Raw genomic sequence first — 288358 nt, 5'->3', positions numbered from 1 at the left:
TCTTCATTTTATCCATCTCGGAAGGATGGAAGGCTGAGTCAACCCTGAGCCTGGTGAGATTCGAACTGCCAAATTGCAGGCAGCCGGCAGTCAGCAGAAGTAGCCTGCAGTACTGCACTCTAACCACTGCGCCACCGCAGCTCTTTAGACCAGGGGTCTCCAACCTTGGCAACTTTAAGACTTGTGGACTTCAAGTCCCAGAATTCCTCAGCCAGCTTTGCTGTCTGAGGGATTCTGGGAGTTGAAGTCCACAAGTCTTAAAGTTGTCAAGGTTGGAGACCCCTACTTTAGACTTTAAATATGGCAACCAATGTCCCTATTCAAGTAGCGACATAGATCCAATCCATGTGGTCACCAGGAGCGGAGCTCAATTTGAAAACTTTACTGTTACCGCTTTAAAAATTCGGCGACACAGGATGTGGTCAGTACAGGTGGTCCTCATCTTACGACCGTGACAAAGCCCAAAATTTCGGTTCTTGTTGTGAGACAGTTGTTAAGTGAGTTTTGCCCCCATTTTATGACCTTTCTTGCCCCAATTGTTAAGTGAATCACTGAAGTTGATCAGTTAGTCACCCAGTTGTTAAGTGAATCCGGCTTCCCCATTGACTTGGCTTGTCAGACTGTCGCAAAAAGGGGATCACGTGACCTTGGGACACAGCTACAGACATAACTATGAATCAGTTGCCAAGTATCTGAATCGGGATCACCTGATTAGGTGGATGCTGCAAAGGTCTTAACTTTGAAAAACGGCCATAAGTCACTTTTGCCATTGTAACTTTGAACGGTCACTAAATGAATTTGTTGTAAGTCGAGGACTACCTGTATTAAGGGACAGTAGATCATTGTGAAGATTTGCAGGACATTGTATTCCAACTACAGGTAGTCCACAACTTACAACAATTCATTTAGTGACCATTCCAAGTTACAGCAGTGCTGAAAAAAAGTGACTTATGACCATTTTTCACACTTATGACTGTTGATCACATGGTCATGTGACAAAATTCAGACACTTAGCAAACTGACTCATATTTATGATGGTTGCAGTGTCCCAGGGTTGTGTGATCACTTTTTGCAACCTTCTAACAAGCAAAGTCAATGGGGAAACCAGATTCACTTAATAACAATATCACTAACTTAACAATTGTAGTAATTCACTTAACCACTATAGCAAGAATGATAGTAAAATGGGGCAAAATTCACTTAACAAATGTCTCACTTAGCAACAGAAATTTTGCGATCAATTGTGGTCATAAGTGGAGGACTATCTGTCCAGAGATAGGTCACACATCTGAAGCTAAATTTATCATAATTAAAAATGACATCCAGAAAGGAGTTAATGTCCTGAGAAAGCATTTAGTAAAACTCTTTAATTTTATAAGATGATCCTTACAGAAAGCTGCAATCGGTTCTTGAAGAGAGTTCCAAAGATGAATTCTTAATCACTTTTGTTGACTTTTCCACTTGAATTAATTATTATTAAGGGATGGAAGGGTTGCTAATCCAGACTAATGCCTTAGCCAGCATCAAGATCTATATGGTTAATAAACGTTAATTTGCTGCGTTTTTTAAATTTCTTTTTCCAGAAGGGTCTTTTTCCCAGCAAAACTGGGATTTTGTAAGGATTGAGAATGGTACAGTTCAGTTCCACTCAGTTCAGCATCCTTCGAGTCTGCAAGGTGAACATTACAACTAGAAGAATAGCTGCCACCTATTCTGTCACGTGACATTGTCAAATTGACAGCATCCAAGTTAGATTTTATTAGCTGGAAAAATGTAAAGTAAATGAGTCAGACTGCATCTACTCAGATTCCACTCCCAGAATTCTTGGTCCCTTGCGGGTTCTTTACTAAGTTTTCCTAGACGTTTAAAATTGTGGGATATTTATTCAAGATCCTTTTTTAATATTCATTTCAAAAACCTTGTGTTTCATCAGGCTATGAAAATGGCTACCATTTTTAACTATTGCTGTTCAGTGGTGGTCAGTGGTGGTATTCAAATAATTTAACAACCCAGTTCGGCCAGAGTCAGGTTGGCGGTTGTGGGAGGCGTGGCCTAGCCACGTCCTCCAGCTCCTCCGCACATGTGGGACGATCCTTCCACAATGACCCTGGCCGAACCGGTTGTTGAATTTCTACTCTTTGCCAAAAGGCTGTTTCCGAGGGTGCTTGTCAGCACGTTGGCCTCACGGCTGTTTCAACCATCTGGATGCAGCTCCTTTAAGAGGCGAGGTTTCTGAGGAACGAGGAGGGGGGGTTACCATAGAGACAAGGAGTTGGTGCTCCTGAGAGCTTGCACAGAAAGGTGAAGAATTGGGGAGAAGTGGAGAGAGGGATCTCCCCCCCTCCCCATGGAGTTGCATGGGGTGTTGGTCAGTCTGCGGGCAAAAGGGAGATGGGCGAGGAATTAAATTGGCAGCATGATTGAAGTGGGCCCAGTGTAGGGGAGACTGTGGGTTTAGTTTGGCCAGGCAAATTATTACCCCCTGTTAGAGTTTGCAGCAATCCAACCAGCACACAAGTAAACAAATCAGCAGGAATTCAAAACTTCTTTATATATAACAATAATAATACATAAGGCAAATATACAATACCCATGCTGGTTTTTCCAACATGGTAGAGAGAAAGAGTTCAGCGGTTCGAATCCCTAGTGCCGCGTAACAGGGTGAGCTCCCATTACTTGTCCCAGCTTCTGCCAACCTTGCAGTTTGAAAGCACATAAAAAATGCAAGTAGAAAAATAGGGACCACCTTTGGAGGGAAGGTAACAGCATTCCTTGTGTCTTTGGTGTTTAGTCATGCTGGCCACATGACCATGGAGATATCGTTGGACAGCGCTTGCTCTTTGAAATGGAGATGAGCACCGCCCCCTAGAGTCGGGAACAACTAGCATATATGTGCAAGCAGAACTTTACCTTTACCTAGAGAGAAGAGATTGTAAGTAGGTACAAACACAGGCCAGGGACAGCAGAGAAAAGACTTCTATATACAGAACAGTTGAGCTAAGCCACGCCCAGGCTCCAAACTGTTTCAGTCACCAAACAGCCCTCATTGGCTGACCTGTTGCTATGCCTATTCCAGTTCATGAATATATCTACACTGACACCCCCCCCACCCCATCAGCTATCAAAGTTGATCCTGGGCGCTGTGCTGCACTGCAATGGAGAAATAAGCAATGGAGCAGTCGGCATGAGGGAAAGAGGAGGAGCAGGGAGAAGAAAGCGGGAAAGCAGCTGTCTCCTTTCCTCGCGCTCCATTGACCATTTCTCCATTGTTTCTCTATTGCAGCGCAGTGCCCAGGATCCACTTTGATAGAGGACTGTGGGTAATTTAACAACCAGTTCGTCTGCAAACCAGCTGAATCCCACCACTGATAAATCATATATGATTCTTCGTGACCCATGGACCACAGCATGCCAGGCCCCCTTGTCCTCCACTGTCTCCCAGAGTTTGCTCAAATTCATATTTATTGCATCGATGGCACTATTTAACTATCTCCTCCTCTGTTGTCCCCTTCTCCTTTTTCCTTCCATCTTTCCCAACATCAGGGTCTTTTCCAATGAGTCCTCTCTTCTCGTTAGGTGGACAAAGTATTTGAACTTCTGTTTCAGTATCTGTCATTCCAGGGTTGTAGCTCTAACACACCTGGAAGGCAAGAGGATGGAAAAACCTGTTGTTAGCCTTTAGTGCTTCTCGTGACCATTATTGTGACCCAGGCCCAAGTAGGTAGTAATAAACTTAGTCCGTGGAAAAACAAACTTTATTCGAACAGCTGGGAATTGCTTCATTCCCAGCGTCGTTCGACTCAAAGTAAAACAAATGCCTCCCAACACAAATTCCTCAGTTATCTCACAAACCTTAGTCCAATTAGACAAACTGCCAAAGGCCCTTCCTGGCATACATCCAGAAGCCACAAAAACAAGACGTATATGAAGCAGAGGACGAAGCAGAAGATGCAGCTACAACGTTGTTTTCCAGCAAAGCTGAAACACAGGTGCTGGTCTGTTTTTATTATTATTATTATTATTATTATTATTATTATTATTATTATTATTATTATTATTATTATTATTATTATTTGCATTTATATCCCGCCCTTCTCCAAAGACTCAGGGCGGCTTACACTATGTTAGCAATAGTCTTCATCCTATTTGTATATTTATATACAAAGTCAACTTATTGCCCCCAACAATCTGGGTCCTCATTTTACCTACCTTATAAAGGATGGAAGGCTGAGTCAACCTTGGGCCTGGTGGGACTAGAACCTGCAGTAATTGCAAGCAGCTGTGTTAATAACAGACTACATTAGTCTGTTGAGCCACCAGAGGCCCAACAGTTTTAAGCCTTATTTATTTATTTTTTATTTGTCACAACAATATATGTAGGTATCATACAAAAAGATTATATAGTATATAAACACATATATGAGTAAATATAAGGAGGTATAAGCATATATATATATATAGGAAGAAGAAAAGAAAAACAATAGGACAGGAACGGTAGGCACGTTTGTGCGCTTATGCACGCCCCTTATGGTCCTCTTAGGAATGGAGTGAGGTCAATAGTAGAAAGTTTTTGGTTAAAGCTTTTAGGATTATGAGAAGAGACCACAGAGTCAGGTAAAGTATTCCAAGCACTGATGATTCTGTTACAGAAGTCATATTTTCTGCAATCTAGATTAAAGCGGTTGACATTGACTCCCCTTATGGGAGGGGCCAATCATCTTTTGGCCCTACTCCTGAGTTGTCTTCTCTGCTTGAGCTGCTCTTGCCTTCTGGCAGCTCTTCTCATGCGTGCATCAAGAACAGGCTTCTCCTGTTCCTCTGCCTCACTACTATCAATCTCTGGAGGCTCTGGAGTCCGCACCTCACTTCCCGATAGCCCTGGCCTCACCTCAGCCTCATCGCTGTCCGACTCCGTTGCCAGCTCCTTAGGCTGCTGACAAACCACAACAACCATAAAGACAGGTGGCTCACTGAAAGCCAATTGGGAATATCCCTTGCCATGTAGTTCAGATCCCCAGTGTGGTTCTTATTCCTATCCATGAGCCTGCAAATCACTTCATGTTGTCTGTCAAGTATGATTGTTTAACATTTATTTATATATTAACAATATTCTCATGCCAATGGGAGTTCATGGTGGGGTTGAAAAGTCAAGATGGCAGCTCCAAGGGTATAGTCAAAGCTGCACAATGCACCAAAAAAAAATGAAACAATGCATCAGGCGCATGATCTTGACAGCCATCTTAACTTTTTTAACCCTTCCACCATGGCTACCCCTTCTGCATATTTCATAAAACAGCAGGGGACATATTGAAACGCATAAGAAAATATCAAAAGAGCCCAATATAAAAGCACTTTCCAAAATATTGTAAAATACTCTACTTAAGTAGAACAATACTGGTCCAGAAAAAAAGAAGACTGTGATATGATAGCAGTATTCCAGTATTTGAAGGGCTGCCAAAAAGAAGAGGGGGACAAGAAAAAAGAAAACAATAGGACAGGAACGGTAGGCACGTTTGTGCGCTTATGCACGCCCCTTATGGTCCTCTTAGGAATGGAGTGAGGTCAATAGTAGAAAGTTTTTGGTTAAAGCTTTTAGGATTATGAGAAGAGACCACAGAGTCAGGTAAAGTATTCCAAGCACTGATGATTCTGTTACAGAAGTCATATTTTCTGCAATCTAGATTAAAGCGGTTGACATTGACTCTTATGGAGGGGCCAATCATCTTTTGGCCCTACTCCTGAGTTGTCTTCTCTGCTTGAGCTGCTCTTGCCTTCTGGCAGCTCTTCTCATGCGTGCATCAAGAACAGGCTTCTCCTGTTCCTCTGCCTCACTACTATCAATCTCTGGAGGCTCTGGAGTCCGCACCTCACTTCCCGATAGCCCTGGCCTCACCTCAGCCTCATCGCTGTCCGACTCGTTGCCAGCTCCTTAGGCTGCTGACAAACCACAACAACCATAAAGACAGGTGGCTCACTGAAAGCCAATTGGGAATATCCCTTGCCATGTAGTTCAGATCCCCAGTGTGGTTCTTATTCCTATCCATGAGCCTGCAAATCACTTCATGTTGTCTGTCAAGTATGATTGTTTAACATTTATTTATATATTAACAATATTCTCATGCCAATGGGAGTTCATGGTGGGGTTGAAAAGTCAAGATGGCAGCTCCAAGGGTATAGTCAAAGCTGCACAATGCACCAAAAAAAAATGAAACAATGCATCAGGCGCATGATCTTGACAGCCATCTTAACTTTTTTAACCCTTCCACCATGGCTACCCCTTCTGCATATTTCATAAAACAGCAGGGGACATATTGAAACGCATAAGAAAATATCAAAAGAGCCCAATATAAAAGCACTTTCCAAAATATTGTAAAATACTCTACTTAAGTAGAACAATACTGGTCCAGAAAAAAAGAAGACTGTGATATGATAGCAGTATTCCAGTATTTGAAGGGCTGCCAAAAAGAAGAGGGGGTCAAGAAAAAAGAATTACCCACAATAGAAGAATGGATATTGAAAGTTTCCAATTTGGCTGAGATGGCTAAAATTTCAGCCTTCTTGAAAGACAGTACTCAAGAAAAATATTTAAATGAATGGAAGAACTGGATTGATTATATTCAAAATAGATATCAGATTAAGAAATTTCGGATTGCCTTTGAATGAAAGATGTTGTTTTTGATTTTAATGGAAGAAGTCAGGTTATGTGGGAGAGAAGGATTATAATTGTGTTAGATTTTAAAAATTTAATGTATGACTGTTTGTTTATTGAACTGTACCTTGTGTTTGCTCCGGGAAGTCGGGGGGGGGAGGGGGTTTTGGAGGGAGGTGGGGGAGGGGGAAAAATTTTATTGTTGTTCTAAAACTTTTTTAATAAAAAAAAAAGAAGAAGAGGGGGTCAGATTATTCACCAAAACACAAGAGTTTTTTAATTTGTATTTTAATTGTATATTGTACTGTTTTGTTTTACCTTGGCTGTACACCGCCCTGAGTCCTTCGGGAGAAGGGCGGTATAAAAATTGAATAAATAATAATAAAATAATAAAAAAGTGGGCAGCACAAGAAACAGTGGTTGGAAACTAATCAAGGAGAGAGGCAACCTTGGAATTAAGGATAAACTTCCTAAGAGTGAGGACAATTAATCAGTGGAACAGCTGATGTGTAGAAGTTGTGGATGCTTCAGAGCTGGAGGTTTTTAAGACGAGATTGGACAACCATCTATCTGAAATGATATAGAATCTCCCGCTTGAACCAGGGTGGTGGACTAGAAGACCTCCAAGGTCCCTTCCAACTCTATTCTGATTAAAACAGTCATATTACACTTTAAAAGTTAAGTTTTATTTCCCCCATCCTTATCAAATGTCCATTTTGTTATTCTTTCTACTTGGGAGAAAAAAAAATAGATGACAAGTTGATGCATCACGGAGCTTCAGTTTTATTTCCCAGATGTCTCATGAAAATAGATTTATTTAGAGATAAAAGACATATCTCAAAGATGTTGCAAGCTTGGTTGAATCCTGCAGATAGGTGATGTGTTTTTGCGTGATAAAATAAAAAAAAAGACAAAGGTAGGTAAGCGTCAGCCTTATGAGCATCAGCCATCTTCATCAATGACTTGGACAAGGGGATAGATGGGGAATTCATCAAATCTGCAGATGACACCAAGCTGGCAGGAATAGCCAACGCTCCAGAAGATAGGCTTAAGATACAAAAGGATCTTGACAGACTTGAACATTGGGCGCTAACCAACAAAATGTAATTCAACAGTGGAAAAAAGTAAGGTTCTATATTTAGGCCAAAAAAACCAACAACCCCCAAAATGCACAGGTACCGTATATGTGGCACCTCGCTCAATAGTAGTAACTGTGAGATGGATCTTGGAGTCCTACTGGACAACCATTTAGATATGACCCAGCAGTGTGCAGCAGCTGCCAAAAAAGCCAACATAATTCTGGGTTGCATAAACAGAGGGATAGACTCAAGATCACATGAAGTGTTAATACCATTTTATAATGCCTTGGAATATTGTATATTGAATATTGAATTTTGAATATTGAATTATATTGAATATTGTATAAAATATGTATTTTATAATACACTTGGAATATTGCATCAAGTTTTGGTCGCCACGATGTAAAAAAGATGTTGAGACTCTAGAAAGAGTGCAGAGAAGAGCAACAAAGATGATTAGGGGACTGGAGGCTAAAACATATGAAGAATGGTTGCAGGAACTCGGTATGTCTAGTTTAATGAAAAGAAGGACTAGGGGAGACATGATAGCTGTGTTCTAATATCTCAGGGGCTGCCACAAAGAAGAGGGAATCAAACTATTCTCCAAAGCACCTGAGGGTAGAATAAGAAGCAATGGGTGGAAACTGATCAAGGAGAGAAGCAACTTAGAACTAAGGAGAAATTTCCTGATAAGTTAGCACAATTAATAAGTGGAACAACTTGCCTGCAGAAGTTGTGAATGCTCCAACATTGGAAAAAAAATTTAAGGTGTACTAGAAAGGAAACATGACCAGATGAGCTAATTCTATTTTATTGTAAAAAATCATATTAACAGAATCTCGCAAGTCCAAAAGTACATCTCTCTCCCCCATTTTCACTTATCTACTTACATTTACCAGCCAGGGGTGCTATTTAGCAGGTTCTGGAGAACCACTAGCGGAAATTTTGAGTAGTTCGGAGAACTGGCAAATACCACCTCCGGTTGGCTCCAGAGTGGGGTGGGAATAGGGATTTTGCAGTATCCTTCCCCTGCCATGCCCACCAAGCCACACTATGGCCACCAAGCCACGGCCACAGAACTGGTAGTAAAAAAATTTGAATTCCACCACTGGTACCAGCCCAAAAAACTAAGGAGGGTCTTTTCTGAGCCCCTTGCTCTTCGCACATTCCTGCTGTGGGGTCAGCTGCCTTTTATTCAATTGTTTTCTTGACTGCATCTCTTTGTCCCGACTTCCAAGGTCATTCCCACATACCATTCCAGTAAGTCAGAAAGATGGAACATCATTTTTTTAATTAATATTTATTTATTTATTTTGTCACACAGTATATATAAGCATAAGCATGAAATAACTATACAATCTATAAGCATATATATAAGTATGTAATATTAATTTGATATAACGAAAAGAAACAATAGGACAGGAATGGTAGGCACGCTTGTGCTCTTATGCACGCCCCTTACAGACCTCTTAGGAATGGGGTAAGGTCAATGGTAGACAATTTTTGGTTGAAGCTTTGGGGATTTTGGGAAGAGACCACAGAGTCTGGTAGTGCATTCCAGGCATTAACAACTCTGTTACTGAAGTCATATTTTCTGCAATCAAGATTGGAGCGGTTCACATTAAGTTTAAATCTATTGTGTGCTCGTGTATTGTTGTGATTGAAGCTGAAGTAGTCTTCGACAGGAAGGACATTGTAATAGATGATTCTATGAGTTAAACTCAGGTCATGTCGAAGGCGGCGTAATTCTAAATTTTCTAAACCCAGGATTTCAAGTCTGGTGGCATAAGGTATTTTGTTGTAAACAGAGGAGTGGAGAACTCTTCTTGTAAAATATTTCTGGACACGTTCAGTTATAATGATGTCAGAAATGTAGTATGGGTTCCAGACAGTCATCCTCATCCATTTGATTCTCTGAGTGATTCTGCCCAAAATGACAACCTTCTTTTTTTTAGGGTCTCTATCAGTTTCTTAAAATTCCAAGTGTGTCAGGTGACAATGTTATAACAGAGTAGTTAAGCTTAGCTGCTATGCACAGCAAATTAAAGGTAAAGGTAAAGGTTTCTCTTGCACATATGTGCTAGTTGTTCTGGACTCTAAGGAGCAGTGTTCGTCTCCATTTCAAAGCCGAAGAGCCAGTGCTGTCCGAAGACGTCTCCGTGGTCTTGTGGCTGGCATGACTAAACACCAAAAGCGCATGGAACACTGTTACCTTCCCACCAAAGGTGGTCCCTATTTTTCTACTTGCATTTTTTACATGCTTTCGAACTGCTAGGTTGGCAGAAGCTGGGACAAGTAACTGGAGCTCACCCCATTATGCAGCACTAGGGATTCAAACCGCTGATTTGCCGACCTTTCGATTGACAAGCTCAGCGTCTTAGTCACTGAGCCACTGCATCAACAAATTATTATTATTAAATTATTATAATTATTAAATTATTAAAACCACACAACAGATTATTGCTCTCTAAATTAACTTTAGTTTAGGAGGGACGTGTTCTGGTGTTTTGGGAAGGGAGCATCATCCGTGGGGCAAATATTTTGTTAGTTCAAGGTTTCATATTGTGTGCAAATATAGAAAGGGGATTAATCGTGAAGGAGTATTCTAGAAGAGTAAGAGGCAACTCAGTCCAGATATTGTATCAAGAGCCATAGTGACACAGTGGTTAGAATGCAGTATTGCAGACTAGCTCTGTTCTCACTGCCAGGATTTCAATTCCTTCGATTCTGACTGGCTCAAGGTTGACTCAGCCTTCCATCCTTCTGAGGTGGGTAAAATGAGGACCCAGATTGTTGGGGGCAATAGGCTTACTCTGTAAACTGCTCAGAGAGGGCTGTAAAGCACGGTGAAGCCTAAGGGCTTTTGCTACCATGTGTGAGAGAAAGAGGGTGAAGACAGTCCCTCCCTAATAGTTCCGAGTGTGTATTGTTGATGCAGATAGTAGAGTGCTCAGTCTGCAAGATTTTGTGTGTGAAACAAAAAATCTCTCAACCTGGAAGAGATGTTATGTTACATTCTTGGTTTTGGACCTGACATTAATTGAGTAACTGTGTTGAATCTGATGTCTGAATGCAACTGTAGTGTATTCCACTGGGTCAAGTGTGAGATAATTTAGTCGATTTATTTGAAAGGAAGAACAACAGGAAGAGAAGCAACAAGGACTAAAAGATTACTGTGTTTTTCCTAGTTCCCTTGACATGCAACAAATTAATTTAATGTTGCATTGTGCCTTCTCGGTTTTTTCCCCCAACATTTCCCCATTTCTATTTATGATTTCCCCTGGCTTGCTTTTCTCCGCCAAATAGATAAGAGTGTGAAAACCTGGCAATTTTAGCCTCTCAACTATCAGCATAGACACACACAAGTGCAAACAACAGGAGACAAGATGTTTAAGTGAGTTTTTGAAAGAAAACCTTGGACAATAGCAACAACATTCTCAGAATTACATCAGTTTTGCGTCTTGGGAACAAATTTAATGGTGGTGGGGAAAACTCCCTCAGGACCCCTCCCCTAAAAACATTTCCAGTGTTACCTGCTGCAGGACAACGTTGCATTAGTCATATTAACCGCCGAAATCGTGATCTGTATTCTTTGCAAACAGAGAACAAAATATACATTCGTTTCAAAATGGAACAATTGGCGGAGAAAAAAAAAAGAAATAGCGATATTAAAGCAGAAAGAATGAACTGAAGAGACAAAACAAGCAAAGAAACAGAAAATGAAATGGATCTTTTTTTGTATAATAATGCATATCTGTAGTTCTTCTCATAATAACATGAATTCAGTCCAAATTTTCTTTTTACCTTTCTTTTCGTGACACCATTTTTCAGATTACAGCTTATCAATAAAAGAAGCTCCTAAAGAAAAAGGGCTGCTCCTTTCTATAGGCAAATCATAAACTGTTAGGGGAAATTTCTATCAGTCCTTATCTCAAGATTATTATCATTTCAGATTGAATAATGTTTGCCACGTTGCGGAATGAGTTGAGAATTGAATGAAAGATTTCTGAGATGGCATTATTGAACGTACCATTTTAGGCAGCCCATCTTTGTGATACAATTCAATAGAATACGATATTCCAAGTAGTAATTGAGGAAGAAGACAAAGTAAAACCAGGAGATTATTCTGCCAGGAGGAAAATAAATTGACTGTATCTAGGACTCAGATAAGGGCATTCTTTTCTCTGTTGATTGTTCTTTTCTTATAAGGAGGTATTATATTTGGTGCAAATTAAGGGACATTTAAATATGTAACCTAATAAAGGTAAAGGTTCCCCTCGCACATGTGTGCTAGTCAGGGGAAGGAGACTGCAAAATCCCCATTCCCTCCCCACTTGTGGGGGAAGGATATTGCAAAATCTCCATTCTCACCCCACTCTGGGGCCAGCCAGAGGTGGTATTTGCCAGTTCTCTGAACTACTCAAAATTTCCACTATTGGTTCTCCAGAACTGGTCAAAACCTGCTGAATAAACAACCCTGCTGGGCACCCCTTGGCTGATGGGAAGAGACCTGTGTTCTTCTCCCTAATTAAGAATAGTTGTTTCAGTGGCAGTTATTTTGTTTGCTTGGCCCATCCAAGGGGGTGACTTAAGTAAGTTCAAAGTGCTAAATTGACGCACTTCTGGCTGCTCATGCATTTATTTATTTGGCAAAGAAGCCAATCTGGAAAGGGATAGTTTTTTCCCCCTATAGGAAATGAATTCAGAGCACTGTGCAAGCATCTAAAATGACTCCCCCCCCACTTTTTTTTCTCTTTAGACTTTACTAATTTGTTATAGACTTTTTAAGATGAATATTTAATTGGCACAAACATGCTGATGACTACATTTAGCACAAAGACAGATGTCAAATATTGGGTGGATGTCAATCCCCAGAATTCCCCAACCATCTTGTGGCCCCAGAGCTGCAAATGACTCTCAAATTTCATAATCAATACTTTATGGTTAATTTACCCAACCTTTATTATTTTTATACTGTAAATAGCTCAGAGTGGGGAGCATACCCATCACTTCATCATACTTCCCATCTTTTAAGTTTAATTGACCATATTGTGATTTTTTTATTAAGGAGGAGGAGGAGGAGGAGAATGCTGTTAATTAGTCTTTTTACACACACACCCCTTTGAAATTGCTCAAGGGAGAAGGAGGAGGAAGGAGGAAGGAGGAAGGAGGAAGAAGAAGAAGAAGAAGAAGAAGAAGAAGAAGAAGAAGAAGAAGAAGAAGAAGAAGAAGAAGAAGAAGAAGAAGAAGAAGAAGAAGAAGAAGAAGAAGAAGAAGAAGAAGAAGAAGAAGAAGAATGGGAGGAGGGGGAGGAGGAGGAGGAGGAAGAACAAGGAGGAGGAGGAGGAAAGAGGGAGAAGGAAGAAGAAGAAGAAGAAAGGAAGAACAAAAGAAAAAAGAAAGAAGAACAAAAAAGAAGGAGGAGGAGGAACAAAAAGAAAGAAGAAAGAACCAAAAGGAAGAAGAAAAGAAAGAAGAACAAGGAGGAGGAGGAGGAGGAGGAGGAAGAAGAAGAAGAAGAAGAAGAAGAAGAAGAAGAAGAAGAAGAAGAAGAAGAAAAATGAGGAACAAAAAGGAAGAAGAAAGAATAAAAAGGAAGAAGAAGAAAAGAAAGGAGGAGGAGGAGGAAGGAAGAGGAGGAGGAGGAGGAGGAGGAGGAGGAGGAGGAAGAAGAAGAAGAAGAAGAAGAAGAAGAAGAAGAAGAAGAAGAAGAAGAAGAAGAAGAAGAATAAGAAGAAGAAGAAGAAGAAGAAAAATGAGGAACAAAAGGAAGAAGAAAGAATAAAAGGAAGAAGAAGAAAGAAAGGAGGAGGAGGAGGAGGAGGAGGAGGAGGAGGAGGAGGAAGAAGAAGAAGAAGAAGAAGAAGAAGAAGAAGAAGAAGAAGAAGAAGAAGAAGAAGAAGAAGAAGAAGAAGAAGAAGAAGAAGAAGAAGAAGAAAAGAAAGGAGGAGGAGGAAGGAAGAGGAGGAGGAGGAGGAAGAAGAAGAACAAAGAGGAGGAGGAGGAGGGGATGACATTGGATCTAGATTCATTCAGTGAACTGAGGACTCCCAGAATTCCTCAACCAGGACTAGCTTTATTCAGAAATACATAAAGGGACTGAGACACCTTCCTTCTAGTAGGTTTCTGGTTTTCCCAAAATACTGTAGTAGGCTTATTATCTTGCTAGAGCTGTGCTGCTCACCCCTTCAACCTTCTAAGCTTGCTCTCTACTACAGTATATTCCTCTGATGGCTGAGCAGAGAGGTGACTCTTTCAGGAGAAAAATAACTCAGCTGGTTCTCAATCAAAAGGCAGCTAATCTGATAACTGCTTGGACTGACCAAAAGTATTCCGAGGGAAGCTGGAATCCTGGAGATGCAAGGTAAGATCAGAGAGATGGCAGCATCGTTTTCCATGATGCCTTTGAACATTCAGAGAGGTGTCTACAGAACATATTATTGCCAGAAAATGTGGCTGTTGGTACGGACAGTATTAATGCGTCCAATAAAAGAGGATATATGTCGCTCAGGATTGAACTGTGGAGTCTTTGATGCTCTCTGAGCTGGATTGTTTGCTTGAAGACATTTCATTACCCAATTAGGTAACATCATCAGGCTAGGGAGTGTGGGGCTTGCTCCATTTTATGTATAATACCTTGCCTTTCTAATGTTGATGGGGGTATGTTTTGCTTCTTGGTATTTCCTTGATTAGGGCTTATATGGGCAATTGTTGTATAATAACAGGGAGCAAACCCCACACACGCTAGCAGTGATGATGTTACCTACTTGGGTGATGAAACGTCTGCAAACAACAAACAACTTTCGATACCACCAAGGATTCCACAATATTAAAATCTGCTTACTTCTGGATTGTTTGGGAAGGGGGTAACTTAATGTCTGGCGGCCGTCTCCAGGAGGGCCTTTTACCAAGTTCGCTTGGTCCGCCAGTTGCATCCCTTCCTTGACCAGGATGCCTTATGCACGGTCACTCACGTCTGGTTACGTCTCGGTTGGATTACTGCAATGCTCTCTACATGGGGCTGCCCTTGAGGTGCACCCGGAGGCTGCAGTTAGTCCAGAATGCAGCTGCGCGAATAGTAACGGGAGCCGCGCGTGGCTCCCACGTAACACCACTGCTCCGTAGTCTGCACTGGCTTTCTGTGGTCTTTCGGGTGCGCTTCAAGATTCTGATCACCACCTTTAAAGCGCTCCATGGCTTAGGACCTGGGTACTTACGAGACCGCCTGCTGTTACCCTATGCCTCCCACCGACCCGTACGCTCTCACAGAGAGGGTCTCCTCAGGGTGCCGTCCGCCAAACAATGTCGGCTGGCGGCCCCCAGGAGTAGGGCCTTCTCTGTGGGAGCATCGACGCTCTGGAATGAACTCCCCCCTGGCCTACGTCAAGTGCCTGATCTTCGGACCTTCCGTCGTGAGCTAAAAACATACTTATTTATTCAAGCGGGACTGGCATAATAGTTTGATTTTAAATTGGGGTTTTATTAATATTTTAAATATTTTAAATTTAAATTTTAATTATCAGCCGTTTTCGTAATTTTGCTATATTTTAATTCGTTTTTAACTGTACATATTCTGTATTTTATTTCTGGCTGTACACCGCCCTGAGTCCTTTGGGAGAAGGGCGGTATAAAAGTTTAATAAATAATAATAATAATAATAATGTGAGATGCAAACCATTTGAACAGGATAGGCTTCAAACTGTTGCACAAATCCAGAAAATGGACTGATTCAGTGTCAGCCCTACAAGGTAGACTAGACTAAAAAAAACACACAATACCATATTGGGCAGGACCACTTTTCTGTCCAATACAAAACTCTTGAAATTCTCAATGTGCTTCCCTCCTCCCTCACTTTAACTTCATGCTAATCAGAGCATACAAAATATTTGCTAGACCAATTCTCGATTACAGCTTGCCTGTCTGGAACCCACACCTCATTTCAGACATTGATAAAATTGAGCGTGTCCAGAAATATTTTACAAGAAGAGTCTTCCACTCCTCTGATCGCAACAAAATACCTTATGCCACCAGACTTGAAATCCTGGGTTTAGAAAATTTAGAACTCCGCCGCCTTCGACACGACCTGAGTTTAACTCATAGAATCATCTGCTACAATGTCCTTCCTGTCGAAGACTACTTCAGCTTCAACCATAACAATACACAAGCACACAATAGATTTAAACTTAAAGTGAACCGCTCCAATCTTGATTGTAGAAAATATGACTTCAGTAACAGAGTTGTTAATGCCTGGAATGCGCTACCTGACTCTGTGGTCTCTTCCCAAAATCCCCAAAGCTTTAACCAAAGACTGTCTACTGTTGACCTCACCCCATTCCTAAGAGGTCTGTAAGGGGCGTGCATAAGAGCACAAGTGTGCCTACCATTCCTGTCCTAGTGTTCTCTTTGGTTGTATCCAATTCGTATGGTTATTTCATTCTTATACTTATATATATTGTTGTGTTTGACAAATAAATAAGTAAATAAATAAAAAATGTTTCCTAATTGGCCTTGGCTGAAGTCCATCTTATCTGACTGTTGTCTTGATAGCAGCATTTCCTCCTGTCCTTCAAGGGCCATCTCCATTCCTTATATATCCAATCATCAAGTTAAATGTGTTGCATTAACTGTCTTGTCCTAATTCCATCAACTTCTCCCACTTGGACAGGCAGGGAGGGTATATTTGTCAGTCAAAGAATGTCAGCTGGTGGAATCAGAAAGAGAGTGTTCTCTTCCATTACTTCCACTCTTTGAAATAACTTACTCCCCTTTTTCTGGCCTTCTGGAAGGGTGCCAAACTTGGCACAGGGTTTTAAGCGGGATGGACAAACAGTCAGCAGAATTTAGAATCTCTGTTGTGCAGGAAGAGGGTGATGACAGATTCTCCCTAGCAGTTCACAGATTATATAGCTAGTAGCTATGCAGATTGTTGCTTTAGCCTGGCACGATTCTGTCTATAGGCAAACAACAATAAAGAAGCTACTCAGAAGTAATTCTGAGTGTTGAATTTAAGTTTTACCGACAAAAAAATAAAGAGAGACTAGTATAGATCTATTTTAAGCTATTTAGCTCTCATCAGCTAGCCATACCCTTCTGGGATTCGAAAGTGGAAGCAGTAGGCGCCATCCCATAATTGGGTAGACCAGGTTACCCTAATAAGACTGGTCTCATTAGAAAAAAAGTAATTTCAGAAGTAATTTCATCTGTCGTTCTTGCTTCCTTGGGCCTACAAGACTAAAACTGATCTGCAACCCCAGGGCATTCCCTTCTCCTCTTTTAACTTTCTCACCCCCCGATTTTAACTTTGTTTTTAATTCTGTTCTTATTTTTGATTTTTTAATGGCATTGATTGTAATCCATCCAAAGTCACTTAGGTGAGATGGGCAGGATAGTAATTTGATAAACAAACAAGCAAATACAAGAACCCTCCCAATGTATCTGGGCCTTCCCAGCCTTTAGATAAGGAAATAAGTTTTCTGGATGAAGACCCCCCCCCCCCCAGCATTAAGAGTTGTTAACCTAATCTTGTGTAGCTTCTTCTCCGTTAATATTGAACTGCAAACTAGGGCATACAAAACTTTTCCCAGACCAATTCTTGAATACAGCTCACCTGTCTGGAACCCACAGTGCATATCGGACATAAATACAATCGAGAGAGTCCAGAGATATTTCACAAGAAGAGTCCTCCACTCCTCTACCTGCAATAAAATACCTTATACCACTAGACTTGAAATTTTGGGCTTAGACAACTTAGAACTTCACTGTCTTCGGTCTGACCTAAGCATAGTACATAAAATCATCTGCTACAATATCCTACCAGCCAATGAATACTTCAGCTTCAACCAAAACAATACAAGAGCACACAACAGATACAAACTCATTGTAAACCGATCCAAACTAGACTGCAGAAAATACGACTTCAGTAACAGAGTGGTCAATGCCTGGAACGCACTACCTGACTCTGTGGTGTCTTCCTCAAATCCCCAAAACTTTAAACTTAGACTGTCTACTGTAGACCTCACCCCATTTGTAAGAGGTTTGTAAGCGACGTGCATAAGCGCACCAGCGTACCCACCATCCCTGTCCTAATGTTTTCTTTCATTCGTATCCTTTTACATGCATTTATAATTACGTTTACACTTGTATCTGTCATAAAATACATGCTTGACTGAATAAATAAATAACAAGCAAATAAACAAACAAACAAACAAGCAAATAAATAAATAAATACTTTGCAAGCCAGAATTGTGGGAACCGCTCCATTTGAAGAGGAAGATCCTACACTTCCTTTAGACAGGAAAGGAAGCAATTCCCTGAAAGGGCACTACACTTATTCACTACTGGGGGGATTTTCTGAGGAAGAAACTCTGCCCATGCCCAGAGGCAGCCAACTTTGAGCCGCCTAAGGTTTGCAAAACCAAGGAAAGGGGAGGGAGTGACGCATCGCGCCCTCCGCCAGGACGATTGCAAGGCCAGCCTTTGGCGCTTCTGGCACCAGGACCAGCCCGGTTTTTTATTTTTATTATTATTATTATTCCTTCCTGCAGGTCCTTCCTCCCCGGCGGCGGGGATCCGGGAAACCGGCAGGCGTTCCCCCTCTCCCGAAATTCTCGTGGCCTCAAGGAACGAACGGAGGCGGCCGCGGGCTGGAGGGAACGCGAGAAGCAAGCGCCAACCAAGCAGATGCCCGCTTTGGCGCTCTGCAGTCAAAGAGGCGGCGGCGGTGGCAACAGAAGCAGCAGCAGCAAGGACGGAGCGCGCGCCGGTCTGCCGAACGGTCCCCGGATGGCGCGCGCTCCTCTCTGCTTTGCTCCGCTCCTGGCGGAGGGAGGGGAAAAGCGGGAGGGAGAGAGGGAGGGAGGGAGGCCGCCTCCATCTCGGTCCAGCAGCAGCGCGAAGAAGGAGGAGGAGGAGGAGGAAGAAGAGGAGGAGGAGGAGGAGGAGGGGTGGCGGTGGAGAGAAAGCGAAATGAAGGGGCCGAGGAGGAAACCCAAAAGAGTTCGCTTGAAAAAGAGCGAGGCAGAGTTCTGAAGGCAGCGCCGGCAGCGGAGTTTGCTAGCTCTCCATCCTCGCTTTTTTATCTTCTTCTTCTTTTATCCTTTTCCTTTTTCTTTTTTTCTTTCTTTCTTTTGGCCTGGCAAACAACTAGCCTAACCTTAATCCACCTTCAGGCTTCTCTCCCGCCTTCTTTTCTCCCTTCCTTTTTTTCTTTCTCTTCTTCCTTACTCTAGCTCTCCCTCTCTCTCTCCTTCACCTTGGTGCCCGATCCCCTGGGCGCACGATCGCGGTGTCCGATCACCTAGGAGAAGGAGGTCACCCCTGAGCATCACAGGGGGCAAGATTTCCCAGGTCAACTCCCGAAGCTGGGAAGGACTCTCTCTCTTTCCTTCCTTCCTTCCTTCCTTCTTTCTTTTTTTCTTTTTTTCTTTCTTTCTTTTTTTTTACTTGCCTGAATGTGATTTGCACCTGGCTGCTGCCAAGAAGGGGAGGAAGCCCGTCGCTTTGCTTTCTCCGGATACCTTAGCCAGCCCATCACCTGTCAGCTCAGGGGAGTGTGAAGCCGGCGGAGCGAGAATGTATCAGGGCCACATGCAGGTAAGTCACCTCCGGAGCTGCCTTTGAAAGGGGCAGCGCGGTCAAGTTTGGAGGGGACTTGGCGGGTTGGCTGGGACCCCCTCATCGGATGGGGAGGGGGGGTGGGGAGGGGAAACGGGCCTTTGCCCGTCACAACAGGTGGATGGGTCCGAGACCCTCGGAACTTCAGGAGGAACTTTAAGGATCCCACCTGGCTCTGGGTTTGACCTTTCCAACAGGTCGGTCCTCTCCCAGGTGAAGGCAAGCATGTGGGAATCGAAGATTCGGCACCCTGGATGAGAGGTCTGTGTGTCAACTGAAGGGCAGACAATTAAGTGGATTCTTCTGGTTTTTTTTTTAAGTGAAAGATCTGCTTGGGGTCTCGCCCCCAAATTCCCTCCTGCACTATGTGCTTTGTTTTTCTGCTCTGTTTGGGAACCTTTTCTTGATCTCTCTATGGCCAAGGAAATGTTCTATGGGGTTCCTCAAAAAAAAAAAAAAAAAACCCAAAACAAAATACATGTGGTATTTCCTCCACCTGGAATCTTGATGACTGCCTCCTCACGGTCATTTCCAAGTCCTTCTCCTTCTTCGTCTCTGGCCTGGCTTTCCAAAAAAAAGAAAACCCCAAATCCAAGCATTTTTTGTCTGTCTGTGTGTGTGTAAGGTTTTAGAATTCCAAACTCATCTCTTCAGCATCTATGGATGTAGCCGCCTACTTCTATTGATCCAAATCCAGGTATGGCACTGGTGCTTATTTTTTTCTTCTTGGTACACGGTGGAATTATGACTTTAACCTTGACTCTCTTTATTCTCTCTTCACGTGGTCCTTCTCCTTTAAAGAAAACCGGTGTTATTGTGACAGGAAGCGCTCACATTGTGGACCGATGATATCTCTGCGGCTCTTGTTTTTTGGGGGTTTTTTCCCCCCCACATGCCACAGAAATCTGACTCCCTACCTCAAATTTCTCCCCTTTTCTCCTAGAATAGAAAATATTTCTATCCTCTAATAGAGTACGAGTGCTGATTGGGATCTAACATGTGGAAATATCAAATGTGTTTGTATAGAAAAGAAAGTCTCGGAATGGGGAAAAATATCCCCGTTTTATAATTTTCTGTGGTTTGGGGTGATTGATCAACCCTTGCAGATGTCACTATCAACTGCGGAGGTGCATATATAACATGACAAGTCAAGTTAAATGAGATTCTGACTCAGCAATTCTTGCTTTCTAAAACTAAATGCTTTTCAAACTCCTCTTTTTTTTTGCTTCCCTAACTTTGTATCTCGGCAAATACCTAGAAGGGAAGAGAAGGTCTGTAGCAAGTAAATCAGAAAACCATTATAATAAAAAAGAAGAAATAAACATTAACAACCTCAGACAACTTAAATGCATCCTCTTTTTGCATAAACCTGGTTTTTTGTTTGTTTGTTTTTAAAAAATCCTGTTACCAGCTAAATGAACCCCGAATAATGTTATTGCTCTGTCAGTTAAAATCCTGTGCAGGCTTGTTTGAAATTAACTCAGGGTAATCTTGGGGCCCAAGATCAGGTTGCAAATTTATTTTCCTCTGTTGATTTCTGCAGGAATCACTCCAGCATTGTCACTAGAGTCACACATTGGGTTCAGTATATTTTCTCTTTCTGATTTATTTATGAGCTCTATATTGGGATACTTTGTATTCTGCTATAGTTTAAATACAACTTAACTGTTGTGTGTTTTTTTAAAATTAATATTACTATATCTATCCATTTCATTATGAGAAATGCAAGGTTTCCCCCCCCCCTGTCAAAATTTGCATTGGGGAGGTAGACCTGGAATTTACCTGGCACGGATGAAACTAGATGAAATACAATATCAGCTGTTTTAAATCTTAAGAAATTCAGATCTCTGAGGCATTTATTTAATCTCCAGAGAACTAAAAAAAATCTTGAAATGGTTTGCTGGAATCGAAAGGCCCACTGCTAATTTTAATAAATATATACAATGCATTGTGTCAAGCTTGTGAAAAGTGCGGCTCTTAGTACATGTATTTGGAAATTTATGGGGAAATTTGTATAGTTTCATTCCAAGCAAGAATGTGAAAGTATATTTCTGATTGTTGTTAAATACAACAGGAACCAAAAAAAACCCCACCACCACACACACACACACCTAGGAATAAAACATCAAGACTTTTGTTCAATCATCATTTTTAAAATGGCTGATTTATATAATGCTACTTATTGGTGTGACAGTATCTTTGCTTTCGGCTGAATATCATTAATCTAAGGATAATACGTTTAACTGATGATCTGATTTCGCAAACTTTCAAAATGTTAAAACTTTTATTATTTTTCATTAGAAATCCGCAAAGATCCCCACAACTTTCTTTTTCCTATTTGGCCCAATTTTGTTTTGTTTTTTCATTGACCAGATACATATTTTCTGCCTTTAACATTTATCCTTTGTCCAGTTCTTTGATTTTGACCTCAACTTTAGACCAACTCTATATCTTTTTCTGTGGTTCTTTTTTTTTTTTCTTATAATATTTTTCCAGTTAAGTTTATCTTGACTAGTTCCTGGTTTTGGTAGTAGGACATTAACAAATTGGAGAAGTTGGAATAACAAAATAACAACAACAGAAATGAAACGATTTTTAAAAATCCACCTTCACTCTTTCAAAAAAATAAATAAAAAGTGTCAGCCACAGAACAGGTTTTGCAAAAACAGCAACCTGCCATAAGGTCTAGAAATAGTTTGCCGGGTGCCAAATTTGCCTCTTTTTTCAAACAATAGTTTAAATCTAATTAATTGAGTAGGAGAGAGATAGAATTAAAAGTCGCTTTGGGTTATTTGACTGTTAGGAAGAAAACTTGCTTCCTAGAGTTCTTTTGCATCGGATTTGAGATTCTTAGTAATGCTGTGACATGCTCAAATAAAGTGAATAGAAGGTTTAGCTACAAAAAATGGTTTTTTTCTGAGTTCGCTGCTCCTCTTATATAGCTCTGTTGGTCAGGCAAAAAAATTGGTTCAGAAAGTTCATTGTTTTTTCTTTTCTTTTCCTGTCTCTGATAGTATTTGTTTTCAGATTTCTCTATGAATGAATGCTGCAGGCTATTTTAAAAGTAGAAATCTCATAAGGGAATTTGCAGATGATCTAGACACAGTTGTATTATGAACTGGCTCCCCAGACTTTTAAAGTCTTGTAAGGATAATTAACCCACCTAAAAAAATATTCCATCTGCAGTCCATGGACCTATATTTGAGAATATGCTTTATTGAACACAGTGGGACACTGCCAAGTAAACATGCTTAACATTGAACTATTTCATTTCCCTTTAATTCTTTCCATCATATCCGATCTTGAATCTACCGTATTCAGTTTTGGGCACAGACTAGAAAAAGCCTGCAAACAAGTGGGAGATTGAGATAGCTGGACGTGTTTAACCTTGGAAAGAGAATATCTATGGAGATTCTCAGTCATCCAGGTCACGGTTGTCTCAAAGGTGCTTTTTTCAAGAGGCAATTGGACTTTCTGGTTTTTTTTTCTTTGGAGACATTTTGCTGCTCGTCCAAGAAGCCTCTTCCGAGCTGAAGAAGCTTCCTGGATGAGAAGTGAAACATCTTCCAAGAAAAGCCAGAAAGACCAGTTGCCTCTTGAAAAATGAGAAGCGAAATGTCTTCCAAGAAAAACCAGAAAGTCCAGTTGCCTCTTGAAAAATGAGAAGCGAAACATCTTCCAAGAAAAGCCAGAAAGTCCAGCTGCCTCTTGAAAAATGAGAAGCGAAACATCTTCCAAGAAAAGCCAGAAAGACCAGTTGCCTCTTGAAAAATGAGAAGCGAAATGTCTTCCAAGAAAAACCAGACAGTCTAGTTGCCTCTTGAAAAATGAGAAGCGAAACATCTTCCAAGAAAAGCCAGAAAGACCAGTTGCCTCTTGAAAAATGAGAAGCAAAATGTCTTCCAAGAAAAACCAGAAGAGAAGAGACCTGACAATTTCTCCAACTATTTGAAAGAGAAGCAGACCAAAGAAGTCCAAGATTATCTATTATTTATCAAGAATGCAAGATACAGAATCCTGCTATAGGCAGACATATTCTGGCTCAATGTTAGGGAAAACCTGTCAGTATAAAATCAATGAAACCAACGATCCGGGGGATAATAACCATATCTTTCTTTCAATCTTGAAAACGGCAGCAGAAACCTATTTGCTCCTGGTAATCATACACTTTCACAAGCTGCCCCTATCTACTTACCTACCTGAACAATTTCTATAACTGCCCAACTCCTAAATTGCAACTCTGGGCAGCTAAGTTAGTATGAAAACCAATATATAAGCAATAGACAGCAGAAAGACACGGCAGTTTTGGAATTGACCAAGATCTTCAAGATCTTGGTTAATTCCAAGATCTTCCCTGGGATGAAGCTAGTTTTTATCATGGCTTTCTTCAAAGCGGCACCTATCATTTCCTGGTGTGAATGAAAGGGTATATTATATCTAAAACATACTGACTTGTGCATAGACTTAATGTGTTTCTGAATAAGTGACAGTATTCAGTTGTCCAAACTGGGCCATTTTCTATGAAAATAAAGCCCAGGTATTTATGTTTCTGAGACGGTCCTTCATCCTCTCTGAGCTTGGTTGTTTTCTTGCAGATGTTACCTAGTGAAACATCTGCAAGAAAACAACCAAACTCAGAAAGCACCAAGGACCCTTCATTTAAACCCTGAACTACACATCTTCTCCTTTATCGGTAATTATGTTTTTTTTTCTCTCCTCCTTTTCATTTGAGCAACCCAAACGGCCCTTTGGGAATTGTGAACTGAAGGGGAACCTTCCCCAAATCTTTTCTTATCATTTATTGGCTCAAAAGAGTTTGTGACATTGGCTCCCTTGTCTTTTTGGGGGGAATTTGGGAGTTAAATAACTCCTTTTTCTAGACATCATTCCCTTAGTTGAACTTGGCTGATTGGAAGTGTGAATTGTTTTGGGCATTGGTATTATCTCTCTCTCTCCCTCCCTCCCTCTCTCTCTCTCTCTCTCTCTCTCTCTATCTATCTATCTATCTAATCTATCTATTCATCTCTCTCTCTCTCTCTCTCTCTCTCTCTCTCTTTATCTATCTATTCTATATCTATCTCTATCTATCTATTCTATCTATTCTATCTATTCATCTATCTAATCTATATCTATTTATCTATCTATCTATTCTATATCTATCTATTCTCTCTCTCTCCCCGCCCCCTCTGCACGAACACACGTGTAAATAAATGTTAGAGTTTAAAAATGCATAATATTTGACTTTCATGTTTTTGTTTGTGCTTCAAGGTCATCCTTGAGTGGGGGCAGGGATGTGATGCCCCCAAAAGGCAAATGGTGGCCATGTTCAGGCGGCCGTGGTTGCCAGTTTGAATCCTTTTACCTCTGTGTCCCTGTGTTTCTTGGTTCACTGAGTGCTATGGCCTAGTAGCGAAGATGTTCACCTCCCACTCGGAAGGTTGAAAGTTCAATCCGAGGTGGTGGTAGATTTTTTTCTCTTAGAGCAGAAAGGAAAAAATTTTTTTTGCTGTGAACTCCACGTGGTGTCAGGAGGGAATCTAGTAAATGCTCAGCTCCATCCACTTTCCACAACTCTATCCCAGAGTTAAGGGATAACAGATACTATACCTGTTTTCTCCATGTTCTATGGTGAGTTTAGTAGACCAAAGGCCACACTTTCCAATTTTGGAAGAGTGGAGTATCCCAAAGTGGATGGCAGTGGGTGGGTTATAAAATAGCAGCCACAATTATGCCATAAAAGCAATTTTTTTATATGTGCATCATGATGAGCGTAAAAAGAGATGAATTTTTAATCTGAATTCTATTAATCGTTTCATAGTTCCCATCACCAATCTCTTTCCACTTATGACTGTATGACTATAACTTGTTGCTGGCAATCCTTATGATTTATATTGATATATTGATCATCAATTGTGTTGTAAATGTTGTACCTTGATGAACGTATCTTTTCTTTTGTGTACACTGAGAGCATATGCACCAAGACAAATTCCTTGTGTGTCCAATCACACTTGGCCAATAAAAAATTCTATTCTATTCTATTTTTAGTGGCTTGGCCATGTTGTAGCCATCATCTCGATTGTTTTCATGAATAACCTTTATTACAAAAAGATTATATGAAGATTTTAAAAAATATAGGAAAAAAATAGAAGAAAAAATAGAAATAGGAAGAGACAATAAAAGGGTAAAAGAAAAAGTGAAGAGCAACAAAAAGCAAGGAAAAGAGGTCTAAAGAAGCGACTTCCAATCTTCATTGCGGCAGTTACAATCGTAGCAATTCTATTTCCTCCCTCCCGCACTGCAAATCATACTTGTGTTCTTCCCATAAATAAACCTTTTTAATAAATCACCAAATCAGCTGTTCATTTTCAGCAAAAGGTCTATACAGGGTTTCCAGTCCTTTGTAAAAGTAACTCCCTAGTTAATCAAATAAATCAATTTCTGCAAAGGCAGCCGCCTTCACAATCCATTCCTCTGTTGGTGTCTTTGCGATCTTCCATCTTTGTGCATATAATAGCCACACCGCTGTTACTATATATAAAACCAATTAGAACATAGAATGATAGAGTTGGAAGGGACCTTGGAGGTCTTCAAGGTCAATTCTCTGCTTGAGCAGGAGACCTTTCAGACAAATGGTTGTCCAATCTCTTTTTGAAAGCCTCCAGTGATGGAGCACCCACAACTTCTGAAGGCAAGTTGTTCCATTGGTTGATTGCTCTCACCGTTAGGAAATTTCTCCTTAGTTCTAGGTTGCTTCTCTCCTTGGTTAGTTTTCACCCATTGTTTCTTCTCTTGCCTTTTGGTGCTTTGGAAAGTAGTTTGACCTCCTCGTCTTCATAGGAGCCCTTCAAATATTGGAACAGTGCTATTGTTCTGTCCCCCTTTGCCTCCGTCCAAGCGATGGCTTAATTAGCCGACACTATCAGCTCTGGCAGCAAAATAGCGAGCACCTGCCAAGTGGCTCTGTTATCTCCCTCGACGCCGATGAGTCAAACAGTACTTCAGCTCTTAGTTAAGCAGTTAATTTGCCTGCTACGAAGAGGCATAGCAGCTTTCGCTGGTTTTATATCCTGTGGGGTGTGGCTCCATGACTCAGCACTTCCTAGGCCTGCCCCACCCCTGCTTCTGTTGTTCCCGCCTCTCCTGCCTATGAAACCTAGGGTCCAGCCAGGCCTGATTGCCATCAGCTGGGTCTGGAGGTGTGGCCTGGGGGGGAAGAGTCAGGGGACGGAGGCCTCGTTATCTCTTCCACCTGGCCTGTGTCTGGCTCCTGGAGCTGAGCCAGGGAAGCTGGTGCTCCCAAGGTAAGTCCTGACGGCTCTTCCCCCTCACTTTCCAAGTGACTTTCTGGCAGGAGGCCCGGCTCCAAGTGACTTTCTGGCAGCAGGCCCAGCTCAGGGGGCGCAGACACAACAGCTATCATGTTTCCCCTAGTCCTTCTCTTCACCAGACTAGACATACCCAATTCTTCGTATGTTTTAGCCTCCAGCCCTCTAATCATTTTTGTTGCTCTTCTCCGCACTCCTCTCTCTATGAACCTTTTCTAGGTCAGTATCCATAAATCCTAATAAGAGAAAATCTGCTTTCAGATTATTAATTTTTAAAACTCTCTGCATCAACCTGTGTGTTGGCACCCAGCATCTTTTCGGTTTTTCAAAAGTCCACCATGCGTGATAAAATGTCCCTGCCATCATCTTGACTTTTTGGCTCTCCCTTTAAAAAAAATAATAATAAAATTGTTATTAAGCAGTTTTAAAAAAAAAAATTGACGGTTTTCTTCTTTACAACATTTCCACGTTGGTATACTTTTATTGTATGTTTGTTTCCCCCCACCGTCAATTTACCTTTAACTATGCACGACTTTTTGATTCTTTTATGTCTCTTGCCCCCCATACTTTTCCCTTGACTTTGGCAAAAAACTGTCAGCCATTTGCTATTTATTTATTTAGATGAAGTGACTTAGTGGCTAAGATGCTGAGTTTGTCAATCGAAAGGTCAGAAGTTCAGCAGTTCAAATCCCTAGTGCTGCGTAACAGGATGAGCTCCCGTTACTTGTCCCAGCTTCTGCCAACCTAGCAGTTCGAAAGCACGTAAAAATGCAAGTAGAAAAAATAGGGACCACCGTTGGTGGGAAGGGAACAGCGTTCCATGCGCCTTTGGTGTTGAGTTATGCCGGCCACATGATCATGGAGACGTCTTCGGACAGCGCTGGCTCTTCGGCTTTGAAACCGAGATGAGCACCGCCCCCTAGAGTCAGGAACGACTAGCACATATGTGCGAGGGGAACCCTTACCTTTACCTTTTAAAAAAGTCTCAGAAAACCACACCCCCCCAAAAAAAAGCATGTCTATAGATCGCCTATAGCCGAATTCAGAGTCTTTTATGCATGTATATATTGTGCTTAAGCCCTACAAGGGAGAAAGAATAGAACAAAAATGATCCTAATTAAAAAAAACAACCCAATAATCCACAGAGCAGGAACAACGAAAAACATTTTCTGTAGAGGCCTTTCAGATGGATAAATATGCCTGAACAAGAAAATCATAAATATGTTCCTGTCTGTTAAAACAGTTGTGAAAAATTTCAGCTTGCTTTATTAATGATTGGTTTGCTCATACAATACACTACGAGCTAATCATTGTTGTCGTTGTGACATCCTTTTTGATTCTGGATACTAAACAGATTATCGAAGTAATGCTGCTGGAACGGATGGTATTTCCTCTAAGCAATACCTTGATCTTTATGTGATTTTAGAAAATATAGCTAAAAAGTTTCCCCTTCCCTTCCTTTCCTTTGCAGTCCTGGCTAGGTGGCTCAGTGGCTAAAATGCTGAGCATGTCAATCAGAAAAGTTGGCAGTTTGGTGGTTCGAATCCCTAGTATAGGTCTTCTGCATGAGGAGGGAGTTGGTCTAAATGACCTCCAAGGTGCCTTCCAACTCTGTTACTGTCCTCCAAACACTTCTTAAAGAATAAGCTGAACTTCTGAATGGCTGGGTCCACACAATCTATGGAACCAGGTGGCTGCGCTCACACAATATGTTAGTCTTGGTTAATGTTAATGTTTATTTATTTAAGCATGTTGTGTCAATCCAACCAAGGTTAGAGAATAACACACCCACAACTTTAGAAGAGGAGGCAGAGTAGAAAAATGCCATACAATCCATATAGTTTTATAGACTCACAGCTGAAATTTTGTTCCCCTATTGAAGCTTTATTGAGATATATCTGTACAGGTAGTCCTTGATTTATGAATAGAATAGAATTTTTTATTGGCCAGGCATGATTGGACACAGAAGGAATATGTCTTGGTGCATGTGCTCTCAGTGTACATAAAAGAAAAGATACGTTCATCAAGAATTCTAAGGTACAACACTTAATGATAGTTATAGGGTACAAATAAGCAATCAGGAAACAATCAATATCAATATCAATCGTAAGGATACAAGCAACAAAATTACAGTCATAAGTGAAGGGTGATGGGAACGATGAGAAGATTAATAGTAGTGCAGATTTAGTAAATAGTTTGACAGTGTCGAGAGAATTATTCGTTTAGCAGAGTGATGGCGTTCGGGAAAAAACTGGCCTTGTGTCTAGTTGTTCTGGTGTGCATTGCTCTATAGCGTCGTTTTGAGGGTTGGAGTTGAAACAGTTTATGTCCAAGATGCGAGGGATCTGCAAATATTTTCACAGCCCTCTTTTTGACTCGTGCAGTATACAGGTCCTCAATGGAAGGCAGGTTGGTAGCAATTGTTTTTTCTGCAGTTCTATACTTATAACCATAATTGAGCCCAAAATTTCTGTTGCTAAGCGAGACATTTGTTAAGTGAGCTTTTTCTCTATCTTATGACCCTTCTTGCCACCGTTGTTCAGTGAATCGCTGCGGTTGTTAAGTTAGCAACACGGTTGTTAAGTGAACCTGACTTCCCCATTGACTTTGCTTGTCAGATGGTCACAAAAGAGACATTTTTTGGGGGGGGGGGCAGAGGACATTGCAATTGTCCACAGCTGCCAGCTGAGTCTTTAAAACTACAGTAGTGGGAAAAGTGTTTTTTCTAAAACTAACTAATAACATCACTTTTTGGGGGGAGTCGTACCATCAAATTATAGATCAACGGGAAGATAATTTAATCAAGAATGTAATGCGATAACTTTTATGAAGGATTTGCTATTAGAATAGCAGATATAGTCTAAAGAAGAAAAGTGAAACACGTAGAAAAAATGAAATATACGAAAATTATCACTGTAGAAAAAACGAGATATACAAAAATTATCACCATGTCAGTTAATACTTAGTTGGGTAACCTTTAGCATGAATTACGGCCTTACAACGTCTTCCCATGGGGTGAACCAAGTCTTTTAGTTCTGCAACTGTTATAATGTGAAACCAAGATTGAATGATTGCTTCTATTAACTGGGTTTTATTGCTGGGTCGCTTCTGACTAACACGTTTCTTTAGTCGGCTCCATAGATTTTCAATTGGTTTAAGATCTGGGCTATTTCCAGGCCATTCCAGCAATGGAATATGATTATCTTGAAACTCCAACAAAAAAACCGGTGTTATTAGCCATCAAACCTCAAAATACACTTTTCCCAAAAGGCTTTCACAATTTTGACCACTACTCTACATGGCTTGTATTGCATATGAATTTCCAAGCAGCTAAATTTTGATCATGTGACTTTGAGGAGACTGCAGTGGTGGTAAGCATGAAAACTCCTCTTTTTCAGCGCCGTTATAACTTCAAACGGTCACTAAATGAACTGTTGTAAATCGAGGACTACCTGTATAGAAGTAAGGAGAACATAAGATAAATCATGTTTATATCATGTTTAAGTTGTCACATTTTGGAGCTCTGTGTCCTCCAACACAATACTCCGTTGTGTTCGGCATTGGAGTCTTTTATATACTCGGTAATTAAAGTGTGTCCTTTATTAAATCCTTATATCTAAATTATTAATGTCCAAAATATTATATTTGCTTCAATAAGACTTTTTATTAACATAGCAGCATTGGAACATAATATGCACCCCCTACAGAGGTGTATGAATTCAAGTATTATACCAGGGGTGAAATCTACTTACATTCCCTACCGGTTCAGAAATGCACACGCCGTGTACATCACATGTGCGCGCGGACCCTCTGCGCATGTGCAAAACCTTCTGTGCATATGCAGAGTGTAAAAAACAGGTTACTTCCTGGTTAAAACCAGAAAGTAACGATGACCGGGCGGGTGGGCGGAGCCTCGCACTGCCGTTGCTACCAGTTCTCTGAACCACCCACCACCATCGCTACTGGTTCAGCCGAACCGGTCCGAACCGGTAGCATTTCATCTCTGTATTATACTCTTTTTAGTTAGAAATGATTAGAGTCTATTCAGTTGGTAGAGCAGTTACATACATATTGATAATGTCAAATGAATATTGTTCTATCAACTATTTTGATTTTCTTTCTTTTTTTATTCTTCCTTTCTAGCCCCAATCAACAACCCTAAGTAAGATATATACCTATCTACTGTTTACATTCATATATACTCTTGATCTGCACTCAAACTTCACATTATGGAACTTCCAAAAGGTGTTAAATAAGATTAATCTTTGTAATTCCTTCTCTACTGCATGTGGGTTACCAAATAATCTCCTGATTGACTCAGAGGCTTTACATCCAAACCACAGGTCAAATATATCCGCAGTCCCAAGAATAATAGTTTCTGAGCTTGGTTTTCACATCCAATTAAGATTTAAGCAAGAAATTAAGATGTGCCTATGAGTAACAGAGGGATGCAGTGACTCAGGGGCTAAAGGCATTGAGCTTGTCGATGGAAAGGTCGGCAGTTCAGCGGTTCGAATCCCTAGTGCCGTCTAACGGGGTGAGCTCCTGTGACTTGTCCCAGCTTCTGCCAACCTAGCATTTCGAAAGCATGTAAAAAATGCAAGTAGAAAAATAGGGACCACCTTTGGTGGGAAGGTAACAGTGTTCCATGCGCCTTTGGTGTTGAATCATGCCGGCCACATGACCACGGAGATGTCTTCGGACAGCGCTGGCTCTTCGGCTTTGAAACCGAGATGAGCACCGCCCCCTAGAGTCAGGAACGACTAGCACATATGTGTGAGGGGAACCTTTACCTTTACCTATGAGCAGCAGGGGACTGAAAAAGAGAAAACCCATGATCTGTGGCTTGCCTTTAATCTCTGCTTCAGAAAAAAAACGTTTGAATATAGTTCTTGTTGGTAATGCAAGCCATAATTAAATACCTTTGGAATATAAGCCTGTTCTTACAAGTCATAAAATTCAGCCCTTGGGCTTAGCTTCTGCTGATCGTGACATATATCTTCAGGGCTTCACTTTAAACACTAAATATAACTGATTTGTTATAACTGGCTAAGTAACTGGATCCATCCAGAAAGCTCTGGATGCTACTTAATGTCTCTGAGCTGGGAGAGAAACTAAAAATTGACTTGACCCTTGGAGAAATTGTTGCTCCATTCTTTTCAACTGAATGAATGTTTCCCTCAGCTAGCCAATAATACACCAGGAGATAAAAGAAAATCTTCCAGTTCATTTTTCTAGGACACAGCATAGCTATTTAAATACCTGCTTTGATAGCCGAGTAGATGGGATTGTGCAGCTCGCCAGGTTGTCTCTCTGTATGTGGTGAATGGTGGGTTAGCTGTTCCCTTGTCTGCATAAATTAATTTTTCTTCTACATTTGCTATTTCTTCTGTGTTTACAATTTCTTCCCATTTTATAGCCTTCGCAAGGCCACACTTGGAATACCGCATCCAGTTTTAGTCGTATTATTTAAAAAAAATATATAGACACTCTGGAAAGAGTGCAGAAAAGAGCAACAAAAATGACTACGGGACCGGAGGTTAAAACATAAGAAGAATGGTTGCAAGAATTGGGTTTGTCTAGTCTAGTGAAAATGGGATCGGTGGCTCAGTGGATAAGACGCTGAGCTTGTCGATAGAAAGGTCAGTAGTTCAGCGGTTCAAATCCCTAGTGCCGTGTAACGGGGTGAGCTCCGATTACTTGTCCCAGCTTCTGCTAACCTACCAGTTCGAAAGCATATAAAAAATGCAAGTAGAAAAAATAGGGACCACCTTTGGTGGGAAGGTAACAGCGTTCCATGCGCCTTTGGGGTTGAGTCATGCCTGCCACATGACCATGGAGACGTCTTCAGACAGCGCTGGCTCTTTGGCTTTGAAACGGAGATGAGCACCGCCCCCTAGAGTCGGGAACAACTAGCACATATGTGCAAGGGAAACCTTTACCTTTGCCTTTAGTCTAGTGAAAAGAAGAACTAGAGAGGAGACATGATAGCCATGTTCCAATATTTGAGGGGCTGCCGCAAAGAACCTATTTTCCAAAGCACCTGGTGGCAGGACAAGAAACAATGGGTGGAAACTAACCAAGGAGAGAATTTTGACAATCCAATAAAATGACTAGTGGATAAAGCAGTCAATACAAAACATTAAAAATCCACATTAAAAGGTGCCTATTTCATACACACACAATATGAGATTTTTTTAAAAAAAAATCATACTGTCCATTGTTGAAAATGATTAATATTGCACAACACCCAAACCTGTGATAGGAGTTTGGCTGCTTTACATTTAATAAATCAGTAATAAGGAGGTTCTGGCAGAATTCCTATGGATTCTATTTCTTTTGGGAAAGAGGCAAAAATGGAGACTCCAGATTTTTGTTACGTGAACTTGCAAATTGAAGATAAGAGCAAAGTCTTTCTTTTACATCAGATTTCCCAGAAGGAGAAGTCTTCCAAAGGCCCTTTCCAGAGGAGATCTCAAAGCCATCCCTTATCTTCCTACTCTTGAAGCTGAGTGGCATAGGGAGTGAGTTTGTCAAAAGGCATCTGGAAAGTGCCTCTATTTTACTCTGGTTCCATGCGTTTTGCATTTAATTTCTCTATGAAAATATATTTGTGCCCATCAATTTGTCCCTAGATAAAGGTAAAGGTTCCCCTCGCACATATGTGCTAGTTGTTCCTGACTCTAGGTGGCGGTGCTCTTCTCCGTTTCAAAGCCAAAGAGCCAGCGCTGTCCAAAGACGTCTCCGTGGTCATGTGGCCGGCATGACTAAATGCCAAAGGCGCACGGAACGCTGTTACCTTCCCACCAAAGGTGGTCCCTATTTTTCTACTTGCATTTTTTATGTGCTTTCAAACTGCTAGGTTAGCAGAAGCTGGGACAAGTAATGGGAGCTCACCCCATTATGCGGCACTAGGAATTCAACAACAACAACAACAACAACAACAACAACAGTAGTAGTAGTAGTAGTAGTAGTAGTACGAAACATACAATTTATTGATATCGCGGTACCAGGAGATGCCAGAGTCGAAGAAAAAGAACTGGGAAAAAATCATGAAATATTGCGACTTGGCCATCAAAACTACACGGATATGGATGAAACATGTAACAGTGATACCCATTGTCATCGGGGCACTTGGTACCATGTCCAAGAATTTTATAAGATACATCAACAAATTGCAGCTTCCTTCATATAACGCCAGCAGAACTTCAAAAAAACCTGTGCTACTTGGAACATTGTACATCTTAAAAAGGCACTTGGTTGATACCTAGGACGCTGGCAGCAACCCATATCAACCATTAGGACCAGTCAATGGTATTTGTGATGCATTTTTGAATCTTTGGTTGACTGAGTTTCATGTTTAATGAATATAGTAAATAATAATAATAACAACAACAAAAATTTGAAATAATAATAAAAACATTAATAATAATAAGAATAAAAATAAGAATTATAAAAACAAGAATAAGAATTAATAAGAACTTTGTCCTTATTAAGCTGCAAATTTTCTGTTTTTGCTTCTTGAAATATCTCTCATTGAACCTTATATGCTTCTTCATTTCTTCATAATAACTTTATAAGCTTTCCAAATAGATAGAAACTCCTGGTGGAACTTTTTTCTTTGCCCTTAGTGAAGAAGAAGTAGAAGCTTTCCAGTATCTCTCTAGAAGGATCTTTCCAGTATCTCTTTATTGAAATAAATTTTGGAACATTCCAGATGCCTCATCTACATTATTTAATAATAATTCTATAATTGCCCATAGATGGAGAGATGCTATATGGACGGAAAGATCCATGCTATATGCTTGAAGGCTTCTGGTGAATTTACTGCAGTTCTCTATCATTCGAAATCAAAAGTTCCTGATTCATACTGCAGTTTCTTAGTGCACCACATTTAGATTACTTTATAGGTAGAAGAACAGCAGTGGAAAGCCTTCTGGGAGGCTTCAGAGAATATTGAAATGCTGTTGATTAACCTTCTTAGCTCCCCATTGAAATTTCTCGAGGAGGAAGAGAAAGAAGAAGAAGGAGAATTATTATTATTATTATTGTTATTGTTATTATTGTTGTTGTTGTTGTTGTTGTTATTGTTATTATTATTATTATTATTATTATTATTATTTTTATTATTATTATTATTATTATTATTATTATTATTATTATTATTATTATTATTATTATTATTATTATTATTATTATTATTATTATTGATATTGGGTCTAGATTCATTCAATGACCGGAAGATAGTTTAATTATTCTAAATAGAAAAGCTGACTTCTGAACCTAAATTTTGGAATGGCATAATGCAACTTTAAAATGTGTGGGCTTCAGCTCCCAGAATTCACCAGCCAGCCATTAATTCCCCATGCTGCCTGCAGAACTGTGGGACTTGAACTTCCTACGTGTTAAAGTTGCCAAGGTTGACAGATGCTGGCATAGTGTAATAACCATAAAACTTTGGAAAAAGTCCAAGCTTATACTGTAACCTTCTCAGAGCAGTTAAAAATGACAAGAACCAGAATCTATCTGGAGATTCGACCTATCTGGAGAATGCTGTGGTAGCAGATGCTGACAGAATCACACCATCATTAATAAGAGCCATTCATGAATCAGTGATTAACGCGTTCACTGATTTTCACCACCCTCCTTCTTATGTTGAAACGTAGGTTGGAAATCTCTGGAGGCAAGGATCTCTTCTCTTTCCTCTTAAAAGCACCCTGCACCTTAATGAGATGTTATGGTTAGTGATAGTAACAAAACCAAAAACATGAGGAAGTAAGCAGTCCATGTCATGTTTTCTCTTTTACTTCTGTCTTGCCCATCACTGTCCATGTAGGAACAGAGTGGTATTGTAGATGACCAGGCTGAGCCTGAAGGAGGGGTCAAATGTGTGTGTGTGTGTGTGTGTGTGTGTGTGTGTGTGTATCCATAACTATAAGGTAAAAGTAAAGATTCATCTCGTACATATGTGCTAGTCGTTCCCGACTCTAGGGGGCGGTGCTCATCTCCGTTTCAAAGCCGAAGAGCCAGCGCTGTCCGAAGACGTCTCTGTGGTCATGTGGCTGGCATGACCAAATGCCAAAGGCGCACGGAACGCTGTTACCTTCCCCTTATTTTTCTACTTGTATTTTTTATGTGCTTTCAAACTGCTAGGTTGGCAGAAGCTGGGACAAGTAACGGGAGCTCACCCCGTTACGCGGCACTAGGGATTCGAACTGCTGAACTGCCGACCTTTCGATCGATAAGCTCAGTGTCTTACCCACTGAGCCACCGCGTCCCTATATCCATAAATATAACTATATCTAAATGTATTGCATATATGTGTGTATATGTGTGTGTGGGTATGTGTGTATGTGCATATAGGAACCATGTAGATTGGGGGGTCAAACTTGATTCCATTGAGGGCCATTTTAGGGTTGTGTTTGACCTCGGGGGGCCAGGTGGGCATGGCCGGGGTGGGCGTGGGCGTGCCAACCTATGTTTTCACTGGAAAACCGTTGTAGCAGCCTGTTACAGCTGAAAACGGAGGTCAGGAGGGAGGCACGCGGCCCTCCCAAGCTCCGTTTTTACTGGCAGAGGCACCGCAGGCCAGTTCTTCACTATTTCCAGGGTTGCCCCGTGGGCTAGATCTAAGCACCCCGGGAGGGTTGGAACTGGACCACAGGCCTTTAGTTTGACACCCCTAATGTAGATAATATTGCAAATTTTCCTGGGGGAAACCTCAGTAGCTTTTGGTAGTCTCACACTTCCCAGTAACGGTTCTCAAAAGCTGTCCATTCTTGCAGTAACTGACTACAGTATAGGCTTCTCGGTCATAATCTACTCCTAATCATTTTCAGTACAATAGTACTCGGAGTGGCATCCCACCTCCTAATTCCTGCTGATGGATCAGCAGTCATTCACAAATAAATTGGAAATGTCAGAATGGATATTCTAATGCAGTTATCAGAAATCCAACATTTATTAATCCTTTTTTTTTTTTTTGCAACAAAGAAGGCTTGGCTACTGATGGGTGCTTTGAAAAAATGGATGGCACTTGGAACAAACTCCAAGCTTTTGACAGCAGGAATAGAATAGAATAGAATAGAATAGAATAGAATAGAATAGAATAGAATAGAATAGAATAGAATAGAATAGAATAGAGTAGGGTAGGGTAGGGTAGGGTAGGGTAGGGTAGGGTAGGGTAGGGTAGGGTAGGGTAGAACAGAACAGAACAGAACAGAACAGAATAGCAAAGTTGGAAGGGACCTTGGAGGTCTTCTAGTCTAACTCCCTGCTTTAAAAACTTCCAGTGTTGGATCATTTACAACTTTTGAAGGCAGGTTGTCCCATTAATTAATTGTTCTAACTGTCAAGAAATTTCTCTTTAGTTCTAGGTTGCTTCTCTCCTTGATTAGTTTCCACCCATTGCTTCTTGTCCTGCCCTCAGGTGCTTTGGAGAATAGCTTGACTCCCTCTTCTTTGTGGCAGCCCCTGAGATATTGGAACACTGCTATCATGTCTCCCCTAGTCCTTCTTTTCATCAAACTAGACATACCCGGTTCCAGCAACCATTCATTGTATGTTTTAGCTTCCAGTCCCCTGATCATCTTTCTTGCTCTTCTCTGCACTGAAGGTGCATGTTGTTTATTAGTGTATGCAGAAAATATCTTGAGGAAGGCAAAGGGCAAAGATGCTGCCTAAGGAATTGTAAAGTAAGAGAGAGCATAACCCCCAACTGCACAAAGGGTGGAGAAAGGAGTTCAGAAGGGACCCTCCCTAGCCTCTCAGACTGTAAAGGAGATGGTGGGAGATTTGCATTTTCAGACTTGCAAGATTCTGCTAATGTAGAATAGAATAGAATAGAATAGAATAGAATAGAATAGAATAGAATAGAATAGAATAGAATAGAGTAGAGTAGAGTAGAGTAGAGTAGAGTAGAGTAGAGTAGAATAGAATAGAATAGAATAGAGTAGAGTAGAGTAGAGTAGAGTAGAGTAGAGTAGAGTAGAATAGAATAGAATAGAATAGAATAGAATAGAATAGAATAGAATAGAATAGAGTAGAACAGAATAGAACAGAACAGAACAGAACAGAACAGAATAGAATAGAGCAGAACAGAACAGAATAGAATAGAACAGAATAGAGCAGAGCAGAGCAGAATAGAGCAGAGTAGAGCAGAACAGAATAGAATAGAATAGAATAGAGTAGAGCAGAATAGAATAGAACAGAATAGAATAGAGTAGAGTAGAGCAGAGTAGAGTAGAATAGAGAATAGAATAGAATAGAATAGAACAGAATAGAGCAGAGTAGAGTAGAGTAGAATAGAATAGAACAGAACAGAACAGAATAGAACAGAACAGAATAGAATAGAATAGAATTTTATTGGCCAAGTGTGATTGGACACACAAGGAATTTGTCTTGGTGCATAGGCTCTCAGTGTACATAAAAGAAAAGATACCTTCATCAAGGTACAACATTTACAACACAATTGATGATCAATATATCAATATAAATCATAAGGATTGCCAGCAACATAGTTACAGTCATACAGTCATAAGTGGAAAGAGATGGGTGATGGGAACTATGAAAAGATTAATAGTAGTGCAGATTTAGTAAATAGTTTGACAGTGTTGAGGGAATTATTTGTTTAGCAGAGTGATGGCCTTCGGGGAAAAACTGTTCTTGTAGCCTGGTGTTAGTAAACTTGTCCTTTGATTAGGATTAATCCCAGAGTCCCTCAGCCAGCAAAGCTGGCTGAGGAACTCTGGGAATTGAAGTCCACAAGTCTTAAAGGGACCAAGTTTGGACACCCCTGGTCTAGTTCTGTTGTGCAGTGCTCTATAGCGTTGTTTTGAGGGTAGGAGTTGAAACAGTTTATGTCCTGGATGTGAGGGATCTGCAAATATTTTCACGGCCCTCTTCTTGATTCGTGCAGTATACAGGTCCTCCATGGAAGGCAGGTTGGTAGCAATTATTTTTTCTGCAGTTCTAATTATCCTCTGAAGTCTGTGTCTTTCTTGTTGGGTTGCAGAACCGAACCAGACAGTTATAATGTATTATAATGTATTATATATTATATTATATTAATATATATTAATAATATATATTAATATATTAATATTATATTATATATTATAATATATATATATATAATGTATATATAATGTATATAATGTATTATAATATATAATATATATTATAATATATATATTAAAGCATAATATATAATGCTTTAATGTAGCCTTACAATAAAGTAGAATTAGCTCACCTGGTCACGTTTCCTGTCTGGCCTACCTAGGAAAGCTGACACTGGGTATTGTCAATAAAAACGCTTTTGCTTCAAAGCGATAGGTATACAAAATTGCACAAGCTCATTTCTAAATCCAATCCTGCATTGAAAGATGCAGGGTAAGAAAGTATGCCTGGATGCAAGCAAGCCTGGAGGAAAAAAATACTCTGATTTTTGATGTATTGTTTGCAAACCGTAATAGCTGAGTTATAGAAATTTCATATGGTGGGATTTCTTCTTTAACTTTGGATTATTTGGGAAGGGGATGGTGGATGCTGCTGTTGGTTTTAGGGTATGTGTATTTGTTTCGGGGGAGTGTTTGTTTGTTTTGCTATGCATCCTTTTCATTGCCCAGCGGTTTCAAGCTACCCAATTTTGCTAACTTGCAGCTGAAGATTTTCTTCAATATTTTTTTCCTCTTGGGATTTAAGCAAAACACCAGAAGCCAAGGAGAGTTCAGACTGGTCAAGAAATGATTATGCAGTGAAAGGCTATAGACATTTTGGCCAACTCATCTCTATAAAGAATAGCAAGAACCTCATTCCCCACCCAGCAGATTTTCACTGAATTTATTTTCCCCTTTAAAAGAATGTTAAAATAAGTGGAAGGAAACTGGAGAGGGAAAAATGCAGGTTATTGGGGAGGGGGGGCTTATCATTACGCAAACCCTGAAGCTTGATTTATCTTTATTTTGTTTGTTTGTAATTCAAGGCAGCCAATGTATCCAGCACACCTTCCTCTTCCCATTTTCCCTACAACCACAATCCTCTGAGATAGGTTGGGCTCGGTGGAATTTGCCAGTTCGGACCAGCGAATACCACCGAGTGAACTGGTAGTGGCGACCGCCCACCCGCCCAGGTGCTATGCCGTCCTATTTAGCCACGTTTTCTAAGCCGCACGCTTGCGTGCAAGCCGCGTGCGCCTCACATTTTCGGTACGCAGCGAACCGGTGGTAAAATTACATGAGACCCACCTCTGGTTGGTCTGATAGAGAGTGACTGACCCAAAGTCACCCAGCTGGCTTCTGTACTTAAAGCAGGACTAGAACTCACAACCTCCTCAGAGGTGGGTTTCAGCAGGTTCTGACCAGTTCTGGAGAAACGGTAGCAGAAATTTTGAGTAGTTCGGAGAACCAGTAGTAAAAATTCTGACTGGCCCCACCTCCATCTATTCTCTGCCTCCCAAGTCCCAGCTGATTGGGAGGAAATGGGGATTTTGCAGTAACCTTCCCCTGGAATGGGGTGGGAATGGAATTTACAGTATCTGTCGTGTCCCACTCCTCTGCTGACGGCCGGGTCAGGGAAATCCGAATCAGGCTTGCCTCTGCAGCTCTGCCCAAAGTCCTAGCAAAGTCCTCAGAGCAGGCAGGAGACCAGAAAGTGACTTCAGCAAGATAAGTTTGACTTTGCCTGACTCAGAGACTGCCAGAAAGCAGATCCTTTATATAGGCCATGGGGTGTGGCTCCATGACTCAGCACTCATTAAGGCCTGCCCCTCCCTTCCTTCTGTTGCCTCCGCCTATCCAGTCTTCTGATGTGAGGGTCACTCCAATCAGCAGCTGTTGGAAATAAACTTTCCTCAGGCTCACATGCTGTGGAGGGGGGGAGGGGTCTAGCTGCTCCGTTTGCCTGGGCATGGAGGTCTGGGCATGGAGGTCTGGGCTGGGGCCGGGGGGTGCTCCCTCCTCTGCAGCCTGCTTGGGCATGGAGCCAGGGCTGGGGCCGGGAGGACATTCTTCAGCGTTCGGAAGCAGATAAGCAGACCCCGGCTGCGGTGAGAGCGGGCAAGACACAACAGTATCCTTCCCCTGCCACACCCACCAAGCCATACCTACCAAGCCCTGCCATGCCACGCCACGCCCACCAAGCCATGTCCACAGAACCAGTAGTAAAAAAAATTTAAACCCACCACTGAACCTCCTGCTTTTTAGCTTGGTGCCTTAACCACGACTAGACCAAACTGGCTCTCAGATTTATCTTCCTCCAACATCCCAACAAATCACCCAGCTTTGCAAATATGCCACATCTCTAAATCATCTTCCATCTTGGAAAAGCAAGCGGAGGGTAACTGATAGCAGGAAATCAGCAGGGAATCCTAGCTATTAAGGGGATCCATTTAGAGGAAGAGAATCAGTCAGCACATCTGATCTAAACGGTTACTGGTGTTCCCTTGCTCAGTCAAGTAAATGAGCAAAGAAGACTTGGCAACTAATTCATTCTGAAGTGTCCCAACGTAGCTGGAGGATGAACGTCCTACATAATTGCTACAGGAACCGAGATCTGTGTTAGATGGATGAGTGCCTTTAAAATTTATCTATCTACTTTGGCTTCAGTTTCAAGCAGAGTATTAAATCTGTGTCTACGGTGCCAATACCATTTACCGTGGGCCGATTTTTTGTTGATTGGAATTATTTTTTTTCCAGGGAATTTTTCTTTTTCTTTTCTTTTTTCTTTTTTGATTCATAGGAAATTAGGTTTCAGTAAGCCACTGGGCTAGTCCGTCCCCCAAATTTTGATTTTATTTGTAGAAGAAATATCTTTTCGCAGGGGTAGGTATTAAAAGTGCGTTTTCTACCTGCTGTCTGAAAAAAAAAAAGATGGCCAAGTCAAATTTACCCATATATTAGAGAACTGGAGATCCTTAATTTTTCACGTATGTCTACTAAATAAATAAATTAATGCAATTTAAATCAACAGAAAATGGAGGGAACCCCTTTTTATTATTATTATTATTATTATTATTATTATTATTATTTATTCGATTTTTATACCGCCCTTCTCCCGAAGGACTCAGGGTGGTGTACAGCCAAAAATAAAAACAAGCAATACAATATACAATTTAAAATACAAATTAAAAAACTTATTTTATAATTGGCCTAAAAAACTTTAAAATATATAAAACTAAAACCCCATTAAAATTAATGATAATTTAAAATCAATAAAATTTAAGCCAGCCCCGCGCGAATGAAAAGATGTGTCTTCAGTTCGCAGCGGAAGGTCCGAAGGTCAGGTATTTGGCGTAAACCCGGGGAAAGCTTGTTCCAGAGTGTGGGAGCCCCCACAGAGAAGGACCTTCCCCTGCGGGCCGCCAGCCAACATTGCTTGGCGGACGGCACCCTGAGAAGTCCCTCTCTGTGAGAGCGTACGGGTCGGTGGGAGGCATGCAGTAACAGCATTTAAGTGTATTTACTGTATAATATTGATTTATAAATTTGTGCAACAGTTTGATGAGTAACTGGTAGGGTTGGCTCCAGGGGTGGACTTCAAAATTTTTTAGCAAGGGGTTCTCTGCCTGGTTGCTGGGTGGGCGTGGCCATGGTGGGCGTGGCCTAGTGGGCCTCCTGCATCACAGTGGGGGGCGTTTTTTCCCTCCCTGGGCTCCGGAGGCTTTCCTAGAACCTCTGGGAGGACAAAAATGGCCTCCCCAGGCTCCTGAGGCCCTCTGGAGGCTGGAAACAGGCCTGTTTCCGGCCTTCCCGAACTTCCAGCAGGACTATTTTTTGCCCTCCCGAAGCCTCCGTGTGCGCCCTGCACTTACCTGAATCCAAAACAGGTTGCGTGGGGACTCCTGGAAGGGTGGGGTCGGAGGGGCCACCCAGGAATGGGATTTGGGGGTTCCCTCAACTGCACAGAATCTTAACTAGAGGTTCTCCTGAACTCCTGCGAAACCCCAGCAGCCCACCACTGGTTGCCTCTTGAGGGCCAAAGTCAACTGTGGTTTTTTCAGAAGTAATAAAATACTGCATTCGATTTTTATTCTTTTTTAAAAAAATGAAACGGATTTTTGACCGAATTGAAATTTTAAGATCAATAATAACCAAATATTTACCGTAGGGGTTTCTTTTACTGCTTGACAGCTTTGATGCTAAAGATCAGTGCTTTTATTAGAATTAACCGCTTGTGTTCCTTTTTCGCCTGCTGTTGGTGATAAGAAAAAAAAAATCTCATGTTCAAAAGATTTTGCCCAAGAGCAGATAAATTCACACAGTGTTGTGGTCCATCAGCAGCCTACAGGAGCTGGCAATGGAGTCAGACAGCGATGAGGCTGAGGTGAGGTCAGGGCCATCGGGAAATGAGGCGCGGACTCCAGAGCCTCCAGAGACTGATAGTAGTGAGGCAGAGGAACAGGAGAAGCCTGTTCCTAATGCACGCATGAGAAGAGCTGCCAGAAGGCAAGAGTAGCTCAAGCAGAGAGGACGACTCGGGAGTAGCACCAAGAGATGATTGGCCCCTCCCATAAGACTTAAAACAGCTTTAATCCAGCTTTGCTGGAAAACAGTGTTGTAGCTTCATCCTCTGCTTCGTGTACATCTTTGTTTTTGTGGCTTCTGGACATTTTCCAGGAAGGCCCTTTGGTAGTTTGCCTAATTGGACTAAGGTTTGTGAGATAACTGAAGAATTTGTGTTTGGGAGTAATTTGTTTTACTCTGAGTTGAACGACGCTGGGAATGAAGTAATTCCCAGCTGTTAGAATAAAGTTTGTTTTTCCACGGACTAAGTTTATTACTACCTACTTGGGCCTGGGTCACAACACACAGGAAGTCTCTGCAAACTTTTATCAATGAAAACTCAAACCACATGAATATTGTACAAATAAATAGACCATGTAGAATGCCTTCGAAGATACTTTGTTTTGCTTAAAGAACTCATTGGCAGACCCCAAAAAAAATTTCGGTGGAGAAAAAAAAATAAAAGGAACAAGAGCCGTATTAACTGTTTCTTCGTCAGCTGAAAGTTATAGCTTGGTGAGCAAAAGTTATTTTTATGCCTTCCGATTTCAGCAAAAACCCATATCCTTTGCCACTAGCAATCTGTTAGAAAAGGATTGATGTTTTAGGTTTTTCTGAAATGGCCAATTTCGAACAAACTGATGAGCCATCAGCCAATTACTCCATATAGATGGATGATCTATTTCTGAAATTGCTGACATAATCAAACGGCCACATCTGGGTATCATGGAGCAGATTGCTTGGCATAAATGTAAATTAAGAGCGCACCTTCTATAGCAACAAATTTTTCCTCACTGTCTAATGCCATTATTAAGCAAACTATCCGAAGGCATTAAAGCCCTTTATTCAGCAAGTCCTGTGACAGTGACAGAAAACCCAAGGAGAACTGTTAACATTTTGTTCCAATAAAGTAAACTAAATAGGACACCAAGAACTTAGAATACTAGGTCAAGCTCAGCCGAGAAAAAGCACGTGCTTTATTTTCATAGACCAGTATGGATAGTATGGAATCATAGGCAGCAGGGTGGGTTTCACATAAATTTTACCACCGGTTCTCCGCGTACCGAAAATGTAAGCGCATGTGACTTTCTGTGCATGTGCTTTGCTCGTGCGCGTGGCTTGCACGCATGTGCGGGGCTTAGAAAACGTGGCTCATCCACAGATCGCCACTCCCGCTTCAGCCGAAATGGTCTGAGCTGGCTGAATACCACCACAAATGTGCAGGACCCAAAAACCAATAATCAAGGCTCATTTATTTACTGTATTTTTCAGACTATAAGACGCACTGGTATATAAGACACACCAAGATTTCGAAGAGGTAAGTAAGAAAAAAAAAGTGTTTGCCCTCCCCAGCCCTCAGGAGCACTCTGCAGGCCTCCCAACCCTCTGTGTGTTCCATTTTTCGCAAAAAAACGGGGCATGCGGAGGGTTTGAGAGGCCTGCAGTGCTTCTGGAGGCTGGGGGAGGGCAAAAATGCCCCCATTTTTGCGAATATCGGGCAAAAAATGGGCCTGTTTTTCGCAAAAATGGAAAAAGCAGGGCAGGGTTTCAGGAGGCCAAAAATGGCTGTATTCCATCTATAAGATGGCTGTATTCCGTCTATAAGATGCACCTTCATGCAAAACTGCATTCAGTTTTGGTCGCCGCGATGTAAAAAAGATGCTGAGACTCTAGAAAGAGTGCAGAGAAGAGCAACAAAGATGATTAGGGGACTGGAGGCTAAAACATATGAAGAACGGTTGCAGGAACTCGGTATGTCTAGTTTAATAAAAAGAAGGACTAGGGGAGACATGATAGCTGTGTTCCAATATCTCAGGGGTTGCCACAAAGAAGAGGGAGTCGGGCTGTTCTCCAAAGCACCTGAGAATAGAACAAGAAGCAATGGGTGGAAACTGATCAAGGAATGAAGAAACTTAGAACTAAGGAGAAATTTCCTGACAGTTAGAACAATTAATAAGTGGAACAACTTGCCTGCAGAAGTTGTGAATGCTCCAACACTGGAAATTTTTAAGAAAATGTTGGATAACCATCTGTCTGAGATGGTGTAGGGTTTCCTGCCTGGGCAGGGGGTTGGACTAGAAGGCCTCCAAGATCTCTTCCAACTCTGTTGTTATTATTATTATCATTTACACCCTCTTTTAGTGCGAAAAAAGGGATGTCTTATACTCAAAAAAAATATGGTATTCAGTATGGACTAGAGAAACCTCCTCCAGAAAATAATGGGAGAGACTCCTGCAGACAAATAGATATATCTGTATATTTCAGGAAAGGAGAAATTGAAACATAAGCATAGGTAATAGATGGCGTAAATATAGGTGTTCATAATTAGCAAACCTCAAGTTACTTCCCTGTCTACTGTCACTATCACTATCCTCAAGAAAAAGTTATTGCCTGTTGGTTTGATTTTGGTGTCCCAGAGCACTTTAGTTTCTTCATTTTCTATGACAGCTCTCTATTTTATGGTTCCACCATTTCTTGCTTGCAGGCAAATGGCATTTCTTGCAGATCTTCCAGCGCACCATTGTTGCCACTTTGTCATGCCGTTGTTTGTGGTCAATCTGTGTGATCTTCTTGCCGCAGCTGACCAGGTGGTCCATTCTCTCTTTAGCTTCTTTGCAGAGATGGCCTTTGCTGTCTGTTGCGGTCTTCTCAATTCATCATCATCTTCTTATCATTAAATTTATTTTCCATCCATCTCATGGTTTGAGATGAGTCTGAGTGAATGGTATTTAATCTGTTAAAATTGACCGTTTCCTTGGGAGAAAGTTGACCAAATGCCTTTCATTGTAGAAGCCGGAGATGTCCTACTGAATTATCTTTAGCCATTGATTATATGGTGCAACCCAACTTTTCTTAATATTTTGTTTGGACAAGAAAAAAGGTAAATGTTTTAGTTGGGAAATGAAGGGGTTTTTGAAGGAGAAATTACTGGAGCGCCACTGTGTCAGCCCCGACTCAATGATACTCAAGGATGTCATTCAGGCAGGGCCAGGTGACTCACATATGGGTCCAACGCCGATTGTGGATTCGTTCAGGCCACGCCATCACTGGGGCTGCTGCTGAATGGCCCAGAGAACCAAACCAAGGAGGATTTGCTGAGTCGTGGCTTGTATAAGGAACTAAGCCAGCTAGCATGAATTGGGGGTGGGATATTGGCTGTGCTATAGGCTAAAAGCGTGTTGGGGGTGTGGTTGGGTGGAAGGAGTCACGGGTGGCACACGAGAGACATTAAAAGGTGGAGGGGAGCACTGCGCGATAGCGCTGACTATTTTTCTTCACTGTGATTGATGGTTTATTTTTTATTTTTATTTATTTTTGTCACAAGCGTCAGATAAAGATTGCTACACCCAGAATCTTGGTTTGTCTTTTTTTCCAAGCGCCTGTCCGGAACCTGACACACTGAATTTTATGAGTGATATAGAACTCTGACAGAACAAAAATTTTGTCTGAAGCATTCGAATCCTTTTAGGCTGATGAAAGGAGAAGAACTACGCCGCCTTCGACATGACCTGAGTTTAACTCATAGAATCATCTCTTACAATGTCCTTCCTGTCGAAGACTAGTTCAGCTTCAATTGCAACAATACACGAGCACACAACAGCTTTAAGCTTAATGTTAACCGCTCCAATCTTGATTGCAGAAAATATGACTACTGTAGCAGAGTTGTTAATGCTTGGAATACACTACCAGACTCTCTGGTCTCTTCTCAAAATCCCCAAAGCTTCAACCAAAAACTGTCTACTATTGACCTCACCCCATTCCTAAGCGGTCTGTAAGGGACGTGCATAAGAGCACCAGCGTGCCTACCATTCCTGTCCTAGAGTTCTCTTTGGTTGTATCTAATTAATATAGTTATTGCATACTCATACTTATATATATATATATATATATATATATATATGCTTCAGTTGCCCCAGAAGCACAAGCTGAAGCCTGAAGATGACGAATGAGACTTCAAACGCCGCCAAGACACTTCCAATTTTACACGGAGAAAACCCAACAACCAAAGACCTATATATATATATATATATATATATATATATATATATATATATATATATATATATATATATATATGTATGTATATGTATATATATATACAGTCTCATTCGTCATCTTCAGGCTTCAGCCGTGCTTGAAGCCTGAAGATGACGAATGAGACTTCAAACGCCGCCAAGACACTTCCAATTTTACACGGAGAAAACCCAACAACCAAAGACCTATATACAAACACCCGTGAAAACCTCAGAAAACAAATATATATATATATATATATATATATATATATATATATATATATATGTATGTATATGTATATATGCTTATATACTGTATAATTATTTCATGCTTATGCTTATATATACTGTGTGACAAAATAAAATAAATAAATAAATAAAAATAAAAACCACAAAGTTGGCATTCATTTTGAGATATTCTGTTTGAAACCCAAAAAAACCTTCTTTCTTTGCCCATGAAATGTGACAACCAGTTTCTTGTTGATGTCTAAATGCAAGGGCCCAACAGAGAATTTTTTTTTTAAAAAAAGGCTATTTATTAGCCAATATTTTGAAGGGAGGAAAAGAAAAATTAGTAAAGAAACAAAACTATGTGTTATTTTTCATTATAAACATTGTACGTTCTACAACTGTTGGGAAAATCCCCTTGCAAGATGAAGCAGGGAGAATACTGACTGCTTTGGTTTTTTTTTAAAAAAAATTAATCAAAATATATTTGGCCTAATAAACTATAATTTTGACAGATTTCTTCTCCTGTCCGAGAATCCTCATAGGAGGATATTAATCTACCAAAATATATTCTCTGGAAGTAGATAACATAACATAACATAATAACAGAGATGGAAGGGACCTTGGAGGTCTTCTAGTCCAACCCCCTGCCCAGGCAGGAAACCCTACACCATTTCAGACAAATGGCTATCCAACATTTTCTTTAAAATTTCCAGCGTTGCAGCATTCACAACTTCTGCAGGCAAGTTGTTCCACTTATTAATTGTTCTAACTGTCAGGAAATTTCTCCTTAGTTCTAAGTTGCTTCTCTCCTTGATTAGTTTCCATCCATTGCTTCTTGTTCTACCCTCAGGTTCTTTGGAGAACAGCCCGACTCCCTCTTCTTTGTGGCAGCCCCTGAGATATTGGAACACTGCTATCATATCAGCTGCACACTGCTGGCTCATATCTAAATGGTTATCCACTAGGACTCCAAGATCCCTCTCACAGTTACTACTATTGAGCAAGGTACCTCATATACGGTACCTGTGCATTTTGGTTTTTTTGCCTAAATGTAGAACTTTACTTTTATGCTTTGTGCATGTCAGCCTCAAAGATTATTTCACAGGGAAGATTTTAGGCAAAATCAGTGGCAAAGGTATAATAATGTATTGTTTTTCTTGACAAGGTGAGAAAGCTGAAAAAAAGCTTGCAATTGTGCTGGAGATTTTTTTTTCCTCCTATGACAAAGAAAAAAAAATACTATATTTGGCTGTTTGTTATAACCGGATTTCTTTTAAAAAGAAAAAAGAACAAAAATTATCTTTCCTGCTGGAAAATAATGGCATAATTAAAAGGCAGAATAGTTTGTTTTTCCAGATCTACCCCATCATAATCTTGCCAAGCTCTATATAAATATTTTTACTGTATTTTTATTTATTTTGTCAAGCATAGATAGATACAAGTGTAAACATAATTATAAATACATGTAAAGGATACGTATAAAAAAAACCCATTATGACAGGGACAGTAGGCACACTGGTGTGCTTATGCACGCCCCTTACAGACCTCTTAGGAATGGGGTGAGGTCTACAGTAGACAGTCTAAGGTTAAAGTTTTGGGGATTTGGGGAAGAAACCACAGAGTCAGGTAGTGCGTTCCAGGCATTGACAACTCTGTTACTGAAGTTGTATTTTCTGCAATCTAGTTTGGATCGGTTTACCATGAGTTTGTATCTATTGCATGCTCTTGTATTGTTTTGGTTGAAGCTTTAACCAAAGCTTTAACCAAAGCTTTAACCAAAAACTTTCTACTATTGACCTCACCCCATTCCTAAGAGGACCATAAGGGGCGTGCATAAGCGCACAAAACGTGCCTACCGTTCCTGTCCTATTGTTTTTCTTTTCTTCTTCCTATATATATATGCTTGTAGCTCCTTATATTTACTCATATATGTGTTTATATACTACATAATCTTTTTGTATGATGACTACATATATTGTTATGACAAAATAAATAAATAAATAAAAGCTGAAGTATTCATTGGCTGGTAGGACACTGTAGCAGATGATTTTACGTACTATGCTTAGGTCAGACCGAAGACGGCGAAGTTCTAAATAAAAATAAAAATGTTTTTATTTTTTGTTTGCTGTGATATATCCAATTCACTTTGTACTCCCTAAGAATAGGACAACTTGATTTTGATTGTTGTTGAGAAACATTCATTTTTGAATGTGTTGGGGTTTTGCTGTTTTTCTTCTTCTTCAAATGTTTGTTGAAGCATTTCTTCACGTCTTCCATTGCAGACATCCGGGAATGATGCCATGAGATAATTGCCAAATGATTTTTTTTGGTCATGTTTCTGGCATAAGTCTTCTGAGCTATTAAAATATTGATTTTATCCAGGTGTAGTCTAGGTCAGTGTTTCTGGGGAATTCTGGGAGTTGAAGTCCACGTGTCTTAAAATTGCCAAAGTTGAAAAACACTGGTCTAGGTACCTAGAACTTCTTTTCCTTGGAAATTTTCTTCTCATTCTTTTGTTCAATAGTAACAACTGGAAGTATCTATATTATAGAATAGAATAGAATAGAATTTTTTATTGGCCAAGTTTGATTGGACACACAAGGAATTTGTCTTGGTGCATATGCTCTCAGTGTACATAAAAGAAAAGATACGTTCATCAAGGTACAACATTTACAACACAAATGATGGTCAATATATCAATATAAATCATATAAGGATTGCCAGCAACAAAGTTACAGTCATACAGTCATAAGTGTAAAGAGATTGGTGATGGGAACGATGAGAAGATTAATAGTAGTGCAGATTTAGTAAATAGTTTGACAGTGTTGAGGGAATTATTTGTTTAGCAGAGTGATGGCCTTCGGGAAAAAACTGTTCTTAATATTAATTGTATAAACAGAGGCATAGAATCAAGATCACATGAAGTATTAATGCTGTTTTACAAAACCCAAGTAAGACCACGCCTGGAATATTCCAACCAGTTTTGGTCACCATACTACAAACAAAAATGTTGGGACGTTGGAAAAAGTTCAGAAAAGAGCAACTAAGATAATCAAAGGCCTGGAGACTAAACCATATGAAGAACAGCTGCAGATTTTGAGTCTGGCTAATCTAAAGAAAACAAGAATTAGAGGTGACATGATAGCAGTATTCCAGTATTCCAGTTTTTGAGGGGCTGCCACAAAGAAGAGATTATTCTCTTTGGATGGTTGGAGATTATTGTCCAAAGCACCACAGGGCAGGACAAGAAACAATGGTTGGAAACTAATCAAAGAGAGAAGCAACCTGGAATTAAGGAGAAACTTCCTAACAGTAAGAACAATTAACCAGTGGAACAGTTTGCCTTCAGAAATCATGGGCGCTTCATCACTCAAGGTTTTTAAGAAGAGACTGGACGGTCACTTGTCTGAGATTGTGTAGGGTAGTGTCAGTGAACCTATGGAACGCACGCGAAACCATCCCGCGATGAATGCATGGCCTCGCCGGCTCCTCTTCCATGTTTCTGTGCTCAACTGTGTGCTGGTCAGCTGGCCATCACACGCGCAGGAGCAGCGGACCCTAGAAGAGCAGCGTTCTGGCACACATGCGCTGGCCGGCACCTGACCTTCCAGATTGACATTGCGTGCGTGCGCGATGGCCAGCTGTTTGTTAGGCACGCTTCCATGCTGGTATCTGGGTGTTTGGGTGCCGGCTCGCACATACGCAATGGACCACTGCTCTTCTGGGTATTGCCGCTCCCGTGCATGCGAAGACCAGTGAGGCTGAGCATACCTCGCGGGATGGTTTCACATGCCGCTTCTGGCATGCAGGCCAGCACGCGAGAACACCAAAGGTTCGCCAACACTGGTATAGGGTCTTCTGCTTGAGCAGGGGGCGAGACTAGAAGACCTCCAAGGACCCTTCCAACTCTATTCTATTCTAATATTCTAATGTTTAATGAAACAAAGGATAGCTGTGAGCAGCAGTGATAGCCAGAAATATTCCTTTTGTTATTCTGTATTAGTCAAGTCATTCTGAATTTTTGTATTACGCTATCAGGATTGCCTTGATAGATAAGAACAAGGCCTGTTTGCACATTGACCTCATTCCAGAATGGATATGCTCACAGTTACGAGTGTCTATGGAGATTCTCAGTCATCCAGGTCATAGTTGTCTCAAAGGTGCTTCTTTCTTCAAAACAGGCAACTGGCCTGTTTTTTTTCCTTGAGGAAGAAGAAGAAAACATTTCATTTCTCATCCAAGAAACTTCATCAGTTTTGATGGTGAGGAGATAAAAGGATAGGTATTGAGACCGGATGATGGGAGGGATGGAAGGATGGGTCTATGACAATTGGCCATGGTCAACTTTCCACCGCCAACTCACCGCGAGATAACTCGCTGAGGGACAAAAGTTACACTAATATCAAAGAAATGGTGGAACAGAATCATTAAAGAACAGATGCAGAAGGAGGAACAAAATAAAATGTGGAATGACAAAAATTAAAATAGATTTTTAAAAAATATATATTTGAAATAATTAAATTGAATTGTTAAATTGTCCTGTGTTAAGTTGTCAGAGGTGAAGTGGTGCTGGCGAATTGTCCCACAGCTACTTGGCTGTGTTGAGCTGGCTTTGGAGAGTTGGCCATGGAGAGTTGGTCATGGCGAGGTGGCCTCAGTGAGTTTCTGTAGCAGGTTGTCCCATTCCATGGAAAGATATAGGTTCTGCTGGAAGGGGGGAATAGAAGGATAATAACCAGATGATTGCAAAGAAATACAGTCCTTCCATCCCTGTCAGGCGTTCAAAAGAAGCCATCTTTTGTATTAGGCCTTCAGACCTGCCACGTTTATAACTGTGGGAAACTGAGGGGGATAGTATGGAGCATGGGTGATATGTAGTCATAACAACATTCCTTTCTCAAGAAGTCAAGGACAACTTGCCCTGCACCTGGAAGGCTGGAACTGGGAGGCATCTCCAGTTGGAACAATGTTTGATTGGGGCACGTGATGGATTTGTGGGTGTTGGGCAGTGACTTGAACTTTTCTTTGGGTGGGGAAAACCTGAAAACTTTCAGATTTGGGTTTACCCAGACATGCCAATATGACATCTCTAATAAAATGTAACTTTGAGGAAATTCAAGCCTCAGAGTTTTTTTTCGTTGGGGGTGTTATTTGGAACCCTGAGACCCCCGCCATCCTATCAGAACCTATCCTTCCACAGAATGGGTCAACCCACCACAGCCAACTCGCCTAGCCTTCCATCCCCCTCACCATCCAGTCTCAACTGTCAGTATGTATCCTTCCAAGATGAGGAGCAAAACTTCTTCTTCCTCAAGGAAGAAAAAACAATCCAGTTGCCTTTTGAAGAAAGAACCACCTTTAAGCTCACAGGTAGAGCAGAGAGGCTTAGGAGAAAGCCAGTTCCATTGTTTTTGGCACCTAATATTGATTTGTTTATTTGTTTACCTCAGGACTCAGTCCAAGAGGACTCAGTCCAAGAGAACAAAGAATGTTCTTTCTGTGCCAACTCAGAAAGCTCAAAACACCCAAGGAGCTGCTGATCCAGTTCTACAGAGAACCAGCAGATACCACCTCTGGCTAGCCCCAGAGTGGGGTGGGAATGGAGATTTTGCAATATCCTTCCCCCAGGAGTGGGGAAGGAATGGGATTTTGCAATATCCTTCCCCCTGGAGTGGGGAGGGAATGGAGATTTTGCAGTATCCTTCCCCTGCTATGCCCCCCAAGCCACACCACGCCCACCAAGCCACGTCCACAGAACCGGTAGTAAAACAAAATTGAATTTCACCACAGTTTCCTACCCTTTTAGCCTCCAGGATGTGTCCTGATCTTTCCCCCCATGAATGGATTGTGTGTGTGAAGGTCCATTTAGTCTGGTGTGTGGGGGGAGGAGAACAATGGAAAAAATATATATTTTTAATCTCTGCGTGATTGATTTTTGTGAGCCACCCAGGCTTATAGATGAGACGTATCAATTCTATAATTAAATAAATAATCCTTTTTGGACTACTACGACATTTTTCCGTGTGTTAACACTTTGCCCGAATCATAATCATGCATTTAAGAAGGGAGATTTTCCTCTTTGAGTCTTTTGTAGCAAGAGAATTACATTACTGTAGTCTATGGTAGCAAAAACAAAACAAAACAAAACCCCCAGAAAGTCTGTTAGCAGCTATTCCAGCTAACAGATTTTATGAAAAGGGTTTTTGTTTATGCCTTTTAATAACATTTGTTACTTGGAAAAGGTGCAATCAGACTCCTATTGATTTTTTTTTCCATCTTAAGATTTCTTTTGATCTCTCTAACACAAGAATTCACATTTCCTGTCATTTCTCCAGCATTGGACTTTCTAACCCCAAATCGTTGCATATCTACAGATTCAGAGGCTTGGGCCACAGATTATTCATCACATCTTCTTCACAGCTTTGTTATTTTTTAAATTATATATATATAATTTATATAATGAACATGACAAGACCTCAAACTCGAAGCCAAACTAAAACCCAGGATGCTGCATCACAGCCATCTGCTCAGAACATTACATCACAGAACCCAAGAGGCCACAACACCAAAGCTCAGGACGTTACAACACAACCAACCACCCAGGATGTTACAGCACAAGACTCAGGAGGTCACATTCCCAGAACTCAGGATGTTTCCACACAGCCCATTACCACTACAGGAGGTCACATTCCCAGAACTCAGGACGTTTCCGCACAGCCCATTACCCAGGTCTTTACAACACAGAAGACTAATGGGCACACAACTAGGACCACACCCACACAGGATGCTACGAAACAGCCAATTAATCTGCAAACACCCACTCCACCTACCAATCAAGATGCAACCACACAGCCAACCAACCCGCTTACAGCAACAAAGGGAACACTCCCCACCTCCCCACCAGTATTTATAGAGAGACGGCAGCTCTGACCACGCTTTGCTCGCACAAGCATGAAGCTGTAAGCACCAGCCTGAAGATGACGAGTGAGACCTTGTCAAAATGTTACCAGGATACTCTCAACCTTACACGGGAAAAGACCCGAATACGCCAAGACCTACACACACACACACACACACACACACACACGTGTGTGTGTGTGTGTGATCCTCCTTGGTGTGTGGCATTCTTTCAACTTTACTCTTGCCCTGGGAAACATTCTTAATTTCCTTCTTCTGCTTTGACAGTTTTGAATAAATGCCATTGGAATTGGAGGCTTTCCTGCCAATGTTCAATAATAGGGTATTTATCTGGGTTGTAAAAATCCTTAACTTGCCATATTTATCAACAGCTTAGAAGCCTGTCAGGTTCTTGAAAAATTAAAGCAAGCATCACTGGCGATACCCCCCAATAATGCTAACATGTGTTCCGAAATTATAGCAGTTCAACTTGAAATTTAACACTGCATCAGTAAAACTTAAATCACTAAAAAGCAGAATATTGTCTGCTTGTTTTGAGATTCAGTGTGGAACAAATGTGAGCAACTTTACTTGAAAATTTGAAGAATGCATCACTTGGAATAGTCTTTCAATACTTGTGGAGTATTGAAATTGTTAACAGTATCCCAATGTTTTTGCAAGACACTGTCGTATGTACCAAAATATCTACCGGTATCCATCAAAACAAAGACTTGCCTTCAGAAGTTGTGAATGCTCCAACACTGGAAATTTTTAAGAAAATGTTGGATAACCATCTGACTGAGATGGTATAGGGTTTCCTGCCTGGGCAGGGGGTTGGACTAGAAGGCCTCCAAGGTCCCTTCCAACTCTGATGTTATGTTATGTTATGTTATGTTATGTTAAAACCCAATTCAGAAAATAAAGTCTAGGAGTGATAGCAATATTGTAATATCTTAGGCAGGGCTGTCAAACTTGCAGCCTGTGGGCCGGATGCATCACATGATGGCCATGCCCACGCCCGGTTTAGCAAAGAGGAAAAAAGTCACATGATGATGCCGTGACAACACAAGTTTGTCACCCCTGAACTAAGGGGTTGCAATAAAGAAGAAGGAGTCAAGCTATTCTCCAAAGCAGGGATCTCCAACCATGGCAACTTGAAGACTTGTGGACTCCAACTCCCAGAATTCCTCAGCCAGCTTTGCTGGCTGAGGAATTCTGGGAGTTGAAGTCCACAAGTCTTCAAGTTGCCAAGATTGGAGACCCCTGCTCCAAAACACCTGAAGTCAGGAAAAGAAGCAAAGGAAGGAAACTATAATCAAGGAGAGATCCAACCTAGAACTAAGGAGAAATTTCCTGACAGTTAGAACAATTAATCAGTGGAACGACTTGCCTCCAGAATTTGTGAATGCTCCAACACTGGAGGTTTTTAACAAGAGACTGGACAAACATTTGTCTGAAATGATATAGGGTCTTCTGCTTGAGCAAGGGGTTGGACTAGAAGACCTCCAAGGTCCCTTCCAACTCTGTTGTTCTGTTCTGTTCTGTTCTGTTCTGTTCAGCTCTGAGCTGAAGAAGTTTCTTCGATGAGAAGCGAAACATCTTCAAAAGAAAAACCAGAAAGTCCAGTTGCCTCTTGAAAAAGCATCTTTGGGACAATACAAATGTTTCTTCCTTCTTTACTCCAACTATAAACACAATCCACCATAAAATAACTCGAAGTTTTCAGTGCTATGGTTATGGCTGCCTGAAAATACATATAAAAGGAAAATACAGTTTGCTCTCATCATGACTTTTTTAGGGAAGCTAAGCAGTGGTGGGATTCAAATAATTTAACAACCGTGTTGTGACCCAGGCCCAAGTAGGTAGTAATAAACTTAGTTCGTGGAAAAACAAACTTTGTTCGAACAGCTGGGAATTACTTCATTCCCAGCATTGTTCAACTCAAAGTAAAACAAATGCCTCCCAACACAAATTCCTCAGTTTTCTAACAAACCTTAGTCCAATTAGGCTAACTGCCAAAGGCCCTTCCCGGCAAATGTCCAGAAGCCACAAAAACAAGACATATATGAAGCAGAAGACAAAGCAGAAGAAGCAGCTACAACGTTGTTTTCCGGCAAAGCTGAAACACTGGTGCTGGTCTGTTTTAAGCCTTATGGGAGGGGCCAATCATCATTTGGCCCTACTCCCGAGTTGTCCTCTCTGCTTGAGCTGCTCTTGCCTTCTGGCAGCTCTTCTCATGTGTGCATTAGGAACAGGCTCCTCCTGTTCCTCTGCCTCACTACTGTCAGTCTCGGGAGGCTCTGGAGTCCACACCTCACTTCCCAATGGCCCTGGCCTCACCTCAGCCTCATCGCTGTCTGTCTCCGTTGCCAGCTCCATAGGCTGCTGACGGACCACAAAAAACAGGTTCTCTGCCCTAATGACCAGTTGGGTGGGCATGGCCATACTGGGCATGGCCAGGGGATGTGACAGGCAGCACTCGGCCTCCTGCAACCCCCTGGGAGTGAAAATGAGCCGTTTTGGGCCTAGGAGGCTTCCCTGCACTGGGACCAAAACAGGGCAGGGGAGGATTCCTGGAAGGGGCGGGGCACAGAGGGGCGGAGCCAGCCAGCAATTTAACTACCGGTTCACCCGAACTGGCTGAATCCCACCACTGACTAAGTCACTTCAAAAATCCAATTCCTTTAAGGCATCCCTGTCAAAAATCTGTGTTAAATCCCTGCACAACAGTTTGCATCTATCATTCTAGACAAGCTATTTTTAAATTTGCAAGATCATCATCTGTTCTGAAAAAGTTGCATTCTTATTTGTCAATATCAGTAGAGAAATGGGGGGTGGGGAAGATGCTTTTACTACGTTAAAATGTGTCCTGGAAGCCCTCAGCAAGGAAATCCAAAGCTCACTCGAATGGAAAATTTAGCACTATGTACGCCTCTCTATTTGGCATTGCTGCCAATGGAGGATTTCCTGCCATTCCAAGCAGTAGATATGGATCAGGGACGTTTCTCAGGATTGCAATAATTTACCCTCTCTGCAATTGCACTAATCCCAGTATCTTTTTGTTTTAATGTGCAAATAACCTACAATGGTCTATTTGCATTTTGAATCTAAGATATTTGAAAAGGATTCCTGCTATCTTTATTATTATTTTTTCCAGATCAAAGGGATTCCATTTTCTTTCCTGCAAGGTATTATGGGGATTGGTTAAGGATTATTTCAGATGGAAGATGGGGATAGGAACCCCCAAGCTCTTTTAAGGCAGAGTCTCTTTGATTCTTTTTCCCTCTGCCTCACTACTGCCTCAGAATATTTGCACAAGAGACCAAAGTCTGTGTACTTGATAAGCCTCTAACAAGATCTCCCATCTGTGCTTAGAGATAATCCACTTCCTTTCTCTGCTTTGGCACGATGTGCAATGGAATGTACTTTTAGGGTCACTCCAGAATTTCCTAAAGAAATGTAAGAGTCTTCTGATAAGGGAGTTGGGCAGCATAAAAGTTAATTAATTAGTATTGGGAATCAATTAAACACAGACTTCAGAGGATAATTAGAACTGCAGAAAAAATAATTGCTACCAACCTGCCTTCCATTGAGGACCTGTATACTGCACGAATCAAGAAGAGGGCCGTGAAAATATTTGCAGATCCCTCGCATCCTGGACATAAACTGTTTCAACTCCTACCCTCAAAACGACGCTATAGAGCACTGCACACCAGAACAACTAGACACAAGAACAGTTTTTTCCCGAAGGCCATCACTCTGCTAAACAAATAATTCCCTCAACATTGTCAAACTATTTACTGAATCTGCACTACTATTAATCATTTCATAGTTCCCATCACCAATCTCTTTCCGCTTATGACTGTATGACTATAACTTGTTGCTGGCAATCCTTATGATTTATATTGATATATTGACCATCAATTGTGTTGTAAATGTTGTACCTTGATGAACGTATCTTTTCTTTTGTGTACACTGAGAGCATATGCACCAAGACAAATTCCTTGTGTGTCCAATCACACTTGGCCAATAAAATTCTATTCTATTCTATTCTATTAAAAACTACTGTTTCCATCTGCTCCTCCTTCCAGGAGGCAAGGCTGAGAATGACAATTCAGCAACATCTCAAGGTTTCCCATTTGTTCAGATTGAATATTTTACTCTCAAATTACATGAAGGAACAACATTAGCTTGTTTGCTTAATTTCGGGCTTAAGCATTAGCCATCAATCATGGTAAGATCCTTAGCCTGGTGTGTCCCTGGCCAAAATAACATCTGAGCCAGAAAGATAAATTATTTATTTATTATTTTATTTATTTATTTATTTTGTCGAGTACATATTAAATAATATATATAAGTATAAGCATAAATTGAATACATAAAATGAATACCATTAAGGGAACATTAGGACAGGGACGATAGGCACGCTGGTGCTCTTATGCATGCCCCTTACAGATCTCTTAGGAACGGGGTGAGGTCAACAGTAGACAGTCTAAGGTTAAAGTTTTGGGGGTTTGGGGAAGAAACTACAGAGTCGGGTAGTGCATTCCAGGCATTGACCACTCTGTTACTGAACTCATATTTTCTGCAATTGAGTTTGCAACGGTTCACTTTCAGTTTGTATCTATTATGTGCTCATGTATTGTTGTGGTTGAAGCTGAAGGAAGGACATTGTAGCATTGTAGACATTATAAGGTAAAGGTAAAGGTTCCCCTCGCACATACGTGCTAGTCGTTGCCGACTCTAGGGGGCGGTGCTCATCTCCGTTTCAAAGCCGAAGAGCCAGCGCTGTCCGAAGACGTCTCCGTGGTCATGTGGCCGGCATGACTCAATGCCAAAGGCACACGGAACACTGTTACCTTCCCACCAAAGGTGGTCCCTATTTTTTCTACTTGCATTTTTACATGCTTTTGAAACTGCTAGGTTGGCAGAAGCTGGGACAAGTAACGGGAGCTCACCCCGTTACACGGCAGCACTAGAGATTCGAACCTCTGAGCTGCCGACCTTTCGATCGACAAGCTCAACGTCCTAGCCCCCGAGCCACCGTGTCCCTGTAGACATTGTAAATTATAGACATTATAATTATAATAATTAAATAATAATTTATTTATTATATTATTTATTTAGTATAATAATAATTAAATAAATAATTAAAAAATAAATTATAGACATTATAGACATTGTAAATTAATAAGCATGAATGTTCGTTCTCGGAGCTTGTGGGTTGGTTTCCAAATGTTTCGTCACCAGGCTAGGTAACGTATTCAGTGGAGTTTAGGGGAGCAACCAATCAACCCACTGCACACAAAAGAAGCTGTGTTCAGTGTTTTCACAGGGGAAATATAACAGACTCTTGTTGCCCTGTCCAGTTCTGATCCATTCTCTACATTGCTGTAATTTTGTTCTCTTTTTAAAGGGATAACTTGAAACTGACCTTCTGTGAGATTGTGTGACTCATATGGTAACTTTGGACTGGTTTACAGGTAGGCCTCAACTTATGACCATGTTGTGACCCAGGCCCCAGTAGGTAGTAGTAAACGCAATCAGTTCAAAAACAAACAGACTTTATTAGAACAGCTGAGAATTAACTCATTCTCAGCGTAGTCCAAACTAAATCAAAACAAATTCTTCATAACACAATTATATAACAACAGAGTTGGAAGGGACCTTGGAGGCCTTCTAGTCCAACCCCCTGCCCAGGCAGGAAACCCTACACCATCTCAGTCAGATGGTTATCCAACATTTTCTTAAAAATTTCCAGTGTTGGAGCATTCACAACTTCTGCAGGCAAGTCGTTCCACTTATTAATTGTTCTAACTGTCAGGAAATTTCTCCTTAGTTCTAAGTTGCTTCTTTCTTTGATCAGTTTCCACCCATTGCTTCTTGTTCTACCCTCAGGTGCTTTGGAGAACAGCCCGACTCCCTCTTCTTTGTGGCAACCCCTGAGATATTGGAACACAGCTATCATGTCTCCCCTAGTCCTTCTTTTTATTAAACTAGACATACCCAGTTCCTGCAACCGTTCTTCATATGTTTTAGCCTCCAGTCCCCTAATCATCTTTGTTGCTCTTCTCTGCACTCTTTCTAGAGTCTCAACATCTTTTTTACATCGTGGCGACCAAAACTGGATGCAATATCCCAAGTGTGGCCTTACCAAGGCATTATAAAGTGGCACTAACACTTCACGTGATCTTGATTCTATCCCTCTGTTCTTCTTCAATCTTATCACCAACCTTGGTCTAATTAGGCAAACTGCCAAAAGCTTTTCTTGGCAAAAGTTCAAAAGCAGAAGACACTGACAAGAAATAAATGCAGCAAGACAAGAAGCAAGTCTATCAATGTTGTTTTCCGGAAAAGAGCCCAAATGCCGTTGCTGGTCTTTTAAGCCTTATGAGTGGGGCCAATCATCTCTTGGCCCTACTCCCGAGTCGTCCTCTTTGCTTTAGCTGCTCTTGCCTTCTGACAACTCTTCTCATGTGTGCATTAGGAACAGGCTCCTCCTGTGCCTCTGCCTCACTACTGTCAGCCTCTGAAGGCTCCGGAGTCTGCATATCACTCCCAAATGGCCCTGGCCCCATCTCTGCCTCTGACGCAGAGCCCTCGTCCAGACTTTCCCCGGCCTCCAGGACTGGCCCATGTTCTTCCTCAGCCTCATCACTATCCGACTCTGCTGCCAGCTCCGCAGGCTGCTGGTGGACCACAAGAGACCATAGCGATGTTCTGTTGAAGTTCTGAAGGACCTACCAGGGGGTATTTATCACCCAGATTCAAAGTTCTGATGGTCAGTCCCTTCCTCTCCCCACCCGCCATGGTCACTGATTGCCGTTCAACTACTCAAACACTGGGCTGCATTTACAGCCATTTGCATCATCCCTCGGTCACGTGGCCATATTTTACTTCTAGTTTTTGGTATAAATTGCACCCTTGGCAAACCATCGGTTTATCTAATGATCGCGGCATTCGCTTAATGAGTGCAGTGATTCATTGAATGAACACCACACAAAAATGTCACAAAATTGAGCTGGTCGTTTGACTAATCCATTTTATGACTGTAATAACCTCAAAGTCGTAACTCAAGAACTACTACTTCTATTACTATTGATTTTTTTAAAATTTGAATTTATATCCCGCCCTTCTCCAAAGACTCAGGGCGGCTTACACCATGTTAAGCAATAGTCTTCATCCATTTGTATATTATATACAAGGTCAACTTTTATTGCCCCCAACAATCTGGGTCCTCATTTTACCTACCTTATAAAGGATGGAAGGCCGAGTCAACCTTGGGCCTGGTGGGACTTGAATTTTCAGTAATTGCAAGCAGCTGTATTAATAACAGACAGACTTAGTCTGCTGAGCCACCAGAGGCTCAAATTAAGTTTCTGGCCGGGGGTGCTGTAGGCTGTGGTCAAGATGACCCTTTCAGCCACTGGTAGTGGCCCAATCAGTTCAGCATTTTGTTGTTGTTGTTGTTGTTCAATCAAGGGGCTGCCACAGAGAGAAGGGACTCAAGCTATTTTTCCAAAGCACCTGAAGGCCGGACAAGGAATAATGGATGGAAACTGAACAAGGAGAGATTCAACGTGGAAATAAGGAGGAACTTTGTGACAGTGAGAACAAACAAGCTTAAGTTGTGGGAGCTTCATCACTTGAGACGTCCAAGAAAAGATTGGACCATTTGTCCAAAGATTGGGCCATTTGTCAGAAAGGGTGTAGGGTGTAGGCAGGGGGTTGGATTAGATGACCTATAAGGTCCCTTTCAACTCTGTTAATCTGTTTATCTTCACAAGCCCATGGAGCAGGGGGTCTCCAACCTTGGGCACTTTAAGCCTGGAGACTTCAACTCCCAGAATCCCCCAGCCAGCTTTGCTGGCTGGGGAATTCTGGGGGTTAAAGTCGTCCAGGCTTAAAGTGGCCAAGCTTGAAGTCCTCTGCCATGGAGCACAGCAGGTCAGGTCTCCCTGCCCTCCACTGTCTCCCGGATAAATGGTAAACCATCTGAATTGGAATTAGGGAGACTTATTCTTTAGGGTTCTTTATTTTTTTAAAATTCTGGCATGTTATTGCAGTAAGGGATGAAAAGGGAGGAGAGTCTGTCTTTCTAATAATAAGCCGAAAGCTTTTTGTTCAGCCTGTTCATGGCAGGTATATGAATCAGGTTTCTGTAATTTGATTCCCAGTTGTGATGCAGCTGAGTCAGGGAGCCAAATTATCAGTTTTATTGCCAAGCTCAGCATGGGAGAAAGGCAGAACATGGAATTTGGTTTGCCCGGTTCTCCTGCTGCCCAAACAGATGTCAGGTGGCCTTGCCAACAGTTTGCTGCTAAATCTGACATTTCAGCCAGGTCAGTAATGCACATACAGCCTTCTCCCCCCTCTCCACCCCACTGACTTAGTTTCAAAGACATCAAACAACATTCCAGCTGGACATACTGGTAATTACACGTCCTGATTGATTGCTGAGCTTGATTTTTTCCTTGCAGACGTTTCTTTACCAAACTAGGTAACATCAACAGTGCTAGGCTTGTCACTAGTAGCACTGACCTCAGAGGTCTATGGAGATTCTCAATCATCCAGATTGTAATTGTCCCAGAGGAGCTTTTCCAAAAGGCAACTGGGCTTTGGGGTTTTTTCCTCTTGAAAACATTTTGCTTCTCATCCAGGAAGCTAAAAATAATCTTCTTCTCCTTCTCCATCTCTTTTTTCCTTTCTCCTTTCTTCTTCTTCTTCTTCTTCTTCTTCTTCTTCTTCTTCTTCTTCTTCTTCTTCTTCTTCTTCTTCTTCTTCTTCTTCTTCTTCTTCTCCTCCTCCTCCTCCTCCTCCTCCTCCTCCTCCTCCTCCTCCTCCTCCTTTTTCTTCTTCTTTCTTCTTTCTTTTTGTTCTTCCTTTTTTCTTCTACCTTCTCCCTTCCTCTTCCTCCTCCTTCTTGTTCTTTTTTTTCTTCTTCTTCCTTTTGGTTCTTTCTTCTTTCTTTTTGTTCCTCCTCCTCCTCCTTCTTTTTTGTTCTTTCTTTGTTCTTTTTGTTCTTCCTTTCTTCTTCTTCTTCCTTCTCCTTTCTTCCTCTTCCTCCTCCTTGTTCTCCTCCTCCTCCTCCTCCTCCTCCTCCTTATTCTTCTTTCTTTTCTCCTTCTTTCTTTTCTCCTCCTCCTCCTCCTCCCTTTCTCTTCTTCCTCCTCTTCAGTTGTATTTTGAAATAAAAGTACCTTAGGGACTCCCAAGCTCAGACGGCACCAAGGATCCCACAGTTCAACCCTGAGCTACAGATATTCCCTTCTATTAATATTGGTAATTGATCTCCAGTATATGCAATAGATTCCAGGTTGGGGAAGTCTGGTAGATAACAGTGGCCTGCAACCATCTTTACAAAAGAATGCAGAAATTTGTATCAAATAGTGTCCCTAAGTGGTGCAATATAGAATCAGATTTTGAGATTTCCTTTCAAAACAATGGAGTGGGAGGGGAAGTCTGTTTCCCTAATTCAGGTATAGAAATGCTCCTGGATTTTCCTCACCTTATGTGAATGAATGAATGAATATTTTAATTTGTATACCGCCCTTCTCCCGAAGGACTTTTCCAATGGCTCGACTACAAACTGGGTTGTGTATGGGGGGAAAAAAAGGACCATCAGTAGAAGGAAGGGCTGCTGGCAAAAGGCATAATCATATGATAGAAGGGAGAGCTTCATCATCTAAGTCAGGGGTCTCCAACCTTGGCAATTTTAAGACTTGTGGACTTCAATTCCCAGAGTTCCTCAGCCAGCTTTGCTGGCTGAGGAGCTCTGGGAGTTGAAGTCCACAAGTCTTAAAGTTGCCAAGGTTGGAGACCCCTGATCTAAGTGATGTTTGTGCTGAAGGCTGTTCTGCTCACCAGAGAATTGAATCCCTTCTAAGCAGTTGCTTGGAGTATAATTGATGTTTCCCAATCAAGACAAGTCCCAGATGTGTAGACTTCACCACCAAGATTGTTAATGCCTGGAATGCACTACCTGACTCTGTGGTCTCTTCCCAAAATCCCAAAAGCTTTAACCAAAAACTGTCTACTATTGACCTCACCCCATTCCTAAGAGGTCTGTAAGGGGCGCGCATAAGAGCACCAATGTGCCTACCGTTCCTGTCCCAATGTCAATTTCATATAGTTATTACATACTTACAATGTCATTATAAATACAATGTCAATTTCGTATAAATAAATAAATAAATAAATAAATAAATAAAAAATATAAATATAAATATAATAATTTATAAATATAAATATAATAAATAAATACAATGTCAATTTCATATAGTTATTACATACTTACGATTATATATATGCTTATATATCGTATAGTTATTTCATGCTTATGCTTATATATAATGTTGTAACAAATAAAATAAATAAAATAAAATAAAGATTTCTCAGCAATAACCATAGAAATTGCCCTGATGGGAAAACATTCTTCTAAAGACCCCTCTCCATTCCTTCTTTTGATCTGGCTCTGCCTCCCTGAGTCTCTTTAGGGCATCTTATAACCAAGAGGATACACTTGAAGGAGGATATGATGAATTACCTGCAGTTACAAGATAAACGGGTGACAGGTTTCCCAACCTAAAAAGCAATTTTGCTTAGCGTATTGCGGCTACCTAACTTTATTGTCACAGAGACGCGGTGGCTCAGGGGCTAGGACGTTGAGCTTGTCGATCGAAAGGTCGGCAGCTCAGCGGTTCAAATCCCTAGTGCTGCCGTGTAACGGGGTGAGCCCCCATTACTTGTCCCAGCTTCTGCCAACCTAGCAGTTTCGAAAGCATGTAAAAATGCAAGTAGAAAAAATAGGGGCCACCTTTGGTGGGAAGGTAACAGCATTCCGTGTGCCTTTGGCGTTTAGTCATGCCGGCCACATGACCACGGAGACGTCTTCGGACAGCACTGGCTCTTCGACTTTGTAAGGGAGATGAGCACCGCCCCCTAGAGTCAGCAACGACTAGCACGTATGTGCGAGGGGAACCTTTACCTTTACCTTTAACTTTATTGCAGAGAGAGTACAGTCTCCTATGCTGGAGGAGATGATGTCTAAATAGAGCCCAAGTTAAGATATTTTGCAATGAGGTCAGGATCCGGTTATACCCTGAGTCCAGGAATATGGAATTGGCTCAAAGCCATCAGGAACCCAAAGGTAGTAAGGAAAAAAAAAAACCACCAAAAAAACAACAACAATGCAGTGAGGTCAGGAAAGCACAGAGAGTACAGCTGCCGGCTAGAGTTCCCTTAATTTTTCATGTGGAATTTGTTCTGATGCCGTATAAAGATTGAATTTGTAGCCCTGACAGGAATCAGGTTCTAGTGAAAGCTTCCTGTTTTCAGTGCAGTACTCCACCCATAGGCACCGCATTTGTACATTTGGCCATTTGTAGCATCCTTACTCAAGTCTTTTAGAGATATACATAGAACAGCAGAGCAGAGAGAGAGAGAGAGTCCGCAAACTTAATCGACTGCCCTAGAGCCTTGCAGGAGCAAGCAGAATGAGAGCCTTACGCTTTTCGCTTTTAATTGGGGTTTTATCGGTTTTCCCGGACGATCGCTTTAGGACCACGTTGCCAAATTCCACCTATGATCTGAGGAACTAGCATGCTTCCCAAGTATTACAAGGTAAGGGATGGGCCTCCGTTGGCAAGCAGCTAGAGACAGTATTTTGGGAAGGTAATAAACAGAAATGAGAGGGCTGAGTCTTAAGGATTCTTCAGAGGCACTTAAGGGCTGATCGCTAAGATGCCCAGATGCGAAGAGGGATTGAAGGAGAGTTTCTCCAATTTTTGAAGTTCCTGCTTCACGTGGATTGGCAGAGTCGTAGCTTAATTTTCTGAAGAAGAGAGGTTCATGCATGATGCACAGGGTAAAAAACCTTCCCTCTGGATTAGAGGGGTTAAAAGACCAGCGTAGAAAGTTTCTGCCTGTAAGGGAAACAATGCAGTTCCTGGAAGAAGACCGATCAATCTGGGCCGACAGTAACTGGCTCAGATTTCCTTTTTTTTTTTTTAATTCTCTAGGCTAGCCTGTTTCAGAGGCCTAGTTCCTATTTTACAGCAGGGAAGGTGAAGGATCATTACTGCTTAGCTGAATCATGTTGGGTTCCAGAAACAAGTCAGGAAGTTCTATTCAGTGGCCGTGGCACTGAAATATAATTTTAGGGTTAAAAGATGCTACATAATCTTGTTGGTACAAAATAAGATGCTGAGTCACAGTTAGCTAGAATTCTGGAAAGAGGCGAGCCATGTTGTAGAAAGGAATGGCAGCTTGCCTCTACCACAGAATAAATCGATGTTTTTCCCCACAAAAGGAACCAGCAAAAAAAAAAAAGCAAGACTGTAGTTGGATGCATGTCTTGTACACGATTTGGGTAGTGCTGAATCCCACTCTAGTTGCTAGATAGATCCTTTGTTTTCTAATGCAACTATGGTCCTTTAACTTCTCTAAAACCAGGGGTGAAATGCTCCCGGTTCAGACCGGATCGTGCAATCCGGTAGCGATTGTGGCCGGTGGCTCGGTGATCCGGTAGCGATGCCCGGGTGTCATTACTTCCTGGTTTTAACCAGGAAGTAATGTGTTTTTTACCTTCTGCGCATGTGCAGAAGGTCTGCGCGCGCATGTGATGGCGCGGCGTGTGTACTTCTGAACCGGTAAGGAAGGTAAGTAGATTTCACCCCTGCTCTAAACCGCACCCTAACCACACCAAAATAGGAAATTAATTATTATCTGGGACTGAGCTTTTCCAAGACACCATTTTTAAACCAGCCCCATTTCCCTATTTGGAAATTTCACTCTGAATAACATACCAGAGCTCACCTAGCAATTTCACTTGCCTATAAATATCATTTCCCTGTGTTTTTTTTTAATTAAACTACTGCACCTCCTGCAGCAAAGCATTCTGTTTGATGAATTTCAGCAACATCTGGGAGGAAAAAATAAAATAAAACTAAGTCTGTGTGATGGGTCTGTGAGGACCAGCAGAGGATGGATGGCAAGAAATTAGATTCTGGTCATATTTAAAAGTTGTGCTAGTAGAAGGAAAGAATTTTGCTGCTTTGGAAGCTCAAGAAGTTATGGAAATGTTTAATGCCATTAGCTTTCTGCGCATGTGTGTGTGAGAGAGTACAAGCAGGCATCCATTTGTTTAATGGATTTAATTTAAAATTGAGATTATTTCCTCAGTTGAAGAGCGCCACTCAGTAAACAAAGTGTTGTGATTCCTTTTATTGCCATCATAAGGTATCTGTCAGGGTTCTAAGTAACACCCCCAACAAAACACAGTTGGATCTTCAGGGCTATCAGTATCATTTGCTCTGGGTCTGCAGCCGCCGCCATGAATTATGGGTGTCTGGATTGATAGAATAGAATTTTATTGGCCAAGTGTGATTGGACACACAAGGAATTTGTCTTGGTGCATATGCTCTCAGTGTACATAAAAGAAAGAAAAGATACGTTCATCAAGGTACAACATTTACAACACAATTGATGGTCAATATATCAATATAAATCATAAGGATTGCCAGCAACAAGTTATAGTCATACAGTCATAACTGGAAAGAGATTGGTGATGGGAACTATGGGAAGATTAATAGTAGTGCAGATTCAGTAAATAGTTTGACAGTGTTGATGGAATTATTTGTTTAGCAGAGTGATGGCCTTCGGGAAAAAACTGTTCTTGTGTCTAGTTGTTCTGGTGTGCAGTGTATAGCGTCGTTTTGAGGGTAGGAGTTGAAACAGTTTATGTCCAGGATGCGAGGGGTCTGTAAATATTTTCACAGCCCTCTTCTTGATTCGTGCAGTATACAGGTCCTCAATGGAAGGCAGGTTGGTAGCAATTATTTTTTCTGCAGTTCTAATTATCCTCTGAAGTCTGTGTTTTTCTTGTTGGGTTGCAGAACCGAACCAGACAGTTATAGAGGTGCAAATGACAGACTCAATAATTCCTCTGTAGAACTGAATCAGCATATAATAAATAAATAAATAAATAAACTATTTATACAGGTAGTCCTCAACTTGCAACCACAATCGGAACCAGAATTTCTATTGCTAAGCAAGTTGTTAAGTGAGCTGCATCTGATTTTACAAAATGTTTGGCCATGAATGTGCAGTTAAGCAAATCAGTGCAATGGTTAAGTGAATCACGAGGTTGTTAAGCGAATTCGGCTTCCCTCCTTGACTTTGCTTGTCGGAAGCTGGATGAGAAATTTGCAAATAATGATCACAGGAGACTGCATCTGTCATAAATAACATGCTGGTTGCCAAGCGCCAGGATTTTGATCATTTGACTGTGGGATGCCACAACTGTCATAAGCGCTAGAACCAGTTGTAAGTCACTTTTTTCAGTGCTGTTGTAACGTTGAATGGTTGCTAAACAAGTGATTCTAAGTGATGAGGACTACTTTACACTCCCTCTTTTTCTGTGGAGAGATCCACGTTTTGTCACACCCTCCTTAGAGAAATGTGATGGTTCCCTTTACGTTCCCACCCTTGCTTTCCTTTCCTTTCCTCTTGCTAAACTTGCATGTGGTGGAATGTCGTCTGGATTCCCAGGAGGGAGGGGCTGCTTTCCAGAAAGTAAAGAGGTAGCTTAGTTTGGAAAGTTCAGTTAGCAGGAAGAGGGTTAGAATCAGTAGTGGGTTTCAATTTAGTTTGCTACCGGTTCACTCACACGCTTGCGCATGCCCACACTCGTGCAGAAGTGGAGCCTCCTGTCGTCACTGCTATCTGTTCACCCAAGCTGAGACAAACTGGTAGCAACCTACCACTGGTTAGAATGGTTCCTTTCTAGCAATTCTCAGAGTATAGCTGTAGTTATGCAAATAGTTGCTTTAGTCTGGCAAGATTTTGTCTATAGGTGAAGTACAGTAAACCACTCTTAACTAATGCCAGGTATCATTCTTGGTTCTTGGGGCCTGACAAGCAATGACAAGGAATTCTTAATGTGGATTGCAGTTTAGTGTGGACTGAAGTTCATTTTCACCTAATGGTTTTATCTTCCTCTAGTTTTTAATGATGGCAGAGATTTAAACAATTGAACTTATTGTGTTTTAAAATGTTGTCCTTGAGGCAAGGAAAACACAAATGCTGAGAAGAAAGGGCGGGCTGAAATGAAGGAAGGGGAGTGGAGGAGAGGGGAAGGAAGGGAAGGGTGGAAGGGAAGGGGAGGGAGGGAGGGAGGGAGGAAGGAAAGAAGGAAGGAAGGAAGGAGTTTTCTGATCAACTTTTCCTATCTTGAATAATCTACTGTAAGGAAGGGAGATGAATCGGAGGAAGAGAGAGAAAAAAGAGACTGATAAAGAGAGGATATGGCTTGGTCCAAAATACCTGTTGTTTCATTTTTCATTTCATTTTTATTTTTAGATAACTCCGTCTTTATCAACCGATCAGTCAGTGGGAGAGGAAAATACTTAGGCCTGTCCTACTGAGTTCAGAAAGATGTAGGTGGGACTTCTTCAGTCGGCGCTTTGTGTAGATAAGGCAAAATAATACCTTTACTTCTGTGCAACCCTGTACTGGAAGAATGGATGTGTCTGAAGCATGCTGAAAGTAGGAAATGTGTCATTTGAAATCTCAGCATTATTATATGAAAGCAGGTGCAATCGAAAGCTCAGGATTAAGCCAAAGGCTCTCAGAGGGCCCTCTTGGGCTTTTCAGAACAAAAATAACTCTTCCCTGGAAATACTTGTGGGGCAAAATTACTTGTCTGGATACTGAAGAAGGGAGCCAGGTGTCCTAGAACTGGAAAACAAACTACTGCATTCACCTGGGGATCATGCTAGAAGATGTGTTTATTTCACTTCCATTTTGCTGTAACAAGTACCGAAAAGAATGACACATGCAGCAATTATAAAACAATAAACTCATGATCCAGCCCATGGAAAAAAACCTAGCTTCTATTGAGCTTCAGTGAATGCGTGAAACTAATTTTCTTGGGTTTCAATAAGAATATAATGGAGTTTTGGCAGGATTATGCCTTATGGGAAAAAAAAAACAATTTGAATCAACATTAAAAGCCCAGTGCAATGCAATAGGAAGTCAAATAAAAATTGTAGATGTTAAATCAGAGGTGTCAAACTCTATTTCATTGAGGGCCACATCAGGGTTGTGTGTGACCTCAGGGGGCCGGGGTGGGCATGGCATAGGTAGCGGTTGCCAGGGTGAGCATAGCCAGCTCAACATCTGTTGTGGTCCGCCAGCAGCCTGCAGAGCTGGCAGCGGAGTCGGACAGTGATGAGGCTGAGGAAGAGCGTGGGCCAGTCCTGAAGTCTGGGGAAGGCCCAGATGAGGGCTCTGCATCGGAGGCAGAGGTGGAGCCAGGGCCATCTGGGAGTGATGTGCGGACTCTGGAGCCTCCAGAAGCTGACAGTAGTGAGGCAGAGGAACAGGAGGAGCCTGTTCCTAGTGCATGCATGAGAAGAGCTGCCAGAAAGCAAGAGCAGCTCAAGCAAAGAGGACGACTCAGGAGTAGGGCCAAGAGATGATAAGGCTTAAAAGACCAGCAACGGTGGTTGGGCTCTTTGTTGGAAAACAACGTTGATAGAATTGCTCCTTGTCTTGCTGCATTTGTTTCTCGTTGGTGATTCTGCTTTTGAACTTTTGCCAAGAAAAGCCTTTGGCAGTTTGCCTAATTAGACCAAGGTTGGTGATAAGACTGAAGGATTGTGTTATGAAGAATTTGTTTTGATTTTGTTTGGACGATGCTGAGAATGAGTTAATTCACAGCTTTTCTAATAAAGTCTGTTTGTTTTTGAATTGGTTGCGTCTACTACTACCTGGGTCACAACAAAATCCTGCAGCCCTCTGCCAGCGAAAACAGAGCCCCGGAAGGGCTGCGTGCAGCCCTCCCGGGCTCCGTTTTTAGCTGCGACATCTTCCTGCAGCCCTCCTGAGCTCTTCTTCTCACAGGCCGGTCCTTTGCTGTTTCCAGGGTGGCCCTCCAGGCCAGATCTAAGCACTCTGTGGGCCAGATACAGCCCGCAGGCCTTGCGTTTGACACCCCGCTGTTAAAGCTAGTTAACAAAAGCCATAAAATTACAGCTAAAGAACTACTGTAATTAAATTTGGAAGGTTATTGGCTGGTCAGGACGAGAAGGAATATCAGTAGGTTACAAGTACCCTCTCACACCAGGTGTGTGTTGTGGTCCGCCAGCAGCCTGTGGAGCTGGCAATGGAGCCAGACAGCGATGAGGTAGAGGTGGGGCCAGGGCCATTGGGGAGTAAGGTGCGGACTCCAGAGCCTCCAGAGACTGATAGCAGTGAGGCAGAGGAACAGGAGGAGCCTGTTCCTAATGCACGTATGAGAAGAGCTGCCAGAAGGCAAGAGCAAAGAGGATGACTTGGGAGTAGGGCCAAGAGATGACTGGCCCCTTCCATAAGGCTTAAAACAGACCAGCAACAGTGTTTGGGCTTTATCGGAAAACAACGTTGGTAGCTTGTATCTGTGACTTCTGAACGTTTGCCAAGAAAGGCCTTTGGCAGTTTGCCTAATTGGACCCAGGTTTGCGATAGGACTGAGGAATTTGTGTTGGGAGGAATTTGTTTTAATTTGAGTTGAACGACGCTAGGAGTGAAGTAATTCTCAGCTGTTCGATTAAAGTTTGTTTGTTTTCACTGACTGAGTTTCCTACTACCTACTTGGGCCTGGCTCACAACAGTGTGTGAACCTGGACTGCTAGTAATGCAGCCCCACAAAAGTTTAATATTGTTATGTGCATTCATGTACATTAACTATATTTTCTATGTGCCCCAGGACAATTCTTCATTCAGTCCAGCCCAGGCAAATCAAAAGTTTAAATATTCACTCCTTGGACTAGGAGTCTTAGGCGTCATGTGTTACATCGGAGCTCTCCAAACTTAGCAGCTTTAAGACTTGTGGACTTCAACTCCCAGAATTCCTCATCTAGCTTCATCCAGAATCTGGGAGATTCTACTAAGAGTAAAAGGAGTGTTAATTATGCTAAATCATTTAAATCTGACATGATTATGTTACGAGGAACACATACAACAAATAGGCTGACTGACAGGTATTTTGATGAGCATCTTTTTGCACCAGGATATAATAAATCAAGGGTAGTGATTATTTTTTTCCAAGCTGCCATAAATTTTAAGGTTCAAAAGATTCTGAAAGATAAGGAAGGTCGATATATATATATTTATAGAAAGGGATTTGATATTAATTAACTCCAGCATCTGTTTATAATCCCAATCAGGGTCAAACCAGTCATCCACGAAAGATTATAAAGCAACAAAAAGTTAATCCAGACAATTTTATAAAGAGGAGGGGGACTTCGCTATTGATGCATTAAATTCTTAGACAGGAATACACAAGAGAATTCAAAACTTTAATGCATAGTCTTTCGCTCAGAAATACAGGGACAACAAAAAGCAGACCAGATTTATATTCAGGTAGATACAAATCACATTCTGGGATAGACTATATATTGTATGACAGATGGCGGGGGGCGGGCGGGGAGATGGGATGGTTTTGCGAGTTCAACTTAATCCTGTACATGCAGAAATAAAGCTCCATGCACTCACCTAGCATTTGTGCAGCCCGATTCCCAATTGTCCACGGCCTGGGGCTTGGGAACCCCTGCTGCAGGAATATCTAAAACTTTTTCAGATTTTTGGTAGCAAATCAAAAAGGCACCAATACTGATACCAGATCATGCTCCATTCAAATTATAAAGCCCTAGTAAGACCACAGCCAAAGTACTGCATCCAGTTTTGGTCCCCACACTATTAAAAAAAATATGTTGAGACTAGAAAGAGTGCAGAGAAGAGCAACCAAGATGATTAGGGGACTGGAGACTAAAAAATAAGGTGAACAGTTGCAAGAACTGGGTATGGGTAGTCTAGTGAAGAGAAGGACCAGGGGAGACATGATAACAGTGTTCCAATATTTGAGGGGCTGCCACAGAGAGGAAGGTATCAAGCTATTTTCTAAGGCACCCAAAAGCCAGACAAGGAATAATGGATAGAAACTGATCAAGAATAGATTCAACCTAGATGTAGAATGTAGGTTGGTGGCCCCCAGGGGGAGGGCCTTCTCTGTGGCAGCACCGGCCCTATGGAATGAGCTACCTCCGGGGTTACGACAACTCCCTGACCTCCGGGCCTTCAAATGTGAACTGAAGACCTTATTATTCCATCGAGCTGGACTAGCCTAAGAAATATTTTAGTGAAATTTTAAATGGGTTTTAAATCGGTCTTTTACCGTTTGAATGATTTGGCCATCAAATATTTGGTTTTAATTGTTTTTTAATATTGTTATTTATTATATTTGTATTGGTATTGGAGTATTTTAATATGGCTGTGAACCGCCCTGAGTCCTTTGGGAGATGGTGCGGTATAGAAATTTAATAAATAAATAAATAAATAGATTCTAGAAATAAGGAGAAATTTTCTGACAGTGAGAACAATCAACCCATGGAACAGAAGTTGCCTTTGGAAGTTATGGGAGCTTCATCACTGGAGGCTTTCAAGAAGAGATTGGTCTGCCATTTGTCAGAAATGGTGTAGGTCTCCTGCTTGGGCAGGGGGTTGGACTAGATGACCTTACACGGTCCCTTCCAACTCTGTTAATCTATCTAACTCTATCTAAGACCTTCCATTTACTCATAATTGGCATTTCAGTCCTATAATACTATACAATGTGAATAACTAAGTGAAGACTAATTCAAATTTGAGAAACTTTTTTCAAGATAAACCATACATATAAAACATCGGTAAGGATAGGCTGGCATGCTATGAAGGCAGTATTAAGAGGAGAGAAGGGCATGATTTTAAAGGCGTCAGCACAAAAGGCAAGTAAGCTTTATTTAGAACTTAATGATTTATTAGCAAATTATAATAGAATTGTGTTAGAGAGAATTTACAAACAGATACTAAATAAAAGGATAAGAGTTGGAGACAGATAAAATCTCCTTTCAGCTTATTGTTGCCAAGCAAAAATACTATTAATATGATAATAATTCTAGCATTCTGGCAAATAAACTAAAAAAAGGCTAATGAGAAAAAGTGTTCTAGTGGAATTTTAAAAAGTGATGGTTCAATTGTGACCAAAACTAAAAGAATGAGTCAACAATTCAAACTCTTTTTTCAACAACTACAACTCTCAAATAATCAATGACCAATAAAAGTTAATCAATACTTAAATACAGTAACATTCTCAATATTGTCTGCAAAAGATATACAATTCATAGAATCTCTGTTTTCTGTTTCACGAATCACTGAAGACCATTCAAAATGGAAAATCTCCTGGCCCTTATGGATTGTCAGGGGAATATTATAAAGAATTTAAAGATATCTTAATTCCTGAATTTCTACTTTTATTCACTACTTTGCACAGGAGCAGTGTGGTGGTCTAGCAGTGAAGATGCTCACCTCCCACTTGGAAGGTTGAGAGTTCAATCCTAGCCAGTGGCAGATGTTTTTCTCTCTCTGGGTGCAAAAAGAATATATTTGCTATGAACTCTACTTAGACATCAGGAAGGGTATCCAGCCAGTAAATACCCAGCTCCACCCAATCACCCTGACCCTGGATCAAGGGACTACAGGGTTTAAAAAGAAAAAAACAATCAATACTTTGCACCAGAGAAAACTTTTATCTGAATCCAAAAGGCACTGTAAGATTATTTTGATCATTAAACTCCCAGGATTTAGCATTTTGTAGGACCATTAAACATGTCAATATGGATTATAAACTGTAATCAAAATGGTTATCTAATCCATTAAACGTGATTATAGATAAGATATTCATATGGATTCCAAACTATAATATATCTATCCCTATCAAGACATCATTAAGTAGCATACAAATTAGTAAAAATTAAGTCATATATTCCTTAGATATATTTAAAGCCTTTGCCTCTTGAAGTACACTTTTTTAAAATAAATATAAATTAAATTTAAATTTGATGCTGGCTTCTGTAAGATGACTGAACATATCTACTATCGACCAACTAAAGTTCAGATAAGACTTTAACACTTGCAGTTCAGATCCTCTTATGAATTCAATAGGTACTAAGCAAAGGTTATCCTTTTCACATTTACTGTTTAGCTTAACTATAGAAGTGCTGGCAACAGCTCTTAGATCTAATAATCAGATTAACACAATAAAAATGGGAAGCAAGTTGTACCATATCTTTAAAATCTATTTGCAGATGATAGGATATTGCCTCTCTCAAATGCTTCTTATCCAGCTAGTTATATTAAGGAGCTAGAGGACTTTGCAGAGGCGTATGGATTATCAGTTAATTTTATTTATTTATTTATTTTATTTATTTTATTTTGTCACAACAATATATGTAGGTATCATACAAAAGATTATATAGTAAATAAACATATATATATATGGGTAAATATAAGGAGGTATAAGCATATATATAGGAAGAAGAAAAGAAAAACAATAGGACAGGAACGGTAGGCACGTTTGTGCGCTTATCCACGCCCCTTATGGTCCTCTTAGGAATGGGGTGAGGTCAATAGTAGAAAGTTTTTGGATAAAACTTTTAGGATTATGGGAAGAGACCACAGAGTCAGGTAAAGTATTCCAAGCACTGGTGATTCTGTTACAGAAGTCATATTTTCTGCAATCTAGATTAAAGCGGTTGACATTAAGTTTAAATCTATTAGTTGCTCTAGTATTATTGCAATTAAAGCTGAAGTAGTCTTTAACAGGAAGGACATTACAATAGATGATTCTGTGAGTTAAGCTTAGGTCTTGTCGAAGGCGACGGAGTTCCAAGTTTAACAAATAACATCTCATGTTAGTGATAAAAGAAAACCAGGCCGCCAAAGAACACGGTGGCTGGCCACCATCAAAGCTGACACAAGTTAGAGCATAGAAAAACTCAAAGAAGTAGTCAAGTTCAGTAGATGTGGGAAAGACCTAGCCCATTGAATCAGGCAAGACTGAATGGAAAACATCATCACTATTACCATTTAATGTTTCTTCATACATTCCCCAAAATTCAGAAGGTAATTGGAGCGTAAATTAGGTAGGGTCAGAGCTGGCTTGCTGTCAGGGTTCCAAGGGATGCCCTAATTAAATTATGAGTCTCGAGCCAAGCTTCAAAAGAAATCCAGTGATTTATTAGGTCTGCACGTTCCTAAATGAAGCCAGTTCTGACCCTATGTAATTTATGCTCAAATTATGACCCTTTCCCCCCTTCTCCCCAGGATGTGTCATCAATAACATTCACCAACAGAGCAATTTCGCAGGTTGTAGAGGTCACTCCCCTCTGGCTGCTGTAAGCAACCCTGGGATACAGCCCTGAGAGAGATAAGCGTGGAATGTGCATCTGTCTTTGGCTGCTGTGCCATTCCGCCAGTTTCCCATCCACTCTGGCCTATGGCAACTCGAGACATTCTACACTTTTAGCAAATAAACAGCAAATAAACCTTTAAAATATTTAGGTATTGCCATAACTAAATATATTAATAAAAAAACTTTACAATTAAGATGTAACAGAACTTCAGAACTTTTCAATGTTTTAGGCTAAATTGCAGGGGTTAAAATGAAAATTCTTGCATGGCTTAACTTTTCATTTCAATGTTTCCCCGCGGCAATTCCAGATCAGGCTTTAAATCTTTGGTAAAGCAAACTAGAAAGCTTTTGTTTCCATGCATAAAAACTGAAATTAAATAGAAGGATTTTATATAGACATTAGAAACAATTTGTTAATATATTATTAAGCAGCACACTTAAGGCATATAATTCTATATGTTATAGGACAGGAGTCTCCAACCTTGGCAACTTTAAGACCTGTGGACTTCAACTCCCAGAATCCCTCAGCCAGCAAAGCTGGCTGAGGAATTCTGGGAGTTGAAGTCCACAAGTCTTAAAGTTGCCAAGGTTAGAGACCCCTGTTATAGGAGACTCTCAAACAATGGTTTCATATTGAAATGATGTTAGAGCTACGTAAGTTTTAAAAAAGCAAAGCTTTTTTCACCCACAATATTCTTCTAGAATAAAAGAGATTGCAAATGCCTTTATTAGAAAATGCTTCAAATATGGAACAGCTATAGTTGTGATAAAAGATACTTCCCCTTTAACTCCTCTAATAACACCTGTCAGTCAAGATGATTATCAAGGGTTGGGCTAAAATGAAATCTCTGAAGGAACATTTACGTAGTCTTTATAGTCTAATATAATAAGAAGGAACCTTTCAAGATAAAGATCAGACTGAGCAACAAATAACTGATAACTTGCCATGGTTCTTCTGGTATCAACTTAAATCTCTTTAGGGGAAAGAATATTAGAGATTGTGCACTCGCATACAAGAGACAATTTGAAAGAAGTTACGAAAACTTGGTGGATTCATTTCAGCTTAAATACAAGAAATGCAGTAAAAGATTATACATTGCTGGTATTTGTCTCCTGTTAGGCTGATGTGTGTGTGTATTTCCTTTTTTCCTCCCTCCCTCCTTCCCTTCCTTCCTTCCCTCCTTCCTTCCTTTGGCAAGGTTTTTTTAAAAATAAGGGTCATTTTTTTTTCATTTGTGATGGTCCTGTAATAAAAGTTTCAATTTAGGCATAAAACACACCAAAGTCTGTTTACTGGCCTCCTAATTAAAGCAGTCAAGTCCCAGATGACTCAACTACACATTGGGGCAGGAATTTTATTTTTTATTTATTTTATTTATTTATTATTCAAATTTATATACCGCCCTATCTCCCGAAGGACTCAGGGCGGTTCACAGGCACATAAAACATTTGTATACAATTAAAATAACTATTAAAAAACTTATTCTAATGCCAAATATTAAAAATATAAATATAAATCTTAAAACCAAATTTAAAACCCCTATAAATTTAAAATCTATGAATTTAAAATCTAAGCCAGTCCTGCACAGATGAATAAATGCATCTTGAGCTCGACGGAAGGTTCGGAGGTCCGGAAGTTGACGGAGTCCTGGGGGGAGTTCGTTCCAGAGGGTGGGAGCCCCCACAGAGAAGGCCCTTTCCCTGGGCGTCGCCAGACGACACTGCCTAGCTGACGGCACCCTGAGGAGTCCCTCTCTGTGAGAGCGCACGGGTCGGTGAGAGGTATTCGGTAGCAGTAGGCGGTCCCGTAGATAACCCGGCCCTATGCCATGGAGCGCTTTAAAGGTGGTTACCAACACCTTGAAGCGCACCCGGAAGGCCACAGGTAGCCAGTGCAGTCTGCGCAGGATAGGTGTCATACGGGAGCTATGAGGGGCTCCCTCTATAACCCGCGCAGCCGCATTCTGAACTAACTGCAGCCTCCGGATGCCCTTCAAGGGGAGCCCCATGTAGAGAGCATTGCAGTAATCCAGGCGAGACGTCACGAGGGCGTGAGTGACCGTGCATAGGGCATCCCGGTCTAGAAAGGGGCGCAACTGGCGCACCAGGCGAACCTGGTAAAAAGCTCTCCTGGAGACGGCCGTCAAAAGATCTTCAAAAGACAGCCGCCCTTCCAGGAGGACGCCCAAGTTGCACCCCTCCCAGCGGGGCCAATGACCCGCCCCAACAGTCAGCCGAGGACTCAGCTGACTGTACCGGGATGCCGGCATCCACAGCCACTCTGTCTTGGAGGGATTGAGCTTGAGCCTGTTTCTCCCCATCCAGACCCGTACGGCCTCCAAGCACCGGGACAACACTTCGATAGCTTCGTTGGGGTGGCCCAGTGTGGAAAAGTACAGCTGGGTGTCATCAGCGTACAGCTGGTACCTCACACCGAAGCCACTGATGATCTCACCCAGCGGCTTCATATAGATGTTGAACAAAAGGGGCGAGAGGATCGACCCCTGCGGCACCCCACAAGTGAGGCGCCTCGGAGCCGACCTCTGCCCCCCCGTCAACACCGTCTGTGACCGATCGGAGAGATAGGAGGAGAACCACCGATAAACGGTGCCTCCCACTCCCAATCCCCCCAACCGGCGCAGCAAGATACCATGGTCGATGGTATCAAAAGCCGCTGAGAGGTCTAACAGGACCAGGGCAGAGGAACATCCCCTATCCCTGGCCCTCCAGAGATCGTCCACCAACGCGACCAAAGCCGTCTCAGTGCTGTAACCGGGCCGGAAGCCAGATTGGAACGGGTCTAGATAGACAGTTTCATCCAGGTGTAAGGGAAACTGATATGCCACCATACTCTCTACAACCAACGCGAAGCGAAGGTTGGAGACCGGACGATAATTACCTAAAACAGCCGGGTCCAGGGAAGGCTTCTTGAGGAGGGGTCTCACCACCAATTTCAGTTGTATCCATGTTTTCTACATCAAAGTCAGCAATGTCCTTCAAGCAGACAGAAAGAAATGAATATCTTTAAGCAAATGTTAGAGGAAACAAAAATGTGCATATTTGTCCATACCTTGGGAAGACATCGACCACATGATGGTCCATACGTGGTCTTCTTCAAACTGTCCATTGAAAACGGGCCATGCAAATGGATGAATGGTTGATTCAGTTCCTTTTGGATTAGAGCAAAATCTAAATTTTGCTTCATTGATGGGATTAAATATATTTGAGATGAAAAGGGGATGAATTCAGGAGAAAGTGATTATTCACTATCAAAATGGCATGTGGCCAAATGGCATGCTGTAGAATAGAATAGAATAGAATAGAATAGAATAGAATAGAATAGAATAGAATAGAATAGAATAGAATAGAATAGAATAGAATAGAATATGGAATGGAATGGAATGGAATTTTTTTATTGGCCAAGTGTGATTGGACACACAAGGAATTTGTCTTTGGTGCATATGCTCTCAGTGTACATAAAAGAAAAGATACATTCGTCAAGAATCATAAGGTACAACACTTATTGAATTACGTTTATGGAAAAATTTGGGATTGCAATGCTGAAGTTACTTGTTTTTAAAAAAGAAACTTGATCTTAAGCAGGGAAGGAAAGGAAGGAGGGAGGGAGGAAAGAAAGAAAGGAAGAAAGAAAGGAAAGAAAGGAAGGAAGGAAGGAAGGAAGAGAAAGGAAGGAAGGAAGGAAAGAAAAGAAAGAAAGAAAAAGAAGGAAAGTACCTCAAGTCATATAATCATGCCGGCCATATGACCATTGAGGTGTCTTTGGACAACACTAGCTCTCTTAGCTAGGAAACGGAGATGAGTACCACACCCTAAAGTCAGACTCAATTGGACAGAGGAAACCTTTACTTTTATCTTTACAATTTCCAAAATTGCCATAGTGCTTAGGAAGTTTGGGACTTGTAGCCCTGAGGTGCGTTTCAGCAGGTCCTGACCAGTTCTGGAGAACCGGTAGCGGAAATTTTGAGTAGTTCGGAGAACCGGTAGTAAAAATTCTGACTGGCCCCTCCCCCATCTATTATATGCCTCCCGAGTCCCAGCTGATTGGAAGGAAATGGGGATTTTTGCTGTAACCGCCCCCTGGAGTGGGGTAGGAATGGAGATTTTACAGTATCTTTCCCCTGGAGTGGGTTGGGAATGGAGATTTTGCAGCATCCTTCCCCTGCCACGCCCACCAAGCCACACCCACCAAACCATGCCACACCCACCAAGCCACACCCACAGAACCGGTAGTAAAAAAAATTCAAAACACACCACTTTTGTAGCCCTAATATAACTGTAGGGTGCCAGGCTGATGTAGTTGTGATATAAATGTATTCTTAGATTCTGTATTACTGAATGCTGAAACACTTCCAGGCAGTGAATCTTTCTGACAGGCAATGGATCTTTCCCAAGATCACCTGTTGATTACTCTCTGTTGGAGTGGGAGATTCCAGCCAATGGCACAAAAAGACATATCTACATTTTGCCTGTCATCTTATATTTAATAATCCTTTCCAGAAACATTTCTAAAGCAAGGAGATGCAAAGAAAAAAAAAGGCAGGGGGTGGATAATTAAAATGCAGCCAGGCAAAGCAGAACTAGAGTAGTCATCGTAGGGCTATAATCTGATATTAATTACTGTAGAAAAAGAAAGTAAATGCAAATACATTCAGGTTTTTCTAAGCCCCAAGGGCCTGAAAATAATAGGCTTTAAATTCTTGACATTTCTTAAGCATCTTTTAATTGAAGGAGAATTCTTTCCTTTTTTTTTTTCCTATTACCAAGGACAACTTTATGCTATACATAGGATTATGTATATTTTAAGGCTGTTTTAGTTCCTTAGATTTGATTCCCCAAAAAAGTGTCTTACAACAAACAAAGATACAAGTATAATAGACGAGAATACATGTAGTCCTCGACTTATGACTTCAATTTCTGTTTTTAAGTGAGACATTTGTTAAGTGAGTTTTGCCCCATTTTACAATCTTTCTGGCCATAGTTGTTAAGTGACTCACTGCAGTTGATAAGTTAGTAACCCAATTGTTAAAGTGATCTAAATTCAAATCTTTACTGTCAGTACACAATATACGTACAATGAGATTGGCTTTCCCATTGACTTTGCTGGCCAGATGGTCACAAAAGGGGATCACATGATTTTGGGACACAGCAATGGTCATAAGTATGAACCAGTTGTCAAGCATCTGAATTTTGATCACATGAACATGGGATGTTACTATGATGGTCATAACTGTGAAAAATGGTCATATGTCACATTTTTTCCGTGCTGATTTAACTTTGAATGGTCACTAAACGAATTGTAGTAAGTTACAGGTAGTTACAGGTAGGTACTCTTACAGGTAGAGAACTACCTGTATATGAGCTGTGGTGGCGCGGTGGTTAGAAAACAGTACTGCGGGCTAATTCTGCTGACTGCCAGCTGTTTGGCAATTCGAGTCTCACCAGGCTCAAGGTTGACTCAGCCTTCCATCCCTCCGAGGTGGGTAAAATGAGGACCCAGATTGTTGAGGGAAATATGCAGAGCAGGGGTGAAATCTAAAAATTTTCCCTACCGGTTCTGTGGGCGTGGCTTAATTGGTGGACATGGCTTGGTGGTCAGATGACTGGGTGGGCGTGGCCAATAACAATAAATAATAAAAATAATTAACAAAGTATAAAAAACAATAAGAGGTACCAAAAACCAACTTTCACACTTTACACACACACACAACACAACACAACACAACACAACACAACACAACTGACTCACACACAATGTAAAAGCAGCTGTACTTCACACTTCACACAGCCACAAAAAGCTCAAAAACCAACTTTCACACTTTACACACACACAACTCACACACACACACACACACACACACACACACACACACACACACACTAAATGCCACATACAGCTTTCTGATATTTTGTGTGTTTGTGTAGTTAGAGACTACACAAACTACAGAAACACACCAAATCTCAGAAAGCTGCACAAATATTTTATTTTATTTTATTATTTTATTTTATTTTATTTTATTGTGGACTTCAAATCCCAGAGTTCCTCAGCCAGCAAAGCCAGCCAGTTGATCACCGAGGAAATAGATTAGCTAAGTGATTGATTCTGTCTGGCTGAAATTGAAACTGCTTTCGGGCTGGAAAAAGAGCCATGCGTTCATCAGTGATCAGGTAAGTGCCTTAGAATCTCTACTCTTACTTGTAGAAAACATGTTTTCTACAAGTAAGAGTACAAGTAAGGTTCTGCTGATGAAGAACTCAGGTGAGATCGCCAGAGGAGACTTTAATTTTTTTAAAAAAAAGTTTAAAGTCTCTGCTGATCTCAGCTGAGGGGCAGGATCCTCAAAAGCTTTTTTTTATTTTTAAAGGCATGTTTCGGCTGAAGAAAAACCGGCTTTAAAAGTAAAAAACAACAACAAACCTCTGCAGATGGTGCGGCTCAGCAGAGGCAGGGGGGCGGGGCCAGGGATTTTTGCTACCGATCCTCCGAACCAGCAGCCGCCATTGCTACCGGATTGTGCAAGCCAGTCCGATCCGGGAGCATTTCACCCCGATGCAGAGTCTGCCAACCGCTTAGAGAGGGCTGTAATGCACTGTGAAGCAGTAATCTAAATGCTACTGATATATATATATATATATATCAGGTTCGGGTTTTCTCCCGTGTAAAATTGGAAGTGTCTTGGCAACGTTTTGACGAAGTCTCATTCGTCATCTTCAGGCTTCAGCTTCGTGCTTCTGGGAGCAATGTGTGATCGCAGCTGTTTCTTCCTTTTAACTGCTAGTGGGGGTTTGAACTGATTGGGTGGGAGCTTGGCTGTGCTCTGATTGGATGGGGGGGGGGGTTTGTGCTCTGATTGGCTGGGGGTGTGTCCTGTGTTGGTGGGGGCTTGTTTGTGCTCAGTTTAGTCTGTGTTGCAGGGGGATTTGAGCTGGTGAGCTGCATAGCTGTTGTTTGGCTTTGTGGTCGTGCTACATCTTCATAGTGGGTGTCAGTCTGCTGCATGTATGGATTGGAGGGGTTTGGAATGGTTAATGTTGCAGCTGCGGTCTGGCTTCTGGTCCTTGGTCGTGCTTCATGATCAGTGTGGGTTTGGGTCTGCTTTCTGGGTGGATGTGCGGTAGCCATTAGCCATTAGCCATTAGCCAATTTTACACGGGAGAAAACCCGAACAACCAAAGACCTATATACAAACACCCGTGAAAACATCAGAAAACATATTATTATTATTATTATTATTATTTATTTTATACCGCCCTTCTCACAAAGGACTCAGGCGCGTTCACAGCCAATTAAAATACACAATGATACAATAAATACAATTAAAATACAGTTAAAAAACTTATTGAATTGGCCAAGATTAAAATTTAGAATAAAAACCCATTAAAAAACCCATAAATTTAAAACTAACCCAGTCCAGCGCAGATAAATAAGTGAGTTTTAAGCTCGCGACGAAAGGTTCGGAGGTCCGGAAGTTGACGGAGTCCTGGGGGGAGTTCGTTCCAGAGGCGGGAGCCCCACAGAGAAGCCCCTTCCCCTGGGCGTCGCCAGACGACACTGTCGCGCCGACGGCACCCTGAGGAGTCCCTCTCTGTGAGAGCGCACGGGTCGGTGAGAGGTATCCGGTAGCAGCAGGCGGTCCCGTAAATAGCCCGGCCCTATGCCATGGAGCGCTTTGGAGGCGTTCACCAACACCTTGAAGCGCTACCGGGAGGCCACAGGTAGCCAGTGCAGCCTGCGCAGGATAGGTGTCACACGGGAGCCACGAGGGGCCCCCTCTATCACCCGCGCAGCTGCATTCTGGACTAACTGAAGCCTCCGGATGCCCCTCAAGGGGAGCCCCATGTAGAGAGCATTGCAGTAATCCAGACGAGACGTCACAAGGGCGTGAGTGACTGTGCACAAAGCATCCCGGTCTAGAAAGGGGCGCAACTGGCGCACCAGGCGAACCTGGTGGAAAGCTCTCCTGGAGACGGCCGTCAGGTGGTCTTCAAAAGACAGCCGTTCATCCAGGAGAACGCCCAAGTTGCGCACCCTCTCCATCGGGGCCAATGACTCGCTCCCAACAGTCAGCCGTGGACTCAGCTGACTGTACCGGGATGCCGGCATCCACAGCCACTCCGCCTTGGAGGGGTTGAGCTTGAGCCTGTTTCTCCCCATCCAGACCCGTACGGCTTCCAAGCACCGGGACAGCACTTCGATAGCTTCATTGGGGTGGCCCGGTGTGGAAAAGTACAGCTGGGTGTCATCAGCGTACAGCTGGTACCTCACACCGAAGCCACTGATGATCTCACCCAGCGGCTTCATATAGATGTTGAACAGAAGGGGCGAGAGAATCGACCCCTGCGGGACCCCACAAGTGAGGCGCCGGGTCGACCTCTGCCCGTCAACACCGTCTGCGACGGTCGGAGAGATAGGAGGAGAACCACCGATAAACGGTGCCTCCCACTCCCAATCCTCCAACCGCGCAGCAGGATACCATGGTCGATGGTATCAAAAGCCGCTGAGAGGTCTAATAGGACCAGGGCAGAGGAACAACCCCTATCCCTGGCCCTCCAGAGATCATCCACCAACGCGACCAAAGCCGTCTCAGTGCTGTAACCGGGCCGGAAGCCGGACTGGAACGGGTCTAGATAGACAGTTTCCTCCAGGTGCAGGGGAAACTGATATGCCACCATACTCTCTACAACCTTCGCCGCGAAGCGGGTTGGAGACCGGACGATAATTACCTAAAACAGCAGGGTCCAGGGAAGGCTTCTTGAGGAGGGGCCTCACCACCGCCTCTTTCAAGGCGGCCGGAAAGACTCCCTCCAACAAGGAAGCGCTCGTAATAGCCTGGAGCCAGCCTCGTGTCACCTCCTGAGTGGCCAGCACCAGCCAGGAGGGGCACGGGTCCAGTAAACACGTGGTGGCATTCAATCTACCCAGCAACCTGTCCATGTCCTCGGGAGCCACAGGGTCAAATTCATCCCAGACAATATCACCAAGACCGCCCTCAGGCCCGTCCGAATCGCCACAATTCTGGTCCAGACCGTCCGAAGCTGAGCGATTTTATCGTATAGATAACGTTAAACTCCTCGGCACGTCCCTGCAACGGGTCATCCCGCTCCCCCTGGTGAAGGAGGGAGCGGGTCACCCGAAACAGGGCAGCTGGGCGGTTATCTGCCGACGCAATGAGGGAGGAGGCGTAGCAACGCCTCGCTTCCCTCAATGCCACTAGGTAGGTCCTAGTATAGGATCTAACTAGTGTCCGATCAGCCTCTGAACGGCTGGACCTCCAAGAACTCTCTAGGCGTCTTCTCCGGCGTTTCATCCCCCTCAGCTCCTCGGAGAACCAAGGAGCCGGTTGGGATCTGCGCCGGGTCAGAGGCCGCAGAGGCACGACACGGCCAAAACCCCCAGCCGCAGCCCGTCCCCAGGCTGCGGCTAGTTCCTCTGCCGTGCCGTGAGCCAGATCCTCAGGGAATGGCCCAAGCTCCGTCCGAAACCTCTCTGGGTCCATCAGGCGCCTGGGACGGTACCAACGTAGTGGTTCCGTCTCCCTGCGGTGTTGGGTGGCGGTCAGAAAGTCCAGGCGAAGGAGAGAGTGATCTGACCATGACAAAGGTTCTGTGACTATATCTCTCAAGTCCAGATCCTTCAACCACTGACCAGAGATGAAAATCAGGTCCAGTGTGCCTCCCCCGATGTGAGTAGGGCCATCAACTACTTGAGTCAGGTCCAGGGCTGTCATGGAGGCCATGAACTCCCGAGCTACTGCCGATGACGAGCCAGCAGATGGCAGTTAAAGTCCCCATGACTAAAAGTCTGGGGTCTCCACTGCCACCCCGCAAGCACCTCCAGAAGCTCGGGCAGGGCGGCTGTCACGCAGCAAGGAGCCAGTGCGCGACCAGCAAGCCCATCTGACATCTATGACCCCACCTCACAAAGAGGGATTCACACCGCAATCTGAGGTACAGTGGCCTCCTCGGCTCTAGACTCTCTTTAATAACAACCGCCACCCCCACCCCTACCCTGGGCCTCGGCTGATGGAATGCACGGAAACCCGGTGGGCACATCTCAACCAGGGGACACCCCTTCAGTGCCCAACCAGGTCTCCGTAACGCCTATAATATCCGTGGCACCCCTGAATCAGGTCATGGCTGTATAGTTAGAGACTACACAAACTACAGAAACACATCAAATCTCAGAAAGCTGCACAAATATTTTATTTTATTTTATTATTTTATTTTATTTTATCGTGGACTTCAAATCCCAGAGTTCCTCAGCCAGTAAAGGCAGCCAGTTGATCACCGAGGAAATAGATTAGCTGAGTGATTGATTCTGTCTGGCTGAAACTGAAACTGTTTTCGGGCTGGAAAGAGAGCCATGCGTTCATCAGTAATCAGGTAAGTGCCTTAGAATCTCTACTCTTACTTATAGAAAACATATTTTCTACAAGTAAGGTTCTGCTGATGAAGAACTCAGGTGAGGTCGCCAGAGGAGACTTTAATTTTTTTAAAAAAAAGTTTAAAGTCTCTGCTGATCTCAGCTGAGGGGCAGGATCCTCAAAAGCTTTTTTTTATTTTTAAAGGCATGTTTCGGCTGAAGAAAAACCGGCTTTAAAAGTAAAAAACAACAACAAACCTCTGCAGATGGTGCGGCTCAGCAGAGGCAGGGGCGGGCCAGGATTTTTGCTCCCGATCCTCCGAACCAGCAGCCACCATTGCTACCGGATTGTGCAAGCCAGTCCGATCCGGGAGCATTTCACCCCGATGCAGAGTCTGCCAACCGCTTAGAGAGGGCTGTAATGCACTGTGAAGCAGTAATCTAAATGCTACTGATATATATATATATATATATCAGGTTCGGGTTTTCTCCCGTGTAAAATTGGAAGTGTCTTGGCAACGTTTTGACGAAGTCTCATTCGTCATCTTCAGGCTTCAGCTTCGTGCTTCTGGGAGCAATGTGTGATCGCAGCTGTTTCTTCCTTTTAACTGCTAGTGGGGGTTTGAACTGATTGGGTGGGAGCTTGGCTGTGCTCTGATTGGATGGGGGGGGGTTTGTGCTCTGATTGGCTGGGGGTGTGTCCTGTGTTGGTGGGGGCTTGTTTGTGCTCAGTTTAGTCTGTGTTGCAGGGGGATTTGAGCTGGTGAGCTGCATAGCTGTTGTTTGGCTTTGTGGTCGTGCTACATCTTCATAGTGGGTGTCAGTCTGCTGCATGTATGGATTGGAGGGGTTTGGAATGGTTAATGTTGCAGCTGCGGTCTGGCTTCTGGTCCTTGGTCGTGCTTCATGATCAGTGTGGGTTTGGGTCTGCTTTCTGGGTGGATGTGCGGTAGCCATTAGCCATTAGCCATTAGCCAATTTTACACGGGAGAAAACCCGAACAACCAAAGACCTATATACAAACACCCGTGAAAACATCAGAAAACATATATATATATATAAATATATATATATATATATATATATATATATATATATATATATATATAATTTCTTTTTGTCACAACAGTATACACAAACAAATGTCATAGATAAAACAGCATATCTTGAAGAATATATATATATATATATATATATATATATTCTGAGGTTTTCGCGGTTTTTGAACTGAGGTTTTTGAACTGAGCACAACCAAGCCCCCACCCAAACAGGACACACATCCAGCCAATCAGAGCACAAAAAAACCCCTATCCAATCAGAGCACAGCCAAGCTCCCACCCAATCAGTTCAAACCCCCACTAGCAGTTAAAAAGGAAGAAACAGCTGCAATCACACATTGCTCCCTGAAGCACGAAGCTGAAGCCTGAAGATGATGAATGAGACTTTGTCGAAACGTCCCCAAGACACTTCCAATTTTACGCGGGAGAAAACCCGAATAACCAAAGACCTACATACAAAGACCTACAACACGCGGGTGTTTGTATGTAGGTCTTTGGTTATTCGGGTTTTCTCCCGCGTAAAATTATATATATATAATTAAAATTATGCATCAACTATATTAATTGGATATAATGAAGGGAACAATAGGACAGGAATGGTAGGCACTTTATAACTCAGTATAGTCCTTGGTGTTCTCTAAACTTGGTTGTTTGCTTGCAGATTTTTCATTACTTGACTAAATAACATTATCAGTGCCAGTAAGTAAGGGTTTTGGTCTGTATTTTTATACAGTAGTTTCCCCTGACAGTTTTGTGTGATTTCTTCCGTCGATTAGGGTATTATTTTCTGCTTGATTGAAATGAAAGATTTTGCTTCCTGAACACTTTGGGATGTATCTTATAGATATTTGGCTGTTAAGCACAAAAAGAAGATGTAATGTTACCTATAAAGAACAGTTTTATAAAGAAACTTTCTATTTTTGCATAACCCCATTGGGTATTCTGTTCACACGAAAAAAACATATAAGTACTGTACTTTGAGTTTTATTCAGCAAAGCGTGCTTCTAATGCCAAGTTATTATATATTATCATGTTATTCTGCACACCGGTTTATGATATTGAAAAATAACTTTAAAATCTCCACCCTCTAGTTAATCAAATTGAACTGTAATTACATTGCAATTTTATTGACTTACTAACTTCCATATAATTAACCTCAGTTTCCCCAGCTGCCACTTCATTAATTAAATCCACAGAAAGAATTCAAACTGCCCTTTAAAAGCAGAAAGTTCATTAATTTCTCTAAAAATAGTGGCGGAGAAGCTCTTTTATATATATATTTATATGAATAAAACATTATTACTGCAGCTCTGAATGAATCTGTCCTGTGATATGGTTTTCTCTGTTAAACAAATTAAATATGCATATGCAACATTGTAATTAAAATGATTGGTAATGAGAATGAAGACTGAAAAAGGTATAGTTTGACACTGAATTCACAAACCTGTTTTTACCTCCATTTAAATGTTGGCTCTTATTCCTTCTAATCAGAGGAGGGTTTCAGTAGGTTCTGACCAGTTTTGGAGAACTGATAGCGGAAATTTCGAATAGTTCAGAGAACCGGTAGTAAAAATTCTGACTGGCCCCGCCCCCATCTAGTCTCTGCCTCCCAAGTCCCAGCTGATTGGGGGGAAATGGGGATTTTGCAATAACCTTCCCCTGGACTGCAGAGGGAATGGAGATTTTACAGTATCCTTTCCTTGTCACGCCCACTATACCATGCCATGCCATGCCATGCCATGCCATGCCATGCCATGCCATGCCATGCCCACCAAACCAAACCACACCCACAGAACCAGTAATAAAAAAATTTGAAACCCACCACTGCTTCTAATGGCTTGGCAAAGTCTCTAGTTTGCCAATTTCATCACTGGAAATATGACGAGCCAGTTCAGGGTGAATTGAGTTGCAAATTTAATTAATTTGGACACTCCCAAATTACATTCATTTGGGCATTAATTCCAAATTGTTCCAAACACACTTTGTAAGAAGGTGAGAGACAAGTACCTTGGTCTATATACTGAACAAATGACCCATTGGGATCCCCATATCAAAATAACTTACCTTATGTATGGCCAAAATCTGAAAATAACATTTAACACAGCACAGTACTTAAGGAAAACGGTTCGGTTGAGATCGGCATATGTGGAGCCGATTGGGGTAGATTGCAGGGAGTGACAACGAAATATAATTTTATCACATTTTATCTGTAGCTTACATTATTGCATTTTATTCCAATTCCATTTTAAATTGCTTTTATCAAATTTTAGTAATAATTTGTTTCTGGAACTCTGCACTTTGATACGGCCCAAGGCCTAATCAATCAATCAATAAAACATAAAATTTTATGAGATCACAAGAATATTATCTAGAAGGGTGGAAAAGAAAACCCCACCCTTTCTATCAGGCTGCATCTTAGAGGCAAATTTTGAGACTCTTCTGTTGTTTCGGGACTGCAGTTCCCATGAGCCTCAACCAACACAACCAGCAAGAAAGACTACGGTAGATGTAGCTCAAAGTTTGGTAAATTGGTCACACATGTTCACTTACACAACAGTGGGTTTAACCTCACTTTCCTATGGGCTCTTACAGATTGTATAGGTCGTCCTCAACTTACGCCCACAACTGGGACCACAATTTTCATTACTAAGCCAGGCGGTTAAAGGAGTCGCAACCGATTTCACAATCTGTTTTTTGCCCCGGTTATTAAGCGAATTACTGCAGTTGTTAAGCGAACCATAGTGGTTGTTAAATGAATCTGACTCCTCCCCACTTGACTTTGCGGGTCAGAAGGCACCTGGGAAAGTTGCAAATGGCAAACAGGTGACCCTGGGATGCTGCAACTGTCACAAGCACATGGCAGTTGCCAAGCACCCAAATTGTGATCATATGACTGGGGACAGTTGTAAGTGCAAGGATAGATCAAAGGACACTCCTTTCAATGCTGAGGACCCAGATTGTTGGGGGGGCAATAAGTTGACTTTGTATATAAATATACAAATAGGATGAAGACTATTGTTAACATAGTGTAAGCCGCCCTGAGTCTTCGGAGAAGGGCGGGATATAAATGCAAATAAATAAAAAATGCTGTTGTAACTTCAAGAGGTCTTGAGAGGGACTTGAATGGCTGCATGTTGAGGACTACCTGTAGAATAAATCTTTTCAGGTATAACCGTCAGACTTCTGCCAAATTTGTATTGAGGAAGAAAGACTGAGGACATTTGAGAACTGCTAGTATTCAGTGTTTGGTTACAAAGGATAGGATAGGATAGGATAGGATAGGATAGGATAGGATAGGATAGGACAGGACAGGACAGGACAGGACAGGACAGGACAGGACAGGACAGGACAGGATAGGATAGGATAGGATAGGATAGGATAGGATAAGATAGGATAGGATAGGATAGGGAAGGGGAATGAAATGAGAAGAAGAGAGGAGAGGAATAGAATAGAAAATTAGAATAGAATAGAATAAGAATAGAAAATTAGAATAGAATAGAAAAATAGAATAGAATAGAATAAGAGTAGAAAAATAGAATAGAATAAGAATAGAGTAGAGTAGAATAAGAACAGTAGAGAGTAGAGTAGAGTAGAGTAGAGTAGAATAGAATAGAATAGAATAGAATAGAATAGAATAGAATAGAATAGAATAGAATAGAATAGAGTAGAGTAGAATAAGAACAGTAGAAAGTAGAGTAGAGTAGAGTAGAGTAGAGTAGAATAAGAGTAGAGTAGAAGAACAGAACAGAACAGCAAATGAACCTTCTCCACAACTGGCAGCTTTTGATACAACTAAACAAGAGTGATGCAGGCTATCAAAGAGAGTAGATGACTTTTCCCCTCCCCACTGGTGCTTTCACTCACTGGAAAATGTTTCCCCCCCCCCCCCGCCACTTAATCCACAAGACTTAGATTGGAGGAGGGGGGAGGCATGTCAGCAACATTGAAACTTCATGCCTCTGACATTTTGCAAAGTGTTTGCAATCTTGAAACGTTGTGCTGACTCACGGCCAAGAAAGCATCTGCCACAAAGGCCAAGAGGCTCGCCTTGATTCTGATTTTGGAATATCAGTTCCCAGCTGGATTCTCTTTGGGAAAAATAAATTAGGTTTTTTGCTTAATTGTTGAGATGAGCGTTTCTGTTTGTTGTCTGCTTGCCGCCAGGGTTGTGTAATTACACTGGTGCTTTTCTCTAGGTGGAGAACTCATTTCTTTTCCTCCACAGCCTGCCTGCCAACCATTTTATCTTGCAGAACACCTGGTGCTAGGAAAAGACCCTTGTTCTGTCTCTTTCCCCACTTCAGACCCACGAGCTGGGTTTCAGCCAGCAGATTCACGGCTCTTACCAGTCCTGGCAGAGAAATTGCAGCTGCCTGCCAAAGTTTAAACAAATGACTCACGTAGCAAGACTTTCAGCTCTTTTTGAAACAGATCAGCTAAACTTTGCTTCCCGTGGAGTGAGAGCAGTCCCAAAGCTCCTTATATATCCTGTGGGGTGGGGCTCCTGCCCCACCCTTCCTTTTGATGATGCCACCTCTCTAATCTTCTGAAGCGCGGGTCAAGCCAAGCTTGATTATTATTATCAGCTGGGTCTGAAGGTGTAGCCTGGGGAAGGGAGGAATCAGGGGATGACGGCCTCATTACATCCTCCAACTGGTCTGGTTCTGGCTCCTGGAGCCGAGCAAAAGGAATCGGTGCTCCCAAGGTAAGTGGTGCTCCCACTCACTTCCTGAGTCGCTTTCGGGCATGGGGCCAGGTTCGGGGGCTGGAGTCACAACAACCCTGGCCCATTTTTACAATTATGTCTGTGAAGAAAGCATTCTTTTTCTTCAAAAATGTGTGCGTGTGTGTGTGAGAGAGAGTGTGTATATGTATTTGTACCATTTCAGACAAATGGTTATCCAACATTTTCTTAAAAATTTCCAGTGTTGGAGCATTCACAACTTCTGCAGGCAAGTTGTTCCATTGATTAATTGTTCTGTCAGGAAATTTCTCCTTAGTTCTAAGTTGCTTCTCTCTTTGATTAGTTTCCACCCATTGCTTCTTGTTCTACCCTCAGGTGCTTTGGAGAACAGCCCGACTCCCTCTTCTTTGTGGCAACCCCTGAGATATTGGAACACTGCTCTCATGTCTCCCCTAGTCCTTCTTTTCATTAAACTAGACATATCGAGTTCCTGCAACCGTTCTTCATATGTTTTAGTCTCCAGTCCCCTAATCATCTTTGTTGCTCTTCTCTGCACTCTTTCTAGAGTCTCAACATCTTTTTTACATCGTGGCGACCAAAACTGAATGCAATATTAGGAATAACCTAATGGTAGATATAACCTTCCCTACCAGTTTGCAAATGTGAGCGCATGCACACTGCCTTCTGCACATGCACGGTAGTCACACATTACCTCCGGGCAGGTGGGCAGAGCCTCCCGCAATCCACTGCTACCGGTTTGCCCGATCCAGAGAGAACCAGCTGAATCCCACCACTGTATTAGGATGAACCCAAAGTTACAAGCATTTGATTTCTCCAGAACTTTTCGTCTGGCAGGATATCATGAAAAATCAAGGGGTTGAGGAAGCTGCTGGGGGGGGGGGGGATCCCATACATTTTAGAAATCAGGTCAGATGTTCCAGCTGCGCAGCTTGTTAATCAGTCTCAAAATGGTGTTTGTAGATTGAATGCATTTGTCAGCAGTCTTGGATTTTCATGAAGGTTATCGGAGAAAAGTGCTAAAGGGTTATGAGAATAACTTTGGGAGATAGGAGGAAGAGCCTCAGAGAAGAGACATCTCAGCCCAGAGAAGGAATGGAAAGTATCTCAGAAAGAATCCTCTTGAGTGCTCTGGGAAGTAAAGGCAAGGGAGAGGAGAAGTGCCTTTGTTGTTGTTGTTGTTAGTTGCAAAGTTGTGTCCAACCTCCATTGACAATGTTCCTCCAGGCCTTCCGGTCCTCTACCATCTCCCAGATTCCATTTAAGTTCACGCCGACTGCTCCAGTGACTCCATCCAGCCACCTCCTTCTCTGTTGTCCCCTTCTTCTTTTGTGCTCATCTTTCCCAGCATTAGGCTCTTCGCCAGTGAGTCCTTCCTCCTAATTAGGTGGCCAAAGTATTTGAGTTTCCACTTCAGGATCTGGCCTTCTAAAGAGCAGTCAGGGTGGATCTCCTCTAGGACTGACCTGTTTGTTACAGTCCAAGGGACTCGCAGGAGTCTTCTCCAGCACCAGAGTTCAAAGGCCTCAATTCTTTGGCGCTCAGCCTTCCTTATGGTCCAACTTCCATAGCCATACATTGCAACTGGGAAAACTTTTTTAAAAAATAAAAAAACTTATTTGTTTATAATTATTAAATTTGTATGTTTGTTTGGAGCCATGGTGGTGCAATGGTTAGAATGCAGTATTGCAGACAAACTCTGCCTATGGCCCGCAGTTCAATCCAGACCATCCTTCCATCCTTCTGAGGTCAATAAAACGAGGAGCCAGATTGTTGGGGGTAATATGCTGACATTGTAAACTGCTTTACAGCACTATGAAGTGGTATATATGTCTATACGCTATTACTATTGCTATTTTATTTCTTTAAAATAGAATAGAATAGAATAGAATAGAATAGAATAGAATAGAATAGAATAGAATAGAATAGAATAGAATTTTTATTGGCCAAGTGTGATTGGACACACAAGGAATTTGTCTTGGTGCATATGCTTTCAGTGTACATAAAAGAAAAGATACGTTCATCAAGGTACAACATTTACAACATAAATGATGGTCAATATATCAATATAAATCATAAGGATTGCCAGCAACAAAGTTACAGTCATACAATCATAAGTGGAAAGAGATGGGTGATGGGAACGATGAGAAGATTAATAGTAGTGCAGATTTAGTAAATAGTTTGACAGTGTTGAGGGAATTAATTGTTTAGCAGAGTGATGGCCTTCGGGAAAAAACTGCTCTTGTGTCTAGTTGTTCTAGTGTGCATCGTTTTGAGGGTAGGAGTTGAAACAGTTTATGTCCTGGATGTGAGTATACAGGTCCTCAATGGAAGGCAGGTTGGTAGCAATTTTTTTTTAATACTAAATTTACTAAATTTACTAAATTTACTAAATTTACTAAATTTACTAAATTTACTAAATTTACTAAATTTACTAAATTTGTATGCCACCCGTCTCTCTCCCAAGCAACTCTGGATGGCTTACAACATCCTAAAAATAAAAATACAAAAACTTTCGAACGCTAGGGATTAAAAGAACAAAAAATTAGATAAGTTTCAGACTTGCAAGATCATGTTACTATCCCCTTACAATAAAAGTAGTGTTATTACTCATGGTTTTGTTTCCTGTCTGAATGACCTGGAAAGACGGACATGAAACCAGAGAGTTGTACTGCAACAAATTTTATTAAAACCAGAAGAGATGGAGTCTGTAATATATTTTTTCTTCTCACCGCTAGCTGCAAGCTTTGTCTGCCTCATTAGTGTCAAAATCTGGACTAGCTCATTTCTTTAAACAGGTGTATCTTAAAACCTGCCAAGACGGAGAAGCTTCAGGTGAATTTGGCATCCAGTTTCATCAAACATGCAAGACTAATCCAAGGTCGGCTCCCCCCATCTCTGTAGACTGAAAATAATCCAGTACAAAGCAGAAATGAATAACTGCTTGGGCTACCACTCATATAAGGATAGTCCTCGACGTACAACCACAATGGAGCCCAAAATGTTTGTTGTGAGAAACTAAGAAAAAAAGTGTTTTAATGGGTTTTGTTGTGCCTCGTTCGCCCCACTCTCCGCAGCCGGGCCCCTCTCATCTCCTGTTATCTCAGCCAGAGACTGATAGTGCAGAAGAATGTCCTGGCATGCCTCCAGCCCCCAGCCCTGGCACCATGCCCGGACAAACTGAGCAAACAAACCTCCCCCTGATAGCATGTGCACCTAAAGCCAGCCACGAGCTGGAATTGCCAGCAGCTGGGGACGAAATGATGCAGTGGATAGATCCACGCTTCCGGAGAATGGAAAGGCGACGTCAGCAAAAGGAAGGGAGGGGCAGGCCTGGATAAGTGCTGAGTCATGGAGCCACACCCCATGGCCTATATAAAGGATCTGCTTTCTGGCATTCTTTGAGTCAGGCAAAGTCTAATTTGGATTGCTGAAGTCACATCCTGGTCTCCTGCCTGCCCTGAGAACTCTGACAGAACTTTGGCAAAGCTGCAGAGGCTTTGCGGCCACGCTTGATACGGACCTCCCCGACCCAGCCGTCAGAGGAGGAATGGGACACGACAGGTTTTGCCCCATTTTACGACTTTTCTTGCCACATTTGATAAGTGACTCACTCCACTCGTTAAATGAGTAGCACCGTTGTTAAGTGAATCTGGCTTCCCCATTGACTTTGCTTGTCAGAAGGCCGTAAAAATGGGATCGCATGACCCCGGGACACTGCAACCGTCATAAATGTGAACCGGTTGTCAAGCATCTAAATGTAAATCACATCGCCGTGGGGATGCTGCAATGGCCATAAGTGTGAAAAAGTCACTGTTTTCAGTGCCTTTGTAACTTTGAACGGTGATTAAACGAACGGTTGTAAGTCGGGGACTACCTATTTAACCCTTCGACCGTAGTTGCTGTTCTCAATCCTAAATTAAGTCACCAAGAGCCTAACTTAGGTGGCGTAGGAGAAGAAGAGGCAGAGCCTGAGGGTGGAGTCAAGAGAGGAATCAGTCTAGAGTCATTATGTTCCCACAAGCGATCCAAATCTACCCTTCCTTGAATTCCATTGACACTTATCCAGCAGCACTTTGGGGTTGGCCATTAGTTGACTAGATTCTTGTACATAGGATTGTTAATGTTAATAATGGTTCTTCACACCTGACACAGCCCAATTGCTGATATAGGAAAACAACAACTGGAAGACTTTCTTCTTTTTTTTTCTTTGAAAACATTTCACTTCTCATCCAAGAAGCTTCTTCAGCTCTGACGCAATAGTGGGGAATGGAAGGATTTATATTCCTTGCAGACAGCTGGTCATTTGCATCCTTTTAGAGAGTCGTTGAAAGAGGGACATGGTGGCTCAGGGGCTAAGACGTTGAAGCTTGTCAATCGAAAGGTCGGCAGTTCAGCTGTTCGAATCCCTAGTACTGCCATGTAATGGGGTGAGCTCCCGTTACTTGTCCCAGCTTCTGCCAACCTAGCAGTTCGAAAGCACATAAAAAATGCAAGTAGAAAAAATAGGGACCACCTTTGGTGGGAAGGTAACAGCGTTCCATGCGCCTTTGGTGTTGAGTCATGCCGGCCACATGACCACGGAGATGTCTTCGGACAGCGCTGGCTTTTCGGCTTTGAAACAGAGATGAGCACCGCCCCCTAGAGTTGGGAACGACTAGCACCTATGTGCGAGGAGAACCTTTACCTTTACCTTTAGAGGGTCATTGAAGCCCTTGGAGGTTTTTCTGTATCCTCAAGGTCACCAGAGTAAGTGCTCCTGGTTCCTGTAGTCTGCAATTTTTCCTCTGGAAATCCATTCCTACGCCCACACCATTCAAAGGGTGTTCATCCCAAATTGTATAGCTAAAAGTCTGTAGAGATTCTTAGTCATCCAGATCATACTTCCAAGTGCTTCAACAACCTTCTAAAAGGATGCAAATGAGCAGCTGCCTGCAAGGAACATGAATCTTTCCATTCCCCACCATCCTGTCAGAGCTGAAGAAGCTTCTTGAATGAGAAGCCAAACATCTTCCAAGAAAAAAGAAGAAAGTCCAGTTGCCTCCTGAAAAAGCACCTTTGGGACAACCATGACCTGGGTGACTGAGAATCTCTACAGACATTTTAACTGGAAGAATTCTTAAGGAACAACCACATTGATTTTGGAGAGAACTGTTGTTCTCTGTACGATCTTGATTTATGTCATTTCAGAAGTACAGTTGAGATTCACCCGGTTCTAAGTTAATCACAACATCAAGTAAAGAAAAGATGCTTCAGGATTTTTTTAATTCCAGCTCGTTTTAAATGCCAAGGGTTCTTCAAAGCTATTCCTTATTACAGAAACATTGCTGTTTTATTTTTATTTTTTATTTTTTTTAATCCCCTGTTAATGAATCACTAATTCTAGAGGCTGCATATTGCTTTTTAAACATGCACCAGTGTCTAGCTGTGAATTAGAGGATATTCTATGATCCCCTGTGGCTGCTTTTGCTACATAACAATAAAGAAGTATCGAAAGTATGCCAAGTTCAGGATGGGGTGCAGAATGGAAAAATAATGCAAGATGATGCCAGCAGGGCCTACATACAGAATGTGGAAAATGTATAATCTTCAAATCTTGGGAAACGCGCATTCGTACTGGGTGAAGAAATCGACCTGCTGATTTTAAAAATAATTCTAGCTACCAAACCTCTGAAAATAAATGTCACCATGGGCTATGTCGATGCCATGTTGGTACAATGGGAGGTTGATTTCAAAGCTACAGTTGGGGGTGCATCAAATGTCTTGCACAGAGATATAATAGTGCCCAGTCACGAATTCTGCTGGATTTTGCTCCCATCTAGATTTCAAACAAAACCTATCGGCATTTATTTTTCAGCGATCAAAAATGAGTAGGAGGAAAAAAGAGAAACATGTTAGAGGCAAGCAGCGGTCTTGAAGTTTAAAAAGAGACATCACATTAGGGAAATTTGCATTTTAAAATGCTGTATCTGGGGAATTTAACTGTCAGCGAAAGAAAGGAGATTTGCATTTGTTTTTTTTTTAACAAAAAGAAAGTCTTTGAACAATGTATACAGCTGCCTAGCCACCTATTTCACAATGCACTGACTCTAAGAAAAGTTTGGATCAAAACCAAAATACCAGAATAACAGCTGGGAACAATCCCAGACTGGAACAAAACAGATCAGCTGACAGGGCTCCTTTAATCTCCTGGTCCAAAAGTCTGGGAGGAAATAGCCAGGTTTTAATGCCTTTCAAGACAACAATGGGGTCAGAAATCAACCGATCAATTCCACTTTATAATGCCTTAGTAAGACCAAGCCTAAGACTGAAAATCAGGCTTGTCAGATTTTTACTTTTTTCCTATCCTGCTCTACGGAGTAGAGAGTTGGTCTGTGACAGAAAACCACTTGAAGAAACTAGAAGCATTTGAAATGTGGATTTACAGACGGCTATTACATATAAGCTGGGTTAACAAAATCACAAAGCAGGAGGTAATAAGCTGCCTGGAAAAGCAAAGGGAAATCATCAAAGCCATTAAAAAGTGAAAGTTAGAATATTGTGGATGTGTGATGCGACACCCGGAAAAATACAGCATCCTTGACTTAATCCTCCAGGGAAAGTTTGAAGGCAAACGAGGTCCAGGCAGAAGAAGAACATCACGGCTTCAAAACCTAAGGGACTGGTTTGGACAAAACTCAGCAGCACTTTTTCATGCCGCTATTTGCAAATATAGGATTGCCAACATGATCGCCAACGTCCAATGATGGATATGGAAGAAGAAGAAGAAGAAGAAGAAGAAGAAGAAGAAGAAGAAGAAGAAGAAGAAGAAGAAGAAGAAGAAGAAGAAGAAGAAGAAGAAGAAGAAGAAGAATTGTTATTATGATATTTATTACAGTTGTCTACTCTAAAAATCTCTAAAGTTGCCATCAGAGTGAATTTTCTATCTCAGGGATACAATGTAGCAAGATCTTACCCCATAAACCACTAGCTCAGTTTCAGGTGTTAAATCATCCACACACACAAAAACCCTGTTAGGAAATTACAGAGGGTTCATTTGTACCCAGCACACTCCAAGTCAACTCATACGCCACTCAGTGTCTAGCACATTCTGATATTCCTATGTGCAGGAGTTAAATTATTATCTCATTAACTAGCCTGGTTTGACAGCATCATCCAAACTCACAAGTCACCCCCAGTCCTCTCATCTAAAACCCTTTAATTGAAGACTGCATAAATTTAATTCCTTGTTGCCTGCTCCACATTGTGTTATGGCTGAGTGAGAGCACTTAAGATTGCCCTTGGATATCACACTTAATTAGATCAGTTAAAGACTCGGCAGATGTATTTGGACCAGACACTACATTTGTCTAATGTCTTGGCATGTTGGTTGAAGGCAGCCCACATTTATTGCTTAGCATATTGTGCAAAGTGAGTACAAGTGGTTACTTTAGCAACCAGTTAAATGTGCTATTGAATTGTTTAACCAGGAAGGAAGGAAGGAAGGAAGGAAGGAAGGAAGGAAGGAAGGAAGGAAGGAAGGAAGGAAGGAAGGAAGGAAGGAAGGAAGGAAGGAAGGAAGGAAGGAAGGAAGGACTATAGTAATACATAAGAACTGGGTGTCTCCAATAAATTATCAGTTTTAGTGCCTTTCACTAACCAACTAAGTTGATTCCTTTATTTGTGATCTTTTGCAATCAACAGGTCTGATTCTTATCCTGAGCTTTCCTCTTATAACGAAAAATGATTTGCTAAACTGTTGGCACCTTGTTGATTGAATGTCTGCTTACTTTATCTTTCCTTTAGAGTAATTACATCTGGCTAGATCACAGAATCTAGCTAATCTATTCAAAAATCTAAGAATAATGAAATCTGGCTAATAATTGGATAAGAGATCACCAAGAGATCATAGTAGTGTAGCCTAGATTAGGAAATTGAAAAAAAAGGCATTGGCAAGCCATTTCTGCACTGCTGCCAAGAAAAGTACAGATTCTTGCCAATAAAATCAGGAGCCAAATTCAGTTTGACCTTTGAAGTAATTAAATGTCTCTTAAAGTTTACATGACTTTGCACTTCTATTTCATACTTATGATGAATATTGTTAAAGTTTCCCGTTTTTATTTCAACTTTCTTTCAAACAAAACGGAAAGCTGAGATGGTTATTATGAAGCTACAGTATGCTTGTACTTTTATATTTCATTAAATTTTCCTTCTAAAAAGCACCCTTCCCCTTTTTTTACTGAGTTGAATGTGCTTCTTTCTCTCCATAAACGTGGAGAGAAAGAAAGAAAGAAAGAGAGAGGAAGGAAGGAAAGAAAGAAAAAGAAAAAGAAAGGAAGAGAGAGAGAGGAAGGAAGGAAGGAAGGAAGGGAGAGAAAGAAAGAAAAAGAGAAAAAGAAAGGAAGAGAAACGAAAGAAAGGAAGAAAAAGAAAGAAGAAGGAAGGAAGGACAGAAGGAAGGATGGAAGGAAGGAAGGTCATCTCAAAAGAGCCTTTTTGGGGGGGGAAACTTAGGGGAAGCAAAGACATTTAATTGGGTGTGAATTTCATACAATCAATCTACTCAATATGGATTGAAACACTTGAGGCAGAATGCTTCTTCAGTTCAAGAGTTGAACAGAGAACTGAAGACACTTCTTGGATGAGAAACTTTTTTCAAGGAAAAAAAATAAGGAAGTCCAGTTGCCTTTTGGAAAAGCACCTTTGGGACAACCAAGACCTGGATAACTGAAAATCTCCATAGACATTTGCCCAAGATGGCAATGTGAATGTTATCTAGAATTTGAACTTGACCATGACATTCCAAGGCATTGCAAGCCACTTCATCATTCCACTTAACTCAAATGCCTGCGGTGCAGTTTTGACCTGGAACCATGTTGCTACCATGCCGATCAGAGGTGGGTTTCAGCAGGTTCTGACCAGTTCTGGAGAACCGGTAGCAGAAATTTTGAGTAGTTTGGAGGAACCGGTAGTAAAAATTCTGACTGGCCCCGCCCCCATCTATTGTCTGCCTCCCAGGTCCCAGCTGATGAGGAGGAAATGGGGATTTTGAGTAACCTTCCCCTGGGTTGGGGAGGGAATGGAGATTTTACAGTATCCTTCCCCTGGAGTGGGGAGGGAATGGAGATTTTACAGTATCCTTCCCCTGGAGTGGGGAGGGAATGGAGATTTTACAGTATTTCCCCTGCCCACCAAGCCACACCCACAGAGACGGTAGTAAAAAAATTTGAAACCCACCGTTGATGCCAATCCAGAAAAAGACACAGATTCCTCCAGAAGGCCTTGAAAGATAAGAGATGATTGTCCAGAACTCAGGTTCCAGAGTATGGCACTTCATATCTCTTTTCTTCTGGGAAGACAGGCAAGTTTTTTCAACAAAGCTCTGGGCTTCGGCCTCCCACCACTTCAATTCAGGGCCCTTGAAAATAAAAAGCATTGCTAGAGGCTGGAACTTTAATCCGTAGCATGTTATCTTCAAGGGGTTTAATTAAAATATTAAACATTACAATATGATGGATATGATGGTTACCTACTCCTACCAGAGATGATAATTGCTCAGGCTAAATACAGATCTATGTAGCCCTGTTCGGAGAGCTGCAACACAGAGTGATTGCTTCTGACAGCTTATTTTTCTACTTCATTTAATCTCCCATCGTTGTCTTTACTGTATTTATTTATTTATTTATTTTGTACAATTATGGAATGCTTCCTTCCTTTAACTTCAGTGTCTGGAAAGGTATTTGATTAATGGACCCAGCTACAGTATTAAGTTTGTGAACTGGCCACCTTATTTTGTGGATTAATTCAGTGTCCAGCTGCAGCTATAAAGCCAATGTTGGCTTAAACACAGTGGTAGGATTTAACTGGTGTAACAACCGGTTCGCTGAGTGCGTGCTTCGCGCTCCATGTGCACGCAGGGTGTTTGAAAAAAGCTCTAAAACTTATCTTCTACTGCAGCCCCGTTAAGTAGAACAACTGAGGTGCCACAATCTACTCTACCACGCCTATCAGCTGGGCTTCAACCAAAGGAATTTTTTTTTAATTTGCATTTATATCCCGCCCTTCTCCAAAGACTCAAGGCGGCTTATACTATGTCAAGCAATAGTCTTCATCCAGTTGTATATTATATACAAAGTCAACTTATTGCCCCCAACAATCTGGGTTCTCATTTTACCTACCTTATAAAGGATGGAAGGCTGAGTCAACCTTGGGCCTGGTGGGACTTGAACCTGCAGTAATTGCAAGCAGCTGCTGTTAATAACAGACTGCATTAGTCTGTTGAGCCACCAGAGGCCCCGATATAAATAAATATATAAATATATTTATTTATTTGTTTTTTTGTTTGTTTATTTATTTATTTTGTCGAGTACATATTAAATAATATATATATAAGTATAAGCATGAATTGAATACATAAAATGAATACAATTAAAGGGAACATTAGGACAGGGACCGTAGGCAAGCTGGTGTGCTTATGCACGCCCCTTACAGACCTCTTAGGAATGGGGTGAGGTCAACAGTAGACAGTCTTAGGTTAAAGTTTTGGGGATTTTGGGATGAGACCACAGAGTCTGGTAGCGCATTCTAGGCATTAACAACTCTGTTACTGAAGTCATATTTTCTGCAATCGAGTTTGGAGCGGTTCACTTTAAGTTTGTATCTATTGTGTGCTTGTGTATTGTTGTGGTTGAAGCTGAAATAGTCATTGACAGGAAGGACATTGTAGCAGATGATTTTATGAGCTATGCTCAGGTCATACCGAAGGCGGTGTAGTTCTAAATTTTCTAAACCCAGAATTTCAAGTCTGGTGGCATAAGGTATTTTGTTGCAAGCAGAGGAGTGGAGAACCCTTCTTGTGAAATATTTCTGGACGCGCTCAATTGTATTAATTCCGATATGCAGTGTGGGTTCCAGACAAATGAGCTGCATTTGAGAATTGGTCTAGCAAATGCTTTGTATGCTCTGGTTAGTAGTGTAATCTTACCGGAGAAGAAGCTACCCAAGATTAGGTTTACAATTCTTAATGCTTTTTTGGTGATGTTGTTATAGTTGTTGAAGTGCTGTCCCGGTGTTTGGAGGCTGTACGGGTCTGGATGGGGAGAAACAGGCTCAAGCTTAATCCCTCCAAGACGGAGTGGCTGTGGATGCCGGCACCCCGATTCAGTCAGCTGCAGCCGCGGCTGGCTGTTGGAGGCAAGTTACTGGCCCCAAAGGATAGGGTGCGCAACTTGGGTGTCCTTCTGGATGATCGGCTGTCGTTTGAAGACCATTTGACGGCCGTCTCCAGGAGGGCCTTCCACCAGGTTCGCCTGGTTCGGCAGTTGCGCCTTCCTTGATCGGGATGCCTTATGCACAGTCACTCATGCGCCTGCTACCTCTCGCTGGATTACTGTAATGCTCTCACATGGGGCTCCCCTGAAGTGCGCCGGAGGCTTCAGTTAGTCCAGAATGCAGCTGCGCTGGTGATAGAGGGAGCTACACGTAGCTCCCATGTAACACCGCCTCCTGCGCAGACTGCACTGGCTGCCTGTGGCCTTCCGGTGCACTTTAAGGTGTTGGTTATGACCTTTAAAGCGCCCATGGCTTAGGACCTGGGTACTTACGGGACCGCCTGCTGTTACCACACGCCTCCCACCGACCCGCACGCCTCCCACAGAGAGGGACTTCTCAGGGTGCCGCCCGCCAAACAATGTCGGCTGGCGGCCCCAGGAAGGGCCTTCTCTGTGGGGGCTCCCACACTCTGGAACGAGCTTCCCCCGGGTTTACGCCAAATACCTGACCTTCGGACATTTCGTCGCGAACTCAAGACTCATCTTTTTATCCGCGTGGGGCTGGCTTAAATTGGGATTTTAATGTTAAATTTATTAATTTTAAACGGGGTTTTAGTATGGTAAATTTTAATCATTGGGCTAATTTAAATAAGTTTTTTAAATCATATTTTAAATCTGTATATTGTATTGTCGGTTTTTTATTATGCCTGTACACCGCCCTGAGTCCTTCGGGAGAAGGGCGGTATAAAAATCAAATAAAATAAATAAATAAATAAATAGTGGGCTTTGGCACTTAGATCATTTGATATGAGTACCCCAAGGTCCTTGACAGAGTCCTATAGGTCGGTATAGCATAGGAGCGGGTGATTGTAAAGATGTCATTCATTTTTTTCTTTCTGTTCTTCCTTTGATTCATCTAACAATGCAATTATTGATTATTCTATATTGGCATGGGGGGGGTTATATTTAATTAGATTATTTTGTAACCTGTAAATTGTTCTGTCCCTTGAACTTTTCTAGAGTTCATGGTAATTTCTTTGCTTGACAGACACTTTTCCTTATTATGTAAGTTAGCAAGAAGCTAGAGACCATGTCAGAGATGTTGATGAATTTTGACATTTCTTTGGAACTTGTGACTTAAGTTACAAAGAAAATGATGAGATGAGAACAAGGGAATCAAACTGTCTAACCTCATTATTTGTTCCCCATGCAAACAATCTGAATCAATTAGAATATAATGTGTTTGCTCTGAGCAAGAACTTCGATTTAGTAAAGGAAGAAGGTTCTAGGGGTGAAATCTTTAAATGCCGAAGTAAAAGGAATTCCTCAGTTTCAATAAATTTGGAGATAATGCTGGATTAATAATAGTACATGCCCTAGATACAGAGCTCTGAAAATTTTTCTAAAGAAATCTTGAGATATCTTCAGAGCAAACTAAGGAATCATAGAACTTGAAAAAACATGTTGAGGCTATTTTGTTTAACCCCTGCTCCACACAGGAATCCAAATTAAAGCCTCCTCCAAAAAGTTACTTACACGATCATTTTAGCTGCACAATAACCGCCCTGGAAAGTAGGTTGGGCTCAGGTAGAATCAATGGCTCAAAATCATCCAGGAATTTCTATGGCTGAAGAAGGACCTGGACTTCTGTCATTCTAGCCCAACACCTTAACCGTGACGTATTATTAAACACCCTTAAATTGCTTTGAATCTGTTCTACTTTAGCTGAATCCATTCTAAAAACGTGGAGTTTAATTGACATGATGTTTGTGATAGAGTGAACCAGTGTGGCATACCAGTGAGGTGTTTGACTTGGTGAACCAACAAAAATTGTGAGGAAAGGTTTCATCTAATTTGATGTGAATATTGCCACAACACTAGAAGGCAATGAAATGGTGTTCATTGACCTGAAAATCAGACCCTGCACAAAGAAGAGGAGGAGGAGGAGGAAGAGTAATTTTTAAGAAAACGTTGGATAACCATTTGTCTGAAATGGTGTAGGGTTTCCTGCCTGGGCAGGGGGTTGGACAGAAGACCTCCAAGTTATTATTATTATAGTAAGAGGAGGAGGAAGGCGGGGCGGGCAGCCATTTACAGAGTCTACCATAATCTCACATTGTCCACAAAATATAAACACGAAGATATATTTTAAAAGGATGTATAAATTTGAAAAAAAATGTGTAGAAAAGGAATGTGTTACGGATAGCTGCCTTTAAAAAAACATCCATCAGAGAGAGAGCAACATGCTGTATTTTCTAAGGGCCATTTCTACACTAAAGTCATAAGATCAGTAAACTTACAGTATTATTTCTGTACTGAGATCACAAGATTGTTGCAGATTAAAGGATTAGTGAAAATTGCATTTGGCTTTAAAGAAACATTCCTAGTAGTTTAAGCAAAATATGGTGTGTGTGTGTGTGTGTGTGTGTGTGTGTGTGTATCCCTATATAATCCCTATATGAAAGGGAACCTATCTCCATGCTTATGGGTCCACTGTTAAACTGCTAGTATTGTTATGGGCTTTCTGTAATTTAATTGGTTTAATGGTTAAGGCACCACGTTAAAAGCCAGGAGACTGGGAGTTCTAGTCCCGCCTTAGACTTGAAATACAGCTGGGTAATTATGGGCTAGTCACCAGGAGACAGTGAATTCTAGTCAGGGCTGTCTTAATACAAGGGCCTGATGGGCGCTTGCCTGTGCACCCCACGAGCACAGGGGCCCCATACTAAATCAGTGTATGTTAACCCTTCAATGCACCTTGTATCATATAACTATAACAGCTGTATAGCTTACTGAGTATTATTGTGTTTTTCAAGCCTGGTGTATTGTTCAAATGTTGGAAATGCCAATAAAATAAATATATGTTTCATTTTATCGACCATTTACATTTTTATTCCTGTGAGTAGTTGTCATAGGGGCCCTAGTACATTGCTTTGCCCAGGGCCCATAATGCTGTTAAGACGGCCCTGATTCTAGTCCCTCTTTAGCTTGCCTTCCAGAATTTATGGATGCTCCATCACTGGAGATTTTCAAAAAAAATTATTTATTTATTTATTTGTCGAGTATGTATTCGATAATATATATAAATAGAAGCATGAATTGAATACATAAAACAAATACAATTAAAGGGGACATTAGGACAGGGATGATAGGCACGCTGGTGCTCTTATGCACGCCCCTTACAGACCTCTTAGGAATGGGGTGAGGTCAACAGTAGACAGTCTTAGGTTAAAGTTTTGGGGATTTTGGGATGAAACCACAGAGTCAGATAAAGTATTCCAAGCACTGATGATTCTGTTACAGAAGTCATATTTTCTGCAATCTAGATTAAAGCGGTTGACATTAAGTTTAAATCTATTAGTTGCTCTAGTATTATTGCAATTAAAGCTGAAGTAGTCTTTAACAGGAAGGACATTACAATAGATGATTCTGTGAGTTAAGCTTAGGTCTTGTCGAAAGCGACGGAGTTCCAAGTTTTCTAAGCCTAGGATTTCGAGTCTGGTGGGATAAGGTATTCTATTGTTTTCAGAGGAATGGAGAACTCTTCTTGTAAAATATTTCTGGACACGTTCAATTGTATTGATGTCAGAGATGTGGTGAGGGTTCCAAACAGGCGAGCTGTATTCTAGAATTGGTCTAGAATTTTCTGCAATCAAGTTTGGAGCGGTTCACTTTAAGTTTGTATCTACTGTGTGCTCGTGTATCATCGTGTATCATCTCGAAAGTATTGAAACAACTGAGGCGGTTTGGTAACAGTAGCTTCACTGCTGTTACTTACTCAGTTGCATTGTTTTTTGTTTTTTGTTTTTTATTGGCCAAGTGTGATTGGACACACAAGGAATTTGTCTTGGTGCATATGCTCTCAGTGTACATAAAAGAAAAGATACGTTCATCAAGGTACAACATTTACAACACAATTGATGGTCAATTGTGATCTGTAAAAAAAAACACAACACCTTCCGAAGCTCTCTTGTTGAAACGATTTGTCTTTGCGGAATATTTGACCCTTGGGATCGAGGAGGTCAGAGCAAATGAGACACAACGAAGGTGCAGTTGTATTGGAGTCGTTATTTTTTTACCAATACCATCAGGGATCCTGCCACCTTCATGGCTATTTACTTTAAATCACTCCTAATTAAAATTGCTGGCCTTCTGCGTTATTTCCCTTCTCGAGATTTCCTATTTACTGGGAAAGGTATTAATAATTGGATAAAAAGAGCCAGATTAGGACTTGTGTACAGTTGTATATACTGTTCCTGCTTTCAGGCGTGCCCTCCAAATTTTTTTTTTATTTGCATTTTTATCCCGCCCTTCTCCGAAGACTCAGGGCGGCTTACACTATGTTAGCAATAGTCTTCATCCTATTTGTATATTTATATACAAAGTCAACTTATTGCCCCCAACAATCTGGGTCCTCATTTTACCTACCTTATAAAGGATGGAAGACTGAGTCAACCTTGGGCCTGGTGGAACTAGAACCTGCAGTAATTGCAGGCAGCTGTGTTAATAACAGACTGTCTTAGCAGCCTGAGCCACATAATTTTGGCTTATTGCAGTGTCTATCCTACAGTATATTAGATAATTTTACAGAGCAACGGAAATCAATGTTAGGTCTCTGAACAGAGTACATTCCGATACCAGGAGAAAAATGCCAGACTAATTTAAACAGTTGCCCCAAAGAAATGTTACTGGTCAAAAAAAAAACCAAGGTCTAGAATGCCGGCGCCTGGCCAAATGCAATTTCAAAGAGTTAATCAGAAGTTAAAATGAATTGGAAACTTCAACCTTTGGTCATTCTAAGGGACTCTCTTTTGTCCAAGAGCAGGCAAAACAAACAGGCTGCATTTGTATGACTTACATTATTATGTTAAATTAGATTATTTAAAAGTGTAGCAGATTCTTTTTTTTCTCTTTATTTTGTCACAACAGTATATGTAAACATTGATATAAAACAACAACACATCATAAAAAGAAAAACATATATATAAGCAAAAGTATGCAACAACTATATTAATTTGATATAATGGAAGGAAACAATAGGACAGGAACGATAGGCACTTTTGTGCTCTTATGCAAGCCCCTTCTACTCACTCTGCACTCACATTGAATCCTGCATTAATTTTATAGCTTTGCACTGTACATTGAATCATAAATCATACATATTTGGATTATATAACAACCAGCTTGGTGTAATGGTTAATGTGCTAGCCTAAAAACCAGGAGACAGTGAGTTCTAGTCCCACTTTAGGCACATAAAGTGCCTGGGTGACTTTGGACCAATCACCAGGAGATTATGAGTTCTAGTCCTGCCTTAGGCACATAAGCTGACTGGGTGACTTTATGCCAATCACCAGGACACTGTGAATTCGAATCCCACCTGAATGAAAGACAATTGGGTAACGTTAGGCCAATTATCAAGAGACTGTGGGTGCAAACCCTGCCTTAGTCATGACAGCTGTCTGCGTGATTTTGGCCAGTCACTTTCTGTCAGCCCAACTTACCTCATAAGGTTGTCACTGTAGGGAAAAGAGAAGGAAGGAATATAATGTATGTTCACCACCTTGAGGTACTTATAAAAATAATAAAAGCAGGGTAAAAAAAATCTAAACAGTAAAAATAAACATCACCCTGCCAACAAAAGTCAAAGCTATGGTTTTCCCAGTGGCTGTGAAGGTTGGATCATAAGAAAGGCTGAGTGCCAAAGAATGGAGGCCTTTGAACTCTGGTGCTGGAGAAGACTCCTGTGAGTCCCTTGGACTGCAAGGCGATCAAACAAGTCAGTTCTAGAGGAGATCAACCCTGACTGCTCTTTAGAAGGCCAGATCCTGAAGATGAAACTGAAATACTTTGGCCACCTAATGAGAAGGAAGGACTCCCTGGAGAAGAGCCTAATGCTGGGAAAGATTGAGGGCAAAAGAAGAAGGGGACGACAGAGAACGAGGTGCCTCGATGGAGTCACTGAAGCAGTCGGCATGAGCTTAAATGGACTCCAGAGGATGGTAGAGGACAGGAAGGCCTGGAGGAACTTTGTCCATGGGGTTGCGATGGGTCGGACACGACTTCGCAACTAACAACAACAACAACATAGATGTATCCATTAGATCAGGGGTATCAAACTCACAGGCCGGATGCGTCATATGCTGGCCCTGGCCCCGCCCAGTTTAGGGAAGGGGGTAAAAGTCCCGATACGTCATGTGATACCACCATGATGCCACAAGTTTGACACCCCTGCATTAGAACTTTATCAGATCTAGTTAACAAGGTTTTGTGAATACAAGAGCTAAAACCAAGAAGTCTCCAAAATCTTAAGAGTTAGGAATTTGGGAAGGACTATTCTTGAACCTTTTGAAGAAGTTTCTCCCCACCAAATAAAATATAACCCACCCTTCCATGTATTGTGAATCAAGAACATATAAGCATCTCCTTTTCTGGTGAGTTGGTTTAAATTTAGTGTCTTTGTGCAAGGCTGCTTTTATTATAGAATAGAATAGAATTTAGATTTTTTTTTTTATTGGCCAAGTGTTATTGGATACACAAGGAATTTGTCTTGGTGAATATGCTCTCTGTGTACATAAAAGAAGAGATAAAAGAGGGTTCATCAAGGATCATAAGTTACAACACTTAATGATAGGCATAGGGTACAAATAAGCAATCCGGAAACAATATCAGTATATATCAGTATAAGCGGGGATCCTCCCACTGTGAATTCTCTTCAGCTGGATCTGCTGTCGATAATTCCAGCACGTGGCTGGCTCCTTGCTCACACGCTGTAGGAGTGAGGTTTGTTTGTTCATTCCTGACATCCTGTCTGGGCATGGGACCAGGGCTGGGGGCTGGAGGCATGACAGGCCATTCATCTTCATTATCAGACTCTGAGTCTGATAGCAGGCCCGGGTGTAGATGGGAGGGGCCCGGCTGAGGAGAGGAGGGAGGACGAGGCACAACAGGTATACCTCATTATGATGTGAATTTTATATTTGTATGCCCTTGATCCGTGAGTTGGAATGCCTTTGCTTGGGCAAAAGCAGGATCAGTTTTTGGCCTGGCAGCTTATATTGACTGAATATGGTCCATTTACCTGGCACAAATCAGATAGAAAACCCCTGTTGAGTTCTTCCATTCCATTGAATCTGAACCATTATTTCTGCTGCGGTCTTAATGCCTTCCAAGATCTGAAAAAAAAGAATCTTCTGCAAAAGGTGAACACTGTCTCATATTTTTTTTATATAAAAAAAAGTTTTATTTTTACATTCATATCAAATAATTCATCCAATGTACAATTATATACAATTAGTCGGGCTTGCCCAGTCACCACCCCCCTTTTTAACTCTCTTCCCTCTTCTACCTTCTTCTGCCTTCTTTCCAAACCTTCCTCTCCTTCTCTTATCTACATCCTCTCCTCCCTCCACCCTATACCTTCCTTCTCCCTCTTCTACCCCTCTTCCTTCCTCTTCTCCTCTTTCCTACCTCCTACTCTCTTTTCTCCCTCCTCACCGTTCTAAAATGGTAACTGGGCAGACCCGACCCTACATTAATTATATTTATACATCTTCAATAATCCCTGTACATTCACCATCACTCCATCTCTAGCCTCAACCCCCAATTCCCTCCCCATACCCCCGCCCCCACCCTGACTTCCCAGAACAAAATGCAGGGTATCAAAACTAACAATCATAATCTAAAATAATTCCTAAATTATAACCTCTAGTCTCTCCACACTTAATCACACTCTCAATTCCCCTCTCCTTCAAAAATATATCTAATACAAAATATTTCCTAAATTTACTCATATGCTATTCGATATTTTTTTATCTGATACTTATTCTGAATATAATCAATCCACATTTTCCATTCTAAAATATAAACACTGTCTCATATTAAGGATAGCCATGACTTAAGGGAAAACAAGAATTCAGAGCACCACCTTTCCGTCCAAAGGGACATATATTTAAAGCAAAGCAGTGGGGTACCACAAGGTTGAGGGACGTGATGGCTCAGTGGCTAAGATGCTGAGCTTGTCGATCGAAAGGTTGGCAGTTCAGCGTTTCTAATCCCTAGTGCCGCGTAACAGGGTGAGCTCCTGTGACTTGTCCCAGCTTCTGCCAACCTAGCAGTTTGAAAGCACATAAAAAAACGCAAGTAGAAAAATAGGGACCACTTTTGGTGGGAAGGTAACAGTGATTCATGCGCCTTTGGCGTTTAGTCATGCCGGCCACATGACCATGGAGATGTCTTTGGACAGTGCTGGCTCTTCGGTTTAGAAACAGAGATGAGCACCACCCCCTAGAGTCAGGAACGGCTAGAACTTATGTGCTAGAGGAACCTTTACCTTTAACTACAAGGTTCCATCTTAGGCCCTCTACCAGGGGTGAAATCTAGCAGGTTCTGACAGGTTCTGGAGAGCCGGTAGCAGAAATTTTGAGTAGTTCGGAGAACCAGTAGTGGAAATTTTGAGTAGTTTGGAGAAGTGGCAAATATCACCTCTGGCTGGCCCCAGAGTGGGGTGGAAATGGGGATTTTGCAGTATCCTTCCCCTGCCATGCCCACCAAGCCATACCCACGGAACCGGTAGTAAAAAAAATTGAATTTCACCACAGTCCTCTACTCTTCAATATCTTCATAAATGACTTAGATGAGGGAATAGAAGGGGAACTCATCAAATTTGCAGGTGACATTAAGCTGGCAGGAATAGCCAACGCCCCAGAAGACAAGCTCAAAAAGATCTTAACAGGCTTAAACAATGGGCCCTATCCAACAACATGAAATTTAATGTGGAGAAAAGCAAGGTTTTATACCTAGGCAGGAAAAAAAACCAAAGATACAAGGACAGATTAGGCCAAACCTGGCTCAGAAAACAGTAATTGTGAGAGGGACCTTGGAGTCTTAGTGGATGATCAATTAAACATGATCTAGCAGTGTGCAGCAGCAGCCAAAAGAGCTAATAAAATTCTTGATTGTATAAACAGAGGCATAGAATCAAAATCATGTGAAGTATTAATACCACTTTATAACGCCTTAGTAAGACCACACCTGGAATACTGCATCCCTGTTTCAGTCACTACATTACAAAAAAGGTTTTTGAGACTTTGGAAAAAATGCAGAGAAGAGCAACTAAGATGATTAAGGGCCTGGTGACAAGAACGGCTGCAAGAATTGGGTATGGCCAATCTAGAGAAAAGAAGGACTAGGGGGTGACATGATATCAGTATTCCATTATTTGAGGGGCTGCCACAAAGAATAGGATTTCCATAGGATTTTTGTTTTCCAAAGCATCAGAAGGCAAGACAAGAAACGATGGATGGAAACTAATCAAGGATAGAAGCAACCTGGAATTAAGAAGAAACTTCCTAATAGTGAGGAGGACAATTAACCAATGGAATGGCTTGCCTTCAGAAGTTGTAGGTGTTTCATTACACAAGGTTTTTAAGAGAAGACTGGACAGCCACCTATCTGAAATGCTATAGGACTTCCTGCTTGGGCAGGAGGTTGGAATAGACCATCTCCAAGGTCACTTCCAGCTCTATTATGATTGATTAAACTTTAAGCTGTATGAACTTCAACTCCCAAAATTGGCTGAGGACTTCTGGAGGTTCAACATTTATTTAGAGAAAGACCCCAAAAGCAAACATTAAAAGTAAGCTGGGTTCTTACAGGAGGAGGTATTGATTGATTGACTGACTGATTGATTGTGACAGCTGGCTCCATGTAGCACACATCAAGTAAAAATCAATCAGGAAACCATGATTACAAATTAATATTACGTTCATAACCAGTATATCAGACAATCCACAAACAAATCAACCCAAAAGACACTCAATTTCCCAAAAGATGGGCTTATCTACAGCTGAGAAAAACCAGGTTTTTCCTTGCATAGAAATCAGTTGCTTTCTGTATCTTGGTTTAGTTACTGGCAATATAGTTCCACCTAGAAAATAAAAACAAAGGCAGCATTTATTTGAATACATGGACTGACCACATTCTCCAGTCTGCTCTCTCCGCAGCCACCAAAGCTATACTATTTGTGGAAGCTAGGAATAGTAGTTCCACATGTCGAATGCCACCAATTTAAGGACTTCGCTTAGTTTTCCCATTGGAAAGAAAGTGGATAGGGGATGGTGATGAGTGTTGTCAGGGCTGCCATTCATGAGCCATGGTGGCACAGTGGTTAGAGTGCAGTACTGCAGGCTACTTCTGCTGACTGCCGGTCAACTGTAATTTGGCAGTTCGAATCTCACCAGGCTCAAGGTTGACTCAGCTTTCCATTCTTCCGAGGTTGGTAAAATGAGGACCCAGATTGTTGGGGGCAAATATGCTGACTCTGTAAACTGCTTAGAGTAGAGTAGAGTAGAGTAGAATAGAGTAGAATAGAATAGAGTAGAATAGAATAGAGTAGAGTAGAGTAAAGTAGAGAGTAGAATAGAATAGAATAGAATAGAATAGAATAGAATAGAATAGAATAGAATAGAATAGAATAGAATAGAATAGAATAGAATAGAATAGAATAGAATAGAGTAGAGTAGAGTAGAGTAGAGTAGAGTAGAGTAGAGTAGAGTAGAGTAGAGTAGAGTAGAGTAGAGTAGAGTAGAGTAGAGTAGAGTAGAGTAGAGTAGAGTAGAGTAGAGTAGAGTAGAATAGAGTAGAGTAGAATAGAATAGAATAGAATAGAATAGAATAGAATAGAATAGAATAGAATAGAATTTTTTATTGGCCAAGTGTGATTGGACACACAAGGAATTTGTCTTGGTGCATATGTTCTCAGTGTACATAAAAGAAAAGATACGTTCATCAAGAATCATAAGGTACAACACTTAATGATAATCATAGGGTACAAATAAGCAATCAGGAAACAATCAACATCAATATCAATCGTAAGGATACAAGCAACAAGATTACAGTCATACAGTCATAAGTGGAAGGAAATGGATGATGGGAACGATGAGAAGATTAATAGTAGTGCAGATTTAGTAATAGTAATATATAATAGAGAGGGCTGTAAAGCACTGTGAAGCAGTATATACAGTAAGTCTAAGTGCTATTCTATTCAGTTATGCTATGTACTACCTGCTGTTTGGCAGCCAGCCAGCCAGCCATACAAATGGGATGAGGGAGCAGCGGGGTGAGACGGGCAGGAGGGATACCATGAGGAAACGAAACCAAGCCTCACACCCATTCTGTGAGAATTGCCAGCAGTGCCAAGGTCAGCAAAGAATGCAGCCAGCTTCAAAGACAACAACTGTTTCCAAAAACAATTTTAACACCTAATTGGACTCTTCTTGACAGCCAGAGGGGTGGAAAGGAACAGGGAAAAGTTAACTTTGGGCGCAAAAATCTCAGATCCAGCTTTGCTTCTTTTGTAACCACTTGGTTTTAGTAAAGTGTACCTCTGACTAACTATGGGCCTGAGAATCTTTCTTTTCTAACTGACCGAGTTGGGACCGCTGACAGGTGCACCACTGGAAATCTGAAAAACCAGACTGGGGACAAATTGTCACAGGGAAAATCTATAGTCACTAAGGGTTGGCAGTGATTTGATACATTTACCAGTCAATCAGTTTTCCCATAAACTCCTTTTATCCAGGGCTGGGCTGCTGGGGGGTTCGCAGGGGTTCGGGAGAACCTCTAGCTAAGATTCTGTGCAGTTTGGAGAACCTCCAAATCCCATTCCTGGCTGGCCCCGCCCACCCCTCCCCTGCCAGGAGTCCCCACATGGCCCGTTTTGGATGCAGGTAAATGCAGGGCACACATGGAGGCTTGGGGAGGGCAAAAAACAGGCCTACTAGAAGTTCGGAAATGGGCCCATTTCTGGCTTCCAGAGGCTTCCGGAGTCTCCATTTTTGCCCTCCTGGAGGCTCAAGGAAAGCCTCCGGAACCCGGGGCGAGCAAAAACACTCCCTCCCATGGTGCAGGAGGTTGACCAGGCCACGCCCACAATGGCCACGCCCACCCAGCAACCGGGCAGAGAACCCCTTGCTAAAAATTTTGAAGCCCACCCCTGCTTTTCTCTCGTGTATATTATATTACCTTTCTCTAGAAAGGAAAATAAGAAGCAAAAGTTATCTTTTCTCCCAAGCTTTGGTAAGCTAAACACGTGAATAAAATAACCTGTCTTCTTGCCCTTTTTGCCGAAGAGCAAAAGTGAACAACATATGTAAATTGTTTTCTGAAAGCTGGAGAAGAAAAATAGCAAAGATAACTAAAAGTGAAAGAAATTTGGTCTGCTATCCATCTTATCCGTAGACCATTTAATCACGACAACTCATTAAAAGGAACTGTGACTTAGCCAGAACTGCCTTATAGGGTTTGAAGAGTGGCTTAATTAATGATACCTGTCTAGAGAGTCTAGTATTAGAGCTCTAAAAAATGAAGAAAAGGACCTCGCTGGCATCACTTTTTAGCTCTTAAAATAGTCTTTTGTGAAGAGGACAAGGCTGAATAATGCATAGACGATATCAGGTCCTTCTAGTAAATTATAGGAGCAGAATCATGCTATCCCAAAATCAGAAAGAATATATTCAAATGCATTTCAATCGGAAGTGTATTCAATATGTTTATATTAGTACAAATACTAATATTCAAATACATTTCAACTAAAAAGAATATGGCAGTACTTCTTCCAGACTAAAAGATACCGGCTCTATTCCCTTGTTATCACTTCTGCTTTTAACTCTTCTCCTCCTTATCCCTCTCCATCCTCCTCTTCCTCCTGGGAGGAAGGGGTGACTTAGACTAATTTATTTAACATAAAAACAGGAAAGAATGTCATCTTATCAGAAAGTTATTTAAGAATCCAAGATAAATGGAGATGTTGTGGTCTGCTGGCAGCTGGCGGAGCTGGCAGCAGAGTCAGACAATGAGGTGGTTGGGAAGGAACATGGGCAAGTCCTGGAGTCTGGGGAAGGATCAGACGAGGACTCTGCATCAGAGGCAAAGAGGGGGCCAGGGCCATCTGAGAATTATGTACTGCCTCTGGAGCCTCCAGAGTTGGACATCAAGAGGCAGAGGAACAGGAGGAGCCTGTTCCCAGTGCGTGCATGCGCAGAGCCGCCAGAAGGCAAAAACAGTTAAAACAAAAGGGGCGACTCGGGAGTAGGGCTTGGAGATGATTGGCTCCCTCCCATAAGACATAAAGGAGGAGCAAAGGCATGTGAGCCTTTGCAGGAAGCAACTTTGTTTGTTCTGGTCGGTTTAAATTCTGAAGCTCTGTTTTGACTCTGTGCTCCGTGTGGCCTTGCAAAGCTAATTGCCAGTTAGGTCTTTGGCAGCATGTCAAGGGAGATAAAGGTCAGTGCTTATCAGCCTTATCCCGAAGGACTGTGGCAGACTTCTGTCGGACTCTTTACAAACTATTTGTGACTCATTATGGGCTTGGAATGAACAGATTTTACAGCCGTTGAAATAAAAAGAGGGTTTTGGGGACTAACTGTGTGCTTTTTACTGTCTCAGGAAACCTAGGTCAGGAGACCCTGACAATGACAGCCTTTTCCAAAGCTATCTTGGTGTGTCCATTTATCTGCTCAATTCAAGATGGGACAAAAGATACAGGTTTGTAGGTGGGTGGGTGGGGGGTTTAGGACAAGGACCTGGCCTGGCAGACTGACACTTTGCAATAAAGTCTAAAACTCAGTTTATATAAGTATACTGAACCAGGACAGCTAAATACCCAGTGGATAGATTTAAATAGCATGCTAAATCTGGTTAATCTTAAACTTGGTTGGTTGAGTTTATGGTTTACTATATTAAGGTACTCCTGAACCTACGACTGTGACAGAGCCTGCCCATTATGATTGTAAGTCCTGATGGCCATAAAGCAGGTTACCCATGTGACTGGCCAGATTTAACCACCTTTTTTGCAGCAGTCATTAAGCGAATATCACAGTTGTAAAGCAAATCCATTCTTCACTATAGGGTATTTTGGCAGAAAACTGAAAATAAATGCCCTTTTTTTTTTGCCAAAAACATCCTAAATTGCAGTCATGTGACCGTGGGATGCTACAAACAGCTGTAAATGCAGACTGTGTTGCCTAGTGCCCGAAATGTGGTCAGGTGACCACGGAAGGGTTAGCCTTCAGAACCGGATTGTAAGTAGTACCAGATAGGTCTGGCATTTTATTTATTTATTTATTTATTTATTGTTTGAATTTATATACCGCCCTATCTCCCAAAGGACTCAGGGCGGTTCACAGGCATATAAAAACATCAATATACAAATTAAAACAATCATTAAAAAACTTATTCTACTGCCCAATTAATTAAAAATAAAAATATAGATATTAAAATCAATTTAAAAAACCCCTCTAAATTTAAAATCTAAAAAACTAAGCCAGTCCTGCACAGATGAATAAATGTGTCTTGAGCTCGCGACGGAAGGTTCGAAGGTCCGGAAGTTGACGGAGTCCTGGGGGGAGTTCGTTCCAGAGGGCGGGAGCCCCCACAGAGAAGGCCCTTCCCCTGGGCGTCGCCAGACGACACTGCCTAGCTGACGGCACCCTGAGGAGTCCCTCTCTGTGAGAGCGCACGGGTCGGTGAGAGGTATCTGGTCGCAGTAGGCGGTCCCGTAGATAACCCGGCCCTATGCCATGGAGCGCTTTAAAGGTGGTCACCAAAACCTTGAAGCGCACCCGGAAAGCCACAGGTAGCCAGTGCAGACTGCGCAGGATAGGTGTTATACGGGAGCCACGAGGGGCTCCATCTATCACCCCCGCAGCCGCGTTCTGGACTAACTGTAGCCTCCGGATGCCCTTCAAGGGAAGCCCCATGTAGAGAGCGTTGCAGTAATCCAGGCGAGACGTCACGAGGGCGTGAGTGACCGTGCATAGGGCCTCCCGGTCCAGAAAGGGGCGCAACTGGCGCACCAGGCGAACCTGGTAGAACGCTCTCCTGGAGACGGCTGTCAAATGATCTTCTAGAGACAGCCGTTCATCCAGGAGGACGCCTAAGTTGCGCACCCTCTCCATCGGGGCCAATGACTCGCCACCGATGGTCAGCCGCGGATTTAGCTGACTGTACCGGGACGCCGGCATCCACAGCCACTCTGTCTTGGAGGGATTGAGCTTGAGCCTGTTTCTCCCCATCCAGACCCGTACGGCCTCCAGACACCGGGACAGCACTTCGATGGCTTCGTTGGGGTGGTCCGGTGTGGAAAAGTACAGCTGGGTGTCATCCGCGTACAGCTGGTACCTCACACCGAACCCACTGATGATCTCACCCAGCGGCTTCATATAGATGTTGAACAGAAGGGGCGAGAGGATCGATCCCTGCGGCACCCCACAAGTGAGGCGCCTCGGGGCCGACCTCTGCCCCCCTGTCAACACCGACTGCGGCCGGTCGGAGAGATAGGAGGAGAACCACCGATAAACGGTGCCTCCCACTCCCAATCCCTCCAACCGGCGCAGCAGGATACCATGGTCGATGGTATCGAAAGCCGCTGAGAGGTCTAATAGGACCAGGGCAGAGGAACAACCCCTATCCCTGGCCCTCCAGAGATCATCCACCAACGCGACCAAAGCCGTCTCCGTGCTGTAACCGGGTCGGAAACCGGACTGGAACGGGTCTAGATAGACAGTTTCATCCAGGTGCAAGGGAAACTGATATGCCACCATACTCTCTACAACCTTCGCCGTGAAGCGAAGGTTGGAGACCGGACGATAATTACCTAAAACAGCCGGGTCCAGGGAAGGCTTCTTGAGGAGGGGCCTCACCACCGCCTCTTTCAAGGCGGCCGGAAAGACACCCTCCACCAAAGAAGCGCTCGTAATCGCCTGGAGCCAGCCTCGTGTCACCTCCTGCGTGGCCAGCACCAACCAGGAGGGGCACGGGTCCAGTAAACACGTGGTGGCATTCAGCCTCCCCAACAACCTGTCCATGTCCTCGGGAGCGACAGGGTCAAACTCATCCCATAAAATGTCACCAAGACCACCCTCAGCCGTCTCACCTGTATCACCGCAATCTTGGTCCAAACCATCCCGAAGCTGAACGATTTTATCGTATAGATAACCGTTAAACTCCTCAGCACGCCCCTGCAACGGGTCATCCCGCTCCCCCTGGTGTAGGAGGGAGCGGGTCACCCGAAACAGGGCGGCTGGGCGGTTATCTGCCGATGCAATGAGGGAGGAGGCGTAGCTACGCCGCCTCCTCATTGCCACTAGGTAAGCCCTAGTATAGGACTTCACTAGTGTCCGATCAGCTTCTGAACGGCTAGACCTCCAGGAACTCTCTAGGCGTCTTCTTCGGCGCTTCATCCTCTCAGCTCCTCAGAGAACCAAGGAGCCGGTTGGGACCTGCGCCGGGTCAGAGGTCGCAAAGGCACGACCGGTCTAAGGCCCCGCCGCTGCCCGTTCCCAGGCCGCAACAAGTTCCTCAGCCGAGCCGTGAGCCAGACCCTCAGGAAATGGCCCAAGCTCCGTCCGAACCCTCCGGGTCCATCAGGCGCCTGGGACGGAACCAACGTGTCGGCTCCGTCTCCCTGCGGCGGTGAATGGCGGTCAGAAAGTCCAGACGAAGAAGAGAGTGATCTGACCATGACAAAGGTTCAATGACTATTTCCTTTAAGTCCAGATCTCTCAACCACTGACCAGAGACAAAAATCAGGTCCAGGGTGCCACCCCCAATGTGAGTAGGGCCATCAATTACTTGGGTCAGGTCCAAGGCCGTCATGGAAGCCATGAACTCCCGAGCTGCCGTCGATGACGAGCCGGACGATGGCAGTTAAAGTCCCCATGACTAAAAGTCTGGGGTCTCAACTACCACCCGGCCAGCACCTCCAGGAGCTCGGGCAGGGCAGCTGTCACGCAGCAAGGAGCCAGGTACGTGATCAGCAAACCCATCTGGCACCTATGGCCCCATCTCACAAAGAGGGATTCGCACCCGGCAATCTGAGGTACAGTGGTCTCCCTCGGCTCTAGACTTTCTCTAATCACAACCGCCACCCCCCCACCCCTACCCTGGGCCCTCGGCTGATGGAATGCACGGGAAACCCGCGGGGACATCTCAACAAGGGGCACACCTTCCGTGCCCAGCCAGGTTTCCGTGCGCCTATAAGGTCCGCAGCGCCCCTGAATAAGGTCGATACTAGGGGCCTTATTAACTACGGACCGTGCGTTGCATAACATCAGCCAAGGCCCAGGCTCTGGGGTCTTGACCATCCGGGGAACGGGAAAAGGACGGGGGATCGGGGCGCGCGACCGCTTGCAAACATCGGGTGCGCGCCCCCCCAAAACGATATGATCCTCCCCTTCCGCCATATCTGCCCCTCTCACTTACCGTGGGAATCAGGCCGCCCTCACCAACAGGAACGCAATCTCCCCCCCTAACCTCCGAACCTATTAAAAACCGTCACGAGCAGGCGCAGGACTGGCTCCTCCCGCCGGGCTACCCCCAACGCCCGCCTTAACCCTCCCACCCCTTAAAAAAGCCCTATCTAAAAACCCCCACAGGCTCTTTTTTTTCGCATGCCACCTCTGTGGGTCCCAAGACCCGTCATTGAGGCCGGCCCTTGATAATGCGGCCGGCCCTTCCTGCGGCGGGGCACCTGCAGGCGCAAGAGTTCCAAGGCAGAATATCCCAAAAATAAATAGGTAAAAAGCAAACCCGGGAGAGAGCAGACGACGTGAAGTAGCAAAGTAATGTCTGGGGTGGCAAGGTGTAATGCCAAGTCCAGTGGATACCCATCTGCCAAATGTCTTCAGATGGTGGCTGGCTTAAAGCTGATACAAGATGGTATAAGTCGCAGATGCAGTCTGGTAGTAAAAGTTATTGTGGCTCTGAAAAGCTCAGTCCTAAAATCCGTCCTAATAGGGGTGGTATTCATCTCCCCGTTAGCGTCACCGATATTTCCAGAGTGGATGTTTCCTCATAAGATGTTGCTGAGTAGGGCCCCAATACCCATTCGGTCTCCAATCACCTTCCCGAACAGTCCCAAAATGGCCATCAGCCAGCCATATAAGATGCAAGGTGACAAATGCAGCTGGCCCATGATTGCAGATGACAATGCAACTCCCAGTCCGAGAAGAAGCAGGCCCGCTTAGGCCTAACCAGGCCAAACTGGGCCAGGACACCTCCGTGGGGGCCACAAGAGGGATCTATCACAGCCCTTCACCCTAGGCCCTAGAGCCTAGGCCCCTCCGCCAAGTCCAAAGGGGGGTCAGGGGAAATCAAGAAGAGCTGGAGAGCCCAGAAAACATCCGAAGACGCCAGATGCCAGAGAAGCGATGAAACGATGAAACGATGAAACGGGGGGGGAAACCCAGCTGCGGCTTCCCCAACCACCAAATCCAAGCCGCAGCCTCGTCCGTAGCCCAGAGGCCGCCATCCGCGGCTCGCCCATCCCCCGGCCTCGTTCCCGGCAGCCGGGGGTCCAAAGAGGCTCCCAGACCTCTCCCCCGGCTGCCCGAGAGATGACATACCGGATCTGGGGCGAAACCGCTCGGCAGGCCCTCTGGGTACCGGCGTCCTTCCTCCAGGCCTCGCTGTTTCCTTCCTCGGCTCCCGCCCGGCCGAATAATAAAATGGCCGCCGTTCGCAGCCCCGCCCTTCCCGGCTTCGGTCCCGGCAGCCGTGGGTCCAAGGAGGTCCCAAGACCCCTCTCACGGCTGCTCAGATGGTGCTACACCTAACCGGGGGGCGCAGGCTGCTCGGCAGACCGCCTGGGCGTCGCCATCCCCCACTTCACCAGATCGTCGTCCTCCCGATCTCCCGGTTATGCAGCCATCTTGCGCATGCGCAGAGCCAGGATAACTTCACTTAACCTTGCTAAGCGACCAGTCATAAGCTGAGACTATCTGTTTGTGCAGTTAGTTCTTTTGGTTAATGTATGATTCAAAATAATATATAAAGCTAGGAAATGGGCGACTTTAGAAGTAAGTTAAGAATGTATCAGCCTAGCCTATAAGTTTAGGGCATCTTTTGTTGTTGTGGTTGTTAGTTGTAGTTGTTAGTTGCAAAGTCAAGTCCAACCCATCGTGACCCCATGGACAACCGTGTGCGATGTGGCCTGCTTTATATTCCTTACATTGAGCTGCTGCCTTCAAATTTAGACTAGACTAGACTAGACTAGACTAGACTGGACTGGACTGGACTGGACTGGACTGGACTAAACTAGACTAGACTAGACTAGACTAGACTAGACTAGACTAGACTAGACTAGACTAGAATAGAATAGAATAGAATAGAATAGAATAGAATAGAATAGAATAGAATAGAATAGAATAGAATAGAATAGAATTCTTTATTGGCCAAGTGTGATTGGACACACAAGTAATTTGTCTTTGGTGCGTATGCTCTCAGTGTACATAAAAGAAAAGATACATTCGTCAAGAATTCTAACGTACAACACAACGATAGTCATAAGGTACAAATAAGCAATCAAATCATACTAGGAAATAATCAATATAAATTGTAAGAATACAAGCAACAAAGTTACAATAATACAGTCATAAGTGGGAAGAGATGGGTGATAGGAACGATGAGAAGATTAATAGTAATGCAGACTTAGTGAATAGTTTGACAATGTTGAGGGAATTATTTGTTTAGCAGAATGATGGCATTTGGGGAAAAACTGTTCTTGTGTCTAGTTGTTCTGGTGTGCAGTGCTCTTTAGCATCATTTTTTGAGGGTAGGAGTTGAAACAGTTTATGTCCAGGATGCGAGGGGTCTGTAGATATTTTCACAGCCCTCTTTTTGACTTGTGCAGTATACAGATCCTCAATGGAAGGCAGGTTGGTAGCCATTGTTTTTTCTGCAGTTCTAATTATCCTCTGAAGTCTGAAGTTCAGTTCACAACGCCATGCCATGCCCAGAATTAAAACAAAACAACAACAACAAAAACTGCCTCTCCAGTTAGAATTTGTGTATGACATGAATGAGGGAGCCATCTTTTTCTTCTTGCCTCAAGCAAGGAGCATCTTGGGCCCGTTGTCTCATTTAATGATGAAAGCACTAATTTGATGAATCGCTTGTCTGAATCAGGGTAAGGAGTCCAGCAGGCAAATGAGAATGTGTTTACTAGCATGCTCTCTAATAACTATTCCTTGCTTGAACGCGTTTACCCATTAAAGGAACACGGGGATTAAAAAAAAAAAAATCAATGCATTACTCTTTCTGGTGAGAATGCAAATTGCCTCAGCCCCGTACCTGATCCTTGCTTAATCATGATTGCCCTTCTTTTGAACAAAGTCCCCTCCTGTGACAATGACATACGGTATTTACAGAGTTTCTGTTTGTGAGGAGCATCCGTTTTGCCCAATAATGGCTTATTACAGCTGTTTCGTTACTGGTCATTACCTTCAGTGATTTTCAGCATTAATTTCCAACTGTTCGGGGATATGCCATTCAATAACCTGAGGCACAGAGAAATATATTTTTCTATCAACGGAGTCGGAACGATGTTCACCCAACGATATTTGAGCGCCGCTCCAAGTACATTTTGTAAAGTTAGGAAGCAGTTAGGGTTGCATTAAAGTCCACTTGCTTCCCCTGCCCCTCCCCTTGCCTGGTTCTCACCAAGCATGACATTTTCTGAACGGTAGCCGGGAAAAAGACTATCATAAAAGCTTTTGACAGCTCAAAGTGACAGGAACCGTCACTCTATGACAGGTGTACACAGCAGCATCTGCAGTGTGCCACAACTTTGCCTCTTTGGGCCATGCGGGAAATGTTGGGAAGCAGCTTAAAAAAAAAGAGTGAGGCTTGTGTTGTCATGTTGCAATGTTGTTTACGTCAGTTTGACACACTTCCCACCCAGGGTCTCACCAGGAACTGTCAACAGTTTAGTGACCAAGCATCATAGCTAGGTTTGGGAGGACCCGGGGTGAAATCCAGCAGTTTTGACAGGTTTTGGAGAACCGGCAGCAGAAAGTTTGAACAGTTCAGAGAATCAGCAAATACCATCTCTGGCTGGTCCCAGAGTGGGGTGGGAATGGAGATTTTGCAATATTCTTCCTCCAGGAGTGAGGAGGGAATGGGGATTTTGCAGTATTCTTCCCCTGCCATGCCCACCAAGCCACACCACGCCCACCAAGCCACGCCCACAGAACTAGTAGTAAAAAAAAAATGGATTTCATCACTGAGGGGAACCTTATTATTATATACATACAAAGGCCTAAGTTACTGAAAAGGAATATGAGAGGTCTTTATTGATTTTTGTTTACTTATAAAGTGGCTTTCTTATACTAATATTTTCTCAGTTGTTATTGTAAGTAGACCAACTACTTCTGTACTTATTCCTTGCGTATGTAACCCCATTTGGCCAAATAAAGCTACTCTACTCTACTCTACTCTACTCTATTCTATTCTATTCCATCCCATCCTATTCTATCCCATCCCCACCCAACCCATCCCAACCCATCCCATCCCATCCCATCCCATCCCATCCCATCCCATCCCATCCCATCCCATCCCATCCCATCCCATCCCATTCTATTCTATTCTATTCCATTCCATTCCAATGCCAACATTGTTTAATAAGAATAAACTGACAACGTTCCAAGTTCCCAAAAGGGAACTTAAAATTGCAGTGAGCTTGTCCCTGCTTTGTATGATTCCTGAATTTCTTTGAGCTGGATTGTTCCCAATTATACCCAGATTAAACTCTTCCTGAGATTAAAGGCTAGGTTTCAAGCCGTTAATATGATTATAGCCCTGGAATAGAAAGGCCTTCCAATGAACCTGTATTACAGCTCATGTGAAGAACCAAGAAACAAAAAAATGACATTTAGTTATGAGCGCAGACAAAACAACCTCACTTGGAATGTATTGTCAGGATCTTTCTGAGATCCTGACAAAACATTGAAACAAAACTGCACGTGTTTTACGAGTTCCATTACAGGAATAACTAGGATTTCAATGCCACCCTTAGTCCCCCTTAGTTCATTGATAGAACAAAAGTTGGAGGAGGTTATACATTTTCAAAACTTCAGAAAAATAGTAAACAATGTGTTAAGTTTGGGCAATGAAGAGGCAGGAGACGATGCAAATGACAACAGCTCTTTAGTTTATTGTGAAACCCAGCAAAAGACAACAGGCAAAACACCTCTCTTTATATAGTATTTGGCTGAGGCACCAGCCAATCAGCAACGTGTATTTTCCCGCCCAAATTTCCCTCCAAAATTTCAAATACATTACACAATGGAAGCAACTATTAAGCACACACTTATGCCAGGATCAAGAACTGAATTTAGCAAAGGAGCGACAGCAGTAGATTCATTTCAACACAGCCTGTGAACAATGTAACAAGAGCAAGACTGGACTTGTCTAACTGCTGGCTTGTGATTTGTTCTTAATCCAGTTATGCAGCTAAGCAAATTATCTGCGGAGAAAGTAGCTATCAGCTAACTCCAAAATCAACCTTCTGCAATTGGGAAGCTGTCTGAAAAAGAAAGCGGCGTTGGTTGCCGCATTATCGTTGCAACAAACCATCAATTTAATGGATGTCAGTTCGGCAGATTCGGAATGCGATGAATAGTTTGTCCGTAATTCCTTGGTGTGAATGTAAATGTTTGTCTATTAGATCAAGGGTTTACTTGTAGATTGCAATTCACGAAGTCAACCTCTGTAAGGCAAAGAAATTTAAAAGAACACAGAAGTTAACATCAAAAACATCATCAAAAAAGAACAACAAAGACTGTTCTTTCTGCGTCAACTCAGAAAGCTCAAACTGCCCAGGGAGCTGCTGATCCAGTTCTACAGAGGAATTATTGAGTCTGTCATTTGCACCTCTATAACTGTCTGGTTTGGTTCTGCAACCCAACAAGAAAGACACAGACTTCAGAGGATAATTAGAACTGCAGAAAAAACAATGGCTACCAACCTGCCTTCCATTGAGGGCCTGTATACTGCACAAGTCAAAAAGAAAATATTTACAGACACCTCACATCCTGGACATAAACTGTTTCAACTCCTACCATCAAAATGACGCTATAGAGCATTGCACACCAGAACAACTAGACACAAGAACAGTTTTTTTCCCGAAGGCCATCATTCTGCTAAACAAATAATTCCCTCAAAAATGTCAAACTATTTACTAAATCTGCACTACTATTAATCTTCTCATCATTTTCATCACCAATCTCTTTCCACTTATGACTGTATGACTGTAACTTTTTGTTGCTATCACTAAGGGTTAAATTGCAACCTATGACCATCATTTGTGCTGTAAATGTTGTACCTTTGATGAAGGTATTTTTTTTCTTTCTTTTTCTTTTTCTTTTCTTTTATGTACACTGAGAGCATATGCACCAAAACAAATTCCTTGTGTGTCCAAACACACTTGGCCAATAAATTCTATTCTATTCTATTCTATAAAAGTAAATTTACCTACCACACTGGCAGCAGAGTTTGCCTTATGCCTTTACTGCTAGCCTCTCCACCTGCCTGCATTATTTATTTATTTATTGCCTTTGGGTTTAACTTGACTCCTAGTAATCAGTTGAACAATTTTCTTGGGAACCTTTTTAGAAGTGGTTTGTCATAGCTTTCTTTCTAAGGCTGTGTGTCGGAAGCCCAAAGTTTATCCAACTGACTTGTCTTATTTATTTATTTATTTATTTATTTATTTAATCGTATTTATATACCGCCCTATCTCCCAAGGGACTCAGGGCGGTTTACAGGCACTAAAAACAGATAAATACAATATAAATACAATATAAAACATTTAAAAAACTTATTCTAAAGCCCGTCCAATTAAAAATAGAAATAAAACCCAATTTAAAACCCAAAATTTAAAATCTAGCTCAGTCTTATGGAGACTCTCAGGCATCCAGGTCACAGTTGCTTTTTCAAAAGGCGAGTGGACGCTCTTTGTTTTGCCTTAAAGACGTTTTGCTTCTCATCGAAGACGTTTCATCAGTTCTGAACTTAGAACGCTGTCTGTTTATGATTGTTAACAATTGTTGGCATTGTAGGGATGGGATGGGATGGGATGGGATGGGATGGGATGGGATGGGATGGAACGGAACAGAACAGAATATGGAATGGAATGGAATGGAATGGAATGGAATGGAATAAAGTAGAGTAGAGTAGAGTAGAGTAAAGTAGAGTAGAGTAGAGTAGAGTAGAATAGAATAGAATAGAATAGAATAGAATAGAATAGAATAGAATAGAATAGAATAGAATAGAATATGGAATGGATTGGAGTGGAGTGGAGTGGAATGGAATGGAATAGAATAGAATAGAATATGGAATAGAATAGAGTAGAGTAGAATAGAATAGAATAGAGTAGAATAGAATAGAGTAGAATAGAATATGGAATGGAATGGAATGGAATGGAATAGAATAGAATAGAATAGAATAGAATAGAATAGAATAGAATAGAATAGAATAGAATAGAATAGAATAGAATAGAATAGAATAGAATAGAATAGAATAGAATAGTTCTCATGAAGCTTCTTGGATAAGAAGTGAAACTTCTTCAGGGTAAAACACAGTCCAGTTGCCTTTTGAAAAAGCACCGTTTAGACATCCAACTGACTCCATGGCTAAGGAAAGTCTATAAGGAAACCAATCTTCTGACTGGTATGCCTTTAAACCATTTTAAAACAATGCTTTTCAAGCTTGCTGTCCTGTGTCCAAGGTGTGTTTCCCAGTTTTCCAGTTTAGCTCACTTTTCCTCATTATTCCCACAACCCACTCATTTAGTTCCACCTAATGGCTATAGAAAAAGGGGTGCGGTGGCTCAGTGGCTAAGATGCTGAGCTTGTTGATCGAAAGGTCGGCAGTTCAGTGGTGCCGCGTAATGGGGGGAGCTCCCATTCCTTGTCCCAGCTTCTGCCAACCTAGCAGTTCGAAAGCACATAAAAAATGCAAGTAGAAAAATAGGGACCACCTTTAGTGGGAAGGGAACAGTGTTGTTGTGCCTCGGCCTCCTCAGCCGGGCCCCTCCTGTCTCCTCCCGGGCCTGTTATCAGATTCTGAGTCTGATAATGAAGATGAACGGCCTGTCATGCCTCCAGCCCCCGGCTCTGGCCCCATGCCCGGAGAGGAGTCAAGGAGTGAAAACAGAATCCAATACAGCTCACTCATACTGTGTGTGTTCCTTCGACGCAGCTGTCAGAGCAGGAAGTCAGCCAAGTGGTGCAATTACCCGGACCTGCTCCCTCTGACCCCTCCCTTTCCCAGATGCCGACAGTAGAGACAGCTGAAGACAACTCAGAGTGGGAGGATCCTCGCTTCCGGAGATCTGAGAGGCGACACCAGCAGAAGAAAGGGTGGGGCAGGCCTGGATAAATGCTGAGTCATGGAGCCACACCCCACAGCCTATATAAAGGACATGCTTTTGGCATTCCAACCTTGAATCAAGCAAAGTCTCATCTAGTTTGCTGAAGTCACAGCTTGGACTCCTGCCTGCCCTGAGAAGCCTCGAAGGACTTTGACAAGCTGCAGAGGCTTCGTTGCCACACTTGATACGGACTTCCTAGACCCGGTCGTCGGAGGGGGAGGGGGACACGACAAGCGTTCTGTGTGCCTTTGGCATTGAGTCATGCTGGTCACATGACCACGGAGATGTCTTTGGACAGCGCTGGCTCTTTGAAACGGAGATGAGCACCGCCCCCTAGAGTCAGGAATGACTAGCACGTATGTGCGAGGGGAACCTTTACCTTTACCTTAATGGCTATAGAAATGAACTTATGTCTCCTGACTACATTTGGAGACAAATGTACGGTAATCTCAAATTCCTCTCTAGTTGGCTGACTGACAAACTGGAAAACAAATGCTAGGTATGTCATGGGATGGCACAACACTCAAGACAACGTCATTTGTTTTTAATCTTGAGTTTGGGTCAAAATGGCAACTTCTGTTTCAGGTTTGAGATCAAGCAAATAGAAATAAAGAGATAGAGGATTGAATGGGTTTTCTCTCAAGCTTGGAACAGTTAAGTAACTAGTTTGAAATTGGGGCACTGTGCACTGATTGACAGGAGAGAATAGCTATTTCAGGCAAGGGTATGGAGGACAAGAGGAGCAGATCAGAGGTGGGTTTCAGCAGGTTCTGACCAGTTCTGGAGAACCAGTAGCGGAAATTTTGAGTACCGGTTCAGAGAACCGGTAGTAAAAATTCTGAGTGGCCCCGCCCCCATCTATTCTCCACCTCCCAAGTTCCAGCTGATCAGGAAGAAATGGGGATTTTGCAGTAACTTCCCCTTGTTGTGCTCCATCAGCAGCCTATGGAGCTGACAGTGGAGTCAGACAGCAATGAGGCTGAGGTGAGGCCAGGGCAATCGGGAAGTGAGGTGCAGAGCCTCCAGAGACTGATAGTAGTGAGGCAGAGGAACAGGAGGAGCCAGTTCCTAATGCACACATGAGAAGAGCTGCCAGAAGGCAAGAGCAGCTCAAGCAGAAAGGACAACTCGGGAGTAGGGCCAAGAGATGATTGGTCTCTCCCATAAGGTTTAAAACAGACCAGCAACAGTGTTTGGGCTTTGCCGGAAAACAACATTGGTAGCTTTGTCTTGTGCTTCATCTATGTCTTGCCTTTATTTGTGTGACTTCTGAACGTTTGCCAAGAAAGGCCTTTGGCAGTTTGCCTAATTGGACCAAGGTTTGCAATAGGGCTGAGGAATTTGTTTTGGGAGGCATTTGTTTTAATTTGAGTTGAACGGCTGGGAATGAAGTAATTTTCAGCTGTTCGGATAAAGTTTGTTTGTTTTTTCACGGACTGAGTTTCCTACTACCTACTTGGGCCCGGGTCACACCACCCCTGGAGTGGGGGTGGGAATGGAGATTTTACAGTATCCTTCCCCTGCCATGCCCACCAAGCCACATCCACCAAGCCACGCTCACAGAACTGGTAGTAAAAAAATTTGAAACCCACCGCTGGAGCAGATACAACAGCTAGCTAGATCTTACATGTTGAAGTATATGACCTGCCTGCATCTTGGTCTAACATCCGAGTTTACATAAGAACACAAAATCTCAAACACCTTCTGTAGTCAGGCACATACATACGTACCCCGGGGCAAGCTTTGGGCAACGTAATTCTGAAAGTTCGTGCTTCCATTAGAATTCAGAAGTTGGAAGGAATATTCATCACATTGAATGTGGTTAACCTTTTTTGCGGTTCATAATATAGTACATACTGAACCACCAAAAATAATCCCCTAAGATTAACATATTCTATAAATGCAAACACCAGCTCTTTCTCTAACCTTGTTAAGTATGTTGTGTGCTTTTCTAGTCATATTTTTTTACACTTACATTTTTTAGATTTCGCTTTATTTTTCATTCTTGGCTGCCTACTTATGACTAAGGTCTTGCTTATGAGTAGTAGACCGTTAATGGAATATTTGCCAGAACAACATATATTCAATAACGTTCAGCTTGTTTCTGGGTTGTTGGTTATTATGCTTCGACACTTTTAACTTTCGATTGGACTGCTGCTAATTGCTACAGCCTAGATTGACTCATGCTACTCCCCTTTTCCAAGTCTTTCGTCTTCTGATTCAACTTGTACTACCTAGGACCAGGGGTCTGCAACCTTAAACACTCAAAGAGCCATTTGGACCCATTTCCCAAAGAAAAGAAAACACCGGGTGCCACAAAACCCTTCCCGTGCCTGACTATTTTTTGAGCGGCCACAAAACTAGCATATGTGGTTGAATTAAATGTTCTGTTTTCTTCTGAAACTTTTCTTTTCTTGGATTTATCCATGGTTGGCCTAGCGGGGGTTGAAAAGCTCAATAAATCACATGCTGTTGGGTATCGCACATTGGCGGTTGTGACGAATATTTTGAGTGACACAGAGCCTCAGCAGAGGGGTAAAAGAGCCACATGTGGCTCCAGAGCCACAGTTCGCTGACCCCTGACTTAGGTAGTCAGTTACAATTAATTAATTAATTAATTAATTAATTTATTTATTTATTTATTTATTTATTTATTTATTTATTTATTTATTTATTTATTTATATTGCCGCCTATTCAGCCATGGCAACTCAAGGCAGCTAACAGAATATAAAACCCACATTTAAAAACAGTAAAAACTAATAAAAAATCAAATAAATTAATGTAATAATATCACCACACACACCCTACCTCCCGCCCCAGTGACAGCCGATCACATGAGCCATTTAATGGGCTCCATTCCGCTCTGCGTTCCTCAAGCCCACTGGCAAAACCAGGTCTTCAGCGCCTTCCGGAAGAGAACTAGAGTGGGGGCTGTTTTAATCTCTGGGAGAATGATGTTCCAGAGAGAGGGAGCCACCACAGAGAAGGCCCTTCTTCTGGGTCCCTCCAGGTGTATCTCAGTGGTGAAATCTAAATTTCTTTCCTACCGGTTCTGTGGGCATGGCTTGGTGGTGGGGGGTTCATGAGATTGGGTGGGCATGGCTATGTGACTGGGAGATCAAAAGACAGAAACTCACTAACCATGTCCTGCTGGAGCAGGGTTGGACTAGATGACCTCCAGGTTCTTTCCAGCCCTGGATTATCCTCTGCAGCTGCATCTAGTGCCTGGTTTGTACTCCTTCCTTCCTCTCCCTTTTTCTCCCTCCCGCCCCCCCTTCTTTCTTTTTCTTTCTTTCTTTCTTTCTTTCTTTCTTTCTTTCTTTCTTTCTTTCTTTCTTTCTTTCTTTCTTTCTTTCTTTCTCTCTCCCTCCCTCCCTCCCTCCCTCCCTCTCTCTCTAAAACGAACCCCCCACCACCTCATTTTTTGCCAAACACCCCCCCCCATTTTTTGCCTAGCAGGCTTCAGCTTTTTTACCTTTTAAAAAATGCTTTTAAAAGTTAAAAAAAAAAGTCTCTGATGATCAGGCACCTCAGCCAGGATTGTCAGAGCCTTGTTTTAACCCTTTAAAAGCATTTTTTTAAACAAACTCTTTGGCCTAAGAGGTTGTTTAAAAAATCCTTTTAAAAGTTTTTTAAAAAAAGGCTCTGACGATCGCGTGGCTCAACTGGGCATGGGGGGAGGCAGCGATTTTTGCAACCGGTTCTCCAAACCACCTGCCGCCATTACTATTGGATCAGCCGATCCGGTCCGAACCAGGAGCATTTCACGCCTGGTGTATCTCCCTCTGGGATGAGACCTGCAGCATTCCCTGCCTCCCCAACTGAATGGGTCAGGTAGATGTGACTGGCAAGAGACGGTCCCTCAGATAACCTGGTCCCAAGCCATGAAGGGCTTTAAAGGTGACAACCAGCACCTTGAATTGGACTGGGAAGCAAATTGGCAGCCAATTGACAGCTCCTGCCGGAGAGGTGATACATCTGCACACCGGGGTCTGCACGAAACCGTATTATCCCTGGTGTAACTCTGACAATTCCAAGTGGTTGCTGCTATAGCGTTAAGGCTATGAGAAAGCCATTGTATTATTGTGTCCTTATGCATAAATTATGTCCTCAACTCAGGAGCAATTTAGGTTGTGCAGATGGAAGAACTGCAAGTTAAAATGTTGACATCTGCTCTTCTTCCAATTTACTTTGCACCTCACCTTTTCCAAATAATGACCGCAAAAATGAACGGGCATGTTAAAGCATGTTAGAGCTATTAAAATGTGGCACCAATAGCAATAGATTGAAGGATTTGCATTATAAAGCCTGCTGTAGGACTTTCAGATCTGGAAATTATTAAAAAAGAAGAAGAAAAAAGACAAACCAATAGTTGGCAGCAAAGGGAAACAGAAAGTTTTAACTCCTTGTTGCCCTCTAGTGGTGATTTAGAGATTGGCAGTCCAGATTTGATAATCTAATTTACTACAGTAGATTATTAGCAGTTGCTTTTGATCTCTCTTATTGCATATAATGAAGTTAACCATAATTTCTGAAAGCCCATGGCATTGTAAAGCTATTTACAATGCCATTAAAGCCATATTTTCAATAAATCACTAGAGATGTGCTATGTTCCTTCTTGCTTCAAACGCTCTACCATCATCCCAGTGCCGAAGAAGCCCACCATCAAGGAACTAAATGACTACAGACCAGTTGCTCTAACATCTGTAGTCATGAAAACCTTTGAAAGGCTAGTGCTTTCCTACCTGAAAACCATCACGAATCCGCTTTTAGACCCCTTGCAATTTGCATACCGAGCAAATAGATCAACAGATGATGCTGTTAATATGGCTCTGCACTACATCCTACAACATCTTGAGTCTCCAAAGACCTATGCAAGGGTCCTTTTTGTAGACTTTAGTTCAGCATTCAATACCATCATTCCAGACATTCTTCTAACTAAGCTAAACCAGCTACAGGTACCGGAACAGACTTGTAAGTGGATCACAAGCTTCCTAACAAACAGGAAGCAGCAGGTGAAGCTAAGCAAGATCACATCAAATACCTGTACAATTAGCACAGGGACCCCCAAGGCTGTGTGCTCTCCCCACTTCTCTTCTCTCTGTATACCAATGACTGCATCTCCAATGATCCATTTGTTAAGCTACTGAAGTTCGCAGATGACACAACAGTGATTGGTCTCATTCGAGACAATGACGAATCCGCATATAGACGAGAGGTCGAACGACTAGCCTTGTGGTGCAACCAAAACAATCTGGAACTGAACACACTCAAAACCGTAGAAATGGTTGTAGACTTTAGGAAAAACCCTTCCATACTTCCACCTCTCCCAATACTTGACAACCCAGTATCAACAGTAGAAACCTTCAAATTTCTGGGTTCTATCATATCGCAAGATCTCAAATGGACAGCTAACATCAAAAACATCATTAAAAAAGGACAACAAAGAATGTTCTTTCTGCGCCAACTCAGTAAGCTCAAACTGCCCAAGGAGCTGCTGATCCAATTCTACAGAGGAATTATTGAGTCTGTCATTTGCACCTCTATAACTGTCTGGTTCGGTTCTGCAACCCAACAAGAAAAACACAGACTTCAGAGGATAATTAGAATTGCAGAAAAAATAATTGCTACCAACTTGCCTTCCATTGAGGACCTGTATACTGCACGAATCAAGAAGAGAGCCGGGAAAATATTTGCAGATCCTCGCATCCTGGACATAAACTGTTTCAACTCCTACCCTCAAACGACGCTATAGAGCACTGCACACCAGAACAACTAGACACAAGAACAGTTTTTCCGAAGGCCATCACTCTGCTAAACAAATAATTCCCTCAACACTGTCAGACTATTTACTGAATCTGCACTACTATTAATCGTTTCATAGTTCCCATCACCAATCTCTTTCCACTTATGACTGTATGACTATAACTTGTTGCTGGCAATCCTTATGATTTATATTGATATATTGATCATCAATTGTGTTGTAAATGTTGTACCTTGATGAACGTATCTTTTCTTTTATGTACACTGAGAGCATATGCACCAAGACAAATTCCTTGTGTGTCCAATCACACTTGGCCAATAAAATTCTATTCTATTCTATTCTATTCTATTCTATTAACTTTCACTCTGTCTCAAGTTTAATTTACTATGGAAGTCTCTATATTTTCATGGAGACAATTACAGTGATGCTAAACTCTCCAAATGGGTATTTTCATTTGATATATGATGCACGCAACTATAAATAAGTAAGTAAGCTATCCATATATTGTCCTCTTAGGACATTTTTAAAGTGGAGGGATAGGGAAAAAACAAAAAAATGAAAGAAGGCAAATTATAAGATAGCACTGGGTAGGAAGCAGAGAGGAATGAACTATATGAATTGTCTTTTTCCTACTCATCCGTTGCTGAGAACTTAAGTAAATTAAACTTTTACTTGTGTTTCTCATCGTAAGACAGCTGCAAAGGAAGAGCAGAAAGAGAAGGAATATTTGTTTGATGTTTAATCAGTTTCTCAGAGAAAAAGGATAGAATAGAATAGAATTCTTTATTGGCCAAATGTGATTGGACACACAAGGAATTTGTCTTTGGTGCATATGCTGTCAGTGTACATAAAAAGACAAGATACATTCATCAAGAATCATAAGGTACAAAACTTAATGATAGTCATAGGGTACAAATAAGCAATCAAATCATACTAGGAAACAATCAATATAAATCGTAAGAATACAAACAAGTTACAGTCATACAGTGGGAGGAGATGGGTGATAAGAATGATGAGCAGACTAATAGTTAAAAGAACATATATGATTAATAATGGATAAGATAAGATAACTAATTGAAATAATGTTAAGAAATTAGGATTTGAGGGCAGATAGTGATGCTGTTTATATAATAAGTATAGAAGTATTAAGATAAGATAAAAAAGTAGGGAAAAAGAATATTTTGGCAGAAATTGTAACTATGTAAATTGGATATGATAAGTTGTATAAGATATAATTCGGTCAATACTCTGTTCATAGAATATGTCTGTGAAAAAAAAACCAATAAAACTTGTTTTTTTTTTTTTTTTAAAAAGAAGATTAATAGTACTAGTAATGCAGCCTTAGTGAATAGTTTGACAGTGTTGAGGGAATAATTTGTTTAGCAGAATGATGGCGTTCGGGGAAAAATTGTTCTTGTGTCTAGTTGTCTTGGCATGCAGTGATCTATAGCGTCGTTTTGAGGGTAGGATTTGAAACAATTTATGTCCAGGATGTGAGGGATCTGTAAATATTTTCACAGCCCTCTTTTTGACTTGTGCAGTATACAGGCCTTCAATGGAAGGCAGGTTGGTAATGGAGTGACAAGTTTCAACTATTTGAGAATACCCAAAGCAGCTCATTCTTATTTTAGCCAGTGCACAATCTCTTAAATGAGAACTAGTACCAAGATATTCTGCTTTGTCTACTTAGATTTTATTTTTGAGAAATTGACATCATAAAAGCAATATATATCTATATCTATATCCATATCCATATCCATATCCATATCCATATCCATATCCATATCCATATCCATATCCATATCCATATCCATATCCATATCCATATCCATATCCATATCTTTCTTTCTTTCTTTCTGTCTGTCTGTCTGTCTGTCTGTCTGTCTGTCTGTCTGTCTATCTATCTATCTATCTATCTATCTATCTATCTATCTATCTATCTATCTAAAATCTCCTTCCCAAAATTAAAAAAAACCTCAAATCTTTACCCCCTGGCATCATCATTTGGTCCTCCGGTATTTTCAGACGTTAAGAGTGACCCTCGGCTACCATAGATATACCAACCATTGCTCTACAGATACAGATCCTTAGTAACATTAATCATGGTTGCTTGTCAAAGATACCCAGACTATATTCTGATGTATCTATAAAAAAAGGTTGAACTTAGATCATTAGAATTGAATTTAGAGAATACTTTTTTGAACATTAATCAAAGTGACAGATGGCTTGCAGAACAGCAGGTTAGACAGAAGGAGCAGCTAGTTGTAATTAAGGAGTCTGTTGAGGATAATACTACTTCAGCACAGACCAAAGGGCTCTATGTGTCTGAAAATAGGTTAGACACAGCTGATACTATGAGATAAGAGTATAAAATGGATTGTTGCAAAGATCATTTGGTATTAAATCAGCTTCATTTATCGAGGAGAACTATGGTTTTCCAGATTTCACAAAATCCTTTAGCAGTGTTCCCTGCATTCAACAAAACTGAATTGCCTGTCTTCCGAGAGAGTATTCTTACTTTTAATTTTGAAGTGGAAAGGTTCACAAATTCTCCAGAAACAAGACACCTAAGAAGATGAGAGGGAACAGAATCTAGTAAAAATGAGAATACATAGTTTTGTAAATCTCTCTTGGCACTGAAAATCTGGGTAGAATGGGATGATCTATAAGAAAAAATGGCTTTTAGGCAGGAAGCAGAGCACACGTTGAAAGAAAAATTTCAGTACCATAGACAGTTCATAACCATTTTTAAACGTTTATGGATTACTCTAGCTTTCGGGTGTATTGAACTCCCATTATCTTTAGCCAGTATCTGTTACAGATGATCTTAACAAGGTCCATAACACAAGTTCTGTTCAACATCATAAATATTTTAGAAAAGGAATACCAGCGGCTGTCCCTCTCGATATGCAATGAGAACAATCTCCCTAACTTCCGTTGAGGGAAAAATCTAGGATCGCCCGCTCCCTTCCGAAATATATTTTGCCAGCATATATTGAAAGATTAACAGGGAGCCTCCATAGATTTTTATTGAACTGAATTCCGCAGATTATACTGAAAGTCCAGTTATAAGCAAAAGAGGAGTAATGTTTTTCCTATGTAAATATGTAATGTCCACGACAGTGAGGCCAACAAGACAGTTTTGTTGATCTTTCTCTTGCCTTCCTTCCAGTGAATGCCATACCTCCTTTTTCAGCTAAGCATCCAACTATGTCTTCATGGATATTCATTGGAAATACTTCCATACTGCCATACTTCCACCTCTCACAATACTTCACAACACAGTATCAACAGTAGAAACCTTCAAATTTCTAGGTTCTATCATATCGCAAGATCTAAAATGGACAGCTAACATCAAAAACATCATCAAAAAAGGACAACAAAGAATGTTCTATCTGCGCCAACTCAGTAAGCTCAAACTGCCCAAGGAGTTGCTGATTCAGTTCTTCAGAGGAATTATTGAGTCTGTCATTTGCATCTCTATAACTGTCTGGTTTGGTTCTGCAACCCAACAAGAAAAACACAGACTTCAGAGGATACTTAGAACTGCAGAAAAAATAATTGCTACCTACCTGCCTTCCATGGAGGACCTGTATACTGCATGAATCAAGAAGAGGGCCGTGAAAATATTTACAGATCCCTCACATCCTGGACATAAACTGTTTCAACTCCTACCCTCAAAACGACGCTATAGAGCACTGCACACCAGAACAACTAGACACAAGAACAGTTTTTCCCCAAAGGCCATCACTCTGCTAAACAAATAATTCCCTCAACATTGTCAGACTATTTACTGAATCTGCACTACTATTAATCGTTTCATAGTTCCCATCACCAATGTCTTTCCACTTATGACTGTATGACTATAACTTGTTGCTGGCAATCCTTATGATTTATATCGATATATTGATCATCAATTGTGTTGTAAATGTTGTACCTTGATGAACGTGTCTTTTCTTTTATGTACACTGAGAGCATATGCACCAAGACAAATTCCTTGTGTGTCCAATCACACTTGGCCAATAAAAAATTCTATTCTATTCTATTCTAAACTGTTTCAACTCCTACCTTCAAAACAACGCTACAGAGCACTGCACACTAGAACAACTAGACACAAGAACAGTTTTTTCCCGAAGGCCATCACTCTGCTAAACAAATAATTCCATCAACACTGTCAGACTATTTACTGAATCTGCACTACTATTAATCATTTCATAGTTCCCATCACCCATCTCCTTCCACTTATGACTGTATGACTATAACTTGTTGCTGGCAATCCTTATGATTTATATTGATATATTGACCATCAATTGTGTTGTAAATGTTGTACCTTTGATTTTTTTTTCTTTTATGTACACTGAGAGCATATGCACCAAAACAAATTCCTTGTGTGTCCAAACACACTTGGCCAATAAATTCTATTCTATTCTATTCTTCTAAATAAAACAGGGCTATTGATTTGGTGGAAAATCATATGCCAGTCAGAAACTAGGGCTACTATAAACAAAGATATTGGTGGCCCTTTTTTCTATTCAACATACAGCATTTGCTTTTTTTTTTTAACATGACAATAAATAGAATCTATACGTTCAGATGTTATCAAATTATCTTGGGGGGGCATAAACCAAGCTGCAGAGCTGATAGAACCCCATTCTCTCAGTGGTGTTCCTCCTTTACTTGGAATCCCAGGCAACATTATGGAATGAAAGGTGTTGTTTTACTCTCCTTAGGGCACTATTATTAGAATAAATAATAATGAATTTTATTCATGTCTGCATACTGGAGAAGACATGCATGATTCCAGGGAGAAGTTTAGTAGTGCTTAATTCTCTCTAAAAGAAACCCCACTGATATCTTCCTGCAATGTAAAATAGAAACTTCAAGCAACTTCAAGCAGGCGGTCCCAGGTACTTACGGGACCGCCTGCTGTTACCTTATGCCTCCCACTGACCCGTACGCTCACACAGAGAGGGTCTTCTCAGGGTGCCGTCCGCCAAGCAATGCCGGCTGGCAGCCCCCAGGGGAAGGGCCTTCTCTGTAGGAGCACCTACCCTCTGGAACGAACTTCCCCCTGGTTTGCGTCAATTACCTGACCTTCGGACCTTTCGCCATGAATTGAAAACGTACTTGTTCATCCAAGCGGGACTGGCTTAATTCTTAATTTTTATTTTTGAATTTTTTGAATTTTAATAATTTTAAATTGGGTATTCTATTTTATTGGGTCAAATTTGACGGTTTTTAAATTTTTCGGCCATTATAGAATATGTTATTTTAATTTGTTGTTTTAAAATTGTATATTGTATTGTTTTAATCTGGCTGTACACCGCCCTGAGTCCTTCGGGAGAAGGGCGGTATAAAAATCTAAATAATAAATAAATAAAAAAATAAAAAACTGATAGCTTAGAAGATTAAAAAACGTGACTGCTCTGCAGTTAGCATTTTCCTTGAGTAAAGAATATGTTTCTATGTGTATTTATACAAAGAGATGACAATATTTGTAACTTTGCGGTTCTTTGTGCTCACAGAATTGGGTGGTTTTCTTGTAGCTGTTTCATTACCAAACAAGGTAACGTCATCAGCGCTGAAAGAGTTTGCTTTTAACTTTTATATATTAGTGGCTTGCCCTCTCAGTATTGGTGAGAGCAGTCCTGGTGGTTCCTTTATAAGGCTGTTGTTTACTGTTAATTTGCCTGTTTGTTTTGATAGTTCCTTAATTGAGGTATTGCTTACTTGATCGTTGATCTAGTGTTAATCTTGGTGTCTCTGCTCTTATACAAAGCATTCTGTAGTCACCAAAAAAAAAAAAGAATGCTGTAGTGCTTCCCATCCACACGAAAACAACTTGTGAAATAAACATATATACAGTTATGTAAAAAAAGTAAATAAAATTTCAGAAGACATATGAAGAACGGTTGCAGGAACTGGGTATGTCTAGCTTAATGAAAAGAAGGACTAGGGGAGACATGATAGCAGCGTTCCAATATCTCAGGGGCTGCCACAAAGAAGAGGGAGTCAAGCTATTCTCCAAAGCACCTGAGGGTAGAACAAGAAGCAATGAGTGGAAGGAGAAAATCAACGAGAATCAACGAGAAAAACAACCTAGAACTAAGGAGAAATTTCCTGACAGTTAGAACAATTAATCAGTGGAACAACTTGCCTCCAGAAGTTGTGAAAAGCTCCAACACTGGAAATTTTAAAGAAGAAGTTGGATAGCCATTTGCCTGAAGTGGTGTAGGGTTTCCTGCCTAGGCAGGGGGTTGGACTAGAAGACCTCCAAGGTCCCTTCCAACTCTGTTATTCTATTCTATGTCACAAAACGACAAGGAAGATGTGAATTTGCCTTCAGCGGACTTCCCAGAGATAAGTGGCAGAAGCATTTTGGCAGAAATAAGGTTTTATCTCATGTAAAGATCACACCGCCTGCTTAACCAGGTCAGTTAAAGATCTGGTGGTTTAGGAACATGCTGGATTTGGATAGCGTTTATTTATTTAAAAGGTTTACAGAGCCACCCGTCTTAAAACAAACTCAAGAGTGGCTCCCAATTCAACATTAAAATAGCATTAAAAAATCATATTAAAATGCATAAGAACAAAAACGTGATGCCAAATCAAGTTTCCAATGTGCAGTCACCTCACCTTATGTGAGCGATCGAGGAGAAAAACCAGATCTTCAGTGCTTTATGGAAGGCTAGGAGGAGGGAGGAAGGATTCAGTGGCTCAGTGGCTAAGATGCTGAGCTTGTCGATCAAAAGGTTGGCAGTTCAGTGGTTCGAATCCCTAGCGCTGCATAACGGAGTGAGCTCCCGTTACTTGTCCCAGCTTCTGCCAACCTAGTAGTTCGAAAGCACGTAAAAAATGCAAGTAGAAAAAATAGGGACCACCTTTGGTGGGAAGGTAACAGCGTTCCATGCGCCTTTGGCGTTGAGTCATACTGGCCATACGACCACGGAGACATCTTCGGACAGCGCTTGCTCTTTGGCTTTGAAACGGAGATGAGCACTGCCCCCTAGAGTCGGGAATGACTAGCATGTATGTGCGAGGGAAACCTTTACCTTTAGAAGGATGGAGGGTTGCCAAACCCTCCATCCTCCATCCCATGGGGTGGGGTCTGCCATCGAAAGGGCTCACTTCACCCCAAGGCAGGGATGAAATGCTCCCGGTTCGGACCAGATCAGCTGGTCCGGTAGCAATGGTGGCGGGTGGTTCAGAGAACCAGTAGCAAACATCCCTGCCCTCCCCCATGCCCAGCTGAGCCACCTGACCGTCAGAGGGTTTTTTTTAAAAAAAACAACCTTTTAAAAGCATTTTTTTACAACCTCTTCGGCTGAAGAGTTTGTAAAAAAAATGCTTTTAAAGAGTTAAAACAAGGCTCTAACGATCCCAGCAGAGGTGCTTGATGTCAGAGGCTTTTCTTTTTAACTTTTAAACGCATTTTTTTAAAAGGTAAAAAACCTGAAGCCTGCTAGGCAAAAAATGGGTGGTGTAGGCAAAAAATGGGTGGTGTAGGCAAAAAATGGGGGGGTTGGAGGGTTCGTTTGAGAGAGAGAGAGAGGGGGGGGGGGGAAAGAGAAAGAAAGAAAGAAAGAAAGAAAGAAAGAAAGAAAGAAAGAAAGAAAGAAAGAAAGAAAGACAGTACATAGCAGTACTTCTTAACTTCCTTTCGCCGCGAATTGAAAACGTACTTGTTCATCCAAGCGGGACTGGCTTAATTTTTAATTCTTAATTCTTAATTTTTAAATTTTGAATTTTTTGAATTTTAATAACTTTAAATTGGGTATTTTGTTTTATTGGGTCAAATTTGACGGTTTTTAAATTTTTTGGCCATTATAGAATATGTTATTTTAATTTGTTGTTTTAAAATTGTATATTGTACTGTTTTAATTTGGCTGTACACCGCCCTGAGTCCTTCGGGAGAAGGGCGGTATAAAAATCTAAATAATAAAATAATAAAGAAATAATAAAGAAAGAAAGAAAGAAAGAAGGAGGGAGGGAAGGAGGAAAAAGGAGAGGAAGAAAGGACTACAAACCTGGCACTAGACGCAGCTTCAGAGGATAATTCAGGGCTGGAAGGGAGGGACCTGGAAGTCATCTATCCAACCCTACTCCAGCAGGACATTGTTAGTGAGTTTCTGTCTTTTGATCCTCCAATCACATAGCCATGCCCACCCAGTCACATGACCCACCCACCAAGCCACGCCCACAGAACCGTTAGGAAAGAAATTTAGATTAGAACTTTGGCAACTTCTCAGTATTCCAGATTGGGACCACATGGAACTGTGCGGTGGGGAAGAAAAATTGCTTTGGTTGATGATAACTAAGGACCAAATTTTAAGAAGCAAATTTTTGCTTCACTGGTTCACCTAGAACGCGGGTCCCCTGTCCCCAAAGTTCTGGGAAAACTGGAACCATCAGATTAAAGTTGGCAGAGAAAGTAGGGGAAGATATGTCAGGGATATTATCTTCTAAACTCAGAATAACAAGGACTCCATTGTTATATTTCTTTTTTAAAAAATATATATTTTATTGGTTTTCTCTTTACATACAATATATGCTTATAGCAGGGGTCTCCAACCTTGGCAACTTGAAGCCTGGCGGACTTCAACTCCCAGAATCTCCCAGAAGCTTCAACTCCAGAAGCTTCAACTCCCAGAAGCTTCAACTCCCAGAAGCTTTGCTGGCTGGGGAATTCTGGGAGTTGAAGTCCGCCAGGCTTCAAGCTGCCAAGGTTGGAGACCCCTGGCTTAAAGAACAGTGTATTGTCTTAGTCAATTTGTTTACATAGCAGTACTTCTTAACTTCCTAATTTCTACCCCCGTTGCCCAACCATTGATAAAACAAATCCCAAATTCGAACATATTCTGTGTCTTCTTTTTCTTTTATCTTCGGTGTTAATCTGTCCATTTCTGCACAGCTCCAATCTTTTTTTAATTGTGTCTTCTTCCGTAGGTGTTTCCTCGCTTTTCCAGTGTTGTGCAAATGCAATTATTACATTTCTTTTCAATGCTGCTTGGCAACGCCCGCCCACACCAAACCCCTTCATGTATTTATATAGTTGTCTTCCCATTCTGATGATGGGACAATAATTGCCAGCATGACTGTGAAGTTTTCAGCTTCCCATAAGTTGGTGTAACTTTCTCAAACCCTTAATGTGTTGTCTATTACAATAAAAAGGCATGCATACTTTTATTACGCCAGTGTATGGCTTGGTATCACGGTTACGTACCCATATTTATAAGCCTTGACTTAGAACTATAAGTTTTTTTAAATCAAGTTTTATTGATATTTTTTTCTTTCACACACCCCTACATATTTTATGAGCAGAGTATTGACCATATCATATCTTATACAACTTGTCATATCCAAATATATTTTACATAGTTACAAATTCTGCCAAAATATTCTTTTTCCATATTTTTAATCATAGCTTAATATTTCTATGCTTATTACCATATTTTTCGGAGTATAAGATGCACCGGAGTATAAAATGCACCTTAGTTTTTGGGGAGGAAAATAAGTAACAAGCTGATTGGCAGGTGGATCGGCCCCCCAGAATACCCCCAATCAGCTGTTCCCAGAGGTGAATTTTAGCAACAGGTTCCTTGGTTGTGAGTTCTGTGCCTTGCTTTTTTTTTTGCTTTTTTTCTGCCTCTGAAAACTTCTTTTCTGTTTCAGAAAAATCTTTTATTTCTGCCTCTGAAAGCTTCCAAAACAGAGCTTCAGAAAAAAAGCCTCTGAAGCTCTGTTTGGGGGCTTTTTTTCTGAAGCTTCATTTCTGATGCTTTTTTCTGCCTCTGAAACCTCTGAAACTTCCATTTGAGAAGCTGGGTGGGGTTACAAATCTCACCCAGATTTTCATCCTCTATTTTGGGGGAGGGAAAGGTGTGTCTTATACTTCAAAGAATACAGTATATAAACAGCATCTTCTTCCGCCCTCAAATTCTAATTTCTCCTTTTTTAATCACATATATATTTTCTCTTTTAACTTTCATAGTAATTCATTCTTTATCCTGATAGATTTGAATGTGTTCTTTCATTTCATCTTTTTGTTTTACAGCGATCTTTCTTCTCTCTCTCCTCTCCCTCCCTTCTTTTATCCTTCCTACGTTCTTCTTTCCTCCTCTCCTACTCCTTCTCTACTTCTTCCTTTGACTTAGAACAATAACTGAGCCCAGAATTACAGTTGTAAGTCATGCCAGTTGTTAAACATATCGTCATGTGAGTAACCTACTTTTACAATGTTTTTTTTTTGCGGCGGTTCTTAAGCAAATGCAGCGGTTGTAAGGTGAACGCCATGGTTGTAAAGCAAATGGCACAATCAAAAAATGAATGCTGCAATCATTTAGCAACCCATTGTCATCTTTTTTGCCTACAGGTAATCCTCATCTTGCAACTATTTGTTTAGGGACCATTTGAAGCTAGAACGGCACTGAAACAAGTGACGTATGACTGTTTTTACATCCCAGCAGTCATGTGATCAGAAGTCACATACTTGGCAATTGACTCATACTTATGACAATTGCAGTGGCCCACAGAGTCATTTGATCACCTCTTGCTACCTTCTGAAAAGCAAACTCAATGGGGAAAGCCAGATTTATTTAACAACTGCGTTGCTAACAACTGCAGTGGTTCACTTAACAAATATGCCATGAACGTTTGTAAAATGGGGCAAAACTCACTTAACTGCTCTGCTTAGCAACAGAGATTTGGGGCTCAATTGTGGTCATAAATTGAGAACTATCTTTACTTGCTTTCCTATAGTTTAGGGTGCTGTGTAAGGCCAGCAAGCTGTTTAGTTTATGGCTTGATATAAACTGTGAGAACACAGTAAATGGGTTGGAAAACTAAAGTAGAGTAGAGTAGAGTAGAGTAGAGTAGAGTAGAGTAGAGTAGAGTAGAGTAGAGTAGAGTAGAGTAGAGTAGAACGGAACGGAACGGAACGGAACAGAACAGAACAGAATAACAGAGTTGGAAGGGACCTTGGAGGTCTTCTAGTCCAACCCCTTGCTCAGGTAGGAAACCCTATACCATTTCAAAGCAATGCTTGTCCAATCTCTTCTTTAAAACTTTCAGTGTTGGAGCATTCACAACTTCTGGAGGCACTGATTAATTGTTCTAATTGTCAGGAAATTCCTCCTTAGTTCTAGGTCACTTCTCTCCTTGATTAGTTTCCATCCATTGCTTCTCTTCCTGCCCTCAGGTGCTTTGGAGAGTAGTTTGACTCCCTCTTCTTTGTGGCAGCCCCTGAGATATTGGAAGACTTCTATCATGTCTCCCCTAATCCTTCTTTTCATTAAACTAGACATACCCAGTTCCTGCAACCGTTCTTCAAATGTCTTCTGAAATTTTACATAACTGTATATATTGTTCTAAGGGATGCAGTGGCTGAAGGGGCTAGGACATTGAGCTTGTTGATCGAAAGGTCGGCAGCTCAGCAGTTCGAATCCCTGGTGCTGCCGTGTAACAGGGTGAGCTCCCGTTACTTGTCCCAGCTTCTGCCAACCTAGCAGTTTCGAAAGCAAGTAAAAATGCAAGTAGAAAAAATAGGGACCACCTTGGTGGGAAGGTAACAGTGTTCTGTGCACCTTTGGCGTAGAGTCATGCTGGCCACATGACCATGGAGACGTCTTCGGACAGCACTGGCTCTTCGGCTTTGAAACGGAGATGAGCACTGCCCCCTAGAGTCGGCAACGACTAGCACGTATGTGCGAGGGGAACCTTTACCTTTACCTTATATATTGTTCTAACTGTCAGGAAATTCCTCCCTAGTTCTAGGTCGCTTCTCTCCTTGGTTAGTTTCCATCCATTGCTTCTCGTCCTGCCCTTAGGTGCTTTGGAGAATAGGTTGACTCCATCTTCTCCATCTTCTCTGTGGCAGCCCCAGAGATATTGGAAGACGGCTAACCTGTCACCTCTGGTCCTTCTCTTCATTAAACTAGACATACCCAACTAACTGGGTTACATCAGTTAATCAGATTAAGCTTGCTGTATGTCCATGTGTCCATTTGTCATATAGCCAGAGGAACCTGGGAGTTGGTTCCATTACCCCCCACCCCCAACATTGAACTAGCAAGTTCAAAATGTCCCCAGAAGTGTCAAGGGAGGTGAAACACTCAGCCTCTACCCTCCCCCCCATGGAAAATGTGACTTCGACCTTGAACGCTTGAATGTTCTTTCAAAAGCACCTGCAGAATTGATAATGAGCGCCACGACAGTGAAGCTGCACTGAGCTGGGTGCCCAGAGACCCAATTAGTTTCCCGAGCAATTGAAGAACAGGAACAACCAAAGATAATCTTGCTAAAAAGAAAACGTAAACAACTCTAAAAATCAAGGGCTCGCGAAAAGAAAAAAAACCTTCTGGTTTCCCACCCACCCACCCCATGACAAACTTTTAAACCTTTTGAACTTGACAAGGTTAACGACAAATAATGCAGGTGTCTTTGCCATTGTGGTGTCCTTCAAGCGTGTTGAAAATATCAGAATTTCCAGGGTGATTGGGTGTAGAGATGATAACCTAACAAAGATGGTGCCGTTCAGAACACAGGTAGCTGAAATATGTATCCTGTCAGTTTTGGAAGGCAATTTTCTTTTTGCTTCTTAACTGCCACATATTTTAGCTGGAGAAGTTGGGAGGGGGTTGTTGTTGGAGTGGTAAAAAGTTAGTCATAACAACATTCCTGTATTCAAGGACTTTTGCCTGCGTCTTCAGACTGCCTGAAGACTGTATCCAATTGAGTGTGAAGAGTTGATTGGACAATGTGATGAACTTGTGGGTGTGGGGCAGGGCTGTGAACTGTCAACTGGGTGTGGAAAACCTGGAAGCTTTCCATTTTGGGTTTTCCCAGCTGTGCCAACATGACATCTCTAATAAATTGGAACTTTAAGGAACCTCAAGCCTCAGAGCTTTATTTTGTTGGAGGTGTTCCTTGGAACCCGACATACCGTTCCCTTCAATTATTTAGAAAGAAAGTTATGGATTAGATCGGAGTGTCCAATCATGGCCACTTTATGACTTGTGGACTTCAACTCCCACAATTCCCCAGCCAGCCACATGCATCTACATGTGGCTGGCTGGGGAAATACAAATACAATACAATAAAATAAAATAATAAAAAATAATAAAATAAATTAAAATAAAACAACAAAATGAAATTTAAAATGAAATAAAATATAAAAGAAAATATAAAATGAAATAAAATATAAAATAAACTAATAAAATAAAATCAGGTGCCACACGTTTAACTGCCTAGTTTAGCAATGGACATTGTGGTCCCAATTGTAAGATGAGGACTACCTGTAATACTTTTTATTACCTTTTTTAAAAGAAATTCCCTTCTGAGACTGCCTTCTGTTCTTCTGTTAATCGTCTTTACAAGTAGTGACTATTAAAAATAATTCTCAACTGTTCTAGATATTCTGTGTTTCTCGGTTGCAATAACCTCTGCAGGGGCTGAGCCTTTCATCTGAGGCCTTGGTAAGAAATCTCTACCTGTATTATGCAAATCAGCCTGCTCTAACCTGATGCTTGGACCAGCAATTTTTCCCTGTTCTCACCTAGTATGGGATTTTTGGCTGTTGAAGAATAATCCATCTCAAGCATGCCACCTTTGGGAAAAGTGACTACATACTAAACCAGTGGTAGTCAACCTGGTCCCTACCACCCAATAGTGGGCATTCCAGCTTTCAGGGTGGGCAGTAGGGGTTTTGTCCGATACTGAAGCACTTTCCTTTTTTTTAATTTAATTGATTTTTTTTTTTAAATTCAGAGCATTATTTAAAAACATTTTCATTAGGTTTTCATAAAATTCCCCGTGACAATTGAAATTTCTGAAAATATACTATTTGTATCGCCCGCGCATAAATTAAGTTCACGTTACGAAAGTGAAACTAAACGGCGCTATAGTGCGACCGCAAACAAAAGAGCCTCGTCCCAGAATAGCTTGCGCATCTCCCCCCACACCACCCAGTTGTAACAGACAAGCAGAGCTGGTAGCCAGCGCCCCCCCCAAACCCAATCCACGATGTGTGAGAGGCATGCGCAGACGACGATACATGGCGCATTACTGTGGAACTGGTGGGTGGTTAGAAAATTTTACTACTAACAGAGATACAAAAGTGGGCGGTAGGCCCATCTGATGCCGCAAAGTGACTCTGTGTGGTTTATATTAATATATATTATTGTTTTATTTATGCTTTATTCATCATGCTTATAATATAATAATATACAAAGTGACTCTAGGTGTAATAGGAACACTGTACTACTTTCCTAGGGATCTTTCTGTGTGTATTTTCGGAGAGATAAAGTCACTAGTTAGAAAATAATTAGAATAAAAATGGTCTGTGCTGATCTTAGAAAAAAAAAATAACTGAATCCTCTCAGCCGAGAATGTAATACAAAGAAATGATTAAAAATTCATGTTAGGTGTGTAGGAGGGTTCTATAGTTGTTTTATTCCTTTTTATATATATATAAAAAAGGTGTAGGTGGATCGAACTGTTAAACCAATATATTCTTCAGGTTGGAACACTCAGTTGTTAAAATGATGATAACTTTGACTAATGAGATGAGAACATGCAGGAGAGGTTGAAAATCTCTGAGCACAAGCATATAATGTACAGCTGAAGGAAATGATGTCTCACCAGCTGGAACATAAAAATCCACTTTTGTTTCAGAGAGGACAAAGGGCAGCAAAATGGACCATGAAATTTATTTAAAACTCGCTCTCCACTTAGCAGAGGTCATAAAGATATCATTGAATTGAAACGGTTTTGTTCCTCTCTTCTACTGCTTTGAAATGTTCTAACCTTGCAATTCTATAACTGCTGGGCAACCAGATATATTTCTGAAAAGCCCATAATTAAGACATGAAGGCGATGGTCATTGGTTATCTTTTCTCTAGCATCTGGCATTTATGTCTCTATAGCTTGGGATTTCAAATTTAGCTAATCCTTTGACTTATAACCAAACATGAGCCCAAAATTTCTGTTGCTAAGCAAGACAGTCGTCCCAAAGGTGCCTTTTCAAGAGGCAACTGGACTTTCTGGTTTTTCTTTGAAGGCGCTTAGAACTTGGGAGGAGATGAACGGGTTATGGTATGGTAGGTTATTCAACGTTTCTTAGGAAAAGAGGATGGTTCAGGGGTGAAATGCTCCTGGTTCGGACCGGATCGCGCAATCCAGTAGCGATGGGAGCAGGTAGTTCGGAGAACCAGTAACAAAAATCCCTGCCCCCTCCCCCCACTGCCCACACTTCACTGTTCCTCTTCTCTGTCCCTGAAGCTCTTGGTGGTGATAAAGCTGCAAACGGCTTTAAATGACTGCCGCGGCACTTCAAAGGGCCGCACTACAGCTGATCAGTGCTGTAGGCAGCAAGTAGACCGGGGCCTCTATTTTTAAAGAAGGTAGACTGGTGCCTCAGTAAAAGGCAATTGGTAGACCGGGGCCTCTATTTTTAAAGAAGGTAGACCGGTGCCTCTCAGTAAAACGCAATTGGTAGACTGAAGCCTCTATTTTTAAAGAAGGTAGATCGGTGCCTCCCAAGTTTTGTATACTTTATTATTTTTATTATTTATTATTATTGACCATGCCCATTCAGTCACCTGACCACCAAGCCACACCCACCAATTAAGCCACGCCCACAGAACCCGTAGGGAAACCAGCCCCTGGGATGGTTCCTGCAGTCTTAAAATAAGCAATGGTATGTGAAACTTCAAGTAGGAGGTTGTAGTGTTTTCCTTTGTCACACAATTGTCCTAACTCAGGATAAAACAAATTCATCAATTAAAATTTGGTGGGGTGGAGGAGCTTTAGCCAAAATGAGAGGATGAATGCCCAAATATGAGTCACAATTTTGATCCCTCTGGCCTCATCATGCAAAATCACATTAGGGACAACAAAGGGGCTTGATAATTGTTCCTTAAGTATTTGATTGCACCCTCCCCTGGGAGTGACGCATTGATTGTATATGGTCCCAGCTATGCTCAGAATAGTACCCAGACTGTAGTTGAAAATACTTACAATGCAGCAAAAAAAAAATGAATAAGGGCACCTCTAAATCATAGAAACACTGCACAACTGTGACTGATATCTGTGCGTTTTGAGGAACACATTCCACATGCGGAATAACATAGTTGGAAGGGACCTTGAAGGTCTTTTAGTCCAACCTCCTACTCAGGCAGGAAACCTTATAACCGTTTCAGACCAATAGTTGTCCAATCTCTCCTTTAAAACTTCCAGGGTTGGTGCATCCACAACTTCTGGAGATAAGTCGTTCCGCTGATTAATTGTTCTGTCAGGAAATTTCTCCTTAGTTCCAGGTTGCTTCTCTCTTTGATTCGTTTCCATCCCTTGCCTCTTGTCCTGCCTGCAGGTGCTTGGGAGAATGGACTGACCCCTCTCTTCTTTGTGGCAGCCCCTTAGATCCCCATCAATAACTTGAAGATTTGATTCAAGTAAGGAGATTATGAATTGTAGGGCGCTTAATAAAAAATAAAAGTTTAGTTTTTACAGAAGTCATTTCTAGCACTTAACTGCAACATGTCGCTTAAAGGGCTAAAACTCATTTTAAGCCATTTGGAGATAGTGGTCTGGCAATGAGTTACACCTTCAATTTTGAAGAAGGGGGAGCTTGATTATTCATGTTGGTCTCAAGACAATTGATACACAGGGGTGGTGACAAGATATACCCTGCCTAACGTCTCTGTCGGCACCAACTTCTTCATATTGGCATCTAACCTTTAAAATAACATTCTTATGGAGAGACAGACAACCACTTGAAGAACCTAGATGCATTTGAAATGTGGATTTACAGATGGCTGTTATGTATAAGCTGAGTTAACAAAATCACAAATGAGGAGGTGATAAGTCACCTGGGAAAGCAAAGGGAAATCATCAAAGCCATTAAAAAGCAAAAATTAGAATATTTTGGACATGTGATGCGACACCCAGAAAAATACAGCATCTTTGACTTAATCCTCCAGAGAAAGACTGAAGGCAAATGAAGTCCAAGCAGAAGAAGAACATCATGGCTTCAAAACCTAAGGGACTGGCTTGGACAAAACTCAGCAGCATTTTTTCATGCAGCTGTTGACAAAAATAGGATTGTCAACATGATCGCCAACGTCCGATGATGGATATGGCACAAGAAGAAGAAGAATGGAGCTTATGTACTGTATATATAAGACCAAGTATATATTGTAGAGTTTTAGTCACAATTGATGTCTAGAAATAAGACCAAATGCGAATTTTCTAAAATCAATAAAAGTTGCCTATACTGTAGTATAAAAACAAACGGCTTAGAAGTATATTTTTACGAAACGCTGCAAAACAAGAATGTGATCAATAATTGACATCCAGCCAAAGTGTTTCATGATTCAACCACCTTAAGAAGGTATTATGCAAATGCCTAGAGTACAATTTACTTATTATGCTAAGGAGACTAACTGGATCTGTCATTAGCATGAGAGGAACCATCTATGAAGCCAACCAGTCTTCTCTGCAATCAGTTCCTTATTGTCTATAATTGTGATGGGTTGGATTCCTAGAAGAGAGGAGGCGCATTCCAGAGGAATAAGAGAAAACTCAGCCCAGATATTTTATGTGAGAAAAAGAGAGTGAAGACAGTCCCTCCTTAATAATTCACAGACTGTAGAGGCAGATAGTAAAGTGTTTAATCCGGCAAGATTCAGTCTCTAGGTGTGGAAACAATACAGAATGCACTTGGAAGAGTCACCATATGTCATTTTTGGTTTTAGAGCCTGAGAAGAACAGAGTTTCTCAATCTGTGATATTCTAAGAAATTTTAAGACACATGGACTTCAACTCCCCAAAATGAAATGCGCCTTAAATTTGCCAAGGTTGACAAATACTGATCTCTAATGTAAAAAGGGAGACCAAAATTGATCTACCAAGCCAAATTGCTTCAACTGGTTTCAACAGAAATGAGGCTATTGCTGGAGCTTTACCAGGCATAAATCATTTAACTAGATCAGTGTTTCTCAACTTTGGCAGCCTGAAGATGTATGAATTTCAACTCTCAAAATTCCCTAGCCAGCCATGCTAGCCAGGGAATTCTGAGAATTGAAGTCCACAAATCTTCAAGCTGCCAAGGTTGAGAAACAATTAGATCTGCTATTTCTGAGACTATTACAAGGGGTTACTATGGCAGGGTCTAAGACACCCTGCTGTGGCCAATTCATCACAGGACAACTTGCCATAGGACAATTCAGTGTTGTGTTAATTGCTTCTTTCAGTTACTTTTACTGTTGATAACTACGTTTTCATCTAAATTATTGTAACTCTTGTATTTCTGGATTGAGATTCTTTATTTTGTTATTATTGGCCACAGTTCTGTTGAAATTAATTTAACTTTTGTATTCGTTGAATTGTCGCAGCAAGTTGGCCATGGTGAGTTGGCCGCAATGAGTGGGCCCGTTCCAACTATGGCAATAGGGTCACCTTATACTCAGGTTGAGTTCAACTGGTTCCTCAGGCTCAAATAATTGGATGGGAGACTATCAAGTGCCAAAAACATGGGCAAATGCTGGGAGGTGCCCATACCTGTTCTACACTTAAGGCAGGAATGCTAGTTTGTTCTACTGGTTAAGACACTAAGATAGAAACCAGGAGACTGTGAGTTTTACTCCTGCCTTAGGCGTGAAAGCCAGCTGGGTGACTTTGGGCTAGTCACCCTCTCTCAGCCCATTCTACCTCACAGGGTTGTTGTTGTTGTTGTTTGGAAAATAGGAGGCAAAGCAAGTATTAGATATGTTCATTCAAAGTAATAAAGGTGGGATAAAAATCTAATAAATAAATTTAATGCAGCAACCCATTTGCTCGTTCATTTTTTATTTTCATTTTTGAATCTTTCAAGAGTTGCAGAAGGGAATCACTATAATGGGCTGGACTAATAAATTCAGATCTTTTGGGCTGGGGGTTGGGGAAGAACAACAATAGCGCTTAGACTTATATACCACTTCGCAGTGCTTTACAGCCCTCTCTAAGTGATTTACAGAGTCAGCATATTTCCCCCAACCATCTGCATCCTCATTTTACCCACCTCACAAGGATGGAAGGCTGAGTAAACCTTGAGCTGGTCAGAATCGAACTGCCGAATTGTTGGCAGCCGGTGTTGTGACCCAGGCCCAAGTAGGTAGTAAGAAATTCAGTCCGTGAAAAAACAAACTTTATTCGAATAGCTGAGAATTACTTCATTCCCAGCATCGTTCAACTCAAATTAAAACAAATTCCTCCCAACATAAATTCCGCGGTGCTATCGCAAACCTTGGTCCGATTAGGCAAATTGCCAAAGGCCTTTCTTGGCAAACATTCACAAGTCACAGAAATAAAGGCAAGATGTAGACGAAGCAGAATACGAAACAGAAGACGAAGCTACCAACGTTGTTTTCCGGCAAAGCTCAAACACCATTGCTGGTCTGTTTTAAGCCTTATGGGAGGGGCCAATCATCTCTTGGCCCTACTCCCAAGTTGTCCTTTTTGCTTGAGCTGCTGTTGCCTTCTGGCAGCTCTTCTCATGCGTGCATTAGGAACAGGCTCCTCCTGTTCCTCTGCCTCACTATTATCAGTCACTGGAGGCTCTGGAGTCCGCACCTCACTTCCCGATGGCCCTGGCCTCACCTCAGCCTCCTCGCTGTCCGACTCAGTTGCCAGCTCCATAGGCTGCTGACTGACCACAACAGCCAGAAGTCAGCAAACTTAGCCTGCGATAGTGCATTCTAACTACTACGCCACCTTGGCTCTTGCACGTCAGAAGATGAAAAAGGTTAATACATCTACTTAGTCCTTTAAAAAGACATCTCCAAATGTCAATCGCTTTAAAAATGAATTTCTTGGCATAATCTGGACACCCTCTGCAAGCTGTAGAATGGGTTCTGATGGCCCCAGGGGGAGCAAACTGATTGCTAACATTTATAAATATATTAAATTTACATTTAAAATCAGAGAGAGAGACAGAGAGAGAGGAGAGAGAGAGAGAGAGATGAGGTTTTGAAAATAAATGATAAGTAAGCACCAAAAAAAGCATAAAAGGTTAATGTTTGCTAATATTTCCTTTACTGGTATAGTCAATGGGAAGAAGGAATATAATATAGCTGTGTGCTTTCTAATGCATTACCCTTAAGTCAGTGGTGAAATCCAAATTTTCTTACTACCAGTTCTGTGAGTGTGGCTTGGTGGGCATGGTGTGGCTTGGTGGGTGTGGCTTGGTAGGCATGGCAGGGGAAGGATACTGCAAAATCTCCATTCCTTCCCTACTCCTGGGAGAAGGATATTGCAAAATCTCCATTCCCACCCCACTCTGGGACCAGCCAGAGGTGGTATTTGCCGGTTCTCCGAACCACTCAAAATTTCTGCTACCGGTTCTCCAGAATCTGTCAGAACCTGCTGGATTTTACCCTTGCCTTAAGTGCATTTTTGTCACCATTTGCTTTCATCCCAAAGATTCAGAAACTAAAAAATGATGAGGGAGGATAAGGATAACCATCAGGTCCCAACCATCTGTGAAACTACAACCCCCAGAGTTCCTTGGGGAAAACCATAACGTATGGCCACAATTCTGCAATTAAGTCATAAAGTGCAGATGTATTCTTTGAATCTTGCACAGCCCAAAGTATTCTTTTCCTACTTTTTGGGCCTTCTATATTGTCCAAAGATTGCTTTGCCCTTTTGTTCTTTTTTTTTCCTTTTTCTGTCAAGAGGTGTGTGTGTGTGTGTGTGTGTGTAGATTTATCTCCACCAAATGCAAAGTTATAAGCATGAAGCCTTACAAAGCTAGAGGTATAGTATTGAGTGAAACAATATAAGGCAAGATTCTCCAACCTTGGCAACTTTAAAACGTCTGGACTTCAACTCCCAGAATCCCCCAGCCAGCATTGGTCTAGAAGAGTGGTCTCCAACCTTAGCAACTTTAAGACTTGTGGACTTCAACTCCCAGGAATTCTGGGAGTTGAAGTCCACAACTCTTAAAGTTGCCAAGATTGGAGACCCCTGGTCTAGAAGTTCCAAGATATAGTAACTTGCAAAGAGATCAGACAGAGGCATTACAATGACAATGCACAGATGTCAACCACGTCTTTCGGTACACAGAGGAGAAAAAGAACTGAATCCAGCAACTACTATATGCTTTGATTTGGCAATAGCTGTTCATTGCTATTATTACAGCTTTTCTAATATATATAATAAAACTAGCTGATCAGAAAGCTGCGTCCTTGAATCTCTGCCTGATCGCCTTTCAATAATGCACAATGCAGAGTCTGACGCGCTCCATTACAATTGCGCTCCTTCCCCTTTGGCTTCCCATAAATTGGCAGGCAGTTTTGGGAAAAAACCAGCCTAAATCCGTGGCATAAAAATTTAATAAATAAATAAAATAATATGAAAGAAAACTGAGCACAAGCAAGAACTGACTTCATCCTTCTTCTTTTTCTCAGTCCTATTGTTTTTCCCTCTTTTTATTTTAACAAAACTTCCTGGCCGTAGATCCTGGCTGAGGGAGTCAAAACCAACATTTAAGAAAAAAGGTAGAAGAAAGAAAGTCGTTAAAAAGAAATAGAAACTGGTGTCATTTGTATGATTTGAACAGGTAGCAACAGCACTTAGATTTATAGACTGCTTTACAGTGCTTTACAGCCCTCTGTAAGCGGGTTACAAAGTCAGCATATTCCCCCCAACAATCTGGGTCCTTATTTTACCCACCTCAGAAGGATGGAAAGGCTGAGTCAACCTTGAGCCTGGTGAGATTTGAACTGCCAAATTGCAGGCAGCTGGCAGTCAGCAGAAGTAGCCTGCAGTACTGACTCTAACCACTGCGCCACTGAGGCTTATAAGAGATATACATGTAGTCCTTGACTTCCAACAATTCGTTTAGAGACCGTTCAAAGACCGTTCGTTTAGAGACCATTTACAGCAGCCCTGAAAAAAAGTGACTTATGACCAATTTTCACACTTACCACTGTTGCAGCTTCCCTACGGTCATGTGATCAAAATCCGTCCACTTGGCAACCAGCTCATCCTTATGACGGTTGCAGTGACCCTGGGTCACGTGACCCCCTTTAACCAACCATCTGACAAGTGAAGTCAACGGGACAGATTCACTTAACAACCACGTAAATAACTTAACAACTGCAGTGATTCACTTAACAACTGGGGCAAGAAAGGTCTTAAAGCGGGCCCAAATTCACTTAACAACTCTCTCGTGTAGCAACACAAATTCTGGGCTCAATTGTGGTTGTAAGTCGAGGGCTTTTTCAGGCTGAACCTCGTTTAAAAAGCCCACCCCTCTCTCCTTTGTTTGTTTGTTTGTTTGTTTGCGGGAAGCTGGGCAGCAGTCAGTCAGAATACTTGCTATTCTTAGTGTTTCAGTCGGCTTCATAAATTTGTAATGCCTTTGCTCTCCCTTTGCCAAGAAAATGCAATTAGCTCTTGGCTGAGAATCTCAGCCATCATGGCTAAAGCAATGGAAAGGAAAAGCAAGGCCAATGATCCATTGAAAATCGTCAGGGCTTTCCATCAGCCAAGATGAAGTTGCCCTTCCATTCTTGGTGGAACAGGAGCTTCAGACACTAACATTGTTCTCGGTGCTTTCAGGCTGGCATCCTTGGAAAAAAAAATGTGTGAGAGCCAGGGGAAATTAGAACAGGCCTTGAAATAGTTTCTAATAGATTTATTCCTGTCATGCAGGATATTAACTCAAGCAGCCACTGACTCCGGAAATGAATAATCAAATATATCTTACTTTATATAGGTGGACCTTTAAAAGTATCTTTGCCAGGAAGGATTTAATATAGCGCTAGCATTTAGAACTGTGTTCCAAAGAACCCCGAATGTCCTTTGAGGGCTATCGAGGTTTCTTGGTAAGATCAATATCGTCAGGGCAGCATCACCATTTCTAATTATCTTCTCTTGCACAAATGGGGCGATGAATTTATGGCCTCCAGAAATGATTGAACTACAGTTCCCAACATTCCTCATCATTAATTAAGCTGTCTGGGCCATTAATGAGAAGGCTTCAGGAGGAATGAGTATCAAGGAGTTCACGGATGAAGAAAAAGTAGAGAAGGAAGAGATCATGGAGAGAGAGAGAGAGAGATGTCTCTGTTTGGGTGGAGAAGTAGAAGAATAGAAAAGTATGAAAGTAGATTCTGGAGGAATAGATTTGGAAGATTACCATCTGTGAGATCAACTATTACCTAGAATAGTGTAGGAGGACAGGAAGGGCCAAGGGGAGGAGCCAAGAGAGGAATCAACCTAGAATCATTATGTTCCCACAAGTGGTCAATCCCTCTTGAATTCTGTTAACTCTTATCTAGCGCCAGTTTAGAGCTGACCATTAATTCACTAGATTCTTGTGTATAAGCATGAGCAATAAACCAGCTTAACTGGAACTTAATGGTCCTGACTCTTTGCATCTGACAAATAAGCTTCAGTTTTTAATGAAGAATCACTCTTTGGCCAATTCTTGTTTGAAGTTTATCCCCAAACCGAAGCCTGATGAAAGTTCTTCTGCTCTGAGTATTAAGCACGTATTTTTGCGCCAAAAATATTGTAGGAGATGACCAGGCTGAACCTGAGGGAGGCGTCAAGCATGTCATGAGTTTTGAGTCCCTTCGTGGTCACAAGAGATCTGAGTCCAGGCCACCCTGAATTCCATTGACTCTTGTCTACTGCCAATTTGCTTTGACTGTTAGTAGTTCAGATTCTTGTAGAGAGTACACCGCCCTGAGTCCTTCGGGAGAAGGGCGGTATAAAAATTTAATAAGATAAATAAATAAATAAATAAATAAATTAGCATGCAATAAAACTTGTAGCCATTGGAACCGCCTTGCTTCCTGATTTCTTGCCCCCTGACAAATATAGGATCTTGCAACCTAGCTACCCTTTGTTTTCCTGGGGCTAATGTATGGCTTTTTCCCCCCGTGGTCCACTCTCTTCAATGATCATTTATCCTTCATCCAAATACATCTCAAATGTCTTTGGGGAGAGGGGGGAGGAATTGATTCTGGAAGCAATGGGTAATGCAGATAAAATGATCCTGGTGAAAAAAGGGGGGGTTTTCTGGCTGTAGAATTTACTATGCATGGGCTAGATTTTTATAAGTTTATTTGATGCCATCTGTGACTAGAACAATCACTAAATAATGTATTGCAAGGGCAAGTGTGTTTATTTCCTTTATGGCATGCCCTCTGTTGATGTGCTTTTAATGAAAAATAAGTAACTGCATCTTATTCAAGGCTTACATACATCTGGAGTTCTCTTCAGCTTTTAGGTTTAAAATAATCTACCTTCCTAACAGTGTGAGCATGGCTTTAAAAAAAAACACCCTCCATTAGCTGAGGTTACTTAAATATGTACAATTTTTTTTCTAAACAAAAAGGCTGGTGGTAAAAATCAGGGTTTGTTTTTTTTCCTAGCTTGCATAATAATTCTCATCTACCTCTGACTACACTCTGCACTTATCCTTCAGTAATTAAACATTAGAAAATTGGAGGTACAGTGCACATTTTAACTGCCGAGTAATTTGCCGTGAGTCACTAGAAAGTATTTTTTCTCTCTCACACTACTAATTGATAAAAGAATTATTTATTTATTTATTTATTTTTATTTATTTATTATTTTGATTTATATACCGCCCTTCTCCCGAAGGACTCAGGGCGGTTTACAGCCGAGTAAAAACAAAAATACAAAAATTAAAACATTATTAAAAAACTGATTCAATTTGGCTGAAAATGATTAAAACTCTAATAAAACTCTAATAAAAGCCCCCATTAAAACTATTAGGCCAGCCCTGCGCGATGAAACAGAAATGTCTTGAGCTCGCGTTGGAAGGTCTGGAGGTCAGGGAGTTGACGTATCCCTGGAGGTAGCTCGTTCCAGAGGGCAGGAGCCCCCACAGAGAAGGCCCTCCCCCTGGGGGTCGCCAGTCTACATTGTCTGACCGACGGCACCCTGAGGAGATCCTCCCTATGGGAGCGCACTGGTCGATGGGAGGCAATCGGTGGCAGCAGGCAGTCCCGTAAATAACCCGGTCCTATGCCATGGAGCGCTTTAAAGGTAGTAACCAGCACCTTGAATTGTACCCGGAAGACCACTGGCAACCAGTGCAGCTTGCGCAGGAGAGGGTTACATGGGAGCCTCGAGTTGCTCCCTCTACTACCCGCGCAGCCGCATTCTGGACCAGTTGGCGCCTACAGATGCTCTTCAAGGGGAGCCCCATGTAGAGAGCATTGCAGTAATCCAGGCGGGAAGTGACAAGGGCATGAGTGACCGTGCATAAGGAATGCATTAGCATTTTGCAAAAAAAATGCATTAGCATTTTGCAAAAAAAAAAGAAAAGAAAATCTATCCCTCCAACTTATTGTTTTCTTTCAGTGTGATAAAAGATAATTTCTTTTTAAAGCGCCTCTTAAAAAGGTGCTTTAAAGCATCTTTTAAGCCAGAAGAAAATGTTGATGCAATTTAAATGCAAAGAATAGCAATAGCTCTTAGACTTATATACTGCCCCATAGTGCTTTACAGCACCCTCTGAGCAATTTACAAATTGTCAGCGTATTGCCCCCAAAAATCTGGGTCCTCATCTTACCATCCTTGAGACAATCAGGATCGAACTCCAGGCTGTGGGCAGAATTTGCCTGCAATACTGCCTTCTAATGGAATGGGGCAACTCGCCGCACCAACTTGCTGCGGGACAATTTAACAATTTGATTTCATTATTAAAGATAAATGTAAAAATATTTTAGTTTTGTCATTTACATTTCTGTCCCTCCTTTTCATTCTGTCCCTCCTTTTGCATCTTTTCTTTAACGATTCAATTCCACCATTTCTTTGATATTAGTTTAACTCTTGTCCTGCAGCAAGTTGTCCTGTGGTGAAATGGCCATGGCGAGATGGCCATGGCGAGTTGGCCGTGATGAATTGGCCATGGTGAGATGGCCGTGGTGAGATGGCCATGGTGAGATGGCCGTGGCGAGATGCCGTGGTGATATGGCTGTGGCGAGATGGCCCTGGCAAGATGGCCCTGGCGAGATGGCCGTGGTGAGATGGCCGTGGCGAGATGGCCATGGCAAGTTGGCCGTGGTGAATTGGCCATGGTGAGATGGATGTGGCGAGATGGCCATGGCGAGTTGGCCGTGGTGAATTGGTCATGGTGAGATGGACGTGGTGAGATGGCCATGGTGAGATGGCCATGGTGAGATGGCCGTGGCGAGTTGGCCGTGGCAAGTTGTCCATGGTGAATTGTCATAGACCTGCATTCTAGCCACTGCGCCACCAGGGCTCTTGGTAAGAATAGCTCTTCTTACCATTATTTTGAGTTGGCCAATGATAGTGGATGACTCTCTTGTCATTGCAATAGCCATGGCTTCCAGATTTCTTCCGTGGCCTTTAGCTTCTGGCCAAATCATTTGAGTTTCAAAGTGAGACATCATACAGGAATTCCTCCCAGGAGACATTATTGGATGTGGAATTGTCGACTTACCAGAATTGAGCCCAGAAATTCTGTTGTTAAGCAAAGCAGTTGTTAAGTGAGCTTTGCCTCATTTATTATCTTTCTTGCCACAATTGTTAAGCAAATCACTATTCTATTCTATTCTATTCTGTTCTGTTCTATTCTATTCTATTCTATTCTATTCTATTCTATTCTATTCTATTCTGGTCTAGTCTAGTCTAGTCTAGTCTAGTCTAGTCTAGTCTCTCTTCTCTTCTCTTCTCTTCTCTTCTCTTCTCTTCTCTTCTCTTCTCTTCTCTCCTCTCCTCTCCTCTCCTCTCCTCTCCTTTCCTCTCTTCTACTCTACTTTACTCCTATTTCTATTATTTTCCTTTCCTTTCCATTCCATTCCATTCCATTCCTCTACCCTATTCTATTCTGCTCTACTCTACTCTACTCTACTCTACTCTACTCTACTCTACTCTACTCTATTCCATTCCATTCCATTCCTCTCTTCTCTTCTCTTCTCTTCTCTTCTCTTCTCTTCTCTTCTCTTCTCTTCTCTTCTCTTCTCTCCTCTCCTTTCCTCTCTTCTACTCTACTCTACTCCTATTTCTATTATTTTCCTTTCCTTTCCATTCCATTCCATTCCATTCCATTCCTCTACCCTATTCTATTCTGCTCTACTCTACTCTACTCTACTCTACTCTACTCTGTTCCATTCCATTCCATTCCATTCCATTCCATTCCATTCCATTCCTCTATTCTATTCTATTCTATTCTATTCTATTCTATTCTATTCTATTCTATTCTATTCCATTCCATTCCATTCCATTCCATTCCATTCCATTCCATTCCATTCCATTATCACAGTTGTAGTTCAGCGAATTATGAGTTACTAATAAAGGAAAATATTTGTAGCTCCGGGTTGACATTAGGAGTCCTTGGTGCTCTCTGAGCTTGCTTGTTTTCTTGCAGATGTTTCATTACCCAACTAGGTAACATCATCGGTGCTAGTAAGGAGCACTGTTTGCTTTCAGTTTATATTCTAATAGAATATTCTAGTAGAATATAAACTGACAACAAACTGCACTCCTTACTAGCACCGATGATGTTACCTAGTTGGGTAATGAAACATCTGCAAGAAAACAAGCAAGCTCAGAGTACCAAGGACCTCTCAGATTATGTGCTCTTAAGCAAAATTGGCTTTCCCCCCATTGACTATGCTGGTCGGAATCCGGTTGGGAAGGTTACAAACGGGAATCACGTGATCCCAGCACAGTGCAACTGTCATAAGTACATGCCAGTTGCCAAGCACTTCAATTTTGATCACGTGACCATGGGGATGCTGCAACAGTCATAAGTGTGAAAACTGGTCATAAGTCACTTTTTTCATTGCCGTATGGGCAGCCGAGGAGATTCAAAGCCAACCATTAAGAAGCCACCTTCATCACCTTCGAACTAAGTAAATCCAAAAATTACCTCAGGAAGAAAAAGAAATTCTCAAGCTCTTGACAATACAACCTTAGAATTATGAGAGAAAAATGTGGGGCAAACGTTTGCCTCCAGCTTCTTTAATTCAGCCCTTCCTTCAACTTATTAGGTAGAGAATGTTCTTTCTTAACCAGCAAGCAAGTTATGATTTCCTACTCAGAGCAGTTCTGCTACATCTACCTGCCCTGCCTTGATGGAAATTGATTTTGATGGATGAGAACAGCCTCCTGCACAAGCTGGAAGGAAGGCTCCCAGGACGAATGTCCTGAAACTACAGCCCAGGATGCGGTCAGGAGAATCTCGTCAACGTGACGCAAGTTTTTGAAGCCAAGCCAACCTGCCTGTCATGTCATTCAACCTCCTGCACAGTATACAGGTAGTCCTTGAGTTACAACCACAGTGGAGCTCAAACTTTCTGCGGTGGAAGTGAGACAGCTGTTAAGCAAATTTTGCTTCATTTTATGACGTTTCTTGGCAGCACGGTTAAGTCAATCACTGCCGTTGTTAGTAGCTTAAAACACGGCCGTTAAGTGAATCTGGCTTCCCCATCGACTTTGTTTGTCAGAAGGTCGAAAAACATGATCCCATGATCCCAGGACACTGCAACCGTCGTAAATATGAACCAGTGACCAAGCGTCTGAATTTTGACCACATGAGGATGACTGCAGCGGTGTGAAAAATGGTCATAAGTCACTTTTTTTCAATGCCGTTGTAACTTTGAATGGTCACTAAACTTTGAATGGTTACTGTCGTAAGTCAAGGACAAGTATTTATTTATTTATTTATTAAATTTTTATATCGCCCTTCTCCCGAAGGACTCAGGGCGGTTCACAGCCCAAATAATAATAATAATAATAATAATAATAATATTTTAATTTGTATACCGCCCTTCTCCCGAAGGACTCAGGGCGGTGAACAGGCAGATAAAATATAAATACATACAATAATTTAAAACAACCCTTAAAAAACTGATTTAAATGCCCAAAACGTTAAAAACATACTCCCCTGTAAAATAACACAATTTTAAAAACCCATCTAATAAAAATAAAAATCAGGCTAGTCCAGCCATATGAAATAAATAAGTTTTAAGTTCGCGGCGAAAGGTCTTAAGGTCAGGTAATTGTCGGAGTCCGAGGGGAAGTTCGTTCCACAGGGTCGGAGCTCCCACAGAGAAGGCCCTCCTGGGGCCGCCAGTCGACACTGTTTGGCTGACGGCACCCTGAGGAGTCCCTCTCTGTGGAGCGCATCGGACGATGGGAGATAGAAGCCGGCAGTAGACGGACCCGTAGATAGCCCGGTCCTAAGCCATGGAGCGCTTTAAAGGTGGTAACCAATACCTTGAAGCGCACCGAAAACCACAGGTAGCCAGTGCAGTCTGCGCAGGATAGGTGTTATGTGGGAGCTCCAGACGCCCTCAATAACCCGCAGCCGCATTCTGAACTAGCTGAAGTCTCCGGTGCTCTTCAAGGAGCCCCATGTAGAGAGCATTGCAGTAGTCCAGGCGAGAGGTAACAAGGGCATGAGTGACTGTGCATAAGGCATCCCGGTCCAGGAAGGGCGCAACTGGCGGATCAGGCGAACCTGATAAAATGCTCTCCTGGAGACGGTCGCCAAATGGTCTTCAAAGGACAACCGGCCATCCAGGAGCACGCCCAAGTTGCGTACCTTCTCCATCGGGGCCAATGATTCACCCCCGACAGACAGCCGCATCTGCAGCTGACTGTACCGAGGTGCCGGCATCCACAGCCACTCCGTCTTGGAGGGATTAAGTTTGAGCCTGTTCCTCCCCATCCCGGCCCGTACGGCTTCCAGACACCGGGACAACACTTTGACAGCTTCACTGGGGTGGCCGGGGGTGGAAAAGTACAGCTGGGTGTCATCAGCGTACAGTTGGTATCTCACCCCAAAGCCACTGATGATCTCACCCAGCGGCTTCATATAGATGTTGAACAGGAGGGGTGAGAGAATCGACCCCTGTGGCACCCCACACATGAGGCACCTTGGAGTCGATCTCTGCCCCCCTGTCAACACCGTCTGCGTCCGATCAGAGAGGGAGGGGGGGGACCACCGATAAACGGTGCCTCCCACTCCCCACCCCTCCAACCGGCGCAGCAGGATACCATGGTCGTTGGTATCAAAAGCCGCTGAGAGGCCTAATAGGACCAGGGCAGAGGAGTAACCCCTACCCCTGGCCCCCCAGAGACCATCCACCAGCGCGACCAAAGCTGTCTCCGTACTGTATCCGGGCCGGAAGCCGGACTGGAACGGGTCTAGATAGACAGCTTCATCCAGGTACTGGGGTAGCTGACATGCCACCACACTCTCTACAACCTTCGCCGTAAAGCGAAGATTGGAGACTGGCCGGTAGTTCCCTAAAACAGCTGGGTCCAGGGAAGGCTTCTTGAGGAGGGGTCTCACCACAGCCTCTTTCAAGGCCGCGGGAAAGACCCCCTCCCGCAGAGAAGCATTTGTAATCCCCTGGAGCCAGCCTCGTGTCACCTCCTGAGTAGCCAGTACTAACCAGGAGGGGCACGGATCCAGTAAACATGTGGTGGCGTTCAGCCTGCCCAGCAACCTGTCCATGTCCTCGGGAGTCACAGGATCAAAGTCATCCCAAACCACCTCAACAAGACGGGCCTCGGAACCCTCGCCTGGATCTACCCAATTTTGATCCAATCCGTCCCGAAGCTGAACGATTTTGTCGTATAGATAACCGTTAAACTCCTCGGCACGCCCTTGTAGGTCTAGGGTACCTCCCCCGACGTGGGTAGGGCCGTCAATTAACTGAATCAGGTCCATGGCCGTCATGGAAGCCATGAACTCCTGAGCTGTCGAGGATGCTACGCCGGCTGATGGCAAATTGAAATCCCCCATGACCAGCAGTCTGGGGGTCTCAACTGCCAACCCGGCCAGCAACTCTAACAACTCAGGCAGGGCTGTAGTCACGCAGCAAGGAGCCAGGTACGTGATCAACAAGCCCACCTGAGTTCTACGACCCCACTTCACGAAGAGGGATTCACACCCAGCTATCTGAGGCACAGTGGTCTCCCTCGGCTCCAGACTCTCCTTGATGATAACCGCCACCCCTCCACCCCTACCCTGGGCCCTCGGCTGATGGAATGCTCGGAAGCCTGGTGGGCACATCTCCACTAGGGGAACCCCCCCTTCAGTGCCCAACCAGGTCTCCGTAACGCCCATAACGTCCGCGGTCCCTTCCTGAATAAGATCTGAAATCAGGGGGGCTTTATTAACATGGACCTGCCATTACAAAACACCAGCCGGAGGCCCAGGTCCCGATTATCCTGGCCACTCGGGTCACGGGAAATTCCTGGGGGGCCGGAGCACGCAATCGCTCGTAAACAGCGAGGGCGAGCCCCCAAGACCTGATTTGGCCCCCCCCTTCCGTCATATCTGCCTCTCCCACTTACCGTAATAATAGCTCGACCCTGACAAACTGGAACGACACCCCTCGCCATAACCCCAGGACCTATTAAGTTACACAACACATGGTGGACCTAGCCCCTTCCTGATGGGCCCATCCACCCCCAGAACCAAACCCGTCAGTTTCCTCCCCTTAAAATTCCCTTAAAACTCCCTGGTAAAAACGATTAAAACAGTTCATTAAAATCCCTAAGCCTCCTAGATTTCATGCCAACTCTCGGGGTTCCAAAACCCGTCCTCGAGATGTGCCCTCGATAGTGTGGAGGCCAGACCTGCGAGAGAGGGAATCTCGAGGGCAAGAAGGTCCGCAGTTGAAAATCTTCGCATCAATAAAAATACAGCACAGTCAGCAGTCCATCCAAGCCGGTCAAGATGGCAAAATGTCATTGCAGCAAGACTAGAGTCCCTGGCTGGCGAGATGGACAATGGACTTCCAGGATTCCGTGGGGCCGTTATTCTACCCCCAAACCCAAACGGCCCCACTTTCCCAGGTCCAGATGATAAGCCATTCTCCTCCAAGTCAGTCCGTACGGCCTTGGTGTTACAGTCACTCTGGTCCTTGATGTCAGAAAAAGGGGGGTCTAAAAGAGGGCCAGCCTCGCCTCCAACTCCTCCCTGGGCGGGCCGAACCCTCCAGATGACACATCCGACCCCTGCGCTACCACTCAGCGACCGATCTTCCTGTCTCCTCGCCTCTGGCAAATGATGGAGAAAAGTACTCAAAAGTTCTCAAACGTTGATAGAAAGTCCTCGGCCCCTGGGAGTAGGGAGGCCGTCCGCCGCCGCTGCCACCGCCGGGCGGAGCCCGAGGCCAGGCGCAACCACCGCGCCATCACCCCAGCCATGGCCCACCAGAGGACAGAGGAAACGCCGAGAAAACGCCAAGAGCCGAGGGAGGAAGTCCGCCAGGCCCTCTCCGCATCGATGAAAAGTCTTAGCCCCTGGGGAAGGCCGCCGCCAGACCCGAAAGTCATACAGCGACCGCCACGGCCGCGCCGCCACCCCAGCAGGCCAAGGGAGACACCGAGGGAGCCGCCGAGCCGAGGGAGCCACAGAGCCCCCGCCGCGCCGCCCGAGCCACCACAGGGCCGCCGAGCCCACCGCCAAACGACCGCAGGCCCAGGCCGGCTGTGGGAGGCATCGAGACGCCGCTGAAGCCGCCGAAGCCTCCGAGCCCACCAGCTGTTCCGAGGCTCCGGAGGGAGCCGCTGAGGGAGCCGCCAAGCAGCTGAGCCCCCCACCGAGCGGCCGCTGAGGGAGCCGCCAAGCAGCTGAGCCCCCCACCGAGCGGCCACCGCCCCAAGCCGGCCGTGGAGACGCCGCCCCAAACAGGCCTAGGAAGCCGCCGGAGGAAGCCGCCGGAGCCGAAGCCGAAGCCGCCGAGACCGCCGAGCCTATCAGCTGTTCCGAGGCTCCGGTCCCGGCCAGCCCCAGCCCAAACGCCGCTTCAGATGTTCTCCCGGCAGGGTCCGGGACCGAGAGGGCCCAAAAACAGCCCCTCTCGGTCCCAGACCCCCGGAAAGGCCACCAACCGCACCGCCGAAGATCCTCAACGCGCCATCTTGGCGCATGCGCAAAAGAAGACTATAACAAAGAATAACAATGAATAAATACAAAGTAAAACAATAATTAAAAAACTTATTAAATATGGCCCCAAGTTAAAATGCATTTAAAACAATAAAACCCACTAAATAAAATTTAAAACCGAATAGTAAAACTTCTAAAAATTCTATGCCAGTCCTGTGCGAATAAATAAATATGTCTTCAGCTCACGGCGAAAGGTCCAAAGGTCAGGGAGTTGACGAAGTCCTGGGGGAAGTATACAATGGTGCCTTGAGCAATGAAGAAATTATGGGCGTTTATTCCTAACTACTGATTTACCATCTCGCCACAGATGCACCTGATTAGAATGAAAGTTCAAAAAGAGGAATTGCCTTGTCCTCTAATCCAATTTGGAAATGCATGCAGCATTGCATAGCTTTACATAGCTTTCCAAGAAAAGAAAAGCTCTAAAGAAGCTTTGCAGAAGGTTTAATTCTTGATATAAGCCTGGTCAAAAAATAAAACACTGAAGGTCACCTCAGATGTTAGGTGTCTTTGCTGAAGGCCTATATCAGTGATGGCAAATCTTTTCGGCACCGAGTGTCAAAAAGGGAGCGTCCAGCACCAGAGGTGGGTTTCAGCAGGTTCTGACCAGTTATGGAGAACCAGTAGTGGAAATTTTGAGTAGTTCGGAGAACCGGCAGTAAAAATTCTGACTGGCTCTGCCCAGTGGTGGGATTCAGCCAGTTCGCACCACTTCGGGAGAACCGGTTGTTAACTTTCTGAGCAGTTTGGCGAACTGGTTGTTGGAAGAAATCATTAAGGCAGAGGACCGGTTGTTAAATTACTTGAATCCCACCACTGGCTCTGCCCCCATCTATTCTCTGCCTCCCCGGTCCCAGCTAATCGGGAAGAAATGGGGATTTTGCAGTAACCTTCCCCTGGAGTGGGGTGGGAATGCAGATTTTACAGTATCCTTCCCCTGCCATGCCCACCAAGCCACGCCCACCAAGCCCTGCAATGCCCACCAAGCCACACCCACAGAAGCGGTAGTAAAAAAATTTGAAACCCATCACTGCACAGTGCCCACGCGTGCAGCACCAAGTGCCCAAGAGGAGCACTTTGTGCACGCGCTCTCAGGGCCGCAACCAAGAAGAGGAGCTGCCCAGGGGGCATGCGCACACCAGATATGGTAGTTCTGGTTTCTGGCACGCGCCATGCATGCACACACGCCAATCCGCTGGCTGGCATGCATGCTCACGCCGGAAAACGGAAGACCAGCACTGCCATACTCACAAAGGCCAGCTGATCGTCGGGTGCAAATGCATGGTAGATACCCAGAAGAGGAACGGGCGGGGCCACGCATGCTAGACGACATGGCTCTGTGTGCCACTTCGGGCACGCGTGCCATAGCTTCGCCATCACGGGCCTAAATCAACATCACAGTTATTAATCAGTTTGTTAGGTTTATTTATTTTTTTTTATTGAAAGAGTTTTAAAAAACAAAAACATTTTCCCCCCTTTTTTCCCCCTCCCTCCCAAAAACAAAACAAAACAAAACAAAAAACCCTTCCCCCCTCCCCCCCCCCCCGGCTTCCCGGGTCAATCACAAGGTATTGTTATACATAAACCAAACATAGAATAAAATTTTCCCTTCCAATCCAAATAACCACATCCAAAGCTTTTCATCTCCCAACCCCCTCCCCATTACATAAAATAACTTTCTAATTATTCAAAGGCAATCTGATATTTCTTAATCTGATATCTGTTTTGTAGATAATCAATCCATTTTTTCCATTCAATTAAATATCTTTCCTGCGTATTGTCTTTTAAAAACGCTGAGATTTTAGCCATCTCAGCCAAATTAATGACTTTCAGTATCCATTCTTCTATTGTAGGTACCTCTTCTTTCTTCCAGTATTGTCCAATCAACAGTCTTGCTGCTGTTATTAAATTCAAAATCAATTTAGTCTCAATCCCTGTACAATCCGTTATAATTCCCAAAAGGAAAAATTGTGGCAGGAACTTTATCTTCTTCTTCAGTACATTTTGAATAATCCACCAAATTCTTATCCAAAAGACCTTAATTTTCTTGCAAGTCCACCAAATATGAAAATATGTAGCATCATCACAATCACACCTCCAACATTTCGCTTGGATATTAGGATACATAAATGATAATTTTTTGGGATCTAAGTGCCATCTATAATCAGTTTGTTAGGTTTAAACCCAGTGTTTTCTCCAAGACCAAAGGCAGTCCCATAACATTTCCACCCTTATTGTATCTCCACTTATCACAATCCTGTGGGGTAGGTTGGAATTGAGACCGAGTATGTAGCAACAAAATTGCCCCTGGCTGAAAAAGACTTAAGAAACCGAGTCTTCCTATTCTTAGCACTTAACAATAGCAATAGCCCTTAGACTTATGTACCGCTTCACGGTGCTTTTACAGCCCTCTCTAAGAGGTTATTACATACTCAGCATATTGCCTCCAACAATCTGGGTCCTCATTTTACCCACCTCTGAAGGATGGAAGCTGAGTCGACCTTAAGCCTGGTGAGATTTGAACTGCCAAATTGCAGGCAGCCGACAGTCAGCAGAAGTAGCCTGTAGTACTTCACTCTTAACCACTGTGCCACCACGGCTCATGCTTCAACCCTTCAACTCTCACATGGATTTTTAGCTTATGGGTGTCATTCAGTGGTGAAATGTAAAATTTGTTACAACTGGTTCTGTGGGCGTGGCTTGGTGGGGGGAATGTGACTGGGTGGGTGTGGGCAACTTTTTTTTTTTTTACTTTTAAAAGCATTTTTTCTACAATCTCTTCGGCCGAAAAGGTTATTAAAAAAAATGCTCCTTTGATGATCCCAGCTGAGTTGTCTGATCATCAAGAGGCTTTTCTTTTCTTTTAAAGGCATTTTTTTTGCCTTTAAAAAAAAAAGAAAAGAAAAGGCTCTGGCAATCAGGCAACACAGCTGGGATCACCAGAGCCTTTTAAAAGCATTTTTTATAACCTCTTCGGCCAAAGAGGTTGTAGAAAAAATGCTTTTAAAGGGCTCTAATGATCCCAGCTGAGCCACGTGATTGTCAAAGGCTTTTTTTTTACTTTTAAAAGCATTTTTTCAGCCTAAGAAAAAATGCTTTTAAAAGTTAAAAAAAAAACCCTCTGATGATTGCACGGCTCAGCTGGGCATGGGGAGGGCAGGGATTTTTATTACCTGTTCTCCGAACTGCCACCTCTATCACTACCGGATCGAGCGATCTGGTCCGAACCGGGAGCATTTCACCCCTGGTGTCATTCATTCAGAGGCTAGGGTTGGAGGCTTTGAAGGCACGAGCATCATTTAAAGTAGGATTTATAGAATAACAGAGTTGGAAGGGACCTTGGAGGTCTTCTAGTCCAACCCCCTGCTCAAGCAGAAAACCCTATAACCATTTCAGAGAAATGGCTGTCCAATCTCTTCTTAAAAACTTGCACAGTTGGAGAGCCCACAATTTCTAGAGGCAAACCACTTCCCCTTGTTCTAATTGTTCTAACGGTCAGGAAATTTTATAGTACGCAGAAGAATAAAAGAACAATCTTAAGACTCAGCATCCAGCTTAAATAGATGTAAGATGTCATGAATGACATTGTGGGTTTAAAATCTTGGTAAAACTCAGCATGGGATGGCTTGATGGGAAGGAAACTGTCAAGATATGTATACTTGTTATCTAAAACTCTCCTTCAACATTGCATACAAAGCTGGCCAGCGTCTAAATTTAGATTGGAACTGCTGTGCTTAGCTTTTAGGAGAAAGACAGTGTTCTGTCCTCCCCCGCCTCTGTCCAAGCGATGGCTTAATTAGCTGGAACTATCAGCCCTGGCAGCAAAAGAATGAGCGTGTGCCAAGTGGCTCCATTATCTCCCTCGACGCCGATAAGTCAAACAGCACTTCAGCTCTTAGTTCAGCAGTTAATTTGCCTGCTACGAAGAGACACAGCAGCTCTCGCTGCCTTTATATCCTGTGGGGTGTGGCAACTTTTTTTTACTTTTAAAAGCATTTTTTCTACAATCTCTTCGGCCGAAAAGGTTATTAAAAAAAATGCTCCTTTGATGATCCCAGCTGAGTTGTCTGATCATCAAGAGGCTTTTCTTTTCTTTTAAAGGCATTTTTTTTTTTGCCTTTAAAAGAAAAAGAAAAGAAAAGGCTCTGGCGATCAGGGAACACAGCTGGGATCACCAGAGCTTTTAAAAGCATTTTTTATAACCTCTTCGGCCAAAGAGGTTGTAGAAAAAATGCTTTTAAAGGGCTCTAATGATCCCAGCTGAGCCACGTGATTGTCAAAGGCTTTTTTTTTACTTTTAAAAGCATTTTTTCAGCCTAAGAAAAAATGCTTTTAAAAGTTTAAAAAAAAATCTCTGATGATTGCGCCGCTCAGCTGGGCATGGGGAGGGCAGGGATTTTTACTACCTGTTCTCCGAACTGCCCACCTCTATCACTACCGGATCGGGCAATCTGGTCCGAACCGGGAGCATTTCACCCCTGGTGTCATTCATTCAGAGGCTAGGGTTGGAGGCTGTGAAGGCACGAGCATCATTTAAAGTAGGATTTATAGAATAACAGAGTTGGAAGGGACCTTGGAGGTCTTCTAGTCCAACCCCCTGCTCAAGCAGAAAACCCTATAACCATTTCAGAGAAATGGCTGTCCGATCTCTTCTTAAAATCCTGCAGAGTTGGAGAGCCCACAATTTCTAGAGGCAAACCACTTCCCCTTGTTCTAATTGTTCTAATGGTCAGGAAATTTTTATAGCACGCAGAAGAATAAAAGAACAATCTTAAGACTCAGCATCCAGCTTAAATAGATGTTAAGATGTCATGAATGACATTGTGGGTTTAAAATCTTGGTAAAACTCAGCATGGGATGGCTTGATGGGAAGGAAACTGTCAAGATATGCACACTTGTTATCTAAAACTCTCCTTCAACATTGCATACAAAGCTGGCCAGCATCTAAATTTAGATTGGAACTGCTGTGCTTAGCTTTTAGGAGAAAGACAGTGTTCTGTCCTCCCCCGCCTCTGTCCAAGCGATGGCTTAATTAGCTGGAACTATTAGCCCTGGCAGCAAAAGAGTAAGCGTGTGCCAAGTGGCTCCATTATCTCCCTCGACGCCGATAAGTCAAACAGCACTTCAGCTCTTAGTTCAGCAGTTAATTTGCCTGCTACGAAGAGACACAGCAGCTCTCGCTGCCTTTATATCCTGTGGGGTGTGGCACCATGACTCAGCACTTCCTAGGCCTGCCCCACCCCTGCTTCTGTTGTTCCCACCTCTCCTGCCTATGAAATCTAGGGTCCAGCCATGCCTGATTGCCATCAGCTGGGTCTGGAGGTGTGTCCTGGGGGGGGAAAGAGTCAGGGGACGGAGGCCTCGTTATCTCTTCCACCTGGCCTGCCTCTGGCTCCTGGACCTGAGCCAGGGAAGCCGGTGCTCCCGAGGTAAGTCCTGACGGCCCTTCCCCCTCACTTTCCAAGTCACTTTCTGGCAGCAGGGCCGGCTCAGGGGGTGCAGACACAACAGACGGCTGGTGGAAAGCTGGAGATAAAAGCCAAAGTTGAAGGGAGCCAGGCATTGGGACAAGCCGCAGTGACCCATTTGCTTGATGTAATTGCATGAGTGATGCAAATTCCACAATTTGCATGACCCCGGGATGTCAAATTCCACAATTGTGTGATGACACATGGGATATCATTCACTTCCATGGACACAAGTAGACTTACGATGGTTGGTCTCAACTGTTCATGTCCGGGAAGGCCCTTCCAAGTTTGAAAAACACTGGGTTAAATAAACTCCACTTTTTAGAAGTATGCAGGCTTTTAGGATGAGACTGCATAACATCAGTTAGTTAGTTAGTTAGTTAGTTAGTTAGTTAGTTCTAAGCAATACATAGTACAGATAGTCCTCGACTTATGACCACAATCGAGCCCAATATTTCTGTTGCTAAGTAAGTGAGATATTAGTTAAGCGAGTTTTGCCCCGTTTTATGACATTTCTTGCCACAGCCGATAAGGGAATCACAGCAGTTGATAAGTTAGTAGCCTCGTTGTTAAGTGAATCTGGATTTCCCATTGGCTTTGCTTGTCAGAAGGTCGCCAAAGGGGATCACATAATTCTAGGACAGGGGTCTTCAACCTTTGCAACTTTAAACCTGGAGGACTTCAACTCCCAGAATCCCCCAGCCAGCTTTGCTGGCTGGGGGATTCTGGGAGTTGAAGTCCTCCAGGCTTAAAGTTGCAAAGGTTGGAGACCCCTGTTCTAGGACACAGCAAAGGTCTTTAGTTGCCTAGCATGGGAATTTTGATCACATGATCATGAGGATGCTGCAACTATGAAAACCGTCCGTCACATTTTTCAGGGTCATCGTACTTTGGAATGGTCACTAACTGAACTGTTGTAAGTTGAGGACTGCCTGGATAGAAAATAAAAATAAAAAACAATAACCCGCCAACCACCCATCCCTGGCGACAACACACACTCAAAGGAGCCATTTGATGGGCTCCATCCAGAGGTGGGTTTCACATAATTTTACCACCGGTTCGCCGCACACCGAAAATGTGCGCATGCGCCTTCCACGCATTTGCACATGTGCCTTCCACGCATGCGATTTGCTCATGCGTGCAGCTTGCACACATGTGCATGGTTTAGAAAACGTGTCTAAATAGGACAGCATAGCGCCGGGGCGGGTGGGCAGACCCACCAGCAGGTCGCCTCTATCGATTCGCTCGAATTGGTCTGAACCGGCTGAATACCACTAGCTCCATCCCACTCTGGGTTCCCCAGGTCCACTGACAAAACTAAGCCTTCAGGGCCTTATGAGAGAGTGTTAAAATGGCTGTCAGTCTAATCTATATATATGTCAGCGTTCCAGAAAACCCTCCTTGCAGAAAAGACTCCGAAACAAACATTTTTCAAAGTTCTTTTACTAGCATAGGTAAACTGGCACAGTTGGTAGAAATCCAAATCTGGGATCCAAGTTCCTCCTTCAGTAATACAAACTCCAAAATCCCCACTCTCATGACCCCTCTGCTGATCACATGCTCCAATCTTCAACCGTCCCATCTCGAGACATCACTCCGGCCACTCCTTCTCCAGATGCGAGCCCAGCCTGACCTTGGCCGGCAGGAAGAATGTTGTTATGTCTAATAATCCCTTATACCACCACCCCCTTCTCCTACTTTCCCACACAGGAGAAAGTGGCAGTGTGTGGAAGCCTTCGGCCTATTATGGCTTCCAAAGCTGACAATATATACTGTATGTATATACATTTTATTTTTAATTTTCCTTTAATATCCATACATATTTTGAAGACAGTGTATTGACTGAGTCAATATGTTTTTTACACAATGCTAGCAATAATTATACAATTAAAGGTAAAGGTTCCCCTTGCACATATGTGCTGGTCGTTGCCGACTCTAGGGGGCGGTGCTCATCTCCGTTTCAAAACTGAAGAGCCAGCGCTGTCCGAAGACGTCTCCGTGGTCATGTGGCCGGCATGACTCAACGCCAAAGGCGCATGGAACACTGTTACCTTCCCACCAAAGGTGGTCCATAATTCTTCTACTTGCATTTTTACATGCTTTCAAAACTGCTAGGTTGGCAGAAGCTGGGACAAATAACGGGAGCTCACCCCGTTACACGGCAGCACTAGGGATTAGAACCGCTGAGCTGCCGACCTTTCAATCAACAAACTCAATGTCCTAGCCCCTGAGCCACCACGTCCCTAATTATACAATTAGGTATACATAAACCTAGTCTTCCAACTCCTGACCGTAACCTACACATTGTACTTATAAGCTTCGATAACATTTCTTCATGCAGTATGTTTGTTATCCCCTGTTAAATCACTAGTATTTTAATATTTTAAAAATTATTCAATATTCCACCATAAATCCAATATCCCACTTGTTTAAAAACTAATCGTTAATGCCAGTATAATTTCTGAAGGGATAATATTCCAAAGGGAATTGTCCAGATAGAGAGCTACTTAATGGCCTGCGATAGTGTGCCAGAAGCCATAAATTTCAAAACTATGGGAAAAGAGGAGATAAAGGTGTACTGGCTTTATGTTAAGATCAGTTAAATGTAATTAATATTCTGATACGTTTAACAAAATGTCCTTTCTGTTACATATGAATTATAGTGTGTGGCCATTCTGAGGTTTCTAGCAGCCACATCTGGGGTTTGAATTAAAATGTGGAGCCTCACATTGTATACAGTATCTCTGACTGGATTTCTAAAAACTGTATTCATTCGGAATATAGGAGAAATTTAGATTTGTCCATCCAAAAACGCCCTTTTGTGGGTTTACATTCCAATACATAGAAATGTTAAAAATGTGCAACCCTAGATAAAAAAAATAGACAATATTGGGAAGCAAATCGCCCTGCTGAATACAGTCATTAAACTGTAGTAGAATTTTTTTTTCCTGATCTGATTTTTTTCTATTGCTAGATAAACCATCCTTTTAGATTTGACTGAATACACATTTTCCTTGAACAAAAATTGGGCCCAAAGTCCCAGCTCATTGGGCTGGTTTATTATTTGTTGTTTTTCAAGACCGCGTCGTCGTAATCCTCATTTAATTACAGCGATACACTCATGAGCAATTCCAATATGCTGGGTTTTTATCTGGTGCGCTGAAGTCATATGGTGGAGATGCAGAGCTGAGGCGTTGAAGGAGGTGGGACGTAAGCTCTGAAAATTGGATATTTGTCTCTTCCTGAATTGCTCACAGCCAAACGACTTGCCATCTTAATGCTGCTTTTACATGCCTAGACTCAACTCACCCTATCTCAATTTCCAGCAATGCTTCTGGCCTCCACAGAGGCCCATTGATAGAAAATTTATTTATTTTATTTATTTATTTTGTCACAACATCATACAAAAAGATTATATAGTATATAACCATATAAACATATATAGGAAGAAGAAAAGAAAAACAATAGGACAGGAACGGTAGGCACGTTTGTGCGCTTATGCACGCCCCTTATGGTCCTCTTAGGAATGGGGTGAGGTCAATAGTAGAAAGTTTTTGGTTAAAGCTTTTAGGATTATGGGAAGAGACCACAGAGTCAGGTAAAGTATTCCAAGCACTGATGATTCTGTTGCAGAAGTCATATTTTCTGCAATCTAGATTAAAGCGGTTAACATTAAGTTTAAATCTATTGGTTGCCCTTGTATTATTGCAATTAAAGCTGAAGTAGTCTTTGACAGGAAGGACATTACAATAGATGATTCTGTGAGTTAAACTTAGGTCTTGTCGAAGGCGACGGAGTTCCAAGTTTTCTAAGCCTAGGATTTCAAGTCTGGTGGGATAAGGTATTTTGTTGTTTTCAGAGGAATGGAGAACTCTTCTTGTAAAATATTTCTGGACACGTTCAATTGTATTGATGTCAGAGATGTGGTGAGGGTTCCAAACAGGTGAGCTGTATTCTAGAATTGGTCTAGCAAATGTTTTATATGCTCTGGTTAGTAGTGTGGTGTTTTTGGAAAAGAAGCTACGCAAAATTAGGTTTACAACTCTTAGAGCTTTTTTTGCTATGTAGTTGCAGTGGGCTTTGGCACTTAGATCATTTGACATGAAAACTCCAAGGTCTTTAACGGGATGGGGGTCGTCTGTAAGGTAATGTCCATCTAGTATGTACTTAGTTTTTGGGTTCTTTTTTCCTATATGTAAGACTGAGCATTTGCTGGTTGAAATTTGGAGCTGCCAATTTTTAGACCAAGCGGTTAGATGGTCAAGGTCATTTTGAATGATAGAAGTGTTGTCTGTGGTGTTAAATAGTTTGACATCGTCAGCAAAGAGAACACAATTACTTGAGATATGGTCACAAAGATCATTAATGTATAGTATAAAGAGTGTTGGTCCAAGGACGCTGCCTTGAGGAACGCCACTCTTGACAGGAACAGGATTTGATAAAGCATTGCCAATTTTGACCACTTGTTGTCTGTTAGACAGAAAAGCAGATATCCATTTGTGGAGGGGTCCTGAGATGCCATAGGATGTTAGTTTAAGGAGAAGTTTATCATGTACTACTGAGTCAAAAGCTTTGCAGAAGTCTATGTAGATTGCATCTATTGATTTGCCTTGATCTAGATTTGAAGTCCATATGTTTTTGCAGTGGAGAAGTTGTAAGTTGCATGATAGCTTTTTCCTGAAACCAAATTGTTTGTTGGAGAGTAGGTTGTTAGTTTCTAAGTTAGTTAGTTAGTTTCTAAATGAAAATGGTGATGGCAGTTAAAGTTATCCTCTAGATCAGTGGTCACCAACTGGTGGTCTGTGGACCACTGGTGGTCTGTGAGAAAATTTTGGTGGTCCACAGAAAAATTATTTGCATTTTTTATATTGCACTAAATCAGGGAGCCTCAAACTATGGTCCCTGGGCTGAATATGTGCAATGAATGTTTATGTTGCTGCAGAGAGTCTCCCCTTTCAGGGTCTTTTTGTGTGGGTCAGAGGGGGGCAGAAATTCCGACTTGGGGTCTGCTTCAGCCTCCTGGTGCGGGGCTTTAGGCGAAGGCTAAAGGGAAGTGCTGCTGGTGGTGAAGAGCCGGAGGGCCTCTTTCTAGTGGGATTACCTCATGGCCTGGAACTGGCTGACCATCTCAGCCCGCTGAGCGTCCAGGCGCCGGTACCTGGCCTTGCACTCCCAAAGGTCTTCCCTCTGCTTGGAAAGCCTATGCTTGTGGTCCTCAGTGAGGTGCTTTTGCTGAGCCTCCTTCTCGGCCAGATCCAATTTGCACTGAGCTGTTTTGCCAACTCTTTCTCATGGTGGCTGCTTAGCTCCAACAACTGCTTCTTGTTGGGGCCCTAAGGAGCTCAGGCGGGGAGCAAGGAGTGGATCATCGAGTTGACCATGCCCACCCAGTCACATGACCACCTAGCCATGCCCACCCAGCCGGTCATTAAGCAGATCATATTAGTGGTCCATAGGATTTAAATTATGAATTTAGTGGTCCCTGAGGTCTGAAAGGTTGCTGACCCCTGCTCTAGATTCAAAAGACAAAATGAGATTTGGTGAGCGTATAAGTGGTCATCGACTTATGAGCCCAACAACTGAGCCCAAAACTTAGGTGGTTACACGAGACAGTTGTTAAGTGAATTTGGCCCCATTTTAATACATCTTCCTTGCCACCGTTGTTAAAGGAACACTGCAGCTGTAAATTAGTAACATGGCTACTAAGTGAATCTGGCTTCCCCGTTGACTTTGCTGCTCAGAAGTGATCACATGGCTCTCAGGACACTGCAACCATCGTAAGTACATGCCAGTTGCTAAGTGTCTGAATTTTGATCACGTGACCATGGGGAAGCGGCTTCAATGTGAAAAATGGTCATAGGTCACATGTTTTGGTACTGTTGTAATTTTTTTAAAAAATCACTAAACGAATGGTTATAGGTCTAGGACTATATTAAACTGTATTAATTGTTTTAAAGCAGCTGAGTCTTTTCTCAGCTTGGGTGGTTGGCCGTGTCTGTTGTGGTCCGCCAGCAGCCTGTGGACCTGGCAGCGGAGTTGGACAGTGAGGAGGCTGGGGAGGACAATGGGCCAGTCCTGGAGTCAGGGGAAGGCCCGGACGAGGGCTTTGCATCAGAGGCAGAGATGGGACCAAGGGCATCTGAGAGCGATGCGCGGACTCCAGAACCTCCAGAGGCGGACAGCAGAGAGGCAGAGGAACAGGCGGAGTCAGTTCCTAGTGCACGCATGCAAAGAGCTGCCAGAAGGCAAGAGCAGCTGAAGCAAAAAGGACGACTCGGGAGTAAGGCCAGAAGATGATTGGCCACTCCCATAAGGCTTAAAAGAGCAGCAACGAGCCATTGGGTTCTTTGTAGGAAAGCAACATTGATTTCCATGCTTCTTTTTTTTTATTTCTTTTTGTCACAATAGTATACACAAACAATTGTCATAGATAAAACAACATATTTTGAAGAAAATATATACATATATGTAAAAAAAATATGCATTAACTATATCAATTTGATATGATGAAGGGAACAATAGGACAGGAACGGTAGGCACTTTTGTGCTCTTATGCACGCCCCTTGTCAGTGTCTCTTGAACTTTGTGGGAGTTTTGCCAAGAAAAGCCTTTGGCAGGTTGCCAAAGACATCGAAGGTTGGTGATAAGGCCGAGGGACTGGTTATTAAAAATTTTGTTTTGGACAAAATTTGTTTTAATAAAATAAGTTCATTGAGGACTGAACTATGTTTAGTAATCAGTACTTAGGCCTTGGTCACAACAGTCTCATCCTGAAAAGAGATGTGTTCATTGGAAGGAAAACACATTTTTGATAGAAGCTGGATGCATGTCCTCAGACACTCTGAATCACCTTTTGCCCTTCTCATCTAAGTCGTTGCATAACTTTCCCCCAAAGCGCTTACACTACAGTGTGTTTTGTACTCTGGGGTCACTTGGGGGAACGGGAGCTAAGAAACCAGCTCAAGCGATAATGTAGTCATTGGGAGCAGAAGATTGAAGTGTCAGGGTTCCAAGTAACATACCCATAGCAAACAAAATTCTTGAGGCAGGCAATTTCCTCAGCAGCAGAAGGCCGGGAGAGTTCACACAACACGCTTTCTCAAGTCAATTAAAAAGCTACATGAGCAATTTAGTTGGTGACTCCCAATTATGTATGCAAATGTTTTTCCCTGCCCCTGTTCGATTAAAAGGTGGTGTTTTCTGAGAAGCTCAAGGAAACTGATTTTTTTTAGGGGATTCATGCCCTCTGGGTCTTCCAAATATGTTCTAAAACCAGGATTCTCCAACCTTGGCAACTTTAAACCTGGCGGACTTCCAGCTGGGGAATTCTGGGAGTTGAAATCCGCCAGGCTTAAAGTTGCCACAGTTGGAGAGCCCTGTTTTAAAACAGTGGACACCCCCCAAAAAAAACATTTTGGCACCCTGGACCGTTTCCATGGAGAGAGGTTTTTCCGCAGACTGGAGGGGACATGGTTTCGCATGTTGTCTGCATCCCACTTCAGTTGTTTGCACAGCACAGTTTCTGGCATGCCACAGCCCGATGCCAGTCCACGGACCAGGGGTTGTGGATCCCTGTTCTAAAATTCCCCATTTAAAAAGGACCTTTTTAGCAATTTTCCTTATATATAAATAGGAGCTTGTAACAACCAAAGGGCTAAGGTAACTAGGGAATCTCAACTTTTGCATCAGTCCTCCAAACTAACATTATTGGGAATGCTGGGAGAAATTGATCTCCTTACACCTGGAAGTGTCAAATTACCAAAGGTCTCCTTACCAATTATATAGGACACAGAATCATAGGCTTGGAAGAGATCTCAGAGGTCTTCTAGTCCAACCCCCCTGCTCAAGTCAAGAGACCTTATATCATTCTAGTCAAATGGTGGCCCAGTCTATTTTTGGAAACCTCCATCAATGGAGCACCCATAACTCAGGGAGTCAAGCTATTCTATTCATTAACTGTTCTCACTGTCAGAAAATTTCTCCTTACTTCCACCCATTTAACTCTTTAAAGATTCCTCCTTAATGAGCTTCTACCCATTTAATTCTTGTCCTGCCTTCTGGTGCTTTGAAGAATAAATCAATCCCTTCTCTGTGACTCCCCCCAAGTACTGGAAGACAGTTATCATGTCCCCCCCCCCAAGCATTCTCCTTGACAGACTAAACATACCTAGCTACCACTCATCATATGATTTAGCCTCCAAACCATCCATCCATCCATCCATCCATCCATCCATCCATCCATTCATATAAGTTTTGTTGTTCTTAGTTGTGATACATCTATGTTGTTGTTGTTAGTTGCGAAGTCGTGTCCGACCCATCACGACCCCATGACAACATTTCTCCAGGCCTTCCTGTCCTCTACCATCCTCTGGAGTCCATTTAAGGTCACACTGATTGCTTCAGTGACTCCATCCAGTCATCTCATTCTCTGTCGTCCCATTCTTCTTTTGCCCTCAATCTTTCCCAGCATTAGGCTCTTCTCCAGTGAGTCCTTCCTTCTCATTAGGTGACCAAAGTATTTCAGTTTCATCTTCAGGATCTGGCTTTCTAAAGAGCAGTCAAGGCTGATCTCCTCTAGGACTGACCTGTTTATTCGCCTTACAGTCCAAGGGACTTGCAGGAGTCTTCTCCAGCACCAGAGTTCAAAGGCCTCAATTCTTTGGCACTCAGCCTTCCTTATGGTCCAACTTTCACAGCCATACATTGCAACTGGGAAAACCATAGCCTTGACTATACGCACTTTTGTTGGCAGGGTGATGTCTCTGCTTTTTAGTATGCTGTCTAACTTTGCCATAGATATAATCATATAAGTTAATACAAGCCAAACGCTATGATCCAATTAAAGATGGGGAGGAGGGCAGGATTGTGGGGAGCTGGTCTTTAGGCTCTCCCAGAAGATCAGGGGTGTCAGACTTCAAACCAGTGGGCAAGATATTCCAGAGGGCAGGTGCTTCTCACCTTTCTTGCACCTTCTCTGCACACTTTCCAGCATCTCAGCAACTTACCAGTGTGATATAAAGTGGCATTGTCACTCCTCATGATCTTGATGCTATCACTCTGTTGATGCAACCCAGAACTGCATTGGCTATTTTGGCAGCTGTAGCACACTGCTGGCTCATATTTAAGTAGTGATCCACTAGGACCCTTACCTCTCTTTCACAATTACTGCCATAGAGCCAGCAGTACTCCTATACTACTGTAGCTATGCATTTGTATATTTATTTTTATATAATATTTGTATATCACGTTTTTATAAAGCAGATTCAGTAGATGTAGCTGCCTAGATATACCAATTCCACAGCACACTAACTAGGCTATTGAATTAATGCATTTTCTGGGTTCAGCTAATTCACTGAACCCCATACGCTAACCCAGTAAACTCTATTTGTGTGACAAGGGGGCTCAACCAGTGGCTTCGGGGTGAGATACCAGCTGTACGCTGACGACACTCAGCTGTACTTTTCCACCCCGGGCCACCCCGATGAAGTTGTTGAAGTGCTGTCCCGGTGTTTGGAAGCCGTACGGGTCTGGATGGGGAGAAACAGGCTCAAGCTCAATCCCTCCAAGACGGAGTGGCTGTGGATGCCGGCATCTCGATTCAGTCAGCTGCAGCCGTAGCTGACTGTTGGAGGCGAGTTATTGGCCCCAAAGGATAGGGTGCGCAACTTAGGTGTCCTCCTGGATGAGCGGCTGTCGTTTGAAGATCATTTGACGGCCGTCTCCAGGGGGGCCTTCCACCAGGTTCGCCTGGTTCGGCAGTTGCGCCCCTTCCTTGATTGGGATGCCTTGTGCACAGTCACTCACGCACTCGTTACCTCTCGCTTGGATTATTGTAATGCTCTCTACATGGGGCTCCCCTTGAGGTGCACTCGGAGGTTTCAGTTAGTCCAGAATGCAGTTGCGCGGGTGATAGAGGGAGCTTCGGCAGCTCCCACGTAATACCGCTCCTGCGCAGACTGCACTGGCTACCTGTGGCCTTTCGAGTGCACTTTAAGTTTTTGGTTATGACCTTTAAAGCGCTCCATGGCTTAGGGCCTGGGTACTTACGGGACTGCCTGCTGTTACCACATGCCTCCCACCGACCCGTACGCTCTCACAGAGAGGGACTTCTCAGGGTGCCGTCCGCCAAGCAATGTCGGCTGGCGGCCCCCAGGGGAAGGTCCTTCTCTGTGGGGGCTCCCACACTCTGGAACGAGCTTCCCCCGGGTTTACGCCAAATACCTGACCTTCAGACCTTTCGCCGCGAACTGAAGACACATCTTTTATTCGCGCGGGGCTGGCTTAGATTTTATCGATTTTAAAATCTTTATTATTAATTTTAAATGGGTTTTAGTTTTTATATATTTTAAATTTTTAGGCTAATTATAATAAGTTTTTTAATCTTGCATTTTAAACTGTATATTTTCTTGTCCGTTTTTATTTTGCCTGTACACCGCCCTGAGTCCTTCGGGAGAAGGGCGGTATAAAAATCAAATAAATAAATAAATAAATAACCCTGATCCAAATTATCTGCTATGCAGCTGCTGGGTCTTTTAGCTCATCTGATTAAGTCTATTGAGCAAAAATAGCTAGTGAGTCATTCAATATGATGAATGTATGCTAGAAGGCGGATTAATTTTATATACCTGCTTTCTGAGAAAAAGCATTGGAAATTATCAGCTTTTCACTGAAGGGGGGGGGCATTATTGTATTCAGCTATAAAGTATAATGTATTATAGAATTATAGAATTAATGTAATTCTAGCATTAGAACAATTTTTGTGTCTACTTATGCAATATAAGCTGAATTAAATATTAAACCATGATATTTAGTGTTCCGGGTTAATAGTTAATGGCTTAATAAAGACTCAGTTTTAATATTTTAAAAGATATAGCCAGTTTCGGCTAACGGTTAAGGCACCAGGCTAGAAACCAGGAGAGTTGGGAGTTCTAGTCCCACTAGTCTGTTGGTTGAGTGACTTTGGGCCAATCATAAGGAAACTAAGAACCTGCGGCCTTTTCATGAGGGCACCCAAAATGAGCTACCTGAAGGAGCCATTTTATACACACACACATAATTTCATTTTAAAAAAGTTTACAAAGAAGTACACAAAAGAAGGAAACATACAAAAACGCATCAATGTAGAACAACAAACTAAACAAGGAACAAGAAAAAAATGAACTGAGTATATCACATATATGTCAAGTAATGAACATTATAATTAGGCTGTCAGGGTTCCAACGGATGCCCTAATTAAATCATGAGCCTCGGAGCCAAGCTTCAAAAGAAATCCAGTTATTTATTAGGAACTTCATGTCACCATGTTCCAAGTGAAGCCAACTCTGACCCCACATAATTTATGGCCCAATCTTGACCCTGTTTCCCCCCTCCCCCCAGGGGGTGTCATCTATCACATTCGCCAACAGAGCAATTTCGTGGGTTGTAGAGATCATTCCACTCCAGCCGCTGTGGGTAACCCTAGGAGACAGCCTTGAGAGAAATATGTCTGGAATGTGCTTTTGTTGTTGGTTGCTGTGCTGCTTTGCCGGTTTCCCATCCCCCTTGCCTATGGCAGCTCGAGAGCAAGCCAAGGATGCTTTGTGAGTTGACATAGTCCTTGATTTAGGATCACAATTGAGCTCTGCCTATATGTCTGACTATGCCCACCTACTTTATATGGTATCACTCTTCCCTGAAAATGTTAAATGTGAATTCGCTAGGCTCTCTTTAATTCTGCTGGTCATGAGAAAGTCCGTCAGACTTTACTGTGATACCCATACTAATCGTGTATATGTCTTGGATGATGGTCCAAAAATTTAAGCTATACACACCAAACGCTTTAACAACATGATTGAAGGAAAAGAGAAACGTTTGAAGACATTTCTCTGTTCTCTAAGCATCAATGTTTTCAGCAACTTCTCAATATAGCAAGAAGCAGTTTTCAATGCCAAGAAATCCATTAAAGTGAGTGGAAAGCGTATCTGATGATCCTAATAAAAAAAGAAAATAATAATAATAAATGGTTTTTTTCCTTAAAAAGGGTATGAAATTTCTCATTCAGAGAAAACAAATAGCCCTAAGATTAAAGACATTCTGAGATCAAAGAAAGATCATCTGATGCAGATCTTACTGTTTTAATGGCATATATTGATTTCTTAACCACTGGGGTCTCATATCTAAAACTAATCGGTCTTCTATTACTGATTTCTTCCAGGAAATGTTTGTGATGTCAGCTAGAGTAGCACTTTCTGGTGTTGCCTATATCTTAACAGCAAAAAAAAATAATGCAATACATTATTGAATAGGCTTAAAGGAGTGCAAACCAAGTTTCTTTTTAAATGTTAATAGGATCCATGTAATGTGTTTGTGATGGTTATATTAAAAAAAAGTGGAAGAATGGGAATAATGCTCAGAATAGTGCTTATTTTAGAATTGTGCAGTTTTCATGGGCACTTTCTTTTTCTTTCTGCATTGTTATTGCCCTTTTATTTATACAACACTTAAATAATCCCCAAGAATTAGACAGACTGTACAATATAAATGAAAGATTTCAGATGATACTTTTAAATGTAAAAGTTTTTTTAAAAAAAAAAAGAAATCGGTTAAGGCAAAATCCTAAAGGAATTTTTAATAGGTGCATATTCATCTTCCATCTCTTCATTTCCTCTCCATAAAACATTAATATTTGCTGCTACGCATCTGTATCTAAACCTTAAGAATTCGGAAAAAGCAGAAATAGCTTCTGTTCATAGCTCTATCTCTATCTCTCTTCTCAGACTATGAAAGGTTTAAATATGGTTGTAAATAAAGCCAATAAAAAGGATGGGGAAATAAATTCACAGGACGTTATTCTCTGCTCATCTGGGGGTTGATTGTAGGTGTGGTGGTGCCTGGGTCTTTTTGCTCCCTTTCTGGCTTTCTGGTTATCTTTTTTGAAGGGTATGTAAATGTTGCTTATCTCTGTGAGCCTATTGATGGCCAATTCATCTTAAGTGCCAGGCTTCCTGGATTTTTCTGATGTTATTGGACTTGGCTTAGTCAAAATGAGTAAATATTTCAGACAAGTCCTTCCCTAATTCTCAAGTAAAAAAGTGGGAAACACATTCAGACTTGCAAAGTTCTGTTACTATAGCAAGAAAAATAGTACCAAGCGGGGTGAAATGTAAAATTTGTTACTACCGGTTCTGTGGGCATGTCTTGGTGGAGGGGGTGGGGTAATGGGACTGGGTGGGCGTGGCCAACTTTTTTTTTTTTACTTTTAAAAGCATTGTTTCTACAACCTCTTCAGCCAAAAAAGCCTGTGATGATCAGGCAACTCAGCTGGGATCACCAGAGATAAAAATGCTTTTAAAGGGTTCTGACGATCCCAGCTGAGTTGCCTGATTGCCCGAACCTTTTAAAAGCATTTTTTTACAACCACTTCGGCTGAAGAAGAAAAAATGTTTTTAAAAGGTTCAGGCAACACAGCTGGGATCGCCAGAGGAGCCTTTTAAAAGCTTTTTTTTTACAACCTCTTCAGCTGAAAAAATGCTTTTAAAGGGTTCTGACGATCCCAGCTGAGCCGCGCGATCATCAGAGGCTTTTTTTTTTACTTTTAAAAGCATTTTTTTGGCCAAAAAAAAAATACTTTTAAAAAAAAACAACCTCTGATGATCGCGTGGCTCAGCTGGGGCGTGGTGGGGACTGGGATTTTTGCTACCTGTTCTCCGAACCACCCGCCGCCATCGCTACCGGATCAGGCAATCCGGTCCGAACCAGGAGCATTTCATCCCTGCTACCAACCTATATGGCAGTGATGGCAAACCTTTTCAACACCAAGTGCCAAAAAGGGAGCACACACACGTGCTTAGTGCGTACGCACTTACTCGTCTGAGTTGCAACCCGGAAGAGGAACTGCCCAGGATGCATATGCGTGCCAAAAATGAACTTCCGGTTTCCGGGGCACGCATGCACGCTTGTCAGCTAGTCTTCCAGGTTTTGGCTTGCATGCGCGCGCGACATTCAGCTGGGTGGCATGCATGATCAAGCAGGAAAATGAAAGTCCAGCTGTTCCAGCTTCTAGCACACACGAAGGACCAGCTGATCGTCATGCATGCATGCGCGCCAGAAACTCAAAAGAGGAACGGGTGACACCCTGTGTGCCAGGCAACATGGCTCCATGTGCCACTTTGAGCACGCGTACCATAGGTTCGCCATCACGGCTATATGGCACTGCTTTTCTATGCTAATATGCCTCATAGGGTTGGCAAGAATTGAAAGATTCATATAAATTATTAGAGATTTCCATACTTTTGGAAGCCATAAGTACACATTAACACCAATTGCATCTTTTAGACAGCTGTAAGTTGATTGACACAGAAGTCTGCTTTCCTTTTCCTTTTTTCCCTCGTTTCCTTTTTTTTTTCCTCTTACTGCGTTATAACTTTTCTTATAAATGATAGGTGCTCAATTCTAAAGCAAAGAAAAAGAAGTTTAAACTGTTCCTTCCAGTGTTTCACAACCTCAACAAGTTTAAAAGATTTCAATTCCCAGAATTCCCCAGCCGCCATGCTGGCTGCGCAATTCTGGGAGTTTGTAGTGCACAGATATTAAAGTTGCCAAGGTTGAAAAACACTGTTTTAAACTGATAACAGTCCAGAGTTGGAGGAATTTGACATTTTCATTTCCATCTGATTGTTTCATTCAACCATGCATTGGTTTATAGATTTACTAGTCTCCTGGGGGACTTGCTTGTTTGAAAAGGAAAACCTACTATCGGATGTATGTGCACATGTAATTAGGATGCATGGTAAAAATTTCTGTAAAAATGCCTGGAGTAATGTCTGCAAATTCTGAAGATGGGAGGGTGTGGGAGGGTGGGAGGGAGGGAGGGAAGGAGTCCTTGGTGCTGTTTGAGCTTCGTTGCTTTCTTCCAGAAGTTTCATTATCAAACTGGGTAACATCATCAGAGGGAAGGAGGAAGGAAGGAAGGAAGGAAGGAAGGAAGGAAGGAAGGAAGGAAGGAAGGAAGGAAGGAAGGAAGGAAGGAAGGAAGGAAGGCTATAAACTGGTTGTACATGAAGATACCTGTGAAAGTTCAGTACTTTATATGTGGCTCTGTTCCAAGTCTAGATTATTTTTAAAAATTTGCGTAGGGAGACACAGTGCCTGGGATATCACCTTGCATCTTCAGTGAAGAAATACATCTTGGGATTTTGTGAAAGATATTCCAGATTTCTTTGTTATTGTTGTTAGTTGCGAAGTCGTGTCCGACCCATCGCGACCCCATGGACAACGTTCCTCCAGATTTCTTAGGCATTTGAAATCTATGATAGCATTCCATAGGTCATTAGACTGGGTCTAATTTATATGCCACCATTTTCTGAGTGCTCTCAACAATAGACCCGCAAGTTAGGGCACTCAAAAAGAATGCATGAAGCTCACTTAGGTGAGCTTCAAGATCACATGTAGGTTTCTAACTGTATTGTCTCAATCCCAGTCCAACATCTTAACAATTACCCTACCCTGGATTTTAGTGATTATGTTCTTCAAAGCCTGCAATTTTTTTTCAAAAAAATAAATAAAATAAAATAAAATCAGGGGCTTTAATGTGAGATGGTTACATTATTTTGCTTTCTGACATCTTTGAATGGTTAAGTACTTTTGTTGAGTGACAAGCCCCATCTAATTGCCTTAGAACTTTCAAATTAATTTTTTCGAGCTGTGACTTAATTAAAACCTCATTAAATAGTTCTTGTAAGAACTGAATCTTCATCAAAACAGCTGCATAGAAAGACAGTAACCAAAAAGGTGACATGTTACTACCAATAATGGATCAAGAGGATCAGATGATAGGCACGGTAATGACTTCAGCAATTGGCCAGTGGCCAAATTCGAAATGAATGACTGCACTTTTGCTGCTTGTTGGAAAGAATCTGGTTTAAATAAATCAAGGTAGGAAAAGGCAGGGTTTTTTGTTTTTTTTCAAAATCAAAAGTGCATTCTTGAGAGCACTTAATTTTTGTGCTGGCCTGGCTGAGCAATTATACATGAAACATCTTTCTTTAAAAAATTAAAATACACCCGTACACCATGAAAATGTTAGGAGAAATAAAACTGAATAAAACATGCGAAGTAGGACTGTGTTGAGGTCAATCTCAGTAAAACATTTGTTTTTGGTTTGGGTTGCATAGTCTTTCTACCAGTGTCCTTAAGAAAGCAGTGATTTAAAAGTGCAAAATCTTTCTGTTTTAATGGTTTGGTCTAATTTATCACCAGAAACTCAGGATCACTTCAAGTGTGATTTTTTTCCCCCATGAGTGGCTATTAAGGACTAGGATGGGAGGTAATTTGAAATCTTGCTGTCAGATACTTTCTTCCAAGGGTTCTTGGAGGATGCTTGTCAAAGTTTCCTAGCTCAGGGAGCCAGTGTTTTCTGAAGACGCTTCTGTGGTTATGTGACCAGCATGACTATATGCCGAAGTGCGCAGATTGCTGTTACATTCCCACCAAAATGATACCTATTTATCTACTCACGTTTGCATGCTTTCAAACTGCTAAGTTGGCAGGAGCTAGAGCAAGTAACAGGAGCTCACCCCGTCGCACGGCACTCGGGTCTCAAACTTGGACTGTCGGCTTTCCAGCTGACAAGCTCAGCATCTTTAACTGCTGAGCCATCGTGCCCCCTTAGGAGATATATATAATGGTTGTCACCAGAACTTCCTGACTCACTCTACGCTGCCTAGCTGTGCTCATCTAGCTGGAGGGATCTTTCACTGAGGACTTCTTTAAGTACGAACAAATTTTAAGTTGAGAATTCTTTTTTTTCCCCTGTTAAAATAAAAGGTATTGTTATAGTTTTGAGTTTCTAAGTCACTTTTTACCCTGCTTGCCCCAAAATAAGATATTCCCTGATAATAAGCCCAATTGGGCTTTTAAGCGCATGGCAATAAGGCCAAGCGCTTATTTCAGGGTTCAAAAAAATATAAGAGAGGGTCTTATTTTCGGGGAAACACGGTAGTTACTTTTAACATCTATGGAGATTCTCAGTCATCCAGGTCATGATTGTCCCAAAGGTGCTTTTTTTCAAGGGGCAACTGGACTTTCTTGTTTTTCTTTGAAGACGTTTCGCTTCTCATCCAAGAAGCTTCTTCAGCTCTGACTGGATGGTGGAGAATGGGAAGGTTCATATTCCTTGCAGACAGGTGGTCATTTGTATTCTCTTAGAGTGTCATTGAGGCCACTTGGAGGTTTATTGCATCCTCAGGTTCACCTGAATAGTGCAAATGGGTATGGAGCCTTCTTGGAACTGCTGAAAGGACTGTCTTGTAGACTGGAGATAGTTGGTGTCGTATCCCACCCCCTCTGTTGAGAGAGGGCTGCTCAGTTTTGACATAGATGTCTTCTTTGACCCCTCATTCAAACCAGCAGTAGTCCTCTCTGCCCAAAATGTAGACTTTTCTGTCTTCAGTGGCCTTTGTCTTTTAAATGCAAGTGGACTGTTGAATCATGTCCTGATGGGTTTGTTTTTCTGTGTTATGCCATGTGCTTATGAAGTGGTTACTTTTGGTAATTTCATTTCAGAACTTGTTCCACTCTGTGTAAAGTCCCCCTCACATAGATGGACAAACATGAGGTGGAATCAGGAGTGGGTTCCACTTATCTTCGTTACCGGTTCTGAAATGGGGGCACATGCGCGCATGCTTCTCTCACACACAGTGCTTCTGTGCATGCGCCAGCTGCCGGCTTGCCCAAATCGGGGCGAACCGGTAGAAACTCACCACTTGGTGGAATATCAAACATTTAAGCCTAATGTTTTTAAGCCTAATGTTTCCTAGAGGTTGTTCCTTCAACATGCTCTGTGAAAGTGCATCATTAAAAATAGATGCAATATCCAGACTACATAATTTAACCAATTAGTGGTTTTACCTCCTGGTTTAATAATAGATCTTCATTTTGTGTTTAAAATTAAATTAGAGATCAGACTGATTCAGGGCCATCCACAACAAGGCAAGACTTCATCAGAATGATGAAATATGTTGTGATAGAGCCGCAGTGGCACAGTGGTTAGAGTGCAGTGTTGCAGGCTACTTCTGCTGATCATTGGCTGCCAGCAGTTTGGCAGATCGAATCTCAAGAGGCTCAAGGTTGACTCAGCCTTACATCCTTCTGAGGTGGGTAAAATGAGGACCTAGATGGTTGGGGGCAAATATGCTGATTCTGTAAACCACTTAGAGAGGGCTCTAAAGCACTGTGAAGTGGTATATAAGTCTAAGGCAGTAGTGGGTTCCACTTATCTTCGCTACCAGTTCGGAACTGGGAGCATGTGTACTTGCGCGTGGCGCTTCTGCACATGTGCAGAACCTTCTTGTTGTGACTCTGGCCCCTGAGCCTGTCCTCATGGAGGAGGATGACTCTGAGAGTGATGGGGAGGACCTGACAAGGCCTCCCTCTCCCGGACTCTCTTCCTCCCTGGCAACACCTCAGGTTCCAGCTGCTGAAGATCAATCTTGGATTGATCCAAGGCAGTGACGAAAAGATAAGCATGCGCAGCAAAGGAAGAGGTGTGGCAGGCCCAGAGATTGCTGAGTCACTGAGCCACACCCCACAGGGGATAAAAGCGGATGGAGTAGCCATCTGGCCCTTGTGACAGACAAAAAGCTACCAAGTGTGAACTGCAGATTGGTCGTTTGGGAGTTAAAAGGCCTGGACTGTGCAAAGGATTTTTCTGTGAGCTCTTGGCAACGGATTTTTGACACGTGGGCTTCTGTCTCCATAAGAGATAAGGAACTCAAAACTTGGAAGGCCTTTGCACTGTCGCTGCCAAGTCTGTCATCCACTACAGAAAGTCAGGTCTGTTGTAAATATAAAGGACTGTGGGACACGCATCTCTGCATCTTCTCTGTGAGGTGGGGAGAGGGACAGAATACTTCTGTACATGCGCTTGACGATGTCTGGGCAGGTGGGTGGAGCCTCCCATCACTGCCACTATCAGTTCTTCCGAACTGGGGCAAACCGGTAGAAACCCTCCACTGGTCTAAGGGCTATTGCTATATCACAGCACAAGATCTGTCCCTTATTTTTTGTGTGTATGAGACAAGTCTCAAGTGTAAGAAGGATACAGTTTGCATTACAATAGTCCCATGCATGGTTGGTCATGTTTTCCCTGTGAACTGATTATCACCTTGAAATTTTCCTACTCCAATACTTTGATGGCAATAAATAATGAGTTATTTACTCATATTTAGGATAGATCCATTGAAACCATGACTCGTTGGGTATTCGGGAACTGGAGACCCAGATTCAGATTTCCCCCCCAAAAACCTATTAACTCATTGGGTGACTATAAACCTAAATAATTTCATAAGTTGGCTTTGGTGAGGATAAACTTTGACTTTATTATCTGAACAAAAGCCAAGAGGGATATAATAAAATTACCTAATACTCATACTTCCTGGAAATTTCAAAAATTGCAACCTTATAGCACTGAAGGGCACCTAGCTGGCAAAAATATGAGGTCAGATTATCAAAGTTTATTTTTGTCTTATAAATAAGCCATTCTAGAAAGGCTGTGTTATATAGGAGAATAAATTATTATTATTGGCAAACATTGTGGTTGGAAGTTTGCTACTGTGGGGAACAGAGAAAATCTAACCCATTTGTCAAGCATTTAGTTGGAACATCGTACGAGGACCATGTCATATTCCCAATATTTTGTAATGGGGTTGATATATTAAAGTATTGATTTTAAAGCATCACTTGCCTTATTGCCTCTTTGTGGCACTGTCCTATAGTTTTGAATTTAAAAAGAAAAGGGCACTTGCATAACCCCAAAACTAAGTTCCAGCAACATGATAGATTGAGCTAAAATTATTATTATTTTATGGGTAATCTACAATTAGATTCAAACACAGACTGGTGAAATCTTAATACAGCTAATTCAAGTCCTAACCAAGGATCTAAGAATTATTAAAGAATTATCCCCGTGTCTGGGGATATAGGCAGTTCCGAGCAGTGTGTGTATTTTTTAAAAAAAAATAAATTAGGGTGTTCAGATCTGATAAATTCAATGTTTCTAAATATAAAGGAAGTCTTTTAGGTATCACTCCATAACCAGGGCCTCTGGTGGCTCAACGGACTAAGACAGTCTGTTATTAACACAGCTGCTTGCAATTACTGCAAGTTCTAGTCCCACCAGGCCCAAGGTTGACTCAGCCTTCCATCCTTTATAAGGTAGGTAAAATGAGGACCCAGATTGTTGGGGGCAGTAAGTTGACTTTGTATATAATATACAAATGGATGAAGACTATTGCTTAACATAGTGTAAGCCGCCCTGAGTCTTCGGAGAAGGGCGGGATATAAATGCAAATAAAATAATAATAATAACAATGGATGTCTTTTTCCATAAGCGTTGTTGTTATTATTATTATGGTTCAATCAGCAGATGCTCAGTCTGGGTTTGGCATTTTCATCCACCTTTCAAGTCCTTCCCAAGGATCTGAGATAGGCAGATGTTGATGTTTGATGGTGTTAGAGATATTATTGCAGGATGTAGGCTGTTCCAAGTAACGCTGCCCTTTGTAATAGACTGGTGGTGAAATCGTCAATGCCAGTAGTGTTCAAGCGGTGCTCCAGTTGTTTTGGGATTGCATCCAAGGTGCCTGTTACTATCGGTACTATCTTTGCTTTCTTTTGTCACAGTCGTTCTATTTCTATTTACACATTATTATTTTCTGTTCATAATAATGTGAAGTCACACACCTGCCAGTCCTTTAACTGATGTTGACCAAGAACTTAGGATGTAGTAACGTATCAGTGTAGTATATGAGCGATCCAAGCAGTATCCCTTTTTGCAATTGACAGTTCGAAATTGTGTGAATGCTCAGATTTCCTGTCCAAGACTTTTTGGTGTGCCATCCAGTGCGCTAATAACTACGGGACCACCACAGCCAATTTATGCCATAATCTTTCAACTTCAATTTTCAGATCTTGATACTTTGTTATCTTCTCCAATTCTTTGTCTTCTGTTCTACTATCCCCCATTATTACCACAATAATTATCCACACTGTCTTTTTTTTCAACTACAGTTAAATCTGGTATGTTAGGATCCAAGACTTTTTGCAATGCTCTCTACATGGGGCATTTTGCAATGCTCTCCACATGGGGCTCCCCTTGAAGAGCACCAGGAGGCTCCAGCTAGTCCAGAATGCGGCCGCGCGGGTGATAGAGGGGGCACTGCGTTGCTCCCATATAACACGCATCCTGCGCGGCCTGCACTGGCTGCCAGTAGCCTTCCAGGTGCAATTCAAGGTGCTGGTTACCACCTTTAAAGCGCTCCCTGGCTTAGGACCGGGGTATTTGCGAGACCGCCTTCTGCCACCGATTGCCTCCCAGCGACCTGTGCGCTCCCACAGAGTGGGCCTCCTCAGGGTGCCGTCGACCAAACAATGTAGGTTGGCGGCCCCCAGGGGGAGGGCCTTCTCTGTGGCAGCTCCAGCCCTATGGAACGAGCTACCTCCGGGTTACGCCAACTCCCCGACCTCCGGGCCTTCAAATGGGAACTGAAGACTGTATTATTTCATCGAGCGGGACTAGCCTAAGACATATTTTAGCGAAATTTTAATGGGTTTTAATCAGTCTTTTGACCGTTTTAGTGATTCGGCCATTAAATATTTGTTTTTAATTGTTTTAAATAGTGTTATTTATTGTATTTATATTGGATTGGTATGTGTATTTTAATATTGGCTGTACACCGCCCTGAGTCCTTCGGGAGATGGTGCGGTATAGAAATGTAATTATAAATAAATAAATAAATAAATAAATAAATAAATAAATAAATAAATAAAGACTTTATCAGTCTGCATTTGGAAATCACACAATATTCCACAACATGCTCATTTGCAAATAGTTTTTCAATTCTGTGTTCCCATCTATTTTTCATTATTGGGACATGATAATTTTTACAGATGTTCCAGTGAATCGTTTTGGTGATTACCTTATAGTTTATCATCAATTTGTACAATCTTCTTGCTCAAACTGAGTGTGTGTTCTACTGTTTCTTCTGCTTTACATCACAATCTGAACTTTAAATCATTTGATGATTTTTCAGTTCTGGCCTTGATTGCATTAGTTTGAATATTGCATAGCCAAAATCTAAGCCTTCAGTTTCTTTTCTTTTTTTTTAATGTTCCAACTGTAAGTCATTGCCAGGTTTTATCTTTATCCACTTTGCCCTCAATCTTTTGCAGACATTGGCCATGGAATGCTTTTCCTTGCCAGCATTCTGTTCATGTTTTTATTACATTATTTCAATGTTCACTTTTGATTTCCTGTAGCTTTGTTGTTGCTGCTGTTAGTTCAAAGGCCTCAATTCTTTGGCGCTCAGCCTTTCTTATGATCCAACCTTCACAGCCATACATTGCAACTGGGAAAACCATAGCCTTGACTATACGCACTTTTGTTGGCAGGGTGATGTCTCTGTTTTTTAGTACGCTGTCTATATTTGCCATAGCTTTCCTCCCCAGGAGCAAGCGTCTTTTAATTTCTTGGCTGCAGTCCCCATCTGCGGTGATCTTGGAGCCCAGGAAAATAAAATCTGTCACTACCTCCATTTCTTCACCATCTATCTGCCAGGAATTGAAAGGGATGGATGCCATGATTTTAGTTTTCTTAATGTTGAGTTTCAAGCCAACTTTTGCACTCTCCTCCTTCACCCGCATCCTGTAGCTTTAGGAAGTCCCAATTTTTTAAACTTGCATCAGTGGATTTTTTATTTAATTATTTAATTTCTATACCGCCCTTCTCCCGAAGGACTCAGGGCGGTTTACAGCCAACATTAAAACAGATTCATCAATAAATTAAAAATAATTTTAAAAATCTAATTCAATTAGGCCAAATTCCGTTAAAACTATTAATAAAGCGATAATAAAACCCAACTTAAAAGCTATATTACAATTAGGCCAGGATTTTCCCAGCAACTTGATTTTAATTCCAGGAATTACCTTTCTTACATCTTCTGCTGGGTGAAAACTGGAACATCAGGTTCGCTTTCTACCAGGTTCGCCTGGTGCGCCAGTTGCGCCCCTTTCTAGATCGGGATGCCCTATGCACGGTCACTCACGCCCTCGTGACGTCTCGCCTGGATTACTGCAATGCTCTCTACATGGGGCTCCCCTTGAAGGGCATCCGGAGGCTGCAGTTAGTCCAGAATGCGGCTGCGCAGGTGATAGAGGGAGCCCCTCGTGGCTCTCGTATGACACCTATCCTGCGCAGACTGCACTGGCTACCTGTGGCCTTCCGGGTGCGCTTCAAGGTTTTGGTAACCACCTTCAAAGCGCTCCATGGCATAGGGCCGGGTTATTTACGGGACCGCCTACTGCTACCGAATACCTCTCACCGACCCGTGCGCTCTCACAGAGAGGGACTCCTCAGGGTACCGTCAGCGAGGCAGTGTCGTCTGGCGACGCCCAGGGCAAGGGCCTTCTCTGTGGGGGCTCCCACCCTCTGGAACGAACTACCCCCAGGACTTCATCAACTTCCGGACTTCCGAACCTTCCGTCGCGAGCTTAAAACACACTTATTCATCTGCGCAGGACTGGATTAGATTTTAAATTTATTGGTTTTAAATGGGTTTTATTATTTATACTGTTTTTAATAATTCGGCCTTTTAGAATAAGTTTTTTAATTGTTATTTTAATCTGTATTTATATGTTTTTTATTTGCCTGTGAACCGCCCTGAGTCCTTCGGGAGATAGGGCGGTATATAAATGTGATTAATAAATAAATAAATAAATAAATAAACATCAGACTTAGCTCTCAATGTTAGAATGAATTATCTGAAACTGAAGCTTCCCTGTGTCTTAGTATAGCGTGCCAATGAACCTTTGCAGATTTCAGTTTTTACATCTGGCGTATTGATTTTAAAGTTTCCATATTAGAAATTCATCTGCCAAGTTTTTTAAGGGGCTTCCTTTATGAAAAGAAAATAGTATTACTCTCCCTTCATCCCAGAATATAACACTGGAAAGCTACTTTGCTGTCACAACCGATAGATATCAAACTTTAAAGTGTTTTGGTTTTTTTTCACAAAAAGAAAACTTACACTGGAGGCATTCAGATCAAGAAGTAAACACAACCAACTCTCTTCTTCTCCCTAATTTGGATGCAGTTAATACTTTTAATGACATTGTGAACATGCTACAGATTTCAATAGTATTATACTTTGGGACATCGGAAGATAGAACAATTATTTACAGTGTTTATAATAGAACGCCTGGCCTGATCACAGATAACAGCTAAACCATGGATCTGAAATTTGCAGCTTATCTTTGGGCTGGGGGTAATTCTCCACAGATCACAACATATTAGGCAGTGAGAATGTTGGCTTGTAAACCCAGGGCACTAAGAACTGAGTAGAGCTGCAGGCTGGGAAGACATCCAGACAGAAGACTGGGACAATCTCTGACCTCTCTTGAACTTGATAAGCCTCCTAGCATCAGCAGGAACTGGTCAGACAGGCACACAACCACTATACCAAAGCTTGTCATGCTGGGCAGCACCAGTGTCAGAAAACTCACATCTGCTCTCGCACTCCATTAAAGATGTTGCTTCTTAAGAAACACAGAATGAATAATGGGAAGGTGAGGTTTAACTAAGGGAGGTGGACAGTAGTGGGTTTCAAACTTTTTCACTACTGGTTCTGTGGGCGTGGCTTGGTGGGCGTGACATTGCTTGGTGGGCGTGGCTTGGTGGGCGTGGCAGGGGAAGGATACTGTAAAAACTCCATTCCCTCCCCACTCCAGGGGAAGGTTACTGCAAAAGCCCCATTTCCTCCAGATCAACTGGGACTTGGAAGGCAGTCAGAATTTTTACTACCGGTTCTCTGAACTACTCAAAATTTTCACTAAAGGTTCTCCAGAACTGGTCAGAACCTGCTGAAACCCACCTCTGAAGATGGACCAGGAATCTAGGAGGCAGGCAAAAAAAAAAAAGGAGGCAGGCAAAAAGAAGACCAGGCCTGGCCACCCTGCCACATGGGTTGTTCTGCTTAAAAACACTGGCAGTTTTTAAGAGAAGTTTGGACGACCCCTTGTCTGAAGTGGTGAACAGTTTGTTGCTTGAACAGGGGATTGGATTAGAACAACGCCCGCCCCCTCCCAACCTTTTGGGCACCAGGGACTGGTTCCATATAGAAAGTTTTTTTTCCATGGACTGGAAAGGGCATGGTTTCACCTGCTGCCTGTATCCCATGGATGGGACTTTGCTTGTTTGCATGGCCCAGTTGCTAGCATGCCACAACCCAGTGACGGCCCATGGACCAGGGGTTGGGGACCCCGGGACTAGAAGACCTCCCTGTTCTCTTCCAATCTGTTATTCTGCTAGACAAGGAGAGGGGAAACCAAACAGTGAAAACACCTCTATGGGAATCCATGGCTTCTCCTCTCTGCTGGCAGGACTCTATTGCCTGTCTTCTAGATATTGTATTTTGTTTGGCACTCAGCCAAATGGCTACAAGATTAAGCCTCTAAGTGAGATTATAAAGTTCAGCATCCTTATATGCGGGAAGAGAAAAAGAAAGGTGGGAATTGGAAGCACAGCAGGGAAGAGGAGGCAATGTGTCTTAATAGAATAGAATATAGAATAGAATAGAATTTTTTATTGGCCAAGTTTGATTGGACACACATCTTGGTGCATATGCTCTCAGTGTACATAAAATAAAAGATACCTTCGTCAAGAATCATAAGGTACAGCACTTGATGATAGTTATAGGGTACAAATAAGCAATCAGGAAACCATCAATATCAATATAATTCTGATAATAACTGATATGCAATAGCAGGTGACTAGTGTTTGGGAGAGTAAGTTCCCTAGTTTTTGTATGTTCAGTAGTAGTTACAACAGGTTTTGATCATGCACTGGACACACGTAGGAACCTGTTCCAGGAATTGGGATTGATAGAGGATCAATTAAATCAAAGGAATGAAGCATCTTTATGTCATTAGAGAAGGAACACATTGTGTAATGAAGGAGCTTCAAAGTGATGCTTTACTTAAATCATTATTGAAGCGAAGCTTTGCTCTTCCCTAGGCATTAATTTGGCAGGAAAAGAGTCGGATGTCAGTTTATTTCTACCACAAAGTGTCTTTTGAGTGAGTTTAAAAGTGGGGACGTTCCAAAGGCCTGTCATCATGTTGTTCCAGAGCCTGGCAAATAATAATTTTAGCACAGCACATTAAGTTAGTTATTTTAAGCGAAGTGAGTTAAGATCATAGAAAAGGTATATTCCAGCTGTCGTTCTGAGCCATAGTGATAATTGTTATATTGTGGGTTCAGGTGCTGGCAAGGTGTAGGCAGGACTCTGGATAGCAGGTAATTTACTTTATTAACCTTAACATATCTAAGTAGTGACAAATACAGACAAACAAAAAACTCTCTCCCTCTCTGTTGACAGCCCTTTTATACCGGCTGTCAACTGGCTTAGCCGATCAACACAGAGAAGTACTATCCTCGTTCTCCACTAGGGGAACGGACCCTGGGGCGAAAAGAACTTAGAACACTACAATAATAATATTTACATCTTGGTTGTAGAAGTCGGTCTCCTCTCCCCTGGACTTTTGCTGGAAAAGATTATTAAAATAGGCAATGTTTGAATATTTTAGAGCATGCACACTTTTTTTTACAAACCAGCTCCAGAAGTTCAGGGCAGATGAAAAGCACTGAAAAAGGACACGTTTTTAAGCTGATCTGCTAAATATAAGGTAATCCTCAATTTACTGCCACAATGAAACCCCAAATTTCTGTTGCTAAGGGAGACATTTGTTAAGTGAGTTTTGTCCGGTGGTGGGTTTCAAAAAAAATTTCTACTGGTTCTGTGGGTGTGGCTTGATGGGTGTGGCATGGCTTGGTGGGCGTGGCTTGATGGGCATGGCAAAGGAAGACTACTATAAAATCTGCATTCCCTCCCCAATCCAGGGGAAGAATACTATACAATCTCCCTTCACACCGCACTCCAGGGGAAGGATACTGTAAAATCTCCATTCCTACCCCACTCCCGGGGAAGGGTACTGTAAAATCTCCATTTCCACCCCACTCCAGGGGAAGGATACTGTAAAATCTCCATTCCCACCCCACTCCAGGGGAAGGTTTCTGCAAAAGCCCCATTTTGTCCTGATAAGCTGGGACTTGGGAGGCAGAGAATAGATGGGGGCAGGGCCACTCAGAATTTTTACTACCGGTTCTCTGAACTACTCAAAATTTCCACTACCGGTTCTCCAAAACTGGTCAGAACCTGCTGAAACCCACCTCTGGTTTTGCCCCATTTTACAACCTTTCTTACCACAGTTGTTAAGTGAAACACTGCCATTGTTAACAGTTGTTAAAATAAATCTGACTCCCAGATTTGACTTGGCTTGTCAGATGATCGCAAAAGGTGATCACTTGAGCTCAGGACACTGCAACCATCATAAATATAGTATCTGCTACCAAGCGTATGAGTTTTGAACATGTGACCATACTGCAATGGTCATAAATGTGAAAACCGGTCATAAGTCGCTTTTTTGCCGTTGCATCTTCAAACGGTCACTAAACAAATTGTTGTAAGTCGAGGACTAGCCATATTTCAGCTTCATATTGCCTTGCGCACTGTCTAAGTCAGGGGTCTCCAACCTTGGCAACTTTAAGCCTGGCGGACTTCAACTCCCAGAATTCCTCAGCCAGCAAAGCTGAGGGATTCTGGGAGTTGAAGTCCACCAGGCTTAAAGTTGCCAAGGTTGGAGACCCCTGGTCTAGGTCAGGCCCAGTATGGAGAAAGAGGCAGACTCCAAATCTCTCGGAGTAACACATTTATTTTGGATCCTAACAAAGATGGCTCCTCCCATAATACTGGAAAAGAACCATGTCCAATGGTTCAGTCAGCATTTATATTTTATTAGTTACATCAGTAAGGAAGTACAAGTTGATTACAGGGGAAATGCATATTATCCGTGAAACAAAGCAGTTACCAAAATATCCTCATCTCGTTAATGAACAGAAGCTGTATCAGCAAAGTTTATTTAAAGAAGCTCATATGTTTTCCAGGTGCTTTCCAAAATAGACCAGAGCAGTTTCCTCTTAAGGCATGGGTATCAAACTCATTTAGTCACAGGAGCTATCGTGAAGTTTTTTTGCCTTTGCGGAGCTGGGGTGGGTGTGGCCTGCGGGTCCGCCAGTTTGACATCCCTGCTCCAAGGCTGTCTCACATCTCCTCAGACATCCATCCCCCAAGTCACACAATTTAACATAGAAACTTTTATAGAAATTACTTGGTAGGTCACTTGACCTACTGAATTTTCCCATTTTCAGATTTTGTGTTCAGGGGAAAGCATATTTCTATCGTATTCTTCTTCTTTTTTTATTATGCATTTCATGTAAAACTTAAAGATTGCTGATCAAAAGTATGTCTGGTTGATTTTCTTATGACTGACACCCAGCTACGTCTATTGAAGAATCACTATAAAAAAAATTGTAGAAATAAAATGATAGAAAACCCGTTTTCACAAAAGCATTTTTTGGTTTGTTTGAGATGCGATAAATATTCCATGACTGTTTGGTTCAAATACAGTTTCTCCCAGTCCTAATAAAAGCCGTAACAGCCTTCTAAAGATACATCTTAAGCACAACAGTCTTGCCAAAGAATCTCGGTGAATTTCGCTGTAAAACAGAATATATGAGAGTCCTAAGAAAGACTCTTTGCAGCAAATTCCCTTAATTAATTATGCGTTATGTTGGGAAATACTTTGTTTTCTAGAATGTGCACCTGCTGCCATTAATTGCAGGCATTAATCACTCCAAAATTTTGATTGCCATTTTCAGATCTTTTTGATCTGCTGCAGGGGTGGACTTCAAAAAAATTTAGCAAAGGGTTCTCCGCCTGGTTGCTAGGTGGGTGTGGCCTAGTCATCCTCCTGCACCACAGTGGGAGGTGGCGTTTTTGCCCTCCCCGGGCTCCGGAGGCTTTCTTCGATCCTCTGGGAGTGTGAAAACGGTCTCCCCAGACTCCGGAGGCTCTCTGGAGACCAGATATGGGCCCATTTCTGACCTTCCTGAACTTCCGGTAGGCCCTTTTTTCGCCCTCCCCAAGCCTCCACATGCTCCCTTGCAATTACTTGCATCCAAAACAGGCCATGTGGAGACTCCTGGGAGGGGCAGGGTGGGGTGGAGTGGGCGGGGACAGCCAGGAGTGGGATTTGGGGGTTTTCTGAACTGCACAGAATCTTAGCTAGAGGTTCTCCCAGATCCCTGTGAACCCCCAGCAGCCCACCCCAATCTGCTGTTCCATGCAGAGACCGGGGGGGAATGTTTGAAGCTGACTATGTTTTGTGTCATAGTACCCTCTTTTTCCAGCCCTTTCCCTGATACATCTTCTGCGGTGTTCTACAACAAAAAAAATCACAAGAATTGTGGATCATCCTTGTGAGGAAAAAATGGAATGTTGTGGCGTTATTACAGGCACCCAATGGATTAATGATGATGATGATTGATCGATTGACCAATTGATTGATTCACAAGCACTACTATGAGTATCATGACTACTTTCAGCCAGGAAAAGAGTATGTTTGAAGCTGACTATGGTTCTGTGTTGTAGCAACCTATTTTTCCAGCCTTTTCACTACCCAACACACCTTCTGTGAGGATTTTGCGGTCTTCTACAGCGGAAATAACAGGAATGGTGGATTATCCTTGTGGAACAAAAGATAGAATGTTATGGTATTACGATTATGAAAGCCATCCAGTGGATTAATGATTGATTGATTGATTGATTGATTGACCGATTAACAAGCACTAATATGAGTATCATGACTGTTTTCAGGCAGTAGGTGAGACCTTGAAGAAAAAGTGGCTGTGGCTTCAAAAATGCAAGCTGATCTTTGCCTTGGTGGGTTTTTTATTCCTCCTGTGCAGGACATTTCAAAAGCATCGCATGTTTTCTAATGCATCTTTTCCGACTGACGAAACTTGCTTTTATTCAGCACGAAAGGCGTGCGCTCTTTTGCCAAAACCGCATGTTATTTACCGCTCGTGCAACAACAGCCCCATGTATATATATATACAGTATGTACATCTCATCAAAGGATACTGCCACAAAGTGAATCATACATAAAACTGCACATTTGGCCAGATAATTTTTGTTAATGCTTAGCAAGCAGAATGTGCTTTTCATCGGATGAAATGCCATATCCCGATTATAGTTCACAATACTGTGCATTTTGCAGTTTGGGGATAAGAGAAGTATGCAAAGGGAAGGAGCATGCTTAGATTTGATGTATTTTATATGAGCATGCTTTGGACATGACTGGAGATTCTTATAATCTTATTTCAAAATGTTAAGTTGGATGCCAGTGTTATTCAGAACTGTGGTTCCTTGATGGCACTTTATAAGCAACGAACAAAAGTTTATTGTTATTTTATGCTATCAAGCAGACTCAGCTTGACTTGAATAGAATGAAACAACATTGCCTTAAAATCCGATATATAGGTGTCGCTAATAAAGATACAGGGGCCACATTTGTGGCTTTCCATGTTTTTATTTCCAGTTACGTGCTACATCATAATTCCCACTTAGAAAAATAAGCAGGTGAAATAACGGGAATAAGCAGAACCTAAAATGTATATAAAACTATACTGTGTGCCAGAATATTTCCATTCCTTGTACAGTGCACCATAAGTCACATTAAGTGAATTTGTGTGTTGTCTTTATGGAAGAGTGTTATTTTTACTTGTTCTCATCATCCAAATTTGTTTTGTAACCATAGTTCTAGACCAGGGGTCTCCAACCTTGGTCCCTTTAAGACTGAGGAACTCTGGGAGCTGAAGTCCACAAGTCTTAAAGGGACCAAGGTTGGAGACCTCTGTTCTAGACTGCTACTGCTTGTCCTCATCTCACATTTCCCCAGCCAAGTTTCTTGCACAATAAGGGAGCCAGTCATCAGCAAAATTCCCAAATTCATAATCCCGTGAAGACCTGTGTCAATATTTACCTTCCTTTTCAGCAACTGAGATGTTGAAAAGAGGGCAAAACAACCTACTGAAGTTCATGTCTGATCCATTATTTAACTTTCCACCTCCAGAGCTGATGAAGAGTAGATACTCTTCAAGGACAAATTCCTTTCTGCATACCCTTTGTTAACATTTCTTGATGAACAGGAAAACGTCCAAATCTAAATTTCTGAAAATTAGTACCCAATGTAATCATTTCGATAGAGCAGAAATTATTTGAAGATGCCTAAAAATTTACTCAAGGAAAAAATGGTTCTGTAAAGTTCTAGCAAATAAAAGTCTTGTACCATTAGTCTTACTCATGGCATTTATGCTATGATTAAGTAGCTATATGTTTGTGCATATCAAGGATTATATACACACACACGGCAATTTTTCATATATACAGTAGCGGCCAAAATTGTGGAAACCTTTTGGGAAAAGTGTATTTTTGAGGTTTTATGGCTAATAGCACAATTTTTTGGGGGGAGGAGTTTCAAGATAATCATATTCCACTGCTGGAATGGCCTGGGAATAGCCCAGATTTTCACCCAATTGAAAATCTATGGAGCCGATTAAAGAATCTTGTTAGTCAGAAGCGACCCAGCAATAAAACCCAGTTAATAGAAGCAATCATGTGATCTTGGATTCACATTATAACAGCTGCTGAACTAAAAGACTTGGTTCACTCCATGGGATTGCTGGGTCGCTTCTGACTAACAAGTTTCTTTAGTCGGCTCCAGTGATGAAATCCAAATTTTTTTACTACCAATTCTGTGGGTGTGGCTTGGTGGGCGTGGTGTTGCTTGGTGAGTGTGGCTTGGTGGGTGTGGCAGGGGAAGGATATTGCAAAATATCCATTCCCACCCCACTCTGGGGCCAGCCAGAGGTGGTATTTGCCGGTTCTCTGAACTACTCAAATTTTCCGCTACTGGTTCTCCAGAACCTGTCAGAACCTGCTGGATTTCACCCCTGGTTGGCCCCATAGATTTTCAGTTGGGTTAAGGACTGGACAGTAGTGGGTTTCAAAACCCAGTGCTACCAGTTCACTATCAGTAGTGCGCGGCGGGCACACTTGCTTGTTTTGCGAACATGCGGCGCTTCTGTGCATGCACAGATCCTTTGTTGATGACGTCTGGGCAGGTGGGCGGAGCCTCCTCCCACTGCCACTACCAGTTCACACAAACTGGGGAGAACTGGGAGCAACCCACTACTGGGTCTGGGTTACTCCCAGGTCATTCCAGCAGTGGAATATGATTATCTTGAAACTCCAAAAAAAAAGTGGCGTTATTAGCCACCAAACATCAAAAATACACTTTTCCTAAAAGGCTTCCACAATTTTGACCACTACTGTATATTCAAAGAAACTTCTTAGACCTACACGGTTTTACAACTGCATCAGAAGGCATTTAAAAATTGTAATAGTAATTGATAGATACATGATCTCTCTGAAAGATACTTTTCTGTTGTAAGCAAGAAAGACAGAATTGAAATTCTGCAATATCGAACTAAAATGGTTTACAGCGGGGGCATTAGCTTAAAACATGCAAGATAATTGTTTAAAATCGAAGGTTTTTATTATAGTCACACTGTGCATCTGAATACGGTGGGTCACCATTGGCGTTAGATCTCAAAGCCAGTTTGAAGGAAGTTTTGGCTGGCATCAAGATGGTTTTTCCCAGAGTTGTTCTTTGGTTCCTTCCTCCATCTTTACTTTTTTTTTAAAAAAAAAATGAATTTTAGAATTGCTTCGTCTCCTGAGGCAACACATATTGTATCTGCGTTTTGTTATTGTGTTTTAAGAAGGGAGTCATTGCGTTCTCTACAGCAGGGGTCCCCAAACCCCAGGCCGTAGCCTATTCAAAACCAGGCCGCATGAGTGGCGGGCTGGAATGCATGTGCACACAGCTCAACTTGCTCACTCTCGCGGCCCGGTTCCGCTCTACTTCCCCACCCACTCCGCTGCAAATATTGGGGACTGCTGCTCTAGAGCAGGGGTCTCCAACCTTGGCAACTTTAAGACTTGTGGACTTCAACTCCCAAAATCCCTCAGCCAGCAAAGCTGGGAGTTGAAATCCACAAGTCTTAAAGTTGCCAAGGTTGGAGACCCCTGCTCTAGAGAGAATTAAATTAATTTCTCTTTCTTTCTTTCTCTCTCTCTCTCTTTCTCTCTCTCTATTTTATTTTATTTTTTTGCAAATATTGGTATGTCACTCTTGATGTCCTAGTAATCATCATACTTCGTCCTTTTTTTTTTTTTTAAACAATTCAATTTCAGGGGAAAATACTGCCATATGCCAAGGGGTAGTTTCTGCCCCGGTAGGAAATTAAGATCCTTTCTTTTTTTTTTAAGCTAACTGGGCCATGCGGTTGAAGGTTAAAATTATCTTAAGATAATTGGCCAACTGAAGCTTCCATTACATGGCAGGTGATGGGAAATGAGTTGCATTATATCCGGATCTCTGGTCTCCTAAGAAAAGAAGACAAAAGACACAGTGGAAGAAAGCAATAGCCTGATAAATTTGTATGACTGTGTTAATGATGCCTTGATGCAGGTTCTTTGAAGTCTTTCCAGGTCTAACAACAATGAAAGTTTTTCAGCATGATGGTATTTGCAAATAAGAAGGGGGCGCGGAATGTTCATAGTGATTTAAATTCTTTTTCAATCAATACTACGCATGGTGTCCAATCCTATAACTTTAACTTCGATCTGGCATCTTGTTAACCTAGCAAACCCTCCTCATTGAGCACAATGTTTTGAAATACTCATATACAGGTAATCCTCGGTTTACAACAATTCATTTAATGACCATTCAAAGTTACAACGGCACTGAAAAAAGTGACTTATATGACCGTTTTTCACACTTACGACCGTTGCAGCATCCCCATGGTCATTTGATCAAAATTCGGACACTTGGCCACTGTGACTCATATTTACGACGGTTGCAGTGTCCCGGGGTCATGTGACCACCTTCTGCGACTTTCTGACAAGAAAAGTCAATGGGGAAGCCAGATTCACTTAACAACCATCTGGCTAGCTTAACAAGTGCAGTGATTCACTTACCAACAGTGGCCAAAAAAAGTCATAAAATGGATCAAAACTCATTGAACAAATGTCTCACTTAGCAACAGAGATTTTGGGCTCAATTGTGGTCATAAGTCGAGGACTACCTGTACATTACTTTGTGTGTCTCACTGCAACTTGGAGAGATAGGGCCTTCTTGTCCTCCACAACAATCTTAAATAGATCAAAAATATATTTTTACAGAGAAGTGCTCTCTGAGATTCAGACTGGAGGCTGATTTACAATTTAACCCACGGCAGTAAGTGGACCAAATATTCATCCTGAATATTGTATAAATGAAATGATGAAATTGCAGCAAAATATAGGAGGATTTGGCTATTTTTAGGGGGTGGGGAATTTCCTATGGATTTTGGTGTGCTGTAAGATGTGCTTCTAAAATGACTTGGCCAGGGAAAATCTTAAATATAATATAATTTTAACCTGAACTTAATTCAATCATCCCAATGGATTTAAACATATCCTCTTACTGACCCAGGAAAATGACAATTTATCAGCAAATTCTGGAGGTCACATTAAGGGACATGTCCCACCAAAGGTCGCTCCAAGATTTCTGGTTAGACACCATGAAAAATTGCTTTAAATAATCCATTGTATCATCTATGGAAAACTGAAATGGGATTGAAACAAACGATTATCACTTGGAAAGTGATAAAGTATGTTGGATTGGACACCATGCATCTATATAAATATATGTTACATCTTATTGTTAACAGCTGTGCCAATACTTGTATGATTGCTTAACTTCGCTTTTAAATTTTCATTTTTGTTTCCAGCACCAACAATTTGCTTCCACTATTTTACATGTTAGTTTAACTTCTTGCTTTGTTGTGTGTTTGTTTGGTGGGAGGAGACGAGGAAGGGAATTGAAACTGATGATAAAAATGTCATATTAAAGCTATTTCTACATCTGTAACAGGAATGTCATACATTTCCTCCTGACACAAGTCATTGTTGATTTCACTGTTATAGGGGAAAGGCTCTAGGGCGGCAGATAAGGCTGTTGCCATGGTGATGAAGGAGATACCGAGGGAGGAGTCTCCGGAGGAAAAACCCCTCCTTACTATGAAATCACAGGTGGGCAGAATGGTCCGGATTTGAAGGAGGAAGCTGGCGTATTTCAATGCAAATGGAAATCAACCATTAGTAGAGCTACCATATTTTGGTTGCAAACACTCAGCCACTAGGTGGCAGTAGAGAAGTATCATTTTCAGTATTTGCTGCCATCTTGTGGTCACTGGTTCTCTTGCGCTGCAATATGGTTGCTCAATCATTTTCTAGAAGTCTTCCATTCTTCTTCACTTCTATGTTCAATTAGACTTCTCTCCCTCTCTCTCTCCCTCCCTCTCCCCTTCTCTTTCTCTCTCTGCTTTCTCTTACTTTTCCTGTACCTTTTTCTTTCTTCATTTTGTCCCCCGCTCTTTCTCTTCCCCTCTCTTGTTCTAACTTTATCACCACACTGGGAGAGAGCTATTTAAATCCACATATTCTTCATCCAAATTACACTGAAGGCATATTGGCAAAAAATAATAATAATAGGTGAAAAATGCTAAATTTTTAAAATCACCTTGCTGATATGTTTAACAGAATATTTTCACCTGTATCCTTTACAAAAAAAAAATAAACTATTTCCAGCATTTATTTATAGCTGTATTTATATGATTTCGTCTTTGGCATTGCTCTCGGGGTCCAGCTTACAGTATTATAATATTATATGCAATATATTGTTACAAAATTTTTCAAAGAAGTATGTTAAGACGTAAAATATAGTATAAAGCAGAGAAAAACATTACTTCTGGTTCACCATTTCACATATTCTGCATTAATGTTGGGTTGTTTTTTTTTTTTGAAGGCAGGTGTTTGAAGTAAAACGGCATACGTAACAAGATTGTGCATGTTAGTCATTAGCAAAGTGTCTAAAACTGTTCAAAATTACCAGCTGCGATCCAACTATGCTATCCATAGTTACTTAAAGCAGTGATATAAATGAACATTAATGGCAAAAAGATATTGGTTTGTTGAGTTTTGTGCCGTACGTCACAGTATTTAATGCTTTTGAAATAGTCATGTTTACTGATTTCTACCTCCTTTGCACAAGTCCACCATGTTGAATGTGGAGGCCATTTTTCTCTAGAACGTTCTGTTTGCTGTGGCTCATGCAAGATCTTATTCAAATTGTACCCAATTGTCTTCAATTTTGCAGTTTGCATGCTCAGCTTTAGATAAGCTAGGTTGTACATTAACAGATTCAAGGAGAAATGGCAGAATTGAAAAAGTGTTTCTTCAAAAGCCAAAAATCAAATAAGCAATCTAATGACCAATCTATTTTGTTGAAACAGTCTGCTTTAGTAATTGATGTATGACTCTTATAATTTAAAGCTAAGGTCAACAGGAAAGAATGTCCTTAACTTTCTAATTCCTGGTATGAGAGGACATTAAAAAATATTGGTTCTTTTTTAACTCGTTGCATATAAGATATAAATATTATATTATATTACATTACATTACATTACATTATTATATTATATTATATTATATTATATTATATTATATTATATTATATTATATTATATTATATTATATTATTACATTACTTTACATTACACTGCACTGCACTGCACTACACTATATTATTATTAATTATTGTTTTATTATAAGATAAAAATACAGAAAAAACAAAAGTTAGAAAACTAAGAGAAGAGAGAAAATGCAAAGAGGGAAAAAATAGTGATTTCTGATGTTTTCTGTACAGTGAAATACAAAGAAATACTTCAACCTTTTGCTTTACATTTTACAACATTTCAAGCCATTTCTATAATAACAACGTCATTCTAATCATGAAAATCTAAAATCCAGTTTGTTTCACATTGGCATTACTTTTGAATCTATATGGTGATTAGCATTAGGTATGATTTATTAAAACAAGTTGATGTCTCACTGTTCCTTATGAAATAGGCTTGTTTTAGGAAACTGCAGTTAAAAGTAAACATATGGGTTTGATTCTAAAGCTCTGAATGTGATAAACCAGAATATTAAATAGTTATTCAGTAAAATGTGGATAGCTAACAAGACTTGGGCGGAATAAATGGAGATATGTTAATGTTAACCGCTTTAATCTAGATTGCAGAAAATATGACTTCTGTAACAGAATCATCAGTGCTTGGAATACTTTACCTGACTCTGTGGTCTCTTCCCATAATCCTAAAAGCTTTAACCAAACATTTCCACTATTGATCTCACCCCATTCCTAAGAGGACCATAAGGGGCGTGCATAAGAGCACAAACGTGCCTACCGTTCCTGTCCTATTGTTTTTCTTTTCTTCTTCCTATATATATATATGCTTATACCTCCTAATATTTACTCATATATGTGTTTATATACTATATAATCTTTTTGTATGATACTTACATATATTGTTGTGACAAAATAAATAAATAAATAAATAAAAATAAATATTTGACTCAGATCCCTAAGATAAAATGAATAACATTTTGCATTTGGAGGAAATGGCTAAATTTAGTGTTACAATATAATCTCAGGGATTTTTCAATAGTTTGATTACACATTGGCACATTAATTGCATCTTTCATCAGAATGCATGACAAATGGAGGGAAAAATAGATTGTCACAGGATGCAGTAATACTAAACAGGAAGGGCTGTACAGAACAGTCTGGCCAGGGATCTCTTGTTAAATTAACCCTAATAATCAACTATTTTAATTAAGGTTCTGAACTGCACTATGTATGGACCCTCAAGTGCCTTTTCCAGACTTAAATATTAACTCTGAAATACTGTGATTTTTTTTTAGACTTTCTGCATTAAAGTGCAGGCCATGGCTCTAAATTTTGGTTCCTCCCCTAGTTATTGGATCAATTTTTATTATTATTATTGTTTGTGTGGAATAAATGGAAAGTTACATTTAAAACAAAGCACAACCCAAAGGCTTTATGCTTTTAACTTCATTTTATTTACTAAAAACAAACCAAGATAGATAACAGACATACCAAAAGAAAAGTAAAATATAATTAAGAAAGTAAATGTAAGTAATCATAGGATCTGAATTGTCAAGGAGATTAATGTTTCTTTAGCTATCTCAAGCACATCAAATGTCAGGCAGGGAAGATCAAGTTCACTCATGAAAGTCCAATTAAACTGATTTATTGCTACTCAGACCTATGCACAGGAATATTCTCAACTAATGGTTAGCACCTGCTAGGAGTTACCGGAATTCAGGGGAATTTGGACTTTGTTCGCTTGTATCTACATAATGATTCTAAGCTAACCCCTCTTTTGACTCTTCCCCCAGGCTTTGCCACTTCTTCCTGTATACAAATGTGTCATTGATTTGTAAAAGAAAAGCTAAGACTAAGACTAAACTAGGACTAAGCTAGGACTAACTAGGAAAAGCTAAGACTAAGACTAAATTAAGACTAAACTTAAACGAAGAGTATTTGATTAATACAATCTATACATAGAATTATAGGCAGCGTAATTCTAATTATAGATGATCTAATTATACCTATAGAATCACATATTCTAATTGTTTGTAAAGTTAAAATATAAACTAAATGTATAATAAGCCATAATCCATACACTAAGCCATAATCTAAGAAAAGTTCCCAGTTAGAAATGAATTCTATATCAGGTTTACTTTTAAGTATAACATGTTGGACATCAAAACATCGCCCCATAACTTCCATCTTTCAAAGGAACAAATCAAACATGCTTTCCAATAAGCATGTGGTAATGCTTAGCACAGCTAACATAAGAAGTTCAATATGACACATGGCTTAATGAAAAGTTGAATAAAAGTATTTCTGGTTGCAAAGGAAATTCAGCTTCAAAAGCTGTTTCATTTTCATGTGAATCATGTTCCTTTTTAACTTCATGGAAGCTATTCAAATCGAATATTTTTTCCCAACAGAAATAAATGAATTTTACATGATTGAAACCGCCAGATTGAAGCGTACAGTGTGTTCAAAATAATGGTAACCATAGCAGTCATAAACGATTCAGGCCCTCTTGTTATCAGCAATTTGCAGATATATGTATTAAAATACCAGTTCACCTTTCTATTATTATTTCTAATATATATATAATTATTATTATTATTATTATTATTCAAATACCCCTGAATGTTAAATTACTTGAATGATTCAAACTAATTCAAAGGCAGCTCAAACCTTGCAATTATTTCATTCAATCTACTCCATTTGTGTAAAATCCCAAAGTCGCTTAATTCAAGTTATTAGTAATTGCTAGGATGCTTCTGTGCCTTAAATTAACTCATTCTCAGTTGCCTTTTACAGATTTGCAATATTGAATTATCCACACACATGCATCAAGGTAAATAGGTAACTTCAGAGGGACCATTGTCCCACCAGGTATAGAATGAAAACGTCTTAGTTTCCCCCTGTGTACGAAGGTTCTGTATTTTACGTGAATGTGTGTTAACCCCTTGCCAAGTCCCAAGAGCAGCTTCTTAACAAACATTCAAAGCAAAATAAATATCTGAGTGGTCTTTGTATATGAAGTTACGCACAGGTAATAATCCTTGTAGGAAAATCTACCTGTTAGATGTTGCCACTTTTTAATTGACCTATAGATACAGTGACGGCGCAGGAAGCTTTGCTTTGCTACATCCTGTTTTGGTTTTACATGCAAACCAGTTTATGAATCAGGCAATCTGAACGAGAGAGGGGAACACCTGATTCATATTCTAATGCGTCTTCATGCCCATTTGCTTTTATTTCTAGTAATCGTAAGAGTTTTCCAGAGTGGACTGTTATTGGTTTGTGCGTGTTTTTGTCCTCCCTGTGTTGTGAACTGACCTCATCTTTGCCATCGCTGAGTGGACAAGTAGTTCTGATAATTGCCTCCGGATCGGCTTTGTTGTACTTGATTCGTGTTGCCTTTATCACTTGCAGACTGCTATAGATACTTCGCTGCCTTTTAATGCCGATCCCCCATGCCCCTTTCATAGCGAGCATTTGTCTGACATCATGCAATGCTGCAAGAAAATGAGGAAGTTTTAGAGCCAACTTTATGTGTTTCGTCTGTAGTAGGGAAGCCGTTTAAAAATTCTCTCTGTGCTAGACTCCCATGTCGTGTTCTTAATGCATACAGGCATAGATCAAAGGAATGGCCTTGGTCATGTGACTGTTTCCCAGCACAACTGTATCTACTCTGGAGTTGATACGAGTGGGATCAAAAACAATTGGATGCGACCCGCATGGATATATGGTATTTCTTCACCGCTGGAGTCTATCCACAGGGAACCTATTTTCAGTTTTCAGTTTTATTTCCATGACACGGCTGTATGTAATCTACAAACTCAGCTTTAATGTAGAAAAGGAAAACATTTAGTTCCATTCTAGACCTTCTATGGTGATGAAGGAGATACCCAGGGAGGCGTCTCTGGAGGAAAAACCCTTCCGTACTGTGAAATCACAGGTGGGCAGAATGGTCCGGATTTGAAGGAGGAAGCTGGCGTATTTCAGTGCAAATGGAGATCAACCATTAGCAGAGTTACCATATTTTGGTTGCAAACACTCGGACACTAGGTGGCAGTAGAGAAGTATCATTTTCAGTATCTATTTGCTGCCATCTTGTGGTCACTGGTTCTCTTGCGCTGTGATATGGTAGCTCAATCATTTTCTAGAAGTCTTCCATTCTTCTTCACTTCTATGTTCAATTAGACTTCTCTCCCTCTCTCTCTCTCTCCCTCCCTCCCTCCCTCCCTCTCCCCTTCTCTTTCTCTCTCTGCTTTCTCTTACTTTTCCTGTACCTTTTTCTTTCTTCATTTTGTCCCCCGCTCTTTCTCTTCCCCTCTCTTGTTCTAACTTTATCACCACACTGGGAGAGAGCTATTTAAATCCACATATTCTTCATCCAGTAAAGGACGCGGTGACTCAGGGGCTAAGACGCTGAGCTTGTCAATCGAAAGGTCAGCAGCTCAGCGGTTCGAATCCCTAGTGCTGCCGTGTAACGGGGTGAGCTCCCGTTACTTGTCCCAGCTTCTGCCAACCTAGCAGTTTTGAAAGCATGTAAAAATGCAAGTAGAAAAAATAGGGACCACCTTTGGTGGGAAGGAAACAGCGTTCTGTGCGCCTTTGGCATTGAGTCATGCCGGCCACATGACCACGGAGACATTTTTGGACAGCGTTGGTCTTCGGCTTTGAAACAGAGATGAGCACCGCCCCCTAGAGTCGGCAACGACTAGCACATATGTGCGAGGGGAACCTTTACCTTTAGGAGGATGGAGGGTTGCCATGGGGTGGGGTTATTCTTCATCCAAATTACATTGAAGGCATATTGCCTAATAATAATAATAATAATAATAATAATAATAATAATAATAATAATAATAATAATAATAATAATAGGAGAAAATGTTAAAATTTTAAAATCACCTTGCTGATACGTTTAACAGAATATTTGACAAAATTAAATTGTCTACCTTAGCTTCTCAGCCATGCCTTCCCAGTGAGAATAGAATAGAACTCCGAGTCCTGACAGCACGATTATTGTTTTTAATGGCTTGAAATTAGCCAGCAGCATTAATGTACAAAGATTAATTAACAACATTAACAAGAGCTTGATAACTAAAAGAATAAACATCCTCAACCTGATGTCTTCCAAATGTATTGGAATCACAGCAATTTCAGGTTTCTAAATAATGCCAGCCTACTTCAATTCTGAACCAATTTCCAGAATAATCTACAGGTAATCCTTGATTTAAGTGGGACATTGTGGGCTTTGCTGGCTGAGGGATTCTGGGAGTTGAAGTCCACAAGTCTTAAAGCTGCCAAGCTTGGAGACCCCTGTTTTAGAGAGCCACAGTTGTCATGGCTATCACGTAAGGATTGAAAAATGCCTTCTGAAGACAGATCTCATGGCACCGCGGGGGTGCTACAACAATCCTAAGTGTGAAAAACAGTCATAATTAACTTTTTTTCAGTGCTGTTGTAACTTTGAATGCTTAAAAATTGAGGGTTACCTGTAATGTAACATGGCCCTAGTGAAAGCTAGTTTTAGACGCTACTCAATAATCCCTAACATTTTGAAATGTTTTATTTTTTATTTTTTATTTATTTATTTATTTATTTTGCCACACAGTATATATAAGCATAAGCATGAAATAACTATACAATATATGAGCATATATATATATATATAAGCATGAGTATGTAATAACTATATTAATTATGGGCCTCTGGTGGCTCAGACTGGTAAGACAGTCTGTTATTAACAGCAGCTGCTTGCAATTACTGCAGGTTCAAGTCCCACCAGGCCCAAGGTTGACTCAGCCTTCCATCCTTTATAAGGTAGGTAAAATGAGGACCCAGATTGTTGGGGGGCAATAAGTTGACTTTCTATATAATATACAAATGGATGAAGACTATTGCTTGACATAGTGTAAGCCGCCCTGAGTCTTCGGAGAAGGGCGGGATATAAATGCAAATAATAATAATAATAATAATAATAATTGGATATAACGAAAGGAAACAATAGGACAGGAAAGTAGGCACGCTTGTGCTCTTATGCACGCCTTCCTTATTATATTTTATTATATGTTCAACCATATGTTATTATATTGTGCTCTTATCATTTCACAGAAGCAAAGTAAAGGACAGCTTCTGGGAATGCCAAGGTTGAGACTGATTCTTCTATAATTTTTGGACATGACAACAACCCTTGCTTGCACCTTTCAAAATCGTGTTGTTTTTTAAATTAAAAGCCAATAAAACTGTTAAGCCATGACAGTTATTAGATTATGAAGGACCATTTGTAAGTCAAGTATTAGACATTTTATTTATTTTAGGAGGGCACGTATAATACTGTGTTCAATCTGGCTTATTGGCGGCTGCTATGGTATCATTATTTAACTTTGTAGAATAAGGGTATTCAGTCCATCAGACTTGCCTCTAACTAATTTTGTTGTATATATGATGTACAGTGACAATAAAGGCTATATGCCTTGGTAAGGCCAATACTGCCTTCAGTTTTGGTCACCACGATGTAAAAAATATGTGGAGACTCTAGAAAGAGTGCAGAGAAGAGCAACAAAGATGATTGGGGGACTGGAGGTTAAAACATATGAAGAACAGTTGCAGGAACTGGGTATGTTTAGTTTGATGAAAAGAAGGACTAGGGGTGATGTGATAGCAATATCTCAGGGGCTGCCACAAAGAAGAGGGAATCAAGCTCTTCTCCAAAGCATCTGAGGGTAGAACAAGAAGCAATGGGTGGAAACTAATCAAGGAGAGAAGCAACTTAGAACTAAGGTGAAATTACCATTGGAGGAGGAAGTGATAAGGAAAATTCTGGACTGAGCTGAGATGGATAAATTAACAAAGGAGATAAAAGAAAAGGAAGATACGGAATATTATATAGTATGGAATAAATTGTATAATTGGATAGAAATTAGAAATGGTAAATGATGAAAAAGTGGAAAAGGTCACACACAGACACACACAAAGGTAGTGCATGAAAGAAAATGAATTGTTATAATTTATTTATTTATTTTATTTATTTTATTAAATTTTTATACCGCCCTTCTCCCGAAGGACTCAGGGCGGTGTACAGCCAACGATAAAACACAAAATATATACAATTAAAACAACATTTAAAACATAGCAGATTATAAAGGCTGATAAATTAAAAATTTAGATTTTAAAATTTTAAAATATTAACAAACCCCAAATTTAAAATTCAACACTATTATGCCAGTCCCGCTTGAATAAATAGGTGTGTTTTGAGCTCACGACGGAAGGTCCGAAGATCAGGCACTTGACGTAGGCCAGGGGGAAGTTCATTCCAGAGCGTCGCTGCCCCCACAGAGAAGGCCCTACTCCTGGGGGCCGCCAGCCGACACTGTTTGGCGGATGGCACCCTGAGGAGACCCTCTCTGTGAGAGCATACGGGTCGGTGGGAGGCAAAGGGTAACAGCAGGCGGTCCCGTAAGTACCCGGTCCTAAGCCATGGAGCGCTTTAAAGGTGGTAACCAAAATCTTGAAGCGCACCCGAAAAACCACAGGAAGCCACTGCAGATTACGGAGTAGTGATGTTACGTGGGAGCTACGAGCGGCTCCCGTTACTACTCGCGCAGCCGCATTCTGGACTAACTGTAGCCTCCGGGTGCACCTCAAGGGCAGCCCCATGTAGAGAGCATTGCAGTAATCCAACCCAGACGTAACCAGAGCATGAGTGACCGTGCATAAGGCATCCCGGTCAAGGAAGGGACGCAGCTGGCAAACCAAGCGAACTTGGTAAAAGGCCCTCCTGGAGACTTATAATGATAGGTATGATTGAATATATACAGAAATAAGGGATAATGGGACAAAAAAGATAAGTATAATTAAAGGAAACGAGAGGGGGGAAATGTAAATAATAGAGGAATACCGAAATGAAGCTATGTAAAGGAGGACTATATGTTTTATGTTAGTGTTTGTTATGTCTTGTTGTTTTTTTGTTTGTTTTTTAAAAAGAATAAAAAATATTTTTTTTAAAAAAGACCTAAGGAGAAATTTCCTGACAGAACAATTAATCAGTGGAATAACTTGCCTCCAGAAGTTGTGAATGCTCCAACACTGGAAATTTTTAAAAAGAGGTTGGATAACCATTTGTCTGAAGTGGTGTAGGGATTCCTGCCTAAGCAGCGGGTTGGACTAGAAGACCTCCAAGGTCCCTTCCAACTCTGTTATTCTATTCTCTTCTATAGTATCAGCCAAGCGTACCTCTGAAAGACAATGTTTTAAACATTGCCTTGAATAACTGTTGGCTCCCTGCCAAACTGCCATTTCTTTGTAGAAATGAAATAGGGTTTTTTTTTGGGCTGAGTGACTGATTTGTTTTTAAGCTGCCATGCAATACTGAGAGAGTAAGAACCTGATAGCCTATTCTTCAAAGCGTGTGTTTCCGCTAAACAGAAATGCAAATTCCAGATCATGGGGGATCTGGATCATGGGGGTGGGCGGGAGGGGAGGGGAGGGTGTTTCATAAGGTAGGAACACAGCCATGTAAAAGTCACACTATCTGATATCCAGGTCGATGGCAACTTTTCAGAAAAGAGATCCAGGTTGTGTCTACCTTATCGGATCTGATAGGATAGCAAGATACGGTCAAGGAGAAGTCATTCAACTGATAACTTGATCAACGGATGACCTGATCCAAGTGCAATTCAGAGTGCTGATTATTATCTTTAAAACCTATTATCTTTAAAACCTGTTAAAACCTATTATTTAAAGATAATAATCAGCCCTTTGAACTGCACCGACTGGCCCCGCCCCCATCTATTCTCTGCATCCCGAGTCCCAGCTGATCGGGAGGAAATGGGGATTTTGCAGTAGCCTTCCCCTGGAGTGGGGAAGGAATGGAGATTTTACAGTATCCTTCCCCTGCCATGCCCACCAAGCCACACCCAGCAAGCCAGCCACGCCCACATAACTGGTAGTAAAAAAATTTGAAACCCACCACTGCACCACTGCCCTTAACTAACTAAACTAAATCCATTTTTCTGGATTTGCACTATTCATTGAATCCTAAATGAGTTCATCAAGCAAGGGTTACCTCACACATTAAACCACTCAGATTTACACATTATGTATTTGAAGCTGCTGAGCTTTTGAGCCTCCTAGTTAAATACTTCATGTAGGACAGACTTTGAAAGCCTCTTATTGACAATGTTCCTTCCAAGGTTATTTTTAAAGCTGCTTTTATACATTTTCTTGAGCTAGCACACTCTCACAAATAGGGGGTAGGGCTGTTATAAATCTCTTTACACAGCTAATGTGATTCTAGACTAGCTCCCATTAAGTGCAGGAAAAAGTTAAGTCGCTGAGGGTCAAGGCTGGATTAGGCATTGTCCCAGCCTCCAACTTTTCTCTCCACTCCAAATTCTCAGTATCCCAATTAGTAATTATGAGTGGATACAAACCTGACATCTTTAAATGTTTTATAGTTTTAGAACTGTAAATAGCCCATTTCACCTGGCTGAGATAGGCAGTTATAGAAGAATTAATTAATTAATTAATTGATTGATTGATTAATTGATTGATTTAAAGCATTATTTATTTAACCATGGCATATTGATTTAATCGTAAATGACTGGAATTGCAGGACACATAAACCTTATTTTACCATTAGTAGCTGATGACACCACACTAAAGCAAATGGAGGAGACTTGTTCCCTATCTTAAAGAATCCTGTTTCAAATAATAATAATAATAATAATAATAATAATAATAATAATAATAATAATAATAATAATAATAATAATAATAATAATAATAATAATAATAGCAGAGTTGGAAAGGACATTGGAGGTCTTCTAGTCCAGCCCCCCACTCAGGCAGGAAACCCTACACCGTTTCAGACAAATGGTTATCCAACATTTTCTTTAAAATTTCCAGCGTTGGAGCATTCACAACTTCTGCAAGCAAGTTGTTCCACTCATTAATTGTTCTGTCAGGAAATTTTTCCTTAGATCTAAATTGCTTCTCTCCTTGATCAGTTTCCACCCATTGCTTCTTGTTCTCAGGTGCTTTGGAGAATAGCTTGACTCCCTCTTCTTTGTGGCAGCCCCTGAGATATTGGAAGACTGCTATCATGTCACCCCTAGTCCTTCTTTTCATTAAACTAGACATACCCAGTTCCTGCAACTGTTCTTCATATGTTTTAGCCTCCAGTCCCCTAATCATCTTTCTTGCTCTTCTCTGCACTTTTTCTAGAGTCTCCACATCTTTTTTACATTCATGCCTTCAGCCCACTGAGAACCCTCTGCTTAACCAAGTTTCCTTTTTCCTCCGTTCAGGTGCTTAGAGCTTCATCCGAACAATTTTTTTTACATCGTGGCGACCAAAACTGAATGCAATATTCCAAGTGTGGTTTTACCAAGTAGTATTAGTAGTACCTCCTGAGAGCAGGAACTCTTTAGTGGTGGGATGGATTTTGCTGGGAACTGATGGACCAACTTCAATATGGAAAGTAGTTGGATGTCTATCTGTTTGCGTGCTTAGATGAACAGCCAGGAAGTGATGAACTGTCTTCTACTAGATTGGTGTTTCCCAACCTTGGCAACTTGGAGATGTGTGGACTTCAATTCCCAGAATTCCACAGCCAGCAATGTACCAGAGAAGCAAGCTGGATGTTTTGTTTTTTTTAAATTTACATTTATATTCCGCCCTTCTCCGAAGACTCAGGACGGCTTACACTATGTTAGCAATAGTCTTCATTCTATTTGTATATTTATATACAAAATCAACTTATTGCCCCCAACAATCTGGGTCCTCATTTTACCTACCTTATAAAGGATGGAAGGCTGAGTCAACCTTGGACCTGGTGGGACTAGAATCTGCAGTAATTGCAGGCAGCTGCTGTTAATAACAGACTGCATTAGAAGCCTGAGCCACAGAGGCCCTAATTTAAATAGATGTTCATCTATTTAAGTGAAGAGCCAGATTAGTAGTTGAGAAATTCTTCAGGAATGCCACCAATGTTTAGGACAAGATGACCTGTGGGCCCCCAGTGGACAGGTCCACAAAAATATATTCACCTTTCCCTTTTTACTCTTCACATGTGCACTTATGTGTTCTCATTTAGAGAAAATTATACTCCATCTATACACATGCAGCCTGCCCTATTGTCTGTCATGACAATCTATTTGACTTGCTCTATGCACAGTGTTTGCATATGAGATACAAGTTTGCCTAAGGCTGTAGAATCATAGCAGTGGACAAGATCTCAGAGGACTTCTAGTCCAACCCCCTTCTCAAGACTACTATCCCAGTCAACAGGTTGTCCAGTCTATTTTTTTAGTGATGGAACTTCCACAACACCAGGTGGCAAGCTGTTCCACTGATTAATTGCTCTGTCAGAAAACTTCTCCTTACTTCTAGGTTGGATCCGTCTTTAACAAGCCATTACTTCTTGTCCTCTAGTGCCCTAGAGCAGGAGTGTCAAACTCAAGACCTTCGGACCGAATTTAGCCTGCAGAGTGCTTAGATCTGGCCCGCAGGGCTGCCCTGGAAATAGCGAAAGACCAGGCCACAGTGCCTCTGCCAGTGAAAATGGAGGTTGGGAGCAGAGGTGGGTTTTAGCAGGTTCTGACCAGTTCTGGAGAACTGGTAGCAGAAATTTTGAGTAGTTTGGAAAACCAGTAAATACCACCTCTGACTGGCCCCACCCCCATCTATTCTCTGCCTCCCGAGTCCCAGCTGATTGGGAGGAAATGGGGATTTTGCAGTAACCTTCCCCTGGAGTGGGGAGGGAATGGGGATTTTACAGTATCCCTCCCCTGCCATGCCCACCAAGCCACACCCACCAAGCCATGCCACGCCACACCAAGCCACACCCACAGAACCAGTAGTAAAAAAATTTGAAACCCACCACTGGTTGGGAGGACCATGAGGGCTGCAGGAGGCCATTGCAACCCAAAATGGAGCTCGGGAGCCCGTTTTCACTGGCAGAGCGCTCAGGCCACCACAGGCAACCCCGATATGAGTGATGTTGAGCTAGCCATGCCCATCCTGGCCATGCCCCCCCAGCCCCCAGCCCCCCCCCCCCGAGGTCAAACACAATCCTGAAGCGGCCCTCAATGAAATCGAGTTTGACACCCCTGCCCTAGTGAATAAGTCAGTTCCCTCTTCTTTGTGACAATCATTGACAACAAATTCATTTGTTCCCTGTAGTGTAAGGTGCAATCTTCCAAATATTTATTTGGAAGATTGCACTTTACACTACAGAGAACAAATGAATTGCAGAAGTCCTTTTGAATTCTGATTTTGTGGTATGGAAGAATTTTTGAGTATCCCTATTCCCCTTCCTCCTCACTCAATGTGGAACACTAAATTATTCCTTGTTTCACACATATATTTTTTTTCCTTCGTTGCCTCTTCCTGAAGAAGCTTCTGTTTAAAGTTAGGCTTGAAAACCTGCCACTCCATCTGCAGAATTAATTAATTCCTTAATAACAGCTTCAGTTCTAATATGTTTGAAGGGCGCCAGCTTAGGGAGTTTTTTGTAAATCTCACAGGGCAGCCAATATGCTTTAAGATAATCTTTCCAGATAATGCATTAGCTGGTTCAATTCTTTCGTTACACAGAAAGGCTAACTTGATTACGAAGCCTCAGCAGTGTGCCAGAGTTGGCTTTCTGTCCATAAATGGATGAATAGAACATTGAAATGGAGGACATCTGATCAGTGAAATAATAATAATAATAATAATAATAATAATAATAATAATAATAATAATAATAATAATAATAATAATAATAATAATAATAATAATAATAATAATACCCATTGTCATCGGGGCACTTGGTACTTTGTCCAAGAATTTTATAAATTGCAGCTTCCTGCAATAACACCAGCGGCACTGCAAAATACTGTGCTACTTGGAACATCGTACATCTTAAGAAGGTACTTGGTTGATACCTAGGATGCTGGCAGCAACCCATATCAACCATTAGCACCAGTCAATGGTATTTGTGATGCCTTTTTGAATGTTCAGTTGACTGAGTTTCATGCTTAATGAATAAAGATAATAATAATAATGATGATGATGATGATGATAATGATGATGATGATGTCCTAAACGCTTGGGAAGTGTTCGACTAGTGATCTGTGATACAAAAACCAGCATAGTTATCTCATTTGCTGTCTCATTATTTTGTAATAATAATAATAATAATAATAATAATAATAATAATAATAATAATAATAATAATAATAATAATAATAATAATAATAATAATAATACTTGTTGATACCTAAGACGCTGGCAACAACCTGTATCAACCATTAGCACCAGTCAATCGTATTTGTGACACGTTATTTCAGTTCAGTTCAATTCAACTCAGTTGACTGAGTTTCATGTTTAATGAATAAAAGAGATAATAGAATAGAATAGAATAGAATTTTTTATTGGCCAAGTGTGATTGGACACACAAGGAATTTGTCTTGGTGCATATGCTCTCAGTGTACATAAAAGAAAAGATACGTTCATCAAGGTACAACATTTACAACACAATTGATGGTCAATATATCAATATAAATCATAAGGATTGCCAGCAACAAGTTATAGTCATACAGTCCTAAGTGGAAAGAGATTGGTGATGGGAACTATGAAACGATTAATAGTAGTGCAGATTCAGTAAATAGTCTGACAGTGTTGAGGGAATTATTTGTTTAGCAGAGTGATGGCCTTCGGGAAAAAACTGTTCTTGTGTCTAGTTGTTCTGGTGTGCAGTGCTCTATAGCGTCGTTTTGAGGGTAGGAGTTGAATAACAATAGCCTTTATTGTCATTGTACATCATGTATACGACAACGAAATTAGTTAATTTAAATTGGTTAACTGAAAATGTTTCAGTTTAAGAGAGCATATGAAATCTTATCACTAATAGCTGGTAGTTTCAGACAAATAAGGACACATCCACTTAAATTTACAAAGCGGAGTAAACGATGTAGCAATTGGTTATTTATGTCAAATCCCACTGTGTCTGACTATCTATGAATCCCAGCAGAATAGAAATTTCTCTCGTTTTATTTTCCCATATACAACAAAAAACAAGACTTACAGGTAGCCCTTGACTTACAACAGTCCATTTAGTGACCATTCAAACGGCACTGAAAAGTCACTGAAAAAAGTGACTTATTGTTGTGCCTCGCTCGCTCCCCCCGCCGCAGCCGGGCCCCTCTTATCTCCTGCCGGACGCTGATAAGTGCGGAAGAATGTCCTGGCATGCCTCCAGCCCCCAGCCCTGGCACCATGCCCGGACAGGCCAAGCAAGACGAATGGCCTGACGTGTCTCCAGCCCCCAGTCCTGGCATCATGCCCAGACAAACGGAGCAACTAAACCCCTCCCACACAGCATGTGGGCCTGAAGAATGTGAAGCCAGTCATGAGCTAAGATTATCAACAGCTAGAGGCTGGAGAGATCTTCGCTTCCAGAGAATAGAGAGACGACGTCACCTAAAGGAAGGGAGGGGCAGGCCTGGATAAGTGCTGAGTTATGGAGCCACACCCCATGGCCTATATAAAGGATCTGCTTTCTGGCATTCTCTGAGTCAGGCAAAGTCTAACTCGGATTGCTGAAGTCACATCCTGGTCTCCTGCCTGCCCTGAGAACTCTGACAGAACTTTGGCAAAGCTGCAGAGGCTTTGCAGCCACGCTTGATACAGACTTCCCCAACCCGGCCATCAGAGGAGGAGTGGGACACGACACTTATGACCATTTTCACACTTACGACCGTTGCAGCATCCCCATGGCTATGTGATTAAAATTCAGACGCTTGGTAACTAGTTTGTATTTATGACGGTTGCAGTGTCCGAGGCCACAGCCCAGAGGAAGCTGGCAGTTCAAACCACCCCTTTATTGCTCCAAATTTCTCCAAACACTCCCACATGCGTAATGACAAACATCCACACACACCTCAAACAGCCTCTGGCTGCAAATAGTCCAACCCAGCACTGTGTACACCAAGGCTGCACAGCAATAAATCCAGCAGGGCAAATCAGGAGTTCAGGATGCAAAGGATCCAGGTAATTAGTCCCGAAAGCCAGAAAGAATGCAAGGACTCTTGGGAAGTTCACATGTTTGGCACTCAACACTTCAGGGACTCAGTGTTTGTTCCCGACAAATGCCCCTCCCCATAGCATCTCCTTAAGCCTCATTCCCCAAGTGTGCCTTGTGATGATGGGCGGGGCACTCTTCTCCCAACTAGCCCGCTCAGTCTGCGCTGTTCTTGCCTTCTCTCCACTCTCCGTGTTTTAAGATCAGGAGGTGGTGGTCCTTGCTCCTCGCCTGAGCTCTGTCTCTCATGTTCATCCTTCCCCTGTTCCTCCCTGTCTACAAGCCGTCCTAATCCTGAAAGGCCCTGGTCTTCCCCAGTTTCCTCCAAACCCAACAAAGCCGCCCCCTCAATCTCTGTCAGCTCAGGTTCCAGCTAGTCTTCCCACACAGATTCAGGCTCTGATGGGGGCATGATAGTCCCTGAGACATGTGAGCAACATTTGTGACCTTCTGATAAGCAAAGTCAATGGGGAAGCCAGATTCACTTAACAACTGCAGTGATTCACTTAACAATGGTGGCAAGAAAGGTCATAAAATGGGGCATTACTTACTTATTTGTTAAGTAAAATTCACTTAACCAATGTCTCACTTAGCAGCATAAATGTTGGGCTCAATTGTGGTTGTAAGTCGAGGACTACCTTTATTTCAGGGGTCTCCAACCTTGGCAACTTTAAGACTTGTGGACTTCAACTCCCAGAATCTCTCAGCCAGCTTTGCTGGGAGTTGAAGTCCACAAGTCTTAAAGTTGCCAAGGTTGGAGACCCCTGCTTTATTCGGTCTCTTTCCTCCTTTCAATAAAACCACAGCTTAAATTTTTTTGCAAAATTCATTACAATGTAGTGCATGACAGAGAAGGTATTCTCCAAAGAACCCAACACTTTCCTGCTTGAAACCAAGATTGCAGAAAACAGAACCCACAGATGCTTGAACGTTTCCTTTCCGTTCTAAAGGACTTTATTTAAGGAACAATTTCCCATTCCTACAGCTGGATGGGTCATAGCACCTATGTAATCTGGGTGAAGCTAAGCAGGACTGGCTGTGGTTCATATTTGAACGGGTGACCACCTGAAAATTCTAAACCTTTAGCCCAATCAGGAAGTTGAGGGGGGGGGAAAGCAATCTGGAAGAAGGTAATACAGTAATAAATCCATGTATTCTTCAATACATGACCATAATCAGGATCAGAATTTATGTTGCTAAGCAAGGTGGCGGCCGTTAAGGGAATCACAGCCGGTGAGTAAGTCAAGGACTGCCTGTACTTCCAACTATGCAAGCAGCATTAACTCCAGAATGGGAAAATATTCTTGCAATTAAGAACCATGTCGATGTTTCTTACTTTAATTTCGGCCTCAAGGGATTGCAAAGCATGTGGCTGGTTACATCATGATATTGCTGAAGCAATGTCACCCCTTGTTCTTGGAGGGGGGGGTGTTGCTTAAGGGCTAAAATAGCATCCCTTTTCTCCCTTAGACCGAGCATATCCCTGGGGAGGCAACCTGACTCTTCCTTAACCTTGTTTCCTTCAGCAATACACAGATGCCTGGAGAGAAAGCCAATTCTCCATGCATTAAACTGAATACAGTCTTCCTTCTAGAAACCAAGATTAATGCCATTGATTCTGATAAATCTGTCATCTGGATTCACATTAACATGAGTAGACTGCTATATCTGTTTGCGGGCTCCTTCCTCAAGTTGATGGATAATCTCTAAATCATTAGAAGGGTATTAGCTCAGTTAGCTCAGTGGCTAAGACGCTGAGAGCTTGTTGATCAAAAGGTCAGCAGTTCAGCGGTTTGAATCCCTAGTGCTGTGTAACGGGGTGAGCTCCCATTACTTATCCCAGCCAACCTAGCAGTTTGAAAGCATGTAAAAAATGCAAAGTAGAAAAATAGGGACCAGCTTTGGTGGGAAGGTAACAGCGTTCCGTGCGCCTTTGGCATCAATCATGCCGGCCACATGACCACTGAGATGTCTTCGTGCGCTGGCTCTTCGGCTTTGAAACGGAGATGAGCACCGCCCCCTAGAGTCGGGAATGAGTAGCACATATGTGCGAGAGGAAACTTTACTTCTACCTTGGTAGCAAGGGAACCTGGGAGAAAACCAAGTTACAATTCAGCTTACTGAATAACTTCAGTCAATCGTTCGGACTCCCTCCAACCTAGTGATAGTTATGAGACAAAATCAGATAAGACATACACCATCTCAGACTCTTAGAGGGAAATATATAAATAGAATATTATGGAGTCATTGAATGTTCTGGATCTTGAATAGAAAGCATTAATAGTGCAGAAAAGGAGAAGGGTGAAATAAGAAAAGTTCTAAAATGATTTACAGCAATGGGATCGGTCAAATAGAGAGATACAATCAGTAGCCATCCCTTATATGTGAGGTCAATGTTCAAGGAGGTGCAGGAGCAAACTTTAATTCACCTTGCAATTTCCTATTTCAGATTCGGAACCTTTAATGGCCACATAGGCACATAATTAGCATGCTAGACACCAAATGCTCTCTTTATGGTGTGCCAAAACATCTTGTTGAAAGACTTTTGAGAGATCATCATAGATTCAAAGATTAGATCTTCATAGATTAGAGGGGAAAGACTCTCTTGAGATATCTTCATAGATTAGATCTTCATAGTTTAGAGCAGGGTATCCAACCTTGGCAACTTTAAGACTTGTGGAATTATGGGAGTTGAAGTCCACAAATCTTAAAGTTGCCAAGGTTGGAGATCCCTGGTTTAGAGGGGGGAAGGGTTAAGGGTTAATTTTTCTTCTTGAGTTGTCAGATATGATTGATTTGAAATGACCATCATCCTGCTTGTTGGCACTGTCATCTGTGGATGGGAAGAGTTAGAATCTAACAAGAAGTGATCAATTCTGAAGATGAACAATCTAAAGTTTCACTTTGAGTCAACATAGGTGTGATGGGAGTTTCACACACACACACACACACATACACACACACACCTTCTGTCGTTATAAGGGCTCTTATCTCATGCAGATCATGCAGATGATATCCATAGCATCCTGTTTTCCAAATGTTTTTGGAAATGTGCACGGGATGGTTTGCCCAGCCGAATCGAACAAGTGATGGAAAGGAAAGGCATCTGGACGATGGGTCTGGTCTCTTGCCTCCTTTTGCTTTCTGCAGTTGAGATGGGCTCCCTCTTCTAGAGAAAGGGCAGATTGCCACATTGCTGGCTAGTTGCCGAAAGGGAACAGGGTGTAAATGCAAAAAGGCAGGTGAATCTACATGACCCATCCGCGTGGCTGGATTTGCACAGCAGGCTAAATAGATTTCTGGCACAGATTGAAGAAAGCAGCTCATCAGAGTTAAACCATGATAAGCTACCTTAATCCATTATTTATTTGAATATAGCATGTTACACAAGCACAGCAACTGCATTTTGCTAGCAAGAGGGTGGGGTTTAACATACTGTGTGAACCCAGCTAGATTGGGGCTTCATTAGATCCCAAATCATAAAAAAGCATGTCTTTTGGAATCCGCTTAGAATATAATTATTGAAAAGATGACAATCCTCCCCCAGCAGAAGTCTGAAATCTGAAGTTAGGTACTAATGAGTGGTGTTTTATCTTTTTTTTTTCTTTTTTGCTTCCTCTCATTCAGTTGCTTATATTCATCTCATTTAATTTCAAGGGAAACCGTATGCCAAAATTTAAGCCATCTGATGCTTTCAGAAATGGAATAATATATAGATATATAGATATTAAGCCGCTTGGGGCTGTTGTGACATTGGTGTGCATAGTTAAGCGGTACCCACATGCGCGCACATCCAACTCTCTCCTCTTGCTTTTTGTCACTAGCTTGTGAATGAGCAGCAAGAAAGCCGGCCCCTGCTGAGTCCTTCTATAGATGACTTTCTTTGCGAAACCAAATCAGAAGCCATTGCACGTCCGGTGACATCAAATACAGCAGGTAACAGCTCTTTCATTCACTCTTGTTCGGTTGCGGTTCGTTTCCAAATTCTGCCGGATGTTTGTTCCTCTGCCTACAGCTTTTTGAAGCTCCACGCCACAAACAACAGAGATTTTCCTCTCGTTTTGCGGGGGAAGAAACCAGTGGGTTCTTAATGGCACGTGGGCTAGAAAGTCATGATTATAGCATGTGATATTTGATACTGTTCAACTATGTCCAGAAAAGTGGAAAACCGATGAGAATCAGTGACGCTTGCAAAAGAAAGGGCTGCTTTATGCATATATATATATCGTAAAATTGGAAGTGTCTTGGCGACGTTTGACGAGTCTCATTCGTCATCTTCAGGCTTCAGCTTTGCTCCCAGAAGCACGAAGCTGAAGCCTGAAGATGACGAATGAGACTTTGTCGAAACGTCGCCAAGACACTTCCAATTTTACGCGGGAGAAAACCCGAATAACCAAAGACCTACATATACACACACACACACACACACACACACACACACACAAACACAGGACTTGGCATGTGAGTTGAAAGCTATATTCTTAGATATTCATATCATTGGTTTCTCCTGAAATAAAATGTTATGGGCTAATCATAGAGCTGGGGTTCTGGTTTGAATACATTTTTCATCTGGCATATGCAAATTGTTTTGATGCTAAATAAAGTTCACCGTTGCTTTTAAAAATTCAGTATAAATGTAACGGGGGGGGGAGTGGAAATGCGAGTAGCACACAATATTATTGTCCTTTTCTAGAAGAGAAAAGGACAATAATATTTTGCTAGAACACGTTTGTTTGTGTGTGTGTGTGTGTGTGTGTGTGTTTGTGTGTTTTTGTGTGTGTGTGTGTATCGCGACACTAGGGGGTGGTGCTCATCTCCATTTCAAAGCCGAAGAGTCAGCACTGTCCAATGACAGACTTGGAAGGACCTTGGAGGTCTTCTACTCAAATCCCCTGGTCAAGCAGGAGACTCTATACCATTCCAGACAAGTGGTTGCTATTTCCACACAATTTCCTGGCCATTCTCTTTGCAAAGATTTTCAAGAAATCTCATTTTAGAATAGAATAGAATAGAATTTTTTATTGGCCAAGTGTGATTGGACACACAAGGAATTTGTCTTGGTGCATGCGCTCTCAGTGTACATAAAAGAAAAGATACGTACAATAAGAATCATAAGGTACAACACTTAATGATAGTCATAGGGAACAAATAAGCAATCAGGAGACTATCAATATAAATCGTAAGGATATAAGCAAAAAAGTTACAGTCATAAGTGGAAAGAGATTGGTGATGGGAACGATGAGAAGATTAATAGTAGTGCAGATTTAGTAAATAGTTTGACAGTGTTGAGGGAATTATTTGTTTAGCAGAGTCATGGCATTCGGGGAAAAACTGAGTGGCAAGAACCCTCTAAGGGTTGTGTGTGTATGTGTGTGTGTGTGTGTGTGTGTGTGTGTATGTATGCGTGTGTGTAAGACCTGGTAAGGTTGAACCACAAACCATTTGCATGCAAGGGATGTGTTATGTATGCAAGCAGATGAGGTGATTTGAATACAAGGTTGCAAATAAATTAATCTCTCCTCCCAGCTGTCGTTGGGGAAATACGCCTTTGCATATTGGATTCACAAACAATATCAATTTTAGATGGAATTTTCAGGCTTTTTTAGTCTTATTGCCATTCCACCCAAGGCTGGATCTGGTTTTTGACAAAAAGAAGAAAGAAGAAAGAAAGAGTATGCTTTAAAACAGGATAAGCTTTTTCTGTCTTCTCATTCAATTCTGCCGGATGTTTGTTCCTCTGCCTACGGCTTTTTGAAGCTCCACGCCACAAACAACAGAGATTTTCCTCTCGTTTTGCGGGGGAAGAAACCAGTGGGTTCTTAATGGCACGTGGGCTAGAAAGTCATGATTATAGCATGTGATATTTGATACTGTTCAGCTATGTCCAGAAAAGTGGAAAACCGATGAGAATCAGTGACGCTTGCAAAAGAAAGGGCTGCTTTATGCATATATATTTATATATATAAATAGAATATTATGGAGTCATTGAATGTTCTGGATCTTGAATAGAAAGCATTAATAGTGCAGAAAAGGAGAAGGGTGAAATAAGAAAAGTTCTAAAATGATTTACAGCAATGGGATCGGTCAAATAGAGAGATACAATCAGTAGCCATCCCTTATATGTGAGGTCAATGTTCAAGGAGATGCAGGAGCAAACTTTAATTCACCTTGCAATTTCCTATTTCAGATTCGGAACCTTTAATGGCCACATAGGCACATAATTAGCACGCTAGACACCAAATGCTCTCTTTATGGTGTGCCAAAACATCTTGTTGAAAGACTTTTGAGAGATCATCATAGATTCAAAGATTAGATCTTCATAGATTAGAGCAACTTTAAGACTTGTGGAATTATGGGAGTTGAAGTCCACAAATCTTAAAGTCGCCAGGTTTGGAGATCCCTGGTTTAGAGGGGGGAAGGGTTAAGGGTTAATTTTTCTTCTTGAGTTGTCAGATATGATTGATTTGAAATGACCATCATCCTGCTTGTTGGCACTGTCATCTGTGGATGGGAAGAGTTAGAATCTAACAAGAAGTGATCAATTCTGAAGATGAACAATCTAAAGTTTCACTTTGAGTCAACATAGGTGTGATGGGAGTTTCACACACACACACAGACACACACACATACACACACACACACATACACACACACACACACACACACACACACACACACACACACACACACACACACACAGGACTTGGCATGTGAGTTGAAAGCTATATTCTTAGATATTCATATCATTGGTTTCTCCTGAAATAAAATGTTATGGGCTAATCATAGAGCTGGGGTTCTGGTTGGAATACATTTTTCATCTGGCATATGCAAATTGTTTTGATGCTAAATAAAGTTCACCGTTGCTTTTCAAAATTCAGTATAAATGTAACGGGGGGGGGAGTGGAAATGCGAGTAGCACAAAATATTATTGTCCTTTTCTAGAAGAGAAAAGGACAATAATATTTTGCTAGAACACTTTTGTTTGTGTGTGTGTGTGTGTGTGTGTGTGTGTGTGTGTGTTTTTGTGTGTGTGTGTGTGTATCGCGACACTAGGGGGTGGTGCTCATCTCCATTTCAAAGCCGAAGAGTCAGCACTGTCCAATGACAGACTTGGAAGGACCTTGGAGGTCTTCTACTCAAATCCCCTGGTCAAGCAGGAGACCCTATACCATTCCAGACAAGTGGTTGCTATTTCCACACAATTTCCTGGCCATTCTCTTTGCAAAGATTTTCAAGAAATCTCATTTTAGAATAGAATAGAATAGAATTTTTTATTGGCCAAGTGTGATTGGACACACAAGGAATTTGTCTTGGTGCATGCGCTCTCAGTGTACATAAAAGAAAAGATACGTACAATAAGAATCATAAGGTACAACACTTAATGATAGTCATAGGGAACAAATAAGCAATCAGGAGACTATCAATATAAATCGTAAGGATATAAGCAAAAAAGTTACAGTCATAAGTGGAAAGAGATTGGTGATGGGAACGATGAGAAGATTAATAGTAGTGCAGATTTAGTAAATAGTTTGACAGTGTTGAGGGAATTATTTGTTTAGCAGAGTCATGGCATTCGGGGAAAAACTGAGTGGCAAGAACCCTCTAAGGGTTGTGTGTGTATGTGTGGGAGCGTGTGTGTGTGTGTGTGTATGTATGCGTGTGTGTAAGACCTGGTAAGGTTGAACCACAAACCATTTGCATGCAAGGGATGTGTTATGTATGCAAGCAGATGAGGTGATTTGAATACAAGGTTGCAAATAAATTAATCTCTCCTCCCAGCTGTCGTTGGGGAAATACGCCTTTGCATATTGGATTCACAAACAATATCAAATTTAGATGGAATTTTCAGGCTTTTTTAGTCTTATTGCCATTCCACCCAAGGCTGGATCTGGTTTTTGACAAAAAGAAGAAAGAAGAAAGAAAGAGTATGCTTTAAAACAGGATAAGCTTTTTCTGTCTTCTCATTCATTTCTTGGTTTCTCCAACGATATTTGTAGACACACATTGGATATGACCTTTATACCCTCTATTTTACATAATCAAATGAGTATGGTAGGACAATAATTTCTTCCAGGGCCTCCAAAGAGGGAACCAGAAAGAACGGAAGATCCCAGTTAAAGGAGAAGAACACTTAAATATGACTTACTAATACTGAATGAAGCAAGACATTTTAATGTTGGATATGTTGAACAATGGATTCAGAAGTTAATGTTAAGCCTGCCTCTAGAATAGATTGTGTTTTCAGATGTTATGAAAGAAGAACAAGTTTTACCAGGCAAGATTGAGACTGATCTGAAAATGGATTTACAAATGACAGGCTACAAGAACGATACAGAAAAAGATGCTACGCTAGACATATGAAAATAATTAACCGAGGTCTTAATAATCAAAAGGGATATACAAATAATGAACCAAGAGAGTATTGTAGATAATCTTCCTATATTGGATTTACAAGGAAGCTTGTTAAAGCCTTAAAGAATTGTGTGAAAAAGGACAAAGGAAAAAAGAAATCAAAGTCTATTCAAAGAGATTAAAGATCAAGATTGTTAAAAGTAGAAGAAACGGATATAAGATTGATTTATTTGCTCGAGGTCAAAATAGATATGCTGTTATTTTGGGTAACTCTTAATGGGCTTTTGATGATCAGACAGAAATGATAAGGTTTTAGGGATTTGTTCAGAGATAAAAGATGAGCGGTATGGTGACCTAATGGTGAAGACATTGTCTTCTCACTCGGAAGGTTGAAAGTTCAATCCTAGGTAGCGGCAACTGTTTCTCTCCTAGGTCGAAAAGAAAAGAATATCTGCTGGGAACTCCTCATAGGCATCAGGAAGGGCATCCAGCCAGTAAACACTCAGCACCATCCAGTTGCCTCAATTCTACCCCAGATTAATCAATCCCCAATTAAGGGATTGCAGCGTTATAAGAAGGAAGTCTTTTAAAAAGGGAGTTTATATAGATAAAAAAATAGGACACAGGAAAAAGTTAATAGTTGTTTTTTAAGAGAAGGTGCTAAATTACTAAAATTATTTATACTTGTGATGAAGGGGGAAATATTTTGCTTATTATATTTATTTTCATGTTCTTTATTGTACACTTATTTTTTTCCCTTCTTTTCTGCATTTTTAATCTTTTTTTTTTTTATTGAAAGAGTTTTAAAAAAACAAAAACATTTTTCCCCCTTTTTTCCCCCTCCCTCCCAAAAAAAACCAAAACACCCCCCTCCCTCCCCCACCCCCCGGCTTCCCGGGTCAATCACAAGGTAAAGTTATACATAAACCAAACATAGAATAAAATTTTCCCTTCCAATCCAAATAACCACATCCAAAGCTTTTCGTCTCCCAACCCCCTCCCCATTACATAAAAATTACAATCCCAAAAATACAAACTAAAAAAAAAAAAAAAACATTTTTAATCTTTCATATATTTTTTTTAGTTTGTATTTTTGGGATTGTAATTTTTAATAAAGTTACTTTTTAAAAAAAGAGGTCTTCCAAAAGGAAAACAATGTACCTGATTATTTTATTAGAATATAATTATTCTAATTATTTACCTGAATGAGAGGTAAGATAATGATGAAGACACGTCACTGTCTTTTTTTTAAACTACACGGATCTTAAGACTTGTGCAACTGCTATTTTGGGCTATAGGTCAGTCCTTTTGTAGGATTCAATCCCCTGTCATTGCCTACTTGATTCCAGCCTTTTAAAAATAGTATGCATACACAGGTAGTCCTCGACTTAAAACAGTTCATTTCATGACTGTGCAGTTACAACAGCACTGAAAAAAAAAGTGGACTTACGACTGTTTTTCACAATTGCAACCTTTTCGGCCTCAACATTCAGATGCTTGGCAATTGGTTCATACTTATGACCGTTGTAGCGTCCCGGGTTCCTGTGTTTTTGTGTGTGTGTGTGTGTATCGCGACACTAGGGGGTGGTGCTCATCTCCATTTCAAAGCCGAAGAGTCAGCACTGTCCAATGACAGACTTGGAAGGACCTTGGAGGTCTTCTACTCAAATCCCCTGGTCAAGCAGGAGACCCTATACCATTCCAGACAAGTGGTTGCTATTTCCACACAATTTCCTGGCCATTCTCTTTGCAAAGATTTTCAAGAAATCTCATTTTAGAATAGAATAGAATAGAATTTTTTATTGGCCAAGTGTGATTGGACACACAAGGAATTTGTCTTGGTGCATGCGCTCTCAGTGTACATAAAAGAAAAGATACGTACATTAAGAATCATAAGGTACAACACTTAATGATAGTCATAGGGAACAAATAAGCAATCAGGAGACTATCAATATAAATCGTAAGGATATAAGCAAAAAAGTTACAGTCATAAGTGGAAAGAGATTGGTGATGGGAACGATGAGAAGATTAATAGTAGTGCAGATTTAGTAAATAGTTTGACAGTGTTGAGGGAATTATTTGTTTAGCAGAGTCATGGCATTCGGGAAAAAACTGAGTGGCAAGAACCCTCTAAGGGTTGTGTGTGTATGTGTGGGAGCGTGTGTGTGTGTGTGTGTGTGTGTGTATGTATGCGTGTGTGTAAGACCTGGTAAGGTTGAACCACAAACCATTTGCATGCAAGGGATGTGTTATGTATGCAAGCAGATGAGGTGATTTGAATACAAGGTTGCAAATAAATTAATCTCTCCTCCCAGCTGTCGTTGGGGAAATACGCTTTTGCATATTGGATTCACAAACAATATCAAATTTAGATGGAATTTTCAGGCTTTTTTAGTCTTATTGCCATTCCACCCAAGGCTGGATCTGGTTTTTGACAAAAAGAAGAAAGAAGAAAGAAAGAATATGCTTTAAAACAGGATAAGCTTTTTCTGTCTTCTCATTCATTTCTTGGTTTCTCCAACGATATTTGTAGACACACATTGGATATGACCTTTATACCCTCTATTTTACATAATCAAATGAGTATGGTAGGACAATAATTTCTTCCAGGGCCTCCAAAGAGGGAACCAGAAAGAACGGAAGATCCCAGTTAAAGGAGAAGAACACTTAAATATGACTTACTAATACTGAATGAAGCAAGACATTTTAATGTTGGATATGTTGAAGGTTAAGTTTGAACAATGGATTCAGAAGTTAATGTTAAGCCTGCCTCTAGAATAGATTGTGTTTTCAGATGTTATGAAAGAAGAACAAGTTTTACCAGGCAAGATTGAGACTGATCTGAAAATGGATTTACAAATGACAGGCTACAAGAACGATACAGAAAAAGATGCTACGCTAGACATATGAAAATAATTAACTGAGGTCTTAATAATCAAAAGGGATATACAAATAATGAACCAAGAGAGTATTGTAGATAATCTTCCTATATTGGATTTACAAGGAAGCTTGTTAAAGCCTTAAAGAATTGTGTGAAAAAGGACAAAGGAAAAAAGAAATCAAAGTCTATTCAAAGAGATTAAAGATCAAGATTGTTAAAAGTAGAAGAAACGGATATAAGATTGATTTATTTGCTCGAGGTCAAAATAGATATGCTGTTATTTTGGGTAACTCTTAATGGGCTTTTGATGATCAGACAGAAATGATAAGGTTTTAGGGATTTGTTCAGAGATAAAAGATGAGCAGTATGGTGACCTAATGGTGAAGACATTGTCTTCTCACTCGGAAGGTTGAAAGTTCAATCCTAGGTAGCGGCAACTGTTTCTCTCCTAGGTCAAAAATAAAAGAATATCTGCTGGGAACTCCTCATAGGCATCAGGAAGGGCATCCAGCCAGTAAACACTCAGCACCATCCAGTTGCCTCAATTCTACCCCAAATTAATCAATCCCCAATTAAGGGATTACAGTGTTATAAGAAGGAAGTCTTTTAAAAAGGGAGTTTATATAGATAAAAAAATAGGACACAGGAAAAAGTTAATAGTTGTTTTTTAAGAGAAGGTGCTAAATTACTAAAATTATTTATACTTGTGATGAAGGGGGAAATGTTTTGCTTATTATATTTATTTTCATGTTCTTTACTGTACACTTATTTTTTTCCCTTCTTTTCTGCATTTTTAATCTTTCATATATATTTTTTAGTTTGTATTTTTGGGGTTGTAATTTTTAATAAAGTTACTTTTAAAAAAAAGAGGTCTTCCAAAAGGAAAACAATGTACCTGATTATTTTATTAGAATATAATTATTCTAATTATTTACCTGAATGAGAGGTAAGGTAATGATGAAGACACGTCACTGTCTTTTTTTTAAACTACACGGATCTTAAGACTTGTGCAACTGCTATTTTGGGCTATAGGTCAGTCCTTTTGTAGGATTCAATCCCCTGTCATTGCCTACTTGATTCCAGGCTTTTAAAAATAGTATGCATACACAGGTAGTCCTCGACTTAAAACAGTTCATTTCATGACTGTGCAGTTACAACAGTACTGAAAAAAAAGTGGACTTACGACTGTTTTTCACAATTGCAACCTTTTCGGCCTCAACATTCAGATGCTTGGCAATTGGTTCATACTTATGACCGTTGTAGCGTCCCGGGTTCCTGTGATCCCCTTTTGCGATCTTCTGACAAGCCAAGTCAGTGGGGAAGCCAGATTCGCTTAACAGCCAGGTTACTACCTTACCAACTGCAGTGCTTCACTCAACGACGGTGGCAAGAAATGTCGTAAAAGGGGGGCAAAACTCACTTAGCAAATGGCTCACTTGACAACAGAAATCGGGGGCTCAATTGTGGTCGAGGACTACCGGTAGTATCCTTTCTTGCTGCTTCCTGATACTGAAATGTTGATGCACGTTTACCCAACGAACGCGTCATCGTGCCAGGCTTCCATTGAACAAATCTAATCAAAAAAAGCAGTTTTCTGATTGATATTTATAGAATTAGCTCAATGGGGTTTGGACAAACTGAAAAAGTGCTTATAATAGGACTCAGGTTGTACTGTGATATACACCTTGTTGCTGCTTGAAGCATGTTACACTCTGTAAGCGAACCTTGAGAATAACTTGCTGTAATCGAACTATATAGTTTTAGGGCTCACTTAAAACTACTGCAGGTGAAAATTAACGCAAAGCAGGGAATATGTCATTAGGATATCCCTAATTAACTCTAATATCACTGGTTTCTTTGATGGGAAAGAGTAATATAAATCCTTTCTTCTCAACCCCTTTGCTACTAAAAATTACATTCCATGATTGTGTTTATTCCAGATTTATTTATTATTTGTTATTTATTTAGAAAATATTACCGCCCACTCGCACATGGCGATTCAAGGCAGTTTACAAGGATATAAAAACAGCATATAAAAGAAATAGAAAGAATAAAAAGAAAAATAATAACATAATAATCTTAACCATCCCAAATTAAAGAGATAATAGCTGCATTCACACCACATGCTTGGGTATTAACTGCAGCTGGATTTTTATTTCTGCATGTTGAGTGACTCCAAGCAACTGAATGTATGATCCAGTGGCTGTGCTTATGACACACTTAAACCAAGTTACAGCATCAACCCATTTTCTCAGTTCTCAAAATGCATCAAACCATAGACTGATAAAATCAGCTGGGACCTCATTGCACATTAAACCACACACACACATACACACCCAATATAAACCTTGACAAAACTAGACATAGCGTGTTGTGCAAGTGGATCTGCTAAGTCATTACCAGCCCTCATAAGTAAATTCGCTTAACAGCCAGGTTACTACCTTACCAACTGCAGTGCTTCACTCAACGACGGTGGCAAGAAATGTCGTAAAAGGGGGGCAAAACTCACTTAGCAAATGGCTCACTTGGCAACAGAAACCGGGGGCTCAATTGTGGTCGAGGACTACCGGTAGTATCCTTTCTTGCTGCTTCCTGATACTGAAATGTTGATGCACGTTTACCCAACGAACGCGTCATCGTGCCAGGCTTCCATTGAACAAATCTAATCAAAAAAAGCAGTTTTCTGATTGATATTTATAGAATTAGCTCAATGGGGTTTGGACAAACTGAAAAAGTGCTTATAATAGGACTCAGGTTGTACTGTGATATACACCTTGTTTCTGCTTGAAGCATGTTACACTCTGTAAGCGAACCTTGAGAATAACTTGCTGTAATCAAATTATATAGTTTTAGGGCTCACTTAAAACTACTGCAGGTGAAAATTAATGCAAAGCAGGGAATATGTCATTAGGATATCCCTAATTAACTCTAATATCACTGGTTTAAAAATCAAAGACTTTTAATTTGATGGGAAAGAGTAATATAAATCCTTTCTTCTCAACCCCTTTGCTATTAAAAATTACATTCCATGATTGTGTTTATTCCAGATTTATTTATTATTTATTTATTTAGAAATTTTATATTGCCGCCCACTCGCTCATGGCGATTCAAGGCAGTTTACAAGGATATAAAAACAGCATATAAAAGAAATAAAAAGAATAAAAAGAAAAATAATAACATAATAATCTTAACCATCCCAAATTAAAGAGATAATAGCTGCATTCACACCACATGCTTGGGTATTAACTGCAGCTGGATTTTTATTTCTGCATGTTGAGTGACTCCAAGCAACTGAATGTATGATCCAGTGGCTGTGCTTATGACACACTTAAACCAAGTTACAGCATCAACCCATTTTCTCAGTTCTCAAAATGCATCAAACCATAGACTGATAAAATCAGCTGGGACCTCATTGCACATTAAACCACACACACATACACACCCAATATAAACCTTGACAAAACTAGACATAGCGTGTTGTGCAAGTGGATCTGCTAAGTCATTACCAGCCCTCATAAGTAAATTGGATTAAGTGGCTTGGCTAAATTCTTACCAACCATGATTAAGTAGGTTGGATTAAGTGGGTTGGCTAAGTCAATACCAACCATGATTGAGTAGGTTGGATTAAGTGGGTTGGCTAAGCCATTACCAACCATGATTGAGTAGGTTGGATTAAGTGGGTTGGCTAAGTCATCACCAACCATGATTGATGTATAAGTTTCATGTATCATGCCAACCCCAACACAAATTAACATAGAGTAAAACAAACGCCTTGAGGAATAGCTTTGGGAATTTTATATGAGCTTTGTTGAGAAATGAGGATGACTGGACAATCTTCAAAGCCACAAGGACCTTGGCCTTCAATCTAAATTGCTAATGAGCACCTAAAAATATGAAACCTTCATGTTGCTCTTGCAACTGCCCCTTTCTTTTAAATTGCTTGCTTCATAATCTCCAATGCAAATGTTTGAGTGAATATTTTGACATTGGCCATGTTGCCAAGGTTAAACCATACATGACAAACGTCTTCCTTTAACGAAAAATCAAAATCCCAAATTTGAGAATGCTGAAGTCCCGCCCCCGCCCAAGGAAAGTCAGTCAACACCAACCATAAGATTTGAAGCCTTCCATTGAAATAACAGGCTTTACAATTTTCATTTTTGAAATCATTCTCAAGCCTAAGGAGATGGGTTTGAAAGATTAAAAAAGTATAAAGAGAAAATGACCTAGAAGTGAAATAAAAATTATATAACTTCACAGCACAGCTTTTATTAATCCTTAGTACTAGATAATTATCTGCCTAGACATTACTAATTAATGCAGACACTTAAAGTATATGGAAAATGAAAGAGTTCAATAAATGTTATGAGCACAATTGGTTCAGTTTTTCATTTGGAATCTTATCAGTATCTTATTTTATTGAATCCTTCCATCTCCTTAGCAAGGGACTGCTTTATGCAGCCATTTTGTCATGTTTCTGCATTAATTTAAGTCCCTGCTGAAATAGTATGAAATCACCAGCTGACTAAATGTGAGGACAATTATTGATAATTAAGGACTCGTGGCTGGGATCACATCCATGGATACTTTTGGATCACCCTCAGTTCTTCTATTGTATCAAGGTTAGAGTTAAATCAAGAAATTTCATTTGGGTGGGCTTCAAAATTTCAAAAATTTTAGCAAAGGGTTCTCTGCCCAGTTGCTGGGTGGGCATGGTCATGGTGGGCGTGGCCTAGTCTGCCTCCTGCACCATGGCCCTCCCCCAGCTCCAGAGGCTTTCCTCGAGCCTCCGGGAGGGCAAAAATGCCCTCCCTAGACTCTGGAGGCCGGAAACGGGTCCATTTCCGACCTTCCCGAACTTCCAGTAGGCCCATTTTTTGCCCTCCCCGAGCCTCCATGTGTGCCCTGCACTTACTTGCATTCAAAATGGGCCATGTGAGGATTCCTGAGAGGGGCAGGGTGTGGTGGGCGGGGCCAGCCAGGAGTAGGATTTGGGGGATTTTCTGAACTGCACAGAATCTTAGTTAGGGGTTCTCCCAAACCCCCAGCAGCCCAATCCTGGCCAGCCCTCTCAAAGGATCTCAGTGAGTGATAGTATCTAGCTGAGCTCATGGGGGCTTAGAAGCTAAGAAAATCACCTGATTGGTATTTTCATAGGAAAATTTCCAATGAAATCACAGGAGGAGATAGTGGCAAACCATCTAAATAAATTTTAGGACAGCCACACTACCTTATCAGATTTATTGAGGAGGTTATTTGATTTACCTGGAGCAAAGAAAACTTTGCTGGCTGAGGAATTCTGGGAGCTGAAGTCCACAAGTCTTAAAGTTGTCAAGGTTGGAGACCCAGATCTATAATAAATGTAAATCACATGTGTAAGCAGCGAATTCATTAAGAATAATCATTCTTTCCTGTAGACCAGGGGTCTCCAACCTTGGCAACTTTAAGACTTGTGGACTTCAACTCCCAGAGTTCCTCAGCCAGCAAAGCTCTGGGAGTCGAAGTCTACAAGTCTTAAAGTTGCCAAGGTTGGAAACCCCTGCTGTAGACCTTGTTTTTTTCAGTCCAAATTGAGATACAGGAATTTACCCTCCCTTGCCAACACAAATACATACACACAGAGAGAAAAACAAACACAGACACAGAAACACACACACACACACACACACATATAATTATCCCATGTTACATTTACTTTGGATTCCACCTTGACATATGCAAGGGGAAGTCAGCATATTTTTTTCAAACGTTGGAGTTACAAAGTATTGTGAAGGTTTAAATGATTCTTTTTTTTTTCACAATGGCCCTGTGTTAGTTCTTTCAACAGGTCTGGATCTCCTCGACCTCAGTGAACCTGTTTCCCAAACCCAAAGCAAAGTGAAGAAGCGGGAGAATTCCTCAAGAGGGGAGAGCTTGAAAGGATCGACCCACAGAAGGAAGACTGACAAACCGGATCTTATCTATGTGGACACCGAACAGAAGATCCAACCACTCAAAGGTCCAGAGAAATCATTGGATTTAGGTTTGTAGCTTTTTCTGGAGGCGTCTGCAACAAGGGCCATGATCAGGAAGATGGTAGACAGAGCATTGAATTGCTATACATATCCACCATCTTAGGGGCAGCGATGGCCCATTGGTTAAAGACACTGAGCTTGTCAGTGGGAAAGCTGACAGCCCAAGTTGGAGGCCCAAGTACTGTGTGACAGGGTGATCTCCCATTACTTCTCCCAGCTCCTGCCAACCTAGCAGTTCAAAAGCATAAAAATGCAAGTAGATAAATAGGTACCACTTCGGGGGGAAGATAAGCATTGGTGGGTTGCTCCCAGTTCTGTCCGGTTCTTGAGTACCGGTAGTAGAAGCGGCTGGAGGCTCCGCCCACCCACCTGGACGTCATAAGGTACGATCTGCACATGCGCAGAAGCGTGCAAGCAAAGCGAGCTCCTGTTACAAACCGTTAGTAAAGGTAAGTAGAACCCATCCCTGAAGGTAACAGTGTTCCATGCACCTTGGCCCGGGGTAGGATTTTACTAGTTTGGACTGGTTCGGGAAAACCGGTAGCTCCGGCAATCAGCTGGGCCCATCCACCCGCCCCTGCATACCTTTATCTTTGCAGCTTATTAGCGTGGCAGAGCGGATTGCCGCACCTCAGCTGTTTTAATTCCCTAGCACTAACGCAAAAGGTGATTTTTTGTTCAATTGTGCATGCGCGCACAGGTACAAATAGCAGTGGTTATTTTAAACAGCGATCCCACACCAAAGAACCGTACCACAGTATGTGGACTGTTAATGTGAAGATTAAGGAAGGTGATGTTCAAACTCTTTAAAGAGGACCTACAGATGATCCCCTTTCCTCCATATTAGTTTTTTCATTAACCTTTCCCAACCTGGTACCCTTCAGATGGGCTAGATTAGAAGTCCCATGTTTCTGTCTAAGGTAGGATGATAGGAATTATAATTCAACATATGTGGAAGGGATGACCTGGAAGCAGCAGCGTACAAAAAGCTGGGCCTTCACAGGTGTGGCTTCTAATGATCTACAGCTCTTCCACGGCTCTTTCTCTAGCCAGTTTTATGGCTCAGGAAAAGAAGCCATTCTTTTTCAGAGAATATCTTCGACTTGTTACTCTGGTTCATCTGCTGGTCTTTGAAATTACTTCACTGTGTTCACACAAGCTTAGCCAACCTGTTAAATTAACTGTACATTTTCTAAATGGTACACATTATATTCCCACAACACTGTCAAACTATTTAGTAAGATTGTATTACTATTATTATTATTATTCTCATCTTTCCTATTACCTATCTCCTTTTCCACTTATAACTTCGTTGCTTGCATCTTTACAATTTATATTGTTTTTATTAGTTTCCTAGTGTGATTTATGTTGATGGCTTATTTAGTATCCTATGGCTATCACTAAGAGTTGCATCTTATGATTTATGACAAATGTATTTTTATGATTACTATGATCATGATTTATCACTTATAGCTTTTATGTACAATGAGAGCTTATGCACCTCACTTTATGTACAATGAGAGCTATTAGGCACACTTGGCCAATAAAAATTCTATTCTACTCTAGTTTATGCTACGCTATACTACCCTATGCTACGCTACCCTACGCTATGCTATGCTATGCTATTATTATTCTATTCTATTATTATTCTATTCTATTATTATTCTATTCTGTTCTGTTCTATTTTCTATTCTGATCTACTCTACTCTATTCTATACTGAACTGTAAACCTGTCTGGGTTTGTGCTTCACCCAACCCAAATAAAATACACCTAAGTTTAACTCTAACCAAGTTTAGCAGTTCATCAGCCGTGAAATCCCCCTCACTGAACCTGTAGCGCCGGTGGTGGGAGGCTCTGCCCACCCGCCAGGATGCCATTACATCCCTTTTTTAACCATCTGCGCATGCGGTAGCCCGCCCAAACCAGTAGCGAAGGTAAGTGGATTTCACCGCTGCAGTTGCTGCGAATGCATCCACCAAGTTGTTATCCCATAACTGGTTCAAGCTGTTGAGTGAATACATTTATTGAATTCTCTGCTGCTGCAGCAGCAGGAGCAGGATACACTTCTTGGTTTTGAGGGGAAAAAATCTATTTCTCAGGTGCCCTTTTCCGGCACTGAGTTAGCAAACCTTTCTGAAATAGAAAAGGTATTCAGGGATGGCCTTAATTCATGCTTCAGTGGTTTTGGGGTGAGTTATCATCTGTACGCTGATGATACTCAGCTGTACTTTTCCACCCCGGACCACCCCAATGAAGCGGTCGAAGTGCTGTCCCGGTGCCTGGAAGCTGTACGGGTCTGGATGGGGAGAAACAGACTCAGGCTCAATCCCTCCAAGACGGAGTGGCTGTGGATGCCGGCACCCCGGTACAGTCAGCTGCATCCGCAGCTGACTGTTGGGGGCGAGTTAGTGGCCCCAAAGGAGATGGTTCGCAACTTGGGCGTCCTCCTGGATGGACGGCTGTCCTTTGATGAACATCTGGCGGCCGTCTCCAGGAGGGCCTTTTACCAAGTCCGCTTGGTCCGCCAGTTGCGTCCCTTCCTTGACCGGGATGCCTTATGCACAGTCACTCACGCTCTGGTTATGTCTCGGTTGGATTACTGCAATGCTCTCTACATGGGGCTGCCTTTGAGGTGCACCCGGAGGCTGCAGTTAGTCCAGAATGCGGCTGCGCGAGTAGTAATGGGAGCCGCTCATGGCTCCCACGTAACACCACTGCTCCGTAGTCTGCACTGGCTTCCTGTGGTCTTTCGGGTGCGCTTCAAGATTTTGGTTACCACCTTTAAAGCGCTCCATGGCTTAGGACCCAGGTACTTACGAGACCGCCTGCTGTTATCCTATGCCTCCCACCGACCCGTACGCTCTCATAGAGAGGGTCTCCTCAGGGTGCCGTCCGACAAACAGTGTCGGCTGGCGGCCCCCAGGGGTAGGGCCTTCTCTGTGGGAGCATCGACGCTCTGGAATGAACTCCCCCCTGGCCTACGTCAAGTGCCTGATCTTCGGACCTTCCGTCGTGAGCTAAAAACATACTTATTTATTCAAGCGGGACTGGCATAATAGTTTGATTTTAAATTGGGGTTTTATTAATATTTTTAAATATTTTAAATTTAATTTTAATTATTAGCCGTTTTTGTAATTTTGATATGTTTTAATTTGTTTTAATTGTACATATTTTGTATTTTATCTCCGGCTGTACACCGCCCTGAGTCCTTCGGGAGAAGGGCGGTATAAAAATTCAATAAATAATAATAATAATAATAATAATGCTGAAATAAAAGATCCCCATCCCAGTCCAGAGAATAGGCTGGACCAAGAAGTCAAATAAACATCTTGGAAGAAAGGAGTACAAGCAGTCCTTGACTTACAACAGTCTGTTTAGTGACGATTCAAAGTTACAACGGCACTGGAAAAAAGTGACTTATGACCGTTTATTAGTTACGACCTTTGCAGCATCTCCATGATCATGGGATCAACATTCAGATGATTGGCAGCTGGTTCATATTTACGACCGTTGTTGTGTCCCAAGGTCATGTGATCACCTCTTGCGACCTTCTGACAAGCAAAGTCAGCGGGGAAGAGAGATTCACTTAACAACTGGCGTACTAACTTATCAACTGCAATAATTCACTTAACAGTAGCAAGAAAAGGCGTAAAATGGGGCAAAACTCATTTAACGAATGTCTCACTTAACAAAAGAAACGAGCTCAATTGTGGTTGCAAGTCGAGGACTACCATAGTCCTCGACTTACAACCAAAACTGAGCCCAACGTTTCCGTTGCCCGAGAAGATATTTGTTAAGTAAAATGGGGGCATTTTTGACCCATTTTACAGCCTTTCTTCCCAGGCTTGTTAAGTGAATCACTGCAGTTGTTAAGTAAGTAACAATTGTTGAGTGAATCTGCCTTCCCCATTTACTTTGCTTGTCAGAAGGTTGCAAAAGATGATCCCATGATCCCAGGATAATGCAGCCATCCTAAAAAGGAACCAGTTGCCAAGCTTCCAAATTTTGATCATGTGACCATGGAGATGAAACAAAAATTTTAAAAGTTCTGATATTTACGAAGTTACGATATTTTTCTAAGATGCTCCGGAGTATAATACACACATTAATTTTTGGAAAGGAAAACAAGAAAAAATTTTTCTAGAATAGAATAGAATAGAATAGAATTTTTATTGGCCAAGTGTGATTGGACACACAAGGAATTTGTCTTGGTGCATGTGCTCTCAGTGTACATAAAAGAAAAGATACATTCATCAAGGTACCTCTGTCTACCTCTGTCTACTAGCATCCATCGGTATTCATCTGGCTAGCGTACTTGCAGCAAACAGTAAACAGCCTGGTCAGCTTCAGCACATTATGACAGCCTGATTCAGCATGAGCGGCTGATTGGCAGTTGGATTGGACTCCCAGAATACCGCCAATCAGCTGTTCCAGGTTGCGGGGATCGCCACAGCCCATCGCCACCTCCACATGTCGCATTTTCGGCCTCTGCGCATCACATTTTCAGCCGTTTCCAGGTGGTGGGGATTCCCACTGCCGCCAATCCCTGCCGCCTGGAACTGGCCAAAAACACAACACGCAGAGTCCAAAATCGCGACGCACAGAGGCGGTGATCAGTGGATATGTGCTGTGGCAATCCCTGCAGCCTGGAATGGTCCTAAAATGGAGCTTGCAGAGGCTGAAAATGCGGTACATGGAGGGTGGTCAGGGTGTCGTGTCCCACTCCTCCTCTGACGGCTGGGTCGGGGAAGTCTGTATCAAGCGTGACCACAAAGCCTCTGCAGCTTTGCCAAAATTCTGTCAGAGTTCTCAGGGCAGGCAGGAGTCTAAGATGTGACTTCAGCAATCCAAATTAGACTGTGCCTGACTCAAAGAATGCCAGAAAGCAGATCCTTTATATAGGCCATGGGGTGTGGCTCCATGACTCAGCACTTATCCAGGCCTGCCCCTCCCTTCCTTTTGCTGACATCACCTCTCCATTTTCCAGAAGCATGGATCCATCCACCCTCCAGCTGCCAGCAATTCCAGCTCGTGACTGGCTTCATGTTCTTCATGTTCACATGCTGTGGGGGAGGGGTTTATTTGCTCAGTTTGTCTGGGCATGGTGCCAGGACTGGGGCTGAAGGCATGCCAGGCCATTCGTCTTGCTCGGTCTGTCCGGGCATGGTGCCAGGACTGGGGGCTGGAGGCATGCTAGGCCGTTCGTCTTGCTCGGTCTGTCCGGGCATGGTGCCAGGACTGGGGCTGAAGGCATGCCAGGCCATTCGTCTTGCTCGGTTTGCCCGGGCATGGTGCCAGGACTGGGGCTGAAGGCATGCCAGGCCATTCGTCTTGCTCGGTCTGTCCGGGCATGGTGCCAGGACTGGGGCTGAAGGCATGCCAGGCCATTCGTCTTGCTCGGTCTATCCGGGCATGGTGCCAGGACTGGCTTAATAGGGGTTTTAATTCGTTTTAAATGGGGTTTATTTTATTATTATGTATTTTATATTTAAATTTAGGCCATATGGAATAAGTTTTTAAATAGTTTTATTGTAATATATTGTATTGTTTTATTTGGCTGTTCACGCCCTGAGTCCTTCGGGAGAAGGCGGTATAAAATTAAATTATTATTATTATTATTATTATTATTATTATTATTATTATTATTATTATTATTATTATTATTATTAGGCAACATTCTATAAGACACACCAAATTTTCACCTATTTTTAGGGAGTGGGGGAGTGCGTCTTATACTCCGAAAAGTACGGTACTAACCAAAATATCTTTACAATCCCCAAGGAATGTCACAACGTTTGAGCACCCCTAATGTTTGGAAATTGAAAGCTGAAAAATTTGACATGCCCTACCTGAGCACAATGGTTGTAAGTGTGAAAAACAGTCATAAGTCCTTTTTTTTCAGTGCCACTGTAACTTTGAATGGCCACTAAACAATTGTAAGTCAAGGACTACCTCTAGCTAGCCACTCTTGTGTTGCTGTTGCTAAGAAAACTACAAAACGTCGAGCTCAGCCGAAGAGAGTCTTGATACAGGATGTGCTTTTTTCTTCTGAAAATTCATTTTCTTTTACCTTATCCAGTCAATATCCAGGCTCAACTAGAAAAATGGGATGAAGTCAAGCATCGTGGAGAAAGAGCTGGCAAAGGTTCTTCAGGCGCTGAGAGAAAATCATCATCTTCTAAAGCTCCATCAAAAGAATTTGTGTGGTAATTTGTACTTTTAACTTTATCTGAGGCCAATCCTGTCATTGGGTGAGATGAATCATCCTACCTCATTTTACCTTTACCATCCTAACAGTGAGAGCAATCAACCAGTGGAACAGCTTGCCTTCAGAAGTTGTGGATGATCCATCACTGGAAGCTTTCAAGAAGAGATTGGACAACCACTTGTCTGAAATATTATAGGGTCTCCTGATTGAGCAGGGTGTTGGATTAGAAGACCTCCAAGGTCCCTTCCAACTTTCTTATTCTGTTATTGTACAGATTCTGGGCAACCTGTGGTTAATTCCTTAGCCATACACTATTCATAGCCTGCCATCCCACACCTGCGGTTTAGTTGACTATCATTCCCTTAAGAAAAGCCCAGTACAAGACGTGTGTGCATTGTATAATAATAATAATACACTACAGGAAGAGAACAAAGAGAAATGCTTGTTAGTGTTTCAAGTTAAGCATGACCCGAACATAAAATGGTCAGAAAACAAAAGCCCATGGATTATAACAAATCCATGGCTTCATTCTTACAATCACTTGTATTTCAGTGACCTTGAGGATGGACAGGTATGTTAAGCTTCTTAGAATCATTGGTGTTAGGTGGTTCTAAAATTGGATGGATGAAGGGATGGATGGATGGAAGATAGATAGATATAGATGAGAAAGAGAGAGAGAGATGAGAGAGATGGGTAATAGATAGATGATAGATAAGAAAGATGATAGCTAGAAGATGGATGAAAGGATGGATGGATGGATGGATGGATGGATAAGATAGATAGATAGACAGACAGACAGAAAATATAAGAGATAAGAGATGATAGATGGATAATGGATGATAAATAGGTGATAGATGATAGATAAAAGAGAAATGACAGCTGGATGGATGGATGGATGGATGGATGGATGGATGGATGGATGGATGGATGGATGGATGGATGGACGGAGAAGATGGATAGATAGATAGCTGGGGGAAGAGAGAATTGTTAAAAGTCAGAAGCAGCACAAGTTGTAAGCATTATGAACTTACCAAATGAGCAATTCACTAATCAAGATAGAAATCAGAATACTGTTGCTTTCCACATTCGCACCTCTCCGAGTCTGCAGTCCAGGTCTCTTCACAAAATGCATATCTGAGGGGGAAGGATGCAGTCCTCTCCTCTACCCTCACTAAAATCCTCATGCAGCTGAATGCTGAGAACTCAGGGCATTTCTTCTATTTCTGCCATCCATTTTTTCCCCTGAAATCTGTTTATTTATTTATTTATTTATTTATTTATTTATTTTATTCGATTTTTATACCGCCCTTCTCCCGAAGGACTCAGGGCGGTGTACAGCCATTTAAAATACACAATATACACATTAAAAACAAGATTAAAACAAGACATATTATAGGGTGGCCGAAAATTTAAAACAATTAACAAACCTTAAAATATAAATAACCCCAATTAAAATTTAATAAAACTTTTAAGCCAGTCCCGCTTGAATAAATAGGTGCGTTTTCAGCTCACGGTGAAAAGTCCGAAGATCAGACACTTGACGTAAACCAGGGGGAAGTTCGTTCCAGAGAGTAGGAGCTCCAACAGAGAAGGCCCTGCCCCGGGGGCTGCCAGCCGACATTGTTTGGCGGACGGCACCCTTAGAAGGCCCTCTCTGTGTGAGTTTACTGCCAAAGGGCTTAGAACAGGGGATGTCAAACTCAATTTCATTTAAAGCCGCATCAGGGTTGTGTTTGACTTCAGGGGGCCAAGGTGGGCGTGGCCAGTTCGACGTCACTTCAGGGGGGGGTGCGTCTGTGGTGGCCCAAATTCTCTGCCAGTGAAAACAGGCTCCTGAGCTCCATTTTCGGCTGTGACGGCCTCCTGCAGTTCTCTGCCAGTGAAAACAGAGCTCAGGACAGCCCTCCTGATCTCCGTTTTTGCTGGCAGAGGCACCATGGGCCAGTCCTTTGCTGTTTCCAGGGCGGCCCCAAGGGCCAGTTCTAAGCACCCTCTGGGTGGGATCTGGCCCCCGGGCCTTGATTTTGACACCCCTGGATTAGAACCATTTGGGAATGATTGTAACCAAGGCCAATTATGTTGGTGTAATTTTTGAATTTTTTGAACCAAAAACTGTCTACTATTGACCTCACCCCATTCCTAAGAGGACTATAAGGGGCGTGCCTACCGTTCCTGTCCTATTGTTCCCTTCATTATATCAAATTAATATAGTTGATGCATATTTTTTTACTTATATATTTTCTTCAATACATGTTTTTTTATCTATGGCAATTGTTTGTGTATACTGTTGTGACAAAATAAAATAAAATAAAATAAAAAGTTGACATTTTGTTCTTTTGTAGGTTGGCAGAAAACAAATCCCAGTCTGAATCGGCCACCGGTAAAGCCACATTAGAATCTAGTTCAACCACGGATTTAGAATTAGCCCCCACACCAAAGGTAAGAGGGAGCATTTAATTCAACTAGTCATGTTTTGAAGCAGGCCAAAATTGTGGTATATTCCAGATAATGCTCATATTTTGCATATTAATATTAATCCTGATATCTGCATTGTTACGAATGCTATTAGTAATGTTAATAGTATTTGACATTTAATGTAATATTTTTTTAAGATGCACTTATAAAAAGCAGTCCAGGATCTACAGGTACAACTTACAGCAACTTAACAACCACAATTGAGCCCAAAATTTCTGCTTCTAAGGGAGACAGTTGTTAAGTGAGTTTTGCCCCATTTTACAAACTTTCTTGCCACAGTCGTTCAGTGAATCATCGCAATTGCTAAGTTAGTCATTAAGTGAATCTGGTGTCCCCATTGATTTTGCTTGTCAGAACATCAGGAAAGGTGATCACATGACCCTGGGACACTGAAATCGTCATAAATATGAGTCAGGTCAGTTGCCAAGCATCTAAATTTTGATCACATGATCATGGGGATGCCGCCAAAGTCATTTAGTCTGAAAAAAAATCCTAAATCGCTTTTTTTCAGTGCCTTTGTAACTTCGAAGAGTCACTAAACGAACGGTTGTAATTTGAGGACTACCTGTATTTTTAATTGGGAGGCATTGGGAGGCGTGGGGCATACCAATTTGATAAATAAATAAATTGTAAGACTGAATTGTCGCACGTATCCATTTGAAGTAAGCTCTTGAGTCACCACTGAGGAAATAGGTTCAAACTGTTTAGCTGTCATTCTGTGTGTACTGAGACACGCTTCTCCAGGGGAACTTTATGTAAGTGGCACTTTGCACTCTTTTGTAAGCAGTGTGGGGTAGGGGAGTACATTTTTGCTCGTGGTAGCTTGAGCCTGGACTGCTGGCCAGCTGGAGGAAGCATTGATTGACTTCAGCAGATTCTTTTTTTTTAATTTATTTTATTTTATTTATTTTGTCACAACATCAACAAAAGATTATATAGTATATAAACATATATATGAGTAAATATTAGGAGGTATAAGCATATATATAGATATAGGAAGAAGAAAAGAAAAACAATAGGACAGGAACGGTAGGCACGTTTGTGCGCTTATGCACGCCCCTTATGGTCCTCTTAGGAATGGGGTGAGGTCAATAGTAGAAAGTTTTTGGTTAAAGCTTTTAGGATTATGGGAAGAGACCACAGAGTCAGGTAAAGTATTCCAAGCACTGATGATTCTGTTACAGAAGTCATATTTTCTGCAATCTAGATTAAAGCGGTTAACATTAAGTTTAAATCTATTGGTTGCTCTTGTATTATTGCAATTAAAGCTGAAGTAGTCTTTAACAGGAAGGACATTACAATAGATGATTCTATGAGTTAAACTTAGGTCTTGTCGAAGGCGACGGAGTTCCAAGTTTTCTAAGCCTAGGATTTCAAGTCTGGTGGGATAAGGTATTTTGTTGTTTTCAGAGGAATGGAGAACTCTTCTTGTAAAATATTTCTGGACACGCTCAATTGTATTGATGTCAGAGATGTGGTGAGGGTTCCAAACAGGCGAGCTATATTCTAGAATTGGTCTAGCAAATGTTTTATATGCTCTGGTTAGTAGTGTAGTGTTTTTGGAAAAGAAAAAAAAAGAAATTTTCTTCATGTTTTGAGATTGACAACAAAGATATTTGCAGTTACTAATGCTTGTAAGAGCTGTTTGAAAGACATAGTAGCAGAGGTGGTATTCAGCAGGTTCTGACCAGTTCTGGAGAACCGGTAGCGGAAATTTTGAATAGTTTGGAGAATCGGTAAATACCACCTCTGACTGGCCCCGCCCCCATCTATTCTCTGCCTCCCGAGTCCCAGCTGACTGGGAGGGAATAAGGATTTTGCAGTAACCTTCCCCTGGAGTGGGGTGGGAATGGAGATTTAACAGTATCCTTCCCTTGCTATGCAACCAAGTCACACCCACCAAGCCATGTCCACAGAACCGGTAGTAAAAAAATTTGAATCCCACCACTGAATAGTAGTGTGATTGTGCTCCAAGGCTGATTAAATGCCAAACTGGATTTGAGGACTATAATTTTTCTGTTTGGATAAGACAGGACCTTCTCCGCCAAAAACTTTGTAGAACTAACCACTTTGTACAGGGCTCTGGTTATTCTTATTTGTAACATTTCAATAAACGGGGGCGGGGAGTTTCTTCTCTTAACTTTTTAAAAACATTTAAATAGCAATGTCTCCTTTTCTTGTATTGCATATTTGCATTTATGGAAGGCAAATTATACCCTTTATGTTAAACTGTAATGTCCATGCATAGGCATCATAATCTGGATAATTAGCAATAGAAATCTTTTGAGTTTAACTCCTTGGGTCTATGACAATTTGCCATGGCCAGCTCACCATGGCCAACATCTAATCGCCACAGCCAACTTGCTACAGCCACTCACTGTAGGACAAGAGTTACACTAAAATCAAAGAATTGGTGGAATAGAACCATTAAAGAAAAGATGCAAAGGGAGAGACAGAATGAACTGTGAATGGCAACAATTGAAATCATTTTTATTTATTTTAAATAATTAAATAGAATTGTTAAAATTGTCCCACGGTGAGTTGGCCGTGATGAGTTGTCTGTTGTGAGTTGGCCATGGTGAGTTGGCCGCAGTAAGTTGGCTGTGCCAAGTTGTCCCATTCCCTTTTTCAGGAGGAAGGATGTTACTCTAGCCATGTCATTTGCTGATGTATCTCCCAAGCACAACTACTTGAAAGTCTACAGAAATCACTGGGGTGACATTTGTTCAATATTAAATGTTACCCTGAAGGAGGATTGATCCATTCTTCAGAACAGCAGTGAACAGCAAATATTCTGATGCTAAATCAGTCAGTCAATCCATCAAACACTGGGGTCAGTTGTTCCCATCCGGCAAAGTTCATACAAATTAATGCATGTTCAAGTATGTTGCCCAAAGATCAAAGACACCTGAATAAAGCATGCTTTTTTTAAAAAAAAAAAGTATGTTTGATTATGTCAGATTTAACCTGTGGACTCTTGTTGGATTGACTTTGATTTCATCAGTTGACTGATTGGCAGCTTTTAAGGACATGCATATTTAACATTTATTTATTTTATTATTTGTCAAACACATATAAGATAACAGATATAAGTATAAATATGATTATGAATACAGGATAAGGATACGAATAAATGGGGACACTAGGACAGGGACGGTAAGCACATTGGTGCCCTTATGCACGCCCCTTACAGACCTCTTAGGAATGGGATGGGGACAACAGTAGACAGTCTAAGGTTAAAGTTTTGGGGGTTTGGAGAAGTAACCACAGAGTCAGGTAGAGCATTCCAGGCATTGACCACTCTGTTGCTGAAGTCGTATTTTCTGCAATCGAGTTTGGAGCAGTTTACCTTAAGTTTGCATCTATTGTGTGCTCGTGCATTATTGTGGTTGAAGCTGAAGTAGTCATTGACAGGTAGGATGTTGTAGCAGATAATTTTGTGTACTACGCTTAGGTCAGAACGAAGGCGGTGTAGTTCTAAGTTGTCTAAGCCCAAAATTTCAAGCCTGGTGGCAAAAGGGATTCTGTTGTGAGCAGAGGAGTGGAGGACTCTTCTCATGAAATACCTCTGGACTCACTCAATTGTATTAATGTCTGATATACAATGCGGTTTCCAGGCAGATGAGCTGTATTCGAGAATTGGTCTAGCAAAGGTTTTGTATGCCCTAGTTTGCAGTACAATATTACCAGAGAAGAAGCTTCGCAAGATTAGGTTAACAACTCTTAGTGCCTTTTTGGCAATGTTATTGCAGTGAGCTCTGACATTTAGATCATTTGAGATGAGTATTCCAAGGTCCTTGACAGAATGAAACTAAGAATTAAATCAACATTTAAAAAATAGTGATAGTTGCAAAAGAAGTATGAATTTGGGACATACCTTATTCAGAATAAAGACTATCTCAATAATACAGCAGTGATATGAACAGGAACCACCCTGCCATAAATGTTTTTACAAGGACTTGAATTTGCTTAAGACCAATTCAGGCCATACATTTTAACCATTATGGTACACCAGCTCTCCACTCCTTCCATAGGTGCAGAAAGTACCCAATATTAAGGGAGCAGTCGACTGATGGAATATGTTGAATATGCATGAACGTCTATGGAGATTCTCAGTCATCCAGGCCATGGTTGTCCCAAAGGTGCTTTTTCAAAAGGCAACTGGTCTTTCTTGGATTTTCCTTGAAGACGTTTTGCTTGTCATACTAGAAGCTTCTTCACTTCAGAAAGAGTACAGAGAAGAGCAGCAACAATGATGAGGGGGCTGGAGGCTAAAACATACGAAGAACAGTTACAGGAATTGCTTCTGTATAGTCTATTGAAAAAAAGGACTAGGGGAGACATGATATCAGTGTTCCAATACTTGAAGGGCTCCTATATAGATGAGGAGGTCAAACACTTTTTCAAAGCACCAAAAGGCAAGACGAGAAACAATGGATGGAAACCAACCAAGGAGAGAAGCAACCTGGAACTAAGGAGAAATTTCCTAATGGTGAGAGCAATTAACCAATGGAATAGCTTGCCTTCAGAAATTGTGGGTGTTCCACCACTGCAGGCTTTCAGAAAGAGACTGGACAACCATTTATGTGAAATGGTATAGGGTCTCCTGCTTGAGCAGAGGGTTGGACTAGAAGATCTCCAAGGTCCCTTCCAACTCTGTTATTAGTTTATATTTTATGAATGAGAAGCAAAACGTCTTCAATGAAAAACAAAGAAAAACAGTGAAAAAAGTAAGGTTCTACATTTAGGCAAAAAAACCAAAATGCACAGGTACCGTATATGTGGTACCTTGCTCAATAGTAGTAACTGTGAGAGGGATCTTGGAGTCCTAGTGGACAACCATTTAGATATGAGCCAGCAGTGTGCAGCAGCTGCCAAAAAAGCCAACACAGTTCTGGGCTGCATAAACAGAGGGATAGAATCAAGATCACGTGAAGTGTTAATACCACTTTATAATGCCTTGGTAAGGCCACACTTGGAATATTGCATTCAGTTTTGGTCACCACGATGTAAAAAAGATGTTGAGACTCTAGAAAGAGTGCAGAGAAGAGCAACAAAGATGATTAGGGGACTGGAGGCTAAAACATATGAAGAACGGTTGCAAGAACTCGGTATGCCTAGTTTAATGAAAAGAAGGACTAGGGGAGAAATGATAGCAATGTTCCAATGTCTCAGGGGTTGCCACAAAGAAGAGGGAGTCAAACTATTCTCCAAAGCACCTGTGGGTAGGACAAGAAGCAATGGGTGGAAACTAATCAAGGAGAAATGCAACTTAGAACTAAGGAGAAATTTCCTGACAGTTAGAACAATTAATCAGTGGAACAATTTGCCTGCAGAAGTTGTAAATGCTCCAACACTGGAAATTTTTAAGAAAATGTTGGATAACCATTTGTCTGAAATGGTGTAGGGTTTCCTGCCTGGGCAGGGGGTTGGACTAGAAGGCCTCCAAGGTCTCTTCCAACTCTGTTATTATTATTACTATTTCTCAGCCTTGGCAACTTTTAAGATGGGTGGACTTCTTAAAAGTTGTATCCTGACTGGGGAAAGTCTAGTTGCATTTTGAAAAAGCACTTTTGGGGCAATGTGCATGAACCTACTAATGGAGGCCATTTCTAGTCACTATACGCTTAGCAGTAGGAGAAAAATCATCTGCATTCCAGATAGCCTTGCCTTAACATTAACGTTTATGAATATTAAACAGTCGAATGAGCCATTAAGGCCATACTTTACATACCTGGTTATGCTCCTGTGCGCCTATTACACAGTATCACTTCTAGTGTCATCCTAATCAGCTGAGAATTGTGAGGCAGCATGCTCTAACCCAGGGGTGCTATTCAGCAGGTTCTGACAGGTTCTGGAGAACCGGTAGCGGAAATTTTGAGTAGTGTGGAGAACCGGCAAATACTACCTCTGGCTGGCCCCAGAGTGAGGTGGGAATGGAGGTTTTGCAATATCCTTCCCTTGGAGTGGGGTGGGAATGGAGGTTTTGCAGTATCCTTTCCCTGCCATGCCCACCAAGCCACACCACGCCCACCAAGCTACGCCCACAGAACCAGTAGTAAAAAAAATTGAATCCCACCAATGTTCTATGCCAGTGTTTTTTCAACCTTGGCAACTTTAAGATGTCAACTCCCAGAATTCCCCAGCCAAAATCTGCTCCAACTTGTTCTTCATTCAGTAGTGCTCAGCCTAAGATCAGCAGATCCTTTTCATCCTCCCAAAATGGGCAGCGGGAGGGTGGACAATTTATTTTTATTTATTTATTTATTTTATTAGATTTCTAGACCGCCCTTCTCCCGAAGGACTCAGGGCGGTGTACAGCCAAGATAAAAATAAACAATGTACAATTAAAAATAAATTAAAAAACTTATTATACAGTTAGGCCGATAAATTAAAATATATAATCTAAAAAAAAACCCAATTTAAAACTAAATAACAATTACATTTAAAATCTACCCAATTTAAGAAAGCCCCGTGCGAACAAACAAATATGTTTTCAATTCGCGGCGAAAGGTCCGAAGGTCAGATATTTGGCGTAAACCGGGGGGGAAGTTCATTCCAGAGAGTAGGAGCCCCCACAGAGAAGGATCTTCCCCTGGGGGCCACCAGCCGACATTGTTTGGCGGACGGCACCCTGAGAAGTCCCTCTCTGTGTGAGCGTACGGGTCGGTGGGAGGCATGAGGTAACAGCAGGCGGTCCCGTAAGTACCCAGGCCCCAAGACAACAAGACTTAGCTCAGTGTTTTATGCACTCTGGCATCCCTTTACGACCGAGTAACCACGAGAATAATAATGATCCAAGGTAAAATCATGTAAGCACATGTAGTTTCCCCTCCTTTTTGTTGGAAAGACATCTGGTTAATGAGTTTGACCTCAGAGAAGTATTGCGATCACAGGCTTAGCAAAGCCAACATTTTTAGATGGCTTATCCCGGCATTGAAAGTTGAAATTTCCTTTCACCTTGTCCATGAGTTTAGAAAGGTGTTTTTTTTTATTATTTTAAATAAAACTTGCATTGTACTTGTTCCCATGGGAGAATTCCAAAGAAAGAGCCAGAACAAAGGAAAAAGCTAGGAATAGCAGGTATCGACAAATCACGACTGCCTGGTCAAAGTGGAAAATGAAAACAGTGGGAGGCTTAGAAGCTGAGATTGATGAGAAAATGTTTGATACGGGCTTCACTGCTGTTGATAAAGAACTGGGCTATGATCAAACAATGGGTTTACTTCAAGCAAAGTGAAGACTGATGGAGATTAACAATGAGACAAAGTTTGGCCTTTGGCCACCAGTATTGATTCCAGCTTTCATCTATCAAAGTACCGTATTTTTCGGAGTATAAGACACATCGGGCTATAAGACACACCTACCTTTTTTTGGTGAGGAAAACAAGAAAAAGAAATCTGCTTCTGCCTCCCAGCAATTTTGCCTCCTTGCAGCAAACAGCCTGCTTTACTTTCATTTTTGTTTTCTGCATAGCTTGATTAGCACAAGAAAAAAAAAATCTGCTCCCAGCAATTTACCTCCTTGCAGCAAGCAGCAGAGGCCCGCACAGCAATAGGCAATGCACTCTGCAGCCTGAAACAGCTGAGCACTCTGCAGCCTGAAATGGCTAAGAGTCGGGAACAATCAAATTGTGCTAGTTAGGCTGTGCTGAAGCTGAAATGGGCTGTTTCTTCTTGCTGCTTGCTGCAACAGTAGACAGTCTTAGGTTAAAGTTTTGGGGGTTTGGGGATGAGACCACAGAGTCTGGTAGTGCATTCCAAGCATTAACAACTCTTGTTACTGAAGTCATATTTTCTGCAATTGAGATTGGAGTGGTTCACTTTAAGTTTGAATCTATTGTGTGCTCGTGTATTGTTGTGGTTGAAGCTGAAGTAGTCATTATATGATCTCCAAAGTCAGAGAATAAAAATGGAAAGGAAAAGAACAGGAAAAGAGGAGCTACAATCAGCATCTGAAATCTTTGTATTTCATCAGGAAAGGGCAAAGCACTGATCTGTTCATGATATTGGATAGCGAGATGGGCGGGATATAAATTCAATAATAAATAAAAATAATTATTGGATACACCGGGTGTAGTAAGGAAAATAATTTCTAAACCAAGTTTCTGCCATCAGATCAGTGGTGAAATCCAAATTTTTTTAATACCGGTTCTGTGGGCGTGGCTTGGTGGGCGTGGTGTAGCTTGGTGGGCATGACCGGGGAAGAATACTGCAAAATGTCCATTCCCACCCCACTCCTGGAGAAGGATATTGCAAAATGTCCATTCCCACCCCACTCTGGGACCAGCCAGAGATGGTATTAGCCGGTTCTCTGAACTACTAAAAATTTCCACTACTGGTTCTCCAGAACCTGTCAGAGCCTGCTGGATTTCACCCCTGCATCAGATATCTTCCAAAAAGAGGCTTGTTTATGGTTATCCACCTTGACTGTCTCCCTCATAAAACCTAGACTCAGTCAGCTCTATGAATAATTCGTTTTCAATTTAATTAAGAAAATCTTTTTTGAGAATGACGCAAACGATGGACCATGTTGTGAAGGTTTCTAAATCAGGATTCACAATCTGAAGTCTGGCAGCTCCATATATTTCTTAGTTCAAGCCTTAGGGAGCCCCTCCAAAACCTGCAGTGCATTGGAATGCAGGTAGTCCTCAACCTACAACAGTTTGTGTAGTGATGGTTCAAAGTTACAACGGCACTGGCAAAAAAGTGACTTATGACCATTTTTCACACTTATGACGGTTGCAGTGATCAAGATTCGAATGCTTGGCAAATTACGTCATCTCCTCTTTGCGACCTTCTGACAAGCAAAGTCAGTGGGGAAGCCAGATTCCCTTACCAACCATGTCACTCTCAAGAGTAGTACCTGTGAGAGGGATCTTGGAGTCGTAGTGGACAACCATTTAGATATGAGCCAGCAGTGTGCAGCAGCTGCTAAAAAAGCCAACACAGTTCTGGGCTGCATAAACAGAGGGATAGAATCAAGATCACGTGAAGTATTAATACCACTTTATAATGCCTTGGTAAGGCCACACTTGGAATATTGCATCCAGTTTTGGTCGCCACGATGTAAAAAAGATGTTGAGACTCTAGAAAGAGTGCAGAGAAGAGTAACAAAGATGATTAGGGGACTGGAGGCTAAAACATATGAAGAACAGTTGCAGGAACTCAGTATGCCTAGTTTAATGAAAAGAAGGACTAGAGGAGACATGATAGCAGTGTTCCGATATCTCAGGGGCTGCCACAAAGAAGAGGGAGTCAAACTATTCTCCAAAGCACCTGAGGGTAGAACAAGGAGCAATGGGTGGAAACTAATCAAGGAGAGAAGCAACTTAGAACTAAGGAGAAATTTCCTGACAGTTAGAACAATCAATAAGTGAACAACTTGCCTGCAGAAGTTTTGAATGCTCCAACACTGGAAATTTTTAAGAAAATGTTGGATAACCATTTGTCTGAAGTGGTGTAGGGTGTCCTGCCTGGGCAGGGGGTTGGCATAGAAGACCTCCAAGATCCCTTCCAACTCTGTTGTTGTTATTACAATTATTAACCACTGCAGTGATTCACTAAACAAATATGGCAAGAAAAGTCGTAAAAGAGGCAAAACTCACTTAAAAAATTTCTTACTTAGCAATATACATTTTGGGCTCAATTGCAGTCATAACATCTGAAGGTCAGACAAGGAACAATGGATGGAAACTGAACAAGGAGAGATTCAGTCTGGAAATAAGGAGAAATTTTCTGCCAGTGAGAACAATCAACCCAAGGAACAGAAGTTGCCTTCAGAAGTTGTGGGAGCTTCATCCCTGGAAGCTTTCAAGAAGAGACTGGACTGCCATCTGTCGGAAATGGTGTAGGGTCTCCTGTTTGGGTGGGGGTTGGACTAGATCAGTGGTCACCAACCAGGGGTGAGAAAATTTTGGTGGTCCATAGAAAAATTATTTGCATTTTTATATTGCACTAAATACTATTTATCTTTTTAAAAAATTCATTAGTGGTCCGCAGGATTTAAAATTATGAATTTAGTGGTCCCTGAGGTCCAAAAGGTTGGTGACCCCTGGACTAGATGACCTACAAGGTACCTTCCAACTGTTAATTGTTAATCTGACTACCTGTAATTGAGAATAGAATAAGAAGATGTCCTAAAAAAAAAATAACAGTTTCACAGTTCCTAGCCCAAATATCACAATTGTGCAAATTGAGGAGGTGGCTGCATCTATTTATGTATGGTTTAGTTTGAAAGCTGAGTGGGGTCACCTTGGCTAGTATTTGAGTAGGAAACCATTGGGGAACTATCAGACTAATCCATAAAATAAAAAACAAAAACCACAAGGAAGGAATAACAAACAGTCGATTGAAGCTGGCCAGCTATAGCAAATTTAAATAAAGAAATACTTTTTTTATATATTCAAGCGCTGCTAAGGAAAATTAATAGACCAATTCTTGAATACAGCTCGCCTGTCTGGAACCCATACCATATCTCAGACATCAGTACAATTGAATGTGTCCAGAAATATTTTACAAGAAGAGTTCTCCACTCCTCTGAAAACAACAAAATACCTTATCCCACCAGACTTGAAATCCTAGGCTTAGAAAACTTAGAACTCCGCCGCCTTCGACAGGACCTGTGTTTAACTCATAGAATCATCTATTGCAATGTCCTTCCTGTTAAAGACTACTTCAGCTTCAATTGCAATAATACAAGAGCAAACAATAGATTTAAACTTAATGTTAATCGCTCCAATCTTGATTGCAAAAAATATGACTTCTGTAACAGAGTTGTTAATGCTTGGAACACACTACCCGACTCTGTGGTCTCTTCTTAAAATCCCCAAAGCTTTAACCAAAAACTGTCTACTATTGACCTCACCCCATTCCTAAGAGGTCCATAAGGGGCATGCATAAGAGCACAAACGTGCCTACCATTCCTGTCCTATTGTTTTCTTTCATTATATCCAATTGATATAGTTATTGCATGCTTATGCTTATATATATATATATGCTTATATATTATATAGTTACTTTCATGCTTATGCTTATATATACTGTTGTGACAAAATAAATAAATAAATAAATAAATAAATAAATAAATAAATAAAATGAACAGATGCGATCACTAGGAGAGAAGCTCAATTTGAAAACACCTTTATTCCAGATACAAACCTCAATTTAGCCCTAAGCATTGACTGATTCTGATGCTTTCAATGAATATCATGCTTCAGTTTGACTCATTTTCTGACTCTGATGTTCTTCCAGGGCCGGTCAACCAAAGAGCAATGCTGGGGAGGACCACTCCTGTCCCGAAATCATTCCATGGAAGAGGAATTTGAACGCGCTAAAGCTGCCGTTGAGGTATTCCGTGGCATTTCAAGAACTAGCTCAATTGGAAGAAGAAAGCATTGTAAGGTCCAATAATAATATGTTTTAACCTCATAAATGCCAAACAAGAAATTTAAACAGAGGCTTAAATAATTTAGCATTTAATCTTGACCAAGCTTAAATGGTTAGCTGCTCCAAACATATACAAGATACGTTGCAGGTAACAACTACAAACAAGTGGGAATCCGAATCCCTTTTATATTTTTAGGAACGTCATAAACCTCCAATTCCGGCATCTTTGATTTGTGTATCCCTGGAATTTGGTTTGTATATCCCCTGGAAGAGGATAGAGCCCAGGGGTAAAATGTAAAATTTGTTACTACTGATTCTGTGGGCATGGCTTGGTGGGGGTAATGTGACTGGGTGGGCATGGCCAACTTTTAAAAAAAACTTTTAAAAGGATTTTTAAAAGCTTTTAAAGGGTTCTGACGATCCCAGATGAGTTGCCTGATTGCCAGAACCTTTTAAAAGCATTTTTTACAACCTCTCCGGATCGATCTGGAGCTTTGTTATTGGCTGCAGAGGCCTTTACAAAACCTTGCCGGCAACAGAAAAAATGGGCTGGTAAGGCAGATGTCGAGGTGTGCGAGGCCTGGCTGCAACTGTCTGAAGGTAAGTAGTAGAGTAGCTCCATCCCCCCATCCCCAACCTAGCTTAATTTTTACCCATGCATCCTGGAGTGGGCAGGGTCTTAAATAGGGCTTATTTTCAGGGTAGGTCCTATTTTTGGAGAAACACTGTATTAGATTATTTATATTCATATAGTACGCTGATTTTTGTGGGATTTTTTCTTTGCTTGATATTTTATTATTTTTAATTTCCTTTTTGTTCCTTCTGGCACTGCAGTTTCATAACCATTTGTTGGATATCATCATTTTGCATTGGTTTTTATATATTGTTTTCTCTGTTTGTCTCTTTTACGATGGCAATAGGGGTAGTTCTCAGTTTATGACCACAATGGAGCCCAAAATTTATGTTGCTAAGCGAGACATTTGTTATGTGAGTTTTGCCCCATTTTACGGCTTTTCTTGCCACAGTTGTTCAGTGAATCATGGAAGCGGTTCAATGAGTAACACTGTTATTAAGTGAAGCTGGCTTCTCCATTGATTTTGCTTGTCAGAAGGTTGCAGAAGATGAGCACACTGCAACCGTCATAAATGTGAGTCAGTTTTCAAGCACCCAAATCAGTGGTGGGTTTTTACCAGTTCGCCCCAGTTCAGGTGAACCAGTAGTGGCAGCGGCAGGAGGCTCCGCCCACCCACCCGGACGTCATCACGGATGCTCTGCACATGCGCAGAAGGTTCTGCGCATGCGCAGAAGTGCCATGCTCAAGCAAAGCAAGGTTCCGAACTGGTAGCAAAGATAAGAGGAATCCACTACTGATCCAAATGTAAACCACATGGCCATGGGCAATAGTGGGTTTCAGCAGGTTCTGACCAGTTCTGGAGAGCCGAAATTTTGAGTAGTTCAGAGAACTAGTAGTAAAAATTTTGCCTGGCCCCACCCCCTATCTATTCTCTGTCTCCAGAGTCCCAGCTGATTGGGAGGAAATGGAGATTTTGCAGTAACCTTCCCCTGGAATGGGGTGGGAATGGAGATTTGACATTATTCTTCCCCTGTCACACCCACCAAGCCACACCTACCAAGCCATGCCACGCCCACCAAGCCACACCCACAGAACCAGTAGTAAAAAAATTTTGAAACCCACCATTGGCCGTGGGGATGCTGCAATAGTCATGTTAAGGGTAATCTGGGTTCACAACGAAAGTTGGGGACTGATGAGCAGAGTACCCTATGCATGAAAACGACTGAGACTGGTTGTCCTAAATGTGAAAAGTGATCATAAGTTTCAGTGCCATTCTAACTACGAATGGTGACTAAGTGTTGTAAGTCAAGGACTACCTGTACTGTACTGTAATAGCGTAGGAGAAGGAGTGGCAGAGTTAAAAGAGGAATCAGTCTAGAATCCCTATATAGTCACAAGTGAAACAAGTCCAACTTCCCTTGAATTCCGTTGTCCCTTATCTAAATCCAAGCAGGTGCTAATTGTTAGTTGAGGAGATTCCTGCGCATAAGTATGATTAGCAAGAAATCAATTTAATTGGAGCCTCCTATGCGAACGTGATCTTTTGCACCTGATAAATACACTTAACATTGAAACTCAGCAGTTCAATGCCTCCTACAAGGGTTGATAGCTGCAGAAATACAATCCATTTTAGAATGTAAGTAGTAAATATATAAAAAGTAAATGACTGAAATTTAAAACAAAAAAATTACTAAGACTTATATGCTGGCCCAATCGAACAATGACCCTAAGCAGCTTAAGGTTCAAATGCAATTAAATCAAATCCCAAACCACAAAGAGCACATCAATAAAATCGTAATGCAATCCTCGGATGCTACTGCTTCAAGAGCATCTCAATTTTCCACACTGTCCGAAAGAGCCAGATGTTGGCTGCTACCAAGGAGGTCAGAGATATTTTTTCCTTTAGCAAGAGAGCCTGCAAAAGAAAAAAATCTATTAAATGTTGTTTCTGCTCTGCTAGTATTCTATATGCATCGAATATTTCGTCAAGCAACAAATTATGAAAGATGTTAAAGTGTATGGCTTTAACATCTTCATAATTAAACATCTTTAAAGCCCAGATTTGGGCTTTAAAGTGGCCCAAATCTGACTCACATAAAGCAACCGCATCACTTTGAAGATATAACCAGTGGTGGGATTCAGCCAGTTCGGGCAGGTTCGTGAGAACCGGTTGTTAAATTGCTGGCTGGCTCTGCCTCTCCCTGCCCCAGCCCTTCCATTTTGGCTCCCAAGTAAGTGCAGGGAGGCCTACTAGGCCCAAAATGGGGTGCAGGGGGTGCCCCCCCATGGGTCATTTTTTGCTCCCAGAGGGGTGCAGGAGATCGAGTGCTGCCTGTCACACCCACTGGCCACACCCACCATGGCCACACCCACCATGGCCACACCCGCCCAGCCTGTCATTAGGGCAGAGAACCGGTTGTTAAATTATTTAAATCCCACCACTGTAGATATTACATACCGGTAATTTTATTAACATAAATGTAGAATGTCCTGGGTACCAAAAAAAGCCCAGCAGCCCTGTGCCAAAGCTCAACCAGAGCTTAAATTGCATTGTAAAGCCAAAAAGGCAGACACAATGAAAACTACAGCATAGTGTGATTATTAATAATCCATTAGCTAGACATATCGGTGTGAGTTTATTATTATTTATTCCTTCTGACTAGGTCAGCATGCTAGCATGGTTGGTCTCCTTTCGGTTTGTCTTAAAAGTAAAGGTAAAGGCTCCCCTCGCACATACGTGCTAATCGTTCCCGACTCTAGGGGGCGGTGCTCATCTCTGTTTCAAAGCCGAAGAGCCAGCGCTGTCCAAAGACGTCTCTGTGGTCATGTGGTCAGCATGACTCAACGCCAAAGGCGCACGGAACGCTGTTACCTTCCCACCAAAGGTGGTCCCTATTTTTTCTACTTGCATTTTTTATGTGCTTTCGAACTGCTAGGTTGGCAGAAGCTGGGACAAGTAACGGAAGCTCACCCCGTTACACGGCAGCACTAGGGATTCGAACCGCTGAGCTGCCGACCTTTCGATCAACAAGCTCAGTGTCTTAGCCCCTGTGCCACCTCATGTCTTAGGCATTATATTATATTATATTATATTATATTATAATATATTATATTATATTATATTATATTATATTATATTATATTATATTATATTATATTATATTATATTATATTATAATATTATATTATATTATATTATATTATATTATATTATATTATATTATATTATATTATATTATATTATTATATTATATTATATTATATTATTATTAGGCAGTATAGAAATGTATCCAAAACATGACAATTCGAGCCTTTTCATTTGTGGCCCAAGTGACAATTGATTTGTTTTTGTGAACGATTTGTGTGTTTCCTTGGCTGTTCATGGTATTCTCAGCAGTCTTTTCCAATAACAGAGTTCAAAAGCATCAATGCACGTTCTAGCTGTCCAATTTTCACTTCTGTAGAGTGTCACGGGGAAAACCTTTATTCCAGCCCCAATTCTGAGCTTACTCTTTGTATTCCATATGAAACAAAGCCAAAAACAAAACAAAAAAATATCTGGAGTCCTTTGCAAATGGGCAGAAAGGGACTGAACCAGTGGTGAAATCCAATTTTTTTTACTACTGGGTCTATGGGCGTGGCTTGGGCATGGTGTGGTTTGGTGGGCGTGGCTTGGTGGGCATGGCAGGGGTAGGATATTGCAAAATCCCCATTCCCTCCCCACTCCTGGGGGAAGGATATTGCAAAATCTCCATTCCCACCCCATTCTGGGGCCAGCCAGAGGTGGTATTTACCCGTTCTCTGAACTACTCAAAATTTCCGCTACCGGTTCTCCAGAACCTGCTGGATTTCACCCCTGGACTGAACTTAATCACAGGATGTGTTTGCTGATAAAATTAGAAATTAATTACTTTCATGGCAGTTTGCCAAGGAGAAAACCGGGAGGGAAATATCCCGTCTCTTCTACTACCACCACCGCCCCATCAGCTAGAAGGGATTGCTTGTTAAGAAAATACATGGCATTAAAATAGTTCAAACCTGGGCACATTTGCAAACAGTAAACTGAATTAAAGCAATGTAAATATGGGAGGCTGGAGCGGTGCTAAATATCTCCCTAAACACCTGGTTTTCCTCTTCTCTCATAATTGTAAAATGTGCCCCTTGGGCTTCTATTTGAAGTCTAGCAGATATTGAACTGAACAGTGTGCCATCTCCTTAATAAGCAAGTACAGTCTGGATTTCCAGAACTTGTGACTGTCTCACAATTAACTAGATGCAGCACACAACCCTCCACAACCCTCCCCTACAACATCAACCGCATAGATCCATGATGGCGATCCTAAGGCACATAAAGCCATGTCGCCCGGGACGCACGGCCTTGCCTGTTTGTCTTCTGGATTTCTGGCGTGCATGCACATGCGATGATCAGCTGTCCGTTGTGCACGCGGCAGTGCTGAAAACTGGTGTGCGCATGTGTGCCGGCCAGCTGATTGTTGGGTGCGCATGTGCACCAGAACCCAGATGTTTGGATTTTCCAGAGTGCGATCCATTCATGTGCATGGCAGTGCAGAAAACCAGCATGCGCATGGGCACTGGCCAGCTGATCGTCGGGCACGCATGCATGCTAGAACCCAGAAGTGCAGCTTTTCCGGAGCGTGATCCCTTCACGCACACAGCAGTGCCGAAAATTGGCCTGCGCATGCATGTGGGCCAGCTGATCATCGGGCGCACATGCACAGTAGAACCAGGAAGTTTGGGCACTCAGTGCTAAAAAGATTCGCCATCCCTGACATAGATCATTGGCAGAAGGGGTGAGAAACTCAGCGTTTTTCCTTCCTTCCTTCCTTCCTTCCTTCCTTCCTTCCTTCCTTCCTTCCTTCCTTCCTTCCTTCCTTCCTTCCTTTTGATTTTGCTTCTTAAATTTGGGGTGAAGATTTAGAAGGATCCAAGGTTTGTTTTTTTTATCTAAGCACCCTGCGGGTCAGATCTGGGTTTGAGTTTGACACCACTGACCTAAGCATTTGGGTTTGAGGTTCTGGATTTTCAATTTTGAAAATGAAAAGTAACAAGGAGATGCCCTTAGGTCAGGGGTGTCCAACTCAAGGGCCGGGGGCCGGATCCAGCCCGCAGGGTGCTTAGATCAGGCCCGCGGGGCCACTCTGGAAACAGCAAAGGCTTATGGTGCCTCTGCCAGCGAAAAGGGAGCTCAGGAGGGCGATGCGCGGTCCTCTCAAGCTCCCTTTTTTGCTGGCAGAGGGTTGCAGGAGGCCGTTGCAACTGAAAACTGAGCTTGGAAGCCCATTTTCGCTGGCAGAGGGCTCAGCGCCCCCGACACAACTGACATTGAGCTTGCCACATCCTCTGCTACGCCCCCCAGGTCAAACACAACCTTGATGTGCCCTCAATGAAATCGAGCTTGACACCCCTGCCTTAGGCTTAAGGAATTATTTCTTCCATTCTGTTTCTTCCATGTTTCATAATCGTTTGTTTGGTTCCTTTCTCCCTTAGTCAGACACAGAGTTTTGGGACAAGATGCAGGCAGAGTGGGAAGAAATGGCTCGCAGAAAGTGGATTTCAGACAGCCAAGAAACACAAGGACAAGTGGCCGTCTCCATTAACGAGAAGGTAACCTGAGATTGTAGAAGAAGAGTGAAGAACATCTTTATGGTAGTCCCAGATCAGTAAAAGGCACATTTGCACATCATCACATAGGACCTGGTTATCTAAAGGACCATCTATCCCAGTAGTTTTTATGATCTCATGCAGTTGGTGTGCTCTGAATTAAAAATGGTGACCTCTTGAGACCCAGAAAATGGGCCTTCTCTTCAAGGCATCTATGCTGTGGAACACTTTCCCCCATGAGATTACCTCCTATCATGGATCTATTTCAATTAACCCCTTTCTATGGATCGTGGTGGCTTACACGGTTAGGATGCTGGGATGGAGGTTAGCAAGCCCACATTCGAGACCCGAGTGCTGCCCTGGAGCGGGGTTGAGCTCCCATCCTTCATTCCAGCTCCTGCTGGGAACATGAAACTGAGACTCCGGCTAATCCTTTCAAGCTGGAAGCATCTCAGTGGTTCTGACACAAGTGCAAGCCCCTTTTTAATATTGTAAGTTGAGGAAGTAGAAAAAGAAAGAACGAGATGCATTCTGCGCAATTCCAGTTACAGTTTGTACTGTAGTTTATTTGATACGTAAAATATTTTCAGAAGCAAAAAATCACCTTGTTGGTCATACAGATTCTCTAGTCTAGTCCAGGGGTCTGCAAACTTGGCTCTTTTAAGACTTGTGGACTTCAACTCAAGTTGAAGTCCACAAGTCTTAAAAGAGCCAAGTTTGCAGACTCCTGCTCTAGTCCCATTGCTGATAATAAGCCACTGCATAAAATAATGTGTAGGCTATTCAGACACTTACCAAAAACACCTCTATGGATAAATGAAAGGCAATAAATGATTTGATTTTAAGGTGGTCAAATTTTACTCCCAGTCCCACTGAGACATTCTTGTGAATAAGATTGTGTGGATAGTTTTCTATGTAAGCGTCCTTGTCTAACTGCCAACACTTTAATTTTCTTTTTCAGGGTTATTACTTCCACACTGAAAACCCCTTCAAAGATTGGCCTGGTGCTTTTGAAGAGGGACTAAAAAAACTGAGGGAAGGAGACTTGCCCCTCACCATCCTATACTTGGAGGCAGCTATTCTCCAAGACCCACATGATGCTGAGGTATCTACCCTGTTGAATATCTGGAACTACTTACAATTCCCTTCAGAGTCTTTTATCAGTTGTGAAGAAATAGCTTTGGACTTCTTGGTGCTGTCTGAGCTTGGCTGTTTGCTTGCAGACCTTTAATTACCCGACTAGGTAACACCATCAGTGCGATTGAGTGTGGGGTTTGCTCTCTGTTGATATACATTAGCTTGCCCCTCCAATTTTGGATGGAGGTGTGGTTTTTCTCCTTTATTAATGCCTTGGTTAGAGTATTATTTGATTCCTTGATCATTGTTTGAAACAACTTTTCTTGTCATCGCCTATCCCAGGGGTCTGCAAACTTGGCTCTTTTAAGACTTGTGGACTTCAACTCCCTTTCACTCCCAGAGTTAAAGGAAGTTGAAGTCCACAAGTCTTAAAAGAGTCCAAGTCCAAAGTCTTAAAAGAGCCAAGTTTGCAGATCCCTGGCCTATCCTACCCAGTGGTGGGATCCTGCCAGTTTAACAACTGGTTCGGTGATCGCATGCGCAACGCCTGATGCGCATTGCACATGTGCAGTTTTACAAAAACTTACCTTCCGCATTACTGCTGGGAAATAACACAGCTGAGGCACGGCAATCCGCTCTGCCGTGCGAATCAGCTGAGAAGATATAGGTCAGTAAAGTGCAGGGGCAGGCGGGCAAGTCCAGCTCTGGTGGCTCAGCAGACTAAGTCTGTCTGTTATTAACACAAGTAATTGCTTGCAATTACTGCAAGTTCAAGTCCCACCAGGCCCAAGGTTGACTCAGCCTTCCATCCTTTATAAGGTAGGTAAAATGAGGACCCAGATTGTTGGGGGCAATAAAAGTTGACTTTGTATATAATATACAAATGGATGAAGACTATTGCTTAACACATTGTAAGCCGCCCTGAGTCTTCAGAGAAGGGCGGGATATAAATTCAAATTAAAAAAAACAAACCTGATCATTGGAGTGAACCGATTCGCTCCCAGCTGATCGTTGGAGCTACTGGTTTGCCCGAATCAGTCTGAACCGGTAGAATCTCACCCCTGATCCAACCCATAGACATGTTGTCAACTTAATCAATGGGAACAACCTTGAAAGGGAGATATTTATATCAGAATATTCAACTATTCCTCACTTTTCGGCTTTCTTCACTTCGGAGGAAAAGCCCAAATATATTTCATAGCCTCGGTGCTTTCTCGCATATATAAATTGAATGTGATAATTCTGTTTTGCATTCTCTTGAGCACCAAATCCTTTAGTCCGGTTGGAATTGGCATCTTCCTGATTGGGTCTGAAGTCAACATTCAGGATTTAGAATGGAGGGGATGATGTGGTGGAATGTAGTCTGGATTCCCAGGAAGCAGGAACTGCATGTCAGAGGAGCAAGAGACAGCGAAGTTTAGGTGGTTTGTGTGGGAGAAAGAGAGTGAAGGAAGCTCCTCCCTAAGAGCTCCCAGTGTATATGTTTAATGGTTCAAGTAGTCTGCTTTAAGGGACGCGGTGGCTCAGTGGCTAAGGTGCTGAGCTTGTCAATTGAAAGGTCAGCAGTTCAGCAGTTCAAACCCCTAGTGCTGCATAACAGGGTGAGCTCCTGTTACTTGTCCCAGCTTCTGCCAACCTAGCAGTTCGAAAGCACATAAAAAATGCAGGTAGAAAAATAGGGACCACTTTTGATGGGAAGGTAACAGCATTCCGTGCACCTTTGGCGTTCAGTCATGCTGGCCACATGACCACAGAGATGTCTTCAGACAGTGCTGGCTCTTCAGCTTTGAAACGGAGATGAGCACCGCCCCCTAGAGTCAGGAACGAGTAGCCCATATGTGCGAGGGGAACCTTTACTTTTACTTTAGTCTGCTTTAGTTTAGAAAGATTTCTGTCTGTAGGTCAGGAACGATAAAGGAAACTGCGTGGAACCCCAGTGTGCCTTTCTTGATTTTCGAGCCTGACATCAATCTTGCCAGACTAAAGCAGACTTTTTTGCAGCCTTGCTTTTTTAAAATAAAGACCTAATATGATATTCATAACAAAATCATTTCCTATTATGCTGATACCTAGCATGGTATAATGCTCAAACTTCCCATTTTGCAGGCCTGGCAGTTTCTTGGAATAACCCAAGCAGAAAATGAAAATGAACAGGGAGCCATAGTTGCCCTCCAACGGTAAGTGACGCTAATGACGGTTGGTTTTATGTGCCCGGTGGGTATCCAAATGGTTGTGTCGTGTCCCACTCCTCCGCTGACGGCCGGGTCAGGGAAATCCGAATCAGGCTTGCCTCTGCAGCTCTGCCCAAAGTCCTAGCAAAGTCCTCAGAGCAGGCAGGAGACCAGAAAGTGACTTCAGCAAGATAAGCTCGACTTTGCCTGACTCAGAGACTGCCAGAAAGCAGATCCTTTATATAGGCCATGGGGTGTGGCTCCATGACTCAGCACTCATTAAGGCCTGCCCCTCCCTTCCTTCTGTTGCCTCCGCCAATCTTCTGATGCGAGGGTCACTCCAATCAGCTGTTGTTGGAAGTAAACTTTCCTCAGGCTCACATGCTGTGGAGGAGGGGGAGGGGTCTAGCTGCTCCATTTGCCTGGGCATGGAGCCAGGGTGGGGCCGGGGGATGCTCCCTCCTCTGCAGCCTGCTTGGGCATGGAGCCAGGGCTGGGACTGGGAGGTGCCCCCTCCTCTGCAGCTTGTCTGGGCATGGAGCCAGAACTGGGGCCGGGAGGCATACATTCCTCCATGTTCGGGAGCAGATAAGCAGACCCTGGCTGTGGTGAGAGCGGACAAGACACAACAGGTTGCCTTATTGCTTCCAGAGGGAAAAAAGGAGTTTCTGTAAATCATGGACATATCTTTAGGAAACTGGAGGCTGAAACATATGAAAACCAGTCGCTGGAATTGGGTACATCTAGTTTAATGAAAAGAAAGATTAGGGGTGACATGATAAAGGTGTCCCAATATCTAAGGGGCTGCCACAAAGAAGAATGGGTAAACCAGTGGTGGGCTTAAAAATTTTTTACTACCGGTTCTGTGGGTGTGGCTTGGTGGGCGTGGCAAGGGAAGGATACTGTAAAATCTCCATTCCCTCCCCAATCCGAGGGAAGGCAAAATCCCCATTTCCTCTTGATCAGGCAAAGAATAGATGGGGGCGGGGCCAGTCAGAATTTTTACTACCGGTTCTCTGAACTACTCAAAATTTCTGCTACCGGTTCTCCAGAACTGGTCAGAAACCGCTGAAACCCACCTCTGGGGTAAACCTATTCTCCAAAGCACCTGAAGGCAGGACAAGAAGTAACAAATGGAAGCTTATAAAAGAAAGAACCAACCTAGAACTAAGGAGGAATTTCCTGGCAGCTAGAACAATTAACCAGTGGAATGACTTGAGAGTGGAATGACAAGTTGTTCCACTGATTAATTGTTCTGTCAGGAAATTTCTCCTTAGTTCTAAATTGCTTCTCTCCTTGATTAGTTTCCACCCATTGCTTCTTGTTCTGTCCTCAGGTGCTTTGGAGAATAGCTTGACTCCCTCTTCTTTGTGGCAGCCCCTGAGATATTGGAACACAGCTATCATGTCTCCCCTAGTCCTTCTTTTCATTAAACTAGACATACAGAGTTCCTGCAACCGTTCTTCATATGTTTTAGCCTCCAGTCCCCTAATCATCTTTGCTGCTCTTCTCTGCACTCTTTCTAGAGTCTCCACATCTTTTTTACATCCATGCCTTCAGCCCACTGAGAACCTTCTGCTTAACCAAGTTTCCTTTTTCCTCCGTTCAGGTGCTTAGAGCTTCAGCCGAACAATTTGAAAGCCCTCATGGCCTTAGCCGTGAGCTTCACAAACACTGGCCACCAGCAGGAGGCCTGTGAAGTCTTAAGAGGCTGGATCAAACAGAATCCCAAGTACAGATTCCTCTTCAGAAGCAAGAAAGGTTCTCCGGCGTTGCCCAGGAGGATGTCAAAGACAGCCGATGAGAGGTAACAATAATCTCAGATTAACCGATTTACAAGCCGAATTTGGGACACTGAAACATCACCCAACTCAACCTGAATATAAATCAAGGGAGGGAGACGTGGGAGCAGATGAATTCTGCCATCTATTCTGAGGCCCAGGCCATCATTTCATTGCTGTTATATTACTCTACTTTTATCTCTACACCGTATTATTTCTAGTTCCCCGCTGGAAGAAGTGAAGGAGTTATTTCTTGAAGGAGCTCATCATAATGGTGAATTGATTGACCCAGACTTACAGACGGGACTTGGAGTGCTCTTTCATCTGAATGGGGAATTTAACAGAGCAATAGATGCATTCAATGCTGCCCTCACGGTGCGCCCAGAGGTAAGTTTAGCACTTTAGTATTAAAATGTTTACTTCTATCTATCTTGGACTGTGCTCAGATGGACAAATTAACGAGGAAGTTGAAAAAGAAGAGTCGAAATATTATGGAACAAATTGTAGAATTGGCTAGAGACTAGAAATAGTAAATGATGAAAAAGGTGAAAAGCTTATATATACATGTATATAAAACGGCAGTGTATGAAAGAAAATGAATAGTTAGAAGGATAGATAGGATAGAAGATATATAGAAACAAGGGAGAATGGGACAAAAAAGAAAAGTATAATTAAATACGAGAGGGGGAATAAGGATGTAAATATGAGAAGAATAAGGAAACGAAGCTGATGTAAAGAAAAATATATGTTTTATGTCAATGTATGTTATGTATTGTTTTTTTGGGGGGGTTCTTTTTTGTTAAAAAATAAAAAATATATTTTTAAAAAATGTTTACTTCTATTGTCCAATGTCCTTTAAACTATTAATTAGCGTTTGCTTTAGCCATTAATGTACCTAAAGTGAATCATTAATTTCAAGCCCCTTTTTTAACTAGTTTAAATAGTTTAACAGATGAACAGAGTTGGAAGGGACCTTGTAGGTCATCTAGTACAACCCCCCACCCAAGCCGGAGACCCTACACCATTTCTGACAGATGGCAGTCCAGTATCTTCTTGAAAGCTTCCAATGATGAAGCTCTCACAACTTCTGAGGGCAAGCTGTTCCATTGGTTGATTGTTCTCACCGTCAGAAAAAATTCTCCTTATTTCTAGGTTGAATCTCTCCTTGTTCAGTTTTCATCCATTATTCTTTTTTTTTTTGTAAAAAGTTTTTAATTTTTTTTTAAAGAAATAAAAAATCACTTTTTTTTAACAGGATATCAGTCAGGTACATCCTTAAACATCATTCAAATTTCACCCCCCGTTATACTGTATTACATCCAATATATTTCCTTTTCCCTCTTAAAATTTTTTCCATCCATTATTCTTTGTCTGGCCTTCAGGTGCTTTGGAAAATAGGTTGACCCCACCCCCTCCTCTCTGTGACAGCCCCTCTCTCAGTTCTGGCTTGCCTAACAAAAAAAATAGGAGTAAATCTCAGAAAATTATCTTGAATTCAGAATCAGAATGGAGCTGGAAGGGACCTTTGAGGTCTTCTAATGCAACCCTCCACCCAAGCAGGAGATCCAGGGTAATCCAGCAGGTTCTGACAGTTCTGAAGAACTGGTAGCGGAAATTTTGAGCAGTTTGGAGAGCCAGCAAATACCACCTCTGGCCGGCCCCAGAGTGGGGAGGGAATGGAGAATTTGCAATAATCTTCCTCCAGGAGTGGGGAGGGAATGGGGATTTTGCATGCCACTCCCACCAAGCCACCACCACCACACCCACTAAGCCATGCCCACAGAACCGGTAGTTTAAAAATTGTGATTTCACCACTGAGGAGATCCTATACCATTTCAGACAATCTCAGAAAATTAGAATAGAATAGAATAGGAATAAGAATAGAATTTTTTATTGGCCAAGTGTGATTGGACACACAAGGAATTTGTCTTGGTGCATATGCTCTCAGTGTACATAAAAGAAAAGATACCTTCATCAAGGTGCAAATTTACAACACAATTGATGGTCAGTATATCAATATAAATCATAAGGATTGCCAGCAACAAAGTTACAGTCATACAGTCATAATTGGAAAGAGATTGGTGATGGGAACGATGATAATAGTAGTGCAGATTCAGTAAATAGTTTGACAGTGTTGATGGAATTATTTGTTTACCAGAGTGATGGCCTTCGGGGGAAAAACTGTTCTTGTGTCTAGTTGTTCTGTTGTGCAGTGCTCTATAGCGTCGTTTTGAGGGTAGGAGTTGAAACAGTTTATGTCCAGGATGCGAGGGGTCTGTAAATATTTTCACGGCCCTCTTCTTGATTCGTGCAGTATACAGGTCTTCAATGGAAGGCAGGTTGATAGCAATTATTTTTTCTGCAGTTCTAATTATCCTCTGAAGTTTGTATTTTTCTTGTTGGGTTGCAGAGCCGAACCAGACAGTTATAGAGGTGCAAATGACAGACTTAATAATTCCTCTGTAGAACTGAATCAGCAGCTCCTTGGGCAGTTTGAGCTTACTGATTATTATTTTATTTTATTTTATTTATTTTTGTCGCAACAGTATACACAAACAAATGTCATAGATAAAACAGCATATCTTGAAGAGTATATATATATATATATATATATATAATTAAAATTATGCATCAACTATATTAATTGGATATAATGAAGGGAACAATAAGACAGGAACGATTTTCTGCCATACTAGTGAAAGGAGAAGGCACTTACTGTTATCCATATCATACCTTCATTTGAGCAGAATGAACAACAACAAAAAAATCAAATTATTTGATACACAAGTGTTATACCTAAATTGTTGTTGTCTTGTCAGGATTATTCATTGTGGAACCGTCTGGGTGCAACCTTAGCAAATGGTGATCGAAGCGAAGAAGCGGTAGAAGCCTACACTCGCGCGTTAGAGATTCAACCTGGCTTTATCAGATCTCGATACAATTTAGGGATCAGCTGCATCAACCTAGGTGCATATAGGTAAGTAGGTCCGTATGAATTTCGGTTTGCAGAGATTCTCAGTCATCCAGGTCAGGGGTCTCCAACCTTGGTCCCTTTAAGACTTGTGGACTTCAACTCCCAGAGTCTTTGGGAGTTGAAGTCCACAAGTCTTAAAGAGACCAAGGTTGGAGACCCCTGATCCAGGTCAGGGGTGTCCCAAAAATGCTTTTTTGAAGACCTTTTGCTTCTCATCCAAGAAGCTTCCTCAGCTCTGAAAGGATATTGGGGAATGGAAGGATTTATATTCCTTGCAGACAGCTGGTCATTTGCATCCTTTTAGAAGGTCATTGAAGCACTTGGAGCACTTTATCTGCGTAGTGCTCCTGGTTCCTATAGTCTGCAATTTTTCTTTTTCCTCTGGAAATCCATCCCTACTCCCACGCCATCGAAAGGGTGTTCATCCCAAATTGTATAGCTAAGGTTCTGTAGAGATTCTCTGTCATCCAGGTCATGGTTGTTCCAAAGGTGCTTTTTCAGGAGGCAATTGGACTTTCTTGGGGTTTTTTTTTCCTTTGAAGATGTTTCACTTCTCATCCAAGAAGCTTCTTCAGCTCTGACGGGATAGTGGGGAATGGAAGGATTTACACTCCTTGTAGACAGCTGGTCATTTACATCCTTTTTAGAGGGTCGTTGAAGACCTTGGGGGTTTATCTATGTCCTTAGAGCAGCAGTTCTCAACCTGTGGGTCGCGACCCCGTTTGGGGTTGAATGACGATTTGCCAGGGGTCGCCTAAGACCATCGGAAATATGGGAAGTATACTTGCGAATCGAAGAATCACACTCCAATGGTTGACTCCACAAACCAGCTGCAGGCTCTTCAAATCGCTAGCCGAATTTGGGTTCAGGCGCGATGAATTAAAAAAGAGAGAAATCTTTGCTCAAATGTCTCCCTCTCAAGCCAGCTGCAATCACTCCCAATCGCTAGACTAATCTTGTCCTCAAGGCAATCGTAAGCAGTTCAGATCGCTAGCCAATATGGCTTCAGGCGCGATAAATTCAAAATGAAAATAATTTTACGGTTGGGGTCGCCACATCATGGGGAATTGTATTAAAGGGGTTGCAGCACTATAAAGGTTGAGAACCACTGCCTTAGACTTCTTTCCAGCGTGAAGGATTAGCAGATTCCCATCAGATCTTCGGGGGGGGGGGAAGAAGACATTGATAAGCACAACATTTTGTAAATACACACCTGACGGGGTTTGGATGTTCGTGACGGAATGAAGTCACCTGAGTAGTGCTCCAACTATTTTGGTTGTTCGATATTGTGGAAACGGTGGATTCTTTTTGTACATGCTTTATTGTTGTTTTGTTTTCCTAACCTGTAGAGAGGCGGTGAGCAACTTCCTCACAGCTCTCAATTTGCAACGAAAGAGTCGGAACCAGCAACAGGTGTCTCATCCGGTAATTTCAGGTAACATTTGGGCTGCTCTCCGGATTGCGTTGTCAATGATGGACCAGCCAGAACTCTTTCAGGCTGCTAACGTGGGTGACCTGGATGTGCTATTAAAAGCGTTCAACATCGAGTCTTAACCTCAAACCCTCTCGGTCTTTCTCGCTCACTTCTTCCAAACGAATCGTATAAATGCTCTCTCCCATAAGAGAAAACATCCTTACCTTCGCAACCTGAACAACAACCCCCAACAGGAATGATTTGGACTTCTTTCCAGCGTGAAGGATTAGCAGATTCCCATCAGATCTTCGGGGTGGGGTGGGGGGGAAGAAGACATTGATAAGCACAACATTTTGTAAATACACACCTGACAGGGTTTGGATGTTCGTGACGGAATGAAGAGAAGAACAGCTATCTTGATAACCTAACAGCACTTTGAAAAACAACCTTTCTTGCATGTTCTATACAACATCCGTAGGTACGAAGAAAAGAAGGTTGCCTTGCCATGCTACAGAGACTCAAGAACACATAAACCAGGAACAAAGGGCAAGTTTTCTTAAAAGACTTCTTCTAGTCCACTGGATTTGCTGCCCTTGACCCAGCGCATCAGTGGCGAAATGGGTAACTCAAGGTTTCATTCCAATGTGACCTTCACTATATGTGCATGTTAGATAGCTGTGTTTTCTCCATAACCATATTAAACTGGCAGATACTTAGGGATTTCAATTATATTAGCCGAATTTTTATTCCGAAAGCTGTTACCCCTGTTTAGCCCGTCAAACAGCATTCTCACGCGATTCCGACACAATTTGTGCATGTCAAATAATATCTATCAGGGCTGTGTGTCATGCAATTGTAAAACTGCTATTTGCACTAAATGTCGGGGTATTTATGAGTAGGGCTGGACCTAAACTGGGCACCTTAGACAGGTATCTGGGTGACCTCTGCCCATTTTTTTCTTTCTAGATCCAAACAACACACATTGTGACATTGGACACAATAGCTTATTTCTGAATTTTAGCTTTCAACCATCCGTTTCAGGTGTTTCTGAAATGCACTGAAATATCGGGCTGGATGTCACTTGTTCCTTAAGAATGCCAGGATGTACAGGTAATTCTCGACTTACGACCACAACGGAGCTCAAAATTCCTGTTGTGAAGTTGTGAGACATTTGTTAAGTGAGTTCTGCCCCATTTTACAACCTTTCTTGCCACCGTTGTTAAGTGACTCGCTGCAGTCGTTAAGTTTAGAAACCCGATTGTTAAAACGAATCTGGTGTCCCCATAGACTTTGCCGGTCAAATGATTGCAAAAGAGGATCGCATGATCTTATGACACGACAACGGTCATAAATATGAGCCAGTTAACAAGCGTCTGAATTCTGATCACGTGATCCTGCTACAAAAGGTTGTAACTGTGAAACTTGGTCATAAGTCACGTTTCCCAGTGCTGTTGGAACTTTGACACGGTCACTAAACGAAATGTTGTAAGTCAAGGACTACCTGTAATTGGAATCAGTTCAAGATGGCTCCCATCCCCAAAGTGGTCAGAGAGGGTTTCATGCATTGCAACAGCAATGTGCTTCCTTCAATGAACAGACCAACGCCGTTGGCCACAGGTATGGTGAAAAGCAAACTGGAGTTTTTAGCAGCTGGCTGCATTATGTCTCAGCAGGTATCTTGGCCAGCGTATCTGCTGAACCTTGCTTTGAGCAGAGCTCACGACTAGATCGAATTTATAACACTTGCACTTTAATCTCGCTTTCTTGTTGTTGTTGTTTTAAAAGGAAGACCATATGCCGTGCTTTCAACCCCTGGTTGCATTGGCCAAAACCAAGGTTTCCTAGTTTTAAAGGGGTGTGGACTTCAACCCCCCAGAATTCTCCCAGGCAGAATTCTGGGAGTTGAAGTCCACGCTCCTTAAAGCTGCCAAGCTGCTTTGGGAAAGCACAAGAAGAAGGCTACTTTTAAAATAAATAAAATAAATAGAAGTTACACAATTAAGTGGAACATTGAGATAACACGGATGGCAAATATTGGCAATGAGAGAAAGTACTACAGTTCTTTCACCTAGTTCAAGAAAATGTGCCTATGGTCACATCATTGTCTGAAATGGTGTAGGGTTTCCTGCCTAAGCAGGGGGTTGGACTAGAAGACCTCCAAGGTCCCTTCCAACTCTGTTATTCTACGTATATTCTATATCAGGGGTCTCCAACCTTGGCAACTTTAAGACTTGTCGACTTCAACTCCCAGAATTCTGGGAGTTGAAGTCCACAAGCCTTAAAGTTGCCAAGGTTGGAGACCCCTGTTCTATATTCTTGCTTTGGCAAACAAAGCAACTTCTACTCCAGCCCACTTTTCTATTGCTATAATAAAAAGTTACAGATGGAATGCAAAAAATGGCTTTTCACCCTTGAGAGAAAGGTGGCCAAATCTTTTGGTCAATGCTAAAGGGAGGTTAAAAATACCACACACACACACACCCTCCCAAGACCACTAGTGAAGCAAATTGAGCTTCCCTCAAACACAAATACAGGAGTTTGTGATCTATTGGCTCCAGGTACCTCAAGACAATAAAGTGCCTCATGGAGGGAAAAAAAATGAAATCCCCTTCATCCATCGACAAAGGGTCACATGTTGATGGAAGAGGACCGTTGGTGGGATTTTTTTCTGCATAGTTCTGGATGGAGAAAGAGTGATTGGGCTCTTCCCGTAGGGTTTTTCCATTTCCGTGTTCATTTTACAGGCTTTGTGGGGCTTCAAATGCTGGGAAAACATGCTGCTAGTTTTCAACAAAGCTTAGAGGCAGAAATGTGGTGGAATGTAATTCTAGACTTGCAGGAGGGAGGGGCTCTTTCCCAGACAACAAAGAGACAGGAGGGCTTGGAATCCAACGGAGGGGGGGGGTTTCACATATTCTTATCACCGGTTAGCCCCACCCGCGCACGCTCGCTTTGCGTACACGCCTTCTGCTCATGTACCCGGCCTTCCGCGCACGCGCTTTGCTTCCACGCATGCTCCCGACCCAGGGGTGAAATCTAAATTTTTTTGCTACCAGTTCTGTGGGTGTGGCTTGGTGGGGGGTCATGTGACTGGGTAGGCGTGGCTATGTGACTGGGGGATCAAAAGACAGATACTCACTAGCAATGTCCTGTTGGAGCAGGGTTAGACTAGATGACTTCCAAGTCCCTTCCAGCCCTGGATTATCCTCTGAAGCTGCCTCTAGTGCCAGGTTTGTAGTCCTTCCTTCCTCTCCTCCTTCCTTCCTTCCTTCCTTCCTTCCTTTCCTGCCGCCTTTCTTTCTCTCTCTCTCAAAAACGAACCCTCCCACAGCCAAAAAACAGGGGGGGAGTCCGTTTTTCCTCCCAGCAGGCTCTTCAGGGAAGCCTGCTGGGAGAAAAAATGGACTCCCCCCCCAACATTTTTTGGCTAGCATCCAGGTTAGCTGCGCCATCATCAGAGGCTCTTTTTTTAACTTTTAAAGCATTTTTTTCAGCCGAAGAAAAATGCTTTTAAAAGTTTAAAAAAACAACCCTCTGATGATCGTGTGGCTCAGCTGGGCATGGGACGGGGGGGTGGGCAGGGATTTTTGTTACCAGTTCTTTGAACCACCCGCCGCCATTGCTACCAGATCGGGCGATCCAGTCCGAACCAGAAGCATTTCACCGCTGGCCCGGCTGCAAAAACATGGCTAAATAGGACATATTTATGCCGGGGCGGATGGGCAGACCCATTCGTGAACTCTACTACCAGTTTGCCCAAACCAGTACGAACTGGCTGAATACCATCACTGCTGGAATCTTTGGTGTGAAAGTAATAGTTATAGAAATACATATATTCCTTGACTTATTGCCACAATTGAACCCAACATTTATGTTGCCATGTGAACATTTGCTAAGTGAGTTTTGCCCCATTTTTACCACTTCTGTTGCCACTGTTGTTAAGTAAATCATTGCAATTGCTCAGTTCCTAACATGGCTATTTATCTGAATCTGGCTTCCCTGTTGACTTTGTTTGCCAGATTGTTGTGTCTTGCCCGCTCTCACAGCAGTCGGGGCCTTCTTATCTGCTCCCGAACACGGAGGAATGTATGCCTCCCGGCCCCAGTCCTGGCTCCATGCCCAGACAAGCTGCAGAGGAGGGGGCACCTCCCAGTCCCAGCCCTGGCTCCATGCCCAAGCATGCTGCAGAGGAGGGAGCACCCCCCGGCCCCAGCCCTGGCTCCATGCCCAGGCAAACGGAGCAGCTAGACCCCTCCCCTTCCTCCACAGCATGTGAGCCTGAGGAAAGTTTATTTCCAACAGCTGCTGATTGGAGTGACCCTCGCATCAGAAGATTGGATAGGCGGAGGCAACAGAAGGAAGGAAGGGGCAGGCCTTAATGAGTGCTGAGTTATTGAGCCACACCCCATGGCCTATATAAAGGATCTGCTTTCTGGCAGTCTCTGAGTCAGGCAAAGTCGAACTTATCTTGCTGAAGTCACTTTCTGGTCTCCTGCCTGCTCTGAGGACTTTGCTAGGACTTTGGGCAGGGCTGCAGAGGCAAGCCTGATTCGGATTTCCCTGACCCGGCCATCAGCGGAGGAGTGGGACACGACACACAGGAGGTTGTGTGACCCCTGGATACTGCAATGATCATAACCATAGCACTTAGACATATATACCGCTTTGCGGTGCTTTTACAGCCCTCTCTAAGCAGTTTACAGAGTTATCATATTTGTCCCCAACAACGTGGCTCCTCATTTTATCCATCTCGGAAGGATGGAAGGCTGAGTCAACCTTGAGCCTGGTGAAATTTGAACTGCCAAATTGCAGGCAGCCAGCAGGCAGCAGAAGTAGCCTGCAGTACTGCGTTCTAACCACTGCGCCATAGCTGTCATCAATATGAGCCAGCATCTGAATTTTGATCACGTGACCATGGGGATGCTGCAATGGTTGTAAGGTGTGAAAAACGGTCGTAAGTCCCTTTTTCCCGTGCCGTTGTAACTTTGAACAGCCACTAAATGAATGCTTGTAAGTCAAGGACTACCTGTAGTTGATTGAGTCTGTTAACTTAAATATCAGGCACCAAGAACACATGTGGAGTTGCTTCTGAGGAGTTTCTCTACTGTTGTTCACCGATAGACAGAAATCTTGCCAGACTAAAGGAACTCTCTGCAGAATTATTAGATATCTCAAGGGCTGCCGCAAGGAAGAGTAGGTCAACCTATTCTCCAAAGCAGGGGTCTTCAACCTTAACAACTTTAAGACTTGTGGACTTCAACTCCCAGAATTCCTCAGCCAGCAAAGCTGAGGACTTGAAGTCCACAAGTCTTAAAGTTGCCAAGGTTGGAGACCCCTCAAAGACTTGAAGTCCACAAGTCTTAAAGTTGCCAAGGTTGGAGACCCCTGCTCCAAAGCACCTAAAGGCAGAACAAGAAACAACAGATGGAAAGTAATCAAGGTGAGAAGCAACCTAGAAATAAGGAGAAGTCCACAAGTCTTAAAGTTGCCAAGGTTGGAGACCCGAGACTACCAGTTTGGGTGATCCTTACAGAACAATTAATCAACGGAACGGCTTGCCTTTAGAAGTTGTGGGTGCTCCATCACTGGAGTTTTGTTTTTTTTTAAAAAAAAGAAATTGGACAACCATTTGTCCAAAATCTCCTGTTTGAACAGGGGATTGGACTAGAAGACCTCCCCCAAGGTCTCTTCCAATTCTGTTATTCTGTTACATACTCTGTGAACTCCTAGGGAGGTGTCACCTTCGCCCTCTTCCTGCCTACTAGACATTCCTAGCTCCATTGCTCTCTGGGGAAGAGCTTCTTGCTCCTGCAATTCTGGACCTCCATCTATCACAGGATATCAGATTACAAACATACAGTACCTACCTACCTACCTACCTACCTACCTACATACATACAGTACATACGGTACATAAATACATACATACATACATACAGTACATACGGTACATACATACATACAGAGGTGGGATTCACTGACCTTCCCTACCGGTTTGCAAAAGTAAGCGCGTGCGCCCCCACTGTGCATGTGCACGGCATTCTGCGCATGCGCAGTAGTCACACATTACGTCCAGGTGGTTGGGCGGAGCCTCCCACGGTCGCCGCTACCAGTTCAGGCGATCATGACAGAACCGGCTGAATCCTACCACTGTATACATACTGTACATTACGGCATGTTACCTGTATCTTCAGATGAAAGCAAATAGCTGGGCTCTCTTTTGTTAACTCTTACAACCATCCACTCTTGTTTCTGAACATGGATCCACAGATGGATTTGCAAGGCTTCCCACCAGCCCGAAATCAAATGCATTTTCAGCACCTGCCCACAAAGGAAAGCTATTCAGTTCTAATAACCGGGGACCTTAGCAGACTCAATAACATTTAGATGTAAATGCTGCAATCCATCTTGCTGTTTCCCTCACCATCCCCCGCCCACCCTCTCCAGTGAGGTTATAAAGCTACCAGTGCATATCTGTCGGAAAGTGCCATTTATTTTTTTATGGCGAGTGAGCAAAAGATCTCTCCTGCCTCTATGACGGCTCTCCGAGAGTTGAGAGGCAACAGTTCATTAGCAGGACTGAAATCACTCCATTATATTGTTTCATAGGAGACTGGAATGTCAATGGCATGGGATGAATGGTACCTTAAGGGAGGGAGGAGGCAGAAAAGGATATTTGATGAGGTGGCTGCCTACGTGACCAAATATTTCATGTGGGCGCTATCTCCTTTTATAGATGTTCGGTCAGGACTGACTGTGAATTGCATTGGGACTTGCTCGCTGGACCTTGTTGGTGGCTGAATCGTGGTAGCATGACGTGCAACACTCAAGTCTGCCACCAAAACAGTCAACCATCTGTCAAGGTTATTCCGTTCTCTTCTCTTTCTATGAGAGTCTAGCAAGGTGCTTCCCCTACGGCTCATGAGTAGTACAACAGCATCAGTGAAATCAGCGGTGGGATTCAAATAATTTAATAACTGGTTCTCTACGCTAATGACTGGCTGGGTGGGCCTGGCTATGGTGGGCATGGCAAGGGGGTGTGAAAGGAAGCACTTGGCCTTCTGCACACCCCTAGGAGCCAAAACGGGGCACATGGGGACTTCTGGAAGGGGCGGGGAGGGAAGGGGCTGGGCCAGCTAGCAATTTAACAACTGGTTCGGCCGAAGTGGTATGAACCGGTTGAATCCCACCACTGAGCGAAATGGTTCAGGATTATAGGATGGAGAAAGAATTCAACCCTGCATCTTCAAAGTGGTACCCCGCTGCTGCCTGACCTTCTGTTGTGTCTCGACCGCTCTCACCGCAGCCGGGGTCTGCTTATCTGCTTCCGAACGCTGAAGAATGTCCTCCCGGCCCCAGCCCTGGCTCCATGCCCAGACAGGCTGAGGAGGGGGCATCTCCCGGCCCCAACCCTGGCTCCATGCCCAAACAGGCTGCAGAGGAGGGAGCACCCCCCGGCCCCAGCCCTGGCTCCATGCCCAGGCAAACGGAGCAGCTAGACCCCTCCCCCTCCTCCACAGCATGTGAGCCTGAGGAAAGTTTATTTCCAACAGCTGCTGATTGGAGTGACCCTCGCATCAGAAGACTGGATAGGCAGAGGCAACAGAAGGAAGGGAGGGGCAGGCCTTAATGAGTGCTGAGTCATGGAGCCACACCCCATGGCCTATATAAAGGATCTGCTTTCTGGCAGTCTCTGAGTCAGGCAAAGTCGAACTTATCTTGCTGAAGTCACTTTCTGGTCTCCTGCCTGCTCTGAGGACTTTGCTAGGACTTTGGGCAGAGCTGCAGAGGCAAGCCTGATTCGGATTTCCCTGACCCGGCCGTCAGCGGAGGAGTGGGACACGACACCTTCTTCCCATTGCTCAGGCAGACCCCTATTTATTTTTATTTCATTTTTTTAAAAAATTTCCCGGCTTTCCCCTTGCAGATACAATAAACCTTCAATGCATTGGACTTTTTCAGTCAAGTGGATGTTGGATCTAACAGACCACCAATCTCTCCTCCATTTAAGGCATCCCTTTAACAAAAGCCGACTGGGCATTTTATACATGCATCCAATATTATTCGAGAAGGCTAAAAATCACATTTGCCCTTTAAGAGACATTTTGGTCTTACGGGTTCCCTTTGCCCCTGTTAAATTTAATCATGTTTTTTACAGTCCCCCTGACATTTCTATTTTTATCTAAATATCTAGCTATATCCACTTAAGTTAGCAAAAAGACCATCTCGTTACCGTTCTTCTTTTCCCTTATTATATATTTGTGTGTGTGCTTGTATATGTGTACATGTATGTGTATGTGAGAGAATGTCTGCTCTTATAGAGGTAAAAGTTTGTGTGAAAGAGATAATTTAAAAAAAAATAGATTCTCAGGTACCAGTACACTGCATGTAGCCATATTTAACCTGGCAAAAGCTACGGTTGGCTTAACCAGTCCCTGAGCAAACAACAGTAAGCAACAGTTTTCTTAGGGCACGTATATCTTTTTGGATCTTTTCTCTCCAGTCTCAGAACTGTCTTAGAACGGCTAGGATCTCTGAGTTTTGCTCCCCCCATTTTACAACCTTTCTTGCCACGGTTGTTAACTGAATCACTGCAGGGGTTAAGTTAGTAGCACCGTTGTTAAGTGAATCTGGCTTCCCCATTGATTTTGCTTGACGGAAGGTCACAAAAGGCGATCCCGTGACCTTTGGACACTGCAGCCATCATAAATATGAGTCTGTTGCCGAGCGTCTGAATTTTGTTCACATGACTGGGTTGCGGTCATAAGTGTGAAAACGGTTGTGGACGTTAAAAAAAAAACAAGCCGTCGTAAGTCACTTTTTTAGTGCTGTTGCAAGTTTGAACAGTCACTAAACAAACTGTTGTATGTCGAGAGCTTCCTGTACATCCATCTTTCCCGCCATGAAAGATGTATCGTTAAACCATGAGATTTTTAGCAGCCATGGGAGGATGAGAAGCATTTAGGTGATAATGTAACAATCACAATGTTCCCAAGTGCAGGAGAAGATAAAATACCAATAGCTTACACAGAGGGAACAACCCCAAATATATTCATGTCATACAATGGATGTGATGAAGAGAATTTGATTTGATCTCTATTTTTATATCCAGGAAATTGGCTCAATCAGATGGCTCCATAGCTGAAATTTATCTTGACTCCGTAGCTGAAATTTATCTTGGGGTTTTGGGGTTCTCAACCTTTTCTGCACCATGGAGACCACCCCTTTAAATACCTTTTGGGATCATGGACCATGGCCACGGACTCCCAAGACTTAAGATTTAAAATATAACATTTTTTTTCAAACTTTTGCAGACCCCGTGACATTGCAGTCTCCCGGGATCTGATGACCACAGGATGAGAACGGTGGTGGAATTCAAATTTTTTTACTACCGGTTCTGTGGGCATGGCAGGGATACTGCAAAATCCCCATTCTTACCCATTCCTGGGGGAAGGATACTGCAAAATCTCCATTCCCTCCCCACTCCTGGGGGAAGGATGCTGCAAAATCTCCATTCCCTCCCCACTCCTGGGGGAAGGATACTGCAAAATCTCCATTCCTTCCCCACTCCTGGGGGAAGGATAATGCAAAATCCCCATTCCCTCCCCACTCCTGGGAGAAGGATACTGCAAAATCCCCATTCCCTCCCCACTCCTGGGGGAAGGATACTGCAAAATCCCCATTCCCTCCCCACTCTGGGGCCAGCCGGAGGTGGTATTTGCCGGTTCTCCAAACTACTCATAATTTCCGCTACCGGATCTCCAGAACCTGTCAGAACCTGATGAATAGCACCCCAGTTGAGAACTGCTGGGGTAGATCATTTCTAGAAAGCCAAAGATCTCCTCTCTTCAAAGATGCAGATTTGTCAATTCACGAAGAAAACTAGAGAGAGAGCAAAACATACTGTGTAGTAGCTTCCCCAAGCTAGTCTCTCCTAAAATCCCAGCATTTGTAGCTAGCAGATTCACTGATCACATTCCTTGGGAATGATGGGAGTTAATTCTAGCAACTCTGAAAGGCATCCGAGGTTGGATAAGGTTGCTCTCCAGACAGGACAATCTCTTGCATGTGTAACGATTGTTCACTGAAGTGTGGAACTTCATTGAAAGAAGTCCCAAAGGCGCTTTTTCGGGAGGCAATTGTTCTTTCTTATTTTTTTTTTCTTTGAAGATGTTTCACTTCTCATCCAAGAAGCTTCCTCAGCTCTGACTGGATGGTGGAGAATGGAAGAATTTATACTCCTTGCAGAAAGCTGGACATTTGCATCCTTTTACAGAGTCCTTGAGGTCCCTTGAAGGTTTGTCTGTGGTCCTCACGGTCATCTGAGCAGTGCTAATGGTTCCTGTAGTCTGCTATTTTCTTTTTTTCTGAAAATCTGTCCATACTCCCACAGCATTTTAAGGGTGTTCATCCCACATTGCATAGATAAAAGTC

The 288358-nt window shown here is 42.1% G+C and overlaps 1 protein-coding gene across 1 annotated transcript; it reads left to right on the top strand.

The window, feature by feature from the left end:
* Positions 1 to 65694: 65694 nt before the first annotated feature.
* Positions 65695 to 278218, top strand: PEX5L (peroxisomal biogenesis factor 5 like). The gene is made up of 14 exons (XM_058187507.1): positions 65695 to 65931; positions 208390 to 208494; positions 228818 to 228929; positions 242042 to 242248; positions 248321 to 248447; positions 250792 to 250888; positions 262177 to 262272; positions 268394 to 268510; positions 269469 to 269612; positions 271691 to 271761; positions 273365 to 273562; positions 273758 to 273923; positions 276356 to 276513; positions 277860 to 278218. Exons 1-14 carry the CDS (start codon positions 65911 to 65913, stop codon positions 278062 to 278064), a joined length of 1824 nt encoding a protein of 607 aa, XP_058043490.1. The 5' UTR covers positions 65695 to 65910; the 3' UTR covers positions 278065 to 278218.
* The last annotated feature ends 10140 nt before the right edge of the window (positions 278219 to 288358 follow it).

This window comes from Ahaetulla prasina, chromosome 6 (genome assembly GCF_028640845.1).
Source record: "Ahaetulla prasina isolate Xishuangbanna chromosome 6, ASM2864084v1, whole genome shotgun sequence".
Classification (NCBI taxonomy): domain Eukaryota; kingdom Metazoa; phylum Chordata; class Lepidosauria; order Squamata; family Colubridae; genus Ahaetulla; species Ahaetulla prasina.
The sequence above is the reverse complement of the archived record's forward strand: the minus strand, read 5'-3'. Positions and strand labels throughout refer to the sequence as shown.

Excerpts from the sequence above, each read along its gene's own strand:
- PEX5L (XM_058187507.1), top strand. The coding sequence starts at position 65,911 with ATGCTTCCCAAGTATTACAAG. Across the intron at positions 250,889-262,176 it reads AATTAGCCCCCACACCAAAG|GGCCGGTCAACCAAAGAGCA; the intron begins GTAAGAGGGAGC and ends ATGTTCTTCCAG. Across the intron at positions 273,924-276,355 it reads CCCTCACGGTGCGCCCAGAG|GATTATTCATTGTGGAACCG; the intron begins GTAAGTTTAGCA and ends TTGTCTTGTCAG.